At 38.0% G+C, this 288,358-nt stretch overlaps 9 protein-coding genes across 22 annotated transcripts in view; 6 read left to right on the forward strand and 3 right to left on the reverse strand.

The window, feature by feature from the left end:
* slc5a6a (solute carrier family 5 member 6a) overlaps positions 1 to 5,788 on the forward strand; it is a 13,375-nt gene extending 7,587 nt beyond the window's left edge. The window contains exons 5-16 of the mRNA XM_084433038.1: positions 102 to 169; positions 410 to 564; positions 779 to 919; positions 1,142 to 1,271; positions 1,876 to 1,964; positions 2,064 to 2,176; positions 2,343 to 2,410; positions 2,552 to 2,638; positions 3,078 to 3,241; positions 3,755 to 3,858; positions 4,540 to 4,661; positions 4,745 to 5,788. Coding sequence (XP_084289164.1) covers positions 102 to 169; positions 410 to 564; positions 779 to 919; positions 1,142 to 1,271; positions 1,876 to 1,964; positions 2,064 to 2,176; positions 2,343 to 2,410; positions 2,552 to 2,638; positions 3,078 to 3,241; positions 3,755 to 3,858; positions 4,540 to 4,661; positions 4,745 to 4,906 — 1,403 coding nt within the window. The 3' untranslated portion in view covers positions 4,907 to 5,788. The remainder of the gene's footprint in view (positions 1 to 101; positions 170 to 409; positions 565 to 778; positions 920 to 1,141; positions 1,272 to 1,875; positions 1,965 to 2,063; positions 2,177 to 2,342; positions 2,411 to 2,551; positions 2,639 to 3,077; positions 3,242 to 3,754; positions 3,859 to 4,539; positions 4,662 to 4,744) is intronic.
* A 5,326-nt stretch (positions 5,789 to 11,114) lies between these two features.
* Positions 11,115 to 16,732, reverse strand: ephx1 (epoxide hydrolase 1, microsomal (xenobiotic)). Its single transcript, XM_084433033.1, has 9 exons — positions 16,635 to 16,732; positions 15,528 to 15,721; positions 15,239 to 15,419; positions 14,820 to 15,038; positions 14,579 to 14,708; positions 14,052 to 14,266; positions 12,846 to 12,954; positions 12,630 to 12,752; positions 11,115 to 11,633 (listed from the first exon to the last, which is right to left on the reverse strand). The coding sequence occupies exons 2-9, from the start codon at positions 15,708 to 15,710 to the stop codon at positions 11,423 to 11,425; spliced, it is 1,371 nt and encodes a 456-aa protein (XP_084289159.1). The 5' UTR covers positions 15,711 to 15,721; positions 16,635 to 16,732; the 3' UTR covers positions 11,115 to 11,422.
* A 1,082-nt stretch (positions 16,733 to 17,814) lies between these two features.
* On the reverse strand, positions 17,815 to 18,961 carry srp9 (signal recognition particle 9). The gene is made up of 3 exons (XM_084432878.1): positions 18,762 to 18,961; positions 18,448 to 18,516; positions 17,815 to 18,361 (listed from the first exon to the last, which is right to left on the reverse strand). Exons 1-3 carry the CDS (start codon positions 18,831 to 18,833, stop codon positions 18,242 to 18,244), a joined length of 261 nt encoding a protein of 86 aa, XP_084289004.1. The 5' UTR covers positions 18,834 to 18,961; the 3' UTR covers positions 17,815 to 18,241.
* Positions 18,962 to 20,467: 1,506 nt separating this feature from the next.
* On the forward strand, positions 20,468 to 128,905 carry enah (ENAH actin regulator). Of its 12 annotated transcripts, none has more exons than XM_084433047.1 (15): positions 20,519 to 20,840; positions 64,830 to 64,995; positions 77,541 to 77,718; positions 96,349 to 96,421; positions 113,062 to 113,417; positions 116,963 to 117,694; positions 119,008 to 119,339; positions 119,584 to 119,723; positions 119,888 to 119,936; positions 120,079 to 120,130; positions 121,246 to 121,312; positions 121,801 to 121,860; positions 124,610 to 124,694; positions 125,381 to 125,438; positions 126,308 to 128,847. In XM_084433047.1, the coding sequence occupies exons 1-15, from the start codon at positions 20,836 to 20,838 to the stop codon at positions 126,343 to 126,345; spliced, it is 2,391 nt and encodes a 796-aa protein (XP_084289173.1). In that variant the 5' UTR covers positions 20,519 to 20,835; the 3' UTR covers positions 126,346 to 128,847. The 12 variants fall into 12 exon arrangements, with proteins under 12 accessions (XP_084289170.1, XP_084289168.1, XP_084289173.1 ...); XM_084433046.1 differs by lacking the exon at positions 20,519 to 20,840 and adding an exon at positions 42,344 to 42,475; XM_084433041.1 differs by lacking the exon at positions 20,519 to 20,840 and adding an exon at positions 50,824 to 51,001.
* A 544-nt stretch (positions 128,906 to 129,449) lies between these two features.
* Positions 129,450 to 141,724, forward strand: lbr (lamin B receptor). Of its 3 annotated transcripts, none has more exons than XM_084433332.1 (14): positions 129,450 to 129,473; positions 133,199 to 133,373; positions 133,704 to 133,895; positions 134,303 to 134,389; positions 136,451 to 136,631; positions 136,988 to 137,184; positions 138,305 to 138,359; positions 138,523 to 138,717; positions 139,011 to 139,114; positions 139,278 to 139,403; positions 139,497 to 139,665; positions 139,805 to 139,885; positions 139,974 to 140,096; positions 140,197 to 141,724. In XM_084433332.1, the coding sequence occupies exons 2-14, from the start codon at positions 133,209 to 133,211 to the stop codon at positions 140,355 to 140,357; spliced, it is 1,836 nt and encodes a 611-aa protein (XP_084289458.1). In that variant the 5' UTR covers positions 129,450 to 129,473; positions 133,199 to 133,208; the 3' UTR covers positions 140,358 to 141,724. The 3 variants fall into 3 exon arrangements, with proteins under 3 accessions (XP_084289458.1, XP_084289457.1, XP_084289459.1); XM_084433331.1 differs by lacking the exon at positions 129,450 to 129,473 and adding an exon at positions 130,375 to 130,528; XM_084433333.1 differs by lacking the exon at positions 129,450 to 129,473 and adding an exon at positions 130,375 to 130,528 and having other exon boundaries at positions 136,454 to 136,631.
* A 2,588-nt stretch (positions 141,725 to 144,312) lies between these two features.
* Positions 144,313 to 146,947, forward strand: LOC311305323 (uncharacterized protein). The gene is made up of 4 exons (XM_084432962.1): positions 144,313 to 144,433; positions 144,585 to 144,772; positions 145,228 to 145,926; positions 146,277 to 146,947. Exons 2-4 carry the CDS (start codon positions 144,589 to 144,591, stop codon positions 146,465 to 146,467), a joined length of 1,074 nt encoding a protein of 357 aa, XP_084289088.1. The 5' UTR covers positions 144,313 to 144,433; positions 144,585 to 144,588; the 3' UTR covers positions 146,468 to 146,947.
* A 45,734-nt stretch (positions 146,948 to 192,681) lies between these two features.
* On the reverse strand, positions 192,682 to 222,891 carry cnih3 (cornichon family AMPA receptor auxiliary protein 3). Its single transcript, XM_084432794.1, has 6 exons — positions 222,356 to 222,891; positions 214,996 to 215,064; positions 209,476 to 209,523; positions 197,554 to 197,666; positions 196,178 to 196,321; positions 192,682 to 193,532 (listed from the first exon to the last, which is right to left on the reverse strand). Exons 1-6 carry the CDS (start codon positions 222,431 to 222,433, stop codon positions 193,505 to 193,507), a joined length of 480 nt encoding a protein of 159 aa, XP_084288920.1. The 5' UTR covers positions 222,434 to 222,891; the 3' UTR covers positions 192,682 to 193,504.
* Positions 222,892 to 224,398: 1,507 nt separating this feature from the next.
* On the forward strand, positions 224,399 to 230,615 carry spats1 (spermatogenesis associated serine rich 1). Its single transcript, XM_084431712.1, has 6 exons — positions 224,399 to 224,575; positions 224,922 to 225,046; positions 227,248 to 227,415; positions 227,633 to 227,738; positions 228,787 to 228,849; positions 229,652 to 230,615. The coding sequence occupies exons 1-6, from the start codon at positions 224,457 to 224,459 to the stop codon at positions 229,788 to 229,790; spliced, it is 720 nt and encodes a 239-aa protein (XP_084287838.1). The 5' UTR covers positions 224,399 to 224,456; the 3' UTR covers positions 229,791 to 230,615.
* Positions 230,616 to 243,994: 13,379 nt separating this feature from the next.
* LOC311305609 (lethal(3)malignant brain tumor-like protein 2) lies at positions 243,995 to 257,581 on the forward strand. Its single transcript, XM_084433414.1, has 15 exons — positions 243,995 to 244,560; positions 251,264 to 251,378; positions 251,454 to 251,533; positions 253,280 to 253,385; positions 254,190 to 254,324; positions 254,405 to 254,493; positions 254,582 to 254,831; positions 255,546 to 255,622; positions 255,741 to 255,845; positions 255,934 to 256,078; positions 256,199 to 256,281; positions 256,389 to 256,623; positions 256,703 to 256,768; positions 256,944 to 257,129; positions 257,224 to 257,581. The coding sequence occupies exons 1-15, from the start codon at positions 244,153 to 244,155 to the stop codon at positions 257,334 to 257,336; spliced, it is 2,193 nt and encodes a 730-aa protein (XP_084289540.1). The 5' UTR covers positions 243,995 to 244,152; the 3' UTR covers positions 257,337 to 257,581.
* Positions 257,582 to 288,358: the final 30,777 nt, after the last annotated feature.

A 288,358-nucleotide genomic window follows, 5' to 3' on the forward strand; every position in this document is an offset into this window, starting at 1 on the left:
ATGCATTACTAGAAATGCATGTCGCTGTATATCAGATCTGTAGTTTATTTCAAGTTTTGTTTCTCTGGTAAATGTTTCTTTGAATTTGTTTGTGATCGCAGTAACAGGCTTTGACCTTTGGGGGGCAGTGCTAGCCATGGGATTGGTGAGCACGCTTTACACAGCATTGGTAAGTTGGAGAGGCAATTTATCAGAAGTGATAAACTTACCCATCACAGAAAACATTCTGCATTTTTACATTTAAAAAAAAAAGAATCAGTTAGTATGATTTATAAGATGGTTTCCTCTGGACTGGAGTAATGATGCTGGAAATTCAGCTTTGCCATCACAGGAATCATTTTTACATTTGAAAAACCTTTGAATGGTAGTCTACATTCGTAGTCACCTGTTCCTCTCTTCTCTGTGCCAGGGGGGTCTGAAAGCAGTGATCTGGACAGACGTGTTCCAGACAATCGTGATGTTTGCGGGGCAGCTGGCAGTGATCGTGGTGGGTACCCACCAGGCAGGTGGCATCGCCGAAGTATGGAGGAAAGCACAAAACGGCAGCCGGATCTCAGGCCTCGAGTGAGTGTTGCGATTTTATATCATTTTGTTTCAGATAGGAGTTGACTTGAAGGAACGGTTTACCCAAAAACTACAGTTTTGTCATTATTAACTCAGCCTCATGTCATTCATTTTTGGGTGAATTGTTCCTTTAAGGTTATCTAACAAACACTGATCCACATGCCAGAATTGCAATTGAATCCTACATTCATTGTTTTGTGGTCCCCTGTGGCAGCCTGAACCCTGACCCGTTAGAGAGGCACACGTTTTGGACTCTAGGAGTGGGGGGCGTTTTCCTCATGCTGGCCCTGTATGGAGTGAATCAGGCTCAGGTCCAGAGATACCTCAGCTCCCGCACAGAGAAAGAGGCCATCATGTAAGAAAACACCTCGCTCTGGTTAAGTCAATAGAACTTGAAACTGTAAACTTGTTTAATGTACCATTTGCACATTTGTTATATTAAATTACTGCAACAAAACTCTATGATTTCAGAGCACCACAGTGACATGCTTTGTTATTACGTGCATTTTGGTGGTTCATATTTGTTTTCATAAAGTGGCCAGTACATTTCTGAAGTTTGGGGTGTCTTGTTCTCCAGGTCCTGCTATGCAGTGTTTCCATGCCAACAGGTCGTGCTCACGTTGGGCTGTTTAATGGGTCTTGTTATGTACGCTCGATATGGGGAGGAGAGCCCCCTGGATAAGGGCTACGTCAAAACAAATGACCAGGTCTGAAAAAAGAGAGTGTTCTTAAGTGTTATAGCGTTTATCATTCTCTTGTGTCTGTGAGTTTATAATTTCCTGTTATTCAGCACACCATTTTTGAATTTGCACTACTGTACAAAAGTTTGGAGTCAGTATGATTTTAACTTTAAATTTTGTCTCTTATGCTCACCAAGGCTGCATTCATTTGATCAAAAATTATTTTAATGATTTATTGATTCATTATTACAATGATTGTTTTCTAGTTTAATATATTTTAAAACGCAATTTATTCCTGTGATGGCAAAGCTGAATCTTCGGCATCATTACTCCAGTCTTCAGTGTCATATGATCCTTCAGAAATCATTCTAATATGCTGATTTGGTGCATTAAAAATACATTTTTATACATATTTTTTTCAGGATTCTTTTTGAGTACAGCATTTAGTTTTTTGTAACATAATATAAATGTCTTTACTGTCACTTTTAATCAATTTAATGCGTCCTTGCTGAATAAAAGTATTAACTTCTTTCAAAAAAATCTACTGAGCTCAAACGTTTGAGTAGTAATGTATGTTAATTTGATCAATGGGATCATGAGAAAGTCACTCTCCACCTCTCTCTCTCTGTAGATGGTACTGTACTTCGTAATGGATGTGTTGAGAGATCTTCCTGGTTTACCAGGACTGTTTGTTGCCTGCCTGTTTAGTGGAGCTCTCAGGTATCAGAGTTTGTGATAACAAATCTTCTTACATAATTTTATTGTAATTTTCACATTTTTGTAATTTTCTTCTTTAAATGTGTTTGCTTTATCTTATAGCACAATCTCATCTGCTTTCAACTCTCTGGCAACAGTTACCATGGAGGACTTGATCAAACCACATGTCCCAGCCATGACGGAGGCTCGTGCCACCCTGATGTCGAAAATGTTGGGTAAGTGAATTTTCAGCTTTTTTTTTTTTTTTTTTGAGTGGTCCATCTCCTCCCCTTATGTTCCTGGTTATAGTACAGTGATATTAAACAAGATATTGTCCATACTAAATTGAAAGCCCATCCTGGGATCATGGGATTTATTTATTGTCATTATATTCCCCCACAGCGATTGGCTATGGGCTTGTGTGTCTAGCTATGGCGTACCTCGCATCCCTAATGGGCTCTGTGCTGCAGGTGAGGTCCATGATTATCATAACATGGATATAATACATAAAATACATTTGAGGTGTAATTTAATTAAATGTAATTATACAGTTAACAATCTTTCTGTCTATCTCTGTGTTTTTTCCCTTCTTTCCCTTCTAAATCCTTAAGGCGGCACTCAGTATATTTGGGATGGTGGGAGGACCTCTTCTTGGCCTTTTCTGTCTTGGGATGTTTTTTCCTTGGGCCAATTCCACTGTAAGTCAAAAAGCAAAGTATTCAAACAAACCACAAAGCTGTTCAAAAGTTTGGGGTCGGTAAGATTTTTTAAATGTTTTGAAAGAAGTTTCTTATACTCATCATGGCTGCATTTAGTTGATCAAAAATACAGCAAAACAGTAATATTGTGAAATAGTATTACAATTTAAAATAACTTTTTACTATAGTCATATATTTTAAAATAATTCATTCATGTGATGGCAATGCTGATGGCATTACTCCAGTCTTCAGTGTCACCTGATCTATCAGATATCATTTTACATGATGATTTGGTGTTCAAGAATCAAGAAACGCGTTTATTGACCCAAAACTGTTTTGTAAATATCTTTGTTTAATAACTAACTTGTCACTAATGCAGTGAAATTCAGTAGATGATTTGATGGTATGAGTTCATTTCATGGACTGAGTGTGTTTTCAGGGTGCTCTGGTTGGACTGGCATCAGGGCTGGTCATGGCTTTCTGGATCGGTATCGGCAGTTTTGTTTCACGTATGTCTCCACCTGGGATAAATGCCACCATCATGCCTGATGTAGGAAATATGACAACAGCTGTCATGACGACGCTCATCACAACTAAATCCAGGTGTGTATTTATAAGAAATGAATAGTGCTCAAGAATCCATTTACTGCTCTGAAACACTTGATTACTTTAGACCAATCAGAAACTGATTATTTTAGCTTCTGTGGCCAGTTGCATAAACTGGTCATACAGGTTATACATTTTTTTTTTTTCTGTAAGACTGGTCAAAAAGTTTTTTTGAAGTTGCATTAAAACATAGACTGGTCTATTTTGAGACTGAAAACTGGTGCGAGTGCGAGACAACCTGTCACTCACATGAGATCACAGCAATAGCAGACCACAATGATCCAACCATCCAGTCAATTCTTGATGGACAAAATCAAGTCCCTACATTTTTGAAAAGCTGTTTATACTTATACGTCACAGTAGGGAAGAAAAGACTATCAGAACTTCCGTTTCATGCTGACTTTATCATAATGGAATAGTGCAATATTACAATCCATAAAGCCTTTTAAAAAATGATAGCTATATTACAGCCTAAACCGGCCCATTTATTAGGTCTTTTTGTCTTTTCAGGCCCTCTGGAGTTCAGGCTCTGTACTCTTTATCATACATGTGGTACAGTGCTCATAATTCCACCACGGTTGTGGTGGTGGGACTACTGGTCAGCTTTCTCACAGGTAAAGTGTGTTTCTAAACACTTCAACTTAAAATTGTTACTCTTATATTATATAAATATTGGGTAGATACACTGGTAATTTGCTTTAGTATAGTTATATTTTAAAGCTAATAATTTATTTTTGGAAACACATTGTTTTAATAATATTTTAGTTTACTGTTTTTGCACATATAAATGACCACATAAAAATATATAGATGCCTTTATATTTCAGTAAAGGGGTCCATCACAACAGTATCATCAAATAAGGGGGTCCTTAGTGCAAAAAAGTTTGAAAACCCCTGGTCTACAATGACATTATTAGCAGTTGAATTTTGGTATTATTTATATAATGTTTTAGTATTTATAAAAATGTTGAATTTTTTGTTGAGTTTTATTTTAGTTTGAGTTTGAATAATTGTATGTGCTTTTTTCATTTTTATTAGGTTTTATATATTACATATATCTTTAATTTATTTTTGTTTCAGTTTTAAAGTAATTTTAGTATTTTAACTTTTTTTTTAGTTCATTAGCAAGGCAACATTTCTAAGGTTTTTTTGTTGTTGTTGAGTTTTTCATCTAATATTTATATTTTATTTCAGCTTTATTTCAGTTACTGAACACAATCTTTAATAGTTTAGTTTTAGTTTACAATAACAACATAAAATATATATGCTATTATATTGTGGTGTGTGTCCACTCAGGGCCATGGAAGGAGAAGGACTTAAACCCAGGTACTATTTACCCTGTGCTTGGCACTTTGCTGTTCTTTCTGCCCCAACGGTACAAGGAGAAACTCTGCTGTGTGACCCCACTGGAAGACAAGGTAACTCAATAGAATGCTCGGTTGACATCACTTACAAAATCCAGTTTCATTTACAACATTCCTACTTTCATTATGGGCTATAGCCCAAAGGTCTGGACCACCAGCCTTACCTGATGGCCCAGAAAAATAGCAACGGTGTTGCCTGCACTAATGATGAAGACAAGATCAGGGAAGAGGAGGGAGAACAGATAACCGCCCAGCCAACTTGTAACCTGGCCCATACGGTGCAGGAAACAGCCTTGTGAAATCTCCTACACTATGACAGACCTAAAGGACACTTAGTTTCCCACAGGCTCAAAGAGAAAAACATCTGTTTGAATGTCAACAGATGCCAGTGATGGAGGTGAGGGGTTGTCTTGTTTATATGTGATACTTTATGATGTCAGTGGTCTGTCATAAAAATCGTACTGTGTTTGAGATCCTGTTGAACAAATTGAGATGTGTTGAGCTGATGTGATCACCTAAATCTTTTAGTTTACAGGTCCTAAATTTAATCTTAAGATAACTTGCTTGAATAATGCTGGGTCGTGATATACGAGTCGCACACGCACAAATCAAAGAACCCATGCTGAACGGCGGGTTTAAGATGGATGGTTTATTACAAGAAAGACCACAGTTTGCACAAATCTTTAGTCGTTTAATGTCACTGCCATTCAAGTTTCGGGGTTTCTCTCTCCCAAAGATTTTGTTTCGTCCAAAGTTCACTACCATTAGCCTTTCCATTCTGTTTGCCTTTGAAAGCACTACAGATGAGTTCACTAAACCGAGTTAAGTTTACAGCAAATGAAGAATGGCTAGTATTGAAAAATGTAAATGTAGTGAACTTTCAGCGTGTCATCTGCAGTGAAGAAGTGCCATATTGTGATCGATCCAATGAATCTAATGCATGTTTAATCTGTAGTTACCTCATTGAAGCCCATTGTTTGTGACAAGTGCCTCCTCATATGAATGTATGATGTAGTTTTGTGACTGGATTGTTTCTTTAGTTTGTCGTTTCGCAGTCTAACCCAAATGGAGCATGGCCCTGACCCTGATAAGATGGTTTTTATGCATCTGGATGCCCCTCTATTGAATTTCCCATGATGCTTTGCATTGTGAGAGCCTGGCTAACTATACTTTAACATCTCAAAAAAAAAAAAAACAGTATGTTTGCCTAGATTGCATATTATTTTGGTGTAGATGATTATTTAGGAAACGTTCATGTTTAGAAATGTTCTTTAAAAGTTACAATAGCCTATTATTCACATATTTGATCATAGATTTAGTAGTAAAGATGCTTGTTATAGTATCAAGAGTACTATGAAGACTAACTGCATAGAATTGAAACCTCAGTGCTGGTTACTGACCATAATTATCAGTATTAGCATATTAAAGGCACACTATGCAAGAATTGTACCTTAATATAACAGGGGGGGGGGGGGGGGGGACGCCGCTGGAAAAACCAGCAATGCAAATCTCGCGAGAATCACGACTTGCTTTACGGCAACGACGTCACACACATCAACAACATATGAAGCACGAAGACACTTGCGCATTTCAGACTTCGATTATCATGAGAACAGTTGTCAATATCTCACATAATTATCAGGACATAAATAAGCCTAGAGGCTGTAAATAGTGTAAACGAGCACGATTTGCAAACTATTATGATAAATTGCAATAATCATGTCTAATGACATCATAATGGTCAATGTTATGAAATAATGCGACGTACATTTAACTTTATTGATGTCATCTGGCATTTTGTAATGTTTACATTACAATCAAAAAACACAAATGAAATTATACAGTAGGCCTAGACTAGAGGCTATTTACTTGTGATTTAGCTGCAATCATGTAAAAACGTTATAAGCCAGCAAACGCGTAGGCTACTTTATTGTTATAAAGTAGTCTAACACTTGACATAAACTTATTATTATCCTATTAACATCATCAGTAGTTCAGTAGACTATGCAGTATGCAGTAGCCTAATATTGTATGAAATCGTGAAACATTACATGGGGGTGGGTATTTACGACAGTGCAAGTATTCCACAGCGACTCTAGAGGTCGCTGTTTGACAAAAACACAATTTCTACATAGTTTGCCTTTAATTGATATGGTTGCACTTGGGTTCTTGTAATTCGATTCGTTTTTGATGTTATAGTGGCATTTTCTGTGCTTTGCTGTCTAATCCAAATTCAAACCTCAGTCTAAGCCATACCATTTGTAGTTGCTATAGGATTCCTAGGTCCTTGTATTGTGCCTATGACTGGAACGAGAACTTTCTCTGAACCTGTCACAATCTCACAAACACAGATATTCTATTATAGTCTATTATATATTCAGGTTATGTGCGCTCTGGGTCAACAGTTTGTGGAAGTTTTGCAGTTTTTGTGTTTGTTTGTTTATTGTGCTTGGTCTTGGTCTGGTGACAGTTTTACATTTGTCTTCAAAGAATCATCCTATGTAGACTCATGATCGTTTCATGGTGACTTTAGAGAAATTAATTTCTTTAGCAAACGTGCTTTTTCAGCATCCTGCTTATGAGCGCTGCATTTTTAAAATGGCATGCCATGCCATGATAAAATAAAATACAAAAAATTTTAAGGGTCTCGAGACCAGTGTTGGGGACATTTACATTTAAAAGTAATGCATCACAGTATTCCTAAAAAAGTAACTAATTGTGTTACTTTTTATTGAAAGTAACGCATCACGTTAGTTTGTGTTACTTTTTCTTACCTAGGCTGGGCTTGCTTGTTTGTTTTTAATAACAAAAAAAGTTATATTTTTGGCACATGTAAAGGCTCTATTTAGACAAAAAAATGAAAGAAATAAGACTCTATTACCCCTTTTCCACCAAGGCAGAGCTGGTGCTGGTTCGGAGCCAGAGCCTAGTTTCAAATCGGTTCTTTGTTTTTCCACCGCCAAAGCACCAGCTCCGAACCAGTAAAACTGGTTCTTAAGTAGCACCAAATCATTGCAGGGTCTAGAACGGAGCCAAGAAAGAACCGCTTGCGTCAGAGGCTGGGGGCGGGGTTACCGTGGCCAACAAGACTGAAGAGAAACTTGTGACCGCCATTTTTAAATAGCAGCTAGTCGAGCTAATAGCAGCTCGATTATAATATCCGTCTATGTAAGTTACGGCGAGCTGCACGAACGCGTTGGATTCGCCGTGTTTGGATGCCGATTTATTTTCGCAAACCCATGAGCATCCATAGTAACGCAACGTCTATTATTGTTGATGCCTTGTTCGAGATGCATCGGAGCAGCGTGGACCGATCAGAGATTCGGGAGTGTTTGGAGATCATACGACTCCTTGTGCTTTTTGATCGCTTTCGCAGTGCTTTGATTTCATGTGCTGATCGTTCTGCGAGAAGCCGATGCATCTCGAACAAGTCTGGTGTGTTTGTGTTTGGCGCTGCCGCACTAGCGTTGCTGGGCAACATGATACGTATGCAGTGACGTAAGATATAGCTCTGTTGTGGCTCTCTGGCCGGTGGAAACGCAAACGGGTTCTTAGTAAGCTCGTCAGTCGAACCAACTCCGAACTGGCAATAGCTCTAGCTCTGAACCAGCACCCGGTTCTTGTTGGTGGAAAAGGGGTATATGTATGTAAATTCACACCTGTACAGTAGAGGGCGCAGCTCAAACAAACATTTCAGCTGTGCTGCCATTCTGGAATGGAGGAGAAGAAAGTTCGGGACTCTTACTTAAACAATAAAAACTAAAAAGTTAAACACAAATGTGATGTTCATCTTAAGCCATTTTAGCTTATTAGTATGGTTGAATTAGATCATCAAAGGTCAGAAGCATAGACATTTGGTTATTAAAGTGAGATTAAATACATAAAGTATATTTGTAAATTTAACATATTTATTTATTGCAGGTTTGCAAAGTATTCTAGGTTTGCAATTCAGTTTTTATTAATTGAGGAATACTGAATCTGTTTTTGTGCAAGTGAGATGAGTAAATGCCTGCTCACATTTAGTCTAGAACTACAATAAGCATCATGTTAACACATAACGGCTCTGCACTTACTCCCGATTTCTCTCAACTTGGGGACAGACAGGAGAGCTGTCGTTCAGTAAATGGGAAAACAAAGTAATTTGCAAAAAAAAAAAGTAACTTAGATATTTTGTAAGTAATTTGTTATTTTACTCATTACTTGAAAAAGTAATCCAATTGCGTAACACGTTATTTTAGTGCATTACCCCAACACTGCTCGAGATCCTGCGTTCTTTCCATTTCGTAGCGCTGTGTCTCGGATGTCTCTTTTGCTGCACTGCTTCTTGTTCGTCCTGTATTCAGTTTGATTCTGTTACGATCCATCTTGCTGTGTTTTGAAAGTTACTTTATGTCAAGCCTTTTCTACATATTTCTCGATGAGCAACATATTTTTAGGACAGTATTTCAAGTTATACTATTATTAACTTTTTAAACACATCCTTACATTCCATTGCAATCCTTTGTTTTTGAATGCAAGTGCACACGTCCTGTGTGAATTAACGGCCCCGAGGGTTAGTTGAGTTATAATGACCACTCTACATTTCATAAGATCTTCACGCCTTTAGAAATATATTCACAGCAATGAATTACGACATACATTTTTTTTTTTAGCCTAGCCTAGTTTTCAAACTTCTGCTACGGAGCCGATGTGTGTTCAGTGTTCAGTCATTTTTGACACTATTTTTAATCCATCCAGTTCAAGCTTTTAGATTAATAATGACATTTATTTCAGGTATGGAAATATGAAATTCATTTGGGATTTAGAAACTTGAGCATTCCACTCACAAGGTCCGATAGAGATTATCCCTTTTATGTAAAATGTAAACATTGATTTCTCATGTTCTCCTATTATATTCATTGTGTAAAAGACATTGTTCTTAACATTACAAGTGTCGTAATGTAGTACGTGTAAGACTGGATCAATTGCCTGTTGAGTTGTCATCCGTCATACCTGAAATTACTTGAATTATGTGTGTAAAATGCTTTAAAACACCTGACCTTTTAAAAGTATAGAGCACTTGATTTTACAGACTGAATATTGCATCTAAATTGTTCCACTGATGATTTTTTTCTCTCTCCTAAGAGTGTCTTAATTCAGAATGCATTTCCCCTTTGAGCGAGGAAAGAAGGAATAAATCACCACAGACACACTTTAAATCTGCCTACAACAGGACTAATTGTTAAGGCATAGGCAGGGACTGAACTATTATAAGCTATGCTGTCCTACAATCTAAAACTGTGTAACCCTAAGAGAATCAACCTTGGGGGGCCTATGTGGAGAAAAAAACAAAACACTGAGCTGTCTACTGTGAGAATAGTTTTTTTATGACATTTTTAATAAACATTTTATATCAAAATAAATATTTAAATACGTAATATTTATGTTTGTATAAATATTATGAGAATATTTATTTTTATGGAAGTTTTCCTATTTTATTTTCCCAAATATGCATTCCAAAAAACCATAAGCAATGGAGTCTGACCAGCTTGATTGCTTTGGGCGTGCCTTCACTTAGTGTCTCTTGATTTGATTGGTCGTGAAAGTTCCCGCAGAGAACTTTCCTTTATGTGAAAAAGAGGCAGTTGCATTGGCCTGCAGAGCGTCTATAGCGATGATCATTTTATTTAAATAGATGAATGCAGAATAGAGGAACCGATAGCCACTCCTAGTGGGCATTACTTTGAACCATGAACACTCATTTTTTCCTCTTGATGAATTGTTTGTAATGAGAATGTGATATAAAATCCGTCTTGATAAAAATGTCTTCCTGACTGTCTTCTGTGATTTCTGTCATTGCCACATATCACTAGGAATCAGTAACTGTGCTTAAGAAGTACTTCAATAAAGGATAGGCTAAAGTAAAATATTTTCATACTGTTTCATAGAATTATATTGATCTTGTGGTCCCATTTAAAAACTGTTAAAGGGGTGGTACAATAACCTTTTCACAAGATGTAAAAAATAAGTATTTGATGTCCCCAGAGTGTGTATGTGAAGTTTTAGCTCAAAATACCCCACAGATATTTTTATATAGCATGTAAAAGTTGTCACTTTTTGAGGGTGAGCAAAAATGCACCGTTTTGTGTCTGTTCCTTTAAATGCAAATGAGCTGCTGCTCCCGGCACAGTTAGTTGATGAATTTATAGTAGTTATCTTTTAGTCATTGATTAGCATTTTCTGTCTTGATAATCTATAAATCGCATTCCCAGGGGCGGGTTTATGTACATTTTAGGGAGGAAGCTTGTGTAGTCCCTACCAGCCGTTTGTTTTAGTCCTTAAAAAGCTATTTCTTTAAAAGCAAATATCTCCCTTTGCTTTGAACTTTGAGCATTGTAACTTTGCAGATGTTGTTTATGCTCAAACAGCAACATTACACACTAACTAAAGTTAGAAAAGTGAAATCATATTCAACCACCCCTTTAAAACACCTTAGCATCTTCATAAATAATCAAATCAAAAGCAAGCTCCTGTCAATATATAATTATTTAATTACAATAAAACACCTCAGCATCTTCATAAATAATCACACTGAAATCAAAAGCAAGCTCCTGTCAATATATAATTATTTAATTACAATAAACCAAAGGCACATATTCCGTAGTATGTTACTAGCATTAAACAGCGCTATTACCTAAAAATAAATGTAATACATTTGTTCATAATAGTGCTGATTAGCAGATTGTTGTGGTCCAAGGGTTAGTCCCCAGCTATAAACAGCTGTCATCACTGTTTAGATGAGAGTCCCATGGATATGAATAAGATGACAGAATTACTCATTTCCTCTTTCTCTTCTCTACAATCTTGACAAAGTTCTGAACATCCTCTGCCAGTAACTGCGGCTCCTCCATAGCAGCAAAATGGCCCCCACGGGCCATGGCAGTGTAAGCCTTGAGCCTACGGTATTTCTGCGTCACCCACAATTTAGGGGAGTGCATCAACTCATTGGGGAAACAGGCCACAGCAGTTGGAACGTAAACTGGAAGTCTATTGGGTGAAAGAGAAGTAGCACATTAATGAAGTGATTATGCATTTTGCACTACCATTCAAAACTTTGGAGTCAGTAAGATTTATGTTTTATTTTTTTATAAATCAATTCAGCAAGGGGACAATACATTTATTTACTGAGTGACAGCAAAAAAGTATATTTCAAATAAATGGTGTTCTTTTGAAATTTCTATCCATCCAAAAATCCAGAAAAATAGTTCCATGATATCCAAAAAAAACATTAAACAGGTCAACTGTTTCAAACATTGATAATTAGAACAGTAAATCAGCATATTAGAATGATTTCTGAAGGATCATGTGACACTGAAGACTGGAGTAATGATGCTGAAAATTCAGCTTTGCCATCACAGGAATAAATGACTTTTTTTAAATATAGAAAAACAGGTATTTTAATTTGCAATAATAATTCACAATACTACTGTTTTTACTATATTTTTAATCAAATAAATGCAGCCTTGGTGAGCATAAGAAACTTTAAAAACATTAACTCTTAAAGTCGTCATGAAATTATGATAGTCTTATCATATTACTAGTCTTGTGGTGAACAATTAATCCGTGCAAGTTAATACACAGAAAAAAAATGGTTTGTCGTGGTAATCTTTAATCAAAATCTGAAAAGTTACTTCCGGTCTAGAATGGCGTTCCTTTTCTGATGACGTCAGTTTGACGGCTTGGGTTGAAAACGCTTAACCACTTCCCTCAAACCATTAGTCTGCTATGAGCAGAGATGGAGAGGAATGTAAAAAAGTAAAAGTAAAGTAAAACCCTGCCCTCTGTTCAATATTCCGTTTCACTTGGAAATACGTCACACAACACTGGAGAAAAGTCGTTTGCAATTTCCGGTTCACGGGGACTTTAACCAATCCCAGATGTTAGTGTACATATTTACATGTAGAGCAGTTCCTGTGTCTAATATCTCCAAATACTTTTGGGAACACTATATTGAATAAACAATTAAGCCTGTATTTCTCTTACTTTGCATGGGGCTGGTCTAAGCCTTTGCCAAAGTTCTCTTTGTAGAAGCGCATGGAGGATATAATGCACCTAGAGGTCCAGTAGATCATCACATTCGTCAGTAGATCATCAAGAGAAAACTTCCTGTTGGGGAATCAACAGATCATATAATTGAACACACCTTTCACTGACTTTTAATGAAACTAAACAAAAACAAAAAAAAAGATAAAGGACTACCTCTCCAGTCCACCATCCTCAAGTTTCTTAAATTCAGGATCAGTCCAGGTGGAAAATTTCTCCAAAATGTAGGCAGCCAAACCAACAGGAGAGTCATTCAATCCGCGGCCTGTGCAATACAGTCAAGTTCAAATCAAATTTCAAATTCTATGTTACATAAAACCAAATCTATAATCCAATGGACCAATGTCACAACAGATTCATATGTGGAGTCTGTAGAGTGCAACAGTGCCCGTCCCCTTTTTCAGTGGCACTGGTTCCGGTATTTTTTCCATTCATTTTTCCCATAGGGATTTTTTTTTTTAAGTCTTCATTAAAGGGATAGTTCACCTAAAAATGAAAATTCTGTCATCATTTACTCACCCTCAAGTTGTTCCAAACCTGTATGAGGTTCTTTGTTCTGCTGAACACAAAGGAAGATATTTGGAAGAATGTTTGTAATCAACAGATCTCGGTCCCCATTGACTTCCATAGTAGGAAAAAAATATACTCATTTCTTGTTCCAAATTACATCCAGATCTGTTTGGTTACAAACATTCTTCCAAATATCTTCCTTTGTGTTCAGCAGAACAAAGAAACTCATACAGGTTTGGAACAACTTGAGGGTGAGTAAACAATGATAGAATTTTCATTTTTGGGTGAACTATCCCTTTAAAGAGTTATAAGCCATGAACCAAACCTTTTTTTTTTTTAGAAAAGTACACAAAAAGACAAAGGTACATTAACAGCTTTAGTGAGAAAAAAGAAAAACTACAATCCCAAGAAGCATTGCGAACAGCATAATCGAATTAAAACGACAGAGCAATATGAAACTATTCATTTTCAAATGTAGATAATATATCAAAACTAGGGATGGGCATTTGGGCTCATAAAAATCGAATATTCAAATATGTGTTTATTTAAATTACATTTAACGAGAAAGATGTTATTTTTTATTAGTTTATTAGTATTTTTTCACCAGGAATTCCAATGTCAAACAATTATTTTAAAAATAACCTGAAATAATGTGGGCTGACGGCTTCATCAGAAGCACATGCCATGGATTAACAACCTCGTAACTCATAGTAGGTCTTTAAAGATTTATAAGTTATTGATCAATTTCACTATGGAGAAAATTAATGTTTTTACTTCCACAACCGGACTGTTGCGCTCTATTCAAAGATGCACATTTTTATCCATTTAATTCACTTTGAATATGTCTCTCACCTGCAGTGTCAGGTTTAGTGGATTGTATGTGCATGTATCCAGTCTCCTTCACGGCATTCACTACAAGCTTTTCCATACAAGGGAAAAGGCGTTTCACATCATGTTCAGTGAAGCCAAAGAGTTTGGGGAATCGTCGACCAAAAAGTAAAGACAACACCATGCGAAGGCCTGGTTTTGCAGGTGGAGCAAAGTTAACATGGAGGCCTTTCACAGCACTAAAAAGAAGGTGAACAACAAAAGTACTTATTGAAATCTTTTTATTTCTATACACGTTATCTTCCTTTAATATATCTGACTTAAATTTACTGCATTCTATCTGATGATTTCAATGAGATTAAATACTTTAATACAGTGTTTCTCAACCACTAGGGGGCCCCAACAAGTCTTAAAATCAATGTTGTTCTTTCAACATAATCTTAAATAAATGTTGATTTATCAGTTAAAATAGGAGGGCCTTTGAATATTGTTTTGGACAAAGTTGGGCCTTGAAGTAAAAAAAAGTTGAGAACCAATGCTTTTATACATACTTGGGCTCCAGCTGGGTCATATTAGTGGTAATAAGCCAACCCCAGTCTCCTCCCTGAACGTAGTACTGGTTAAAACCAAGACGCTTCATCAGTTTATTAAATATGTGCGCTGCACATACAGAGTCGAACCCTGTGCAAAACACATTATGATCATTAAAAATGGAATTGTATGGAAAACAGACCAATTTACATGTTTTTGAAACAATTAAATATCCGTTGGGTTGGGTTGTTTGCCATTTACCTTTCTTATGTGGGGCCTCTGAGAAACCATAACCAGGTATTGAGGGACAGATGACTTCGAAGGCTATGTCATCAGGGCTGGCTGGCTCCGTAAGCAGGGGGATGATCCCATAAAACTCATAGAAGGAGCCTGGCCATCCATGGACCATCATCAGAGGTACTGCACGGGTTCCCTCTGGCAGGTTCTTCGGTTTCACGTGAACATAGTGAATATCAATACCTTTTTTTTTTTTTTATAGAGGACAATATAACACAGAACAACAATGAAATTTGTTGTAGTGTACTATAATACATGCAAAATGTGTCTATCTGTGAAAAATAATAGGTCTACCCTGGATGATATTTACTGAATAAAAGTCTTTTTTTCAAGATGCAGAGATGTGTATTTCTTTCTATAGCAGTGTACTAGTTAAGACTCACCTTCGATTTTGGTTTTGAAATGAGGATATTTGTTCAGTTTATCCACTTGTTTGCTCCAACTAAAATCATTCCTCCAATAAGACACAACCTTATCAAGGTATTTGGAGTTGAAGCCATAGTTAAACTGACTATCTTCAAGAGAAGGAAAGGAGCGGGTCTGATCCAGCCTGCGGTGCAAATCCTAAGGAATATAAAGGAGCTTTTTCTAAAGACAAATCCAAAAAGTATATCTCCACTGAAATAATTATTCAAAATTGTATTCTGATGATGACATCAAGATTTAGGCTACCTCAATCTCTTCTGGAGTTGTCTCGACTTTAAACGGGCGGATACTATCGTCCTCAGGTCCTTGGGGACAAGCTCCCACACCCCACCACCCATCCTGAGCTTTCAGGACATTCTTTCTCTTCTTCAGGAATACCAGAGCAACCACTGCTCCGAGCACCAATGCCACTGCCAACTCTATGTACATGGTTTAAGGGCCTGGAATAAAGCAAATAATAGTTATCATCAACTAGATTTAACCTGACATGTCTTGCTCAAGGGTTAATTGATAGCTAGCTCATGGATCACCCCTTGCAGAATCTGAACTGCATTTACATTTATGCATTTGGCAGACACTTTTATCCAAAGCGACTTACATTGCATTTCAAGGTACACATTTACATTATTATCAGTTCTTGCTGATACTTGCGATCTTTACTAGCAATATTTCATTTCCCTAGGCAACATGATTTGAATGCATGCATGCAAGAAAATGGAGCAAAGGTTTATTGTTGCACAACATTCCCAGCACTGGGATTAGGGTAGACAAAGCTCGGTGGTAACAACATGTGGGTCACAATGCATGCATGACAAAGCTTTTCTCTGTCTAACTCCTAATGCACAGTAAATACCTTGTGAATAGCAATCTGTTGATTTGATCTGTGCTGTTCTAATTATGAATTATTCACAGAAATAACGTACGACACAACCTCACCTGACAAATTTTTTTTTTCTGCAGTTAAATGATATAAAAAAAATATCTGAATAATAATTTTTCTAATCTAACAGGCTAGATGAGTATAGTGGAATTATAGCAATAGACTAAGCTAAACTATTCTCAATCTTTATCTTGAAAGAAAATAAACGATGAGTCGCTGACAGAACCTGCAAAGAAGTTACTTGCAAATCCATTACCCTAAAAAGTTATTATTAAAAGCTGTATAACAATTAAGTTGTTGCATAATGAGTTTTATTTCATGAAAAGATATGTAAAAAATAGAACTGAGCTACATCAACATTAGGGATAGCAGCACACTAACAGTATGTTGTTGTAAATGAACAATAGATAAAGTAATAGGTAAAACATGCAAAAACGCCACGATTAATAACACCAGACATGATGCCCACTCACCTCAATGTAGCAAAGTTGCTGTGTGATCGTTTAGCACCAAGACGCAGTAACATAAGCCCAATGCACCATGGGAAATGAAGTCACAAAGGCGCTGTGCTCACTTCCTTTCACTTATGGAAAACACATGTCTGTTATTCTATTCTGTGAAATTTGTTTACGTCCTTCTTTCAAGATAATATAGGTGGTTTTATTTGAGTAAAGCTAACTGCACACCAAGCAAACGTTTTCACATTTAGAGATATTGTATTTTGATTGTAGTTATTATATGACCCTGTAATTAAGTTAGATAATGGTTTCAAGGCGTTCTCTTTTTAAAATCAAAACGTTAAAAAAAAAAATAATAATAATAAAAAAAAAAATTATAATAAAAAAAAATATATATATATATATATAATTTTTTTTTTTTACTGCCAAACATTTAACTTACGCAAATTATGATTGTTCGTAGAGCCCTTTTTTCAACGGCTTTTATAAATAACATGAGCCGTTTTCTTCAACGGCTTTGGTGTGTGGGAAAGACTAAAAACGTCACTGAAAAAAACAACTGACTGGACTGAAGCAATGCCCGCACAAGAGTCTGACAGGAAGACAAGCAAACCAGTGCTTGGGAAGGGTTGACGGGTTTTCTGAGGTAAAACACGTTTGTCTGACAACACATTATTTCAGAACCTCATGTACACAAATATATTAGTGTCACAATAATATTTTAGGTGAAGGTTACCTGTAGTGGCGGAACGACAACGCTGAAAATCTACGTTACCTGCTTAAGATGGCCTACTCAAATACTTTCTCCATTGTGGTACGGATTACGGAACACATACTAAAAGGTACATTCAGTGTGACGATATGTGCTAGTTTAGTACATTTATAACTGTGGTAGTACATCCTTAATTTTGTACATTTTAAACATGACAGGTAATACTTATTGGTCATCCTGTTAACAGGTAACTTTAAGCCAGATGTTGAGAACAGTAAATTGTATCCATCTACCAGCACTGAAGGTTAACATTTTTATTTATTTTTAATAGATTAAAATGATGTTACTGTGCACAAACGTTGGGTGTCAGCATATTATCAAGTATTGAAATAAATTAATAATTGCTTTTTAATTTAACCTTAATAATAGCATTGTTAAATGTTTGTAGACTGTAATGCTGTTAGAAAGTAAGAGTAAATGAAATAGGATGAAAAAAAAAAGAAATTTATTTAGGTTCAATGTACATCATGCATAGACATACAAACTAGATTACAATGAAATCCTAAGAAATTAAGAAGGTCTTGTTTCTAAATGTATTCCCTTGATGTTGGTGCAGTTAAAACCCACTTTTTCCAAACATTAAATAATAGGCAGACAAACTGAAACAACTGTATAACCAACGTTGTCCGACCTCCGGAATAAGAACACAAATATCAGCATCTTGTGTAGGATGTTTCCTCTTGTCTTGCTGCTTGCTCTCCAAACGAGCATAATCTTCAACATTCTCAGTATACAGTCAATAAACATCAACCAAACTTCATCTCCATCCTCCTGTAGATCCGTCTCTCTTCAATGTCAGTCAGATTGAGTCACAGACAACTGTCCAATCCCAACAGGTCCTTTGATTCATTCACTCCGTTTCCATGGATCCACTGTGGGTCTCTTTGGAGACCATTAATCTCATCAACTTCCCATGCAGTTTCTCGATCTTCTTTACATCTTGGGCCTGGTCAGTCTTGTACTGTAAACACTGAAGAAGAAACGTACAGTGAATCTAACATGATCTACATAGACCACAAACAAAACTCTTGCAAGGGCTAAAAACAACATACATACCACAGCATCATCTGTGACCTTCATACAGAGATTTCCATCACAGTGTCGATATTTCAGAACCACTCTGACCTGAATGAACAACATTAACAAGACAGTTACAGTGCATCAGTACATGTAAGGTTTGAATACTGCAATCTTTCTCTGGCTGACAGTTTCATTTTCAGGCATTCATATACACGATATTGTGTTTGTACTTACAGACAACAATTCGAATTCGCTCTACAATATATTTGACCAAATTTAAGTTTCTTTTTGACTGTAAAATATGTGCTTGAAGCCGGTAGCCTAAAAATAAAAGGTTGTTTATCAGTTACCTTCATCGGGTCCGTCAAATAAAGTTTTTCTGCAGCTCGCGCAAATTCTTCCCACGTCTGGTAATAAGGCATGATGTAGTAAACACTAAATACAGGGTATTTTGGTAAATACTTTAGAGGGGTAGCAACATACAGCTGTTAGAAGTAAAACCCAGGTGGCACAAAATATGGCCACTTTGAGTCGTAGAAAAACGCACTCTGATTGGTCGGCAGCTGAACTGGCCAATATAAAACGTGCACACTGACGAGTAATCGCTACGTATTGTACGTGGTCGGATTTGAGGATTGGGATTGGTTTATAGAAATGGAATGAGCGCTAGAAATGACGATTAGAATGAAAAGAAAGGCGGGGCTTAGTAGCCGTGTTGTCACGTGGTACCTGTGACATTTTAAACCACTAGTCAAGGCGGATCAATCATAATTGTGATGAAATCGCTAAATAGAATTTACATGGTTAAGTTAGGTAAGTTACATAGGCATAGTCATTGGAATAGCAAGTTTTAAACGATTAGCAGCTACACATTCTAGTTACAAATGCATTTAGTAAGACACAAAACGTCATGTGATTTGAAGCGGTTTAGAGGAGGATTCGGTATTTTGAGCCACCTTGCGCTTCCTACTGGTAAACAACCGTCTCATCGTATCCAAGACGAGGACTAACTAAATATTTCCCGTAAAGGGCCAGTGAACGACAGCTACACTGACGTGTGTTTAGTCAGAGGAATATAAAGAACTTATTTTGTGAATTCAGAATAATTAGGACATTTTCCCCAATCATCTCAATGGCAAAATGTGTCCCAATTTACCGAAATACATGAAATACAGTGTAATTTTTAAATCTCGAAAAGCAGTATATAAGCAAATTATAAATGTTTGTTAATGTTTTTGTGTGTGTGTTTTTGTTAAACTGCTTTGGAAAGACATGCATGTGTGACACGTAGAATGCATAACTTAAATACAGAATTAAACACTAAATATGGTCACTGAAAATATAAAGCAAAAAGCAATGGCATAATTGTGATAGAAAAAATACAGGGTTCCAGAGGCTCAAGCGCGAGAATGTTTTAGCATGTGATCCAAATTGTATAAGATTGCACCAGAAGATGGCAGTGTAGACCTTCTTTTTTTTAAAGCCTGGATATTTATCCCAAATGTTTCCCCTTTGGTTCTGCCTTCAGTCATAGTCCCTAGCCACATATACCCACATATTCATATAGTTCATTAGAGATGCATGAGTGACAGTGGTAGTTGATCTGGTAACTGAGATGTGGGGCCCAAGTCGCAAGGTTTGAACACTTGTGATGAACCATCAGATCCTTCACATCTGCCATCAAAGCAGGCACACCATTGGCTCTTTTTATGAACAGCTGACAGCACACAGATTATAGTCAGACGATGACATACACTTATCAATTGTAAAGCATCTTAATATGCTGAAGGCTTGAATGAATGTGATCAAATACACTATCAATTATAATCTTTAATTACGTGAGAGAAGTAAAAAAGAATATATATATATAGAGAGAGAGAGAGAGAGAGAGAGAGAGAGAGAGAGGAGCATAAATATTTATATTTATATATATATATATATATATATATATATATATATATATATATATATAGTTTTACCTTTATCTTAATATTTTACAAGTATTTTACATATCTGTCTGTCTAAATTATAAATGCCTGACAAACTATCAGATGGGGGCGTGACCTGTGCGTCCCTTGCGTAGTGACGTAGGCCAGTAAAGCTATGCGTCTGTGCTGTGGCTGTAGAAGGGGATCCCAGCGGCACGTTGCCGCTATTAGAAGATCAGGCGTTTGCAAGACCAAACAGAAAATTACATTCTCACTTAGATTTTTTTTGTGCTGCAGCATCCACATACAGCTGCAATGCGGTAGATCATGTAGATCTAGTTATTTTTTTTATTTACTTTCATTTTTATTTTTTACTTTTCGCGATACAAACTCTCTCTGGTCCTGCAGCGTTTCATTCATATCTTTTGTGATCAAGTGCGAACTTTGCAAACTCTCTGAAATTATATAACACCGAAAAAATAGCGCGGAAATCACCATGAGGTAAGTGAAATCTAGTTTAATCTCAACCCAAAGGCATTTATATATGCGCTGCTCTTCTTGTTTTGGGAAAAAAAATTATGCGTGGCTATTTGCGCACTGCCTATAAATAATTCATAAACAAACAGATGATCAAATAAATGCTGTTTATGATATAGATTGTCCTAGCATTTGTACTGCAATTAATTTTTAGTACTGTTAAAAGTAATCATTCAAATTATTACAGCTAAATTGATCAATTAGTAAAATCAATTTGAGCGCCCCTATAATTGCATAACGTTACTTGATATGGTGTGTGAGGAAAAGACGCACATATTTATAGGCCTATCTGCTTATGAAGTATCATGTCAATATGCAGTTGTTGCAATGCAGCATGGCACTGAACTTGAGAGATCTTGTTTGTTAAGGATGCATCATGTAAGCATAGTTGAGCTTATGTTACTACTTTGACACAAGAAAATGAACATAACAATGTTTCAACACATTGGCTTCATTTTAGAGGACGATGCCAATTATAATCAGTCATTTCCCTGCCTTTATTATTAGATTGAAATATTGCTAGTTTTTCTTTTTATGTATTGATATGTGTGTGTGTGTGTGTGTGTGTGTGTGTATATATATATATATATATATATATATATATATATATATATATATATATAATATATGTATATATGTATATGACACATACACACACACACACACACACACACACACACACACACACACACTAGTCATACACTGTTTGTCAATAACTGATTGACTAAGGATTGGATCTATTACATTACATTGTGATGTAGGCATGTTCCCAGTGTCTGGTGATCTGGTGAGAGCATGTGTTAAAATGTTCAAGCCTTGCTTTGATTATCAGAATAACTAAGTATTTCCTCCCACACTTCCACTGAAGACATATGAAGAAAGAGCCAGCTGTTGGCAGCCTTCAGCAGAAACAAGCTGCCCTTAAAGCAGAGTTTGGATGAGATGACATAACCTTCCCCTTAGGTTTAGATTAATCTCTTCTGTATTATTTGGTCTGTCTTCCCACGAACCGTGGTGTTGCATAGTAAAGCACCTCAGATGTACGTGGGTTGCCTCTTGTGTCAAAAACAGGATTGTCTCTCGCTCGGGAGTGATTGAGCTGAGGCAAATGCTCATGTTTGTTAGCCATAACAGGTGTGTTTTGTGTGATTTTAAGACCCAGACTGTTCCCTCTTACTCATCACGAGCATGTGTTGGGAAGTGTCAAGCTTTTAACTGTGTGACACGACCGTATGTTTATTATGTGTATGAGGAATTAACCTAATTGTATTAACAACCTTTTTGTGAATCAAATGTATTAATTTAGGACAAAAGTTTGGATACACTTGCATGCATTTGTTTCTCATGATCTTAAAAAGTGCCTGGACATGAATTAATATGAGTTAATATTTTAACTTGTGGAAAAAGTAGCTGTGAAGAATGAGTAGTGCCAACTTGTGACTGGTAGTGTATACTTTAGGTGAGTAACTAAATTGAATCAACCCCCTGAAAGGCTTGTTTCATGATTTCCAAAATTCCAGGAAGGCCAGGACAGTAACACTGCTGTCTGGTTCATAGAAAGTGTCTTTCAAGATAGAGATAGCCTATAACTGAATGGACTTGAATAAGTCATGTCATTTTTGTTTTTCATTAGTACAGGTTAACTGAACTCTTGAGCACTTTTGTGTCTTTTCAAGCAAATTCAGATCAGGCTGCTCTAATCTTTAGGCCTAATCAAGGCTTTCTGAGTTTTGTAGATAGAAAAGTGTCCATATGAATTCATAAGTATGCTCTCGCTTTATCTTTCTGCCATTAGAAAAGACAAATCCCCTCAGAATATTCATGCCTAATCAGAACAGAATAATAAGCGAGCGCAATTGTATTGAAGGGGCCATTTAAATTTTTACTTTTCTCCTTATGTAATTACTCTCTTTGGTAGAGATACTGTGTCTACCTAATCTGCCCAACCCCCCCCCCACCCCGCCTTCTCTCTCTATTACACCCTGTCACCTATTATATTTTCCATTTCACCTCTCGTTTAGATACAGAGCCCTCTGTGAAAGTTCTTTATCTTTGACGTCAGTGGCTCAGACTCATCCTGTTGCACTCCTCTCTTACCACCACATTGTTTCTAGAGGAATTTAGATAACGCAAAAGCAATCATGAATGCATTTAATCATTGTGGATTACCACTGATTCGTACTTTGTTTAAAGCAAGTTCATAACGTCATTTAATATCTGTGCTTTGAATGTACTAAAGCAGGTTCTGAATATGTTTGGTTGACATCATTTTGCTTTACTGCATGCTAGTAGGCTTTGTTTCGTTACATGCAGTGTTGCACTCTAAACTGCGTTATATATTTTTTCTGGCCTATGTTTCTGTAATATTACATAGGGTTTGAACTGTTGATGAATTCAGTTTTCTCTTTGATTATCACAAAATGGAACATAATCATGCATCAGTTTTTCATGGTTATTTAGGCTAGGTAACATGCTACAATAATGACACATTTGCAATATTAATAGATGATCGATGATACTATAATTTCCCCCTAACACTCATTGTTGATAGTCAGTGAGACACTGAAGCATGGCTTTTAGCTAGCAGTCACCTTGAAACTTAGGCTTGCTTTTTGGTAGGCATCGAATCGAATCAGATGGTGAAGGTCGGATCATTGTCTTAGCTTGACCGGTGTTTTAGAAACGAGGTTTTGGCTATAGCCTTGCTCCCTCTTCATCATCGATATCTCGTGCTATCAGACATAAAAATTAACTAGACAATATAAAGAAAACAAAAAGAGTTTAGAGTCTGTTAGCTCCAGATATGCATGTGATTGTGAAACCTAACAGTCTGTCATGGATTTGTAGGTCCCTTATGAACAAATCTCTCCATGTTTGACTGCATTTGAGTGGTCTTCACAAATCCTTTACCGTTGCTGCTCTTATAAATTCAGTCACTTTGGAGTTCATTTATTTTTGCTAGGGATGATGGTGATCACACCTGCCATCACGATGGCTCTCTGCATGTTGGATTTTCAGTGAACCGATTCAGTGTCAAGCAACAAGTTGAGTGATTCTGATTAACTCTTATGCCCAAGTCTTCTCCCAGATGCTTTATAGGCCAATAAGCCTTCCAGAGTGTTTAAAATAGGCTTTGTCATGAATAGTTTTGATAGGATCTTTAGATACACTACAGTTCCTGTTACATTTGCATAAGAACTTGTTTGTAGCACATCACCTTTTCCTCCTAAGGTCTGTTTTACAGTGAACATACAGTTGTTACATAGGTTAAGTGAAAATGATTTCTAGGTTACTAGTGCAGAATATTTGTTGAAATATTGCCAAACCCAATCCACCTTATTTTTCACATAAGTGTGGGTTGGCCAATTGTTGACTGAATGTGTCTGGCTTCCAGTTATTTTTAGCTGTTCAAAACAGCTTGTTATGCTCCTTGATATTGCAAACTGGATGGCTGAACTTAGCATTGGGCTTGACTTAGCTGCAGCCCATGGGCCCTGCCCAGTACGGGGCTGTTTATGTTCGTTTCATTTGTTCAGTTATATGCAAGTCAGAAATTGTTAGCCGCATTTCCACTGTCGGGCCATTGTGCGCCAGGGCAATAAACGGGCCAGCCGTGGCTAAAACCCTCCAACTGAGAACTTCGAGGCCATAATCAAACGCTGTAAACTGGTACCTAACATTATTTCACATAGTCTAGAAGTGCACATTAGCTGGGTTTTAGATTTGTGGTAAACTTTTACGATATTTTTTAAATGTCCATAAAAAACTATTGTGAAATGACTGCGTTTGTTATGCGACTAAAACATAATATTTTTCCTCTTGTGATAAGTCATTTAAAAAAATCATGGCAATGGATGTTATATGTTTAAGTTTATCGCAGCCACTGCACTAGCCATTATTTTTAATCAAATGACACGTAGGCGTGTTATCCAAACATTAATGGAAAGGAAAGCCCCTTATACTTGGGACCGGCACTAAGCACAAAGCATGGTAAAAATGAGCTCAGCACCGAAACGGAAACTCTTTTTGCACCTATATAGAGGCTTGCTTGGGTGAGCAGTGTGAACTCTCTAACCTATTAATATGGACACTAAAATAAATATGAGCTTCTTTTGCCTGTGGCATGTAACCAGCCTAAGTTCCTCTCAGCACCTGGCTGACTCTACAACATGTGGGTCTCTGAAGTGTTGAGAGGTAGCAGGAACTCTCTATCTGCCATATGGGTTTACTTGGGTTTCTTTATTTTCCTTATTTTGTTTCCTTTACCCATTCTATAGTGCTCACAGTAAGCACCTGTTCAGAGTCTTTGAAAGCGGCGACCATTGAGCTTTTTTGGGATTTTTCTTTTTTCATTGGAAAAATGCTTTTGTTTTTGCCCATAGCTTTTTGTTTAAAGTACCCTTGTGTTTGGCCATGAAACTTATGTTCTCTGTTGTTTATACCTTAAATGCCTTTTTCTCAATCAATGAATGTCATCAAGTGATTGAGTGATATTCTACCCTCATTAGTCAGTCCAAATATGCTTATTTATGGATCTGGGAAAGGCTGATAGTGATCCATCTTTGTACTAAATGGGACATCTTTCTGTCCTGAAGTGAATGCATTGTCTAGCTATTGCATGATTTCTTAATTTAAACAACTGCATATGCTATATCCCGTAATGAGGACTGGTCATGAATGTGACATTTTTGTTCCATGCACCCTTTTGCATTTTTTGGGAGGAACCTAATGTTATGAGTTAGCACTAGAAGAATTATATTTAAAGTCATTCTTTTTTTTTTTTTGCATTGCATTGCTTTAGTTTGATTCATTTCAATTGACGTCATAATTCCTACTTTGGAAAACCACTTATGGGAACTGTCACATGACCAGTGCTCATGTCTCAAGACTATGGGAATATGGGATTAGCTGGCAGTGATCTGTTTTTGAAGTGCTAAGTCTGTTGGATTGATTAACAAGAAAATTGCAGGAGAGTGCTGGGGAGGTGTTACCAGCTGGTTAGTTTTGCTTATTTGTGATCTTTCTCTCCAAACATAATGCAATATGCATTAAAGCCTTGGGGCTCATCTGTACTTCCTATGAAAGGAACAATGCTACAGTTTTCCACCTCTTGTTGGTTAAATTGCAATCAATCAGCAGCCATTAATCAACAGCTCTAGGTGGAAAAATTATGCTGGGCCTATTTAGCTTTTTGACTTCAGGCAATGAAATGATGCGTGAAAAATGGAGCTAAAAAAGCTACCCAACTCTAAATCATTAGCTGCTTTTCCACCGTTGGGCCAAACCGTTCTCGTTGCTTAAACATTACATTCCATGTCAAACCGGCCCAGCCGATACCGATATGGTTTCATTTTCCACTGTGGGGGTGATAACGGAGCTTTTTGGAATGCAAATGCATCAGTTTACAGACGATAGAAGATGTAAATGGTGACCGCGTTATGGAGGATAATCAGATATTTCTTTTAATTTAATTATTAATTTGTGTTTACGTCATTTAAATAGTGCGCTTAGCCAGCTAGAGAGAAACTGGTAGCCACTAGCCAGGCAACAGACAAGTGACCAATCCTTTTTGCCTTTTATTGGATAGGACAGCTAGACAGGAAGTGAGGTGAGAGAGAGAGGGGGGGACGGGATCGGGAAAGGTCTACGAGCCGGGACTCAAACTCGGGTCGCCCAAAGCACAACGGCGCTACATGTCGGCGCACTTGCCCACAAGGCTATCGGCACCGACAAGTGACCTATCCTTCGGTACCAAGTCGGTGCTGAAATTTAAATATTGTGACACTTTGAGCGCTGTTGAGTGGAATCGTAAACACCTCTGATTGGCCGTTGTGTTCACGTGCTCATCGGATATGTCTGTGATTGGCTACAAGGATCAATGCATGGGAGCGTTTGAGAGCACACGGAAGTGTTTGAAAGTGTTTTTAAAAATGGGATCAACAACAATCAACAATAATCCCCAATATCTGCATTCTGCTCAGAATCTCTGCTTCAAAATTAAGGCCTTTTCACTTCGAACAGATACAGCATCTGCATTAAAGATGAAATGTTTTGTGTATGTGTGTGTGGGTGCATTCGGTTTAGAAATCTGGCCAGCTTCCCTCATCTTGTTTTCAAGATGGCTTGCTACACAGCACAACAGCAAGCGACGGATTCGTTACTGTCGTCCAACAGCATCCTTTCTACCACCGTCCCTCTGTGAAGCTGTTTCTGTAGCTGGAACGACTGTTCAGCAGGCACTATCCCTTTAGGCTGCTGTCACTATGAAAGGACACTTTTTCGATGTGAAGTTTGGGTTTGTAAGAAGCTTAAGGGGCAGCGCGTGGTGCTTGCATTTCGCCTCTGCGGAGGAGGACACGGATAATTACTCTAATGTGTAGAGTGTTGAAACAGCTGTGAATGTTATCACAACACAGAATTCTGATGAGTTTGCACAGTTGTACAGCCATCTCAAAGACGACTTGGATAAGGACTTTTCTTTATCAGCAAATGCATTCCTTGCCATGGCAAGGTTTTCAAAATCCTTCAGTATAAAAATCAGCCGTTTTTAAAAGTACTTGATTCTGATTGGTCAATTGCGGCATTCAACAGTCAGATGTTTCCTAGTACTCCCTGTCATCCATGGCAATGGCGTATATCCGTCTGAGTGACTGAAACTGGCGCTACTTTCACATCTTGCATATGACACCACAACCCTCTATGCACATCTTAGCAATAGAAGCCATTGGCTTTTTAAATATCTGAACGTACACTTAACATCAGTCGAACAAACATTATATTATGGTAATCAAGCACTATTTAAATGATAGAACTTCAGTAATTAGAACTAAAACTTGGTATCCATGTCATGTATGAATGCATATTTGTCATTTTAACTGAACTTAGGACTGGTGGTTAAGATATTGTTGGTCATTCAGCATTTCAAAAAAAATAAAAAAAGATTATTAAATACTATATACAACGCAATAAGGATTGATGAGCTGCAGGGTTCATGAATATTAATCACGTTATCAGTGTTCAACAAATTTGCTGAAATCACAATGAGGACGATTATAGGTTAGCGCTAGCTAATGAGATTGCGGTTTGCACATTAGTTCCACCCACTGCCGGAGAATCTGGCATATCTTCTGCTTGTTCTTAAAAGCTGAATAATTCCAAGTGAACCGTTATTTGGACAGGAAAATACAACAAAGAATATAGTTTACATGTAGTGCGTCGATTCTGCGCGGTATACAAGACTCTCACTCTCTGTGTCGGTAGGAGAAACGCAACGCTCTCAGCAAAGCGATGGTGCTTCGTGCGCCTTCACACTAGAGTTTGTTACATCGAATACAAGTTCACTGCGCATCCATTGAGCTGATTTGAAATAGTACAGATCGCCTGATGGAGAGCAAAACTCAAGCGCTCAGCGAGTGAAAATTTATCAAACACACACTGGCGAGTAAAATCTAAGAATTTATTAGCCAATGGCTAATGATAGACATTATTTAGTCGCCCAGAGTGAAGATTTAGTAGCATATGCGAATGATTTGTAGAGGTTTGCACCACTCGTAAAAGAAAAAGAAAAAGAATATCCAACTGGTGCCATCTTTCATCTCAATTATTAGCTGTAGTAAAGATGACCTTAGAATGTAAAAATGTTGTTATCACACAATATCCAACTAGGATGCTTTGGTGGCATTGAATGAAATTAGAATTTGTTGATGCACTGATGCCTATTAAAAACAAAAGCAACTAAAACTGCACGATCGATAGAAGCTTTGAAGGTTGAGAGGCAATCGGTCCGCATTCCTTGTCGCCAGGCCCCCGATGCCCTACATAATATAGTGCCCTGCTATTGTGAATAAAACATCTCCCTTTTGTGAGTGCAACAATAGAGCTGGACCCTGAAACTGGATTGTTGGACACTGGCTGTAAAACCTTTTCCCGCTTTTGTGGCCGATTAACAAAACAGTCCCGACCATAGAGGAACCATCAAACTGAACTTCTGGATTCTAAAGGCTTTTAATCAAAAACGGCCTTGAAAGATCAAATCGCATTATTGGAGATTGAGATACTGTTATATCCCACTTTGGCACTTTGGCCTACTTGAACCATTATTTCTGTGATATTTTTCCCCTTTTTCTTTATGGTTAGTCGGCTCTACTTGCTTTCCCCCCCATACACTGTTTTCTTTCTCATATGTTTCATTAATGTGAGCTTGTCTTTTAAGTCTTTTTTTAATCTCTCTTTTTGCCCTTTTATCAAAATCGGATTGAATGTAAAGGATACATCTGCATTCCCTATTTAATATGCCACCGCTAAGAAGCTTCACGTGATCCTTCAGCCTGCATGCCATGCAGCAGCTCCGTGTCATCCCATGTGCTTCTGAAAGATCTGAGCACAGCCTAATCCAGCTGCACGATTGAACCCAGCAGCCCGTCTGCCTTCTGCCCACCTCAAGCTGTGCCATTCACAGCACACAAGCCAAGAGAACATCCCTGATAAAAAACACAACAAGAAAACAGCATCACGAATGACTTAATCAGACTCATAATGGCACTGCCTGCTTATGTACGCAAATAATTCAGAGTTGGATCTTCACAATGCCACAAGTTCACAAATACAACCAAGTCATTCTCATTTTAGAGAACTGACTAGTTGTTTGCTGTGACATTTTTGAAGTTGAAAAGTAACATCGAGTCACACAGTTAATGTGTTTTCTTCATGATTTCTCATGTCCACCCTTCGTCAGAAGCATAGTTTTCAGTTTTCTGAGATGGTTGATGTGCCATGAGATTGTGAGCTGTTTTTGTGAGAGAAATCATCTTTGGAACGACTATCTTTATTACAGGTGTGTCTCGTTGTGTATCATATATCTGTGAAATTGTTGAAGGTTGACTAGAGGATTTGACCTTTTAGGAGTTTACGGTGTGATATCTCTCTTTCCATGATATTTATCTTAGAAATTACTTGTTTTTGCTGTGCTCCAGCACTGTAATTTGAGATTGGCCATTTCAGCACTTTTCAGTCGAACGGGTTGATGATGCCTTTAATCATAGCTGTGCGTGTGTGTGTGCGTGCGTGTGTGTGTGTGTGTGTGAGAGAGAGAGAGAGAGAGAGAGAGATATATGTTGGTTCCAATGAAGCTGCCATCAGTTCAATGAATGCGTTTTGAACCATGACCTGCTTGTCAGCTCTGTTAAAATATCTAAACATCCTTAAAATGAGAAATTTATTTGAGTCTTGTTTGAGGATATGAATTGAATTATGTTTTTCTTGGTACTTAATTTCTTGTTTGAAGTATAAATATAGCAATGTAGTGGGGTAAACAACAAGAAAAGCAATTTGCTGGTTGTGTAATAAAAATGCTTAAGATATATTGTCTGATAAGTTTAGTTTTAACTTAGATTAGTTTTGCTTCAAGTAAATGTTTCTTATTTTATGGATTTATAACTGGAAAACAGGACAAAAAATTATAATTAAGTAAATTAACATTAAGATTTTTGAATGCATCCTGTCTACAGCAAAAAAAAGTTCTTCTACATTGGAAATGTGCCCTTGTTTACTAGTTTCATTTCTTTCCTCCCATCAGTCCTCTCTATTGTGCATGCTGGTTATCTTTTATAGCTACTTTTAGTACATCAGCTAAATGAGTATAGTTCTTGTGAATTTTCTAAGTTGCAACATGAATAGAACAACCATCAACTTTTGCTAGAGTATATTTAGTGTTGATCTTGTGGAGAATTTCAGACAATCATGATTTAATGCACTATTTAATGCTCTACATGAAAAAACACACATTGACCAGTGGGCAGAAACAAGCATATGTCAGCCCTGGGCTTAAAGACACTTATTACAACAGATGTTGTGACTGAGAAATGTAAGGCTTTTGTGTTGTAGCGTTTGTGTCTTTTCTGCACAGTATTCAGGGTAAAGAATACTTGACTGCTCTGCACCATGTTTTTTTCCCTGGCACATTCTCTTTGGGGTTCAATAAAACATCCATTCTTCCATCCATGCTGGGCTATTTGTATCTCTTCATGAGCACATTTCTTATTCAGAGTTTTGTGAAATCTTCACCATTTTCTAGCCCATTTTGCCCCTTTTGTCTGTAGTTTGGGATCTCTCAGGGTTTAGGCCTATGTACTGAACAGGTGGTCTTTATGTTGACCCATCTGTCCGAAAGAGAGAGGGCAGCTGTCCTGCAGACGTCGTTTTTATTACCCCTGAGTGTTTTCCTAGTCTGAGAGTTTTGTTACGTTACTGCTGGTACTGGGATTCCTGACCTCTTTCCTTATTATTGTTCCAGGGTTTGGGTGTGTTCCGAGGTTAGTGGGACATGCTCTGCACCTGTCTTATCTACTGAGAAAGTGGCATGTTCACGTAAACTCCACACCTTCAAGGTCCACTTCTTTCTCTTTGACCTTTCAGAGGAAGCCCAGTTTTACATGATGTTTCATAAATTAGATGAATCTTATGAAAACTGTCACGAAAGAAAAAAGGATTTTTTTTTTTTTTTGCCTAAATAATTTTTTCAAATGTTTCAAAAACAATGTCATTTAAGCACAATATAGCCACAATTTCCACTACCATAATACAATTTCATTTATTTTTTTACCCTCTGGAACAAAACAATTATTTAAAGACATGTAAAAAAATAGATTCTAAAAGATTGTTTACTACTATAAGCTACAATTGAGCATCAGGGCTGAATGTAAAAATGAGCACATGTAATTGTTTTTAGTTATTATTATAAAAAATGTTATACCCTGAATATGCTATCTCCTTAAATGTGTTACCAACACTGACATTAGGGATGCACAATATATCAGCCACCATATTCGGCCAATATTATTTTCAATGTTATCGTTGTCGGCCTGATAAGAAAATCTGTTCGATATATTAAAGCCGATAATGTATTATTTCCTTCAGCTGAGACACTTCAGATGTTCACTATGATGGTTTTGAATTGCTTGAAATATGTTTGAAATCTCTTCAAAAAAGGAAAATATAGTTAAGTGCAACATGTCTGTCATATAGGCTACACAAAGGTATAATGAGAACATCATTATAATTGTGTGATTGGGACATGATTAGACTTTTGTTTTTGTAATCAGGCTCTCAAAAATTATCTACAAATTTGGATTTAGATTTATCGGCCAATATATCGGTTATCGGCGTTCAAATATAAGTAATTATCGGTTATCAGTATCTGCCAAAATGTTCATATCAGTGCATCCCTAATTGACATACCAGCATTGAAGGTTTTAAAACAGCTGAACATACTTCGGTATTCAGTTGTCTTTTTTCTGCCTGTCCTTGTGTCAATCCCAAACACACTCGCACCAGTGGGAGAAACAGGTGAGCCTCAGTCAACATCAGACAACAGGGCCTTCCCTTTCATTAGGCCGTCAACAGCAGAATGTTCACACACCTGTCAGCCCTCCCAGAGAGGGTTAATGAAGACTAACAGGGTTTCATGGACAGATGCATAGAATCATCCAGACTATTTACCAGTACATGCTAGTTGTTTTTGTCAGGTGGCCAATATTCTGTCTTCACGATGCATTTTCTTGCACATGATCTGATTACCATTGGTTCAATTAAGATGGTCATTACATCTACCGTCCGTCACACATCTATATGTGTGCTGCTGATCCTCTGGGACAGTCTAGACTCTAGAGGACAGTGCAGTTTCCCTGCTCCTGCTGGCCAGTGGGAGCACATTAGGAATTTGGTGTAGTTTCATTGCGGCATCCAGTCTGACTGTGTTGTGCTGTCAGAATATTAACCAGCCCTCCCACTTCTCCTTCCCTTCTCTTCTTCACCCCCCCCGTCCTCCCACCGGCCATGTGCTGAAAGGGCCTCTGGAGTGTTTTCATGGCACGTGGCCAGCCCCGGAGTGAATGTGAAGAATTTCTCCTGTTCTTTCCCTTTTCTCATTTGATCAATGCTCTCTCCGCTGTCCGCGAGGGAATACGGTGCTCGGCGCAGAGCAAAGGAAGAGTGTTAGACCCAGCGCAACGCAGCTCGTAATTAATAGGAAGATATTATGATTTAAGAGGAATAAGACGTTGAAGGGGTTCCTCACGTGGTCTCGACACGTTCTGCTAATCACGAGCCGAGTATTAAAGCGTTTTTTTGCTCAAGAATGATTTCCCAATATGCTTTATTCTCAATGAAAAGGAGTTGCACAAATGTATGAATGGGCCTCCTGATCATTTTCAGTGTTTGAATTGTGAAATTTTATGACTAGAGGTAGCAAGTAGATTATTATTATTACTTATAAACAATCAAGGCCTGGTTTCCACACTTCTTTTCTAAATGAATAGTGATATAACTAATTTATTTGTTGGTCTATTGTTTGGTCCGGTAAATGAGTGCTTGCTATGGCATTGTAGTTAACATTTGTTGAGTCTGATGAATGGGTTTCTGTCTTGAAGGGGCCATATTTCTATTTCCAGCCACATGTAAGAATAAAACCCTTAAGAAGCGAGTGAGATGGTATAATTTTAAAATCAATTACACACTCCATAGGGTCTGAGAACAAATTGCAAATGTGAATATGTGTTCCACTGAGGATTTTTTCCTTTCAGATGGCTTGAAAATGCTCAGGCTGCAGTCTTGCTGAAAACCCCCGAAGCGGACTCTTTGGCTGACTTGAGAGTCTGGGCTGACTTTAAGAGCCGTGCAGCGCACAGCGTGATTAACTACAGCTTGCCCGTTAAAGCCATAGAGTTGTTGAATGACTGGATACATTACTTTTTTCTCTTTAAAACACCCTACAAAGAACACTTTATATAACGGCTAAACCTTGAAAGTGAAGGACTCTTCATAATGCTTTTTTATGAAGATCAAATTCCACATATTACTGAATATTCATCAAATAGAGGATGAATGGATCAGTTGCATCTTTAATGTAAATGACAAAGATAAGTCTTCATGCTGACCTTTTGTATTTTATATACTCTCATCGCTAGAGATGGATGATTGACGGTATAATGAACTTATAGCATTAAACCGAGGGAGGCAGTATGGTCTTGAGTGAATGCAGTTTGCAGTGGGTGTTAGCACATGGCCAGGCTGGGGTCACATGGCCGTGGCTGGCTTCTGCTTCGTAATTAAGGTCCTGCAGCCAGTTGGGATTTAATTAAGACAACTGCTGCCAGATCAGTTTGCATTATTGTCAAATGTGCCTTGGATCACACTCTATCTTGTCTTATATGATCTTTGGTGCACATGAGGGTATTTGTTCATCCTCTATTTGAGACACTTGAGTGTGCTCAGCATCCGTCAACTAGTTTTAAAGGGTCTATATTCTACACTTTAGAGCATTTTATTTTTCCAACTGAAATCACTTATAATATTTAAGGTTTCTTGCACCAGAGTTTAGTTTTACTAGAGTTTTTTTTTTTTGTAAGTTTATATTTTTTATTCAGCAAGGATGCACTAAATTGATAAAGTGTAACGATTAGGGCTGCACGATTAATCGCAAGTAACATGGAAATCGTGCTTAAACCGATTTGGATTATTGCTATTATGAAATCGCAAAGGCTGCGATTAATTTTTTTTTATTTTGTATTTTTTTTTATGCGCAGCTTGTCAGTGAAGCATGGCTCTGTGATCAGTAGTAAATGCTGGTCCATCTGAAATCACTGTGAGTTTGAGTTGCTTATAACTTTCATTTGAAAAAGCAACACGCATCAAACATTTATGAACCTCTTGTCCAACAAAAGACAACATTTAATAAATCAAAGCGTTTCAATCTTCTGTTTATTCAGCTACAGATAGTATGAAGCCCATAGGGATTTCCTTGAATGACGTGCGGGTCATATTTGGTGTGTCTGCGTGAGAGAGCGGTCTGGCGTTCAGATGAGCAGCATTTACTACTGATCAGCCATGCTGCACTGACAAGCTGCGCATAAAATAATCGCAGCCGTTGCCAAATCGTGTGCGGTTTAATTCCGATTAATCGTGCAGCCCTAGTAAAGATTTTACAATGTTATATGCTGTTCTTTTCAACTTTTTATTTATCATAGAATCCTGAAAAAATATATCACAGATACCACAAAAATATTGAGCATAACAACTGTTTTCAACATCAATAATAAGAATTGTAATAAAAATCAGCATATTAGAATGATTTCTGAAGGATCATATAATATTGATCCTGAGTTTTGCATTCTCAGGAATACATTTTTTAAATATTAAAATGGCTATTTTCATTTATATCATTTTTCACACTGTTACTGTTTTTACTGTATTTAAAAAACAAACAAATGTAGCTTTGAGTATAAGACTTTTTTTTTTTTCTTCAACTTAAATGGAAGTGTATGTATAAATGATCTCTGTTAGGATTGGCTAACCACAACAATCTGGCATGGTTCACATTGTCTTTCATCATTACTGAGTGAAGTTTACCTATCATGGAGGTTTTTCTTTTAAGTTTCTTTGTAGTTTTCTGCATGGTTGAAGTGTACTGTGTTGCTTTGGTGCTCAGTATCAGTTTGGTGCCCCCATGACTGATAAGCCTGAAGAAGTGGAAAGTATTTTTTTTGGTCCTCTTTGGAGTAGCCTCAGTTTACACTGATGAGCTCAACAATCCAGATCACTTAAAGTTCCAGCTTTGAGTGGAATGTGGAGACCCGCACGCATCCAGATCTCTGACTCCAGAGTTATTCTCTGAGTGAAAAATGGAGAGCAGGGAGGTTAAGGCAGCTTAAAGGGGATCATGACTCATCACTTGCTGATTGCCATGTTTGGTACCGGAGCGGCTCGCTCTCACCTCCATGTGGACTTGATTACCTCAGTGAAAGCGGGAGAGAAAGACTTGAACACATCTCTGGACTCGGAGGGGTATTAATGAAAACATTATTTCAGTTTGCTTCAGAGTTTATTTTTGGGGGAGATGACTGCTCTGCTTTTGTTTTTGTTGTAACTTGCACGTATATTTTATATTTAGTGATTATTATTATTATTATTGTTTTATAGACTTAGGGAATTTTTTTTTTAAGTTATGTTCTGGCTCATCATCAAAATTACACATCATGCCATCGGCTGCTTAGTCTCATTATATTGTTCATTTTATTTATTTACACAAGTCATTGTTTAAAATGATTTTGGAATAGATTGCCTGTTTCTCCTAAAAGCTTGAACCATCAGTTGATGTTTACTGGTTAGCGACCCACTCACGTAATAGTTAAAATAGTTAAAAATAATAGTGACGTTTTTCTGTGTCATATATGTGGTCTTTATGCTGGACGATGTGTTAAAGAAGGATAGATGATCATGACCTTGTAAATATAAGTGTGGATTCCTGTGTATCTTTTTATGTCAGATGTTTCCAACGAGGAAATGTAATTTTGGAGATTCTTTTTATGTTCAGTCCCAAATAATTGACTACCCACAATCAATGCAATGTATCAGTTTTGTAATCAAAAACAGTCAATATGCTAATGTGTACTTGGTCAATGAATATTGTGTCCTGAGTTAATTGGACAAGTATGTCCTCTAAGGCCAACCCAATATAGCAGGGCCGTCGCCAGAACATATACAGGGTGGGCCATTTATATGGATACACCGTAGTAACATGGGAATGGTTGGTGATATTAAAGTCCTGTTTGTGGCACTTTAGTATATGTGAGGGGGCAAACTCCTCAAGATGGGTGGTGACCATCACATACAGTATACTAATGTGCCACAAACAGGACTTCAATATCACCAACCATTCCCATGTTATTACGGTGTATCCATATAAATGGCCCACCCTGTAGAATCGTTTTCATAGGGGGGCAAACTTTATGATCTGAGAAATAGACCTTAAACCAATAACAACCTGTAATTATAATAACTGAAGACCAAGTTCTATATTAAAATAACGCCACAACTACCACAGGTAGTCCAGCCTACAACTACACCAAAACCCATTGGCATTATGCCTATACACTTCATAAACTTGATTCACAAAAGCTCTTCAATACCACCAATAACACAATAATAATAATAATAAAAAACAGTATACCAAATAGCAATACAAAAATACGTCTGGGGCATATTGAAGTGTACCAAAGACTTGTAGAAAGACTTGAAAGATGGTGGGTCTCCAAGTGATAGTCATTTATAAATATAATTGTTTCAAGTTCCAATTTTCTGCACATTGAATCTCTTATTTACATAATTGTTTGTTATAATGATAAGATTTGTGAGAGTGCAGAACTTAGAATCCACTCGCTGCTCAAAATGCTGGAGTTTTTGTTCAGTGCTAATTTATACACTTCTGATTGGCCATTGCGTTAAAAAATCAACTGATATGTTTGTGATTGGCTACATTGCTCAATGCTGCAAAAAAAAAAAACATGTTGAAAATCGTTTGCCTGATGTTTTGCCAATACCGGTATGCTATTATTACAGAGTTAACTGATCCTAGACCAGCAGCTATGGCCAGCTTTTCCCTCTAAAAGCAATCAGAAGCAGCAGTAGTTAGTGGTTTGAGTGGGAAAATTATATTCTAGTCTCAAGTCCGGGTGGTATTTGTAGTATTCATAGGCTCATAATGGCAGAACTTGACTCATTAATATAGAATTAAATTGATTCTTTGCCACAGGAACTTTCACAATTTTGAGTAATTGAGTTTTTTTTTTTTTTTTTACATAGTGTGAAGCTTTTGTTGCAGTAATGCCAATTTTACCATTGTTTTGTAATGAATAATGGTTTACATCCGCTAAGTGCAATTTTTTTTTACAAAAAATGACAAAATACATTTGTTTATACTGTATTTACTATACTATATTTTACTGAATACTCCAAAAATAGACAGTGCCACATTATGTAAATGAAGCAAATTTTTCTTGTTGCATTTCTAGCAAGAATAGATGTATACATACTGTTACTCTGATGTAAAATGACGTATATCATGATATGATTTTGTCATACCTCCTCCTACCCCTACCATCTATTATTGACCCAGCTGTTAGACCTCATCTTTGTCCATGACTTTTCTCTCCTCTGTCCGAAAATTTTCAACATGATATTAAAAGATTTAGGGATTATGGTCTCAGCATCACTGAAGCACTAGATCCAGCTTGTGCCTGTTGAAATCTGCTGGTAAGCCGAGTGACAGAGCACCGAGGGTGACCTGGGTTTTTTTAGTTGACCCAGTCAGGAGCCGAGGCTTTCACAGCCTAGACGAAATGAGTGTTTTTTTTCCCTGTGCTTTGTAAGGGTGTCCTCTTTGATCCAGATATTTTTGCTTGATTCCAACCTTGATTGCATTAGGTATCATGAACTAACTTTTTACAGCATATATTTATCTTGGTTCATTTCAAAATAACATCACCCTGTCACCCTAAAATGAAAATGATCACTTACCATCATATTGTTCCAAAACTAACTCCTTAATTCATGTTAGTTCATAATACATTAGCTTACATTAATTTATAAAACTTAAAATGTTAAGTATTCTGTTAAGTAGTATGTTAAGTAGTATTATGTATTGTATTATGTTATGTAACTGACGTTACCAAATTAAACCTCACTTGTAAAGCATTTCCAAAGAAGTTATTGGATTATCTACAATAGGCAAATAGCTCTGATGTAAGTTTGTGGACGTGGAGAATGTGCTTTATTTTCCTTTTGAATATTTAACTGATTCCATGTAACAGCAGCTCTCTGTGCTCCGATATAAAAAGGAAAGTGCAACTGAAAACAGTGTCTAGCGGCTACTTTGGTTGTATAGAGATCAGAATGCTGATGGCCAGAGGCTGATGTAGTATTTCCTGAGAAACTGGGTGTAGAGCTGTATAGTCAGCGCTTTGTCAACAACTAGACACAAGTTTGGCAGCTGCTACAAGAAGGCCACTGCCTGAAGTGTATGTTTCTGCTCAGCAGATCAAAATTACCCTCGATTTGTTTTCTGTCATACTGAATTGTTTATGTTCAGAAATAGTGATAGTTTTTTCAAAGCAGCGCCAGTAAAACCCAGTGTTGTCACCTGCGGTTGGTTGATTGTCACATTATTGTGGGCATTGGTTGCACTTTGTGAGACATTTTTGGCAACATTTCGTGATCTCAAAGACAAAACTGCATTTCACAGTGTGCTTTACCTTCACTTTGTTGTAGCAACACCCTGTCGCTAACAAACGCTCCTTGCCACAGATGTTTTTATTTGAGAATTCAGATCAAATCCATCCAGACTACATGCTTGAATTATTGTATTGCTCCTCAGTTCCTCAATAACAACATGCAGGCCCTCACTGCGGTTGCTGTATGGGATTCCACCCATTTACTTGCTATGTGAAACACCACAAAAACTCTCAACTGTTCCAAACCAGAGGTGGAGAAAATAATTTTGGCTGTCCTTCTGAATGTTGCGACCAAGTTCCAGATAGTCTGAGAACAGCAAAAGTTTTGTTCTCTTTTCTTTCCAATCCCCTCCAAGTCTATCGGTCCCATCTCTTCAGATGTACGGACGAGGCCAAGTCACCATAGAGACAAGTTCAACAAATGGCCTGGATTGAAAGGTTAGCTTGGAGAAAGATACAGGGTTGTCTGCATTTTAAGGGATCTATTTAATAGTGGCCCTCTGTTTGGATCCCAGCTCATTCAGATTTGCAGTTTGGTTTCAGTGGCCTGTGCGTTCTCTTTCGAGGATAGGATTTCACTGCAGAGCTCCTCACCATGGTAACTTTAGAAAAGCCTCCACGGATTGAAGGACTAACCCCTTGTCTGCCAGTTACATCACTACGACATGTACTGAAGTTGCTTGCTTGAGTGGAAATAGACCTTAAGGGTTGAGTTCAGAGTGTTTAGCCTCTTGTTCCTTGCCACTTGGAACATTTGAAAGCAGAAGTGAATACTGTGCGCTAAAGAACGCCGTTTAAATTCCAAATCAATTCCTGAATGTGAATTGCGATTAGCAAAATGCATAATTGCAATTTGAATGTATGTTTATGATGAATTACAAATAATTCATATTTTCATTAAAATCAATAATTCATACAATAAAAAAAAAAAAATGCTGGGTTGTTTCAACCGATGTTTGGGTCAAATATGGACAAACCCAACCATTGGTTTAAATTTTGAAACGGTTGAGTTTGTCCATATTTGCCCCAAACACGGATTGAAACAACCCAGTATTATTTTTGCGTGTGGGTAATTCATAATAATTCAAAATAATTGTCGAAATTTATAAAACTTAATTAACCAGAAAAGCGATTGAAAAGAGAAAAGAGTTGAATGTGGGCTTGACAAAGCTTGGTTTAAAAGATTTAAAACCTTTACATTTTGAAAGAAAGATGTAGGTGTATACACCATACACTCAGTGTAGCACCATATTTAATTTGTTACAGGAATGAAAACAAGGCTGTGAGGGATAGAAATACAGTGTTCAATGGATTGTACTGTTGTTTGACAACATACTTATTGTTCAGCTGATGAAACGTCTTTCCCAAAAAAACTTTCATTTGACAAAAAGTTATTATTGAAAATTGTGGGTGACTAACCTGGTTAAGGTCCTGTAAATTCCTTTTTCTGTCATTCCAGTTCAACTTCCTGTGAAGTGTGGACATTTCAATTCAGATTCCAAATAATATTTGAAAGGGAGCCAATTGACCGTTCGCAAAGACCCGCCTGCTTTAGTTGCTGTTGCTATGTCCGACAAGCCATGTCCACACCATGTTCTCACGCGGTGAAAAATACATCAATACTCTGACAACGCGCTGACAGACAGGACAGAGCAGGTTACTTTTGATATGAAACAAAGACTCAACTTTAAAATTTGGTAATAAAAAAATTATAAAAAAAATTAAACAATAAATACGTTTTGTGGCTCTTTAATGTGTCTGACAGATCGCTGTAGAGCCTCAGTAAAAGCTGCCCGTGAACCGATCATCTCTTCCTTCTAGTTAATTTATAGCATCAAATAAACATGAATGAACATCAGAAGTAATGTTGTTTCAACCGTGGAGAGACGTCAGCACCGTTTTTCAAATCCACCGACGTTAATAAATCTACTAACTCTCCTGACTGCTTTGTCGGACAAAAATGGCGGATTCGGTAGATGGCGGATTATCATTGGTCAGATCGCCTATCAATCAAACTCCCTGCGAAGGGTGAATTGTAAACATTGGGCAGGAGCATGTTGATGTGAAATATGAATCCTGAAAGTTACAGGGGTGTGATTCTTCCGGATAAATCCGGAAATCCGGCTTTTCCGACCTGAAAATTATGCTCTCGTAAATCATGCAAATCCGCTTCTTTTTTGGGGGGCGGGTCGAGCGTAAAGCACGGCACGGTTATATGACCGCTCACCGCTGTCAACGTTTTTTTGTGCCTCAGGCTCTGATTCATGTCTTCATGTCACTCCGCAAGTAGTCCATTCATTTGTTACGATGGAACTTCCTTCAAAGTAGAGCTCCACCAAAGAGCCTGCACTCGTTGCGGAAGGTTATCTAAAGTGTGCTAAGAATTTTGGACGTGCGGGGCGAACTATTTATTTTCTTAGCTGAAGCCGACAACGGGACAAAATAAATGTTAAGACTAAGAGAGACATAGTGGAGTTCCTATTTTCGTTTTGACAAGTATAATAAAGTCTTCCCCTTACATGACCTGGCAAGTGACATTATTCTAAAACGCATAAAACTCCCCCGACATGGTTAGAAAATACTGCCTCTAGAGCCATAGCAAGATCAGATTAGCCTACGGAAGCCCTGAACCGCAAAAAAAAAAAAAAAAAAAAAAAATTCTAGCTTTTCGAGATTAAAGCCGAAACATTTCGAGAATAAAGTCGAAAGTGTACGAAAATACAGTCTTCCGTAGAAGTTGCGTGTGTGCTTGCCGTTGTTTCACATTGCTGCACAGGCATTCATAACGGTGCGCGTCCACTGGCGCAGCTTGAGTGTTTCCAATTCCTTACGCGCGCATGCGTGTGTAAAGAAATGCGCTTGTTAAGTCGAACAGCCTCGGACATGGATCTACACAAAATAGCTTTTTACTTTTATCTGGGCTTTCAACAAAAGGAAATTCTACAGGTGTTGTGTCATGGTAGGAGCGCCGTATATTTTCCTGCTTTTTTGTGCTTTGCCAATCGCACCTATGAGTTGACCAAGACCTATTAAAGTTGAATTCATCGTAATGCTGCATTTATTTCAAAGCCTGTGGTTTGTAGCCCTCTTGTGAGCTTCATGGAAGCAGCTTTTTAACTACCAGTCATCATTCATGCTTGTTAGACTTCTATCATCCCATCTGGGTTTGATTTTAATGGACAGTAAATGAACTGTCACTGCTCCACTGCCCCAGTTGGGAAACGAATGAGAGACGTAGGGCGAAAGAGAAAAAAAAAAGTCAGTGAGCTCACGACACCCTTCAGTCAGCAGGTTTATTTTGGGGAGAGGGGACATTCTTGAGGGGACTGCCCAGCAGGACCAATTTAACCCTGAGGGAGGGGTCCTAACGGCAAAGCTTGTCCCGGCTTCGTCTCGGAGTCCCACAGACCCGTCAGGAGGCTGACAGCTTCGAGGACACCTCGGGCTCAGAGGAATCTGGAAACTTTAGAGAAGGACAGTAGTAAGCAGACTCCTTGCGGGTGGAGGATTGGAACACGCAGCGATGACACGTGACGTGTAAGTCTCCTAGAAAGTGGTCAGTTGAGGCCTGTAAGGTCCAGTGGACATGTAGAGGTTTTTTTGTAAATTAATTCTGGATATTTCTGTATTGTGAACATGTGGAAAAGTAATCGTACTTGATGCCTTTCCTGATAGCTAATCTTGGTGTTCTCTGGTGTCCGAGTAAAAATAGAGACTATAAAGTGTACCCTTTGGCTTTTGCTGATTAGGTTTTAACTTGAAGTGGATTGGATTATCATAACACAAAGTGAATATTAAACTCAACCACCTTATGTTAAATTTAGGATGAACGCAGTGACCAACCGAATTATTTTGAGCTTAGAGAAGGGCGTAAAGCACCAAAATAGAGAGCACTTATCAAAGTGACATGGTTAGAGCTTGTACAGTAAAGACAGTATAATACTTGATCAGTATATTTTTAACATTAATTAGATATCATAAATTAACTGAATTTAAGTTCATGTTAAGTAACAAATACTACTGAACCTGTTTTTAGCTTCTGAATTGCGTCATTTTTATGATGTTTGTTGTTGCATGTAAAGTATAAAGTGTAACTAATTATTTTTTTCCCTTAAGCAGTGATGCAGTTTTGATTTGAAATATTATTCATGTTTTGCCAAATGAAAGCCGTGTTGGTGTATCCAGGCATGTTCTATTTTTGTAGAAATGAATATAAACCTTTCTCACTAGATATTGTGAGTAATGTGTTAGTTCACAGGTATCATGAATCAATGGATTCTAATAGTCATTGTGGTTTGCTTTCTCCCCACACAGCCAGCTGGGTTTTGATGTTTTTGCTGAACTATACTCCTGTGTTAAACAATAAATTAGCAACTCACCAGCATGTGCATATATCTTTAGCAGATGGGGAATGCTGTGGCTTTTTTTTTTTTTTTTTCAGTTTCTATGTAAATGAGCTCAGCAGTGTAGTCAGGGACAGGTTTTATGTATACAGTACAAAACAGTTTATTCAGAATCACAATATTTTGTGATTTGTAGCTTTTTTTTTCTTGTCACTTTTGCCTTTTTATCACTAGGGGTACTAAGACACTATTTTCTGTAAAGCTGCTTTGAAGCAATGTTCATTGTGAAAAGCACTGTACAAATATACCTGTCTTGTTTCAATAAATTTGACAGTCACCTCTGTCAAAGTGGTTTCTGTAAGACAAGTCTCACAGGTCTGATATTTACAAGTGTTTACAATTCCCTTGATGGTTTCGTTTGGTGTGTTGTGTAGGTGCACCTGCAGAGTAAAAAAAAAAAAAAAAAAGATTTATGAGTATTTTTCCATCTGTTGTGTTAGTTAAAACTTGCATACTTTTTTGATGTTCTTCTTTTACCTACAGATGAGCACCATGTGTGTCGATTACTAAAATCTGTTAAAGTACTGACTTGTCATTTATTGATTTCTGAATTTGTAGTGGATTGTGCGTTGGATATATATATAAACACACACATGCATACACCTTTTCTTCATACTTCCTGTATTTGCAAGTGGATGGGAAATCCTGCAATTATTTTTTTAACATTTCTTTTATCTGTGTGTTTGAATGTTGACACAATGTGTGCTATTTCGGGAGATTCTTTCTTGGCTTTGTGATATTATATAATGGGATTCCGCTGCATTTTTTTTTTAATATATGCAAATGAGGGTCTAAATATAAAATCTGTTGGTTTATAATGCGCTCTGTCATGACGCAGCAGGCGTCTGGCATGTACAGTCATAATAGTTTGGTGAGCTGATTGCTAAATAAGTCACCTGGAATCGCCATATGTGTTTGTTTGGGATATTGACGCTTTGGGTCTTTGTGTCTGTGCTGCAGTAGATCATTAGCATTGCCTTGCTTGTCCTGCTTGGTCTAATCCAGTCTCTTTCTACCCCTCGGCATAGCTCTCAATTAACATCACAACACGTAACCTATCATTATTATTATCATAAGGTTGTAGATGTCATGAACCTTTACACAAGGTAAAACGTGTATTTGAGGCAGAACGGGTGAATATGTACAGTGCCGCATTACTTCCCTCCATTTGTTATTCTGAGGATGATGTGTGGTACTGATCTGGGGATTTTTCTGTCTGTCTGCTTCCGAGAGTGCAGAGAACACAAGAGCCCTGTGGCCTTCTGCTGTTCTTTTTGCACATTTGAAGGGCACAGTCATCTTTTTGAAGTGAAAGTTTAAATTATCAGTGGAATCTTATTCAGTCTTATTCAGAACCAGTTCTACTTTTTTTTTTTTTATTACAGAATGTGAGCAAAAATCGAAACCAGATTTGTTAATAACCTTAATAATTATCATCTTTAGTGAATTATGTGTTTACAAACCCAAAATAACAATAAATCAGTACCATATCTTGACTTTCTACCATGCTGGGGTATGTTTTCCAAAGCCATGGTCGCAAGTTCTGTTGTTACCAATAGAGTTCAATGGAACGTGTGACCATAGTTACATAGCGATGCTTTTGGGAAACGTAAACCAGGTCAGTAGTGACCTCTTAACCTTTTGTAAGGTTTTGCCTGTAAGTGTTGGTATAAAGAAACTCTGCTGTCAGCACTATTCAGAAGACTGTTTAGTCTAAGGGCGGATGAGTCGTATCCTCACCACTTCAGATGATTAATGGTCTTTTTACTGCTAGGGGTAATGCTGTTGTATTAAGTTCATTTGAAAATAAAGTTATAAATCAAGTCCAAAAAGTATCATGTAAAGCAATACAGTGATTCTTGATGGGTTTTAGTGCCATTTAATGCTTGGTGCCTATTGTAGCATTTAGTTTTTCTTGTGACATTGAGATGGTTTGAGTTTTGTTTGGGATCCTGCTTGGAGCCAGACACTAGCAGTCAGTCAGTCTGTCTGTCTGCTGTCACATGTATTAGAATATAGCAGCATGCTGGGAGGTTGTTGCTAGGGGCAAGATAGAGCGCTTGCATATGTAAAGGTAAAGTAATTCGCATGGTTTTGCATTTCAGCTTTGAGCGGCTCAAGATTTGGATCACAATTCGAGGTGTAAAAATAAATCGATTCATAACGCATCTGCTAAAAAATGAAATAAGATTTGATATTCAATTATAATTACTACATTAATACCCAAAGTATTTACATTAATTATCTTTATGATATTTTTTATTGTAAATTTTTACTCAGTCCAGATTTCCAATAAAAAAAAATGTATTGGCACAAAATTATGAATTTTACTAAAACTACTGATTTGGATCAAATCAAGTTGACCAAGTTTCAGATTTCATGGTGCATTTAGTAAGGGCTACACGATAGTCATCAAATCGTTCACTTAATAGGCCTGTAGGTGGCGTATGGACTTTATTTAACCAACTATGAGAGTTTCATCAAACGGAAAATCAATACAAAAACAAAGTGGCTCCTACTCTTAATTCCAACTTTCTATTGTAGAACAGATGTTGCATAAGTGCATTTACTTACCAACCATGATCGCAAACAATATGGTCGAGATTCATGTTTGGATTTATTACAGTTCACTCGCATATTAGCAGCAAATCGCAGATGCGGCCTCATGAAGGAACACAGACTGGCTGTATGACACTTTCATTTGAGCAGAATTTCACAATAGACATCAATAAATTTCAACATACTGTTTGACACTTTATATTCAACAATATTATGGATCTGACTGTAATGATGCTGTTGTATGAGAGCTGGACGATAACATCATTTTTTGCAGAACTGCTTTATAGATGAAATTAACTAGTTTAAGAAATGCTCTTTACAACAGAACTGAACACTGAACTAACCTCAGCAGGAAAATGATGCATTTCGGCAACTGTTCAGCTATCACTGTAAAGCTGCTTTGAAACAATCTATTTTGTATAAAATGCTATATAAATAAAGGTGACTTGACTTGACTTGTCAGATCATAAGTGCTTTTTTTGCAGCTCAGAGAGATCAGAGCGTGTGCGTATGGTTGCCTGGTTGGGGAAGATCAAGTAAAACACTGGACAGAAAACGTATCCTTTTAAGAGAAAAGCTCTGTTTGGAGGATTTATGCTCTTGACATCTGGCAACCCCAAGCAGGAAAGATGGAGGCTCGTTACCAATGCAAGATAATGGAAATGTCAAATGTTTTCAGGACAAATAACCACCGGGTTAAACCACAACGATTATTTGTAATTAATCGAGAGAAGCAGATCATTGTTATCAGGATTAAAATAGAATTAATCATGCAGCTCTAGAATCTAGTCATTTGTCAGAGCAAATATTTACCCCAAATCACAATATAGTAGGATCTAATTTATAGACATGACTGTGGGTTCTCATATTTTCAGATAAAAGGAACATAGCTTTTTTTCAATGGCCATATTTAGGTTAACCAATGCAGTTATATGATTAACCACTGTGACTTTCTATAGAGAACTGAAGACACTCATATAGTGACAAGTGACTTATATTCTTGTGGAACAGAAAGGGATCAAGCCCAGACTGGTTCTATGGTGGTGTTGTCAGCGCCTGCAGAGGCATAAAGCTCGAAACGGCGGTGCCAGGCCTCCCGTGGACATGTGGTTTATAAGCAGAGGTGTTGCATGCATCCTCCCATGCACCATGTGTTCCGCCGACGCCGGCTCAAGGTTTCACACTATCAGCCTGACCCGACTGCGCCGCCCACTCACGGGAACCTGGTGCTTCCAGGTGGCTCTCTCATCGCCTGACAAGACTGGGATGTTGCACGCCAACTACAGTCTACGTGAGATTCGAAAGGTCCACGTTTGCTGTTGAAGTGTTCGTAGCATATTAGCATACTGCTCTCAGGTCCAGAGTAGCTAATTGATTCCTGCGTTGTTACGCTGCTTTCAAAACGGGAGGGTCTGTGACTGTGCTTGACTTGCACATTTGCTTGAGTGCGATGACACTCAATGGTCTGAAAACAGTTGTGGCTTTTCCATTGATGAATTGCTTTTCCCTTTCCTGCTTTCAGCAAGTGTTAAATCCAACCCAACAATTTGTAAAATTTGCCAGCATGGAGCTCAGGCAGTATACTCCCAACTTTTTTTTATTCTAGCTAGACTGTGGCCACATACACACTGTAAAGTTTCAGGAGTAACAACTGCATTTAAATATGGCAGTGAATCCCCTAAATGAAAGCCGCGTCTGACAGCACTAAAATACTGAACTGAGCTCTCTTTCACGTCGTCTTCTGCTTGAACGGACAATTTCACACAAATTTATGTCAAAATGACCGACTTGGCGAGTATCCTAGTGAACATAGTCGTTTTTTTGTTAAGTGAACATAAACCGTCGAGAGATAAAACGCATGTGTACGGTATCAGTATATTGGATCCCCATGTTATACCTTAAAGTGACAGCAGCCTAATATTCCTGCTACTGTCTGTTTTTAATGTTAATCAAACAATAGACTCACTGCAAAAATATCACTTCACAGAATAACTTTAATAAGGATTCATCTGTATTTAATTTATACAGTGCAGACTATGCAGTGACATTTTTTTTTTACGTTTGATTACTTTATTCAATTTCTGTACATAATCTACCTAATATGTATCTAACTATTGCTAGATCTACCTGAAAAACCTGTTTCATTTGTATCTTTGTTCTATTGTGTTTATTTGTGCTCTTGCTTGTAGTTTGTTCTTATTTTATTAGACTGTTTACTTTAATAGTTTTTGAAATGTATATTTTATATTTAATATTACATTTATGTAGAAATTTTTTCATTTGCATTGTTCTTGCATTTCATGTAAAAAGTCTGGCGAGTAAGCTTCAGTGCATCCGTAGAGGGTTGTTCATAGAGCACTCTGTTGCAGTGTTGCCATGTCTACTAATTATAAGCATTTTGGCCTTGTTGTTTGGGTTTGGCTCATAAAGCAATCAAGTTATTAAAGTGGGCAGGTGCGGGTCACAATATTTTGGTCTTATTGACAATATAAAGCATTTAGATTTATTTTGGTTTTATTCTGGGCTTGTTTTTGATCACTGTTTATTTTTGCAAGATCTGGCAATCAAAGCTTGTACCTCTTTCCCTGTGATTTTTCTTGCAATCACTCTGTATACACATAGACATTTTGTAAATGCTGTTGACACTACCTGAATTTTAGTTAATTAGGTTGTAGAATGCAGTTGTCACTAATTACTGAACTGTGTGTGGACAAAACAGTATTACTAAAAGGTGAATTTAACAAACAAATGTTGTTATTATAATTAAATATTGCATTAGTGTTATATTAGCATATTGGCTGTGGTGTTGAAATAATGATGATGATAAAAATTATAATAAAATTCAATTATTAAATTATTATTATTATTACAGTATAATATTTGCTGTGGCAATTGGTTTGAAATTTCACTGGTTTTGACTATTAAAAGTTTGGTATCTTGACAGCCCTATTGAGAAGCTCCAAAGTCATATTGATTGCTCTTGCTGTCAACCCGTCCCTGTCAGTGATTGTTGATTTGGGTGGGTCCTTGACCGGTGCTGCCCTTGTCAGCGCCTGAGTGATTAATTGCCAAGTTTACAGACTGGACGCTCGGAGCGTGACCGTGCATTATGATCAGGCGTCTGCGCGCTGAACCCCACCCTCAAAAATGACAAGGCCCTTCTTTTGCACCTGACCTGTCACTCACACCCATCTGTTCCTGTGGAGACAAGCCAGACAATCGCAAACCACAGGATCTGTGCCATGCACCAAACCACATGATCCCAGAGTGCATCTGTCACATGTTTCCCTGTTTTACTGCTCGGAGATCATGCTTTCAAATACGTAAATAATTGAATTGATTTGGCTTTATTGCTCTATTCAGCTCGGTGGCACTGTTGTAAGTATCATGTTGAGCTTTTCCCATTTGAGAACGGTAGCGCACAGCAATTTTGTGTAGATTGATTGCTCATTTTTTGGCCTCCAGCAGTTGGAGCACAGCTGAATCCAGTGTGCTGGTCAAATCTGTTTTTGAAGGTTCAGTACCTTACAAAATGTTACATTTAAAGGGATTATATTATATTGTGCCACTGTAAATGTTTTAAACAATAGTGCATTTTTAGTATCAATGTATTGTCTTTCTCTACTGGGTGTCTAAGGGCCAGACTCTATGCAAGTATGTGAACACAGACATTACTATCTACACAAGCATTTTGTGTGTTGTTGCGTTACAAAGGGAATCAGATCAGGGTTGTTATATATTAGCATAAACCTTTTTCTTCGTTCAGTTTTTTTTTAAGGTGCACTACTGTAATGGCGGGATGTAGGATTGAACAATTAAATCTATTTATTAAAAATAAATCCACAATATCAATAATAAAAGTAGTATTTTTTATCTTTTGTCAAATCAACTTAGATAATGTGGTTCAGACAACATAATATTTTAAGTTTCTGTTGATTAAACCAATATCCTTCATTGTATTAACTAATTTTTTTTTATTTCAATGAACTCAACATTAAGGCAACCAGGTAACTAAGTTAAACCAACAATATTTTTTACAGACTACTACTAATAATAATGATATCTAATTTCATTAGACAGCATTTTTGATAATAAATTTGTATGAAATCATAAAACAGAATCGTGAAAAAATAAAATGCAAAACAAAGAATTTGGGGAAAAATAAAATGGATTTTATAGTGCCTTAAATTAAATTGCTTCGCCATCAGTGGTATGAATATTGTGATTTGAAATTTTTGTGATCATATCTTTGCCCATATCGCCCAGCCCTGGGCAGTTTTGAAGAGAATCTTTTATCAATTTTAAGTCAATATAGTTACTTACCTGAATACTAACACATCTGGTTTAATGACACCAACATCTACTGGCAACTCTAGCACCCCCTTGAGTACTGTGAGCAGGCCAACGTAAGCGCTAACATTTACGTATATGCTTAAACTATGTTTGTGACCTGAGAAGTCACTTAAGGCCAAAAATAAGAGTTTACTTCTTTTTGATGGCAAAGCTACCTCTCAATCATTAAATATTTAGGCTAGCGTTTTGCATATCATGCGTTTGAAATGATGTTTACCTCATTCTGCACAGATCACTGCATGCACATGCTGCTTCAAAACAAAGCTTAGCCAGTAAAGATAAATCACTATTGAAACCGAGCAGCACAGAATAAAGAGAGGAGGGTGGGGGGTAGGAAAGACCAGAGCGAGGGAGAGAGAAAGGGAGAGAGGCAGGGCGGGAAAAAGCCTGCTCAGTTGAGCAGTATTAACACAGCGTAGCAATTTCATCTTCCCAAACGTGATCTCCTTTAACAACTGTGAGCACTCAAATGCCTGTTGCCAGGTTACCGTCCAGCACTGTGAAAAGCGGGATTGTGTACGAGAGCAGCATGGAGAAGCGCTGCTGACTTGCGCCCATCTCTAAATAATGAATCACCGATGCATTCAGAATAGAGGGAACGCGATGAATAGGCGTGTGTGATCGGGATCGAATCCGCAGCGTCGGAGCCGGGGGAAGCCATGCAGCTCCAGCCTGCAGCACAATGCAAGGTGTCCGGCTTCATACTGAATGAAAGATGCGCCCAGTCTTCGAAAATGGAAGTCCATCGGTACGTACACACACAGGCTTCATGGGTTTGTTTTCCTTTGCAACTGTTGCATCCTTAATGTAGCTCAAAGACATTGTTGAAATGCATGTTTAGGTTCACGTCGGTTTACTTTCTACTTCAATATTGCTCTCTGGGATTATGGGTTTAATAAAGCAGTGCTCTATTGTAATTATGGAGGATGTGAGCTGCTTTAGGAAGTGTGGTGGAAAATGTTTTCAGTAAGATTACGGTTTCATTTGCTCTAATAGCTCCCTGTGGAATGGATGGGAGATGCACAAATTGGCCTATAAAACCAGTGGCAGGCTACCAACATTTGTGCACTGCAAATTCACTCATCAAACATTCATGGCTAGTTTATCCCATCGCGCAAATATGGCCCTGCAGACCAAATCAAAGTTCATTTTTTGTCCACATTTGGTCTCAACCAAGTTAAATTGTTTTCTCACTGCTAATAAGTGCTTAAAATTCTTTGAAGGAAAGGTGTTTCCCCATGTTGCCACAATGAATGGGGTGTTTTTATAAACCATGCTGCCATGACTAAGTATCACTTATGACGTTCTTAAGGGGAACCTCCATGCATGCAAAAGGTTTGGTGTGAGAAGTCGCTGTGCATTCTTTGTGAGTGAATGGGCAGCTCAGTGGAGGCAAAACAGGTCGCTGTCAGCACTCACCTGCTACTTAGTTTAAATTGCAGTTAAAAGTAAATTGCATTGGTTTGCACAGCATACACGGTAAACATTCTGGAGGTGAGGTGTTGGTGGTAGCTTTTTCTGGAATGAGAAGATTCTTTGAAATTCTTTGTTTTGCTGATGTTTATGTTTTGCAATACTGTGCTGAGGAAAACCAGTAGTGCTAGTCCCGTTTTATCATTCTTAAAGGGTTAGTTCACCCAAAAATGAAAATTCTGTCAGTAATTACTCACCCTCATGTTGTTCCAACCCCGTAAGACTTTCGTTCATCTTCGGAACACAAATTAAGATATTTTTGATGAAATCTGAGAGCTGGATCACTCCTCCTGCAGGCTTATGGACACCTTAACTTGCTGGCCCAGAAAATGTATTAAAGACATTGTTAATATAGTCCAAGTGACTCCAGTGGCTCAATCTGAAAGTTTATAAAGCGACGAGAATACTTTTTGTGCGCAAAAAAACCCCAAAATAACGACTTTATTCCACTATTCATTTCCTTCTCTCTGGACCTCGAGTTTTTTTTACGTAGTAGCGCGTCTGTGTTGCACGTCACCACGTATCACACATGACCAGAGTCGCCCAATAGTGAGCCTACGTGGTGACGTGCAACACAGACGCGCTACGCTTAAACACTAGTAAAAAGACTCGAGGTCCAGAGAGAAGGAAATGAAAAGTGGAATAAAGTCGTTATTTTTGTTTGTTTGTGCGCACAAAAAGTATTCTCGTCGCTTTATAAACTTAAGATTGAGCCACTGGAGTCACTTGGACTATATTAACAATGTCTTTAATACATTTTCTGGGCCAGCAAGTTAAGGTGTCCATAAGCCTGCAGGAGGAGTGATCCGGCTCTCAGATTTCATCAAAAATATCTTAATTTGTGTTCCGAAGATGAACGAAAGTCTTACGGGGTTGGAACAACATGAGGGTGAGTAATTACTGACAGAATTTTCATTTTTGGGTGAACTAACCCTTTAAGAATGTTTTTTGGGGGGGTGAACACTGTATTGCTTTGTAAACATATAATCCACTTTAAATGCAAAAAAACCAACAACATGTATTTATATATAGATTATATTTTTCACATATACTTGTATAAAATATTTTATACAAATATGACATGTTTATTTATATAAATGATGAATGCTAAATGTTTGTTTCGATTAACACCTTTGCTTTGGCAACACATTCAGTCCATTTTAAATTCCAACATACATATATATATATATATATATATATATATATATATATATATATATATATATATATATATATATATATATATATATATACACACACACACACATATTTCAGGTTTCAGTGATGCTGTCAAAGGTCACATTAATTGATGTCAGCTTGAGTTTCAGTTTTAATTGGAAAGCTATTGTAAAAGTTCCTCATGATTAAAAAGAGGGTAGTAGTATCTCTTAGACTTCATAATGGCATCCGTCTGGCTTTACTACACAACCACGAACCTCTTGAATTTCCTACATGTCAAACTGTGTGGATTATACTCAACACACTGCTTAGATAAAGATGACAGATGGCAGCTGTCAAAGAGAAAATGTATTTAGGATAGACGTATTTTGCTGATGTTTTTCAGTGACCAGTCAAACAAGGAAAAAAGAAAGAAAGGCATAAATTTGTGCTGCAATAGATATTGGCATGTTGTAAATTGGGTAGAACAGACATTCTCTGATGTGTTTTGGGCTCTAAAAAGTATTACAACCAGTTCACCAACACGTTCTCTGACTGAAAACATTCCAAACTCAAAGATTTTGTTCGACCTATGTTTAATTTTAGGAAAGTGCTTTGTGGTTTCCTCAATGTGTCTAAGAGGAAAATGTATCTCTAAATTGAAATTAGAGATTATCACTATATTCTTAAAACAAATGTACCATTTCATAAGATTTTTCTCACAGTCTTTATCTTTACATTAATGTTTAAAGTTAAATAAATATACAATATAAATATGATATACATGTTATGTTGTATATATTATATTATATTACCATTTCATTTTATTATTCTCAGAATCATTATCTTTATATTAATGTTTAAATTATACATTTAAATGTATAAATGTATTATATATCCATAACAAATATGATGTTTTTATTAATTTAATATATTATTTATTGTGTTGTTATAATTGTGTATAATATAAATAAAACATTACTATGATGTAGGTGTGGGCCGTATACCTGTAGACACGATTAAAGTTGCATTCCGTAACTTTTTTGGGGTTAAAAATGATCCAAATTAAATTTGAGCAAGTACAGAACCAGCCAGTGTTCAAAACTATCTGCTTGCCTTAGCGCGATTCAAAACGGTAAGCTTGTAATAGGCTAATGTTTTTAATTCCAGTGGTACTGGTGGATTTCCACGGGAAATTCGAGCATGTCTTTGTGTCATTACGTCACATCTGTACACATAAAGAAGGTGTCTCTGCTAGTAGGCTATACTGCATGTGAGGATGTTGGAGGTGGAGATTTATAGCCTTTTCTCACAGCACTTGATATAATTAAACTTATCAATTTGATGGTGGATCCAGAAAGGTCCAAACGACAATCACCAGTGACAACTGGAGATTCACCAGTTGTAAAAAGCAAAAGACTTCGTTCGGACTTTGGAGTGGCTACAGAAAAAAAGTATGCGAAAACAAGGGTAATATCGGAAGGGCATTAAATGTAGTCACACAATGCTGATGTTGTTAACATTCAGCGTCGTCAGCTCTGTCCGGAGGCTGCCTAAGCTCAGCGATTGAACCGTAAAGACAGTGACGATGATGTTGATTTTACCAAATCGATCTGAGTGCGAGTCGCAACCCGAACCTCCATCGCAAGGATGACTCTAGCAGGACGTTTCTCTGTGACGTGCTACCGAGTTTGAGGTACATTATGTGAACCAAAACGCATGGTGTAAACATGGCCTGAGGGCCGCACGCATAAAGCTTCTGCTCATACAGCATGTGAGTACTGAACTGAGTGTTTTTTGCCACATAATTGGGCTTGAACGGTACTTGAGTGTAAAAATGCCTGTCTTTGCAAGTATCCTTGTAAACACAGTCATTTACGTCTTAAGTGAACGTAAATGGTTGAGAAAGAAAAAGTGACAACTGCCTAATAAATCTGCCATCTGTATTACTGTTAATTAAACAATAACAGCGAGAAAATCTCTCATTGATCTTGACTGAATCACTTTTGTAACTTTAATTTACAAGGATAAATGTATATTTAAATTACACATTGACTAAGCAGTGTTTCTTATTAATTTTATTACTTTACACAATTTATGTAGTTTTTTTTTTTTTGTAGTGCTTGAAGTTTTTCAGATAGGTCGGTTTCATTTGTGTCTTTGTTCTATTGTAGTTTAGTATTGTTGTAGACTATTTACTTGTCTTTGTGAGTTTTGTATTTTATTTTTTACTAATCTTGAAATTGTTGATAAGAATTATACAATTTCAATAGTATACATTTTTTTGATAATATAAAATCCTTATTTAAAGCAAAATATATTTGTGATATACGTCGTTATCATGAAATAAAATTACTTAATGCAGATAATAACCACCCCAGACAAAAAGATGAAGTCTCAGTTGATTCACTTGAGTCAATGCTACATTTGTCTGTATGTTATAAATATTTGGCACATTTTTGTTTCTGATGTTTTTTTTTCTTTCAGATTTCATATAGCCCGTTTTGTGTTCGTACTCAAAAATCAGTCAATTAAAACTGTATTAGCAATCTGCTCGCATTGGTTTCTGTCCTTTTTAAGTGTGTTCTTGTCCCCTTGCCAGTGGCTTAAAAGCAGACTCCTCTCACAAATAGCTGCCCATGCAGAGAATGTCACCAGGGCTGTTTATACAGTGATGATGTCTCCCATTGTCCTGCAAAGCATGGCATGAATGAATCTGCACTGGCATCTACCGAAACGGGTGTTCTGCGTGACTCATGGTTTGTGAGTGGAGTGTATTTTTAAGCCAGTTTTTGCAGTTTCTGTGGAGGAGGTGAGGTGTTGGCAGCTCAGGGACTCTCCATCTCGCCTGTGGAAGGAAGCAGTCACTGTCATTAGCTGTAAAGGATCATAGTAAGGGTGAACAATGAACACCAGGCTGAGAGTATTAACGTTCATGTTTTTATATTTTCATGCAACTCAAGATAGACTCGGGGATAGACCAGTTTACTGTCTATTTAGCGCTGATCATTCACTCAAGGCTTGTGCTGTAGAGGAAAACAAAAGGCAAGTGAAAGAAGCCTGAATGGCTCTGTACCACCCCCCACCCCCCCATACAGATTTTTTTCACAGTATTATGTAGGAGCTACACATAAAACCCACCCACGTACACAGTGTTGCTAAGGTGATGGCTTTAATTCCTCATTCTATAAAAAGACCAAAAGAGCAAAAACAGCAATGAGGGATTGTGACTTATGAGGATGTCTCTCTCGACACTAGTGTGTGATCACCACGGAGTCTGAAATCTTTTGAATTGGAATGAAGATTGTCATGGATAGTATCCTCCTCAAAATGGAGGAAATTAAATGCACAGGAAAACAGATACAAGTGCTGAATTGGTTGACATGCTGCTTCATATAGTGAGTTCGACATCCTCCTCTTCCAAACGCCTCCTATACAGTCATACAGGAAGAGCAAAATTCAGATTTCCTTCACCTAGCCTGACTACTCCTCAAAAGCATTGGCTCATGCTTGTAATTATCTCTGATTGGTCAGATGGCCCAGTCTGTTGTGGTTGGTCGACCGCTTACGGCGCGTGTCCGAAATGCTCATTACCATATCTGAATTTCAGTTCCGGAAGCTTCCTAAATCCTCAGCGATTGTACACACTATAAAGACAGTAACAATGGCATTGATTTTACCATATCAGTTTGAGCATGATGAAAACATTTGAAGACATAATTATTCAACCTGAACCTGCATTAATTGACACACAATGTTGTTAATAGTGGGCCCACAGATGATTAGCAGAACTATTTCAGTAAGAGAGTAATAATGTGAGATGGGCGGTTAGCCGGAGAGTAGACCTGCACTGGGTGTACAAAATATAAAAAACAAAACTATGTATTTTGTTTAAACTAATATTTACATGAATAATTAATCGTACAGAGTAAGTTGGTCCAGATAAAGTGGGTACTGTCCATTCTTTAATGGATCGTTTGGCAAATCCCGCGTTGACCTCGCCAAGATTTAAGAAGCAGTCGTCAGTAAGACGTCGGGAACACGAAAAAAGCTTATACTGCATTTGTATCGCTGTGGTAATTTTAACCACTGACTCTTCACATCCTCACTCTTTGGAAGTGTATACAAAGAGGATTTGCTTTGACAGCGCAGAAAACAGCGTCTTCTCAACATGTACACAACACAAACCAGCTACAGTGTTTGAGGGCTGGCCAAAGTAGACGACGTTTGTGGGCAGCCAATGAAAACCATAGACTGGCATAATGCAAATTTGTTTGGTATGAATGTTATGTAAAAAAAAGACTGGAATTACTGATGACTAGTTTCAGAAGGTCAGAATCGATTCTTTCTTTTGGGAGACAATAACTTTATTTGTCGTGCACTTTGATCTTTAAAACTTTGCAGACCTTCTACATTCCCACACAGCTATATTACACACTGCATGAAAGGGAATATCTGAAAAAGCATAATAGGGGCACTTTAATCAATTGTTTCAAACCTGTATGTTATTTTTTTTCCATGGAACACAAAAGGAGAATTTTGAAGAATATTCATCGTTTTTCCATACCGTGCCTGTTCTTACTGGAGTGTCACTGAGGACTGCTGAAAATTCAGCTTTGCCAAATAACTTGTTTTTTTAATCGTTTTTTTTATCATGTAGTGTATGTTTTATATATTCTGTTATTTATATCTTATATATGTATGTATTTTAGTCATATCCTGTCGGGTTCATCATGATCCCCTTTTGCAGACGGTGATCAGGGTTTCAGTTATTTGTCACTGTATGCTGATCTCACCTTGTGGCTGTGAGACGGTATGAATCTCACAGTGGGAGTTGGAGCCTATTTCCATCTCCCTGCTACGCCTACACCATGCCGTGGACCCTCGAGCTCCCTGTGAGCAGTCAGCTCTCAGCCTGAGCCATCTCTGTTACAGGAGTATGGTTTAAAATAGCTCCTGTCTGCTCTTTCTCACGCACCTGTGGCTAGTTGAGTAGGTAAAACGCAGCACAAGTGTTATTTTAGGAGTCCATGGCCCTCTTAAGGATTTGTAGAATCGTTCAAATGAGATATTTAGCCCTTCATGTTGCCATTGATTATTTAGTCCATTTTGCTATTAAACTTGAAGTGTGTCATTTTTTGTTCTCAGTGTTAAAGTGTGTTCTCGTATACCAGCTTTAATATGCAGAGATAAGTAAGCACAAGTAAACTGTGTGGTGGTAATATCCTTGTCCTTGAACATGATTATATTGGCTCAACCAAAGGCATGAGTTTGGAGTGGGACTACATGTTTAACTGACCAATGCAGATGAGGTGATTTGTTCAGAAAACTTGTTGGAAAATAAGGCGGGGTATCTATACAGATTTCCAAAATTGATCAAATCTGACTCGCAAATTGATTTGAATTTCATTAAATTTCAGATTCCATTTTGGTTTATTTCAGTGTTTCAGATTGATTGATTGATTGATTGATTGATTGATTGATTGATTGATTGATTGATTGATTGATTGATTAATTCAAAACTGTAACTCATCTTTTTTAACTATCTGTTAAAAGAACCAGTTCATAGGAGTCAATTGTTTCTGGAATCAGACAGTACTGGGTATTCTGTCTCTTCAGTATCTCTTTTTTCATCAAAAAGAATCTGTTCATGAGTCATTTGTGAATCGAACTACTTGCCAAGGCCCAAAGAGTAGGGCTATACTATAGAAGGCCTTTAATGGGCTCCTTTTGTCACAGGGCCCGGGACGTTCCAGTTATCCCCCGAACCTGATGACGACCCAATGTTTCTCTTGCTTTTCCAGCCCTTACTCAGAATTACCACCTGTCATCCATGAAAATACCCTTCTCTCTCACTGAATTGACTCGCTGACCCAAATGTGTGTGCTCTATAATAACTTGGCAAATATGGCTTTCAAAGAAGGCTAAATTTGTATCCCTTCTTTGCTGGCTTTAGTTTCTCTTGCAACATTGTCTATGAAATTTTAGAGGGCACATTTCCTAGCCATTCATTCTTGAAGATTTACCGCATGATCTCTGTCGCTGTGTCCTTCAAGATATATATTCCTTCATTGTGTGAAACACGTTGTGGTTTTCTCTGTTGGTGTTGCATAAAGTTTGAGGAGTTGAGGAGCCATCACACAAGAACAGGGTTCTATTGTGATATTATGGTGGTAACCTTGACTGAGACTTTGTTTAACTGTTTGTCTGTATTTCATTCTTTCTTTTTTGATATTCTTTGTGAGAGAACTCAGCAATACCTCAGAAATCCCTTGGCCTCTGAGCAGGATTGCTCTGTAGATATCTGGACCTGAGGTCAGTGGTTCCACTTGACTTGTAAGGCGGTTTGAATCCCTGTGTTTGCTAGAGTCTCAGTGGATTTGTAATGTGGCTTAGAGATGGCAGCTTGTTGAGTTATAGTGTTAGACAATTTGAGCTGTGTAAACAAACTAAGTGTTAAAGTGTGAACATGTCTGAGTTGGCCTTCGTGACATGCATGATTCATATTAAACCTTCAGGGCTAGTTCATCATACATTGACACAGATATCAAGATCTATGTTTAATTCACATGTAGTGTTTTGCAACTTTTGAATTATATAGAACATTAATGCATGACTTGAAATTCCTAAATAGATGTTTTTATTTGATTTTACTTTTACATAAAAATAAAAGCAGTGACACTATAATTTCAACCAAACAGCCATTGTTGCCAGACAAATGTTTAATGTCATGTTTTATTTAATTAATACAACAAATATTATATTTTCTAGTCTTCAAACAACAGATTATATAAGATTTACCTAGATGAATTTTTACTAACACTTTTTTTTTCTTTACTTGTAAAGTTTTTTTATTGAGCATATTATTCAGTTTTCAATCAACAATATAAGAGAGGCTCAAGTATTTTTGTATAAGTGTACATATAAACCAAAACAAAACAAAAACAAACAGAGCGGAAGTAGAATACAATTTTGTAGCAAGAAGTAAAATAAGAGTTTATACAAATAAAATGAAAGAAAATAAGTGTTTATACAGACACTGATTGTAAGAAGTCTATGAAGGGTTGCCAAATATTATAAAAACCTGAGAGATTATCCTTCAGCAAATATCAATTTCTTCCAAATGTAAAGTATTGGACAGATCCCGAAGCCACATTTTGTCAGTGGGTATCGCTGGCCCTTTCCATGACATCAGAAGTAACTTTTTTGCAGTAATAAGAGAGTAGGAAATGAACCGCTGCTGGGCTGAAGTCAATTTTCTAAATAACTGTGATGTGCCAAGGATAATCAACAATGGTTCCGGTGACAATGTAGTCTTAAAAATTCTTGACAGTACATTGAATACATCAGACCAATAAGTGGCAACTTTAAGGCAAGAAAAAAAAAGCATGAAAAAGTGTTGCATTGAGGGACTGACATTTATCACAGCTTGATAAAGCGTTCGGGAAAATGCTGTGGATCTTAGTTTTGAAAAATTAATCCTATGTATAATTTTGAACTGTATAAGACAATGTCTCGTATTATTAGAGCAGGAGTGTATGTATTCCAGAGATTCTTCTCAGATGTCATCAGGAATATGGATAACTAACACTTTTTTAAATGCATAAAAATTGCTTCTGTAAACTTTCCTTAGTGATGATGACGCAAGCATATTGTTGAGTCAGAGCTGATTTATTGAATAAGGTTCGTAAAACTTGTCTGATGATATAACGGCTGAATAAAAAAGCACATTAAAATAAGGCTCGCAGAATCCGCATCCTTGTTTATAGGTTCAATGCCATTCTCACACATGCTGCAACAAGCATCCCTTTAACTTGTGTAGTTTATTTGTGAATGAGTGTGTTACACAGAAAGAGACAACGGAGCTGTCATTGAGGACGTTACTTTGAGCTGTGTAGAAGGTTGATGATTATTTCTCCTGATGTTGTGGGCGCTGGGTTGCATAATCAGATCTTGGTTTACCATGCTCTTCCCCAGAGCATTTTGCAGGCAGTGCTTGCTCTCGCGTCACTGCAGCCTCAGCACGAAGCCCTCTGATGTCGTATTTTTTAGCTGTTGAGACGTCAAGGCGATGAAGGAATGAAAATGTTTCCTGATTGCATTGCTGCAGTGCTTTTGGATGTTTTTTCTCGTTTTTTTTTTTATCAGAGGGTTTTTGATCACACTTTGTCATAGTGCTTGTTTGCAGCAAATTAAGTCCTTTAAGCTTTAAACAAACAGTTTTTCAGTTCATCTTTGATCCAAATGTCAAAAACACTTGACATGCAACAGAGATTCAGAGAATTTGCCAATTAACGTTAATATAATTATTAATATAATTACCATTGTTCACTTGAGCTTTGAAGAGAGACAAATAATATAAGGTTTTAATAATTTTTCAGCTTTATTTTATACTTGAAGCACTGCATACTAGTTTAGCTTATTTATATTAAACTGCTTTTTCATTTGCATCCAATTCCGGCACAGCGGAGCTTGTTATTTTGACAATTCCCTAAATGGCTTATTAATCTTATGATAGATGGAAAAAATGTGAGAATAGATTGCATAGCTGTCATTAATTTTGTCTGTGTGCTTTATTCCATCACGTTGTTTTCCTTTCATCACAGAACCCTGTGTGCTTGCCTCTGTCTGTCCTTGAGATGTATTTGCACCTCTGAAATGAGATCGAAGGGAAACATTATCTGTTTAAATGTTTTATTGCCAAATCAGAACAACTATATAAACATGAATGGTGGACTGACTGAAATCCACTGTTCTCCAGGCCTGCTGAAGTGTCAGATTGAATTTAGGCCCTGTTTACACCTGGTATTAAGATGCGTTTTGGTCGATAGGATCACAAGTAGATGAAGGAGACACACACGTTTACACCTGGTCTCATTTGTCCACTTTTAACCACTAATGTCCCGATTTCTTTGAGGGGAGGGTATATGGGCATGTAAATGTATGGACTTTTTCAGATCTTTCGATCTAATGGACGAAATAAGCTCGCGCAATTTACATATGACCATGACTGGAGAAAACAGAAAAACACAAGGAGAGCAGCAGCTTTCGGTTCTGCTTTGATGGCCACAAGACCACGCCGAAATTGGCGAGTTTGTGTTAGAAATCAGGAATGGTTGAGAGTACATTGTGCTTGGTACGTTTTTCGTCTTCAAACCAAACTTGGGTCTCCAGCCAAAGTTTAAATCCCATCAGGCTAGCGTGCTTCCCATAATGTTTATGCATGAAGTCAGTAGGCGGAGAGTAGGCGATCTTTTGTGGCTGTTCGACCACGTGAGCGTTTACACTACAAAAGCAATCCGGTCGAAAGCGTTTTCGACTACCTCTGGAAGTGGTCGAAAGTGGACAAGCTCAAAATGTTTTAGACCCTGTTTACACCTGTATTTAGCATCGTCCACTTGTGATCCAGTAGACCAAAACGCATCTTAATACCAGGTGTAAACAGGGCCTTATTTACAGTAGCAAGATGTGGGTGAAACGATCATTCCCAGGTATCATGAGATCAGCAAATTCCAGCAGTGTGGCCTGCTTCGTCCTTGTAGCTGTTGTCCTGACCCTCATACTGATGCTCTTAATTTTGAGGTCTATGATCTACAGATGAAGCTGGATGATCTGAGTGGAGTTCTGCTTATAACATATAAAATGTATAAATAATAAAAAATATAATATGGTTAAAAAATTGGTAATTTATCACAAATTGTCACAATGAAAAATGATCACAAAAGTGGCCCATACAGCACAAGCACTATATTCTAAGACTTAAAGGATAATTCCGGTATTTAACACTTTGAGTCTATTTTGTAGTTTGTTTTGGATGAACAAGAGTGGTGGACAAAGAAATTTTGACAATGGTTCCTGTCTCGACTTTTTGACTATTTTAGAATTGCCCATGATCGCTTTAGAATGGGAGTCTATGGCCATGCACAAACATGTCCTTAAAACAACCCTTAACGTTCATTTTCAAAACTGTTCAACTCACCGAGTGGTTAGTGGTGTTCGTTGTATGATTTCAATCCGTTTATTTTTCTATAGTGGAACTATTTTTTCAGATACCTCACAACTGCGTATAAACTTCCGCTCGATATTTGAGTCTGAAGCGTCTTTTCCGTTTCCGGTAGAGCAGTAATATCAACGAGCAATGAGTCCTCCAACAGAAATCAATGGGATTTTACAAAATGCCAAATAAAACACGACAGAAACTGTATTTCGCTACTCTACTTGTTTTGGTACATCAACGAACACCACTAACCACTCACTCGGTGAGTTGCACAGTTTTGAAAATGAACGTTAAGGGTTGTTTTAAGGACATGTTTGTGCATGGCCATAGACTCCCATTCTAAAGCGGTCATGGGCAATTCTAAAAGTCAAAAAGTCGAGACAGGAACCATTGTCAAAATTTCTTTGTCCACCACTCTTGTTCATCCAAAACAAACTACAAAATAGACTCAAAGTGTTAAATACTGGAATTATCCTTTAAACCAAAACCAAACATGTTTTATATGATCTCATATGAATATGAATATATGATTTATATGATAAAATAAAATATTAAATAAAATAAACTGGAATTTTGGGTTGAGTCATTCCTTTGTTTCTATGCAAAAACTGCTTGGGTTAATGATGCAGGATGTAAATGTTTTCCATTAGAATCGTAGGTTTTTGTTGAAAGAGTTTTCTTTTTTTTGTGTGTGTGTGTGTGTGTGTGTGTGTGTCATGGCTCCCTCCCATTGACCTGTTCTCCTGTAATAAGCATTTGTTCCCTGACTGTCTGCCATCAATTACACCGTAATATGACATAGAGCACCGCAGAGCCCGCTCGGCCCACTCCCGCATGCTTCTTCCTTAATTAAAGTGTAGGGATTGGTCTCAGAGGACAATCCTGTTAGATTAGCCCTTATCTACTAGGCGGATGATCCCGGGATCTCATCTCAGTCCCCAGAATGATTTCAGGGAAAAGCAAAACAAAAAAAAACTCAACGGTCTGTCGATGTATATTCTGGAGCGCTTTGTCATGAATATTTTACCAGATTAACTTGATTATGTTAGGCATCTGATCTTTCCATCTCCCCAGCAGTCCAAAGTCTTTTGTATGTGATTTTATGTGACATCAATGATTGTGAGGACTAAGGTTAGTGTAATCAAGTAGCATGGACATCAGGTTATTGTTGTTAGTTTTACACCGTGCTCTAACCAGGCTGACTAGAGCTACTTGGTGCAGAGAAACCAAGCAACCAAAAGAATGCAAGTGCTTAGGACATGAACACTTCCATAAAATCTAGCTTTCATTTCTCAAGGTCCGTTTTGCAACAAAGTGACAAAAAAAAAAAGATATATTAAGATGCCATTGTCAAGGTTTCTAGAGGATGTAAGCAACCAGAAGTATTTTTTTTCCAAGGTCAGAGCACTTTTTTTCTCTTGCTTTCTCACTCTCTCCTTTTGCCACCTGCATTAAAAGTGTTACTTCAATGTGATCACATGACAAGGGAAGGCTTTCAGTGGCTCTTTTGCTATTCTATTAACGCAGTGGGAGTTTGGAAGTCATTGTAAATAATTTAGTGTTATATGCAAGGTAGAGTTGCTCTATAGTGCAAAGTGAGCAGATAGACGGGGGAAATTGATTGGTTGACTGCTTAATGAAAGCGTGGCCTATAAAGGTGTACTGCACTTGAGTGCCAATGCAGGATCACATGACAGATGGTTACTTCACTGTGGTTCAAAGCTTTCTGTGATTGAAAGATCGTTTAACTACTGCAGTCTGCATAGATTTAAGGAATTATTAAATTCTAATGTCTTTTCATTGAATTTAATGCACTGGATCCCATATTTATTGCCACTTTAGATCAGAGGCAGTTCATTTGAGTGAATTTTAACCCTTGAAAAAAACATTGTGAATAGTTTTCCATCATCCAATCATGCATATGTCTCTTTTTTTTCTTCTTTTTCAGTGAGCAGAGTATCTGTCAGGCACGGGCTGCTGTCATGGTATATGACGACGCCAATAAGAAGTGGGTTCCGGCTGGTGGATCCACAGGCTTTAGTCGAGTCCACATCTATCACCACACTGGCAACAACGCCTTCAGAGTAGTGGGCCGTAAAATTCAGGACCACCAGGTAAGAGAAAGGGGAGCTGTGGTCTCCAATGAGTTGAAAATTATTAAATAGCATGATGGATTGACAAATAAATGCTCTTTTCACAGGTAGAGAGGTCAATATTTACCCTTAGTTTTATATAAATGTTATTTATTTATACTTTTATCTTTATTTATTTATTCATTCAGAAAAGCTATTTATTTATGTATTTATAAATATTTTATTTATTTTATTTATAAATATTGTATTAATTTATATTAATTATTTAATCATTTTGGTCAACATTTCAAACCATTTTTAGGCATTTATGATGCACTTGTGCTGCTTTTTTAATGTAGATATTTGCAATTTTAAAATATGGCTTAAAAAAAAAAAAAAGAAACCTAAAATTAATTGGGCTTATATTTTATAATATTTATTTATATTTTATAATTTTCTTAAAGTCCCCCTGTGGTGAAAATCAAGCTTTTAATGTTGTTTATATGTCTGTGTGGTGTTTTTAATATGCTTTCAGACAAACCATGTGCAAATTCATGTCAAATTCAAGTATTTTTCCCCTTAAAACTGCAGTGAACCCAAAACGTGTTTTGAAATCGCTGGTGTTTCTGACGTTGTAAACTACCTTGTAACCAAATCACGTCAGCATGTGATCCTCAACATGTGGATCTCTGAACTGGTGTGAGTGAGTGGAGGTGGAGCAAATTTGCACATTCATAGAACCGCGTATGTTAAATGAGGCAATGGTGTAGAGTTACAATCAAACTATTTTAAGGCATTAAGTTGTTTTTTGTTTTTTTCAAGGATTTTTTTTTATTTTAAATATCTCATTTTGGTGATCAAAGATGAGTTTTAAGGGATATAACTATTATCTATAGGGGGACTTTAACAATAAAGTAGGTATTGCTGCATTTTTATTGTGAATATTGTCACAGCTGAAGGGTGTTTTTTAGAATCTAGTCCGATATGAACGTTGTAAAGGCAATCCACATCCAGTGGGTTTAACTGAGAGTCGTCTGCTTGGCCTTGTTGTCTTCCCCTGCAGAGAGGGCTCTGGTTTCACTGCAGTGCTTTGATGACCCATGACACAGAACACGGGAGGTTTGAGTGGCTCACAGATCAGCACAGCGTGGTTTAAAGAGAATAACATCTCATGAGAAATGCTCCTGTTCTTGTTGTGATTACAAGAATGTTTTGCTTGGCTACATTGAAAAAAAAAAATGCTGTTCATTTTTCCTTTTAGTGATTCATTGTTGTATTTCAAGATAGTTCACACAAAGATCAAAATTCTGTCATCATTTACTCGCACTCAATATGTTCCAAACAAGTAAGAGTACGACTGTCTTTTTTTCTGTGAAACATAAAAGGAAGAAATGATAAATGATGAAGAATGTACTGGCTATTTTTTTTTTTTCTCATAAGATGAATAATGTCCAAAATGATCAAACAAGTGATCCAGATGTTTCATGCTCTATCTATATGAATCTTTCTGTTTTTACATGGCGCCATCTTCAACTTCAGAAGACTTGAAATATAGTGCACAAGTCATATGGACTACTTTTGTGGTGCTTTTCTTTTTCTTTTTTCCGTTGTTGTCATTTTGTAGTGTGACATCCAAGGTCACTTTCACTTTTAATCTACGTGAAGGAATGGCCAGTAAATTGTCCATTTCTCTTTTTGTGTTCCATGGAAGAAAGAAAGTCATGATGGAGAGTAAATTATATATATATATTTTTTTTATTACTATTCCTTTAAAGGTATAGCGGTGGATTTTCCCGAATTTTAGAAAAGAACCGCCCTCTCCACTTTTTGAAAAAATGCACATGCGCAACACTCTACCTGCTCCCGAGAGGGAACGCCTATTAAACGTGTGCACGAGAGAGCATGCACGAGCCTAGTTCTCCTAGTGCACGCTCTGTTTACAAGTTGCTGTTGGCATGGCTCATACAAGCCTACTTTCCTTTACCTGTCGAGTAGAAACTTCGCGACTGAGGCATCAGTGGGAAGCCCAACCTGTGCTTTTAGCGCACGCCAGCGTGTGAAATATTCTCCCAAAAACACTCTGGTCTTGTTTCTTTCTTCAGAGACATTTCTCTTCTTGTCATACAATTCATAGACACTTTTTCTCTTGCGACCCTCAGACATTTTGAAAAAACCCGGTGAGAACGGCGAACTTCAATGAATGGCTGAAACCGTAGCTCACCACACACATACACCCGAAAGTGCGCATGCGCAGAAAGCGAAAACTACCTAGGGACGAGCACGTACGACGGCCTTACGTAAACATATCACCAGAATGATTGACAACTAGGAGGACCAATAGTCTTGATGATCCACCCGGAAAAAGAAAATCCTCCGCAATACCTTTAAGAAAAAGGCTACATGCACTGAACAATACTTTTCTCCCATTCAAGATTTGGGAATGTTGTTTTACTCACACCGTGTCCTAACTACACGTGACGCGCGATAAAAGGTATATTTTCCATGTTAAAGGGGAACTTGGCAACTATTTCAACTTAATAAATCCGTTTAGAAATCATTTGGATGGTTAAATAACCTGTTCTGGTGAGAATGGTGACTTTGCCCGCACCCCCCAGTGGAGAACCAACCTTGCAACATGGGGACTAACGTCGGTAAGTTGGAAATAGGAAGTCTCGTGAGAAGCGAGAACGAGCGAAAAACACAAACTGCTTTACGGCAATTCAACATAAACACACACGCCATATGATACTGTGTGTGATGTATTACCCACCTCGGTAGACTTAGCTCCACACGATAAAGTTGGCCGGCTCCCATAATAACAAATGCACATGAGCAGCGGTAGAAAGGGGGATGAGTGCCGCAAGTGAGATATTTTTTTTTTTACTACAGTGTTGTGAAATATACGGCCCACAGCTGTAATGCGAGCTCGTTGAGAAAACACGCAACAACAAAAGGGAAAATCAGCGAGGAAATGGCTAGAGTTGCCATGTTCCCCTTTAATCAGAGTTTTTGTCCTAACCAGGGGGGCAATGTTTCATAAAAAACTGAAGCTTCCCTGGGCGCCGCCATTGATTAGCAGACCCCCACCTGCTGTTAGCATTCCATTGACTCCCATTCATTTTGGCGTCACTTTGACAGCGAATAACTTTACATTTTAGCCGTTTAAAGACTCCATTTGTCCATTATTTATTTCTAAAGAAACACGGAAATGTATAAAAGGCTCCATTACCTTGTATCTTACGTTATGGTCCCGTAGAAGCAGTTTTTGTAAAAATAGGCTAGCGATTGCGTCATAACCATGCGACTCTTTCGCACAGTAGAGAAATTACCGTATGGACAGGAGGAGAAGCTCGCGGGCAATCGGGGGGACGTGGAGGCAAAATGACAAAATAATTAATCAGAACACTTAGCAAAAGTTTCTCCTGCTCCTAGCTCATGGACACCTCCTACTCACACTCTCCGTCTCTGCAAGTTTCGGAAGGGAATGATTCAGATTTCTCTTGGTACAGCTACTAGAAGACAGACAGGTTGCTCACGTCACATCTGCGTCGTCAAGCTCAGTTTGAGTCTGCGCAGTACGGTCAGCCATCAGGAAGTGAGTGCTTCTAATTGACTTCACTTTTCTCCGTTGAATCCAATGGGGTCGCTGTGTCCATTTCTTTTACTGTCTATGGTCCTAACCAGCCGCGACGGCGACACGTGACGATTCTATTTTAGAAACTGTTTCTATTTTTCTGCGACGTCGCGGCTGGAACAACAAACACAAAGTGTGGCAATGATAATCTCAGGTACAGTTTATGTGCTTTATTTAATGTTAAAAGCATGTACTGTGACTTTGATATCACTTAGTGCTCCCAGCTTTGTAGCTGTAAAAGCAACAATGGACAATTCACCTAAGATCTTGAAATTAAACAAATGGAAACAAGAACGTTCAAACTGTGAACAAACAAGTGTATTCTTTGACGAAGATTGTTTTAGTAACTCAGTAGCCTATCTATTTTTAATAATGTTTAAATGGTGTAATATTTGTGAATTTGATTATGTAGCCTTCTTATCCATTTTCTTGGGAGTGCCGTCAAGATTACTCTCTGGTGCTGACTGTGCACTAGCCGCGAGACTCCGCCCACACGCTGTTCTGATTGGCTGTGGGATTTGATTGATTTTGATCTCGCAGTCACGTCGCGTCTAGTGTGGACAGACAAATTATTTGTCGCTGGAATCTTATCTCATCGCGTCTGGTTAGGACACGTTGTCAGAGTAACCTTGACCTTATCTATCGATTTGAATTGCAGAAAATGCCTCTTTTTTTTCTTTTTTCTAGCTATTAATTGATCAAGCACTCAATCTATTTCCTGACCTGAGACTGAATATTCAAAAGATGTATGGGTCAAACAGAAATGATGTTAAGAAAAAGGTTTCCAAAACATTAAACATCCCATTTATTTCTAAAGCATTAATAATACTGGATTAGTTATGCCCTGTAGCTACTGTATTAAATGGAAATGGTAGAAACATTCTTAACATTTCAGGATTTTTAGGTTCTGTACAAGAACCCTTTCTGTGGTTAGGAAGCCATTTGTCTCTGGGTTTAAGGTGGCATTTGCTGAGATTAACTAACCCTGGTCCCATTTGAATGTTATAACATGTCTTATATAAAACTGCCATGTTCGCATTCAGGAAACATGGTGTGGCAGTAAAAAATTCTGTTCTGAATGCTTCTAGCGTGAGGGCATATTACTGAAAAATGGCAGTGCCTTTTATTGGCGGTATTTAAAAGTTCATGACATTGCTAAAACATCTACACGCATGTGAGCGGTGTGTGCTGCTTTAGCAACCTTTTAACCTGTTATCATCTTTTTGTGTAATTTGTGAACTCCAGTATGTAGTGGGAGAGACTTCATTAACTGCCCCTTAACTTCTAAACACACAAACTGTTGGATGGTTGACCAAGGGACCTCCTTTTAATGTTGAATGTTGCTTGTAATGCATTTTTGTTGTAAAAACATAAAATGCAGCTGCATCATAATCAAGACACTACACTGTTTAAAATGATCCGAAACATGTAAAATGGGTTATTTAAAAATGGAAGCATCTGTTTAGCAACAGTTTTGTGCTTACATTGGAATATACATATAATACATTTCTTCAACATGTTTTTCCAATTGTTTTTATAAGCGCGCGAGCATGCCACAGATATTGTATTCATATATATATATATATTTTGTTATAGAAGTGATAGTCCTTTTTATTTTTCCCTGAGGTCCACTTATAATACATAAGTCAAGGTTTCATGCATCAAAAACCTCTTGCTACATGAACATTTTCCACCTACGTTCTGTCCTTTTAGAATGAAAAGGATTGGATTATTTCTTACTTTGTAATTATATTTTTTTTTACTTTTGACTAAACAACCTTTGCATTTGAAATGAGTGGCAATGCTTGCTTCTGTTTTGTAACTTTTATTATTCTTTCTTCTTTTTTTTAGGCCCAATATAGTTGCTGCTTTCCCATCCTTCAAAACAGCCCTTTTGTAAAGTCTGCATTATATATTACCTGACATCAAGGACGTATTTGTATGCTGTATCCTGATATAACCAAGTCCATTATATCCTTGTTAATAAACAGCCAATCAATTTCTCTGTGAAGGCTGTCTAAGATTTTATCTTTTAAATAGCATAAGTGTTCAGCTTTGTTGTCACTGTGTTGAACCATTTTTTTTAGTCAGAAGTGTGTCCAGCTCTTTTCTTTTTTTATCTATTAAGGACTGAATTCTGTTTCTAAGGCCTTCGTTTATTAATCGAAGAAAGGTAAAAGGTATATATTTTTTATTTTTCTACCCCACCAAATAAGTCTCTTAGGAAATACCTGTAATTCGTAGGTAAAAAGTAATTTGTAGGTTGATTCCCATTAAAAGTGTTTATCGTGTTTAACATTGCTATGTTTTAGCCACGGTTTTAGCATCCCAACCAGCTCTGCATAGCAACAATGGTCCAACCAATTATGTGAGTTTTAGGCGGAGCTATCTTTTTTTCAACCAATGGCTGATGGAGGGAGTGTTTTGAAAAACTTTTTGGTAACAGTTAATTGTTTTTTTTTGTTGTTGTTTGCACAGAAACTACACTTCACCTTTGTGTACTAAATTTAGAGTGTTTCATATCAAGTAATTCACTGCAGGCTATATGTGTGTATATATGTATATATATATATATATATATATATATATATATATATATATATATATATATATATATATATATACATATATACACACATACACATACACATACACTCACCTAAAGGATTATTAGGAACACCATACTAATACTGTGTTTGACCCCCTTTCGCCTTCAGAACTGCCTTAATTCTACGTGGCATTGATTCAACAAGGTGCTCAAAGCATTCTTTAGAAATGTTGGCCCATATTGATAGGATAGCATCTTGCAGTTGATGGAGATTTGTGGGATGCACATCCAGGGCACGAAGCTCCCGTTCCACCACATCCCAAAGATGCTCTATTGGGTTCAGATCTGGTGACTGTGGGGGCCATTTTAGTACAGTGAACTCATTGTCATGTTCAAGAAACCAATTTGAAATGATTCGAGCTTTGTGACATGGTGCATTATCCTGCTGGAAGTAGCCATCAGAGGATGGGTACATGGTGGTCATAAAGGGATGGAAAGACAATGCTCAGGTAGGCCGTGGCATTTAAACGATGCCCAATTGGCACTAAGGGGCCTAAAGTGTGCCAAGAAAACATCCCCCACACCATTACACCACCACCACCAGCTTGTACAGTGGTAACAAGGCATGATGGATCCATGTTCTCATTCTGTTTACGCCAAATTCTGACTCTACCATCTGAATGTCTCAACAGAAATCGAGACTCATCAGACCAGGCAACATTTTTCCAGTCTTCAACTGTCCAATTTTGGTGAGCTCGTGCAAATTGTAGCCTCTTTTTCCTATTTGTAGTGGAGATGAGTGGTACCCGGTGGGGTCTTCTGCTGTTGTAGCCCATCCGCCTCAAGGTTGTGCGTGTTGTGGCTTCACAAATGCTTTGCTGCATACCTCGGTTGTAACGAGTGGTTATTTCAGTCAAAGTTGCTCTTCTATCAGCTTGAATCAGTTGGCCCATTCTCCTCTGACCTCTAGCATCAACAAGGCATTTTCGCCCACAGGACTGCCGCATACTGGATGTTTTTCCCTTTTCACACCATTCTTTGTAAACCCTAGAAATGGTTGTGCGTCAAAATCCCAGTAACTGAGCAGATTGTGAAATACTCAGACCGGCCCGTCTGGCACCAACAACCATGCCACGCTCAATTGCTTAAATCACCTTTCTTTCCCATTCTGACATTCAGTTTGGAGTTCAGGAGATTGTCTTGACCAGGACCACACCCCTAAATGCATTGAAGCAACTGCCATGTGATTGGTTGATTAGATAATTGCATTAATGAGAAATTGAACAGGTGTTCCTAATAATCCTTTAGGTGAGTGTGTGTGTGTGTGTGTGTGTGTGTGTGTGTGTGTGTGTATATATATATATATATATGTATATGTATGTGTATATATGTGTATGTGTATTATTTATTTATTTTTAATTTTTTTCTGTTCTTTTCCTGTGAAGAAATTAACTGTTAAAAAAGCCTTTTTCTTTTCCATTGTTTGGATGAGGACACTTTTCTACACTTTAAGTGAAGTGCAAGGTAATGTGCACTTAAAGGTAACCTTTATTCAGCACTGACTGTGGTTGTTGCTTCCTGCTACACGAAAGGCAGAAATGCTGAGGGGGTGATGACACTGTACATGACTCATTGCTATTTTATGGTTATTCAGTGTTTCGTGGAAAGCCTATTTCTGCCTCTGAGAGTAGCTAGGCCTTTTTAGTCCTGGTTACTTTAATAATTCATGAACGGCACAATCATCACAGTGATATCTGAGGATGGAGTGTATCAGATTACTTCAGGAAACTTACTGACATTTGTTGATGAGCTGTTCATGGTGGTTTAATGACCGAAATGAGTAAAGCGTTGAAGTGCCACACACAAGGCAAATGTCAACACACATTTTACGTTTGACCTACCATAATAGCCTTGTCATCTATAAATAACTGACTAATGTCTTCAGATCTATACCTGCAAGTGTGCCAGTAACTAGTCATTTAGTAGACACTTCTTAGCACAGATTGAAGAACACTCCGTAGCAAGCTGAGCAGGGCTCATCAAAAATGAAAACAAAATGTATATTACCAGTGGTTAAAAAATTAAATCATATATATGCATGTGTGTGTGTGTGTATGTATATATGTGTGAATATTATATACAAATATATAATGTATTACATGCATTTACAAATTTAAAAATACACTGAACAAAATTATAAACGCAACACTTTTGTTTTTGCCTCCATTTTTCATGAGCTGAACTCAAAGATCTAAGACTTTTTCTATGTACACAAAATACCTATTTCTCTCAAATATTGTTTACAAATCTGTCTAAATCTGTATTATTGAGCACTTCTCCTTTGCCGAGAAAATCCATCCACCTCACAGGTGTGGCATATCAAGATGCTGATTAGATGTGCCTTTGGCTGGCCACAATAAAAGGCCACTCTAAAATGTGCAGTTTTATCACACAGCACAATGCCACAGATGTCTCAAGTTTTGAGGGAGTGTGCAATTGGCATGCTGAATTGGCATGCTAAATATTGTATTTTATTTATTTTTTTAGTTACATTGTATTTATTTTTATTACAATTAAGCACAGAAGTACAGGGCGTGTCACAAAAAACATTTCACTGCGCATCTTGTATGAGTATGTGACAAATAAAACCTTTGAACCCCCCCCCTTGAACCCTGACTGTAGGAATGTCCACCAGAGCTGTTGCCCGTGAATTGAATGTTCATTTCTCTACCATAAGCCGCCTCCAAAGGCGTTTCAGAGAATTTGACAGTACATCCAACCGGCCTCACAAACGCAGACCACGTGTAACCACACCAGCCCAGGACCTCCACATTCAGCATCTTCACCTCCAAGATCACCTGAGACCAGCCACCCGGACAGCTGCTGCAACAATCGGTTTGCATAACCAAAGAATTTCTGCACAAACTGTCAGAAACCGTCTCAGGGAAGTTTATCTGCATGCTCATCTGGGTCTCGACCTGACTGCAGTTCATCGTCGTAACTGACTTGAGTGGGCAAATAATCTGATTCGATGGCGTCTGGCACTTTGGAGAGTTGTTCTCTTCACGGATGAATCCCGGTTTTCACTGTACAGGGCAGATGGCAGACAGCGTGTATGGCGTCGTGTGGGTGAAACCGCTGATGTCAACGTTGTGGATCGAGTGGCCCATGGTGGCGGTGGGGTTATGGTATGGGCTGGTGTATGTTATGGACAACGAACACAGGTGCATTTTATTGATGGTATTTTGAATGCACAGAGATACCGTGACGAGATCCCATTGTTGTGCCATTCATCCACGATCATCAACTCATCATGCAGCATGATAATGCACGGCCCCATGTTGCAAGGATCTTTACACAATTCCTGGAAGCTGAAAACATCCCAGTTCTTGCATGGCCAGCATACTCACCGGACATGTCACCCATTGAGCATGTTTGGGATGCTCTGGATCGGCGTATACGTCAGCGTGTTCCAGGTCCTGCCAATATCCAGCAACTTCGCACAGCCATTGAAGAGGAGTGGACCAACATTCCACAGGCCACAATCAACAACCTGATCAATTCTATGCGAAGGGTCACACCAGATACTGACTGGTTTTTGGACCCCCCCAGACCCCCCAATGTTGCCAGCCTAAGGCACACCTGTGCAATAATGCTGTCTAATCAGCATCTTGATATGCCACACCTGTGAGGTGGATGGATTATCTCGGCAAAGGAGAAGTGCTCACTAACACAGATTTAGACAGATTTGTGAACAATCAGTTTTGTGTACATAGAAAAAGTCTTAGATCTTTGAGTTAAGCTCATGAAAAATGGGGGCAAAAACAAAAGTGTTTTGTTCAGTGTGTGTATATATAAAAAATATATATATTTACACCATTTCCCACATTAAATGCGGTTGTATACGTATCAGTGTCTTTAATGCACATTTTCACTTTGTATGATACTGTTTAGCAAGAAACGACTACCACTTAAAGATGTTTTGATGTTGAGCAAAAACAATGGAAACCTGTCCAAAAAACTTAGCTAAGTTGCATATATAGAACCATGGCCCAGTTTTTAATTCTTGTTGCTCAGTTTCATTAATGTGTTGAGAAAACTGAGAAGTTTTCTGCACTTGTCAGTTGTGACAGGATGGCTTACAGTTCACAGTTCCTTTTATAACGCTTGCTAATTAGTTGCACTTCTTATGATAATTACATTGATGTCAAAAGGATGAGAAATTGAAATGACTGGGAAAACAGCCAGTTACCACAGAAGCTTCGAGAAAGATTCACCCCGAGGAGGACATGCTTTTGGGAGAGTTTAAGAAGTCAGTCAAGTGTTTGATATTTAAAGGGGTCATAATGATGGTTCTAAAAAGGTTATTTTGAGTATTTGGTTAAATGCAATGTGTTTACGCGGTTTTAATTTAAAATTAATTATTTTACACATACTGTACATTATTGTTGCTCCTCTATGCCCCGCCTTTCTGAAACGTGTCGATTTTTACAAAGCTCATCGTTCTGAAATGTGCGGTGTGCTCTGATTGGCCAGCGATCCAGTGCATTGTGATTGGCCCAAAAACCTTAAGCGTGTGACGGAAATGTCACACCCCTTAACATATTTGGAACATCAGCTCCCAAAGCAATGATGACAGGTTATAATGTCAGTTCTACCTTATCAGTTCGAGCCTGAATCTGAATCGGAAAATGCAGATGACTAAGCTGATCAATTTGTCAGCGCGACTGGACCAGATCGTATCAGATAGGTAAGGTTATTTCATTGGGGACATAATTACTGATTATAATGATATAAACTGTCTTTTTATGCGTTGCGCTACGCTAATTTAATATGTAAATATAAAACTATGTCTGCATTTGTGATCGTAAAAACGACAAGCAAGCGCTACTCTAAACTGCACAAAACTTGCGTTTGAATAGTCAGTAGCAAATTCTTAAAATATGAGGTTGTGTCTGTGAGTCAGAAGCACCAGACTGTACTTGCAGTGTTGTATTGCCCACTTTTTAGAATCAGCCTTTGTGTACAGCCAGCCTTGTACTCTCACAGGTTCTGGAAACAGTCCTCTGAAAAATGCGCAGCACAGTCAAATATTTTGGTTGTACTGTTCTGGAACAGTGTTGTAAATAAAGCTTAAGCACTGTTTTCTAATTGTGTCCTCTTTTGGAAGGCCGAAGTAGTTTGGCTTTCATAACGAAAAACAGTGTGTCTCCACGACATAGCGGCGGCGGCAACAATAACACAGCGAGAATAAAAGTTACGCCTTCTTTCTTTGCATATACATTTGGGCGGTGTTCTGAAACTGCCCCCACACACTGACGTAGATTTGTGGGGGCATGTTTGAACGAAGCATTTTAGGAAGGCGTGGCTGAGGTTTGACACTTTGAGCTTTGTAACTCAGCAGATCTTATACTTGCACTAACAGCTACATAACACGCTAAAGACAAAGGAAAACAAGAAATCGCATCATATGACCCCTTTAAGTATCTCCCACCCATTTGCAGTTACCATATTTACCAATTAGTGTTAATGCTGTAAAACTTGTCTGGAGCCAAGCTGGCCTCAGCATCCTTTGTGAAACTTATAAAGAAATGCTTTTTCTTTTTTTGTTATCTACAAGAATAGAGGTGCTGCTTGCAGCAGTTTTTAAATCTCTAGTTCGTCCTTGTGAATCTTTTAGAGAATGAGTCTTGGTTGCTGAAGTGCAGTGTTATCTGTCATCTTTAAGTAATGCTGATGTTTCTGCTTTGTGGTGGTTTGAGAAGTTTTACTTGAAACTTTTGAAGCCTTGAGTTTTAGCGACTTGGATCTCGTGAGTAAAACGTGACTTTGCATATGTTTTTGCAAAACACGGAATATGTTGGCCATACTAAACATGAGTTTTATTTTCTCCAGTACAGATGATCATTTACTTATCCTCAAGGTTTAGTATGAATGTCTTTCTTTAGCTGAACACAGAAGATATGTTGAAGAATGTTAGTAACCAAACATTCGACGGTAGCCATTTATTTTTTCGATTTTTTTTTTTTTTTTTTCATACTTTGGAAGTCATTGGCTACCGTCAACTGTTTGGCTACCCATATTCTTAAAAAAATCTTCTTTTGTGTTCAGCAGATGAAAGAAATTCATACAGGTTTGGTCTGGGACAACTTGAGGGTGAGTAAATGACAGAATTTTCATTTTATGGGTGAAATATCCCTTTTTCTTTTTTTGTTGTTGTTGTTTTTTACCATGTTTAGTGCCATATTTTACCTGTGAAATTGTATAGCCTGCTCCCTTTCGGCTTATTAGCAGATATGTAATGCTTCACAGTCCTCTGAGCTTTTAAGTTAAGTTTTAAGTTACAAACAAATGGTATTCAAGCATTGATTTGAATTTATATATGCTGTTCTCTTCTGTCATCAGGTGGTAATAAACTGTGCCATTCCCAAGGGGCTGAAATACAACCAGGCCACGCAAACATTTCACCAGTGGCGAGATGCACGGCAGGTGTACGGCCTTAACTTTGGCAGCAAAGAAGATGCCAATGTATTTGCCAGTGCCATGATGCATGCCCTGGAGGTGCTGAACTCTCAGGATGCAGGTGAGAATGCTGTTTTCACACCAGCTTGCAAAGCTTAATGACGTGCGAATTGTGTGAGCTGGCTTCTGTGTTACACTTGCACATTGCACTATTACGCTGCATTCCAAAAGTGATACTCGGACACTTTGGAAAAATCATATAAAGAATAATCTTGGAACTACTATAAGCAATTCTGCAGAAGAATCATATGTTTAAAGTTCTAAATAAATATATAGTTCTGATTATTAGAAATAAAGCTTTAGTTATGACTCAACCAAAAGTTAAAATTAAGATAAATAAAAAATGGCTTTAATAAAAGTGCTACATTTCTTGAATCCATTAAAATGGCTAAACAAATATAGACTGATAAAAATAATTATGTGGTGAAGTAAATTACTACAGAAAAAAAACAAAAATGTAATTTCTACATGAAAAAGTTAGTTCAGGCAAGAATAAAAACAACAAAAGAAGTTCTAAATTTGTGCTCAATTCAAGCTTTTAGATATTAAAGTGTAGTGGTGCACGATATATCGGCCGCCGATCAGAAAGCATTTTGTATTATCCATCCGTGTTTTTAAAATTCGTTAAATGACGGACGTTTTACTGTTAACACAGCCCATATGTCGGATTCGTCTTATAGCCTACTTGTTATTATTTTTAGAATAAGTGATTCGTTATGCTATTATTGGACTCCTGTCTATTCATTGTCAACTGTTTTCTATAAATATGTTTGTATTGGCTAACATTTATTCAGCTGCGTGTCCTGTTTAAAATGTGCACTGTTCAAACGCAAAGACAGCACGTCACAAGAAGCCCTTTTCCCTGTGGTATTTTTTAGAATAATATTTGGATATTGGAATAATAAATGAAGTAGCCTATCTTAATTGTACACATGTTCCTGTTTTTTTTTGTTTTTTTTTACTGTTTTATAAGGGTTTCTTAATTTTAGACAAGTTGACCAGCACACATTATATGCAATGTGTGTATGTGTGACATATTTTGCACACAGGTAAAGGTGCCCAATATCAGTCATTTCTAAAGTAAAAAAAATGTGTTTTGGAAAATAGCTCTTTATTTGATAATCATTAAAATTTGTTTTCTATACAGAGATATCGACATCGGTAAATATCGGTATCGGCCATAACAGCAATATTAATATCGGTTATCGGTATCGGCCACAATTTTCACATCGGTGCATCCCTATTAAAGTGTAAATATCAATGATATAAAACTAAGTAAAACCTACTCAACTTTTCTAATACTGGTATTCCCATCATGCACTGGAGCATGAATAATTAATAAGGTTGATTTTTCACTGTTTTCCAGCTTTATTTACACCGTTTTATCATTGCTTTTGTTGTTAGGTTTGGTAGCTTGCCATTTTGTGACATCTGAATTCATTTTATGACACATTCATACTCAAACACGATCTATTGAATGTTACAGTCGTTGTGTATATTGTGTACCAAGTATTGAGGTCTCTGTGTTCGGATGCCATGTTACTTTCATTATGTAGATACAGTATGGAATCTATACAATTTCTATTGTATTATTTACTTATGTTTCTTAGTAAAGCATACACTTTAAAAGTGTGGTTTAATTTCAGTGATATAGTGTTTGAGTAAAGTTAAATTTGTTAAATTTACTTAGTTAAGTTGATATTACTTAATTATATTTATTTAATTTCACATATAGAATTAAGTAATATTTACTTAATTACTTCAATTAAATGTTAAGTGTCAGTCAAATGAATGTTAAGTTCAATAGTAAGTAGGTTTAACTTGATAATAACAGATAAGTTGTACAGAGCAGTAGCAGAAAAAATGTTTTAGTGCAAACTGTTATGAGGATTTTATCAAGTAAATCCTACAAGTAACATCCTTGACAGTAACATCAGCCCTTAATCCTGGTAAAATCACTCTAATGCACTGTAACGCATAAGATTGCTGATGCTGCAGATTACAAAATCTTCACTTTGTGTTTTTATTTTATGTCAGACACCAAATCTATCAAAAACAGTTTAATTAGTAAATGTTCTGTTACTGTTTTGTGTTTGGTGCTGGTGAGCCCTGCAGAATTTAATTTTGTTCTGGTCTGTGCCCAGTGAGTGAGGTCACATTTGGAGCCAGACTCAGCCTATTGTGCTCAATTAATTGTAATTTAGCAAACGGGGCCTGCTTACAGGGGGTTTTGTTTTGTATGCGTGTTTATGAGAGAGAGAGTGTCTGGGTTACCTCTGTTTGTGCTGATTGAGTTTAGGGGGAGGTGCCTCGGCTTGTGAATAACAGTCTGCTTGAAATCCATTCATCTGCAGTGGTTGCGTCTGCATGTGCTCACACACGTGTCGTTTTCTGCCCTTTTTCCTCTGCTGTCTGAGACCCTGGCCCGGTCACAGCAGTCGGTCATCCACATTCAAGGTTCTCAGCGTGGCAGGGCAGTTCATTGCTGAGGTTGTTTGCCTTTAGAAACAGATGATGCTTTGTTTTGTGGACTGGACTCTTCTTGTCTCTGAGAAATGGCTGATCAGTGAGTTCTTAACTGTTGCATATTGAGCTGCTCTCTGTTCTACAGTGAATCACAATAGTACGGTCATTCTGTTAACCCCATACTGTGTTTGAGGCAAGGATGCTTTTTAAAGGATTGTTTGTATTGATTTCAGAAAAAGTTGGATTTCATTATTGGAAAACAATGTTTCAGTGATGCATAGAACAAATATGAATGTCACAGTTTGATTTTTGACTTGTAGACATGCTTGTGACAGGAGGGTTAACTTAAAAAAAAAAAAAAACAGTTAGTTGCCAAGGCAACATTTCTCATTTTCTTTTACATTTTTCATGCATTTTTCATTTTTCAGATTTATTTCAGTTAACAATAACTATTTTTACTAGTTTAAGTTAACAATAACAACACTGGTTCTAAGCAGCGTTAGAGAGTTAAACTAACTATTTAGTTGCAATGCTACTAACTTATTTTCTCAGTAGCATGACAGTAGGTCACCTCTTTTCAAAATAATCTATCCTTTCCAGTAACAAACTTTTTTCCAATGAGTAGTGATGCACAGAAGCAAGACAATCAAATCTAATAAAATTAGAATGTCTCTCTTTCAAATAGTTAGCGGTCAATTCAGTGAGTCAATTCAGTGAGTCAATTCAGTGAGTCAATTCAGTGAGTCAATTTAGTGAGTCAATTCAGTGAGTCAATTTGTTCGGATAATGCATCCAGATGAACTAACCCTAGAAAATGATTCACTGATTCATTTGATCCACTCGGTTGTGTTCCTTATATTTGCTGAACAGCATTTCTTTCTTTTTTTGTAGGTAATGTAAATTTAGAGTTTGTCCATCCTCAAATTTTATCACCAGTATTTTTGCTTGTTTGTGTAAAAGTACCACTATCAGAATTTGCTTTATTTTCCATAGTTCTGTTATTTCTTTTTCTTTGTATCTGAGAAGGGAGAAAGGGAATTTTTGAGACCATATTAATTCAAGCAATGCAGAAACTGTGACTGTTGCCATTTTCCATGACCTTCAGTTCTTTCTCACTAATCTCGCTATGGAAAGTTATCTAGTCACTGCGCTTGGCTCCTGTTATCGCCACAGGAAGCTTCAGACTCTGTGGCCTTATTACTGTCTATTAATTACCTGAGCACGGCAGTTAATTATGCAGAGCGATGTTAATTATGCATACTTTGCTGATGTGCGGATATCCTAGCGGTCCAAATCCTCTGACTGTTGCGATCCAAAAAACAGTGAATTAACTATGTAAGTAAAATGCTGTTTACTGAGAAGTTTTCATTTGAATCAGACTTTTAGGCCCCACAGACCTGGAGAAATGTCTGCTCATCTCCTGCTGCCTTGGAGGGGGAGACAAGTCTTCAACATAGAAGTTTCGCCTTTGGGATTTTCGTTTCTCCCTCCTCTCATCTGCCTTGCAGCTTTCTTCTCACATCTGATCCCTCTCGTCCTCTCCTCCTTCGTTATCATCTACTTTCTCCCTTATTAGAAGATAGGTTTACATTTAGTTGTACTTCGTGCCAGTGTTCGGGACACTACTAGCTATTCATAATTTGAGGTAGTTCAACAAGCTGCACTTTTGAAAATTAATTAGTTACACTACAAGCTAATAACAGAACACAGCAGTTACCGGCACTATTTTTATTCCCTTATGTCCAAATCTGCAATTATTTGACCAAAGATGCAGTAAAGAACAGTAATATTGTGAAATAATATTACAATAAAAATCTTGTTCTATTTTAATATATTTTAAAATGTATTTTATTCCTGTGATGGCAAAGCTGAAATTTCATCAGCCATTACTATTATTATTATTATTATTATTATTATTATTATTATTATTATTATTATTATTATTATTAGCATTTTTTAAATGTTTTAGTAACATTTACAATGTTACAAAATATTTCTAAGATATTATACATTTAATGCATCCTTGCTGAATTAAAGTATAGGTAAAAAAAAAAAAAAAAAGCTGACCCCAAACTTTTGAGTAGTTGTGTGTCTGTCTGTCTGTGTGTGTGTGTGTGTGTGTGTGTGTGTGTAAATCCAAAATTTTTTAATAAAAACACAATAATTTATATTACTGATTTGCAATTTATAGTGCTGAACAGCAGCTTTTAACTAAATTTGCTCCCTAAAAATGTGTATTGGCAGCAAATGATTCTGTAAATAATTTTTGAGCCGTTTCACTTATGAATCGTTTTAATGAATGGTTCACTAAAATTGAATCCGATTTTTCCAATGTTACATAAAAATGAACAAGGGGTAATTATTGGACAACATGTTTTATTATTGACTATTTGGTTGGGTTAAAAGTGTGAAATGCAGTAAGAGACAAGATAAACAGTGATGCTGTGATTTTAGAAAAAGCAGCTTGTAACTGGAAAAGATGTACTGTTTTGAAAACCACTGAACTACTGTAATGCTACCTAACAAATGTAGTTACGTTAGTAGCATCGCTCCCTAGCACTGTTGTGTGCGCTGCACTATCTCTTGCCTGTAGGTACCTGGCATGGAGGCCGTATTTTTGGGGAGTGTGTTAAACTGCACTAACCAGCCAGCAGTAGGATCCCAAATGACTGAGCCAAAACAGAAAGGCGTAATTGGCTCCCCCTTTAATTCACTCCATTGTCAACATTAAGCTGTGTACAGCTGCGTTAGGGCTAAATGGCTGCGCTCAGTTCTGTTAGAGCCATCTAACTAACTGCAGTTTGTATCCAGGTCTCTAAGTGAACTTGTTTGCAGTATGTGTATTAGGTCTTTTACTGAAGCTCTGAATGAAGTTCAGTCAAGATGCAATTAACCTTTGGTGCATGTTTGAGTGCTTTGAGATTTGTAGACGTTTGTTTGGCAACACACTTTGTCAAATTACAGTATGCGTTTTTGAACTTGAAATCCTTCATGACGCTTTTTCACTCACATTTATTTACATACTTTGAATAAATCACCAGCCAAGTAATTTAGAAAATTAAGGCACTGGCAGGCAAAAAATCAAACAAAAAACAAACAATTGATTTGTTTTAAACAATTTAGCTCTTAGCTATTTGGTGTTATTTATTAACAAACTTGGCATACTCACACTGAAGAGAAAAAAAGAGACTCATACAATTACAATGCACCCCCTGTTGATCGCATAGGGTGTTGCAGTGTTACTAGGCAGACTTGTTAATAAATCATGTCAGCCGGTGTTTTCTAGGCATATTCATGACCTCAGGTGGGCTAATACTTGTCAAGTACCACATGCCACAGAATGTGATCCACTGTCTTTTACACTGTGTGGAATAACAATGTAGTCATCTCTTTTTTTAAGACTCTTAGTTGCTGTGTTTGTATTTTTGGAGCGTCACGTCAGGTAGTATGTTTACATGGCCTGATCGGAATGCTTGTGACCCGTTTGTGCCTTATTGTTGTGTGTCATCCCGTTGCATATGTTTAGGTACTGGGGATCCACTTTGAAGAAGTTTGTGTATATATTTTGTGTAGTTTTATGTGCAGCATGTCATCCGGACGTGTATATGCTGGTTGAGGGGTCCAGGAGAATCAAAAGCCCTTTTTTCCAAACCCCTAGAATGTGTCTGCTAATTTTAGTTGGGTGTAATGTGCAACACAGAGTCACATGCCTGGGTGATGTTACCCTGACACTGGAGCCATGGACTGTGTGAGATTTTGTGAGTTTTTATATAAATGCTGTTGCCAGCATGACTGAGGAGCTCTTGTAGGGCAGACAGCCATAGAGCTCTTGGCAACATGGACTATATATACATGCAGGCGTGATGGATGTGTTGATTGATGTATTGGTGAGGTAAATGTATGAACGTGTTTGTCATTTAGAAATCAACCTGTCCAAACCAGACAATCCGCCTGAGGAGTGTACATGAGAAATGTGACCTTTTATCTTTCCCACGGGTAAATTGAGTTTAATTATTGTAAACTTTACGCTTTCTTCACTATTGTTTTTTTGTTTATCTCCCACCTTGACATGACTGCTTGGAATTTGTGAACAAAGGAATGATTGCTTACTGGCGCAGACATGCAGGTGTTTGTGGTTTAGGACTCGGATGTGAAGTTTGTTGTATTGCTGACGGGCCGGCAGGAGTTGTGTAATTTAGTAGCTGTTGGTTAAGCTCCTCCAATACCCTGGCTTAGCTGAAGCAGTGTGATTTCTCACGCTGTGACATCTCAGTGAGGAATAAGACCTTGTCTTCTTTATCTATCACTTTGGCAATGTGGACTGTTATTGAACTTTTCATTCAAGATATTTTAATCGAGATGCTAAAATAAAACATTTCTGGCTGATACAATAAGGCGATAGTTATGTTCATCCTATGGCCGATAACCGTTAAATGACAAAAAAAAAAAAAAAATCTATGCAAAAATCGAATGGGATTGAAAAGACTATGCACAATATGAAATATTGACTGATACCAACCAATTAAAAAAAGAAAGTCTAATATCAGCCGATAACTAATGTGGTACCAATGTATTGTGCAATTCTTCATGAGTATTTTTTTGTCTCCTTTTTTCCCAGTAAAAAAAAAGTAAGTAAAAAGATTTTAAAACCAGATGAATGTGCCTAATGAGCAAGACTATGCAATATGTATAGTAAGTTAATAAGCATTTTGGCTGTGCAGATTCTTTAAGGGATAGTTTAATAAAAAATTAAAAACCCCAAAACCACTTTGACGCTTCAAAACGTTCATAGAGATTGTCAAACTAATCCATATATGAATTGAGCAGTTTAGTCAAAAATTTTGGAAGAGACTTAATCGCTTTATATGATGAACAGATTGAATTTAGGCTTTTATTCACATTAAACATTAATCAATTCACACATCAGTTGACGTGCGAGAACAAATGATGTTCATTCTCGTGTTATGCAGAACGTTTAAGCTTCCACAAGAACCTATGAGGTTCACTGTCGTGTTACGCAGCACGTTTGAGCTTCCACAAGAACCAATGAGGTTCATTGTCGTGTTACGCAGCACGTTTGAGCTTCCACAAGAACCAATGAGGTTCATTCTTGTGTTACGCAGCACGTTTGAGCTTCCACAAGAACCAATGATGTTCATTGTCGTGTTACGCAGCACGTTTGAGCTTCCACAAGAACAATGATGTTCATTCTCGTGTTACGCAGCACGTTTGAGCTTCCACAAGAACCAATGATGTTCATTCTCGTGTTACGCAGCACGTTTGAGCTTCCACAAGAACCAATGATGTTCATTGTCGTGTTACGCAGCACGTTTGAGCTTCCACAAGAACAATGATGTTCATTCTCGTGTTACGCAGCACGTTTGAGCTTCCACAAGAACCAATGATGTTCATTCTCGTGTTACGCAGCACGTTTGAGCTTCCACAAGAACCAATGAGGTTCATTGTCGTGTTACGCAGCACGTTTGAGCTTCCACAAGAACCAATGAGGTTCATTCTTGTTTTACGCAGCACGTTTGAGCTTCCACAAGAACCAATGATGTTCATTGTCGTGTTACGCAGCACGTTTGAGCTTCCACAAGAACAATGATGTTCATTCTCGTGTTACGCAGCACGTTTGAGCTTCCACAAGAACCAATGATGTTCATTCTCGTGTTACGCAGCACGTTTGAGCTTCCACAAGAACCAATGAGGTTCATTGTCGTGTTACGCAGCACGTTTGAGCTTCCACAAGAACCAATGATGTTCATTCGCGTGTTACGCAGCACGTTTGAGCTTCCACAAGAACCAATGAGGTTCATTCTTGTTTTACGCAGCACGTTTGAGCTTCCACAAGAACCAATGATGTTCATTGTCGTGTTACGCAGCACGTTTGAGCTTCCACAAGAACAATGATGTTCATTCTCGTGTTACGCAGCACGTTTGAGCTTCCACAAAAACCAATGATGTTCATTGTCGTGTTACGCAGCACGTTTGAGCTTCCACAAGAACCAATGATGTTCATTGTCGTGTTACGCAGCACGTTTGAGCTTCCACAAGAACCAATGATGTTCGTTCTCGTGTTACGCAGCACGTTTGAGCTTCCACAAGAACAATGATGTTCATTGTCGTGTTACGCAGCACGTTTGAGCTTCCACAAGAACCAATGATGTTCATTGTCGTGTTACGCAGCACGTTTGAGCTTCCACAAAAACCAATGATGTTCATTGTCGTGTTACGCAGCACGTTTGAGCTTCCACAAGAACCAATGATGTTCGTTCTCGTGTTACGCAGCACGTTTGAGCTTCCACAAGAACAATGATGTTCATTCTCGTGTTACGCAGCACGTTTGAGCTTCCACAAGAACCAATGATGTTCATTCTCGTGTTACGCAGCACGTTTAAGCTTCCACAAGAACCTATGAGGTTCACTGTCGTGTTACGCAGCACGTTTGAGCTTCCACAAGAACCAATGAGGTTCATTCTTGTGTTACGCAGCACGTTTGAGCTTCCACAAGAACCAATGATGTTCATTGTCGTGTTACGCAGCACGTTTGAGCTTCCACAAGAACAATGATGTTCATTCTCGTGTTACGCAGCACGTTTGAGCTTCCACAAGAACCAATGATGTTCATTCTCGTGTTACGCAGCACGTTTGAGCTTCCACAAGAACCAATGAGGTTCATTGTCGTGTTACGCAGCACGTTTGAGCTTCCACAAGAACCAATGATGTTCATTCTCGTGTTACGCAGCACGTTTGAGCTTCCACAAGAACCAATGAGGTTCATTGTCGTGTTACGCAGCACGTTTGAGCTTCCACAAGAACCAATGAGGTTCATTCTTGTTTTACGCAGCACGTTTGAGCTTCCACAAGAACCAATGATGTTCATTGTCGTGTTACGCAGCACGTTTGAGCTTCCACAAGAACCAATGATGTTCATTGTCGTGTTACGCAGCACGTTTGAGCTTCCACAAGAACAATGATGTTCATTCTCGTGTTACGCAGCACGTTTGAGCTTCCACAAGAACCAATGATGTTCATTCTCGTGTTACGCAGCACGTTTGAGCTTCCACAAGAACCAGTGAGGTTCATTGTCGTGTTACGCAGCACGTTTGAGCTTCCACAAGAACCAATGATGTTCATTCTCGTGTTACGCAGCACGTTTGAGCTTCCACAAGAACCAATGAGGTTCATTCTTGTTTTACGCAGCACGTTTGAGCTTCCACAAGAACCAATGAGGTTCATTCTTGTGTTACGCAGCACGTTTGAGTTTCCACAAGAACCAATGAGGTTCATTCTTGTGTTATGCAGCACGTTTGAGTTTCCACAAGAACAATGATGTTCATTGTCGTGTTACGCAGTACGTTTGAGCTTCCACAAGAACCAATGATGTTCATTCTTGTGTTACACAGCACGTTTGAGCTTCCACAAGAACCAGTGAGGTTCATTCTTGTTACCCAGCACGTTCGAGCTTCCACAAGAACCAATGAGGTTTATTCTTGTGTTACGCAGCACGTTTGAGCTTCAGCAAGAGGTTTGTTCTCGCGCGTCAGGCAGGTTCGGGTTGAGCCTCTGTTTATGTTCGCTGATCAATGTTTATATGTGAATAAATGCCTAAATTGAATCTGGTCATCATAAAACACGATTGTGTCTCTTCAGAAAATTTGGACTAAACCGCTTATTCAAGCAGTTTGGAATGATTTGAGGGTGAGTAATTGACAGAATTTTCATTTTTAGGTGAACTAACCCTTTAAGCCACAAGTTCCCTCCTATGTAGTTTTCAGAATAATGCACAGTGAGTGTTTTTTTTTTTTTTTTTTTTTTGTTTTTTTTTACCTTAAATGGGAAAAATCTGATCTTTATAAGTCCAGATGGCTCACGTGGCTCTTGTCCTGAACTTCATTTAATCACTTCTGAAATGGAAAGATTGAGGAAGGAAAATTCTGATAGGAAAACTAGAAGCACAAGGAAAATAACTTTGTATAGTCAGAAAAGTTGTTCTATTTCACAGAAACTGTGCCTGGTAACTGTTATAACTTATATACATGTGATCATGTATTTTCAAATGGAGCTCTAATTTTAGGTATCGGTCACTAGCTTCCATATATCATCCTGCCTAGACCAGTAGCTTAACCACAACATGTAAGAAGGTCATGAGTTAAGGTTTTGTGCCACCTTTCCATGTATAAATACTGTCCTATGATGACCTGTTGACAGTCGTCAAATATGTGGGATTGCATGAACTCATCCATGTCAGAACAAAGCAGGCTTTTCACCCCGTCCAGACGTAGACCCCCAGGAGCCTGCTGCGTTTGCGTCTCGAGGTCTAAATGAAGGTCGTCCTGTTTTCAGACTTCACAGTTTGGCAGGACAGGTGTTTATCTTTTGAGACCTGGTTCCTCTGTGGGGAAATAGCAGGACAGAACATTCCTGAGCCAAAAAGAGTTTGTTTTTCTGGCTGTGGAGCCTGAATATGGCTTAAAAGGGGTGGGGTGGACCCGTGTCTGGTATGTGTTTGTTTTCTGACTTGACACCACATGACCACCCAATTGCTCCAACAGCCAAGGTGGGAAAGATGACGTTGGCGGCCCAAACACTTTTTATCAATGAGATCATTCTCTTGCCCCAGACTCTTAATAGTCCTCGTTGCAGAAGGGTTTCCTCTAAATCTTTCTCAATAGCTGCAGAGCTCGTCTTGCCGCTTCTTAAGTTCTTCCAGGCTGCAGGTTAGCTTTGTTGCTTTGGAGCTATAGCTTCATTTCGAGTTCTGAGCTTATTTATATAGATTTATTCTTCGATTTTTCTTGTTGGAATCGGACTCAGGTAATACAACATTAGAGCTCAGTATCTCTACCACAACTCTCCCAGAGGGACTTGGTCTGGGTTCAGAGCGTCAGAGCAGAAAGGCAGGCCTGCAGGCACCTGTCCATCATGCCAGCCCCCAGAGTGTACCGCTTCCCGCAGAAGATCAGCCGCACTGAGATCATCTTGAGGAGTGAGTTTGCTGGGGAGGGAAGGGGCTTTAACTGTGAGAGACTTCCAGCAGGGGCAGTCAGGTACTTTGGTGTGGTACAACTCTTTTCCAGGACTACATTGTCACTTTTGGGTTCAGAGTCAGACAAACAGTAATGTGCATATGGTATGTAGTAAAATGTTTATGAATAAAGCTAAATATACCTTCTTTTTTTTTATATATATATTTTTTTTATATATATGAAGACACATTTAACCTTTTTAAAAATCTGATCTTTGTAAAGGTCTGGATCAGTAGTTGTTATGCTGATGCTTGCTTGTCAAAATCTGTCTTAGAAACAAGCATTATCTGTGTGAGCACCACAGCGTGTAATATGTTGTTTGTTTACCATAATTATGGTTTGACTGTTTGGCTTCATCAACACTTTAGCTACAAATTCTAACGGTGTAGTGCTTGATTTAAAGTGCACCGTTCGTAGACTCAACCAATTGCATGAGTTTGAGGGCAGGAATGATCAGTTTGTCTGACCAATGACATTTGGCAATCATTATTTTTTGCACTTCCGTTTATTGCCACTAGTGGCGCAGAATTACTTAACCTTTAACGGTGCATTCAAGTCATGTCGGAAATATCTTATTTATGAGTTGAACACATATAAATGACAACATTTTAATTATGAGTGGGGAAACTCATAAGCCCAGAGATTTTGAGTTGGGTGGCTAGGAACTATACTCTCATTCCTGCGTAATAATAAAGAAACTTTGCTGCCGTACCATGAGTGCAGCAGGCGTAGTGATATGACGCAGCGCCTGAAAACAGTCCCCAGCTCAGTAACTTCCAACGTGACCGGGACTAAGTTTGTCTAACCTATTAGACCTATTTTCAGGCGCTGCGTCATATCACTACGCCTGCTGCACTCATGGTACGGCAGCAAAGTTTCTTTATTATTACGCAGGAATGAGAGTATAGTTCCTAGCCATATCAGCCTAGAAAATCGCAACTTTACATTTTCCGTCGGTCTTAGTACAGGATGTAACTACAGAAGAGTCAAGTTTTAAATAGGAAAAATATCGAAACTCTTTGGTCATTTTTTTGAGAGAGATGCTAATGGTCTTGTCCGATTCAATGATCTATGCTAAGCAATGCTAAAAGTGGTACCGCCAGACCCGGAGATCGGCTGAATGGTTTCGAAAACGGTAAAACTCAACTGTTTAACTCTGGGGGAGTTGTAAAATGAGCCTATTTCCAAAAAAAGTGGAGTATCCCTTTAAGGTATGTTTATTGTGACAACTGATGGATTTCATCCAGTCAAACCACTTAACCTCTCCACACTTCTTTGCTGAGGTTAACAGCACAGCCATGCCAAGTTTATCACGGAAAACCATTAAATGTCTGAAACGGATTGTCCATAACGATCCAAGAGCTGTTCTGTTTTTCTCAGGGAAATGTGTGCTTGTTTCAGCTCTGTGTGCTGAGTCAGTCTTTTCACTGTTACCCGCAATTCTCACATCTTGCTTATCCTTGCTTATCTCCATTTGATTTGCCTTTCCAAGATAATAGCGTTTTCCGACGTCAATTAACTTTTTTTTTTGTCAGAAATGTAAATGACGTGTCTACACAATGTAACGAAGCTAGTTTGACGATAGCTGTTATCTCAGCAAAAGTTGCATTGTATGGACTGCGATTTAACAGGATGTCTTTGGATAAAAGTCTGTCTTGTTAGCTTACTTCAGAAGTACTAAATATAATTGTTTACACTCTGCACCTGTTCAGTGGTGGGTTTGTTCTTATTTCATTTGGACTACAAATGGCAGAACTGTTTCCAAGCAGAGTTTCTTTTATTGGGAAACATTGCATCAAAAAGCCTCCCAGTGGTTTTGCAGCCCATTCCTGCCACTGCATTCATTTACCCTCCCCAGAGCTGAAGTGGGATCAGGTGATGCTTTCTAGTATCTCTGGGGTAATGCAGAACACTGAAAACATCAACACCTTGTGCACAAAACAGCTGATCTAGGGCCAGTAGCATTACTAGTTAAAACAAAACACATAAAAACATAAACTCTTATTTTAGTTGTTTACTTTATTTTTATATTGGAGTCTAAATTCATATCTGTGTGGACATGATAGACTGTAAATATTTTGAGCAAGTTGTAATATGTAGAACCCAGTAACTTGTAGTATTTTGCTTTGTGTTTGGTTTTTGTTTGATTTTTACATTGATATGTACATTGATTGATTTTGCATGATAGAATGTGTTACTAGATGGACAAATATTTTAAGCAAGTTGTAGTAAGTAGAACCTGGTAACTACTACTACTATTTTTAGGTCCCATCCCCCATATCTTACCAGACTTGGAGCCCTGAGTAACGAGACTCACCAAAACCATGACACTATATTCGTTATATGTCTGCAAACACACAGATAGTCTTGTTTAACGTCTTGAGCTTTCTACCACTGATACCGAAACCTTGATTCTGTATGCGTTGACATATAACATTTCTTTTGACTCATGTAAATTGCTTTAATAACATCACATTTAACCGGTTCACTGACCTGCTCAATATACGATCAGAATCAGTTTAGAGCTAGAGGACTTATCGTTTGCTTCCTCGTCTTAAAATGATGCAGCCCTTGACTCTAATTTCCCATTTGCGGAACCACAACTGTGGAATTAATTGGAAGGCTTGTGCCCGTGTTGTGCGACTCATATGAGTGATAAAGGGATTTGTGTGTTGTATTTACAAGGTGACTGGGGCTGTGTGTCAGATGATGTTTGTTTTCCCCAAATGTTGCTGTAAAACATCGGAGGAGGAAAAAGTTGTCTTGTCTTTCAAGAACAGGTGGTGTATCAATCCTGGACTGATTGTCAAGCCTTTGGGCACAATTAATGGTGCTTGCTAAGGGAAATTTCCCAATTATTATTGCTCATAATTAGGGATTTGAACGATCACTTCATGTAAATTTGTTGCTTCACTGTTTCTTCCATGTAAATTAATTTTTGGCCAGACCAACCATGAGCGCGGTGGGACATTTGTCAATCAGCTGCTTTCTGTTACTTTGTCACACCTAGGGCGTTTATGGGTTAATGTGACTGTTTAATGTGGCTGTTTGAATGTTGAAGAGATCTTAAGAGTTCAGCCAAAAATGAATGCTCTGTCACGTTTACTTACCCTCATTTTGTTCCAAATCTGTATGACTTTATTTATTCTGTAGAACACAAAATATTTTTTTGGTCGATACAATGAAAGTCAATGGGGCCAGTGTTGTTTTGCATTTATTAATTTGTATTGTATGGACCAAAATAATCTTTAAAATATATGTTTTGTTCCACAGAAGAAAGTAACACAGGTTTTGAACGACACAATGACTAAACTATTCCTTTCGCTGTAAGCTGAGCTCTGCTGAAGTCATAGCCGAAATCGAAGCCTGATTTGGGGTTATAAAATAATAAATAGTGCAAAAAAAAAAAACTAAAATAAAATAAATAGTAGAAAATGAGATCCTATATATAATATTTATTGAGTCTAACTTCAAAAATTTGGGGTTATAAAATGATAAATAGTGCAAAAAAAATGAACTAAAATAAATTGTAGAAAATGAGATCCTATATATAATATATATTGAGTATTTGTCTAACACTGTCTAACAGCGACACCATCAAGTTTCAGAGGAAAGCAGTGTTTGTTTTTCCTCCCTTGAACTCATTGTGGTCCTAATGTGTGGTGTGAATTTTTACAGATGATCCAACTCTGTGAAATGAAAGCTGCCCAGTTGCTATTAGTTGTTGATGACATCATCCGATAACTTGATTTCATGCCCATTATTTGATCCTGTGGCTTTTAAGACAAGCTATCTCCCGGTCAGTGCTTAAAAAGACTTCCCGAGACCACCTTTGATCCATCGTGTGGGGAAAAAAAAATTCTTCACATTTTTCTGAAATGTTTATCTTAAATTGTGTTTTGTAGGTAGCTCACTATACTGTAGGTTTCAGAGGCAGAGTCTCAGTCCTTCTGTATCTGCGTCTCTTGCTGTCTCGAAAGGGTTAAGCCTACAAACACATTCATATTTTTCTCCACCCACCTGATCGTAATAGTTGTGATGTGATTGTAACATTGACCGCTTTACCCTTCGCCCATCCAGGCATGAATAATTGATCAGGTCCGGAAAGTGCAATAAGTGAACCACATCCTGCTCTGTGAACATTGTGGCAGAGCGTCTAACTGCCAGACTATTGGTCCGGTCTTATTTTACCACAGCAGTGTTTGCTTGGGAATAGCCAGAACAACATGCTGCTCTCTCTGAGATCTCATGAAGTCATTGATGGCAGTTTGGGAGCTGATGCGAACGGCTCTAGCGCACTTGTTACAAGTGCACCTAAAGACCAGGATGGACTTCTACAGTACATCTGCTGTCAGAAGAGGCTCGGTGGTTCCCTCCTCTCATGTAGGTGCTATTCAGACTCTTTAGCTTTATGCTGGTCCGTAAATGGTCCATTTAATAAGTAGAAACTTAAACGGAGCTAATGTTTGAGGATGATCTTTGGTTTCACTGTCTATTTTTTTTTTTTATACATTTTATTTAGAAATTTTGTTGTAAGCTAAATGGTGCAAAATGCAAATACACTGATGCAATTTAATTATGCATCCAATAATAATAAAACATTTTGTTGTTCTTTTTATAATTAATAACATTATAAAATGAAAAATAACATTATTATTACAAATTACATGCATTATGTAAAATTTTGGATTTTAATTGTATTATTTTATTTGTGCATGTTTGTAGAGTAGGAAGTACATTGGAGGTTATGCTATCAGTGTGTGATCTAGCAGTACATTACCAAACTGGCTTGAAGGAGGATCAGTTCATATTAAGACTGACACTGAGTGCTTTTGGACCGGAGCCAGCCTTTAAAGTGCTCAGATTGGCCCGGTTAAATGGGCCAAGTATGCTTGCTTTTGTGTCAGTGTTTCAAATGGCAGTCATTGCACTTAGAAATCCCCATAAAGTGGCCATGATAACCAATCAAGTTAATATTTGTACAATTTGACCTTAGTCTCTGGAGTGACTAAATCTGCTGACTCATTAGATTTCTTTTTGGCTTTGATAATTTGTGATTAGCTCAACACATTTTGATAGTAATGTTTGTTTCTGTTTCAAGGAAGGGAGAGAAATGGAGGGTGCTTGCTTATATAACAGGGCCTTTTCATACACATTAAGGCTGGCGTAGGTGTGTTTTATGTGTTAAAGACAAAGAACATTTGGGAACGGAATTTGTAGAGTGGGTTACACAAACATGGACAATCGGGAACGTTTGGCTTTCTTAAAGGGGTGCACAAAACTGTAATGTTAGATTAGATTTGACAGATGACTTGATTACTGCTTGGCTTGTCCAGATGGCTCAGCTCTAATGTCATGTTTTTTTATGGAGTCTTGTTCTGTAAGGAGAATTCTACATTCAGACTAGTTTAATCCAATTAACATGTTCTGCAAGCCAATTTTTTCTGGTTATGGTAAAGTTTAACTTAGTTACTCGATGTGCATTGCATGCCATGATCTGCTTTGCTCCAACTTTAATATTGATATTAAATATTTATCCCAAGACAGATGTTGTTTTATCTGTTATGTTTTATGTTAAGTGTTGTTTTGTTTTTGCTGTTTTATGTTTGTTTGTTTTTTTTGTTTTTTTATGTTATGTTTTGTAAATGTTGTGTTTTGGTTTAATGTTATGGTTTTATGTTATGTTTTTTTTTTATGTTTGAAGTTTTATGTTTTATATTTTGTTTTATTATTTTTTATATTTTATGTTTGTATGTTATGTTGAGTTTTTTTTTGTGTGTGTGTTTGTTAAATGTTATGTTTGATATTTTTGTGTTTTTTTTTTTTTTTGTGGTATAAGCCCTTTCAGATATTCCATGCAAAACGTGTAAAAACGAAACAAATTGTTAAGTGTTCTTCCTTTGTCGGACAGAAGGTTTCAATATGGACCAGACCTTTTGCTATGTAGTCAATAGTTTGACTTTGTGGCTATTTTAGACTACCTTCCCCCACTAAAATGATCAAACAAACACAGGTTAAACAGGTGAAAGGATAAAAAAGGTTTTGTTTTTGCAATGGCATGCTGTGAGAAGCAAATAAACAGGAAATGGTGGAGGGCATATGTAGTCTGGTAATGAGCAAAGAGAGCCTTTCCTCCAGACTCTATAAACAGACCTCTCTTACCTGCACAATGCTGTATTGATCGATCAGTCAGTCGTGTCACAGAAGAGACCTGTCCTGTGTTTGTGCTAAGCTTTCATTCCAACCCCTGCCTCCCTGCGCTCTCAAATCCAACCTGGCAAAAGTAACAGGGCCTCTTTACCCAAGATCAAGGCTTGGTTTTCCATCTGCATGATATATTCCCGGCATGCGCTCATCATTCAGTCTTTCTTTCTGGGGCTGCCACTGATAATACAGTTATACATGTTAATCAAATCACAAAATAAAACCATACATCCTCTGATGTAAAGTTGCTATTTTAATCGCTCATTAGCTTTGTCTGTAGCCTTTTCTGATTTTTACATTTTAGTTGGGTAAATGTATTTTTAAAAATGAGTTTTATTTTAGATTTTCTTGTAAGAAATATATAAATATAATTTTAACAATAATAATGATATTAAAATAATGATATTTTATTTATAATTAATTTTAATATTAAAATAAATAACATACTATAATAATATGTTAATATGATTGTTTTTCATTTTTATTTATTTTAAATGTACTTTTTATTGTTTGGTATGGTTTTACGGTTATGCATTTGCTTTTATTTCTAACAAAGTTGAAATCTTCAGACAAGGATGATATAGTGTTATATTTTGTTTAGTTAAAGTGACAAATATGTCACTTCAACTACATTTTTAGCATTTCGAATGCCCCCTTAAGTAATTAGTCCGGGCTCTGACTCTTGTTTTGGTGCTTAGCCATTTTTTAATGCACAGTGGCTTGAACTACTGCTGATGGTTCTTTTTACAGATAATCTTTTCCCCTTTCCCTGATATATAATGTCCTAATTAACTCTTGCTGTCCAACTTAGCAAGATCGATGCGCCAGCGCTCCATGTTACTCTCTCGCTCTAAAACCTGGTCTTCTGTTACTCTTTTGGGGCCTGTCCAGTGCACTTTACATTATTGATCAGATTTAAATGTCCTTAATGCTTTACCATAAGTTTTCAAAACTGATGCTTAATTCTGATTTTTCCTCTCTTTCCACAGGCCCCCAGTTGCCAAGACAGACCCCTCAGGTGCAGAATGGCCCTTCGCCAGAGGAGCTGGAGGTGCAGAGAAGGTAAATACCAATGTTAAAGACACTGACTGCAGTTAACAGTACAAATAGGTCTTGATGTGAAGAAGTCACCCAAAGGGTTCCATACAGCTTAAATCAATCAAAAAGCATGCAGATGAGATTCATACGAGTTTTGTTCATCATTTAAAGGTGTGATAAGGAAATTATATGTTTCAAGGGTCTTATTTGTTTTCCCAATACCGTAGTGTATTTGCCTAAATGTTTTTTCAAGGTGTGAAATTAGTTTTAGTGGGGAAAATGGATTAGTACATCTTAAAAGTCTTAAACACAAAACAACTTCCACCTTATGGGCGAACATGTGCACTCACCGAGTTGACATCTGCATGTGTGAATGTGAGAATATGAACCAGGTGAACCCTCACACTGCAGAATCAAACACAGATAGTGTTGCAATGTAATGTTAATGTCTGTTGGACTAAGTTCAGTTAAATCACCACTTTGAAGCTCTGAATTCGCTTTTTCATGAGCGTGTTTTTATCAAGAATTCTGTGGACTTCAAAGGCTGTTACTCACCCAGGTCTTGTTAATGAAAAGCTTTTCTGCAATGAGTTCCCAAAGGAAGCAGCAGTCAAGGTTGAGGCTGCTTGACTGGAATATACATGCTCAAAGCTCACAGACTCCTTGACAGATGTTTTTCTTTCTACTTTTTTCTTCAATAATACCATACTATTGATGAAACTTTTGCATCCTTATTAGATTTTATTGCAGTAAGGCTTAAAATTTTACCATATAGCACAAGAGGCTGTGCTATATGATGTGCAGTCATGTTAACTCTTTCCCTGACAGTGTTTTTGAAAAATGTTGCCAGCCACCGCCAGCATTTTTAATCATTTTCACAAAAGTTTCACGGCCCCTAGAATAATTTGTTGTATGAAAATTTGTATGACCTTCTGCTTTTAAACAACAAAAACAAGTTTTATTCTAGCTTCATGCATTCCTTTTTATCAACACTTGAATATGGGTAAGTTTCATAAAAAAAAACTAAGAAAAACACATTGTTGTCAAAGACTACATCCAGATCGGATTCAGAATGATGATCAAAACATAGATGGAGTAGATCGAACCCATCAACACCCCCCCAAAGCTTCACAATCCAATACCTCATCCTGTGTCAACTTTTCATTCAGTAACATTAGGCAGTTTTTATTTATATGCTGTTTAATATTGATGATCGCGTTATTTTACATATGCATCTGTTTACATGTGATATAGTTTATTTCTGCTTCTTTTTCGCCTGTGTTTTGATCAGGAGATTCAGTACTCTTTCAGAAGTTGCGTAATAGCGCCCCCCTACCGTATAACAGTGTAAACACGGAAAGCCGGAAATTTCCGTCAATGACTGGCAAGCGTTGTCTCATAAATGATGGAAATTTCTATCAATGGTGGGAAAGAGTTGAGTGCTGTTGTTAGACATGACATTTTATATCTATTATTATATAATGAAAAAGGGTCATAGGATTTAAGAGGGTAAGTAGCAGTCAGGCACTGCTAATTAAATGCCTTTGATTAACTGATCATCAGCAAGCGTGACCATCTCTATAAAAGCAGAAGTTTTGGCAGTTTGCTGTTCTAGAGCATTCAGGTGTGTAACACAATGCCAAGGAGGAAAGGCATCAGCAATAATCTTAGAGAAGCAATTGTTGCTGCCCCCAACCTGGGAAGTGTTATACGGCCATTTCCAAACAATTAAAGACCATCATTCTACAGTGAGGAAGATTATTCACAAGTGGAAAACATTTAAGACAGTTGCCAATCTTCCCAGGAGTGGACGTCCCAGCAAATTCATCCCAAGGTCAGACCATGCAGTGCTCAGAGAAATTGCAAAAAACCCAAGTACTAGACCTCATACTCTACAGGCCTCCATTTACATATGAAATGTTAAGTTTCTTGACAGTACAATTAGAAAAAGCATGGCATGTTTGGAAGGGTTGCCAAGAGAAAACTGCTTCTCTCTAAAAAGAACGTGGCAGCACGGCTTAGATTTACAAAGTTGCTTCTGAACAAAGCACAAGACTTCTGGATCAATGTCCTTTGGACAGACAAGACCAAAGTGGATATTTTTGGCCATGTTTAGCGGAAACCAAACACAGCATATCAGCACAAGCACCTCATACCAACTGTCAAGCACTGTGGTGAGGAGTGATGATTTGGGCTTGTTTTGTAGCCACAGGACCTGGGCACCTTGCAGTCATTGAGTCGACCATGATTTCCTCTGTATACCGAAGTATTCTAGAGTCAAATGTGAAGCCATCTGTCCGACAGCTAAAGCTTGGCCCGAAATTGGGTAATGCGACAGGACAATGATCCCAAGCACACCAGCAAATTTACAACAGAATGGCTGAAACAAAATCAAGATGTGTTGCCAGTCAAAGTCCCAGTCAATGTCCAGACCTCAACCAGACTGAAATTCTGTGGCGGGACCTTAAGAGAGCTGTGCATAAATAAATGACCACAAACCTCAAAGAAAGGAAGCAACGTTATAAAGAAGAGGCAAAAATTCCTCCAGAACGATGTGAGAGACTGATAAAGTCATACAGAAAATGATTACATCAAGTTATTGCTGTTAGAAGTGGCTCTACAAGCAGTCGAATCATTAGGTGTACTTTGTTTGTCACTCATGGCTTCTCCATTTTGGGTTTATTTCTGTTAAATAAATAATGACAAAGTGTATGTCGTGTTGTTGTTCATCTGATATTGTATTTACCTAATTTTAAGACCTGCTAACTACCAGATGATTGATGTATTTATGTATATATTTATATATTGAATATGTATATTTAATATATGTATGTATATTGTGTGTGTGTATATTTGTATATATACATTTTAGATGAACAACAACACCTGATATATTACACTGTGTCGTTATTTATTTAACAAAAGCCACAATGGAGAAGCCATGGATGACAAACTAAGTGCATTTAGTGTGTGATTTAATTTTTATTAATAATGTGTGCCTCCGTGGCTTTTGTGGGTGCGTTAGCAGAAAATTATTACAAAGGGGCAGAGAGATTATGAATGACTTAATGAAAGTTATTATCCTTTGCTTTGATGGAGAGTAGGGAAATATCTTCTATAGCTCTGTTACATGAGTGTTTCTCCATCAGTGATGTATCATTCCATGAGACGTACCCAGAGGAGTCTGAGGCGCTCTGTAGAATACTGAACATGATCTCAGTCTTTTGGTGGTGACTCAGCATTGGTCATGTCCTACTTCTTTGCTACAGAAGAGATGTCAAATTTTCACAGGCTTTATCTGCAGAGCCCCTGCAGCCTGTGAAAACATTAACTATTGGTGTATTCCCTGCGTGCTGTAAGCCAGGCGAGGACACCATTGGATACCGTTGTGCATCCTGCATAACAAACATTGTTTGGCTGCCTTTTTCACTCCAGACAAACATGTTCCACAGCATAGTGAAGAGCCTGAGGAATGTACATGGATTCAGTACACTGCACACACAATACTGATTTGTAATCATCTGTGTCAAGTGTTCACATGGCTGTGTTTTTGAGTTTATTAAAATAGTGTGGAACGGACAGTGCCTGCACTCTTGATGGATGCTGTGGAGTGTTTAATAGCTCTGGCCTTCCCTTCAAAACTATTGGCTATTTTTCAAAAAATAGTGTTCCGTGAAGTGATTTTTCTCTGTTTTGTATTCTAGTCAAAGTCTTTGCAAACTGTGTGAATCAACTTAGACCCCAGTTTAAGCATAAATATGCTTTCATGCTAGAGAAAGTGTTGGGTCAGATTAAAATAAGCTGGTAATATAGTGACTTGGAGTGCTAAAAAGCATGATGGAACCCATTGTTTAGCATTATTTGTATGTAATAATACATATTTGTTTATATAAGATTTATTCATATTTTGAATTGACTTTTTGTATTTTAGTAAAATTTTTGGTATTTCTTTATATATTTCTATTTAGCTTTAAAAAATATATATATTTCAGCATTTAAATTAATGATGATTTTAATAGGTTTAGTTTTAGTTAACAATAACAATACTGGATCCATCTCTTTGAAATTACCATTGTTCAAGGAATGCTAGTATAATACCATTTTTATTTATTCATACTTTTTATGCCACTTTTTTGGGTGAACAGAATTCACAGTTCAATTTTGATTCTCAACTCTCACTTTATTTCAGATTGATTTGGGTATATATTTCATTGTCTATTTGACTGACATATAAGAGAAATGGCATAAGTTCACTTCACATTTACAACAGCCACTAAGCTGACCAAAGTGCTTTACAGAACAACCAAAAAAATAATAAATGCACGCTCCCCTCTATGCTTGAGTCTAACGCGAGGGACTACCAGCAGAGCCTGGTCGTATGATCTTAGGCTTCTGTACGGAGTGTAAGGATGAACAAGTTCAGAGAGATTGGCAGGAGCTAGGTTATGTAGAGATTTAAAAGCAAAGAGTAGAATTTTAAAATCTATTCTCTGTCGAACCGGCAGCCAGTGTAGAGATTTGAGAATCGTAGAGATGTGGTCATATTTGCGACACTTATGTAGAAGTCTGGCCGCAGCATTTTGGACTAACTGAAGACGAGCAATTTGAGAACTTGATATACCGCAATATAAGGAATTGCAGTAATCTCGCCGAGATGTTATAAATGCATGAACAGCCATTTCCAGAGTTTTCGGAGTGAGAAAGCCTTTGATTTTAGACAGACGAAGTTGGTAGAAACTAGCCTGGGTGCCAGCCCGAACCCCGCCCACAACATTTTTTGGTCGGGAAGTTCGGTCTGGACTCGATCCGTTGAGGAGTAATTATGCCCGGCTCCCAAAAGGCCGGGCCAATCAAATTGCCAGGGCGGGCTTTAATCGATGATGGACAGATGATCTGCGGTTACGTAATCACCCACGTCACCAAAGAGCGCTTGATTTGAATTAGTTTACAACAAAGACGACTGCAGCTGGAGAATTGAGATTTCACGAGTTCACACTTACAAATAAGTCAGATGCGTATATGAGATTTCACGAGTTCACACAAATAAGTCAGATATGCGTATATGACGTGCTGTCCGAGGAGAGGGCTGTGGGCTCGGTAGCCATACTCCCCCCGTATTCCTGGTTGTGAGAGAACAAGACAAGAGTGAGGATTCGGGGTGGTGGAGGGATGCTGAAAAACTGTCAAGGAGTGTTATTGAAGTTGACAGAGTTGCTTCCTCATGCTGATATAGGGTAACGTTAGACATGGTATTGTTTGATGACAAGTTGATATTGGATTGATTATTTGTACGTGCTCCTCCCGAACTTTGTTTATGAAACATCATGTGTAGATTCCGCCATCGCGTCTGTTATAGAAGATATCCACAGCGCATTCATTTTAAAAGAGGAACAGAGAGCCGCGACATTTTGTTGGTTGAAAATATGAATGAAGAACATGCGTCATTTACTCCGTTGCTCTGATTGGTTGTAGGTCTATCCAATTGAGTGCAGAGTTTTTTTTTTTCCTGGTTCGGTTGAGACACGCCCCATAATCAAATCTCTATGGAGCAGTATCAGACTCACATTCTGCCTAGAATATGAGTATGACGAAGTCAGGCTAGGTAGAAACTGGAACTGATTACGGAATGTCAAATTTTAAAGGGCACCTATTATGCAAAATTCACTTTTACATGGTGTTTGAACATAAATGTGTGTTGGCAGTGTGTGTACACAACCACCCTATAATGCTAAAAATCCACCCAGTGCTTTTTTTTATAATCCCCATAAATCATAAGCACTCATAAGTCTCAGAACAAGCTGTTCTCAGATTCGGGGCAATGTGACGTCACTTTGCACAGGCCCCTCCCATGACTGTTGATTGGCACTGCAGTTTGAGCATAGACCCGCCCTGAGTGAGCTGGACACAGAGTCTGCCATCGTTTCGACGCTTGAGCAGCTGTAGACAAGAATGTCTCCTAAGCGATTGAGGTGTTTTGTTGTTGGATGTAAGAATGAACATAGCAGTCTTCATTTACTCTCGTTGTTACTCGAGGGTGGATCAGTACTGTTCGTGATCCAGCTTACAGTCTTCAGAGCGACAGGACTAACGTTACTGACCACGGCAGAAATGAAAGTGAGAGCGTGCTCTTTATGACAGCTCATCGAGTCATTTTACGGATATAAGGTTTACCAGTTTATTTAGCACCCACTGAAAAGGTGTTTATATTTGTTTACTGTTAGTTGTAACAAGTGTTTTGTGTACTTCGCTGTGTATGTTGATGATAATGAAAGGGATCGAGAGAGAGAGTTAATTGATAAGAATTTAATGCGCACTTCTTTTACTGTGTTTATTCAGCTCTTACAGTGATTCTCTGGAGTAAAACTAACGCTTCATCTTTTGTGTGATGTACAATAAACTTCACTGAACTCGTCAGTATATTTTGGTCATCATTCGGACGGGGTTTGCTACAGCAGGCTTGTATTAATAGTGGATAAAAGCAGATGACAAATAAGTTATAACCATAATTAAACTAAACTATACCTGTTCTATCTCCATACAGCATATATTCTCTGGCTCTGTGGGCATTATTGTCTGACTCCGGGTCGAAATGAACACCGCAACTGAGAGTTTCTGTTCTGATATTATCAGATGAGATTGTCCTGGCTCTGAGCGCGAGCTCGTGAGGCTCCGCCCCCTGGGCCGACAGCAGCAGTTCATTTGCATTTAAAGGGATACACACTAAAACAGCATGTTTTTCTGAGCTCCAAAAAATGACAATTTAAACATGCTGTAAAAAATTATCTGTTGCGTATTTTGAGCTAAAACTTCACATACATACTCTGGGGACATCAGAGACTTATTTTACATCTTGTGATAAGAGTCATAGTAGGTGCCCTTTAAAGGCTGGTCAGCAAGAACACCTAAGTTCCGCACTCCTGGGGATTTAAAAGCCGATAGACTCTCTAAATCAGGGCTTATTAGAGATGCGCGGATGGGCTATTATTTCATCCGCAACCGCATCACAAAACTCATCATCCGTCCGCCATCCATCCGCACCAACGTTTTTGACTAATTTTCAAAACCGCACCCGCCCGCCATCCGCTGACTGGTGTATACATATATTTTTCATTTGATTGGTTCAACCGCCCGCCCAAATTTATTTAAAATATTATTTTTCGTCACGTCATCCGCCCAATCCGCGGTTTATCCGCGGAGTCCGCGGCTGTGAGCGCCAACCGCGCATCTCTAGGGCTTATACACTGAGAATTTTCATTTGGGCTGAAAACAATGACCTCAGTCTTGTCTTCATTTAGAGAGAGGAAATTTTGGGCTAGCCATGCTTTAACCTCCTCTAAGCATAGCAGAAGGGAATTTATCGCTACAGGGTTCTTTCTCTTGATTGGAATATACATTTATTTTAAGTTTAATTTTGGGGTGAACTATCCCTTTTATATGAAGTTGAAACTATCATTCATATTTCTAACATATTTTGTTTGTCAGCCAGGTGTTGTAATGTACATATAGGGCCCTATCTTACACCCGGCGCAATGTAGCGCCAAGCGCGACGCAAGTGTTTTTTGCTAGTTTCAGTCCGACGCAGTTATCATTTTCATGTCCTGCGCCACGTTGTTTAAATAGCAAATGCATTTTGCGCCCATTTGTGCGCCCATGAAACGCTGGTCTGAAAACGAGGTGTGTTCTGGCGCATTGTTGGCGCGTTGCTATTTTGAGGCAACAGAATATGTTGCCAATATATGTTGGCAACAAACGCAATATTTTTTTTGTTATTTAATGAGCACGTTAGTAATGTGCGCCTATAGGCGGGTCCACAACGCGCGCACACTCTGCTTATTAAACACACAGGGACGCACAGCAGCACACAAACATGCCAAATATTTAAAATAAAAGGATTACAATGTAAAATTTTATTATTGTGTACATAAAGAAATGGTGAAATCCGGCTTGTCCCGTAGATGGTCTGCTTGCGCACTTTTACCTCGCGCACGAGCAGTTCCGTTTGCCCTCTGGAGACGCGTTTGGTCTTTCCACTATCAAATTCCGTCATGTAAATAGCGAATGTGCCATGGCGTGAGCGCAACTGGCATTTAAAGGGAATGGGAAATGAGACTCTGATTGGTTTAACGCACGTAAATCACAAAACACACCCATTACTCATTATGAGAATAGGGACAACCATTTTTTCCGTTGTTAAACTATCAAAAGTGGATTCGGACACGCCCTAAGTGAACTTGCGCCGTGCGCTTTAGACCATGCACTTAGATCGTTAAAATAGGGCCCATAGTGGAAATGCTCCATATAAGGATATTTTCCTCTGTCTGTGAAAGATCAGCCAGAAAGTGAAGGGCTCATATTCTCTGAAAGAATGTCTTTGAGTGCGTGTAATGGAGTTGGCCTGCTGCCGCCCACCCGGCCGGCCGTGGCGTGCCGGCCCATAGCCATATTTAGCTATTGCAGTCAATGGAACCGGGTGCATGCTTACTGTCTGATGTCATCTCATGATGCAAACCTGATACAATGCGGCTGAGAAGGAGAGCAGAAGAAAGGAATGAGAAGCAGGTTACTCACAGTCATTTATAAACAGCCGTCAGGGCATCTGCATACTGTCAGATAATGAATTAGTAGTGCTGTCAGACAGACCAGAGGACTCTGGTGGTGTGAATGAGATTTATCAAAAGGCTGCTTAGGTCACTATATTATAAGTGTCACATACTAGCATGTTATAGGAATTTTAGTTTTCTCTGAACGGTCACCTTGAAAAAGTCACCACTTCAGACCGCCTTTAAATGATGCATGAGTGTGAAGAAATTGTTGTTGCATAATATCCTAATACTCACTGTAACAAATATATTGACGCAATGACAGAAAAGTGCAGTTTGGAACTTAAAATAGAGGCTTAAAGAGGATTTGTCACTCAGTCTTCTGTGGTTTCACATCTGAATTCTCTTAGTATGAGTCAGTGTCAAGTGTCCATTTTTGTTTGTGCAAAAGAACCACTATGTTTGAGGCCTAGAATGTTTCTTCCTAGAGCAATTTTTTAGCTTCTATTTTTGTCTTTTAATTTTGCGGAGTGTTTTAGTACACACATGCTTTGAATTAGAGGCTTGAGCATTTTTGTAAACCTCACAATGAAATGATGACAAAAAAATTCTCGCACGACCTCAAAAATGGTGCATTTATACCCTTTTTGGTCGAAGTGCATGCCGTCCCTTGTACTTAAACACGCTGCTTTTGTGTCCCTTTCATGCTGGGAAAAATTTATATTTGGCGGTGTCTCTCGTCACCAGGACATACAGATTAGTTTCCAAGGGATTACATGTATAAAGATATTGTAGTTTTTAGCACATTTTTTTTCCTCCAAGCTGTTTTAACTCCATCTTCACTCCAGCAGGACCGCAGTGACATGTGGGTCTGCTCGTGTTCTGTGAGCCAAAAATATACTGTATTAGTATTTGATTAAAAAGACATGAAGTGGCATAATGGGAGGATAAAAATAGCCAGCAGGACGCTGATACAGGTTTGCTGCTCTGCCGGCTTTCAGCACATCTGTCAGGTGGAGACACAAAAGCCCCATTTTCCCAACCGTATCCCGCTAGCAGGGTGAGATTGGAGCCACCACCTCATTAACAGACTGATGGCATCATTTAAAGCTGATCGTCATAATCATCGCCACTTCTTCACACTTCAGCACAATAATGCTCCCAGATCGCTCGACAGCCACGTCCGGATGTCTGTCATCTCTTTATGAATGACCCTTCATCTACAGAAAGCCCTCATCCTGCTTTCTGAGCTCCTTCGGGATGTGCTGCACCGCCCTCTCTGCTCAAAGATGTTCTTCCTTCTGTATAGGGGAGAATCAGAGAGCCCAAATCTGTTGAAATTTTGGATGAAGCCTTGCAAAAGAGACCATATGGCTTAGCTTGGACACAGCCAATGTTAACCAAATTGCTGGGCCTTTCCAGGAGAGAGGGGAATTGTACTTGCCGAAAAGACTTCAGTATGGTGCTCATTCTGCTCACTTTCTCACAATGGTCTGTCATTGTTTAATCAATGTTGGCCTCTTTTCTACATTTAATTATTTTTTTTTTTTTAAATTGCAGTAATTTTCCCTGTCTTTTGGACTACTTTTGCATAATTTTCTTCTATGTCACCAATCTTCATACATGATTTTGGTGTTTTCAAGTTGGAAACGATATACATAACTCTTCACATTACATCTTTATGCGTTTTAATAGAGTTTTTTTTTTTTTTTTTACTTGTTTTAGTAAAATAGCTGAAAATCCTTGCTGGAAATCCAAGCTGCATTTCCTTAAAGCAATACTGCGTACGATAATAAAACTTGCTTTCATAGATTGTATATAACGGTATTTGAATAGAAGTGTATTTTTGTGTTACTACACTAACAGATTTTTTCACTTTATACTCAAAACAAGTTAAAAAATCTTCCAGTGCACAGTAAGACAAGATAAGTTTGTAGAAAAACAACAAAAAATGTTGTCATCATTTACCCTCAAATTGTTCCAAACCCGTATGAATTTCTTTCTTCTACTGAACACAAAAAAAGGTATTTTAAAGAATGTTGGTAACCTGACAGTTGATGGGCCCCATTGACTTCCATAGTATTTTTTATTTTATTTTTGCTATGGAAGTCAATGGCTACCGTCAACTGTTTGATTACCAACATTCTTTAAAATATCTTAATTTGTGTTCAACAGAAGAAAGAAATTCATACGGGTTTGGAACAATTTGAGGGTGAGTAAGTACTGACAAAAGATACATTTTCTGAAGATAATGAAGATAAATGTAAGGTTATCTTGTTTAAAAAATGTTAAAATATTTTTACTGGAAAATTAAACAAAAATGTGTAGTGTAATGCGATGACTTAATGAGCACCACTGTTATTATACTTTTATTACATGGCTTGGTTGAATTCTAATGTAGAATGCGGTCTGTTATTTCTTGATAACAGACCGCTGCGAAGTATAACACACAGTTGCCATGAAAAACAGAGCGTTGCTATGGACGCAGGATTCTAACCGTAGAGACAGAACGGACTATTTTCTTTAGCGGAAGCAATACCATCGTTTTTAAATCAATAAACTCCTTTTTAAATCAATATTTTGTGTCAAATTGATTTATTTGGTGGGTAGCCATGTAATAAGCGGGATAATGTAGAGCGAGGCGGCTGTTATAGCGAATACAACCCCGACAGGCTGATCGGGACCCCGACGTGAAGCAAAGCATTATTCCTTACATATACAGATATTTTTTTAATGAAAAAAAAAAAAATATCTGCATCTCCATCCAATGAAGTCATACTGCCTTTAGAATCTGTTGTAGTAAGTTGTTGGAAGACATTCTGAATCAGGCTGTGAGCCGCCTACACTCCCTTAGCTACTGTTTCCTTGGTAACTGATGTCAGGAACGGAGACGCCAATAAATGGATCTGCTGCATGTTTCCCATCTTTCAAGCTCTTATTCCATGCTCGAGAAGGGGGTGTTTGAGAGGGAAAAAGTAAGCAAATTTGACATTGCTTGTCGTGGTTCCAATATTCAAAATGCTCTAGACTGCAGTAAAATTACTCTAAACTTGTGCAGATTCCAAATTGCTATCGCTTTGGCCTGCTATTTAATAATTTTTATAGGAACTTTTTGACTTCTTGACTGGGCAGGTTTAACTTCTTGAAAGAATACTGAATGGCCCTTTGACAGATATGTCTGGTGGTCTGCTGCAAAACAGGAGAACAATCCCAGCCATGCTTCATTATGTCATTGCGGTGGAACAATAAAACATAGCCTACCTTTCAGTGCCTTTAAGATCCACCAGCTTTGTTGAAAGGGGTTATTATGTAAATGCATAGAAATGTTGAAGAACCAGGGTGCTGATTTTCTCTGACATGAGAGGTACATACATACAACGATCCATACAATTCATTTCAATTCACATACGAAAATGAGCTTCAACTCCTATTAACAAGGAAAACGCCTATTAAACATGAAGTTGAGGGGTTACTGAACCCCTCTCAACCCCATATTTTGGCCCCTTCCGGTCTCTCGCCTGAGAGCAGATCCCGCTTCTAATTTTAAGTGTTTGTGCTGCTCGTTATTTTCAGAATGTTGTGATCTCCTATGCCAGGGAATGCATATGTATCCAATGTGACTAGGCACAAATAAAGCACTCAACCGAAATGGTGCGAACAGGTTTGGGGTGTCGTTCCTATTTAAGAAACAAGGAGCGCACACATTTGATCCAATAAATCCTTTTTCCTGTATTGGTCAAGCGCCAGTTTGGTTTAAAGTGATGTTTGTTCTGGGTTTATTTTCAGCAGCTTCCGAAAACAAGAAGCCCTTGATATTATTATGACCCCTCCATCCGTGTAGGATCGCTGGGATTGCACAGCAGTTGCATCATGAACAGTTAACCTCACCTGACCCGTATATGTCATGAACCATCCTCGCTCTCATGTTTAAAATTAAATCTAGACCTTTAATATCACATGTCCATTTTACCTTATTTCTCTTAAGTGTTCGGTCAACGCTCCTCTCTATAGGGGGCTTGTTTTAATACCCTGTTCAAGGGGTGACTTATGGCTGGCTCCGCTATGGCTCCCGTGAACTTTTGCGGTAGTATATTACCACAGACATGAGCGAGGCTTCCTCTGCTCTTTAATTACATCTCTGAGAGCATGGCTCAGGCTCAGCAGGGATTTTGGGGGAAGTGGGACACGCTCTCAGCAATCCACCCCGCAACAGCCTTTCGTAATGTAGTGGCTCAGAATACATCCTCTGGGAACCCAGGTACAAGAACAACTCTGAAACAAGGCAACTAAATTAAGCAGATATAGAGAACTCGGGCAGTAGACTAAGCATATGGAAGCTCTTTTTGGAAACTCTTCATAGTAGACCTTGTGGATTCATGGTTAGCTCTTTATAGTTTTATTCCCCTCGACTCAACCCAACCGCACTTGTATCAGTTTCAGATGTTGAACAACTGACCCTTTGCTAAGCCCCGACCCTTGGTGCAGTTGTAAAATTTGCTCAAAGTGGTTAAAATTGACCTTACGACAGATAAATGACTGACATCCCAAAATAGCCAATCTGAGGGTATGTTTACACATTTACACGTTTTTTTGTGTACAGACGACTACATTGTCAAAACGATCCCTGTTCACATGGATCCGCGAAAATGATTTAAAACGCTGTATTATGCATTGTAGTTGGCGATGCCACTTTGTAAAGAATCACTATGAGCCTATAGACGGAACACGTAATACGCATGCGCATGACATCACCGTTTTCACAAATAAAATAAAAAAGTTTGTGTTTTCAGGCCTGCAAAACGCTGTTGTCGTTTAAATAAACGACCAAAACGCGTATCAAGTGTTCCGTTTTTAGTCTTGTAAATGGTGCCTAATCGTCGCACAGAGAAGCCTTGTTGCTATCTGCCATTTTGTTTGTCAAGCTATCATTTTGGCACATTTGTTTAACTATGGTAAAAAGTTGTTTTATGGCACATGGAATTTGAATATCCAGAGTGGCTAGTTAATTAAGTTTGGTTCGTTCCATTCCCGAAATCACCTGGTAATCTCAAAAAAATGCAAGTGTTGGACCAGACTTGTCTGTCTTTATGACATTGGCCTTTGTTCATTTTAAACTTCTGTGATTCCGCAATGTTCACTCCATTAAATAAAAAGACTGTTGAGGTTTGTGTGTTTGGGCAGTTATCATTATCACTAGTTCCAATTTAGAGTATCTGCCCTTTTAAAATTGGTGGGCATAGTTAAGTAACCACTGTCATAAGGTCTGTTGAATAGACATTGTCCTTACAGTTAAAATGAAGTGAAATATGGCAAAGCATATTTTCTCTTGCTGCTTTTACTTTAAAGATATTAAATTGTCCAATATTGCAATGAAAAACCATCAAGTCAAAATCGAGGCAAACGTTGATCAGTTAACTGAAGAGAAAAGCCTAATTTGAAAAAGATTTCAAGTGCTATAACATTAGTGCAAGTGAACAGAACTTCTGCCGTTTCAACATATTATGGTACTGTGAATTCTTTAGTTCTGAGATTTGAGGTTGGTTTCAGTGACAGGACTGATGATACAGAAGGAGTGACTATATCGTAGCAGGTGTGACCGTGCCAGTTGGAGCCTTAGGCGTAAACGTGCTCTTCTCAAGGGGTCTTTTAAACAATTGGGGTGTGGTTTTCCCCGTCTTATTCTCTTCTTTGGAAACTTGTGGAGGCATGATGTCGGTGCACCTGAGCTGATATTTGTCATGGCGATGACTGTCATACTGAGTGGAAGGTGTGCCTGGCAAGGTCCCAGGAAATGATATCATATACGCCCATTCATGCAAAAAGACATGTGGGAGATTAGTTGACAGATGGGTAGAACAGGATCACCTGTCTTAATGCAAACCCCAATGACAAGACTCGGATGTGTCTGATTATTTATCATCCGGTTTCCCATGACAGCTGAAATCTGGCGGAACATGTATTCAACGAGCACAAAAGGAGATCCTTAATGGTTCTATAATTTAAAGGAATAGATCACACAAAAATGACAAAAGGTTAATGTGGGTGTCTTAAAGGAATAGTTTCCATCTTAAAATGAAAAATGTCATTATTTACTAATGTTTCCTCAAGAAAAATAACATGGAATGCTTTCTCTTTTGCCATTAGAAAAGCCCCTATGCTGGACTGTTTTACTAGTCATTTAAATTACTTTAAGATTAAATCATTTTGATTAGGAAGTCTTTATATTTTGTACTATATTACCAACCTGATAAACCCTACATTACGGGAACAAAATGTCCCCACAAAAATGGCAATATCCAAAATCCTTGTCCTTGTGAGGGCATTTTTTGATCCCCACGAGGAAAATGGATTATAAATCATACTATTTATATGATGTTTTTTGAAAATGTCAAAATGCAGAATGTTTTCTGTGATGGGTAGGTTCAGTTTGTACAGTATAAAGATCATTGTCTATGGAAAGTCCCCATAAAACATGGAAACCAGGTCTGTGTGTGCGATTTGGCGTAATTTATTTTTGTCATTTATTTATTTTAGTGCTTCCAAATCAGTTAATCGCATCTATGATAAAAAAAAAAAAAAAAAAAAAAATGTTTACATGTGTGTATATATTATTATATTTATATAAATATTACATATGTGTGTGTGTGAAATTATTATAATTGTTATTATAGCAAATGGGTTTGGAACAACATGATTATGAGAAATGACAGAATTGTCCTTTTTTGGGGAATATTTTTTTTATATATGTGGAAATTGTGTACAAAAACCTGGATGATTATCCTTAAATGATGACTTGAAGTTAAACTTATAATACACCATGTCCTCTTTATGCTGTTTAGGCTCTTTGCTTTTGATTTGCTTTCATTCATGTTTCTCTTCAGTTTGTTCTGCCCCTCGTCTTCAAGTTAGGTCCATCTGTCCAGTTTCGGAGCCAGAGCTGCAAACAGCCTGTTTTTCTTCATTTACTGTGCCTGCTCTCCAAACTAAATGTATCTGGCTCTCTAATGTAATTACACACTGGAATTCTGTGCTGGATGCTGATTAAGCACAAGAGGAGTGACAAGCAAATCTTTCATAAACCCTTACTTAGCAGAACATCTGCAGGCGAGCTGGTCTGATGCTGAAGTTGGCACTTCTCGCACCTCTTGTGACCCATTTGAGCATGCTGCCATCTAGTGTATGATGTGATGTACTGCGATTTTAGTGATCAGCTGTCTCCTTATCTGGAAGAAAGCAAGTTCTTTGTATATATATTTTTTCTATAAAAGCCTATAAAAGTGTTTATTACTGAAAATGTCCAAAGGCCCTTTAAGGCCATCTTGTTTAACGGCCCCAAACAGCAGTTTTACAAATAAGCTATTGCTATACTCTGACTGAAATTCAGACCAGCCCAAAACTGTTTCTCAAGGTTACTTTTCAATTATCTATAGTACATCTCATCAGTCATCTATACAAATCTAACTGTGGCATTATTAATATTCTTTATTTAGATCAAAAATATATATAGCACAAAATATTTGTGGGCTTTTCCAGCTGCACTTGCATGTTTGTAATTTACATAAATTAGATTTATTTTATTTAATTTTTTATAATTATACACCACCATTTAAAAGTTTGGTGTCTGTAAGATTTGTAAATGTTTTTGAAAGATGTCTCTTATGATTCCCACGGCTGCATAAATAAAAAATGCAGTAAAAACAGTAAAAAAATTATTGTGCAAATACAATTTAAAAATGGGAAAACTTTTTTCCATTTTAATATATTGTAAAATGTAATTTATTTCTGTGACGGCAATGCTGAATTTTCAGCATCATTACTACAGTCTTGAGAAAAATGTATTATTATTATCAATGTTGAAAGAACCCCCCCCCCACACACACACACACTTTTTTGTCACTTTTGATCAATTTTCTATTTGTTTGTGCCCTTGCTGAATAAAAGTACATTTATTTTAAAAAACAATTCTTACTGACCCCTAACTTTTGAATGGTAGTGTATAGTACCAAACTACCTAAACCAAATCAGAATTTCCTTATGCAGTGTTGTGGCATGGTTAAAGATATAAAAAGTTGTTGGTTTACCGTGAACACTAACTCATTCCCTTCTGCTCTAATGTGTCCTCAGGCAGCTGCAGGACCTCCAGCGTCAGAAGGAGCAAGAGCGGGAACGACTGGAGCGAGAGCGGCTGGAGCGGGAAAGGCTGGAGCGAGAGATGCTGGATCGGGAGCGCGCCGAGAGGGAACGTCAGGAACGGGAGCGGCTGGAGAGGGAACGTGCTGAGCAGGAACGTCTGGACCGCCTGGAGCGTGAGCATCAAGAGCAGGAGCAGCTGGAGCGAGAACGCCAGGAACGGGAGCGCGCCGAGCGGGAGCTGATGGAGAGAGAGCGTGCGGAGAGAGAGAAGCAAGATAGGGAGCACCAAGAGCAGCTGGACAGAGAGCAGATGGACTGGGAGAGAGGGAGACGCATCTCCAACGCCGGTGAGCATATTTATCTTCATCGTCTTTTTATAGACAGGAGTGACTGATAAGATGTAGACAGGATAGGCTGAGGTCAAAATATGAATGAGGTTTTAACACAAACTAACAATATATGTGGCGTTTCTTCTGTTGCTGAGCATGCAAATGCCTGTGAAATGCTGCTAGTGTACATTCGAAATAATTCATTACCGTGCTGCATTTATTACGTTATTTAAAACTATTTTTAATGTTAATGTTATTCTATTGTTAACTATGTGTTCGAACTGGGGATGCACCGATACTACACTTCTGGCTGCTAATTGTTTTCATACTATGGCTGATAACCGAGAACAACATAATTAAATATCTGTACTTATTTGCCTAAAAATAACTCGCCACATCCGCATAAACTCAAATAGATGCGATTCTTGTCAATGTTAAATCAGTTATTTGATGTTTAAGTGAATGTAAGCAGTACCACAACAATATAATAAAAGGAATGAATAATAAATAAAATATGGAAATAAATATTTTATATTTTAATTTTAATTTGGAAAATATTAAATTGGAGATTGGTACATCTCTACTATAATGCATCTCGATGTTTCCTTTTGTTGTTCTTGCTGTAAAATATATTTTTAGTATGTGCTTGGCCTCTTGTTCGACGGGACACTACCTCCTTGCGTCTTATTATATCAATAGGCGATCTTCTCCTGACGTGTCCATCTGTCAGTATGTTGGAAGAATCCGAATCCACAGCTTGAAAGATGATGGAACTCACTAACTAACCACATTTCTCTCACACTCTCCTGTGTAAAGCTCACTAGGATTATGGGTAACCTGCCAGGGCTTGAGAATGGGTGGGTGTCGATTCAATACAAATGTTGTTGTAACCTGTTTTACTTTTGTCATTTGACATAGGTCTGATAGAAACAGGATATTCAGCAGAAAAAAAATTCGGACATGTTTTTTTCCATCTGTATTAGATTGGATCGTGAAAAGTGTGCGTTATATAACAGAATGTATTCAGACGGAATTCAAGCTTGCTAAAACATTGGCTTAATAGCTATTTGGCTGTTGGTTAACATTATCCAATAGCCTGTATAAATAAGGTTAGCAGAAAATGATTTTTTTGTTTTGCTTTTGCTTTTACAAAGTTTATTTTGCTTTAGATTAGAATAACATGCACCTCTGGATAGTTCACAATAAGACAAGGAACTTGCACTAAGAAAGATAATAAGGTAAATTTTGACTTACTGTTGGCTTTTAAATGGCCTGTTATAAAGTTGTGCATGTCAGTATTTGAGTTCATCATATTAGATGCAATTCTCAGAATCATGCGCCATCCAAAAATACACATGGGGGAGGGGATGTTTATTCCTCAGACACTGTATGAGTGGCCAGGCATCAGGCTTTGATAGGCATAATTGTCATTCAAGTGTTAAACATTTGAGCATGGTGCATGTGTGATATTTGCATCAGAAAATCTGTATTATATGCCACTGATGTTGTACTTTGGATATAGCAAGATAAAATATTCCACAGAAGGAATGCCAAAAGTACATCAGCACCAAGGCTTAAACCTTTTAAATACGGTATAGTTTCCTCAGGGATGTATTGAACCTAAATTACTACTAACTCAACTGGTTTTGTTACACATTAACATACGGAATTGACACTAAATTGAGTTCTCTGTCTGTTACGAAGTCTTTCTGTTGTATTTTTGGTGGATATCGTCTTGACTCTGTGACTTCTGCGTCATGTCTGGGAGAAGGATTATCAAATAAATACCCTGAGATTCTGGCGGATGGGTGCAACAAAATCTGTATCATTAGTCAAGGCACTAGTAGGGATAAGTGAAAACAGGTACTTCAATTTAATGGAAGGTGTAAATGGATAACAATAGCCAAAACTTTTTGCTAAAGGTTCACTTTTTCACTTCAGCGCATGATATGCAATAATTTGTAAATAAATACTCATTAGTATTAAAAACTGTGTATGTGAGTGAGGATCCCTAGTCACAAGTTGATTTAATAAAGTTGGATTAGTCCAAAGAGCACAGCCGATTGGTCTTGCCATGTGACCGCCTGTGCTTTAGGAGTGGAAGAATTTCATTAAGTCACTCTGGTGAACATACTGCATTACATCATGAGTCATGTGGTCTGCTTGTCAAAGCTAATAGTGTGGGAACCCAAAGGAGGCCAGTGAAATGGAAGAAAGTAAGGTACAAATAGGTTAAAAAAAGCTGCTTGTCATGGAAGCCAGCTTGAACAATGGGAAAGCGTTAATAACCTGAATGTAGGGCATGATAATTTGTGTTTGCCTGTGTGTTGACGTGTATTTTGAAGAGTGCTCAGGGGGCGTGGTGGGCTTCACGCAGCAGGAGGGCAGCTGTGTCTGCAGGCTGCTTATGAGAATCACTAGAGCAGAAAGATTTGGCCAACATATGGCAGGCAGTTACACTTACAGTGCACTCTCAATAAACCAAAACATGAATTTACTTGCATTTCCTATATAAACACCCATAAATATATGGCAAATTATAATTACTATAATTAATAATTAATGCTTTCATTCAGCAAGAATGCGTTCAATTGATCAAAAGTGACCGTAAAGACATTTACAATGTTACAAAACGTTTTTTTTTTTTTTTTTTCAAATAAAGGCTGATACTTTATATTAAATCACAGATTCCACAAAAATATGAAGCAGCACAACTGTTTGCAACACTGATAATAATCAGAAATGTTTCTTGAGCACCAAATCAGCATATTAGAATGATTTCTGAAGAATCATGAAAAAGTAATGATGTCAGAAATTCAGCTTTGATATCACAGGAATAAATTACATACAATATATATTAAAATAGAGAGTTATTTTAAATTGTAATATTATTCTGCAATATCACTGTTTTTACTGTATTTTTTATGAGCATTAAAAAAAACGTACTGACCCAAAGAATGTGAATACTTTTAGTGCATACGTTTGTGATTTTGTACACAGCTCCTGATTCACCAATAATGTTGTTTCAGTTAAAATTTTCAGTGGAGTATTGGGTTGAATTAGTTTGAACCTTTCAGATTTTAATGTGATATTAGACCGTATAAAGTTTTCATTAGCATAACTTCTATTCATTATCATTTTCTTGGCATGCAGAGAGTGCATGACTAGCCTTTAGCAGGCGTGTGATGATACCGAGACCCTAACCTCACGTACATCCAGGAGTTACAGTAACCCTTCGGTGCCGTCTCCTGAAAGTACTACATGCTAAACAGGATGTTTGTGTAACATTTTGCCCATGTGTTGGAGTTGATCTATCCTTTCCAGTTCATGATGTTTTCACAGCTAACCGATTGTACTAATTCTAGTGTGTTCCCTGTTCATAGACAGAAATAGGAACATATGATGGACTTGTAGGTCTCTGCTGGTTTTCTTGCTTCATTTGCCCCCTTTCTCTCTTCTGTCTCCTTCCCCCCTTTCTCTCTTTGTCTTGTGTTCTTTCCCTTTGCACGGTTGCTGCTACCTCCCTCCTGTCCTGTCCTGTCCTGTCCTCCGGTTGTGTGCAGCATTTGAAAGCACCCTCTACACTCCTCCACCTCCCGAATACAACAAGACCACCTCCTTACCAGTCTCTCCTTCCACACCCAGTTACCCTCCACCGACGCCATTGCCCTCCACAGCCACTCCTCCAACCCCGCCCCTGCGTCACTCTGCCTCCCGATTCGCCACATCGCTAGGCTCCGCCTTCCACCCGGTCCTGCCTCATTACGCCACTGTCCCTCGCAAACAACCTGCCCCGCCCACACCGCCGCCCCCTGCCCCAGCTCCTCCTCCTTTAGCTCCGGCCTCCAAATCTGTCATCTGGACGGCTAACAACTTCACTCCCTTACCGCCTTCTCCTCCGGTCATGATCAGCAGCCCCCCGGGCAAGGCAACGGGCCCTCGCCCAATGATCGCAATCCCAGCCCCCAGTCCGCTCTCCCAGAAACCCCCTTCGCCAATCTCGGCGCCCAACGGGCCGCCCACCTCGCTTCACTTCCACACCTCATCCCCCATCTCGGGTCAGCCATTCTCTTCACCCCCGACGCCACCCCCTCCACCGCCCCTGTACTCTCCCTCACCCACCTTGCCCATCGCTCCCCTTGTGTCTTGTCCCTCACCCCAGCCTGCTGTTCTCCCTTCTCCTTCCACAGCCTTCCCCGCCTCTGCTGAGCACTCTGTAAACTCTGGGTTGGGAGACTCCTGCTCCTCTGCTCCAGAGCCACCCACTCAGCCTGCTGACTTCCCCAGCCAGCCGGGTAAGGCCTCTTCTGTGTCGCTCAGCCTCCACTAACCCGCTAATTGGGGTTCGAGGAGGGGGCCTGCCATGTTGAGCTGGGTTGCTTTTGGCTGCAATTGGCTTCTATCGATTGCTTGTTGGCTCAATATGAAAGTCCTCAGGAAATGTTTTGCTGTTTTGTCTTGTCTGTTGGGTTGTACTGGTTCCTGTGATCATCGGTCTGATGAATGCTCGTTTGTGTGGCCTGTAATTGTGTGATATGGCATGGCATGAAAACACATCTCCACTCTCTCGTGAAACTTTGAATTGAGTCTCACGTATTGCAAAGCGGATGTCTTCGCTTTAGTTCTCATCCTTTTTTCTGGAGTTTATCACAACCATCTCATTCTGATTATTGGTTTATGGTGAAGAAGTTCTTGATGTTAGCATGTACAAGTGAGCTGTCAATGCACAGTAAGCTTTACATGATCTATAACTGGCCGCCCCACATCCTCTGGTTTATTATTCCCATTCACAAATTTGATTCATGAAACATCCTCATTTTAAAAAGCAATGAAATGAAATGAATCCTTTTTCGTCTTTGACTAGGTTTATGTTACAAACTGCATACAATAAGTGGAGATTTTCATATGAGGTCAGGTCATCAGCAATGAAAGAAATAAGATCAGCTCTTCCTCTGAATTATTCATAGAAGAGGTTTTAGACTTCACACTTCATATGCATGATGCAGCTTGACACTGAGCTAAATTCTACACACTAATATGATTAACTTGAGTGTGTTTGGCAGGCATGCATGTCACATAAACTTCAGCTGTTTAAACCCCAAAAAAGCCAAATGTGAAAAAATAGTCAGGCTGATACCTTCCTAAATTGTGAAGATTTTTACTCTTTATACATAGTGATGCAACATCAGCTTTAAGTTAGTATTTTTACAATTAAATCTCTGCATTTTGTTACATTTATGTACAGATTTGTTTCATATTCCCATAAATCATCACTTTCTTCCTTGTGTATGATGTTACAATGATCATCAGCTATGGACAATCATGTATTAGTGTCATCTGTCTGTGTTCACTATTATGAATGAGCTTTGGATGTGAATAATTATTATGATGTTATATTCTATTACATTATATTATTGTATTGTATTGTATTATATTATTGTGCTGACATCCATTTAGCTCATTCTGGATGTAATAATCTATTTCACAATGCAAAAAAAAAAAGTTAAAACAGTCCTAAATGTAGAACAAATCAAAGTTTAACTGATCAGTACAGGAAGTTACAAAGACGCATCCTAACTATTATGTTCTTTTTTATTTATCCCTACAGATTCAATACAGGGGATGCCAACTCCTCCACCCCCACCACCCCTCCCTCCCAGCTCCACTGTGACTCCCACCACTGCTGGACCTCCACCACCCCCTGGTCCCCCTCCTCCCCCACCACCTCTGCCCCCAACGCTTACCCCAACAGGGCCTCCCCCTCCCCCTGGGCCACCACCTCCACCCTCAGGTCAGGCTCCGCCACCAGCACCACCTCCACCCCCTGCCCCACCTTTGCCCTCGGGTCTGTTCACCCCCTCGCCCACCACAGATGAGAACAAGGGCCTCTCTGGGCTCGCAGCCGCCCTTGCTGGAGCCAAGCTAAAGAAAGTGCCAAGGGTAAGGAATTGAGGCCTGTAAAACTTTCATTTGCATTGAATTACACCTGAAATGTCTTAACACTGTGCCCTAAAGGCCCTGATATATACAAAATCCAAACGATCTTTGGCCTGATTTTGTTCGATATTACATCACACCAGCTTGTTTTTTGGTTTGCTTGAAATAAATTAAGGCCTTAAAACGAATGATATCTTCATCAGAAATGCTAAACATGTTCAATACCAAATCCTATATGTTTCTGTAGAGTGATGAGCCCCTGGCTCCAGCAGCAGGACCCGCAGTGAGTTCTGGTGGTGCCAAACCTGAGGCATCCCGTGGGAATGGTCTTTTACCTGGAGGAGGAGGTGGTCTAATGGAGGAGATGAGCGCCCTGCTGGCCAGGAGGTAAACTGCGTGCTTTATCTGTCTCTAATGCCAGAATGTTTTCAAACAATGATTAGTCTTGGAAATGACTAAATTCTTATTTTCTGAGACCAATTATCAGAAATGTTGTATCATAGCCAGAAATGAAATAAAATGTAAGAATATGTACCATTGATTTGATACAGGAGAAGAATTGCGGAGAAGGGATCATCACCAGAGCCTGAACAGAAAGCTGTGAGTTAATATAATGCCTCATTCAGCTGTATACAGTTTCTGGCCAAACCTGTACATATAGACTACTCTTAATTTTATTGATATGATCATACAATTTATGTGATGGATTTTAAATAATATATACTTTTTATTTCTCCATTAGGATGACATTGAGGCTACCATAACTCCAAAAGTGTCAGCCTGTAGCACACCAGGTAAGCAAGGGGAAAGCAATGATAAAAATAAATGATAAAACCAAATAATAATGCTATTTTAGTGCATAGTCATCTAACACTGGCTACTAATACTAATGCAACATTTGGCAGCTGTTCAGTCTATCTCATGTTAAAGGGATACTCCACTTTTTTCGGAAATATGCTCATTTTACATCTCCCCCAGAGTTAAACAGTTGAGTTTTACCGTTTTCGAATCCATTCAGCCGAACTCCGGGTCTGACGGTACCACTTTTAGCATAGCTTAGCACAGATCATTGATTCTGATGAGTCCAGTAGCATTTCTTTCAAAATGACCAAAGAGTTTCAATATTTTTCCTATTTAAAACTTGACTCTTCTGTAGTTAAACCGTGTACTAAGATCGACGGAAAATGAAAAGTTGCAATTTTCTAAGCCTATATGACTAGGAACTACTCTCATTCCGGCGTAATAATCAAGGAACTGTGCGGCTGTACCATGAGTGCAGCAGGCGTAATGATATGACGCAGCGCCTGAAAATAGGTCTAATAGGTTAGACAAACTTAGTCCCGGTCACGTTGGAAGAAGTTACCGAGCTGGGGACTATTTTCAGGCGCAGCGTCATATCATTACGCCTGCTGCACTCATGGTACAGCCACATAGTTCCTTGATTATTACGCTGGAATGAGAGTAGTTCCTAGCCATATAGGCTTAGAAAATCGCAACTTTTCATTTTCCGTCGATCTTAGTACACGGTTTAACTACAGAAGAGTCAAGTTTTAAATAGGAAAAATATTGAAACTCTTTGGTCATTTTGAAAGAAATGCTACTGGACTCATCAGAATCAATGATCTGTGCTAAGCTATGCTAAAAGTGGTACCGTCAGACCCGGAGTTCGGCTGAATGGATTCTAAAACGGTAAAACTCAACTGTTTAACTCTGGGGGAGTTGTAAAATGAGCTTATTTCCGAAAAAAGTGGAGTATCCCTTTAATAATTTAGCATATTGTTGAGCCTGTGCTGTTAATTTTTTTTTAACTGGGTCTTGAAGCAAAGCCATTGGAGAATCATGGCTATTTAAAAAAATATGAGAATATCAATATCATAAAATGTAACATTGCATTGCATTTCTTTTACAGATATGCCCAGAAAGCCTTGGGAGAGGACAAACACCATGAATGGTAGCAAATCACCAGTCATTGGAAGGTAATAATTTGCATGTTATACATCCACAAATTCATAGTGCCTTTTGAAGAAAAATGCCCAGCTTTTGGGATCTGACTCTTCGACAGGTCCCGCTTTCTTAAAGCTAAATTGAATTATCGTTGCTTCGACTGCTTTGCATCACGTGCTTGTGGCCGGAGGCCTCCTCACAATCGCATGTCAGAATGCAGGCAGTCGGGTCCCGTGCTTGACATCACTAAAGCACAGTGTTGTTGCTTCTCATCAGATCTGTGTGTACTAGAGCTGTTCAGCATTTTTTTTGAAAGATTCGCTTATTTTTTTTGCTTAGTATATACCATCCATTCAGGCATTTGCACATACAGTTATACAAATGATTGAAGCACCTTTCAGTAGGGTAACACTCCTTTCATCTAAATTAGACCTAGTGCTTTCAAAAGATTACTATGAAAATAAATAGTTCAGATCCACACTATTGACCTCTGACCTGGTTAGTCTCTTTACTCTCACAGACGGGACACACCATGGAGAAATCAGATGGGTACTGACAAGTACTATGATTCCTTAACCAGGTATAAGAGGCTAGTTTGAGAACTCTTTCTAGACTTTGTTTGCTGAGAGTGCTCTTTAAATAGGATGAGGGTTGCTGCAGTGATTGTCTTCAGTTATTATTTTTTTTACACACAAATATTTTGCTGTTGCCAACAATATAATTACCATGAATGTGTCCCTGCTGCTTTTATATACATATAATAATAAATTAATCTTGAATACCAAATAAGCACATTTCTGAAGGATCATGTGACACTGATGACTGGAGTAATGATGCTGAAAATTCTGCTTTGCCATCACAGGAATAAATTAAATTTTAAAATATACTAAACCAGAAAATGGTTATTTTATATTTTACAATAGTACAGTTTTTACTGTATTTTCATCAAATAAATGCGGCTTTGGTGAGCATAAGAGGCTTCTTTGAATGGAAACTTTTGAATGGTAGTGTATATAAATAATTTTCACAATATAAATGTTAAAATAGTTTATAATAATTTCACTTATGGGACAAGAGTGAAACAATAACATCTATATATAATGTAATGTAATGTAAAGGCCTAATAAAAATAAAGTTTCCAAGGCTATAATCTTCAAAAAAATCTGTTATTTGTAATAAAAATCACCCCCTGTTAAAATAAAGTGCACATAATTGTAAAAAATAACAAAGAGAAACACCTTTTCAAATGTTTCTTTTCATTGAGAAAGGGAAGAAAGCAATGAAGGATTAACCATAGTATCATTATTAGAGCGTCCTGATATATTGTGCAGTACTAGGTGTCGTCAAAGGTCATATCAGAAAGCTGGAGCATTTGTCCACTCTTGCCAATTTGTCCACCTGGTTCCAAAGATAACATGCTCCCTCCTCCCCCCACAAATGTGCATTTAATTTGGTTTATCCTTTCACATATAAAATGCAGAAAGCTTTTATACAAAGCCTTCAGGCTGTACACGCTTGTATCTCACACACAAGTTTTGCTTTCCGACTCTTAAGCTATGTCACAATGTTCTTATCCGCTTGACTTCTATTTCCTTTCTACACAAGGCAACCCACTGTTCAGCATTCATTTCTTTTCCGATGGGATAAATAAAGTGTCATTTCCCTCATTTCCATTGTTCTACCCTACGGTGATTATTGTGTTGGCAATAGTATTGTGTCTGATTCAGCTTCAGACAAGCATGAGAGTGATACGGCAGCTGCATTGTGTATTTTGAAGTGTGAATCCTGTCTCAAGCTTTTGGTTTGCTGTGCCATTTTTGTTGGGGTTGACTTTACCAATGTGTTAGTTTTGATGAATTTGCAGCTCCTCTCAAGGCTCATTTTCATGTCACCCAGTTATGCATATATATATATCTGGATGTGTGAATTTCCTTTTCAGTACAACAATTTCAAGTACCTGAAATCTGAAATATCCTGCATTTTCCTCACATATCTTGAATCATATCCCATGTTTATGCTGTGTTGATTCTTTGAATCACCAATTGTAATTGGTGCTGTAACAGTGTAGATTTACACAGCATCTGAAATGACTGTTAAAGGCCTCGTTTACACTGCAGGTCTTGATGCCCAATTCTGATTTGTTGCCTAAATCCGATTTTTTTTGACTGTCTGTTTACACGTTCTTTAAATTGTGACCCATATCCGATTCACATGTTTACACTTGCCATGGCTAGTAGCCTACTATCTGAAACATATCGCGCATGCTTAAAGGGTTAAATTCTCTTGCACAAATGGACGAACACAAAATATGTTTCATGCTCTGCGATATGCAAAGTTGCCAAACACCACTTTTGAATAAGAAACAATGTCTATAAAACTCGTTGTCCACGAATCACAAGCGTATCGGTGAGAACACTCGTTAAAACAACATACACACACCCGAACTTGACTGCACATCACATATTTGAGATTACTGATACTGCTTTCATTCGTAATGCAACGGACCGATATACGGCACATAAATTAAGGGCTGTTCACTGTTATACAATAAAGAGCCTGCACAGCGACAAGAAATAGAAATTAACACAAAAAAACTGTCTAGAGCCTTTACTTACACAACACTGACAGTGGAGTTGCGCTCAGGAGTAGAGCAGCTATGGACAATTTTCTTTTTCTTTTTTGAGCGGCTGCGGACAAATTCTTTCTATGCACACACAATATTAGGCTACATCACAATCTGCGCGCATGTTTTAAAAATATAATTGAACATGTAAATAGTCCTAGCACTTTTTAAATTTAAATAGCCCACTTACAAATAAATTATTAATTGCTTAAAATGAATAAATGTAAATGAACACAAATTTTCGTTAAATTTACAATCATGTGAAAACACTTCCCGTGCCCCTCTCCACATTCCTCTCCTACAATGACACAACGTTTCGTCGGGCCATCCGTCCCTTTGTAGATGTGCGTCGGGGTTTCTCTCGTCATTAAACCGCGGAGACGTTGCCTAATGCCTCAGAAAATCCGATCTGCCTGTTTACATGACAGTCGCATTGGCACATATCCGATTTATTTCCACATATGAATGAGGCCTGAAACCGATCTGGAAATATCCGAATGCATGCGTTTTTTTCCTGTTTACACTGTCATAGAACACATCCGATCTGTGTCACATGTGAGCAAAAAATCGGAATTGGGTCACATTTCACTGGCAGTGTAAACGGGGCCAAAGTGTGTCACTTAACTTCTGCCTTGCATCTTGACTGCACAGTGTCGACTTCTGTGACTAAAATAGCTTTGCTTCACACCATATCTTTTCTTCTTAGACCAAGGTCTACACCAACTCCTACCGGATCCATAAGTGCCAATGGGGTGCCAACAGAAGCTCTTGACTACGACAGATTGAAACAGGTACTTCTCAAAACCAATAAGTAACTAACTTGAACTGAAACTCATTTAACCTTTTAGCCCTTTGGGTTTGAAAGAGGGGCTGCTCACTTCCTCAATACGTTGGCAAAGTGTTACCAAAGCTAGTGGTACAATTTCTCATTACAGCACTTCCTAAAAAACTGAGGGAGAATTACTGGTTGAAAGTGCACGCTTCTGTGGGTGTGTACAATTATAGTCCTCCATACAAAGGCAATACTGTACCTCCCTTCTCTATGAATGAGCATGTTAGATATGAAAGGCATATGTAGGAATCTCACTTATCTGAGGACACAGTTACTCAAGTCGCTCAGCTCTGTCTGCCTCAACTTTTCCCCCGCCAAGTGCTCAGTGTGTTTTTGTTGTTGAAGAGTTACTAATAGTAGCTGCACTCATTGACTTGAGTGTTGATGTTATAGCATACACCTACTCATCTGGATCTCTTGTCATTTAATACTTTTATAGCTGCATTTGATAATAATAGCTTATATTAAGAACTCATTGCAAAGGGTCACGTCAGTATTTTTACTTGGCACAATGTCCTTATGGCATCTAATTTCTCTTGCATTCTAGTGTATATGTTCTAGTCTTGAACGCTAATTTACCAGTTTGATTTGTATATAACAAACAGTATTCTAATCCAATTCTTAATGTATTGATTTTCTTTTTAGGACATTCTAGAAGAGATGAGGAAGGAACTATCAAAGCTGAAAGAAGAACTTATTGATGGTAACATTTTATTGCATTGTATTGCCACAATATATGATGCACATTGAGCTTTTTAAAACTTTTAGAAATAAAATACTCGACACTCACACTGTCAAAAGTTTTAATTTGTTTCTCATGATCTTAAAACATTTTGATCTAAAGGCCTATGGCTAAATGCTTGATAATGTTGTTGTTAATGATGATGATGATAATAATAATAATAATAATGATAAAAAAAATTCCCTTATTTCCCTCAATTAAAAGTTAAAGGAAATCTAGCGGAAATTTAGGTAAACTGTGGCTAATTTATTTTAAATTAGTAATACTATTTTTTTTATTTTTTTAAATCAAAATGATTTGTTAATGTATTCATTTTTAAATGTATTATTCCTTTTTTTTATACAAATGTTTTTTTTTTAATTGGAAATAATAATCTGTAATCTAGGCTAATAATAATAAATAGTAATTTATTTGAGCATTTATTTTATATTTGTGAATGCATTTATATAAATGTATGTATATATGTGTGTGTATATATATATGTGTGTGTGTGTGTATATATATATATATATATATATATATATATATATATATATATATATATATATATATATGTATGTATATGTATATATATGCGTATGTGTGTATATGTATGTATATATATATATATATATATATATATCAATTAAGAGTTTCATATATTCCCATATTACCTTTTTGTGTTCTTTCATAGTTTTAGTGACATCACTATTGTTTTAGCATATTTTAAAAAGTAATAATGAGTGATTAGGTGTCTAAACTTTTGACTGTAAGATTTGTTGTTAAATGTAACTAATCTACAGATCTGGCCAGGACTGTGCCTAATTCTTTTGTCGTCTTTGTGTTTTCAGCAATCAGGGAGGAGTTGGGCAAGTCAAACTCTGCATAGGAGGATGAGATGCACCTGTATTTTTTTTAATCACAATCTGTCTCTTCAGAGGTCAGCTTCAGTTATCTCAAAAGCAATGAAAATGGAAAATTACAGTTTTAACCAGTGGTGATCACAATAACCATGTTAATTCGGTGGATCTGTCAAGTATGATGCCGGGAAAGACAAACTTTGAGCGTGGGGGGGCACAAGGAGGCGTATCAGCGAGAGGATAACCAGACGCCTCAAAGCGACGCCATACACCAAAAGCCCCATCTTGAGGGAAGTCAGGACACAGTCTTAAGGAAGTGACTGTCAGTATGCAATGGATGACTTTTACTGTGGAAAGAAAATGATGAAAATAGACAAACTATTACTGAATTACATAGTGTATTAACCATTGAAGAGTGAAATTGTAAATCAAGCAGATGACATTCATTCTACGGCACATTGTTTAGCAAAGGGCAGGCTTTGTTTATGACTTTAAAAGGTGGTAATGGTGGTGGTGAAGTAACGTTAACTCAGTTGGCTTTGTATAGAGCAAAACCTTGAATCTGGCCAACTAAACGAGTATGGTCTATTGCTGCAGGACTCTAAAGCTTGTCTTCCTACTATTTTAACCAGAATATGTACATTAAAATGATGACAAAATAAACATTATACCTGCAAGTCATTCAGTCAACCTGTTCTAATGTACGCCATGACCACATCAGGTAGCTTACTCGCGCTTTTGGTCGGTTTCCATTATTATTCAGACTTCTCTTTTCAAAAGTGAATGCTCAACAGGCTGTCTCTAATGAGCCACTGTTATCTGTATACCTTCTTCGTCTTGTGTGTTCGCTAAGTGTTCGGGAAGATCACGAAGGACAATGCCTTTCTACTGTACATCATTGTAGCTCTCTACCAAAATCCTCTCAGCCAATCGAAGTTAAGGTTGACGTCAACGTCAGCTCAGACCGTATCTGTAGATAGTGCTAACCAGAAATACTATGAACTTTTTATTCACCGTAGGCTCTTTTCGTATTTCTTTCGATTTCAGTGCATGTCTTCTTATGAACGGTAAGGGAAAAATGGTTGCCACGAAAAATAATTTTGTTTTCAGTTCATAAGCAATAAGTGTAGCATTGTTACGCATTTTTTCTTTTTGTTTTTGATCGATCGATCATCCACTCTGCCCTCAAACTGTGTATGAATGTTCTCCATACGCATTCTCAAAAGTGCAGTTCACAACAGACACCTCTTTATAGCCATAATAAATTTGCAGGGGTATGACATTTTACTCATTTTCCTTTGGATGCAAGTATGTGGAAGATCATGTATGGCAAATTATTCATTTTGCATGGAGTATTAACCAACTAAACAAGTCTGGAGTGTCTAATGAGGGCCAAGCAGCACATCACAGCTTTTTAAATGGGACTTTTTTTTTCTTTTTTTATCCAATCATTTATTGTTTTACCTCTCTGCACACCGGAAGGCACTTGGCTGTTTTTCAGAGGGGCTTTATCTTCCAACACACTTTTGTTAGGGAACTTTTATTGGGAAATGTGCTTTTTAAGACCGAAATCTTTGTACAAACATGAAGTGTGATTATAGGCTGTGCAAATTTTGAGGAGAATAACGGAGAACATTTTTGACGTTCTCTCAGATCAGATTTTTCCTCAGTTATCCATTTCCCCCATGCTATGCTCACTTGTCAATCAATTCGTAGTTTTTTTTTTTTTACTTGCGTAGTTCAATACCATCACTCGAAAATAATCTCTCAAGGAATAAGAACGTTTGTATAGAGTGTTTACAGCATTGATTGCACTTTAAAAACCCGTAGAAGTTCAAATGATTCTATTGCTGACAAGACTGCAAGATCGGCAGTATCACCAAAGCTAAACGGTTATCTCTAGAACGTCACAATCTCCAGATCCCTTTGTTTTGACGACAAATAACTATTGTTGATCGGTCTTTAGATTAAGCAAAATGTTTTGATCAGGGTTGATTCATTCCTGGATAAACCTGTTTGTGATCTTCATGGTTTGTGCCTTGTTCGGAAATTGCATTTGATATGTCAAAAATGTAAAAGCGTATATATAGAGAGTATTAATTTAGGGCCTGCCATAACTTTATTCATTTGTTTTGCATTTTGCTTCAGTGAGTTACAAAGGACACTTACGATCTTTGTTTAAAATCAAACATGCATTCACGTTCTTTTCTCTGTGTCATTTTTTTCTGTTGCATTACAGTGTGGATTGTGTTATGGTTAACACCGTGTATGCTGGTGGGATCTGAGAAGTGATCTTTGTCGTGGTGGAAATCAGTTGAACAATATTAGGAAAACATTGATGGTGTTGTCAGCACACTGAGATTCTGATGAGCAGACTGCTGGGCAGATTCAACTGAATGTCCTTGTAATGCAATTTTCAGTTTCTTTTTTTTTATCGTTCATGTTGTACCATACTGTTTTCATGTTAATTAGAAGTTTCTTACATGCTAACATTGTTTTGTTTGAGCAAATTAAATAAAAATTGCAATACATTGCTGTTTGCATTTATTTATGAATTAAAAAGCAGAAATGGATTACATGACAAATCACAATTTTACTTCACTGTATTTTCCTTTCAAAGCAGCACACACATCCTGAATGGATTAAATTGCATTCAGGTTATTAATTTCAACTCAAATCTTATCTTAGTAAGATTCGAAAGCCTATTTGACTTTCTTACTCATTTGCACCTTGCTTTAACATGACATTGCTTTAACATGACATAACTTCAACTTTCACACCTCATCGAAAGCAAATGCTGCTTTTCTGTTTGCTGCTGCACTGTTCCGTTGTGGCAAACAGGAAGAAGGCAGGACTGAAATAAAACTGCAACTAAAGAAGAGTCCCACGAATAGTTATAGAACACCATACTCCTCTTAAACACAGCTACAGTGCAATCTTACTGGGCCAGAAAGCAGCTACTAGCAGTTCAAGGACCAATATGCACAAATTGAGACAGCTCCAGGATTGAGCATGTAAAGGCAATGCTACGGTTCACCTGAAGTCATATGTAGCAGAGTAACTTTGCAAAAACGGAAACAGAGTGAGACTATCTGCTGTGCACCTACTCTTCAGCATAGCCTAAGAAAAGCTGGTTTGTGATGAACACATTTGATTGGTCAGTAAGTCAGCAAACTGAATTAAGCAGTTTATTGTAAAAAAAGAAAAGAAAAAGATATTGGAATCATATTATATGTAGTCATTATAGAACTTACATTCAATATAAGATTTCTATTACTCATAACAACCTAATTTAATAATGTAATATATCTGTACAAATGTAAATTATATCACAGAAATCTATTTTAAACTTCACAATGTTAGTTGCCCTACAAAGTTCACATGATTAAAAATTGTAGGCTGAAAGCTCAGTGGGCCTATATATTACTTTAAAATGTAATCGTCTGTTGTTTTCACTCTAAACTTTATAGTTATCTTATTCGGTGTTGTTTTCTAAGGTAGGCTACCACATTTACCATTGACAAGATACAAGTAGCTTAATATAACATAACGACAAAACAAGGTTCTGTGTTTTAATATAGAAATACCTTTCAATCAACATGATAAATCAGAAGTGGGCGCTTAAAAGCATTTATGAACAGTATCAATCTGAAAATAAAATTAAAACCAGAAAACTTCCAACAGATTCTAAGACGTATCGTTTTAGTTGTATTTCAAAAGCATTACTGCTTTACATCATTACTGAAAAATCAACTATATTAACGTCAATTCCAGTTTAATAAACATTAAATTAATGAAGTATATTTATTTAACATTTACAAGAAACTTTTCGCGGTAGAAGCACAACCTATGACGTCGGCTGTCCTGTCTGCTCTCATATCTCACTGATCAACTGTCTCGCAAGAAGACCATAGACAGTGAAGACAGGTCTCCATTTTGTAAAACCCAAATCCTTTCGAACTCAAATGCCTCGTCTCCAATCAACGCTCACGCAAACCTCTCCGCCGTCCAATCAGAAAATTCAGAAATTTAAAAACAGGACATGACAGCCAATCACAGAGCTTCCCGCCCTCAAGGACGCTGGTAGGTTGAGCGGTCACGGAGGGAGGAACGTATTCAAAGCGGGTGCCAGTTTTTAAAACAATATTCTTTATTTTATGAAGTACCGTGGAGAAGCTTTAGTTATTAATAGGAGATTAAGATCGATTGCAGGTAAGAAATCTTAATGAATTCACTTTGCATGTTTAATGTTTTTGTCTGGAAATGTCTTTATTGTGACTGCGTAGTTAACGGTAACGTTACAGAACTTGATCAGCGCTCGGTCCGCCCGCAACTCTTGCTTTATGAAGTAAACATAATATATTGCTTTTAACAGTCACTGCTTTTTTCATATAATGTACCGAACACGTATACTCATTATTTATGTGAATAAAGCTGTTTACCATTGTTTTGGTGTTGGATCAGAATGATAACTCGATTTCCAGCCGGCTCGTTACACAGGAAACTTGGGCACGGCGCGCATTTATTGTCGTCCACACAACTCGTATGTTTTATCTCCACAATTAAATTCTGCATTCGTTTTTAATATCTGTTTAAGTTAATGTCTTACTTCATATTGGACCTTTCGGTTTCATTATTTTGTATACAAAACTGCAAGTCAGTCATTCCACTCTTTTGCGCAAAATAACCACTTTTAATGGTCGTTTGACTGTGGTTTGGCATTAAATATGTGTTAAATACACCACTAGCTCATTATAACAGTTGGGTTCTGTACTCGTTGTTTATTAATACTGATTTACTGTTGCTGTGTTATGAGCCTCTCGCATGCGGACTGACAATGGTTTGAATACATGACGTTTTCCCTCCATTCCTGTCATTCTTTTTGCTGTGTTAAAGGAACAGCACGTGAATGCTCTGTGTGCCTCCGTATCACATGAAAAACACAAAGCATAAACACAATAATACTTTATTTTAAAGACTTTTTTGTATTTGGCTAAATATGTCAGGATGTGTGTTCGGTCCGCCAAAGCTAAGGAATTTCGTTGGTCTGTAAATGTGCAATTAAAATTTCACAAATGTGGTCAGTGTCTGGCATACTGTTGCCTTAAACAAGTCAGATTGTCTGTAGTAAGTTTTAATTTGAATAGCCGCTGGCAGTGATAGTAAAGCGCGCGTGTCGTCTTGTGCCATTACATTTGCATAACAAAAGGCAACAGTCCCCGCCCACTCACATTAACATAGTTTAAATCTTTTGCTCTGTAGTTTCACTTCAACTCTGGAAGCACATGGGATTTCTGCAGTGCTGGACTTCAACTCTGTTGGGTGTGTGTCAGTGTGTTTTGGTTCAAGAATGTCTGGAATGTGTTCATGGGATTAGATGGTTTAGGATAGATGGCTTATGTTTTTATGGGCTGTACTTTTCATGTGGTTTCAATAAGAATTTTTGGGTGTTTCCTATAACGGAGTGTGCCTTGACTCTGCTAAATAGCCTATGCTTCTATATGTGTGAGTGGAATTTTTACTTGCACATGTTTTGTGCATGTTGTCATGTTGCTTAAGTGCTAAAATCATTAATGTGTTGGTGGTAAGGAAACTGCCTCCTCATGTTATGGTGGTGTTTGGTCGTTACAACAAAATTTCTTTTCAAGGATTTCTAAACATCTATTTTTTTTAAATCAGCACCAAGCGTTACTGTCTTTCAGTGGTGAAGTGATCGTTTTTTAAATTGTTTAAATATATGACAATAATAAAGCATAATCGTTAGACTGCAACAATGAAAAAAATCTGCATTATGAATACATTATTATTATTTTGGGATTTATTATATGTTAATATATTATTTATGCAAAGTGTATTGCAGTAAAATAGTTGCAAACTTGTTTCTTTTTTAAAATCTTGTTTTGGGGTTTTTAAGCTTGAAAGACCCACCAAATGGGGCAAATTATCTGTTGATCCAAAATTACAGAACTGGTTGAGTAGAAAAGTGTGAATATGTATAAACAATACTATTACTAGTAATTACTATTGGTCTTTCTTTATTGATTGTTTTTGTCTGTGGCTGGATAGTAAAAGTAATCTCTTTGGTTAGCTTGTTACTGAGTGATAGTAGAATCCCTCTCATAAAGGCCATTGAGAGCTCAACAATAGTGCGGGTGCAGAGAGTACAGTGTGGAAGTGTAATTCAGACCCATCAGCACTTCTGAGATGGCAGCTGACATCACCGCTTCATTGTCATCAGGCCATGTGCAGCTACTCTGGTGTTTCCCTCATTGGTTTGGTTTATTTTCATGTCTGAAATATTCACACAGAATCTTTAGGTCTAGAAAGAATTTAGTTTGTTTGGAAGGACACATGCTCATGTGCCTTATGTTTTTTAAAGGTGATGTGTGCTTTTTCCAATGTAAATCCCAGCTTAATATTCAGGAACAACTGTAAGTAAGCTATTCATGGGTAAAATTTCCCCCCAAAACACACTGTGGCACTTTGATTACATCAAGTCTTTGTTTTAGCATCTGAAGTTCCTACCATGTGGGGTTTTTTTTGGTTTTGTTTGTCTGTTCAGTGAAAGACTTTGTCTTGTAAGACATGTCTGAGTGCTTAAACCGGTTGAAAAATCAGTTTGGTGATGCTATTGGCACAGAAGTTACACACTGACTTCATCCTTAAGGGCTGCACTGCTGCATAATACTATCATTAAGTCAGTGTTGAAGCATTTAGTTTCTAGTATGTAATTTACAGACTGTTATGTTGTTTAGTAGTTCGTTAAACCGAAAAGGCCATAAGAATGCACAATGTCATCATACTAATCCGATTCCCGTGGGAAAAAAACATGGGGAATTGGTTGGGATGCAGACCTTTTATCTTGTGCTAATTGTTTTGTAGGTAAACGAGAATGCCGGCTACAAGGTTTCAAAATGGAGATACTGTAATGGGCCGCTGGCCTGGCAGTAACCTTTATTATGAGGTCAAGGTACTGAGTTACGACAGCAAGACTCGGCTCTACACCGTCATCTACAAAGATGGTACTGAGCTGGAGCTGAAGGAATCTGACATCACGGTATGAAACCTCTCTCTGACATGTTCTCCAGCATGATTTGAGAATGATTCAAATGGCTTCTTGTGTTTTACAATTAGAGCCAAAACATATGACCATCTGTACAAATGAGTTCACTTGATCAAAGACACATTTTCTAATGTGATTACTGTAGTGACCTAGAAAGTGAGCAGAATGTTTCTTAATGTAATAATATTTCTTCAAAGGTTTCAAAATTCCTAAAACTTTATTAATTTCTAGGTTCTAATCCATGCCTCTGAAAATAGTAGTTAAATAGAGATTTAACTGAACTTAACTTGCAGTGTCTTGTGGATATTGTTTTCTTTATTGCAGAGCATGGCCATATTTAAGCAGGGTGCTACACGCTCTCGGTCCAGATCCCGCTCCCGCTCACCGGGCCGCCCACGTCGTAGTCGCTCCCGTTCTCCTGCTAGGACGTCCCGTCGATCTTCCTCTCGCACCACAGATGTGCAAGTGCGCAGGGAAAAACTCAAAGAAGTGCTGGAGGTCCGACTCACACCCGTGGTAAGGACACTCATTTGTTAGGACAGAACAAACACGTGCTCGCTTTATTTCGGACTTTCTTTCTCTTTGCATGATCTGTCTAACCCAGGATGTTCAGATTCACACACACTCTAGCCTATAGTCTCTTTTTCAAAGAAGTCTCTTATTCTCACCAGGATGCATTTATTTAAGAAATACTGTAAAAACAGTAAAATTGTGAAATATTACTGCAATTTAAAATATTTTTTTGTTCTATTTTAATGTATTTTAAAATCTGTTTTATTCATGTGATGGCATTTTTGTGTTGATTTTAAGTATAGGAGTTTAATCTAATTCAGAGCCATTAACCCAATCCTTTTAATGCTGTTATCTTATTTGTCTTTCATCATGGGTTCACCTCACGTGTGCTTGACTGTCATCTGTCTCAGCCGATGAAACACGAGAACAATAGCAACAGCAAACATGAGAAGAAAGAAGAAAATAATACAGATAATACAGCTTCCACAATCACTGAGGTATGGGGTCTATATGTTAGAAACTGGTCTAGTGAAGGTTGGAATGTCATGATGCATGCATGTTGTGCCTCTCATGTGTGACAGGAGCCCATTTAGTTGTCCACACAAAGCTAAAGCTGACTGCGGTTTCTGTTTAATCATACCCTCACGTTTTTCAGCATGTTTCTCCTCATGGGACAATTGAATGGGCTTTACAAAGCATGACCCGACTGCTTTACCTTTACAGTTGTGCGGTCACAAAATAGTAACATTTCTTGACTTAGACTGACAGTGAGATCGATTGCCACTGAAACATTGAGTCAAAGTATGACACACATATTTTTATTTTATTGACACTAGAGTTTCTCAAATTGGGAAGCAGTGGTTTTAAGGGGGCTGTAACACATGAACACTACAGTTCAAAAGTTTGGGGTTAGTAAAATGTTTTTGAAAGAAGTCTTTTGTGTTTACCAGGGCTGCAGTTATTTATTGTTGCAATTTTGACTGTTTTAAAGGTGTCCTATTATGCCCTTTTACAAAGTCTTGATTTTGTTTTTGTTTTTGGGGTGTACTAGAATATGTTTTCATGCTTGATTGTTAAAAAAAACGCATTATTTTTCACATATTTTACATTATTACTGCTCCTCTCTTCCCAGTCTGTCCCGTTTTCGATGAAGCCCCTTCCGAAATACAAAATGTGCTGTGGTTGGTTAGCTTAACCCAGGTTGTTGTGATTGGCAGCGCTTTAAGCACGTGTTCGGGAAATGTCCGCCCCTCCATAACTGCGTTTTTCTCTAGTGTAAATATAAAGGATGGCGGCAATTTCAAAACACTAACAAGAGGACAGTGCAGAACAGATTGCAAGCATGGATTTCACAGGATGTTTCAAACTGGTATGTTTTACTTATACATTATAGATACGATGTTATCCCCATTTAATCATGATATATGTCGGAAAACTGGTTATACAAACAGTAATCGATCACAAAACATGGTTAATTTTCCTAAGGGGCAGAGAACAGCCTTACAAAAGCTATCCACTATCAACACTAATGTTGGCTAACAGGCGAGTGTAGCAACAACATACAACTTATCATTAGAACTGTTAATAGAAAATGCAACTACAAATAATAAGACATACTTACAAGTTGTGATCTATTAACAACAGATTGTCCCGAAACTGCTCTATTTCAGGAGAAGCTTATGTGCGTAAGCCTGCATCTTGGTTCTGGAAGCTTTTCTCTATAAAATGTGCTGTGCGCAGATTAACATCGGGATTATAATGTTCAAAATATAAAATACATTTTAACCACTCTAAGTTCATCAGCCTTTAGGAAGGTCAAACAAATGAGTTGCGGAAAAAACAGTGTCTCTTTGATATAGCAGCAGCTCATCCAGGCCTCGTCCGCTTTTTTGCTTATTCCATGGGTGTGGATTATTTAAATGAGGAACATTATGACTTCTTAAAGCCTGGAAAAATCGTGTTGTAGTCCAAACAAGCCTTTCGTTGTAGTTCTTGAAAAGTAGATTTTGTTAAATAAAATATCTCCCTTTGGAGTGGACTTCGAGCTTTGTAACCTTGCAGGTCTTTTTATTCTCGAAAAGGAACATTACACACTAACTAAAGTTGAAAAAGTGAAAAAGCATAATAGGACCCCTTTAATATATTTCAAAATGCCATTTATTCCTGTGATGCAAAGCTGAATTTTCAGCATCCATTTCTCCAGTCTTCAGTGTTACATGATCCTTCAGAAATCATTCTAGTATTATTATTATCATTCGTATTATTATCAATGTTGAAAACAGTTGTGTTGTTTGCTTAATATTTTGTATCATAAATGTCTTTACTGTCACTTTTGGCCATGCATCAAATACAAATAAAAGTATTCATTTCTTTTACCAACCCCAAACTTTTGAACAGCCGTGTGTTTCTGTTTTTATGGGTGTGATTTTTTTATTTTATTTTATTTTTTATTATTATTGGTTTGTATTCTTTTGTGTTCAGTAAATAAAGTGTTCACATTTAGTATGCTGTCTTCACATTTAGTATGCTGTCTTGTCTTGACTCATTGTAATGTTCAGCAGAAGACAGAGACTGAATCAGAGAACCAGGCAGGTGGACGCTACAATCTACGGCGCAGGAAGGACCAGGGCGATGACAAGGCAGTAGAGATGGAGAAAAAGGAAGAGACAGAGGCATTATCGCAAACTAAAACACCTGCTGCCATCAAGACAACTGATCTGGAGTTTGGTGGAAGAGTTGGTGAGTCTTGTCAGTGATTTAATGTACTTTTCTACTGTGTAGAATAGATATTCGCAGCACACATCTTTGGGGCAAAATGTTTACCAGAGCATTTTAAAATGGCTTTTACCAATTTTTATCAACATCTATCTAGTATTGTGTCATGAAACTAAATGACTAGCATAAGTACAAATAAAAAAATAATAAAGTGTAGAATATGGCCTTTTTTAATGCAAACGTTAAGTCTACAGTAAAGCAAACAGAATTTCTTGTCTGAAATTCTCTGATTATTTTTGTGCATTTCCCACTATTTTCTGGCATATTTAAATTAAATCATTGGTTAAGATTATAATAAAGGAGCCCCTTTCCTCTTTCAGGTGTGTTCTTCCTGATGTTTCTGTTGCCTGTGGCTGTGTTGGCGCTGCTCATTCTCGGTGGGCAGAAGGATGCCAGTCTCCAGAGCTTTCCTCTTGAGCTTCCTACCCTTCAGTCTCTCTGGGACTGTCAGGTCTTTGGCATCGTCCTGCTCTGGCTTCTCTTCCAGGCCTTCCTTTCCCTGCTCCCTGTCGGAAAGGTACGGTCCCCAATCACATGACTCCCCGTGACCCGGGTTTAGGCACATGACCACATAACTCTGTGGCTCTTGTTTCTGCTTTGCCTGTTAGCTGCAGTGAAGCAGGCTAGATTAGATTAATCACTAGAGGTGGCATGCTGATAGAGAGCCTCTCTGGAAAACATCTGGTTTCGTTTCCAGCAGCTTAAGGGTAATTATGATAGGATCGAAAAATTGCAGTGCTTTTCCCTGAGTTTGAGGTTAAACAGATTATTTCAAGATGATTCTGGGTTTTTATGAAACAAAAAAAACTCGCAATTCTGACTTTTGTAATTGCGATTTATAAAGTATAATTCTGGGGGGAAAATACTTTTTTCTCAGAATTGCGAGTTTATATCTCACAATTGCGACTTTACATCACACAATTATGAGAAAAAGTCAGAATTTCGTGATATCGATATAGTCGCAATTGTGAAGAAAAAAAAGTCTATAGAGAGTGCGGGTTTATATTTTGCACTTCTGACTTTATAACACGCAGTTGCGACTATATCACACAATTCTGGCTTTTTTCTTGCAATTGCAAGTTCATATCAGAATTGCGAGATTTAAACTTGCAATTACCTTTATAAAACAGCTCTTTGTCAGATTTGTTTGTTCAATTTTGATTGTGTCCCTGATTGTGTAATCAGGCTTTCAAAAAAAAAAAAAAAAAAATTGGATTTAGATTTATCGGCCATCATATCGGTTAGCGGCTTTCAAATAAAGAATTATCAGTATCGGCCAAATTTTTCATATATGTGCATCCCTAACTACATGGTTATGCAATATATAAAACATTTGGGGATTACTGTAATATAAAATTACTCATATCATGATTTGAGTCATTATGATTGAAATATTAGGAAAATCCTTTGTATGATGCAGAATGCTAAGATTAATATGATAAGCTTGTTTTTATCAAACATGACAGCACTATATCAATGTTATTTTAGTATTATTTATATACTATTATAATGTTTATTACAATTTTGAATTAGTTTTTATAGTTATATTTTCAGTTTTGTGCATGTGCTTTTGTCATTTTTAATGACTAAATGACTACATTTCTATTTAGCTTAAATTTATTTTTATTTTTTTACAGCTCGTTGAAGGAATGCCTCTCAAGAATGGGAAAACCTTGAAATATAGGATTAATGGTCAGTCTTCAATGTTGATACATTTTAATGTTAATGAAATTGAGTTTTTGTTTTGAAATTGATTGAAAAACCTTAAAATGAAGCTTATTTCAGTTTTAAAAGCTTCACTACTCTATATTTGTGAGCGAGCTGTTTGACGATCTCAGCTTCTGTTCTCCGTCAGGTTTCTATGCACTCCTCCTCACGGCTGTGGCAGTAGGTGTTGCCGTGTACCAGGAGGTGGATCTCAGCTACATCCATGCTCACTTCCTGCAGTTCTGCACTTCGGCCCTGCTCATCGCCACTCTTCTCAGCGTCTATCTGTTCGTCCGCTCCCGCTGGGCGTCTGAGGACGAGCTCGCTCCTGGAGGGAACTCTGGTAAGACGAATAGTGTGAGATCAAGCTGCGTTGACTGAGTATTTTCACTTCTATGGCTTTTAAAGTTTCTCATACCCATTTTCAGGTTTAAATTATCATCCAGACAGAGTTGACATGTATTTCCTGTTACTTTCCTCAGTGCTAGTTCAAATAGACCAGTCATAGTTGTTTATGATTAAGCCTTCTAATAAAATCATTTTATAGAGATTGCAAGGAAGGATTTATATGTACCTGACATTTATATATCAGATACAGTTAATAGATTTAAAAGATTATTCTTTTTATTCCTCTAGGCTACATCATTTATGATTTCTTCATGGGCAGAGAGTTAAATCCCCGCATCAAAAACTTCGATATCAAGTTCTTCTGTGAAATGCGCCCAGGCCTGATGGGTTGGGTGAGTATTGTCATTGTTTTTTGCTCCTTCTTGTGGTCAAAATTTTGCAATTTGCCAGATGAAATCAGTAACACTCAGATTTCTTGTGATTCCTTAACTTTTCTTCCTTATTAAAGTGTACTTTTTTAACCAGTTAAAGAATAATTCTTGCTTGTTTCCACAGGTATTGATTAACTTTGCGATGTTGCTCACTGAAATGAAGCTCCAGAATCTCGATAATCCCTCTCCAGCGATGCTCCTGGTCAACATCTTCCAGCTCCTGTGGGTTGTTGATGGTTTTTGGCATGAGGTACAACAAGGGTTTTCCAAAACAAACATAATTATTTCTTAATGCATTGTGGAAACCATGAACTGATTCGAATTAAATCACTCTGTGTTTCAGGAGAAACTTCTGACCATGATGGATATAGTCTACGATGGTTTCGGATTTATGTTGACGTTTGGAGATCTGGCTTTTGTTCCCTTTACATTCACCTGTCAAGCGTATTATCTAGTCAGCCATCCCAATGAACTCCCTGTATTCTGGATTGTTACCCTCGTCACTATGAATGGTCAGTTTCTGACACATTTTCCCACTATTTTTTCTTTAGCTACACCATAAAGTACATTTAGATGCTAATTCAGCCAATAAGAACAGGATATTGATATGTTCAGACTTTAAACTTGAGTTTTTTTTAACTTCTCCATCAGGAGTTGGATACTACATTTTCCGGAAAGCCAACTCTCAGAAGTTTGCCTTCAGGAAAAACCCTTCTGACCCGGCAGTGTCTCGTAAGTGTTTTAAAATGGATAAAACTAAAGAATAAACATAATTGTTAAGACTGTTTGGTCTAAAATAGTTTTATCTTTATCTTATCAGACCTGAAAACTATTCCTACTGCAACTGGAAAGAGTCTTATTGTGTCTGGTCTCTGGGGGTTCGTCCGTCATCCTAATTACCTGGGTGATATCATCATGGGTTTGGCATGGTCTCTACCATGTGGTAAGTATTCGGATTCCGTTCGCCTTTCTGATGAAATTAAGCTTTCTTATCAGTCTGTTTTGACTCAATTCCACCATTTTATCCCTGACTTTTCCTTTAGGATTCAACCATTTGATCCCGTACTTTTACCTGATCTACTTGATCGCTCTGCTGGTGCACCGTAATGCACGGGACGAGCGTCAGTGCAGGAAAAAGTACGGCTCTGCGTGGGAAGAGTACTGCAAAGCTGTCCCGTACCGCATTTTCCCTGGGATATACTGAGAACTCAATCTGTTATGGACACTCGGGGCAAATGAAATGTCTCAGGATGACATTGAACATCAGACTGGGAATGAGTTGTTAGCAGCTTGCTGTCTTTTTTAAATATTTGACTTTTTTCGCAATTGAGCACCAAATTTTCTGCCTTGTCACAAAATGTTTACGGATTGTGGACCCTGCTTCAGTTTTCAGAGCTTGATGTCTTAAAAATGTATATTGTTGTACAGATGTGCTTTTTTTTTTTTCTTGTTTTGCATAATCCGTAACTTGCCATCTCATCTTATGTACACATATACACAGTCAAAGTATCTGCTTGGCTATTTACCGTTGACCTTTTGTAATGACAATTTGTGTAATGCTTTTGTATATTGTGTAAGATGGGATATTCTTTTTAATATGTATAGTAAGAAAAGGTGTAATGTTCTTTCTCAGGACCAGCAATTTGTGAAGAAGAAGAAAAACAACAAAACTATATTTTCTTAATTTCTGTATATATTTAATACAAACATTTAGTTAGGGTTTGCATTTTAGGCATTATGCACTATGCTAAAAGACTTTCTTTTATCCAAAGTTCACAAAATTTGGCTTTGCTACCTCAGATTTTTCTGTAAACATTTGCTTTTTTTTTTTTTTTTTTTTTCAGGCACTATGTGAAGTGTCCCAGTATCTTTTTCAAATTCTTAATTGTGTGCTGTGAACAAAAACTTTGAGCTTTGAACTTCAATCTTGTACAAGGTAGCGTAACTTCTTTACATTTTTATTAAGGTTTTAATTTAAAATGACAATGCTCAACTGTGAATGTGTTATGTAAGGCTTTTCTTAACTTATTACTTTTGCATATGTTTTATGCAAGTATATCACTTGTGGGCATATTTGTCCTAATGAGAGTTTTAAGTGTTTATAACTAAGATGAGCTGTTACTTAATCGCAGTGAAAAGAAGCATTGTACAATGTTATTTATCTGGTTAAATTTTAGAATGTTCAATTTTGTTAAATTTTGTTTATCTGACCAGCAATTTCTGTAAAAAATGCCATTTTTAATACCCATTATTAATTAAACCACTCTAGACAAACAGACTGCCATGTCTTACTGCAAAATGATATGCACAGATGACAGAATTATTTTTATTCATTTTTTCTTACAGGTTAGTAGATGTTTTGTAGATATTTCAAGTTGCATTTGACTGTTGAGTCTGATTTGTTTCCTACTGTAGTTGTTAGTCTGTCTTTTACCATCCTCTTTTTATTCCACTTTTTTCCTGTCAACTCCACTCTCTCTGGTCAAATGACTTGTAACTGATAAATGTGTTATCAAAAGAAATGTATCTTGTTGTCACAAAATATATTAAATGTTCTATTTCTTTTCCATATTTTTAGACTATTTGTAAATTTCATATAGCCTATAGTGTAATTTTAAGTATTTTTCTGAGAAGTACACAAAAATTAGAATGAAAGTATAGCCTACTTTCTCATTTATAAAATAGCACACTTGTATAAACTTTGGGGAATTCCCACAAACTACCCACTTACAGCGTTATAATCTTGAGATCCAACAAAAATGTTTTAGTAAGGTAATATAAAAAAGACAAAAATATTGCTTTAAATGTTTCATTGACCTTGTAATTTTTTTTCACATTTGGTGGCCTTCTAAATTAATTGACTTGGTGAGCTATACCAATGAGGATAACAAAAACTTGAGTGTGAGATTTACTGATAAAGAGTGAATTGCAGAATTACACTTAAAACGTAAGTATTGGGTTTCAGCTTACTCAAATATCTAATGACACATATACAATTATTATATATTTTTTAAAGCAGTTCAAGTATTTACTTATATCCAACCAAGTTGCAATTATATATAGCTTATACTCTTTATTTATACAGAAATGGACCATGGAGAACCTTAGACAATTTGTGAACCCTGTTTTGTTTTCAGATAGTTTAATATAACTTTCAGAAAAGTCCAGTACAAACGTTATTGCCACTCACCCACCACAGTTGCTAGGCAACAAGAACAGTCCTCCGTAGGCTATAGGCCATCCCATTTAACAAAGCTCTGTCTGACCTTCACGGCCTTCGAAGGGTGTAGCCTCGGAAGTCCTGCACACTTTCTTTCTGTTTCGTCCTCGCGCTCTCAAGTGACCACCAAGACTGCAATTGTGGGTATTGGCACAAGCCCTAAGACTCATCAGTGATATTCTTATGCATTAGCTACAGTCTAGCACTAGATGTCAGCAATGTGATGTACAATTGATGTAAGGTTTGCTCTGTGATGGGTCAGCTGGCATAAGAATGTTTATTTTAGGCTCCTGGGGTGAAGGATCTAGTGTCAGAGTATCACTTCCCTCATCAAGGGAAATGACAAAGTGACTGATGCATGAAACCATTTCATTCCTTGGCCAATGCGCAACAAATGAAGTACCCATGAACGTGCACATTAGAAAGCTAATTGGTTTTAGTGTCATGCTAAATTGTGCTTTATTACAGGCAACATCTGTTAGCCTGGATCTGTGTGAAGCGCTTCTCACTTTCAAATTAGACAATTTCCTGTGAGTTTGGCAAATTCGAACGCATGATTTTTGTGACTTTATAAACAATTATTTGATCAAAGTCAAATATTCCTTCTATCATGTGAAATCCGATCTGTGACCGTTCAAAAATGTACTCAACTGTGTTTCATAGTGTTATTCCAAGCTGAGTACATGAAGTCGCCAGGGACTGATATAAAAGGATACCCATTGTTTCCTCTCATTCAGAGAAAGATGGGCATTTTTAAGAGTCTGGGCGTTGGGGGTGGACATAAATCTGAGAACGTACATGACCTCTAGTAAAATGTGGTTTTGTCTTCAGCCAGAGTTCTTGTCTGCAGCCTGCCGCGGTTGATTGACTCCATTTGCAATTTATTACAGCACTGGAAATTACAGGAATTTGTCCAGTCTTGGTACTATTTGGCATGAGTGCGGAGCTGTAGTGCGTTGAAAAATCTATTTGAGATGCAGTTTTATTTTGCAACAATACATCCATCTGATTGGGGGTGGGAAGGGATTCACTGATGTTGAAAGAAGCATGCGTGAATGTCTTTTTCACAGTAAAAGCGAGCATGAAATGCACTTTGGTTTTTCTAGCTGTTTGTGTTGTGTTGTTTTATTTGTTTACTTGATACAGAAATGAATAATTGTTAAAGAACAGATGCAGCATTAACACATTCCTATTAATCAGAATCACGCAAGCGTTTTCTTTTATCAGCTCTGACTGCTCCTCTTTTTGGGTGGCTAGAGGTGGTGCGTCGGTTTTTCTCAGCTTGGTGCTGGAGAAAATTCTAATTATGCTGCTCCAGATGGCTTGCATATTCGGTTGCTGTTGGCGGGCCTTGAAAGAGCTTTCGTCTTTATCGCGCAATAAAATCATCTCGGTGAGCAGACACGTCAAACTTAAAGACACAGCTATAATAACATCTCTGGAGGTTTGTGCGTTTCCTGCGGCCAGCCAGCCCTCCTCTTTCAAAGCGTTGGGGCCATGAAAACGAGAGTGACACTGATGATGCTCGCGAGAAACTGAGAAACTGTGACTCGTTCTTACTGTTAATCCTGGCGGACAATGCCAAGAAAAGCCCAAGGGGAAAGCTGTATAAGGTCCTTGTCCTTATCAGCTCAGCAGGCTCTCTGAGGGCTGAGTGATTGTGCCGCCCGAACCGATCACTTGTGCTCATCGACCTGCCCTATTATCATGTGTGCTCACTGATATAACAGTGACATCAATCTGCCGTGAACCAGACCGTACCTGTGCCAAGTTAAACAATCAAAGCCATGCATAAGGTGCCCTGTGAATTCACACACCTACGCAAAAACGCATGCCCGCAGATCTTTCTCTAGGGACGCAGGAGTTCATTTGGCAGGGAAACCTGTCATGATCTGTGCATGTAATTTTTCTCACCAACGTGCTGTGCTGGGAGTTTTACAGAGCTCACACTTTGCTGGAGGGGCAAACATTTCGGCTCATTTCAGACTTCATCCGAGCTCAGACCGGCTACTAGCTTTGCGCATAAAAGCAGCGTTGGATTTAGACGTCCATTAAGCAAGGTAAGTCTGCATTAGTAATTTGCATCTAACACAAACAGTATGTCCGGCAATGTGTGGGGTTCTCTTCGCAGTAATACCCCTAATGCTCTTTTCAGCAGGATTATATTGTCCCTCGTGACATAATTAAATCACTGGCTCTGCGTGTTTTCAGGGATATGAAGCTGGTTGCAGGGTTAGCCGTGCTATGGCTGTGGGTTGCAGAGGCCGTGGAAAACTGCCCCAGTGATTGTAAATGCAGCCAGAAATCCAGTACGGAAAAGACTGAAGTCAACTGTCAAAAGAGGGGACTTCAGAGCATCCCACCCAAACTCCCTCTGGACTCATGGATCCTAAAAATGGGTGAGCAGGAACGTTCTCAGTAATAGTGCATGGATCTCCATGTAACCTTAAAGTTTTGGGATCAGTATGTTTTAAAAACAAAATGTAATTAATACTTTGCCTTAAATTCTGGTCCCTAGATACAGCACAGGTTTCTTATTCAAAATATATGTAATATTCTTTGCAGAATCATGGGTAATGTAGTTTTTCACCAGGAACAGGTTAAACATGCTGAAATAATGCAGGCTGATTGCTTCAACAAAAGCATACCATCATTTTACAACCTTGCTGTTCAGTTTTTAATGGTCAGTTATTGTTAAAAATCGATTCCCCTTTGGAGAAAATGATTGGGAATTTTACTTCCGGGACCTGACTGTTGCACTCAAGTTCTTAACCCTATGAACATAGTGATTTTTGCTTCAGCACCGCCAATTAAACCCTCCTCTTTTGCTTCCTTTTGTTTATTTATTTTCAAGGTGAAAATTTTCTGCAGGACCTCCCAGAAAACATCCTGAACTCCGTCCCAAAAATCGAGAGCGTAAACTTGGAGCGAAACTCAATCAAATCAATACACCCTCAAGCATTTGCTGGTGCCCAGCGATTGATGCTTTTGAATCTGCAAGGAAACCGAATGTCTAAACTTCCAGTGAAGGGCTTCAAAGACCTCCTAAACCTACGCTTTCTCATGCTGGGCCAGAATCAGATAGCTAGCCTGAAACCTAACATGTTCATTGGCATGAGGAACCTCTCAGAGCTGGACCTGCCCCTGAACGCCCTCACTGCCCTCCCTCCAAATGCATTCAAGCCTCTGATTGCCCTCAAAGTTCTGGACCTTGCCTTGAACCGCATCCAGAGGATCTCGCCCAAAGCCTTTGTTGGACTTGAAGAGCTGCTTTTTCTCAACTTGGACAACAACAAGCTGACGAATATTCAAGCTGGGACCTTTGGGCCCCTGATTGGTCTTGAGATGCTGGTACTGGACAACAATTTGCTCTCCACACTTAACACATCCACATTAGAAGGTCTTTCCAACCTGCAGGAGCTGTATATCAGAAAGAATGAAATTGAGAGCCTGCCAGCTGACGTATTCCGCCACACACCTAAACTTACTCATGTGGGCTTAAGTGGGAATCGACTTCATGCCATTGATGGCAACATGCTAGCCAACATGCAAGGTAAGAATTAGGAATCGACTAGTTGGTGGGTTGCCTGACCAGCTGACTATCAGTTCTAAGGGAATACTATATTATTAGGCTGGTTTCAGATTACCCGACACTTGTTTCAACACAAAGCTTGTTTCTTAGGGGGTGTTGCCATAAGACATGCTTCTGCGTTTATCTAGATGGAGCACAATGTAATAGAACAGAATATAGGTGTCTCAAGATGATTTTTACAGTCAACATAATCGCTAATAGAAAAAAAGAAATGTAACATGGTATGATGACTCAAAAAATTCTAAAAACATTTACTTTTTTATTCTTATCTGTTAAGTGTAACACGTTATTCAAATCTCTGATTGATTCAGGGTTGAAGGAGGTGTATCTGCACGATAACCCATGGAAATGTGACTGCAGTATCAACTCGCTGGTACATTACGTAGCCCAGACAAGGGCTAATCATTCGCCTCTGCAAAGACTTCGGTGCATTAGCCCAGAAGAGTTTCGTGATAGACCCATTCACCAGCTGAAAGCTGAGGAACTTCCCTGCAGGGCCTAGAAAATCCTCACGTCTGATATCATATCACGTGCGACCTCCAAAAGTTGGAAGCGCGGCATAATAACAGCGTGATATTTTCTGTAATTGAATAGTGATGCTTCACATAACTCCAACAACAATGACTTTGACAGGTTAATGATAGTGCTGCTGTTCTGCAGATAATCGTGACTTTCACCCACACCAGACCACCTGGAGAGGCTCTCAGAAGTACATCCTACAAAACGAAAGGAAGAACTGTGCATTTGGTATTCCCAATACAGAAGAAATGTCAATTTTTTGTAATATAATAATAATATATTTTCACTTTCAACTTAACATTACAAATGAGTCTCTTAAATGTATTATTTATCCTTCAGCATCAACATAGAAGATGCTCTCAAAATATATAATGTTAGTAGGTGAGTATAACTGCTGTATTTTTTATTTAATGTCATTAAACCCATGTTTACAATTAGTTATCTATATGATGTATACACAATAAACACATCTTGAATCTGCAAATGCACATGTGCAAATTATTTTTTTTTGTTAGAAGCAGTGAAGCTTAAAGGAAATAAATAGAGGTTAGAAAATCCCCTCTTGCTCAGAGACCGACTGCAAACTTCCACCACCACCTGAGACTGAATTCCTCATCGGATTGTTACAGCTGAATAAGCTTCCTTTGAAATCATCATGCTGTCTCTAAATTCCACCCAGGGCGCTGAAGCTGCAGTCCCACATTTCAGATGCTGGGAAGGTGTTACAAAGCAAGCTGCTTTAAAACTTCTGCTTCAGTTTACTGATATTAAATCGAACTGGTGGAACAGCATCTCTAAAATGTAAAAATAAAATAAAAAACATTAAATATTAAATCGGATTATTGGACATTACAGGAGATTAGACACACATTTAAACACACAAACACACACACAAACATATATATATAAATAATATAATATACACATACACAAGCTACAGTGTTTTTGTTGTATATTTTGATGACTGATATGTCCTAAAATACTACAAAAACACTTAAGCATGCAATGTTTTCACACTCTGATGACTGTATATCTACTGTCTACCTTTCAAAAAAAAAAAAAATTACTGGTGCATTATGCTTTTGTGCATAAGAAGATACTCCTTTAACACCTAATTTCCCCCAGCGTTGCCATGGTAACCGTTGCTTATAGTAGGGCGCTCCTGCGGATGCTTTACCCCTCACTGCATCTCCTCCTCAACCAGCTGTTACAGACTCGGAGTCCTCTAACCAGCTCGCTTTCACTAGTAGATTTACAATGACAAATTGGCATGATTCTGGCATCAAATAAACAGCTTTACAGCGGCTTTCATTAATCACAGCTTGAGAAAACCCACTTTTTCACTGAATACATCTACATTAGCGGGAATGCCACTGAGATGGAGATAAACTGTGCTTACTGTTGCGGTGTAGAGTATTGTAGTAGTGATGTCATTGGTAAATTTACTTCACATTTAGGCCATATTTGACTGAGATTACACAATCGATTCAATAGTGATATAACCATCCTTATTAATCACATAGCATGGATGTTACGTCCTTTTTTAACCCCTAAAAGACCCATTTAACCCATTCTTCCATTATTTTAGGACTGTATGACCTAGCTTAATATGCAACCTAACATTTCATTCGCTCAAAACACGGGTCTGTTCAAGCTTTACTAAACCCTGATGAATGTTCTTTGGTGTTTAACCTTTTTAATATTTGAATATGATTAAGAAACTAATTTGAGCCCTTAATTAGAAGCATGCTATTTTAAAGGTACAGCCTTTTAAGAATGAAACGCTACACTTGCTTGCTGCTTTTTCGAAATAAATTTAGACGAAAATGCCCAGGAGGTTGCCAAAATGATCTGTAATCTTGAGGCTTATTTTCGAAGTGAAACATATCCCCACAGCATGATGCTGCTATCACCATGTTTCACCGTAGGTACGGTATTAGGCCAGGTGTTGAGCCATTTTAGTCACAGTGCTTGGCATTCAGGCTGAAGAGTTTAACGTTTATTTCATCAGACCAGGGGATATTTTTCTTTAACTGCTGTTTGCCAGACTTTTCTTTTTAACTTAAGACTGATTTCCATCTAACAGTGTAACATAATGACTTAATGATTAATGAAACCATATGCAGAGATGGTTTTTCCCATTCCAGTAGGTCCGGCAGGAGCTCTAGTAGCCTGTGTAGAGTGTCTAATTGAGTTGCAGGTCACCTTGTCTACGTCTACAGCCACTGGAAAGGTGCAGTATTGTCTTATTTTGTCACTTCCAAAATTATTTCATTTTCTTTCCATCTGTGTTTCATCAATGGTAGAAATTTGTATTTAAATTGAATTGACATAGAAAAGTGCATTTCAAAAATCTAGAAATATATATCTTCTTCCAGACAAAAACAGAGCAGCTAAAGTAAAGAAGTGTCAGCATTTTCACTCTTTTCATTGTCCAGTTGTGAAATTTGTACTAGTAGACATCAACATGTACATTATTTCTAATCAAGTATGGAAGGAATTTTGTTAAATGTTGTTTTACCTTGATTGTTCGATCTTTTAAAGGGATATTTCATCCAAAAATTCCCAAAACATCCTTTCTTTCTATAAGACGATATTTGGAGAAATGAAGCTAGCGCAAGTTCTGCCAGGAAGACTCAATCGTTCGCGTCATTAATTACCTCCTCATCTATCCAATCATATCATTTACTGTAGCTTAAAAGGGCAGTGCTTACACATGTCTGAGTTCGCAGATGCTGTCACTCCAGTACCTCCATCCTCCCCGCCTCCACCAAGATGGGATCTTTCCTCCAACTCCTCTACTCAACCAAGCTGGGTCCTCCCTCTATCAACCTCAACACCATCAGTCAGGCTATCCCTTCTATCCTGAAGACTTCAGATGTCTTTTCCTCCATCCACCCCACCACCACCAGATGGCCCCTTTCCTTACTCCGCCGGGGGGTGAGCGGCGCCCCCGCCTTCGTCTTCAGGCGGGACTCGCAGATTCAGTACCCTCTGAATGCGAGTTACGAACGGGGCCTACGCCAAAGAACCTGATTGCTTGCTGAGCTCCTAAATAAATGTTATTGTTACAGTATTAATTCTCCCGAGTCTTTCTGGTAGAAATGTTTTTTTTTCTTCTTCTTCTTTGGAATTCATTGGGCACCAAAACTGGTTATCAACATTCCATGTTCCATAGAAGAAAGTAAGTCATAGATGTTTGGAATGAAACAAGGGTGAGTAAATGATGACAGTTTTCTTTTTTGGGTGAACTATCCCTTTAAGACACAGTTTAGTATCTAATGAATCACTAATCAAATAAGATACTGTTAATGATAAAGCATAGTGTTTGTGTGAATAGGACTCCCAAAAGTCAAGTTTTTTTACTATAAAGTTTAAAATAAGCTCTTGGGAAACATCTCTGTCTTCGTCGTGAACACTGATCCTGGAGGGGAAAAAAACATTAAGGGATGTTTTGTAGGTGCAGAGAAGTCTTTCATGGTTGGTGATGATTACAGCACAGTAAAATTCAACAGCAGCATAGCTCTGGATTCACTGTTTGCAGAAAAAGATACTAATGATGTGCCTTGTGTAAAAAAAAAAACTCCCACTGACTGGTGGCAACAAAGAAACCACATTAAAGGAAGGGGGCTTACATTGTCTCGCAGCTCTTATATGCAGGTTGTGTATAGAACAGAGTATATCATTTTTTGGTTGTTTGCATGCAGTATTGTAAGTTGCTCTGTAGCTTTAAATGAGAAGGGAGTAAGTTTAAATGTGAACTTTAAGCATTTTCACCCAGTGGAATAAATTGCTCAAAAACAGTTAATATTTTACTGAAATCAATACGTTTCACAGTAATGTCTCTTTAAATGAATGTGGTGCTGCTCATGTTGTCACACAGACAAATGTTTCCAAATATTGCTCCGTTGACATTCTGACGGCTGACTTCTCTCTTTGAAGGAGCAGTTCAGGGTTAAGCGTGACTATATTCAATGGAGGCACTTGACTTGCATCATGAGTCATTGACTTAAGCCTTACACTGCAGTTACGTAAAATACTGGCTCACTAACAGGCCCTGACGGCTTTAGCAGAACTTCAGCTGAGATTTTCTTATCTGTTCTCAACTTCGTAGCTTGGCAAATGTTACATGATAGAGGTGTTATGTTAATTTTATCCCAAGTCTTGCTGAAACTGGAAACTGGTTGTCGGGTGGTCTGAACATTTCTTTGGCTCTTGGTTTAGCCTGAATTAGTATTAGATTGACTGGCTGTCCAAAAAACTCTGTGTACCAAAATGACTTTAGATTATATGTTCATTAATATGTTGCTTATTGGTCTTTGTATAGTTAGTTAAAGGGACATTTCAGGCAAAAATTAAAATATCATAATTTACTCACAGTATTGTGATGTTTCTTTTTTTCCCCCAAGATAATGAAAGTGATTGAGGACAGGGATTGTCAAGCTCCAAAATGACAAAAGCAGCATAAAAGAAAGCGTTCATGAGAGAAGCAATGTCCAATTTGTTATATATTAGTTGATCCAGTTAAAAAAAAACATTCTAAACAATTCGTTCATGAATCGGTCTGATCCTGTTCTCAAGTTATGTAGATAAAATACTTATGTAATACTTTGACGATGATTTTGCAACTGTTTTGAAGCTCCTCAAATTATCATAGAAATGAGAACAGGTTGTCCCTTTGCAAAATTAAAAATGTTTGGTTAGACTTGATCCATTGGCCTCGAATATGAAATAGTTGATTCAGAACTCAAATACAAACTATAAAACAGATTAACAATAGTTAAATGAGTCTTCGGTGTTTTTCTTTGTGCTTAATAAATGAGGATGGATTTATTCTATCAGAGAAGTCTTAACAATAGAGAAATTACCAAAGATTATCGTGTTTCTTGGAGACGCAACATTAACACATAATGAATTTCAGATGCTCTGTTTGGACTGTCTGTGTTAAAGGAGAACTCCGGTCAATTTGAACATTGAGCTCATTTTTTTGTACATTTGGAGTACTGTCAGTACAGAGAACAACGACAAAAATCGGTGTTGCCTACACCGTGTTATCCTCGTTTTAAAATTTGCACCCTGTTGACTTCAATGTGAAGTCGATTGTCGAGTTCACGCGCGTGATCATAGGTACTAAACCTATGCGCGTGAACTCGACAATCGATTACTGTGGACTTCGACCGAAAACAGGATGTAAATACAGGTATGTGCGCTGGCTGAATAAACATCATTTTTTATATATTTCTTTCACATCTACTGCAGTCAGATTCACCCGCGTTCACTCCGAAGGAATCACTCACATGACCTGTGCACTTGTAATGACACATCAAGGATGTTAAGAGGCTAAAAGCAGGTTTAAAACTTGCCCCATTGAAGTCAAAAGGGTGCAAATTTTAAAACGAGGATAACACGGTGTAGGCAACACCGATTGTTGTCGTTGTTCTCTGTACTGACAGCACTCCAAATGTACAAAAAAATGAGCTCAATGTTAAAATTGACCGGAGTTCTCCTTTAAGTGGATGTGTATTTGGATGTAGTAGCAAACACAGTACAGATTGTTGCACGTATCTATAGCACGAATTTTATTTCTCGTGCCATTTATACGCCAAAAATAGTTTTTGCATGCAAATGATACGCACTGTAAACCCCTTGGGTAGGATTAGGGGTGTGCAGTGCGTGCGTATTACACGCCATAAAGTGCGTATCATATGCACGCAAAAACTGCGTATCACATGCACGCAAAAACTATTTTTGCCGTATAAATGATACGAGAAATATAATTCGTGCTAGATACGCATTATCATGAGATCGTGTTGAATAATCTTTCACCATCAATAGTCTTTTTTATCTAATTAAAAGTTTTGGTCTAAATATTAGTATTCACACAGTGGTGGTAACTGTTGATAGCTGTTCTCTGCTCAGGTTAGTCTTGTTAGTTAACTATGACAGTGAATGTCTATTCTCATGTTGGCCATATAGTCTGAATTGTGTCTTCCCCGCTCAGTTGAGACCCATCTGGGCTTCTCTGAAGAGTCTTCCTGCTGTTTCATGCGACTGCCTGTGCTAGGGCCTTATTATCCACGTTAGGAAGGAGCATGTCTTCTGTCCTTACCAATACCACATTAGTCATGAATATCATCAATAAGAGCTAGAAGAGTTCTGATCATTCTGTTTACAGCCAGACTAACTGCCCTGCAAAAATAACTCCTTAAATCAGTGTTTTCCAGTAAACACATTATTTACAATAATAAATGTACTTACTTCACACGAAAAGTTGCATAAAAGAGTTGCATCATAATAATTAATATTTAATATTTATATTATTTTTTACTTCATATTTTTTTTACTTAATTGCTTAAGCCTCACGAAATGTTGTTTGATTTACATTTGTCAATGGGGTAAAAAAATATTCTCTGGAAACGAATCATATCTTATGCATTTTCACTTCTCAACCAAATGTATTTTGTTATAAGGATGTTTAGATTTTTTTTATTATAATTAAGACAAAAAATACTGATAAAAAATTACTTGTTGTATGGTGCTGTATGCATTTATACAGAAAGCAGTCTTCTGTTCTATAAAAACTGGAGTGAATATATCTGGTAGAACAGACGTATGGTTGCACATGTTGCGCTGCTGTTACATGCGAGGTGGCAGGTGTGTTTACATCTCAAGCGTAAGAAGATTTGTGTGCACCCCTTTGCTCCACTCTTCAAAACTCTTTCCCTTCACAGGTGCTGTCAGGGCTGTCAGTCACAGCCAATGAAAGCGTGCACATAAACAAAAATTTAATTTCACACAGGGCCATAAACTGATTGGAAAATGTCTCCTTATATTAATTGTTATCCTGTCTTTCCTCCATCTACCTTCAGCTCTTCTCAGTCTCTCTCCCTCGGGCTGTGGCAGCTGAGGGTGGGGGTTCGGGGGATGCAGGTTTAAAAATGCTATTTTCGAATTGTATATGAGGATTACAGAGACCCATTCTGAAACACTGTCCATAGACTGAGGCAACATCAATAAACCCCATAGGGCACGTGAGCCAAAGTCTCCTTGAACATATACACAGATTTAAACTGTGTGACAGCATGAAGGTGCATTTTACAAACGGCTAATTAGGTCTGTGGTTTGTATGATTATATCTATATTACCTTTCAGATTAAGATGTGTTAGTAATGCAAAAGAACAGTCAGTAATAATACTTTAGGCCTATATATATTTCAATCATGACAACTCTCTCTCTCTGAATAGTTATTGAATATGGCAATGTTAATGTATTTGTCTTGGCGGACTAGATCTGCTACGCTGCTGCTGTTGATTATTGCGGCTGCTTCAGAGCAATAGTAGACTTGCTACTGCTAATAGATACGCAGACACGCTGCTGTGAGCAAGATATGCTACTGCTGTACACATAGATGCATATAAATCCCCTTGCAGATCTAGGCAGGTGGAGGGTTTCAGAGGAACTCTGATAATGCGCTGCAGGACTAGCTTACAGCAAACAATGAATCAGACTATATAAATGTTGAGAAAGCAATCTCATTGGCTGCAGGATCAGTAGAGGCCAATCAGCTTGTGCTATAGGGTAATGATGCGATTGCTTGCAGATTGCATGTAAAGGATCCATCAGCCTGCAACGTCTAAAGTTTCATATAAATATTAGTACTAATGTAGAGGGTCATACAAAGGCAAAACACTAAGGCTGTAACAATATATTGTGTCAGAATATACAAAAACAAATGTATCATTGATAGTGACAATAGTTATAGTGTATAGTTATTGTGTATAATTCAACCAAATTTAAAGCTTATTTAAAGCAATTTATTTAGCATCAGATATGGTAATTGCGCATCAAATATGGTAAATGCAGAAGGAATCGTGATATGAGTGTATTGTACACATCTACAAAACACCATCAGGATATTACACATGACGCTAAAATAATACAATAAACATTTACTAAATAACAAAAATTGTAACACAAAACACCCTAATGTTGCCGACATTACTGATAATGAAAATACACAAGAAACAAATTTTTTTATTACATGTAAATAAAATTAATTACATGTGTCACACAGGGAATTCTGGGAAAGCCATCATACTGTTTTTGTGCCATAAATGATATGGTTAAAGTTTTTACTTCAAAAACCATAAATTAATGCAATAAGCCTCATGAAGCCGTGGTTTATAGTGAATTTAGAACAGCTAAGGGACGTTGTTAGGCATGACGCATATTTTAGTCCGTTAAAATATTTATTTAAGAATTTCGAATGAGGCTCAACCAATCAGGATAAAGGACCAGAACTACCCGTTTCATAACTGACATTTTATCATATATAAATGTACATATAATTTGTGTACCTTATTTATGTTGTATCTTTTCTTTCTTTTTCTTGCTGTTGGTTGGATTTGACAAATATGATTTTGGTGAGAAAGTTGCTGACTATAACATACCACTATAGTTCCTGTACTAGTTTGTGCAAACTGTTTCTTCCCCGGTGACACTTGTCAGCATAATTTATGACAGCTGAGCTTGGTTATTCTGCTGCAATGGACGCTTTGGGATTTACACTCTCTCCAGCATAATGCCATTAATTGAGGTATCCTGGTTGTTTCAACAAAATATTCTCTTGTACTTTCTCATCCTCTGGCATTACAACATTATGTTCAATAGCAATTAATATTGACTATTATAACTATTTAGATTTAACATAATGTACTTGATGACAATTATGCACTAAAATGAACTATTTTAGGAGCAAATTTGATCTGGAATGTTGCAAACATCTTTTTTATTACACTATTTTATTACAGGCCTGCAGTCAAACAATATTCAGTAAAACAGCATTGCTTGCGTGATATTGCTTACACATTTCAACTTGAGTTGAAGCTCAGTGCGACTCTGAAAGAATGACTGAGAATCTGATTTGCACATTTTCACAGTGTCAGAAGGACCTTTCAAATTCTCACTTACACTGCCTCCTGCCGCGTGTCCAGATTGTAGGCTTCAGATTTTATTTACAAGGAAATGCAGGCTCAAGTCCCCTAGGTATGTCAGGTAGACTGAATTGTGTGCACAACTGATTGAACTGGCAGTCTTTATCAAAAACAGACCCTCCCTGTGAGAGAAAAACCCTGTATAACTGCAGGTCACAGTCCCATATTGTTTTCCAGAGGCGGCGTACAGGAACTTAGTGGAAGTGTTCTGGTGTTGTTGGAGCATTAATAATGTGCCTTCCTGTAGCTCAAACAGAGGAGCATTGGCGCTTGTAATGCCAAGGTCATGGGTTCGATTCCCAGGGAAGCAAGAACTGACAAGAATGTAAATGTGTACCTTGAAATGCAATGTAAATCGCTTTGGATAAAATGCAAATGCAAAATTTGCCAAATGTAATAAGTCACAGTGGATTGCATCAGAGGCAGAGTCTGTAATCCTTGACCAGCATGGGCACATATCATTACTATCCAACTGGGTCACAGAGCCTCATTCTCACCAAGTGCACCAAAGCCTAAATAACCCTTCAACACCTCTTTTCTTACTCACCCTCTCCACCAGAGTTCAGTCCCAGTAAATTCCCTCATCATTCTAGTGCTGAATTAGTGCGATAGCTGCTTGTATCTTCTGAGACTGCTCCTCTGTAAGATAAATGATATGAATCATAAAAGGGGGCGTGCATTATTCCGATTCACGGGAGTTCATAGTATGCTCTGACAAGAGGCAGAGAGCGTATTGTAGGTTGTAATAAAATTTAGATGTAATTTTTTATGACAGCTCCCCTCATTACGGGGTAATGGTGCACTTTCCCAAATGTACCGATCTCAACTACAGTAGTTAGCCAGGCAAAGGCAGTGGAGTGCTTATACAGAGTCACATTATTAAAAAACACTTCTCGGTATCTGAGTTGTAGAACATCAGCAATGAATATTAATGACTGTTGTTGTCTCTCTATATGCCATGGCTGATTTATCTTGATTACAGTATAGATAAAGATGGACTATGAACGGAAATAAGTCATTTGATACATTTATTATATTATAAAATTATAATCTATTATTAGATTCTATGATTTAATATTTTTTATTTTGTAATTTAAAAAACAATATAATATCTCTGATTACTATTAGGACTGAAATACTATTTAGAAGTTTTAAAGCAATCAGAATGTCAAAATCCAACTGATGTCTGATTTAAATGAACTTTAAGTTCCCCCAAATCATTTACATTTTCCTTAAATTCCCTCAGCAGGATGAACTAACTTGACTTCTATTTTAATTATTATAATAACTTAGCCAATTATGCAATATGCAGATAGGAGCAAAAAAACAGACTTAGACCCTTTGACCTCACATACACAAAACTAATAATGTGAGTTATAATGTAATGAATGCCACCTACCTTTGTATGTTTGGCTGGAATGAAAAGTAATCTCAGAAGTTCAAGTAAACCTTACACATTCGGAAAAGTATATTGAAGTAACCAGTATTGAACTGTAGATCATTGTTGCATGTGCAAGTTCAGTACAAATCACCAGTTAGCTTCGCACATCTCGCACTCTACGGATCATCTGAGAAAGGTCATCAACTCTTTGAAGTGGATCTGTGTAAAAATCCCAGTGGTTATCCTGTGGTTATCAGACTGCTTAAATGTACCGCTACAGTCTAGGAAGAGCTTAATTACGTTGGTTAATTAGCTACCTATTATCATAACTCACTGGAAGCTAATTAGTGAGGAGGTAAAGTCACATTGGGGCCATACTGGTGATAGCTAAAAACTGTGTGCAGTATCCTAATTCCATCGTGAGGTCCTTTTGACAGAATCTGTTGTATAAAGATTGGATCTGTTAAATGGCCTGGCTCATGCACAGAAATGCTTCCTGGAGGGAAAATTCTTTTATCTTCAAAATGCAGGACATTGAAGGGATTATCTCCCTAAACTCATTCTGTCAGTTGTTTTGCTCTCCTGTAAGAACATCCTCATTGTTGGATTCTCACTGAGAACATAATGCTCTTTAAAGGTGAAGTATGTCATTTCTGCATCTCTGTAGTGACACTTTCAAATTGCACAAAATACTTTTTCAGGTTTCCCCGTATACGTTACTTAGAAAAAAAAGTCAAGTGACAATTGATATTTTCAGCTAAATGTCTCATTGTCCCTCCAAATTTGATATATATTAAGAAAAATGACATCAAGTATGTACATCAATGCTGTATGATTAAGAATTATTCATTTTATTTATTCTTCGTTGCATGACTAATGTTGTTGCGTTGTCTGTGGCTGTCGATACGACATCACTTCTATGAGTCATGGATCGATGTGAATTACCCAGAACATTCATCATGTGCTGTTTTTAGTCATGTGTGATGCACTATAAGCACGAGAGAGCTTTGAGTTTTCATGCTCCCACAGATACAGTTTATACACATGAGACTTAACATGAACTCTTGCCATCCTATCCACTGCAAGTTCTTGTTAATTTATCCATAAACAATTTGAATATCAAACCTTTAAAAACACGTCAGATGAAAAATGTCTTATTGATACAGTTTGCGAGAAGACTATCAAAATAAAATGAATGGATTGTGAAATAAGAAATATGACTGAAAAAGATAGCACTTCATTTGTTTTGCATATTGTTTTAGGGTAGTGACAGCATCATGTGACTTTTTAAAACAGGACCTGCTCTGGTATCATATGACCAGTAGGAACAACAGCACCAACCTGTGAGCGTCACTCTGTACAACAAACAGTTCTAACAGTGGTTTTCAACGTTAGTTTTAAACACCTAGCTCAAAACCTTTAAACATTTTTTAATATCATAGTTTTAGAAATATGTATGTTTAGTTTGATTTATTTTTTTAAAAATATGTTTTCCTGTTTTATGAAATATTTAAAAAAATCTTTTTTTATCCCTGGGCGATAGACAATTCGGGACGTCGGGATTAGACGTCACAGTTATGTCATTTGCAGTTGCGTGCACATTGGTAGCAGAAAAAACAAGTAACAAGTGGAGGAAAACTGACAAAATCCACCAAAAAAGAGAAAAAATTCTGATTCTGAATGCCAAAAAAAAAAGATATTCATATCTTCTTTTTTATAGAATACTGTTGTTGAAAACGCTCTTTGAAACTAAATGCAGACGGGTTGCAAGCCATTACTGACTGGACTGATGAAACCTGCTATACTATTATTAAAGCATGAATATGATGTAAACAATACATCTACATAATATGTAGCCTAGTTAATAGAGGACATCATTTATTAGCCCTACAGTTACAGCATGAAATACAGTAGGCCTAATATTTAAACTTAACATCTTACATAAGTAACATTTAAACCTAATATAACATCTTTATCTTAAAATTCTGACTTTTTTCTCGCAATTGGGAGTTTATATCTCCCAATTCAGATTTAATAACTCATAATTGCAAGTTTATATCACAAGCCTGAGGGAAAAATTCAGAATTGTGGGATGTAACTGTTATTTTCTGCCACCAGGTAGGCTCTACAAAACACGTCATCGCTGTTTGCAAACACCCAATGATCAGTAGTTTTTCGTAGTAAAAAAAAAAAAGTGAACTGAAATAAAATACTACATTTATTTAATTAAAAAAGCTTATAACCAGGGAAACATTGCTCTTTAATGTAGTTTAACTTGATGTATTAAAATAACTAAGACTGAAATAAAAACAAAATGACTAAGACTGTAACTAAATAGTATCATGAGAAGCTTTTACTGGAGTAGAAAGTGTGACACTTAGTCCCAGTCTCCCCCTACAAGTTAGGGGGATAACAACTGAATGTGCTGCAAAACATGTAGGCCCAACTCTTAAAAATAAAGACACACTGTACATTTTTTCTGACCTAGTTTAATCCTCGAACAATCTTTCTGTTTCAAAGCATTACATCATCCTTTCAATTAATACTTGCTTTTTCAAGTTTTTGAAACGCTTCAGAGCGCGCTATTGAGGAAACAGGTGGAGTTTCAGCCATTACAGAGCATAATAAAGCATATGGACACCCCCTGCAGACCTTTTCCAAGCTGGGTATTCACTTCTAAAAGAACTATGGGATAAAACAGCTCTTTGCTCCGCCAGGAACAACAATTACACGGATACAGCCTAGTTTCTATTTCTGATTTTATAGCTGTTGTTAGAAAAAAAGAACGAAACGCTAAATTTTATACAATGTGACGGAGTTGGTTGAAGACCTCTGCCTCATATATTAGACATCATTTAACCCTCTTGTGGTGTTCTGTCATTTTTTACTTCATCTGAACGGTTTGCAACTTTGTAAAGGTTTTGTGAACACGAAAACAATTAATGGACATGATTCGAAAAGGTTGAATGGTCTTGAAAGAAATAGTCACACTTGTATTCCTCATGGTCAAAAATAACTGTATTGGAAATAAACTGGAAATGAATGTAATAGTGGAAATGTTTAGTACTGCGCCCAAACATAATCTTCCTGAAAGCTCATTTTTTGAGATATCAACCTCAAATTTAGAACACAACTTGTTTAGATTTATGGCTTTGATTTTCCTCACAGTTTTAGAGTAAAACGTTTCGGAAAATATATATTTTATATAAAAATTGAAAATAGTAATTTTATGCAATTTTTCATAACAGCTTCTATTATGTAAATACTAGTATAAATATTACTTTTTCACATCAGCAATAATCTCCCACATGTCTTCTTTAAAAAGAGTCCAAACATAAGTCTGTGCTCCAAAGCATTCAAGATTCATTTTCAGGTCTATATGCTCAAAAAGTGGTTAACAGATAATAAATGGATTATAACTACTGCATAAATATAATTTAGTGCCATAAAATCCCCTATAAATACAAAATATTAAATAAAACACATTACTGAACTAAAATATAATTCATTAATTCATTAATTGTGTGAGTATAGGAGACCATAAGTCTGAGTGGACATCCATGACATGCGGAGTCCCTCAAGGCTCAATTCTTGCGCCACTCCTGTTCAACCTGTATATGCTCCCAATGAGCCAAATAATGAGAAAGAACCAAATTGCTTACCACAGCTATGCAGACGACACACAGCTCTACTTAGCCCTATCGCCTAACGATTATAGCCCCATTGACTCCCTGTGCCAATGCATTGACGAAGTCAACAGTTGGATGTGTCAAAACTTTCTTCAGTTAAACAAAGACAAAACTGAAGTCATTGCGTTTGGAAACAAAGATGAAGTTCTCAAGGTGAACGCATACCTTCACTCCAGGGGTCAAACAACTAAACATCAAGTCAGGAATCTTGGTGTGACACTAGAGTCAGACCTTAGTTTCAGTAGTCATGTCAAAGCAATAACTAAATCAGCATACTATCATCTGAAAAATATTGCAAGAATTAGATGCTTTGTTTCCAGACAAGACTTAGAGAAACTTGTGCATGCTTTCATCACCAGCAGGGTGGATTATTGTAATGGACTCCTCACTGGCCTTCCCAAAAAGACCATAAGACAGTTGCAGCTCACACAGAACGCTGCCGCCAGGATTCTGAGCAGAACCAGAAAATATGAACATATCACACCAGTCCTCAGGTCTTTACACTGGCTCCCAGTTAAATTTAGGATTGATTTTAAAGTATTATTACTGGTATATAAATCATTCAATGGCCTAGGACCTCAATATATTGCAGATATGCTCACTGAATATAAACCCAACAGATCACTCAGATCATTAGGATCATATCAGCTAGAAATACCAAGGGTTCACTCTAAGCATGGTGAGTCCGCTTTTAGCTATTATGCCAGCCGCAGCTGGAACCAGCTTCCAGAGGAGATCAGACGTGCTCCTACAGTAGTCACATTCAAATCCAGACTCAAAACACATCTGTTTAACTATGCATTTACTGAATGAGCACTGTGCCAATGTTCGTCCGACTGTTTGTACTGTATTTTATTTTTTATTTTTCTAAACTGTTTTAATTATTCTTATTTCTTTTTATTATTTCTTCTATGTAAAGCACTTTGAATTGCCATTGTGTATGAAATGTGCTATATAAATAAACTTGCCTTGCCTTGCCTTATATATCATTTTTGATTGCCACTCGAGGAGCACCAGAGGGTTAAATATACCTTTTGAATGCTGGCCATGCAAAGGACAAGGGTTTTTACTCACTCGTATAAAACTGGAGCAAAGATCATTGCCTTGTTTATTAACCTTAGCTGTCACGATCGCAGATACTGTCCTGCTGTTGACCATAAGTCAGTCCTGCCTTCAAGACATGCACCAGAACAGAGCCCCAAGTCTAATCTAACACCCAATGATGCTTGACAGAGAGCACATACTGAACAGCAGCTGCAACAAAACATAACCTCATGTTGCTTCTGTCAGATTGATACATTTTGACTGAGAGATTTGAAAGTGTAAAATAATGAATAAAGTTAAAACTGCTATTTGCATAACGTGAATGCATTTGTGCATGTGCGTTAATTCAATTCCCTTTTGTTTAACAGTTCACGAGTTTGGGGTGGCATGCAGGGGCTGTTTTATATGTCGTTACAGTCGACCCAATATTTGTGCAAGATTTATTCAAACTACATCCGAGTTTTCAAGAGCAAACGATTTAATGCAATGAATAGCTTTTAAAGCAATATATAGGGAGTCTTAATGCTTTGTGACTCCATTAAAAGCTGATTAGCAGCACCGAAATGATGCCCGCAGCATATGTTTGTCCTTTATCCTCAAACAAGCGCCACACTGCTCCTATTCCACATGTAGTTAGTCAGTCTACTAATGTGCTGTTGCTCCACAATGATATGGAGCGTCACAGGGGGAGATAATGACAGTCTGCTCCTGCTCTCCATTACCACTGCTCCGCCTCTGGGGACTCGTGGAGGAAATTGTATGCAGAGTGGCTTGCCGTCTGACTTTAAAGCTGGCGTACCCGGCCTTCTGCCACTCTCAATCCCACGGATAATGACATGATGGCTGTGATCAAACTTTTCATTTAGCTGGAATCTCTTTCAGAACTTTTCAAAGAGTCTGTGTAGTTGACTGGGAAGAAGTCAAGTGTTGTGAGTGTTGTGAAGTGCATTGTGAAGTACTGTGGAGGACTGTTAGCGTAACCATATAAGGCAGAGTGGTTTTAGATATGTTTTTTTTTCTAGTCACATACCGTTCAAAAGTCTCTTATGTTTATTACCAAGGCTGCATAAAAAAAAAAAAAAGAAATACAGAAAATTCAGTATATTTTAAAATGTATTCCTGTCATGGCAAAGCAGAATTTTCAGCATCATTACTCCAGTCTTCAGTGTCACATGATCCTTCAGAAATCATTCTAATATGCTGATTTGGTGATCAAGGAACATTTCTTATTATCAATGTTGAAAATATTTGTGCAGTTTAGTATTTAAGTGGAAACCGTGATTCTTTGATAAAACGAAAGTTCAAAAGAACAGCATTAATTTGAAATAGAAGTATTTTGTAACATAAATGACTTTACTGTCACTTTTGAATAATTTAGTGCATTTTTGCTGAATTAAAGTATTAATTTCTTTCTATATAATCTCAAATCTGATCTTATTGCATGTGTAAATGAAGCCTAGCGCAAGTTCTGCCAGGAAGACTCAATCGTTCACGTCATGTATTACCTTCTCATCTATCCAATCATATCCTAATAGCCAGTATAAAAGGGTGGTACTTACACATGTCTGAGTTCGCAGATGCTGTTGCTTTAACCACCTCCATCCTCCCCATCCACCACCAAGACGGGACTTTTCCTTCATCTCCCTAACATTTCTATGCTGGGTCCTCCCCTCCATCCTCCCCATCACCTCCAGACAGGCTCTCCCCTCTACCCTGAAGACGCCAGGATGTCCTCTCCTCCTTCCACCCCACCACCACCAGATGGCCCCCTTCCTAACTTCGCAGGGGGTGAGCTGCGCCCCTGCCTTCGTCTTCAGGCAGGATATGCAGATTCCGTACCCTCGGAATGCGAGTTACGGACGGGGCCTACGCCAAAGAATTTGATTGTTTGCTGAGCTCTTAAATAAATCTTCATTGTCACAGTATTAATTCTCCCGAGTCTTTCTGGTAGAACTGGTTTTACTTGACCCGTTCCGGATGGATTCGAACTGCGGTGTCCGGCACGGGAGGCGGGCGCTCTAACAAGGAGTCTAAAGACCACAGCTCCTCGAGATCAGGGGAGTGAGGTTTACACACACAGCTCTTTCGCCCCCCTAAACCTCACTCCCATCCGGGTCGCGGCACCAAATGTAACCTATTCAACCTGCTCTGAATGGGATTCAAACCATGGTTTTGGGCGCGAGAGGTGGGCGTTCTAACAAGGAGGCTAAAGACCGCAGACTCTAGCATCAGTTGCTTGAGTGCCTCTTGAGATCAGGGGAGTGAGGTTTACCTGCACTGCTCTTACTAGCCTACGACAGTTACAGTGAAATTATGGATCAGACAAATTTCAGTGACAAACAGGTGTTTAGGAAATTACTGTGGTGATGTTTGTTGAAGTGTTTTGAAAGAAAAACTTTACAAATAACTTGCAATTTTTTGTTTTAACCACAGATGGCGTTAGAGAGGCCAATTTAATAATAGTATGTGAAATGTATTTTATATGTATGTATGCTTTAATGTGTGACTAATTTTGCCCACAGCTCCTTGCATTTTTTCCTTAAAAAAAAAAAAGTTGTGGCACTGAATGCAAGGGGTCATCTCAGCATCTCAAAAAACACTTTATTTATACCCTAGAAGTTCAGTAGGCGTTTTCCTAACCGGATGGACAGTAAGTAGAAATGGAATCGCATAAGTCATTGTCCAATGTTATCCTCCTTTCCCATGAGATCCCTATTAAACAACAGCAAACCTCCTACACAATCAATGTGAATGTGACTGAAGAGAAAGCTCACTTAAACATTGCCAGTGATCAATGTGACCTGAGAACAGAGGCATGAATCAATAGACGATGGTTTCTGATCCATCAGAGAAACAGTTGGAGTCATTCCACCCTCTTCCCATGCCCATCAATTGTAAATGTGATCAGGTTGATTCTGAAAACAGGCTTTTGCTTTGGGCCAAATTACTGTAGTGATCTAGCTGGACTATTATATCTGCCACTGTACAGGAATCACTCAACAAATCTAAATCATGGCAAATTAATTTAAACAATACAATGGTAGCTTTTTAATATATATATATATATATATATATAATTAATTATTTAATAATGATAATAATTAATACTAATTATTATCAGCAACAACAATAATATTAATATATATATATATTTTAATTACTTTTTTCTTTTTGAAGTAATAATAATAATACAAATCGAAATGCCATAAGCTTTTTAGCCTCGTCTCAGGGTATGTTGGTTGTCTTTTTATTTAGATAAATTAGATGTAAGTAGCTTATCCTCAAATACCATGATTATAGTTGTATTTCTTCAAATAGATGTTCCTCAAAGTCTGGCTTCATGCACCTATACATGCACTCTGGGTTATTTGAATGCACTGTTATCTGCCCTGGGAGAACATTGGCTTTCTGCTTCACTAGGCCCGGTCATTACAGCAAAAATATATCCCTCGGATCGAATACACTTGACTGCTCACATCAAATTGTATCCCTTTGTCCAAACACATAAGCGCATAACATACCCTCAGAACATATTTACTGGCCCGTCCCTCTCAATCAGCAAACACTGCAATGTCACTGCATTTGTCTTATTTAAAGTCAGTCTGGAAATTGGGGCAGGCTCTGAAGGGTATAGGGTAGGGGGAATGGTATAAACATCAAACAATGCATATGATCCCCAAAAATCAAACACTTTACACTTAGAATTGGATGTCAGATGGATGCGTCATGCTTGAGGGAAAACTATTTGCAAATCCCTTACTGACGGGCAGTGTATGCAAGTATTGGGATTCAAGACATAGATGATAAACAAAGGAAGAGAAGAAAATAATAATTTCCGCGTACCAGTGAAAATTGCCTAAAGCGCAGCACTAAGTATAATTAATGTGTGGAAATAATATAAGCTCATGTTATTAATAACAAAATTGGATTAGAGATTGCTCATTCAAGTCCTGCAACAAGAAGGCCATCTATTTATACTGTTCTCTCAATAAGCTGGCTTTAGATCTGCGGCAAAACCTACACACAGGCATATTGCATATTGTTCAAGAGAATCCACTGCAATAGAATAGCAAACAAGCCCTGTTCCATTGAAAACCAAGTGAAACAGCATAGTGTAGAGTTACATTTCACATTTTTGTGAAAAAGGCACATATTGGTATCCTCTCTTAAAGTGAGCATTTTGGCCCGTCCCACCTCAGAGATCTTGACCTTATTGACTGTATCCAATAATCATATAATAATGTCAAGGTATGAAAATAACTATAGAGCTAAAGGGCCTATCATACACCCGGCGCAATGCAGCATCAAGCGCGACAAAAGTGTTTTTTGCTAGTTTCAGCCTGACGCAGTTATCATTTTCACATCCTGCGCCATGTTGTTTAAATAGCAAATGCATTTGAGCCCATTTGTGCGCCCATGGGCATGCTGGTCTGAAAACGAGGTGGGTTCAGGCGCATTGTTGGCGCGTTGCTATTTTGAGGCAACTGAAATACCAACTGAAACAATTTTTTACATTTTTTTATTTAAAGAGCGCATTTTTAAACTGTATTTGGTAGTAAATAAATAAATAAAGTGGAGCAGTTTGCACTACACTAAACATGCAAATATTAACATGTAATATATACACTCACCTAAAGGATTATTAGGAACACCTTTTCAATTTCTCTTTAATGCAATTATCTAATCAACCAATCACATGGCAGTTGCTTCAATGCATTTAGGGGTGTGGTCCTGGTCAAGACAATCTCCTGATCTCCAAACTGAATATCAGAATGGGAAAGAAAGGTGATTTAAGCAATTTTGAGCGTGGCATGGTTGTTGGTGCCAGACGGGCCGATCTGAGTATTTCACAATCTGCTCAGTTACTGGGATTTTCACGCACAACCATTTCTAGGGTTTACAAAGAATGGTGTGAAAAGGGAAAAACATCCAGTATGCGGCAGTCCTGTGGGCGAAAATGCCTTGTTGATGCTAGAGGTCAGAGGAGATTGGGCCGACTGATTCAAGCTGATAGAAGAGCAACTTTGACTGAAATAACCACTCGTTACAACCGAGGTATGCAGCAAAGCATTTGTGAAGCCACAACACGCACAACCTTGAGGCGGATGGGCTACAACAGCAGAAGACCCCACTGGGTACCACTCATCTCCACTACAAATAGGAAAAAGAGGCTACAATTTGCACGAGCTCACCAAAATTGGACAGTTGAAGACTGGAAAAATGTTGCCTGGTCTGATGAGTCTCGATTTCTGTTGAGACATTCAGATGGTAGAATCAGAATTTGGCGTAAACAGAATGAGAGCATGGATCCATCATGCCTTGTTACCACTGTGCAGGCTGGTGGTGGTGGTGTAATGGTGTGGGGGATGTTTTCTTGGCACACTTTAGGCCCCTTAGTGCCAATTGGGCATCGTTTAAATGTCACAGCCTACCTGAGCATTGTTTCTGACCATGTCCATCCCTTTATGACCACCATGTACCCATCCTCTGATACTTCCAGCAGGATACTGCACCATGTCACAAAGCTCGAATCATTTCAAATTGGTTTCTTGAACATGACAATGAGTTCACTGTACTAAAATGGCCCCCACAGTCACCAGATCTCAACCCAATAGAGCATCTTTGGGATGTGGTGGAACGGGAGCTTCGTGCCCTGGATGTGCATCCCACAAATCTCCATCAACTGCAAGATGCTATCCGATCAATATGGGCCAACATTTCTAAAGAATGTTTTCAGCACCTTGTTGAATCAATGCCACGTAGAATTAAGGCAGTTCTGAAGGCGAAAGGGGGTCAAACACAGTATTAGTATGGTGTTCCTAATAATCCTGTAGGTGAGTGTATATATATATATATATAATTATTTTTATTGAGAGAAGCATCTTGATAATGTTCTACTGTAATGAATAATGATAGAATAAAGTAGGATTTTATTTGTTGTGTCTAGGAGCAGCAGATGTGAGGAGCGCTCAGATTGATCTTCATGCACAGCCTGAGGTGATCAGTGTGAGACTGCAGATGCCACATCCAGCACTAATTAAAATGGTTAGTTGCTGAAAGCATCTGGAGCACTGTGTGTGAGGAGTCAGTATATGAATATTGCTTTCTCATTGTCACTTATATTTTTGGTGTTTATCCAAGACATTAGTGAACAACATGTTCCTAGCACAGAGCTGTTCTAAAAGGTAGGCTATAGCAAGTTACAATAATTATGCTGCCTCAAAGTAAGCATTACATATACTTCATGGAGAAAGCAATCGCAGAATGCATTGTGACAAGCTTTGTAAAAAAAGAAAAAAGAAAAACGGTACTGCTGTTAGCTTAACAACGTGCTAAATTTAAGCTCTACTGAAATAAATTGTGAGTTGAGTCTCTTGTTTAGAGACATTTTTATATAGCAGAGTCTAGGTTTTGTAACAAAGCTTTTTCTTTTGCTTTCTTTCACAGTTATGTTTCACAGTATTGAATAAATAATGTGCAAACAAAAAATAGTACATGTTGCACTCTTGAAATGAGGCCCAGAGAGTCAGCTCATTATGATTTTATTTCTTAACTTGCATAGAGAGAATGATCACATTAAAAAGCTGAAGGACTGATGATAACCTAACAAGGGCTCAAGGCCTACCCATCACAGAAAACTCACCAATTGCAAATAGCAAACTGTTTTTAAGTCATCCTAAAAAACTGCCTTTAAGGGATTCTTATACTTTAGCTTGATTGGCTGAGGATGCTTCAACTAAAGCCTAGTGTATGATGAATAATCCAATATTGCCAAATAAATAAAAAAAGGTCATTTCTTGCTTTGCCAAAGTCATTATGCTACTGAAAACAATTCTGAATATACAGCATTGTTTGAAGACAAGATTAATTTCAGATCCTCAGTAATCTAATTCTCACCCTGACCAGAGGATTGTGTCAGTTGGCGGACGCATTAATTCTTTCCCAAGGCAATATTAGACTCTGGCCCATTAGACATGCAGATCAAAATGCATCAACAGCATATTATTTATACAGTAAAGTGATTTTTTCTGTGCCTCAGACATACAGTATGTTGTCCATGGACCTTTCAGAGTGCCTGCATTAATCAACATGTCGTGTTGGTAGCTGTTGCCCTATTCCCTGGCGAGTACATTAATATTTAGAAGCAGCCTGGGTTAAGGCTTTAAGGCAGTAATAAGGTCATTTCCCTGGCATGATACTACCCCCTTGTGTGTATGTGTGTGTGTGTGTTTATCTGGTAATGAGGTTGACTGCTGTCTCATGGTGTGCAAGTTTTTAAAAGCCATATATACATTCCAGGGATTCACAAAGTATCTTCGTATACTGTTCAACAGAATGAGTGCTTTTCGTTTGGCGGTGGGAACAGCGCAGTAGGGGACCATCATTAGTATATCTGAAGAGCGTGTTTGGATATAATGGCTGATGCTCAGCTAGGTGCTTAGATGAAATGGAGGGAAAATTATTAGATATTGAATTTAAAAGGCAGATTAATTGGTGTTTGGTTAAAACTAAGTGTGAAATCAATGAGTTTTCCAAGATGCCAGCCTCTGGTTGTAAAAACCATTTTTATATGTATTAACTCAATATTACGTTTTTAAACAATGGTAACTTTTAATTGCCGTGTTAGCTAATGCCTTCATCTTGTTGTATTGTGTTAGTTTAGCAAAATCATCTGCTGAAGTCTATTGCAGATATAGATATTCATTCATGCGTATAACGGTTGCAGATGCACATATTGAACTTGCTCTCGAATGTTTGGGTTTTGATAGTTCCAGTATGGCGGATGGTTTACAGCGGCCCACAGAAACAGCCACTAATGAGGCATCTATGTATATATAACTATGGTTTATACCACCAACAGTAAGTACAGTTAATCACAATAATAATATAAGCAATCAGCCTACTAGGGAAAACAAGTACAGTGACCTTCAGTACAAAATCAATCATTGTTTTTAATATAAATGTTTTGACCAACTTCTTTATTAAAAAAAAATTACTTGCTGTAATTGGTGTTGTTATAATGGTTTACAAATTTCCATTAAATCCTACTTGAGGTTCTAGTAATTGCATGGTTTACTGTGCTGTATGTCATTAATCAGCAGAGGACTTTGTGTCCTGTGGTTGTGATGGGAAGTGACATGTCACGTCCCTTGGATCAATCCCATGGATCAATACCATCACTACGGAGATAAAGATCTCAATTTCACCGGCTGCAAATGGCAAATTAAGAGAGGCAATTTGACGCCTCCCACTGTGCCTTAGCATTCCTGAATCCCCCTCTGGAATACTGAAAAACTGCCATTGTAACACACATTGTCGTTAGAAATGCCCCACTCTGCGCGCCGCAATTTGAGCTGTGTTTCAGTTTGGGTCTTAATCGAGTCATTAACAGACTGCTGCATGGCAGAGTCATTTATTAAAAGCATTTCAAAGGAGTTGTTTTTTTCCCTTTTGGAAAGCTGAAAAATTGTGGGACACAAAAGGTAGTTGAAGGGCTGACTTGCAGAGAAGTCGTTTCTAAAGAAACTCCCCCACATGATCCTGCACACTTTCAAGCTTTTGAAGCTGGCTGACATCACTGGTGCACATACTTGAATTATTCAGCCTTTGTGACTTCATTTCTTTAAAAGATGTTTTATTTACAAAGTTCGGGAGAAACACGTTCAAATGATCTATCCAATCAGCACGAGAGGAGGAATATATATATATATATATACACACATAAATGACTCACCCTTACGAAAAATAAGTTTATTCAAATGTGCATTTAAATGTGCAACTAAAAATAAGAAAATATACATTCAGTCTACTTTTTATGTATTCTCAGAAATATACTTAAAATGGCTCTTAAGGATACTGATGAAAAGTCTAAATATATTTTATAACACTTTTTACTCGTGTTTGTAGTTCTGAACTGAATCCTCCTCCAAAGTGCAATGGACTTACAATGTGCACGTGCCCGTTAAGTCCATGAGACCGTAGTGTGTCCCATTTGTCATTTTAGGATTCAGAAGGGTGCTCAAGAGTGCCCCCTTTGCGGTTGATATGCACCCTTGATGCGCACTTTTGCCGAGCCTGTACTGAAGCGAGCTCCGCAGCAGACTTCTTCTTGACAGTTAAAGCGACCTTATATCATGAAAGTGCGGACTCTGATTAGGGTGCCATTTGGGACAGGGCCATTGTGTGCTACGGATCCACACTTCCAAAATCTACCGGAAATAGTAGACCATCCGTGGACATTTGACATACTCTTTTCAACATACTATGCTTTGGGACACACTTATTCTAATCTCTCATAATAGGATGGATAGTATGGACATTGGGACGCAGGGATAGAACATTGCATACGCAAATGTAAAATAACGCTATCATCAAACATTAAACAGCATATAAGTTCAAAACTGCCAAACGTTACCGAATGACGACCCAGGAAGGATTAACGACTGTGAAGCTTTGAGGGTGTTGATGGACTTAATCTACTCCATCTATGTTTTGATCATCATTTTGAATCCGATCCAGACGCACACAAAAGTGTGATTTTCTCATTTTTTTTTGTTTAAAATGTTGCGCTTTTATAAAATGTTGCTTTTTTATGAAACTTACCCACATTCAAATGTTGATAAAAGGATGCATGAAGCTAGAATAAAATGTTTTCAAAATGGAAAGAGCACTAAGCTATTACTAAATTATAGTTTACTGAGAGTATTCTTCAAAGTGTACTTTCATAAACGAAAAAAATTGCTATCTGGATACCTATAAGTTCACTTGTAGTATAGTTCCAGTACAAATGAAAATCTTAGTTTCAAACTAGTTGTGCACTCAACGTTTACTACTGTTAACTTGAAAAATGGTATGAAGTACATATTTACTATATAAATGCCTCATTCATTCATTCATTCATTTTGTTTGCACTTTATTTTACAGTACGTGTACTTGCATGTACTGAGTAATATAAGGTGTCAATTACAGGGGTTATGGTTAGGTTTAGTTGTAGGTTCAGGGTTAGTACCTAGTTATTACCCAGTTATTGTAATTATTGTAATAAGTACATAGTATGCACATGGGGAACAGGACTGTAAAATAAAGTGCTACCCTTATTTTTTGTAAGGGCACCTATGTTCCTCGAAAGTTTTCTGCATCCCTTCACCACCCGATTCTAGACCCCTCAGACAGCATGCCAAATACACACTCTTTTACTCCATCTGATTATTTGTAAGTGTGAACTCGTGAATCACTCCCTTGCACGTATTGACAACTTGACAACAAACCAAAAAATCTATCAGAAAGTATCTGTTTCTTTGCTTCGGATTCCACTTTGAGCATTGTAAGCAGGAAACATTTGAAATGAATCAAACGGACCCGCTAAAGCAAACAGCGAGCTTTGACTGTGTGGGGGAGAGGAAGGTGCAAGGACAAAAGCTTGCAACAATGGAGCTGCAGTATTGATCCAGGCCATTCTTTTGAATGTCTTTGAGTCATTGTATCAGCTTGTTTATGAGAAGGGGATGTGTTTGTTTGTTTGTCAGAGAGACAACCGAGGTGGCAGGTGCGTGAGAGGGCAGACATTTCATTAAAAAGCACTGTTCTTTTGAATTCATCAAATAATCCTGTGATGCAATACAGTAGTTGAGGACTTTTTTTGGAGGAGATTGTTGGAGGACCGACCAAAAAAAAAAAAAGAAGTAATTACGACAATTCTTGTTTTTATGGAACATTGCTGTATTTATTTAGCCTGGCAAGCCAGACCTACATCAAGATGTTAGGTCTGGAAACTCACCATAGACACGCTCAATCCGAGGGGCGGGATAAACGGCTGTCTTTCAAATTCCCTCTGCACGCAATAGGACAGCGCTTCAACCAACCAGAGCGTTTTCCCAACAGCGGAGCTAACGTTAGATGATAGATTCAACTTTTGCCATATCTGACAGGCAAAAAAAAGCATTTCTGAACAAACGTGTCGTAAATACTTCACCTTTGGCTTATAGTCAGAAGTTACGCTGTTTGCGTAGATCACGGAGCACGCAGTGACAACCGCGCCCACTACGGTCACATATTATGACGGTCACAGAATCTGGTGTAACACCGGCAAAACTACGAACACATCTTCCTTTTTAAAGAATGACTTAAGTGCCGTTCTTTGCTCTTTTCTCAAAGAAAAACTTAACTCCAAGTCCTCCAGAGTCGCGGCCAAAGCCGATTCGAAAGACTGTTCGCCAGCAGCCATTCTTTGTTTTCAAGCCAGGTAACCGTCACATCTCTGTCGTCATTATGTTAAGCCCGCCCCGCCTACTCTATACGCGTTGTGATTGGCCTGACCCAATTTGGGGTTTTGCAGCTAGAAGGTCTATTGAGAGTGTCTAGACCCACCTGGCTGCAAAATACATTTTGCTGCCGCTAGGGTGCGTCTAGATTTCTAGGCTAGTATTTATTATAAATATGTTATGATATATGTTGCGATAGGGAAGAAAAGACTTATGTTTCATGCTGACTTTAACAACATTCACTGAAAAAAATGATTTATTGACTTAGTTGAATTTACTAAAAAAAATTATGTTAAGTGGTTCCACATAATTCATTTTAGCTACATTTAAACAAATGCATTACGTTGAACTAAGTTCAACTTGATGCATTTGTTTAAATGCAGCTAAAATCGATTGCGTGGAACCACTTACGATAAAAACATTTAGAAAATTCAATGAATTTACTGAAATCATTGAATTTACTAAAAAAAATTATCGTAAGTGGTTCCACGCAATTGATTTTAGCTACATTTAAACAAATGCATTAAGCTGAACTTAGTTCAACGTAATACATTTGTTTAAATGTAGCTAAAATCAATTATGTGGATCCAATTAACATAATTTCTTTTAGTAAATTCAACTAGTCAATGAATCATTTTTTTCAGTGTTGATAGTAATGAGAAATCCTTATTGACCAGCAAATTAGCATGTTAGAATGATTTCTGAAGGATCAAGTGACACTGAAGATTGGAGAAATGATGCTAAAAATTCAGCTTTGCAATCACATGAATACATTTTTTTTAATATATATTGTTTTAAATTGTAATAATATTTCACAGTGGTTTGTGTTTTTGACAGCAAAATGCAATGCCCTTTTCAGTGCATAATAGTGACAAACAGTACAATTATTTTGTCTTTTCAGATGAGTCATTCTCCATCTGTCAATGAAACGGCACCTGTCACAGAAATGTCAAGACACTTTAAGGTCATGAAGGCGACACTACATTCTTCTGTCAATAAAGTTTTCTATCATGTACTTGTCTAATTAAAGAGCACCCCTTCTCATATCTCAATATGGCTTAGATATTATTTAGCTAAATTGCAATGGTGCCAATAACACACATCAATGAGAAAAAAGGAAGCAACTTTTTTCCCACCAAAAACTGGCTTTTCAAGCCTGCCAGAAACTCACATTCTCACACCCTCGCTTTTTTGTCCCTCAGTGTTTCTAAATTAATCTCTCCGCATTTCACTAATCCGGTGCCACCAAATGTATTCTGCATCACTCAAGACATTCATTCGACCTCAATGAAAGCTAAGATCCCCCCTCTGAAAACTGCATTTCCAACAAACCAATTGATGAATAATGAGTGAATATGCAAATGTGTTGGTCTGTCGTTACTTTTAATCCAGTAAGAGAGGCAGAATCTAGTCGGTGACTCATCATCATTATCTACACAAACATGTTCTCAACATCATCTGTATGAAAAATGAGTCCTCAGAAATGAAGGATAGATAAGGAATCCTTACTTTATGGATTGAAGTATGAAGGCAAAAACTGAGAGCAGGATTAATGTAAATTATAGACGGCCAAGAAAAGGTTCATTAATAACTTAACAAATCAGTTCATTTTCATAATAAGCTGCGCAGAGCTGTTCAGTTTGAAGTCCTTAACACGTGGAAAAGTAGGAGTTTTAGGTTTTTTTAGGAGATAAATATTTTTTGTGCTTAACAAGAAACTTTCACTTTCAGTGATTATCATAAAATACAGGATGATACAAGAAATGCTGAGCATACTGCAAAGTGTGTTGTGAAAACGCTAGAGAGAAAGAAAGCACCCAAGATGATGGTTTGGACCAGGGGAATTAAAATCCCTCGCTTATCGCTGCTTTGAAGGCTGGGTTGTTTGTTCAAGCTCAGATGAGTTTTCTGTGCTGGGTTATGGTGTGGACATGGGGGTGAACTGCAGATCCCTGTAGTCACTAACATGCTTACAGCTATTTCAGGAAATCAGGCTGTCTGCGCAGTCAATTTGTTATTAGATTTGTTTATGAGTACAACATCCCTGAATCTGTGTGGTTATGAGGGCCGAGGTCTAACTCAAGAGCATCTCACATAAGAGGCATTTTCTCTGAGGAGGCAGTGCTTCCTCAATAAAACTTGGATGAGAAAATAATTGACAGTACAAAAGCATACTGTAACAAAACAAATATGAAATTTGAGTTTAAGTAGCAGTGTCTCTTTTGCCTCCCTTGAGCTCATTGTGTTCCTATTGTTTTTGAAGCAATGTAAATGTCTAAAATGCATTCAACTTGATTATATTTTGATGTTACGTCATGTTATTAAATAGTGTATAAATATAAACATACAAAAATATTATAGTATTTGTCACGTGGATTTATAGGACCGACCAAAATGTATATGTTCTATTCCTCTGCAGAATATTTTTCCAAGGAGTCAGTGCGTTAAAGTGTCGGCTAAGCGCAGAGGTAAATGTTCTTGAATATTAAATAGGTGCAAGGAGAGAAGGGCATGGAGAGTTTGAATGTGCATCAGTGCATGAGGAGGTGACGTTTGCTTGCCAGCGCCTTGTCTGTTCCCCTCTGCTGGCTAGTCTTCAGCCCTTAGTTCTGGGCAAGCTGACAGAGATTTATTTGGACTCAGGGATGCCAGTTTTTGGGCCAGGATACCACCTCATATGAATATTAAAAACTAGAGAAATACCCACTGCCACATTCCCAGTGAGGTCCAAAAGACTACTAGTGAAAATGCTTTTATTTTCTATTACTTTGTCTTGCTATGGCTATTTTCTTGCATTTCTTAAATACTCTCAGTTAAGTATTATTTTCACACGTTTTTGATTGGAAATTGGAAAATTTCCAAAACTAAATTTTTAAGATTTATATGAATAATATAAAATTCTTTATATTATGTTTTATTTTTATTTTTTATTCTGTCTACAATATACAAGTAGAATAATAAGAAATAGAAAAAAGAAGGTTATCGAATATATAAAGATTTGGGTAGATAAGATGGTAAGCAAACAGTCATTTCTCATATTCAACAAGTTGGATGCAGGAGAAATGGGCAGGAATAAAGATCTGAGAGACTTTGACAAGGACAAAATTGTTCTGGCAAGGCGACTGGGTCAGAGTATCTCTGAAACGGTAAGGCTTGTGGGTTGCTCCTGGTCAGCAGTGGTGAGAATTTACCAACAGTGGCCTGAGGAGGGACAAACCACAAACCGGTGACAGGGTGCTGGGCACCCAAGGCTCATCGATGCAGAAGGGCAGTGAAGGCTATCCCGTCTGGTCTGAGCCAACAGAAGGGCTGTTGCACAAGTCACACAAAATTCTGTCCTGTCCACCGTCGAGAGCAACTACAATGGGCACGCAAGCGTTAGAACTGGAACTTGGCAGAGTGGAAGAAGGTCGCCTGGTCCGATGAGATAAGATTTACTTTTACATCACGTGGACGGCCGTGTATGTGTGCGCCATTTACTTGGGGAAGTGATGGCAGCAGGATGCACTGTGGGACAATGACAAGCCAGTGGAGGGAGTGTGATGCTCTGGGAAATGTTCTGTTGGGAAACCCTGGGTCTGCCCATTCTTCTGAGTTTAAATTTGACCTACCTAAACATTGTTGCAGACCAGGTACACCCCTTAAAGGTGCTGTAGGACATCTGGGAAAATGCTAACTTTAGCCTGATAGCAGTTAAAGCGTACGTCCTACCCTCCCTGCAAATCGCCGTCCAAAGCCACGCATCTTGAAAGCATGAACGCGCATAGCCCAGAAGACCAGAGACAACCAGTGGCGTGGCGTGGGGAAAATTTCTGAGGAAGCCAATTAAGACACAACCTCTAAGCTGTGTGTTTTAAGGGGTGGGGGCAGAAAATCATACGTTACCATTTATATGTTGCTATTTGGATGAACTATTAGAGCGCCCAGCATCATCTTACCGGGACTTACGCTTGTTACAATCCAACACTTTGAGCACGTAGATACCTAAAATATGTTGCGCATACAGCTCAACTAACGCGATTGTTATAAAGGTGTTTGAACAACAAAACACATCCTCTTGCACATATTTGACAATCGGAATATCAGATATATCCTGCTATAGCTAATAAATTTGTGAAATTTTGAATAAAAAAAGGAAATAAAAGCTGATCATTCAGCGCTATTGTGCCTGCGGTGTGACAAGCAATGAAAGACGCGTCTCCATGGGAACCATAAAGTGATACTACGATCAATAACGGTCGCCTTGAAAAACTTACGTGTGAAAAGGTTGTTTGTAAGGCTTACATTTAAATGTGTCTTTGTTTTGTTTTGAGTGTATGGTCAATAAATAAAGGAATTAAAAAGATGGGCACAAAACCACAAATCTTCCGCTATTTCATTCATTCATTCATTGACGATGATAACGTGATGTGATTGGCCTGATGCCAACAAGTTCATGGCTTCCCTTGACACTGTCCTGACCAATCACAGGGGAGCAGTGTCATGACAATAGCGTCACCTGATTGGTTAATCATTCTTTTTTTTTTCTATCAAGGGATGCCAACTCAGCCTGGCCTCCTCACAGACACAGGGTGCAGTACCATGTTTTCAACGCTAATTCACCATGTCACTTTGATAGGGGCGCTGTTTTACACATCATAAAACACTCAATAATGAATGAAGAGAGACGATGAGGAGATGACAGAAGGATTACGTAAACTGTGAAAACAAAAGTGTTTATTAAATGACGATTATATTCTGAAAAAGTGAGGAAGCCTGGCTTCCCTTGGCCTCCGCAAGAAAACGCCACTGGAGACAACATTACTGCAATACATCATGTCATTCACCGGTGAGAAAACTTTACAGTACATTGAGTAAGAGTACTACAATACTAAACGTAAACAAATTCTTAAAAACAGAATTAGATGCAGCAAGTTTTCGGTTTGTTTAGCTTGCAAAACTTGTCAGTGTTTTTGCATGACTGGGTTTCCACAATGAGAGTCTGCTAGGCTCCGATGAAGATATATAGATCGTAGATCTTTTGCCAGTGCCACTTGTTGTCGGTTCAGAAGGAAAGTTAGGTTGTTGCTGCTTGCCTGCCATTCTCGATCTGTCTGCACAGCGTACGTGAACTCGCTGATGACTTATTTCTGGGTGAACAGCCTGCGCAGTGGTATGCAAACACACGTTGACTGACGGGGAACAAACATTTTATGGTCCTACGCCTTCCACAGGCGACATATATTTATAAAAATACATTTAGACTGCTTAACAGAGTGATTGCTATCAGGATATGAGGAGACTTTCAACCAGCATTATAAAAAATGTTTCTGCAGAGAATCACTGCACCTTTAATGACAATGGTGCTGCCCGGTGGAAGTGACCTCTTTCAGCAGGATAATGCACCCTGCCACACTGCATACATTGTTCAGGAATAGTTTGAGGAATATGATGAAGAGTTTAAGAAGTTGCCTGGCCTCCAAATTCCCCAGATCTCAATCCAATTGAGAATCTGTGAGATATGCTGTGCAAGTTTGATTCTTGGCGGCTCCACCTCGCAACCTGCAGGACTTGAATGATCTGCTGCTAACATCTTGGAACCAGTTACCACAGGACAACTTCAGGGGTCTTGTAGAGTCCATGTCTTGGTGGGTCGGTGCTGTTTTGGCAGCACACATAGGACCAACAGCATATTGGGCAGGTGGTCATAATGCTTTGGATCATCGGTGTATACTTTATGGTGTATACGTCAGTAATTAAGTACAAATGATCCCTAATTTAATAACAAATGATCATTGCGACGGAAGCGAATCAATCAAAACTAACTTTAGCTGGAAAATAACTTTATTAAAGAACCGCTATAAAGCCAAAACAATCTCTCTTACCTTAAATTATACGTGTATCTCTGTAAAGCTGCTTTGAAACAATCTACATTGTTAAAAGCGCTATATAAATGAAGATGACTTGACTATAGATCAGGGGTGCAAAACTGAGCTCCTGAAAGGCCACAGCTTTGCAAAGTTTAGCTCCAACCTTGCTCCAACAAATATAACTATGGTTTTGCACCCCGGATATAGATCAATAAGATTTTCCAAGAGTCTGCATTTATTTGATCAAAATACATATATATTGTGAAATATTATTTCAATTAAAAATAACAATTTTCTATTTTTATATATATTTAATTGATTTACTCTTATGATGGCAAAGACACATTTTTCAAACTCTTCAGTGTCACATGATCCTTCAGAAATCCTTCTAATATTCTGATTTGTTGCTCAAGCAACATTTTTTTTATTATCAATGCTGAAAACAGTTGTGCAGCTTAATATTTTTGAAGAAACTGTGATACATTTGATGAATAGAAAGTATATATTTAAAATAGAAATATTTTGTATATTCTATTCTGGGCCATATTTTGCTTTCACATGCTTGTTTATAGCATGACAGAAGGCACAAAAATCTTTTATAATCCATGCACAGGTGTGAGCGGCAGCATTCCAATAGTATGGCAGCCAAGAGATCAGACTGGCAGATTCAGTGAAGGGCACAACCAAAACAGCACACACACGTCTTATGCCGTCCTTTAGTGAAAATTTAATCCATCAGAACAAAGCTGTTACAGTAAATTCAATACACATCTCCAGTTCAGCATGAATTAAAGGAAGCATGCTGTTTCCTACAGTAAAGGACATCGGTACAGTCTGCGTAAGTGGTTTCCTCTCCATCGCCCTCCCACATGCTGTGCAGGTATGAGCGATATGACCGAGGCAGTCAAAGGACGAGGCTGAAGGTCAAGACAGAGTAAAGAGACAGCACAAATTGACCGTAATTAACAGACTCATGGAGACTCAGGCATTAGCGTAGTCCTCCACCAGATTCACTGAGGCATATCCACTCACAAGCCAGAGCCAAGAGCCCAAGATTAATGCAAACAGCCACTCTCGTTATAGGGGAGCACGTCTGTTAACGCTGCTAATTGTTATTAATAGCTGAGAAAGCTGAGGAATGTGTTGAGATTGAAATCGAAGGCCTCACGAGAACATTTTATCATTTTACTTCTCATGCCAGATTCATTTTTTCCGTGAACCTCTCGTTTATCAGGACACACATGTCATTAGAAGGTCAGGACACACATGTCATTAGAAGGTCCAGACGGAATCTGTGGGGTGTTTTCTTTTCAGAGCTGGTTTTGGTGAAAAATTCTGTGGAATTCTATGGAATACATTTAAACAATCTCGTAAATGGAGCAGAGAGTACTAGAAATCACCAAAATCTGTGGAGCTGCATGTGGGCTGTTGCTATAAAAGTAATAGTATCATATACCTTACTCACAGGCTTATTTCTGTGGATATTATTATGTTTTTATGACTGAATCTAGGTTCTCTGACCTGTCTGCTATTATAATATGCACATCCTCATTATTTAAAAATCCTTAGTTTTTTGCTTTCGGACAATGAATCACCTCATGAACTCACATGCATTTAATAAATTCAGATGACTGACTCTTTCTCAACCCACTGGAATTACCCATGACTGGATCAACCTCACTCACCCTTGAATAATTGATATTGTATATCATGTAGTAAATCAGAGCCAAAACTGTCTACAAACAATGAATATAATTTTACTGCGATAAATGAGATATATACATACATTTATATATATATATATATATATATATATATATATATATATATATATATATTGCATATTGATAAGTGTATATCTTTACCAAACTATTGTTACGTCCCATGACGTAGTATTTACTGTGTATGTTGTTCTGGTGATGTTTTCTCCCCTCCTTCCGTGTTTTTCTCTCTCTCTCTCTCTCTCTCTCTCTCTCTCTCTCTCTCTCTCTCTCTCTCTCTCTCTCTCTCTCCCATGCAGTACTCCAAACCATCAGCAGCTGATGTTAATTAGCAGGAGCTTGGCAGTGTGTATAAAACAGCAAAGAAACCGGGTTCAGGAGGAGTCCCTTTTCGGCTATCCCAGACGTTGTTCTTGTTGAATATTCACAAGAAATATTTGTGAATTCTATTGTCTGAGTGTTGTCTGAGTATAATGACAATTTAAACTATGTGAGTTTAAACCGTGTAGGGAGTTGGGCGCCAATTTGTTTGGAGTATCCACTCCTTAAAGGAACACTCCACCGTTTTTTGAAATAGGGCTTATTCATATTCTTTCATACATTTAGATAGGTGGGTAAATGCATTTTTGTCTCAGTGCATGCATTGTCTTAGTTTGACAGGGTCGGCGCTACCTTAGCTTAGCACAATGAATGGAATCCTTTGTTGCCAGCTAGCATGTCCTGAGTAAAAGTAATAAAAAAAAAAATTTTAAACCCACGTAATTACTTCTTGTGGCCTGCGTTTTCACAACGAGTACAAATAGCGATGCAGATTAACACTAGGTGATTTCTTAGGCAGATATTGACTTGGGACTATATTATGGGGAAGCACAGGCGAAGCACGGCTACTTAGGCAAAGCACTGCTACTTGGGCGCAGAGATATCACGCAACACATGACATCCCACGACTTCTGTCAACATACCGGTGTGCAACGAGTCAAAACACAGAAGAACAACGCGTGACCTGCACCGAGTGTCTTCGCTTTTGGATTGGTTTTTTTTTTTGAGAAGTTACAGCTACAGTTACAGGCAAACATGGTAATTATCTGCGTAGCAAAAGGTTGTGAGAACAAGTTCCCGCTCGAAGTGAAGCCGTGGTCTGGGCCAGGGTGCCCTCTCGGCTTTATAGCCCCCAGGAGTGGGTTTTGGTGGAGCCCTACCCGGATGGCCCCAAGGTGGAAGTTGCTCGGGGGCTGGCGTCCGCAAGGAGAGGCCGAGTCTCAGTTAGAGTCCGAAACACAAATTCTTTCCCGATCCATCTATACCGCCACCAACGCCTGGCCCGAGTTACCTCGGTGAAGCCCCATCAAATTCGAGAACAGGGAGAAGTGGAATTCTATCGAGTAAGTCCAACAGTGGTAGAGGTGGCCCTGGCACAAACGGGTCGACACGTGGAAGAGGTTGGAGGAAGACTGCCGACACACCTGGAAGGAGAGTCGTTACGCGGAGAGGGATTGAAAGAGGACCAAGTCCAACAACTCCAATGTTTCTTGACAAAGTGGCAACATTTGTTCTCTACCCACGACGAGGACTATGGCCGTACGGATGCAGTTAAGCACCAGATCCCGACCGGAGAGGCCACACCCAGCAGGGAGCGTTATCGACCCGTGCCTCCGACCCTGTATTCAGAGGTTCGCACCCTCCTGAGGGGGATGTTGGATAAGGGAATTATCCGGGAGAGCAGCAGTCCTTGGGCCGCGCCGATAGTACTGGTACGGAAGAAAAATGGTTCTTGGAGGTTCTGTGTGGACTACCGGCGGCTCAACCAGGTGACCAAAAGGGATGCTTTCCCATTGCCCCGAGTAGAGGATTCTCTCACCAGCCTTACCCAAGCAGCTTGGTATTCGACACTCGATCTGGCCAGCGGATACTGGCAAGTCCAGGTGGATGAGCGGGACAGGGAGAAGACTGCGTTCACTACCCCCTTTGGGTTATATGAGTGGGACCGGATGCCCTTTGGCCTCTGCAACGCCCCAGCCACCTTCCAACGGCTCATGCAGCGTTGCCTGGGCGGCCAACTAATGGAAACCACGCTTGTCTACCTCGACGACGTGATCGTCTATTCTCCGGATTTCGGGTCCCATCTCCAACACCTGGAACAGGTCTTTCTCTCCCTGGAGAGGTATGGGCTGAAACTCCAGCCGGGGAAATGTCAGCTTTTCCGAAAGGAGGTAAAATTCTTGGGCCACATTGTGAGTGCTGGAGGGATTTCTGTCGATCCGGAGAAGGTGGCGGCTGTGCAGGGGTGGGCCACCCCTAAGACGGTACGGCAGGTTAGATCCTTCCTGGGCTTCGTCGGATATTATAGGCGGTTCATTAAAGACTTCTCCAGAATCGCCAAGCCGATCAACCAGCTGCTGGGAGGTACGGGACGAGTTCGGGGTCGAGGGTCGCCGTCGATCCAGTGGGATCCGGCGTGTGAGGAGGCCTTTCAGAGGCTCAAACAGGAGTTATTACAGGCCCCGATTTTGGCTTATGCCGACTTCACACAACCTTTCATTCTGTACACAGATGCCAGTAACCTGGGGTTAGGAGCTGTTCTGGCTCAGAAGCAACAAGGAAAGGAGAGGGTAATCGCTTATGCGAGCCGAAGCCTGCACCCCACCGAGAGAAACGACGCCAATTACAGTTCCTTTAAACTCGAGCTGCTGGCAATGAAGTGGGCGGTGAGTGAAAAATTTAAAGATTACCTGTGGGGAGCCAGGGTGCAAGTGGTTACGGACAATAATCCGCTCGTACATCTGCAGACCGCCAAGCTGGGGGCGGTAGAACAGAGATGGGTGGCACAACTGGCGAACTTCGATTACCAGCTCCAGTACCGGCCAGGGAGGGAACACACCAACGCCGATGTCCTATCTAGGCTGCCAGAGGAAGGATCCTCGGGCCCGGTATTGGCTCAGGAAGCAGGACATGACGAAGGACTAATGGTGGGGATTGTGGAGGCACCCGGCCAGCCCTTGGAAGAACCCCCGGGTAGTTGGGGATGGGACCCGCAGCGCTGGAGGGTATGGCAGGGCGAGGACGAGGATCTGCCGGTGGTCCGGACTTGGCTGAGGCGGAAGGCATGGCCCGACGGTGCGGAATGCCGAGCTCAGACCCGGACAGTGCGAGGACTGTTGGGCCAGAGAGAGAGACTCTACTTGAAGGAAGGGGTGATCTGCAGGGCCCTTCAAGATCCCAAGAGGGGTGACAGGGTCTGTCAGGTGGTGGTCCCAGAGGGCCGCTGGCCAGCGTTGTTGGAAGCCTATCACACCAGGATGGGGCATCAAGGGCAAGAGAGGACGACAGCCTTATTACGGCGACACTTCTATTGGCCCGGAATGGAGGGCACAACGAGGGCCTATCTACAGAAGTGCCCACGCTGTATATTGTTTAAGACCAAGAAAGAGGTACGGGCTCCCCTGGTTCCAATTCAGGCCAAGGCACCCTTGCACATTGTCGCTATGGATTATCTGACCCTGGGTCGGCCGGTGGACCGGATCCAGTATATCCTTGTGGTGACGGACCTGTTCACGAAGTACGCTTGGGCCGTTCCGACCCTAGATCAGACCGCCATTACCACCGCCAACGCCCTGTGGAAGTACGTGATCCAGCCGTTCGGGTGTCCCGAAGTACTCCATTCTGATCAGGGGCCTAACTTTGAGTCCAGGGTGATACACGAGCTGTGCCAGCTGTATGGAGGGAAGAAGACCCATACGACCCCTTATCACCCCCAAGGGAACGGGGGGTGTGAGAGGTTTAATCAGACGCTACTGAGCCTGCTGGGGACCCTGGAGGAGGACCAACAGGGCCATTGGGCCGACAGACTTCCGGCATTAGTTCAGGCATACAACAATAGCGTACACAGTACTACGGGCTACGCCCCAACTTACCTGATGTTTGGAAGGCATGTGAGGCTTCCAACTGATTTGCTCTTGGGGACCATGGCGGCGGAAGAAGGGAGCAGTCTGACCGATTGGGTGACCAGGCACCACCAGCGCCTTCAGTCGGCTTATGAGCAGGTCTCGGATCAGATCAATCGGGCTGCAGCGAAGAACAAAAGGCTATACGACCGGACGGCTCGGGAAGCACCGCTACTACCAGGGGAGAGAGTATTGGTAAGGGACAACCGTCGCCAGGGGAAGGGCAAATTAAGCGACCGGTGGGAGTCACAGCCCTATGTAGTCCAGCGGCAACCACACCCAGACCAGCCGGTTTATGCCATCCGTCCCGAAGGGAGAGCCGGTCCAGAGCGGGTGTTGCATCGCAACCTGATTCGCCCCTGTCCGAACTATCCGACTCCTGCTGCCGAAAAGCCCCCCGGTGAAACAGCATGGATGCCCCAGTTGGTAGGATGGGCGGTGGTCCCGAGGGGACTAGGCATAGAGCCACGGCCCGAAGAGCCTATTTCTCCACCCAGGCGGCCCCAGCGGGAGAACCGAGGTCGGCCCCCAGCTAGATATGGAGAATGGGTGTCTGGCTCCCGTTCTCGGGACTAGAACGGTTTGGCGGGGGAGTATGTCACGGAGTGACAAATGAGGGCGGAACTAAAGTTCGCCGCAATTGCCCTGCCAACCGGGATGAGGAAATTGACACCAGGTGTGAGCAATTAATTTGGAGCCATGACAAAGCCATGTGGGCATTGAGAAGGATATAAAAAGCCAGTGAAGAGAGACTGTGGGGTGGTTCTCTCCCGTGAGAAGTCGTTCTATTTGAGTGTTGCAGAGAGGAATTGCGGGGTGCAAAGGGAAGTGCTGCTGGAGGGGACTTGAGGAGTGTGGAAGAGTTGTGAAAACACACCGTTTGCCTGGAAGGGAGAGAGATAAGTAATCGACCATCGTATCTCGTACCTGCATGTTTCAACACTGAATTTGAGGTGGATTGGAGTGCTTTGATTGTGCTACCTAAACGTCACTGAGTGAATTATACTGATTCATGTTCGATCTCTTGCCCTCTTCCCCCGTGTTGGAACGGTGATGTGAATCCGTCTATGTCTGTGGAGGAAAACCCTGAAACATCTTTTTCCCAACATTGGAGCTCGTTGCTTGTGGCACGGAGACCCCTGGGTGAGTGCTGGCCTTATCTGCACTTGTTGAAGTGGATTGCAGTGCTTAAATTGACGTTTCCCCCCTCACGTTGCATGTTTGGAGTGAAATTGCCGTGTGTGTGTGGAAGATTTATTTTCTCTTGCCGTGCGCTCCCCACGTGCCATGCTGGTCTACTGTCAGTAATTGGAGCTTAATAATTCGATCGGTCCCATCTGTTGAGGACTAGAAGGAATAGCATCTGTGAGTCAAACTAACCTCTCTGTTTTGAAGTAGTGATTCTGACTGTCTTAGAAGAAGCTCTGTCCAGCCTGTTGACTTAAGTTCGCTACTTGCCTGTCAACCCACCTGTATGGTGAGAAGGTTTGCCCCCCTTGCAACACACGTGAGACTGCACACTCTATCTGCAATCGTGATTTTGTCTGTCTTAGCAGGAGCTCCGCTCAGCCTGTTGACTTTGAGTCTGCTGCAGCCCTAAGCCCACCTGTACGGTGTGAAGTTATCTGTCCCCTGCAACACACGTGAGAACTGTATACTGCTGTTGAAGTTGATTCTGTTTGTCCTAGAGAAGTTCACCTCAGCCTGCGACTTGAGTCTGCTACAACCCCAAGTCCATCTGCATGGTGTGAAGTTATCTGTCCCCTGCAACACACGTGAGAACTGTATACTGCTGTTGAAGTTGATTCTGTCTGTCCTAGAGAAGTTCACCTCCGCCTGCGACTTGAGTCTGCTACAACCCCAAGTCCATTCTGCATGGTGTGAAGTCATCTGTCCCCTGCAACACACGTGAGAATTGTATACCGCTGTTGAAGTTGATTCTGTCTGTTCTAGAGAAGCTCCACTCAGCCTGCGACTTGAATCTGCTATAGCCCCCGGTCCATCTACATGGTGTGAAGTTATCTGTCCCCTGCAACACACGTAAGAACTGTATACTGTGGTGAAGTTGATTTTGTCTGTCTTAGAGCAGCCCTGCTCAGCTGCGACTTTGAGTCTGTTACAATCCCAAGTCCATCTGCATGGTGCGAAGTTAGCGGTCCCCCGCAACACACGTGAGAGTGGTATATTGCTGTTGAAGTTGATTCTGTCTGTCCAGGAGAAGCTCCGCTCGGCCTGCACTTTGAGTCTGCTATAGCCCCCGGCCCATCTGCATGGTGTGGAGCCACCTGTCCCCGGCAACACACGTGAGGCCTATATACTGCTGTTGAAGCTGACTCTGTCTGTTCTAACTGTCTGCCCTAGAGAAGCTCCGTTCAGCCTGTTGACTCGAGTCTGCTGTAGCCCTAGAGTTCCAACTGTCTACTCACCTGTGGAAACTCACCTGTCTGTCGTCGGTCCCTGTGAACCCTGCATCAGTGTGGGAAGAGGAACAGCCCGACCGTCTACTCACCTGTGGAAACTCACCTGTCTGTCGTCGGTCCCTGTGAACCCTGCATCAGTGTGGGAAGAGGAACAGCCCGACCGTCTACTCACCTGTGGAAACTCACCTGTCTGTCGTCGGTCCCTGTGAACCCTGCATCAGTGTGGGAAGAGGAACAGCCCGACCGTCTGCTCACCTGTGGAAACTCACCTGTCTGTCGTAGGTCCCTGCGGACCCCGCATCAGTGCGGGAAGAGGAACAGCCCGACCGTCTACTCACCTGTGGAAACTCACCTGTCTGTCGTCGGTCCCTGTGAACCCTGCATCAGTGTGGGAAGAGGAACAGCCCGACCGTCTGCTCACCTGTGGAAACTCACCTGTCTGTCGTAGGTCCCTGCGGACCCCGCATCAGTGCGGGAAGAGGAACAGCCCCGACCGCATACACACCCGTGGAAATCCATCGATCCATCTCAGGCCATTGCGAACCTTGTATCGGCGTGGGAGTGGGCCCCGGAGACTGCTGCATTGCCTCGATTCCGGGGGAGAAGAGGAAAGGAAGATTTTAGCTTAGGTTATTCAAATTACTTTTAACTTTAATAAAAAGAACTGTGATTCCCTTGAATTCTGTTTCCGTCTCGTCTCTGACACGCTCCTCAGGGTGGTCCTGGTTCAGGGGTGGGCGCAGTCCGGCTTGGCCCATCCCGACCTGTGACACAAGCAAAGGACATACACGAATGTAATGTTTCACAGAATTCCATCGAATGTGGAACTGAGAAATAAATGGCTAGCTGCTCTGGAGATCTGTACTTCAACGCTTCTCTACAAAATCAAACAGTATCGTGTTTGCGAAGAGCATTTTGCACCGGAGGACTAAGTTACTTTGAAAAAATGGAATATGGGCCCAGAAAGACGGTACTACGTCTGAAACATACGGCTGTCCCATCCCATCTATTTTCAAAGCGCAGGCAGAACAAAGTGCACATGTAAGTTGTCTTTTATTACTCTTCCTTATGTTAATCTGTGTCTTTATTCGGTTATAAGATAGATGCTGAGAAGCTGCTGTATATAGACTACGGTTCAAATAACGTTTGCCTCCTCTAGTATAACCTCATGTTGAATTCAACCTGTTTAGCATGAACAACCAAACTAAAATAAAAATCGCTGTTATCGTTACCTGTAAAATGAAATGACTGAGGGCTAAGTTAGCTATATTTCTCTCACCGAGTTAGCCTGGTTCTTTTGACTCAAGAGTTTTAGTATAACTACTAGAGAGGAGAAGGCTACAAGCAGTTTACTATACATGTGTCATGTTTAAAATAATCACTTACTCTGTGGACAGCTGTCCATTTGGTCTATTCGTCGTGGGGCGTTTTTTCCAGTTCACTTTATCACACCGGAAAAAAAAATCGAGTAGGCCTACTGCCGGATGAATCAACGCCGTGAAATCCGCGGTAGCTGTGACACAACTGCGGGCACGCTCATCTTGATCTGACACGTTGAGCCTGGTTATCGATGGCAGAAACTTGTCCCACTCGCCACAGCACAGACACTCTTTTTCAGTCGGCATATTCCCCCACATTCACACCACCAGTTCGTGTTGGTTCTCATCCTCACGTCCTCGGGCTGTTGAGCGATCGCAACCTCCTCCTGTCGTTCTATTTCCACTCATTTTCTGTAAACTCTTGTATATAGGTATGGTTCTGGCTCACACAAAATCAGCCATGTTCATCGCCATTCATGTACTGTTGGGAAAATAGCCAGGCAGCTACTATTCACACCGGTATGTTGACGGAAGTCGTGGGATTTCATGTGTTGCGTGATATCTCTGCGCCCAAGTAGCAGTGCTTCGCCTAAGTAGCCGTGCTTCGCCTGTGCTTCCCCATAATATAGTCCCAAGTCAATATCTGCCTAAGAAATCACCTAGTGTTAATCTGCATCGCTATTTGTACTCGTTGTGAATACGCAGGCCACAAGAAGTAATTACGTGGGTTTAAAAAATTGTTTTTTATCACTTTTACTCAGGACATGCTAGCTGGCAACAAAGGATTCCATTCATTGTGCTAAGCTAAGCTAGCGCCGACCCTGTCAAACTAAAACAATGCATGCACTGAGACAAAAATGCATTTACCCACCTATCTAAATGTATGAAAGAATGTGAATAAGCCTTATTTCAAAAAATGGTGGAGTGTTCCTTTAACTTTTCTCCTGTTTATTTTTGGTTAGTCAGGGAAAAAGGTAAGATAATTGTCTTTAATTTTTTCTTTTTGTTTAGGGAATTTAACTTTGTTTAAACTTTAGTAAGCCCCTGTTTTGTTTGTTATTTTGGCCTGGCCCTCTCCTGATGATTTGGTTTCTACTCTAATTTGTTTTCCTATCTGATCTTTAGTTGTCTTATAACTATATTGGTTAAACCTTTATAATTGTTACGTTCCCACTTTAGTTCTACAGTCTAGGGGATTTAAAGAAAGATGTAACAATAATAAAGAAAATAACTATTTAAGTAAACTCTTTCAGCTTCCTTTTTGTGACCAGGTGTGAATTAAAGGGTGTTGTGTAAACCTTTTTGACATAATGTGAAAGACAGTTAGTGCTGGGATAGAAGAAAAGGAGACTTCTCACGTTTATTTCTTTATTTCTCTATTATTGTTACGTCTTTCTTTAAATCCCCTAGACTGTAGAACTAAAGTGGGAACGTAACACTATCTAGCCAAAGGACATTTACACAAAGGGCAGATTGTTTGTCAGAGAGAGTTGTTTAGGTTCTGTCAGATTTTCAGATATAAAGAAGGAAGTTCGATTGTATTGTGCCAAATGGGTTAGATTGTAGAGACCTAAGGTTTGGCATATTTTTTTTTTTTAGCTGATGGGAGGAAATAAATGTTCTGTGCAAACAATAGAGAGGCCAACACTGCGCTTTCTGCCTGATGGTGTTGTTATCGCCTTTCTACATCCCCACTGGTGTGTTTTGAAATGGATTTTAGGTTCAGACATTAGAGAGCTGGGGAATCATTGTAGAGGACAACATCCTCTGATGTCTGCTCAGAACTCTCAGCATCATTTTTTTAGTTTACCCAGTGGACCAATTTATGCATCATATACAGGCATCGGTGTTGTTATCTAACTAAAAAGGATCAGAGTTTGCTCTCTTTTGCAAGGATCAGCTTTTATTTTCTTGCCGCTCATCTGCCTTTAAGAACTCCAAGCTATGATTCACAGACGGCCTTATAAGGTTTAGGAGTAGAAGTTGTAGGTTTTTGACAGTCAGCACTGTTAGTTGATATGACAAGATAGCCAATAATAAGGCAATGCTATGGAATACATTTAAACAATCTCGTAAATGGAGCAGAGAGTACTAGAAATCACCAAAATCTGTGGAGCTGCATGTGGGCTGTTGCTATAAAAGTAATAGTATCATATACATTACTCACAGGCTTATTTCTGTGGACATTATTATTTGTTTTTATGACTGAATAGGTTCTCTGACCTGTCTGCTATTATAATATGCACATCCTCATTAGTTACATTTACATTTATTCATTTAGCTGACGCTTTTATCCAAAGCGACTTACAATTGCTATATATGTCAGAGGTCGCACGCCTCTGGAGCAACTAGGGGTTAAGTGTCTTGCTCAGGGACACATTGGTGTCTCACAGTGGATTCGAACCCGGGTCTCTCACACCAAAGGCATGTGTCTTATCCATTGCGCCACACCACCCCACAAGTTAAAAGTCCTTAGTTTTTTGCTTTCGGTCAATGAATCACCTCATGCACTCACACGCATTTAATAAATTCAGATGGCTGACTCTTTCTTTCCACTGGAATCACCCATGACTGGAGAAAAATATATAGTTGGTCCTATCTTAGAATAGAAAAACAAAAAAGCTTGCTTGCTGAAGCTAAGGTGCCACAAAGAAATGTAGCTTGGAAAGATTATAAAAAAACTGAATTATGAAGGTTTACAGATGTTATTAATTGCTTTTGTTATCTAGAACAATAGATAATAAGATTTATTGGATCCTTTTTTTTTTGTGTGTGGCTTTTTAAGGATTATTTGGTACCTAAGAGGATGTATTAATAAGTCAAGAACAAAATCTTTGTGAACAGCTGCCAAATAAAAAAAAAACTTCTTCTCTTGGGTAACTATTAAATTGAATGATCTGTTGCCAGAACACTGGCTAGATGTGCCAGCAGTCGCAGACTGTACAAAGTTTTGAAAAATGCGAACATAAGCCAGACTACACAGAAATGTGTGCGTTTGTTTGTGCGGCCAGGAAGAAAGGTGAAAAAGCCATCCAATCCTAGAAAGACAAGGCAAGTAAAATCCATGCTCAGCTGGCCTCATGGGTAATCCGTGCTGACAGGTTGGGCATCTAAGAAACCCGGCAAGCTGACAGGTTGCCCATCCAGCACTGTGTGGGGGACAACCACTTGTCAAAGCACATAATGTGCAAAGCTCTTCGCTTGAGGGCAAGGATATTTTCTGAGAGTTAAACACATGGAACTCTTAAGAGCAAAGATAAGGTGTTATTTAATGAGAATGATTATTATTTATCGACCCTAAAATACTCTTTTATTGTAGTTTATTGAGTTATGCATCTCAGATTTTCATGTCCCATGAGTCCCTTTGAGGCCACAGCCAAAATTCATCACTTATCTTGTGCCACAGCATACTAACCAGGGTCAGATATGGGTGTCGAAATGGTGGCAGAAAGCTCTGCGAGTGCCAGGACCTGCAGACATCTGATGACGTTCATTTCACGGCTATAAGTGGCAAAGTGTTAGATCGTTGGCAAATGGAGCTGCATCCTTTACAAACTGTAATTACGGAGCATGTGGCAGTGATTTGGACGGATAGCAGGTGGAGCAGGAGGACAGCCTGTCACCGATCTGTCAGCCAGTCACTGCCACACAGGGCTTGGCGCCAGAAAACACATATAATAGTCGACCCATGAGCGGGAGGCAACGTTCCCTGAAGAGAAGACATCTGAGAGATGAGGGCACGCGTCAGTCTGAGGTGGATGTTTTTCAGGGTCACTCCAGGGTGAGGATTCCAATGCTTTGTGGGTAATTGAGTGAAATAACCACATATGGAACATGAACCGCATGACTTGATGAAATTAATACTATTGTGGAGTGAAAAAAACAATGCCTCTTAGTGGTATTAAGTGTTGCATGCATGCATAAGAAAGGACCTATAACAGTTTTAAAATAGTCTGTTTTATTTCATATACAAATTTCTTAAATGATATTTGGATGGGTGAACACGTCCACAGTAAGGATATAGAAAATGTTTGGTCATCATATGTGTAACTACATAAGGCATACAAAAGCAGGCTACATGACAGCAGCAGAGTATAGTTCTGCTAGGGACCGGTATTATTATCCCCTACATAGCAATGAAAATGATGTAGTATCTCTACTGCTATTTTCAGTACTCTGTATTAAATATGGTGCTCAACCAAAGCATCAAGTAGTCTTGAGGGGTTTATGCTCATATGCATCATGTGGTTACTCCGGACAGTTAGCCTGACTGATCCAACAACATTGTCAGTTTAAAATTTGTAGAATCTATAGAAAGAAGAAGTCAGAAACACTAATGACTCTAAAGAAAGAATAGATAGATGGATAGATGGATAGATAGATAGATAGATAGATAGATAGATAGATAGATAGATAGATAGATAGATAGATAGATAGATAGATAGAAATTTAGAGGATAGACAGACAGACAGACAGACAGACAGACAGACAGATAGATAGATAGATAGATAGATAGATAGATAGATAGATAGATAGATAGATAGATAGATAGATACAAAATGAGACAGTGAAATTTGTAGATCAGGAGCTGTGGTTTTAATTTCTTCCCTAGAATGAAAATCTATGATAGTTTGATACACTGTAATATATTGGAAGACTTGTACTGGGTATATAAATATGACTTGTTTTTCCACCACAACCAATAACTGTATCTATTGTGCAAACTCATAACATCTTTGTGCAAAATTGTGGAAAAGTGGCTTTTGTTATCTATAATAAAGCCTCTATATTAGCATTTTGTAAATATAAAGTCCAAAAACATCTCAACCAACTGACACCAGCACGTAAAAGCATTACACAAAGTTCTCTATGTACACGAGTAATGCAACAGATACATATTTCATATTAAAAACGCTTATGTTAGGAGTGCACAAATACACATAAAATATATCACAAAAGCTTCTCACACATGGAATCAAACTCAGTGGCCTAGTGTGTGACTGGTAAAAATGAAACATTCGCGGATCAAGTTAGCCATCGTTTCCTTTCATTTGTTTGAATCCGACATTAATTTTAAGCTACATATAGTGAGTGTAAAGGTTGGCAGGTTTTGCTTCTCAAAGTGGTAAAGGACATGTTGTGCTATGCCTGAGACAATCTTTGCAAACGTTACTGTGAGCTTGTGAAAAGCGCGTCACACCAGGTCCATGAGACATCTTGGGCGTTAAGTCAGATCTGTAAACAACACAGGGTTCTTCTGATGGGGTCAAGTCTTCTCTGTAGGTTCAGACACCGCAGTGTGTTGAACTTGTGTCTAGCGGTCTAGCTCTTCTTTCATTCAAATGTAGTTTAGAGCTTTCTGAAAACTGGATTTGACTTGACTTCAGTGTTGAGAACTCTGTTATGAGGTCACCAAGGAGTATACCATACTGGAAGACAAAACAAAAAGGCATTACTGACAGGGTAGAATTTGATAAAACAGATTAGACTTTCTAATCTAATACTGTAGACAGATAGATAGACAGATAGATTAACTCCATTCCAAACATCACTTCCAGCTTCCATCCTATATATTTGCTGAGAAACTGGGACTTCTCCCTTTATGCACACTACTTTTCGATTCTGTGAAATGAGTTTGTGCCCATGGGTTCTATCATTCTGTCAGGGAACGGCTTTAATTAGTTCATTTCTTCCTTGCTAACAACAAACACAAAAACACAATTTGTCCCCAAATTATCCAGCTGAAACCGCAGCATTCATCCTCAGCTAGTGGAAATATAAAGCGAGAGGCTTCAAAGCAGTTGACGCTATGAAAAATGACAGCTTCACCAGCTTGAGGATCACTCCGGGCAGGTCATGATATGGATTGTATTTATTTAGAATGCACTGCCATATGTTGATGTATGTTGAATTTCTGTGCTGACTTCACACTAGGGGCCATTGATGTCATGCCAGAATGCTGTCCACAGGCATTAATACATAATAAGGGGTTGCCCTGATAAAAACTGCATAAGCAGTTCTTGGCTCGCTATGTCTTATTATCTTCAATGTGTGGGGGTGGGAAAAGTATGGCATGGGTTCCTTTTTTATTCCTAATCTTTTTTCTTTTTTTTAAGGAAAGTGGATATATTTATGCCCTTTGAAATTATATCACTGCTGCTTATGCAGAATATGTTTAACCTAATCAGAAAAAGTTTTTTTGAAGGTTGAGTGTCATGATTATATTCAGTGCACACAGCTCAAGGCTGGTCTCAAACATAAAGATGTTTTAAATGGAGAGCTGCTGTATTATTAAAGACTGTGTCTTATTTACGTCCTGAGAACATCTTTTTAGTGTTGGTGTTGAAAGTGGAAGATCAATGAAAAATGTATTTCAGCTATGAGCAGATATGATCCTGATGGAGCCTGAGGCGAACAATGTTCCTCATGCCTTTGCAATCTTTGTGGAGCTTTAACATATGAGAACTGGTGTGACGTTTGCCCAAATCTCTCTCTTTCACTTCTATCAAAGTGGAACGCTCCTTTCTTGAGTCATTAGGTTTGAATGGCGTTTAGAAAAAAAATACTATTGTAATTGGTTGGGTGATGGCCTGGTGCGCTGATAATGGATTTGCAATTGATTTGTATGATTGATTCGTAAGAGGGAGCACAACATTGCGAATATTACGAAGGATTAGAGTACAAATTATGTTTGAAGTTCAAGCCACAGGGGTTAAACTAGGCAGGGCAGACAAATAGTTCAAGTTCAAGTTCAAGTTCACCTTATTCATATAGCACATTTACAACAGCCACTAGGCTGACCAAAGTGTTTTACAGAACAACCAGATAAATAATAAGAAAATAATACCTGCATAACAACACATAAAACACAAATAAAAGCAGCCTTAAAACCGCAGTAGCGAAACAGTCTCAGACTCAAATATAAAATAATAAAACAGAAGTGGCAAAGCAGTATCAGACTCAAATATAGAAGGGAAAGACAGGAGTAGCAAAACAGTATCAGACTGTATTCATCAAATCAGACATTATATAAGAATTTATAAGATTAGTTTTTTTTTTCTATTAAGTCGATTGTTCCAAGTTAAGATCAGGTTAAGCATAATGTTGATTACCACAGAAATAATTAAAACTAGTCCACATTAAAGTAAAAAATGTGATGCTCATATTTTCAAGCACTATAAAATTCTTCCGTAAAAACCTGTGTATAATTTGAGAGTAACATTGTGTAAATCATCATTTTGGAGAGACTAATGTTCTAGACAGATAAACCTTTAGTTATATTTGCCACCAAGATAATTTCTGTTTACAGACAAAGTTGGTAAGTGATTCTATCACATTAGTGTCACGCTAACACATATATTATTTAAGTATTGTGGTTATACTATACTTGTGGCTAAAACATTGTGTGTTTTGACATTTATTGTCAGCCCCATTTTACTTCCATTCCTTCCAACTTCCAAGAATCAGAAATTATGCAACAAATGCTGTTGATTTAGTTTAACTTGTGCTGAACATTGGGTTACACTTTATTTTAACAGCATGTACTTACTACAGGGTTAGGATTTGGAAAGGGGTTTGGTTTAGGGTTAGTTGGATGTAATTATGCAAAATGTATTGTTGCTACTACAGTAAGTGCATGTAACATTATGTAACAAGGACACTGTAAAATAAAGACATTCCTAGAATTTCAATTCTAGAAGCAAATAGCGTTAGATAATGCAGAATGTGGCTGATACACAACAACTGCCTTTGATCTGACAAAAGGTTATAAGGCCTGTTCACCCGAAGGGTGAATCTTTATAGAATATGTGCGTTTTTATGTGTATTTTTAACATTTAATGTAACGTGATATAGTCTGGATGAAAAAAGAATCAGGAATTCTACCCAAAGGCATGTTGCTGGCATCCTTGTCAGTTCAAATGCTTGTATGTGTAATCTCTGCTATGCTATAGGCTTGAGATAGCTTATACTATAGCAATTGCACACAATAAAAGCAAATTTAGCTGTAAAAGATGTTGCACAGAATTAGCAGACAATAAAGTTTGGTTGAGATAACTTCTGGATATCTACTCACCAATAGAGATAGTAGAAGAACGAGAGGACGAAGAAGGACATCTTGCACCAGGCTTCTTTTTGGCAGAACTTGAGCGTGTCTCCATTCATGACAGACGCTGGATCGTAGAGAAGCTCCTTAGTGTCTGTGGGGCTGTGGAAGTACCTGCCGAAAATGGGAAAAAACACAAGGCGGGTAGTGCGTCTTGAAACATTATGTGCACCTTTGTTTTGTTTTTCGGTTTTTATTTATTATTTATTTTTCATCAAATGCAAAGTTTGGCTTGTCTAAACCTCTTAATTCTATGTATTTCTGTCAATCTAGGCAGTTCTTGGAGATGGATGACTTAAATATAGTCTTTAAATGTAAGACGAGGAAAACCGACTCCCCTGGTGTAATAATTCTATTAGGAAAATCAAAAACAAGGAGTGGAGGCTTTAAGTGCATTAGGAAGAAAGACGTGGAAGAATTGGAGCAAAACGAAGGGAAGAAGAGACTGACAGTGCACTGGAAAGCAGCATAATTGGATCTGTGAAAAAGGTAGATTGATTTTATTGAAAATTATTGATAGTGAACTCAACCAGCTAATCAAATGTAACTTCATAACAATAATCAAAATTCACCATTACTATTGTACTGACTAAGTTTGATGTTTCACCATTCATCATTCTGTAAAATAATAATAATAAAAAAAACCAATGATTTCTCATATTCTGAGAACGGTGGCAGTAATTGACAACAGCTCTGAACATTCAGTAACAAACCCTGAAGAAAGAGATTTTAGAGCTCCAAAGAGACTGAAACTCATTTTATCCAAGTTATGAATTCCTCAGTTGTTTCACTGTGTGATGAAACATTCAGTCTGCTATTATTCATCCAAAAACTGAAAAAACGAATGCGCAGTGACAAGATTAGGAACACACTGAACATTTAGTGGCAAGGAGCTTTAATGTAGGATAATTAAGTATGGAATTGATCTGAAATATGGATAATTCCAATACTGATGCTGTATCTAGAGGATCAATCCTCACATAAAAATATAGTTTTTTTTTTTTTTTTACATAATAATGATTTAGCATGAAAATTCTTAGTAGTCTTAGAATTCTTAGAAAAGTCTTAGGATAAGAACCCCTCCATATGTAGCTCATCACTCATTCAGGCATATAGAGCTGTTACTAATGGCTTTTTAATTTTAAATGTCTATAATTAGCATTTTTATACTTAAATATTCACAAAAAATACATTTAATAGAGGTATATTAATATCAGAAGTATTGCTGTCTCAGGGACAGGTGGGATTTCTCAGGACACCTATTTCAGTGATATCGGACAGGTAGCAGGCCCATAATAGTCCTCATAGGTTGTTTAAGCGGAGTAAAGGCTGGTTCAGTTGCTCACCTCCATGTGTTGTAGAAGAGCAGAGGGATATTCAGGCCTACGGTAAGCCACTCCTGAGCACACAGGAACATGATACAGAAGAGTCCATGGATAGAGTACTCTGGAAGCACCAACTAGAGAGAACACAGATAAGTAACTCAGTTCTTTTCTTGGGTAAAACAGGGTGGAAGACCTGCTCTGATTTAGGTCTGATTCATGCAGGTAGACCTGGATTTGAAGTCTTTGATGAATTCTTAATGGAAATGTTCACCCAAAAATGAAAAATCTGTCATTATACACTCACCCTCATGTCATTAAAAACTATATTACTTTTTTTTTAAAGAGTGACTAGGATATTAGGCCATGATTAAATGATGACAAAACTGTAATTTTTGATGAAATATCCCTTTAAGAAAGGAAATGACTGTTTTTTATTCACATACTGTTGCTCTGAAGAGATTGCAGAGATCAGTGAAAAATTGGATTTCTCTTATATAAGAAAAAGGGATACAATTGTGGAAATTCTAAGGCAGAGTACTTGATGAAATCAATACAAATCTAAGGTGATCACTGGAGTTAACATTGTCAGTTTGAGGACATGGTTTCTAGGTTATGCTAATTCACCTTCAACTGAGGAAGAACAGGACAATTTTTGGCGACACTGCTGTGCCAGTTTGCTGTAAATGGACAAGAAAGGGGACTCTTAGGGCACTCTTCAGGTTGCTACCAAGCATAATACCCGAACTACTTCAGCTGTGTTGCCCACTCACAGTGGGATTTCCATATATATATTAGGACTATATATAGGACTTAAGGCTTAAAGGACCATTAACAGTTTATACCTGACATAGACTGAGGGCTGGCTTCAGTGAATCATTTATCACTTGAGACACAACATCCTAAGGCACAAACCTTTCCTTTTAGAGTCCACAGCAGGCTAAAGAAAATTAGGTTCAGGCCAACATTTATGTAAGAGGGCTCATTAAAGTTTGACCTGTCCCAGCTATTTAACCTTATTGGCGCAAAAAAGCCCAAAATATTCCATCATTAAAATACCCTGGATATAAAAAGAAGAGGATAAATGCTTTAGAGAAAATGTCTTGTCCTGTGTAATTCCCTTCTGCATGCCACATTCTCATCTTCACAACAAGAGAAATATTAAAGTCGTCACCTTTATTTATATAGCTCTTTATACAAAACCGATCGTTTTAAAGCAGCTTTAGGGATAAACAGGAAAATAATGATTCAGTGATGCAAACAGAATTCAATTATTCTGAAAAGCAGATCTAAAAAGACAATAATAAACAGTCATTATTCATTTGGTAAATCTGTTCAGTGTTGATTCCGTTAAACTTCCGTTTAACTGTGTAAAGGTAATAAATTCTGGAATGTTCAATTCATCTATAAAGCAGCTCTGGAGAAAACAGTCATGCCATTATCCAGGTCAGTGTAGTTCTCATCCAATAATGTTAGTGCAGTCCGATCAATAATATTGCTGAATATTAAGTGTCCCCAACTAAGTAAGCCAAAAGGTGACAATGGCAAGGAACCCAAACTCCATCAGGTGACAGAAATGAAAAAAAAAAAAAAAAAACTTGGGAGAAGCCAGGCTCAGATGGGGGGGGCCAGTTCTCTGGCCAGATGAATGAACATGGTGTGGTTTAATTCCAGGCTGCATCACAAGTCAGATTGTGGACTGATATTATTCAGAATATTTCATCCAGTTCCTTCTACTTGAAGATCGGGATATATATGTCAGCATTTGGTGGGAGGGGAGCTGAAGCTGACCATAGGGTCCGTGCAGAAGACTTGTCCTCATGTCTTCGCTGAAGGCCATTAAACAAAGACTTCAACATATTTTGCATAAATTCAAGTTATTATTCAAACCGTTCCCTTAGTATATCTCTTCACTTCAAGCTGAGGCTCATGGATAATTTCTTATCTGGATTTTAGCTGAATTGTGAACTGCCGTTGGCAAAGCAAAGTTTCTATTCTAAAACTTCACTCTCCTCACTAGAATAAATGATCTTCCTGCCATCGCTCCACATGGGAGACTCAGGAGAGTTTGATGTTAGGACACTGCTACATTAATGCAGTACTCTAATCAGTATTCCAATTAGTCTAATTAGTTTCAATCTTAAACAAAAATTTACACTCAAATTATTTATAATCAACATTCTCTCACCTTGTCTTGGGTTTATTGTGTTTCCACTGAGCTTGTTGCAATGCATTTTGGGACTGCATTCTGCATGAGTTATATTTGTGAAGTTGCCTTCCAATTTGGCTTTACCTATCTTATAAAGCAGCATACGTAAGTTGCTTACCTTTTGAAACAGCTTTTTTGCGCCAATGATGCCTTAAAATTACAGACTTAGAAATTCTGGATAATCAAGTAAATATGGACTGGCAGCTGGCCCAGGAAGTGCCCATCTGGAAGATCAGTCTTAATCTGTTAGACTTCAGGGCTTCTGAACATCTGACTAACTGTAGGCACAATATTTTGTCCTTCATTTCAGTGGCACACATAAACAACAACAAATATTTGCAATTTTGGAGTGATTTTATCATTATGTGTGATATTTATGTGACATTAACTAGCAGGCCAGCTGTGACACTAAATAATAGCATGTCTTAAATAAAACTGTAGAAATAAAGCCATATTCTGCCATCAATTGTAATTCAAAGTAAAGAGAAATTCTTGTTTAAAGGTGCAGTGTGTAATATTGACAGCTAGTGGTTGAAATGGGTACTGCAGGCCAAATTCAAACTATTGGAGAGAGATTCCCGCACCCTCCTCCACGGGTTCGACGCTCACGCGGTTTGCCAGATTGAGGACACGCAAAAGGAACAAGCGTAATTGACAATGGAAGTTGACGCACGTTTTACACTGTAAGTTGATGAGTTGATTTATCCGCATTTATTATATCTCTGGACATACTGTACTAATGGGTGCTAAGGCTTTTTAGGTCGGGTAGAATCTGCAATCTCTGACCCAGTTCTTTTGCTTGCATTCATGGCTGCAATATGCTGTATTTTCCACCAACTGGCAACCTGGGGTGTAGCTGTGTGCATGCGGGATCACACAGACCAAAACAAAAACACACTTTCCGACATGGAACGCACATTTCAAAGTAGAATAACTGGCTGCAGCGTTGTTTTTCAGAGAAACAAGGATGTGAACAGCATGTTTTCAAAATATCAGCAAACATATTATGGTATTTTTATACTTTTGTACAGTCAACAACAAAAAAACCTACAGCACCCTTTACAGGATTTTCTGTTAAGATAATTTGGTAACATTTTACAATAAGGTCTCATTTGATAACATTAGTAAAAGCTTTCACTATCTTACACAAAAATAAAGTACATAATACCTTTTGGGGTACAATGGCTTGTCACTGGGGCTGTACCCTCAAGGGTACAATATTGTACCTTAACCTTTAAAAGAAACGGTACATATATGTACCTTTTAATGCTTTTTGACCCTCAAAAAGGTACATATATGTACCTTGAGGTCCAATAATAAGCCCTATGGGGTACATTAGTGTAGACTGTACCTTGGGGGACAGAAATGGACTCCTACTGTACCCCTATTTCTGACAGTATTAGTGAGCAATATACTTTTTACAAACTTTATGAATCTTTGTTAATGTTAGTTCATATTTTTTTTATTTTTTTTTTTATGTTAACAATTAACTAATGTTAACAATTAACTTTTGATTTTTAAAAATATGTATTTGTTAATGTTGGAATTAACATTAACTAAGATTAATAAACACTGTAGAAGTATTGTCCAGTCTTAATTAATGTTAGCCTATGTAGTTTACAAATGTTAACAAATGAAACCTTATTGTAAATTGTTAACAATAATTTAAATAAACTTTCTCATATCTCAGATATTATGGTTTTTATGGGTTTAAAATCTCTTTTTTTTTTTTTTTTGGGCTGTATATCAGCATTTTCCTGGATTTTGCTGACTCTGTACACTTGAAGCCTCTCATGCACATATTTAACCATTCAGAAGGAGCTAGTTTCTCCACCATTGCTATACCTATGTTAATTATGAGGACCACTCAGACCGAAGTCCAGAAGCTTTGAGTGCTTTAAGTATAACTTTTAAACTTGCCTTCCCATGGGAATCACAAGAGCCTCTTCAGAATCATGTCACCTAATGAGAGGTCTACTTTGGCGGAGAGCTTTGTACTGTGGAGTGTCCTTCACATTCTCGCTTCCTCACTCACTCTCTAACCCTCTGTTCCCACCATTAGTGCAAAAGGGAGCAGACACCAAACCCGTAGATATCTCTTTAATGAGGCAGTGTGTCTTGACAATATATATATTAAGAATGGATATAAAAAAGAAATGGGCAAGAGCCACTGATACCATTAGAGGACTGACCACAAGAATAAAGAGAATAGTTCTACATACAGTACTTGTAACCATAAATAAATTCATGTTCAGGAACCATTCCCTTTCACATTCACTTATTACAATGACAAATCTGACTGTGCCCTCAGATTAGCAACAGCATAATGTTCTCGGCCTTAGTAGATCAGAATAGCCGCTATAGTCTCCAATTACTGTCTTGCTCTTTCAGCAGCAGCCAATAATTAACTGCAGCATAGAATTATACATATTTTCTCTTTAAAGAACATCTATCCCCATGAGACAGGATAGCATATGAACTGGCTCTCCATTAAACTATTTGGACTGTGATTATCACCATTTTGAATATTGGGTTATGGCACAGATACACTCTTCCAGGCTAAAAAAAAAAAAAAAAAAATGCATATTCAAAATAAAGCAGGGTCAAAACCAGAAAGATTACCAGCAAAAACTCTGTCATATCTGATGCACTAAGAGAGATGATATTTATTTCTTTATTATGTATAGGCTTTTGTAAAGCAGTTGCAACACAATAAAAATATATATTTTTACACTGAATTTCTACAACCCTGCAATATCCTTCTGTCAGAATAAAACAATACATAATAATATAAATCAATTGAATAATAAATAATAAACTGAATAGTAATGAATGTGAAAGAGAAAGGTTACTGAACATAACGTTAACCAAAAGTTAATATTAATAATATGTTAAATTATCAAATAATACAATATGCTGTATTATAAAAATCTGTAAAACTTTATGCTGTGTTTCTATACCCCTGCAATACAATTTCAGTACACAGAAACATATAATAATATGAATTTATTGAATAATCAATTATAAACTTGAATGGCAAAATATTCAGTGCAGGCAGAAACAAAATATTTCTAAACACTTAAAAAAAGTCTTAAAAAACGATAATAAACATGCAAATGTAAGTCAACCTTGGGTAAGAGACAGTGACGTCAAGCTGGAAGGAATACACTGATTGAAAGCTATAGTGGAACACTGATTTTTAGCGGCAGAGTAATTATACCACCAGCAGCAGCAGCAGAAGAACAGCCACACCTCTGATAAGAGCACATTGTCTCAGAGCCTGATGACAGGCTAATAGGCCCCTGCTGCCCCCTACACATCCAAGTTTCAGACCTAACAAGATGCATACAGAGACAAGATACTGTATGATTACCAGCCAGATGTTGCTATTTTTAAAAGCCACAAAGGAGAATGCTCTTTTCCCCAGCAGCGTGGGGCCAGCTACAAGAGGCTTGATAACAAAGGCTTATTTTTAACTGTGTTTTTCTTTCTGAAAAGAATTTAGCATATACATCACAAGCTGATACATTTTTTTTTATCAAGCTGGTTTTCATTTTTCAATGCACACGACTGATCTAGGCGGCTCAAGCAAATTCATTCACAGGCTACGCCTCGGCAGCAGTAGTTTAGTCTCGGCACTAAACTGTCTGATGAGGGCTGGGCTGCTTTTGGCTTGGTAAGAGACTGAGAGCAGTGCAAGAAAGCCCCCTCCTCGTTCTCTGCCCAGAGCCTTTTGAAGGCAAATGGAGCTTTTCCTCCAGGCAGAGGCAGTATTTCTTACTGCGCCCCCAAGTATATCCGTGTAGGGTGTGAAAAAGAAAAATCACATTCCCTGCTCTAATGAGATAAGGATTGCTTGGAAAAGTCGTAAGAGGGAGAGACTGAAGTATGTGTGAGGCAAAACACAGCAGTCTACAAATCTGAGATGAGGTTTTCTGACTTATGCTTGAAAAAGTGCATCTGAATCTGGCCTGAAAATGTTGTCACCATAATAGATAAGTGATACCAAATAGTACTGAAGATGATGCCATTGTACTGAAGCTATAGCAAATTATTAAAATAACATATGGAAATGTTTTACTTTGTATTAAGCTGACGTCTGTTTTTCTGCCAACTATTGTATATAAAGATGTATAAATCTAAAAAGAAACATTTTCAAATAATCACTATAACACTTTCATAATCACAGAGAATTGGGTAGATCGGGGTAAGCTGTGCCAGTATGTCCTCTATAGTACATTAAAAAAAAATTTGTCCAACCAATGTTCAGGCAACCTATTTGAGGTGGCAAAACCTTCAAGCATTGTCAAGTTATGTTTACCACAGACCTTAACCCCATAGCAAAATCTCGAGGGAACCAGTGGCGAATTAGTCTTCCAGACTTTGATGTCATCCCTGCACCTCTCTATTGCAAGGGTCTAAATGCGGTCCTCTGAGAAGATCCAACATAACAGATCTCAGAACCTGGGTTCAAAAGAGTCTTATTAAATGTTTTATGCTCTGTCATATCTCGAATTATGTGTATCCCTGTGTATCGGAAACATCATTAGGGTACTAGTTTCCAAAGAGAAAGGGGCTGCTGCATATCATACAGGTCTTTTATGAATGATCCTCTGCCTTTCAGCTCTACCATTGTCATTTCCATTTATCGAAAATTCTGTGCAAATGCCTTTGGTGATGAATGCAAGTGTGAAGTGGAGTGATGAGAGGACAGAAACGTTTGTACTGCAACATCAAAAAGTAGCTTCTCGTTTGAAGAACAAACACACAGTGTTGGCAACCATAGGGGATTTACGCTGCACTCCCCCAGTGGACGGCTCTGATTGGCTGCTGCAATATTGACCTTGACCTTCAGAGTTAAAGGGAAAAGCTTAGCTTAAGAGAAAGACAGGGTCAAAACAATGATGGTAAACCACAGGGACAGAACTTGTCAGTAAAATGAAACAATTATAGGTTCTGAATTGTGTTGTACTGAAAACAGTTTTATAGAACATTAAACTATGTGCAGTTATCTTATTGATTCTTTGACAGACATGAAATTAAAAACTTTTCAACCATTTATTATTCAAACGGGTGCAAAATGATATACTTGTGTTAAAGATTGTTTAACATTTTCTAGAAAACACCACTTTATTCTATGATGAATGGTGAAAATACAATTTACAATTTATTCACAGCCATATATTATTTTCCTGGCAGAAATACAAGGTAGATTTTTTTATGAAACAATTTCACTTCACTAAAATGCAACCTAATTCATATACACTATACCGTTAAATATTTAGTCAAATAGTTAGTCAGGTAGATTTTATTATTATTATTTGAAAGAAATTAATATTTTTATTTAGCAAGGACACATTAATTAATCAAAAGTTATAGTAAAGGCATTTATAATGTTACAAAATATTTCCATTTCAAATAAATGCCGTTCTTAAGTGTTCTAGGCTATTCATCAAAGAATTGTGAAAAAAGTACCCCGGTTTCCACAAGAATAATAAGCAACACAATTATTTTCAATATTGATAATAATAAGAAATGTTTCTTGAGCACCAAATCAGCATGTTATGCCAAGTTCACATTTTCACTTGCCGACAGGTTTTGGGAGATCGCCGACAAATGACGAAATCAAATCGGTGCTCGTTCATGCGAGTGACAATCACACAGTGTGAATTATCAAAGACGCGATCTGAGACAATCGCTGACGAGTCGCCGACGCCCGTGAATGTGTTCTGACTGAAAACTACATCGGCGATGACCTACAGCCAATGAGAGAGCAAGATACTGGGCAGCGGGATGTTCGGGGAGGAGTTATAGACCAGAATATCAGAATTTGAATAGATATATTTACAAATATATAAAACAGAAACAAAGCACAAACATTTGCTTGACCAGCAGCAACAGCAGTACATTGCAAAATTATTTATATACCAGGGATGGAAATTAGCACCCGCCACCAGCCAAATGCGGGTGATTTTGTGTTGTGGCGGGTAAACTCGCTTCACCTACCGGCCACCGTGGCGGGTAAATAAAAATATACTGTTTCACACAGACGGCGGACACTTTTAGAGGACATACTGTAAGTGTACGCTGAAATAAAGTCTTTCACCTCAGAAAAACTGACTTTCTTGTCCTGTCACGTCAGCCGTTATCCTGTTCTCATAGCGAACACTCTTCAATTGCACGCGCATGCGGCGGCGCGCGCTGTGTATCGCCTCACTGTATATAAAGTGCAAAATAAACTACGAGCATACAACGCCGTTACGTTGTAAATTACACAAAATAAAAGTAATGCAGGGATGATTTTCATTCTATTCATCAGGAGTAGTTAATGGTTCATTAACAGTTATTGTTAATATTGTGTATTCACCATGGTAACTGTCGTTTCCATATTAACCCCAAAATGCCACTTTATTTTTCTTTGTGTTATTTTTTATATTTTTAAATGACTCATAGCATAGGCCTAATGTTTATTTATTAGTACTAGTCATATTCTTACAATTTATGTTAAGTAAAGGGGGACAGTACTTGTGTGTGTGGAAATAGCTGGTTTCAATAAAACTACTTGTGACATGTCATATTTGGCTTTGATTTTGACTGAACATTTGCTCTCACTTTGCGGAAAAAATATCGTGATATATATCGTATATCGATATTCAGCCTAAATAATCGGGATATGACTTTTGGTCCATATCGCCCATCCCTAGTTTCATTGTTGGGACTAAAAACCTAAAACTGGAAGCCATAAAAGACCACGAATCATTCAAATGCCACATCCAGGTAAAAAAGAGAAATATATATAAGAGAGAAAGAGAAAATGTCAATATTTCATTGAGACTTGAGATTAAATAAACTGCTTAAGTATTGTAGATCTTGTAGTATTAATTTTCACATGAAGTTACACATTGTCAGTTAAAAACAAGAAAGTGGCTGGTAAAAACATTGAGTGGCTGGTAGATTTTGAAATCCACCAGCCACAGTGGCCGGTGGACAAAAAAGTTAATTTCCATCCCTGTTATATACCCCCAACTCTCTTTGCAGAACACACAATCCTTGCTCCCTTGCTTTTCATAACAATTTCAGTCTCACGTGAGAACTTGCGTTATTTTCTTATCACTTCCCGCATGTGTTTGGTTGTGAAACGTAGTTTGCGGAGCAGACAGAAGTTGTCGGCGAAGTCATGCAGTGTGAAACCTCCTGTCGCCGATCCATCGTGCAGTGTGAACACAGCAGCAACTGAATGTTACCCCAGATAGTCACACAGTGTGAAAAGAACAGTGACCCGACTACTTAGAAAATCGTGCAGTGTGAACTCGGCATTAGAATGATTTCTGAAGGATCACTGAAGACTTCTGAAAGTTCAGCTTTGCAATCACAGGAATAAATTACATTTTAAAATATATTTAAAAAAGTTATTTTAAATTCACAATATTCCACAATATTTTAAATTACATAAATACAGCGTTGGTAAGCAGAAGAGACTTCTTTCAAAAGCAAACAAACAAGCAAATACACTCTACTGTATATGTATAAATTACTGGTGCCCGGTATCTGTATTATGGATCCTGAAAGGACGTGTTAGCAGTTGTCTAAAAATATGCTGGCACTTTGCAAAGAAGCTCTGTGTGACTCAGCAGGTCATTCAAACAAACCATCATTCCTTTCTTGTTTTTCCAGACATTTCATGCTCTGTGTGTTTTGGTGAATACACACAAAATGACACAGATGTCAAAGATTGACATTTACACCGGCCTAACAAAAATGAGAAAACATGCATGTTTGTTTGCCGGCTGTGAAAAATACTCTGCGCCTTTAGTGGGGGGAAAATAAACGATCTAATGCTACCATTTGTCACCCTAGCACCGAATACCTGTGAGCATAACTGAATGTCTCATTCTGAAAAGATGCACAATACACAGATGCACTCGGCAATAAAACTGTCACACTAGCAAAAACTTTGCTAGGTGTATGTTTATTCTCTTATTTGCTGAGTAAAGAGATCCGCAACTGTTAGGACTACCAGTTCAGAATAAAAATGAACTTTTGTTTATTTACTGTCTGGCTTGATTCCCACAAATTATCATTGTGCTCATGTCAGTCAAAGCAAAGACTGTGGCCCATCAGGGTGTGATAAGAGCCTTAAGCTAAGTGTTTACAACCAAGATAATTAATAATGATAATAAATGACAAACCACATGCCTCATGTGCATGAAGACCCGAACCGAGAGACAAAGAGGGAAGGGAAAAAAGAAGCAAGAGCAATAACAGCATAGATGTCACCTTTCCAAAGCTTTAAAACCTAACAATGGCTTTTAAACATGGCTTGTTAAATCACAGTTTAGAGCTGTAAACCATTTTTTAAATGGTGTGTCTGTAAAATTGCAGACAATTCAGCTCAAGCACATGTGAAGCCCTTGTGGACACTGTGTTTTTCACAAGTGTTTTTGTCAGGCTGTGTTTTCTTTTACATTTCCAGTCAGGTGAAACCGAGTGACAGCAGAAACCTTTTCAGCTAGGTGCACATGCACACGGGCGAGCCTCATTCCACGAGACATGAGACTCATGAAGGCGGCTGGAAGGCGTTCTGCTGATGTTGGCACAATATATATATATATATGGAACATAACTCGTTCTGGCCCCCTGTAACAGTGCTTTCAAATGTTCAAACACCCACAATGCCTTCAGTTTCACACTAAAAGGGTTTGGGAAACACTTTATAATACCTAAATAATACTGATTATTAAGAAGTCATCATTGGTACAACTGAGATGTGTCAAAATGCTTCTATTTTGCAGTTTTAACAAGCTTAAATAAATAAACTCCTAATAATAAACTCAAATGACATTTTCAGTATAATGTTAACCAAAACGTTCAAGCTGATTATGATTATGATGCTCTCCAAAATGAATTAAGAATGATCCAAAGAGCATCTTGTGAACAAAAGCAAGAACATCAGACCACATGTTAATGAGGTTACATGATTATTGACCTCGAAATTTCAAGATATTTCTTCTTCATTTTAGAAGGATGTTTTTTGTTGTTGTTGTTATGATTAAAAAAAGATTCTAAAACTTTACAGGATAAAATTCTGAAATACAGATTGTCACTATTGTCTCAGACTTTTGGACCCCACTGTATAATATAATATAATATAATATAATATAATATAATATAATATAATATAATATAATATAATATAATATAATATAATATAATATAATATAATATAATATATTTATATAATATAATATAATATAATATAATATTTTAATGAAAGGTATTATAAAGTGTTGCCAAATTAAGTCTTAGGGGCGATTCATAGAATAAGTTTTTCCATTCCACTGTGCTACTTTTCCATTATTTTTCAATGTAAACGCGTGGTAGACGGACGTCTTTAACCGTTGCGCTGGAGTCTTTTACAGCACCTACCGCATGACAAGCCATTCTAAACATGCGGCACAAGAAGACCTTGCGCTTTTATTCATTCTACTGGCCTGTGTCTCGTGTTTTTAACAGCAAAAATACATTCTGTGTGAGCCCTTAGAATCCATAGAAAGTGCCATCAATAAAATCGGACCCCATTCATCACAGACTCCAGGACAAATTCTTTTTGGATCTAAGTAAGCGTAAAATGCAGTACATGTCACCTCGAATGCAAAAGTGGTCAATCAATATGGGTTTTCCAATGACTGATTCTTAAACTTTTAAATTCCCCACAGATAAAGACAAACCTTACATACCTTTCGCAGCAGGCAGCAGATCCTCTCAATATTCCGCAGCCTTTCACGCTGTTAAAAGAAATAAAGATCTGTTAAATCTCCTATAACACCTAAAACGCCAGTCTCAAGGACAAAACTTATGAAGGCCACATCCTTCATTTGATAAAAAGTTGATGTGAAGCATCAAAAAAGCAGGTGTAGGGTGGATTTTTAGATTTTAACTTGACTTATAGTGTATATGCATTCATACGTGTTTGTGTCACAGTGGTTGGTTTTGACATGCCACTGCTGCCTAAGGCTCTTGTTTTCTGTAGCTCCTGGCCAGTGTTCCCTAGCAGAATCATAGAGCACTATACACTGGCAAGGACATCAAGGGACTTTCATTTAGAAAAACAACAGCCAAGAGGTGGAAAAAACAGCAGGGAGATTTTTGAATGGCATGTGAAAGTGGCATATGGTGATTCCATCCAAACATGTACGTTTTGGGGGTCGGGAAAAGTGGCAATGCTCTCAAGGGAGAATGTTTCAAAATCTATTTTTATACACACACTCCCAGACATAGTATAGTCAGTGCTTTATCATTTAATCACATGTGTGCAATGGATTAAATCTAATTCAACAGAGATTTGAATGCATGGTCTGCTGATTCAAATAGCGTTTCCTTTTTTTTTGCACCAACTTTCTCTGCATTTTTTTTTTCTCTTATATGCACTATGGAATAATGTTTCATATTTGAGGCACAAAAAGAAGCAGAACTCAATGGGAGCCAAGTGTGGATGTAAGTTTGGCACAAATAAATCTTACATGAGTGACACAGAAGAAAAATGGCTGCACTGCTTAAAAGTGCACTATTCTCATGCCCTTTGGCAAGAAGTGCAAAGATGTTGTTTTCTGCAGTAATGAAGACTAAACATACATATTTTATTGCCATTTTTTTTACATTTCAACTTAACTTCATTCAACACAATGCATTATTTATACTACTAGCCTGCACTTGTAAATAATGTACTGTTATTCACTAATACACAGAGCCACCCATAGTGACCACTACAACACTCCTTCTCAGCAAGAATGGCCTTGTTAGTCACTTTAGTCACACATACAAACCAAAAATGATGCTATATTCCTTTTTTTTTTTTTTTATGTACAAATAATTTGCAGACATGAACCTGTTTTTCTTGAGAGGCAGCAATAGAAGTCCTGTCTCACTTGGTGCCCTATGCAAGATAACCTATGCCCTATTTTGTTTTTATTGCTTAATTGCTAATTTATTATAAGACATGTCCAGGCTCAAATAATATGTAATATAATATATCGAAGTAAAAAAGTTTGTTTGTTTAACTATATTAATCTGTATTATAATATATTATAATATAATAATACATAAAAAAAATATATATATATGCAGCTATTTTCCCAAAGTTTCTTCAGTGCATTTTCAACAGTTTTTTCTAAGGCTTTTGATTGGCAACCCCCCACTGTCTTGTTTCAGTACACAGCTGTGTTTCAGAGATTAAACCAAACATCCTTGAAAGTTAGACAGAACTCTGACTATTTTTGGGCTGCACCTCATTTTAGTTCATCCAAAATTTGCTTAAGACTTGTTTTCACACCATTCCACCTCTCAACAACAGCATGCAAATATATTCCACTGGCAGCCATAGCGACTGGAGATAACTGGAGCCATATCAGCACTTTTAATTAGCAGGCAATTAGACTCAGCTCCCTTTGAAATATTCGTCAGCACAAATTCTGCTTGACAAGTGCTTGCATACAGTGTAAACAATATATTAAATACAGGACAGAGAGTCAATACAGCAGCAAGATCATAATGTTCTTGAGCCATAGAATCTGCAACATTCGGTAATCCTTGACGGAGATGCAAATGCAAACACAGCAGAACTGAGTCTGAATCTCTGAAGTGCAAATAATATTCAGCATACCGATAACAATGGCATAGAAAAGAGCATGAGCAGATGTGATCAAAAGCTGAGCCTCTGAACAATCTCAAACTATTTTGGTCACTTTAGCTTTGCATTCCCTCATACCTAAAATCATGAACAAAACATGGAAAAATATACATAAATATATCTTTTTTACTAAAATATTAGATTAGATTAGATTAGATTCAACTTTATTGTCATTACACAAGTACAGGTACAAGGCAACGAAATGCAGTTTAGGTCTAACCAGAAGTGCAATAGCAGCAAGTGCAGGATATACAGTGGTTCCATAAGTGCAGAACATGGATATGTACTGAATAAATATAGAGTTGAATACTATTATAAACAAAAATTTACAGATAGATTGTCCTATGAATATAATATACAGATAACTATTACTGTGAACAGAGTTTACAGCTAGATATGTACTGAATATAATAATATACAGATGGCTATTACTATAAACAGAATGTTTACAGATAGATATGTACTGAATATAATATACAGATGGCTGTTACTATAAACAGAATTTTACAGATAGATATGTACTATGAATATATATACAGATGGCTGTTACTATAAACAGAATGTGAGCATAATATACAGATGGCTATTACTATAAACAGAATTTAACAAATAGATATATGTATAAGTTAGGCTAATGAGCAGTATAACAATGGATTTAAAGTAGTGCAAATAAAGTTTGGACAGAAGCTATCCGAGTGAAAGTGCAGTGGAAAGTAATTGCATATTACAGTTAAGGTACGATATTGCAATGTATATATAAACAGTCGGTACTGTAAATAAACAGTCGGCAGTGCAAATATGTGCAAAAAAAATATGACCTAGACCTCCTTAAATAGGGGTTTTTGCTAACCACAATCCAAAATTGTCAATTGTTTTATATAAATAAAATATGGCTTGTCTAATGTAAAATATGGGCCCTGAAACAAACCCCGTTATCGAGAAATGTTTTTTGAGCTTCCGACCTAAGCAAAAATATAAGAGCTATGCTATGTTTGTGAAGCACCCCTCATTTCTCTCTCTCTCTCTCTCCTCTTCAGTGTAATGTTTCAATGCCAGAGTAAAATGGTCAGACTTGCTGCTCAGCTCATGCAGCTAATTGAGTGGTAGAGTAACAGATGATATTTGACCCCAAAGGGACCATCCGTATCCAATTCAAAGTGGGCCCTGAGGAGGGTTGTGTGACCTCTACTAAGGCGACCGTGGTAGGTAATACTGTTACCATAAACTCTGAATTAGACAGTTAGCTAATGTTTTAGCAATGCTCCTGTAGCTCAACTGGTAAAGCTTAGCGCAGTCAAAGTTATGGGTTTGATTCACAAGGATCACATACTGGGAAAAATGTATGAAATAAAAATGAAAAATTAAAAGCTTGAGCACATCAGGCAGCACAGCAAATACAAATTCTGTCTAATGAGCACATAATGTTAACATGAAAGATGCCTCGTTTCAACACATAAAGAAAACTCATCAAGGATTATTAGTGCATCTTATAAATGAATAGCATCAGAAGTGTTTAATTGCTGGAGAATTACGTCTGGAATGCCTTCATAAAATTAGCCGGGCAGTCAAGGACAGTTAAATGTGACGGTTCTGCTAGCTCACGCTCTTTGATTTATCAGAGACATTAAAGTTTAAAAACTTTTAAACCTCACTAAATTATGTTTGTTTTATGCTTCAAAAATTGCCAAATGGGGTAAGAAAAATACATATAATTCAAGATGTATTCCGTCTTATGCTAATATCCATAGCAGTTTTGATTCACAAGTAAATGTATCTAGTTTCAGATATTATTTACTGGAAAACAAGACAAAAGTACTAGGGTTGTGATTCGACTAAACAAAAAGGGATTACAGTTTTCTGTGATTAATGAATTAATCTCAGTTGCATCCAACATTAAAATCTGTAATGATAATTGCACATTGAATCCGCAAATGTAAGTAAAATCAACAAAAAGAAACGAAAATGTAAGTCAAGTCACCTTTATAACACTGTCAAATTATCTTCACATTAATAATTAGGAAAATAATGTTTTAAAATTCATTGGTTATAGAACTAACTTAATTTCAGGCATAAAGCAGCTCCGCAGAAGAGAAGTGTGATTATTCAACTCAGTTTAGTCCAATGCTCTTCAATAACGGTCAAAGCTGTAAAGTTAATCAATTATGTCCAATTCAGCTATATAAGCAGCTCTACAGAAGACAATAGTGTAATTATTCAGCTTAAGTCAGTTCAATGTTAATTCAAATTCAGTTAAAAAACAGTGTCAATGTTGTAAAGTTAGTGTCATTATCCAGCTCAATCCAGTTCAAATTTTGTTCTTACAGTACCGGTGCAGTTAAATCGATTATATTACTGAATATTAATTCAATATCGATACCAATACCAGTAGTGATATCAATACTGCTATTAACTGTTTTTTTATTTATTTTTCAATTTCTGAGGATAAAATGGAGAAATAAATATTTATAGCCATTCAAGCACGGCTGATATAGGGTAAATGCGTACCATCCTTTTTCAACACAAATAGCATTTAACACTAGCCACAGGAAATTGGGGAGAAAAAACATTAGCGTAGCCTCAAAATAAATATGCTCTATTAATTGCATGAATTAATTCTCAGACTTAAAAAATACTGATTAAGAAAGATTTTTCTGCACATTAATGGCAGGTGTAAAAGGAGCCTGAGAGACTGAAAAGAGACTGCAGCACTACTGTGTAGACTAGAGTCATAAGGGGAGCTCCAATGAGAATCACAGGATGAAGTCCTGACTTCCTCCCAGCTGAAGACTGACAGAAGCCACCAATTAGCCAGGCAGGGTGTGAGATTGACTTGACTGGGTGGTGAGATCAGCTAGGAGGCCATCAATCTTTTGGCACCCCCCACCTTCCGGATCCTCCATAGTTCCCTCCAGTCTGACAGAGGGGTGGGTGACATATAGAGCGTGTATCTCTTACTTTGACACTTTGTTGGGAAGACAGCAATAAATTACGACAACAGAAGTTTTGAGCGGAACAGATACGTGACTCAGATACTTTGTCTACACATCACGGTGCCCTATTCTGAATGAGACTTTCTGACTCAAAGTCCAAAAATATCTGCATTCGCCTCCGCCATTGCCTCTTGATTTGTTTTCTGTCACAACATAGCCTGGCGAGTTATGAAGTGCACACATGTAAATTATTCTGCAATGCTGGCATCTAGCATAACAATGTTGTTCTAAACTTTTGGATAACAGTTGGTGTAACAAAAAGCTGGAAAAGTTGCCTCATTTTGAATTAATTAGCGAGATAAAAGCTGCCAGGGCCTCCAGCAGAGGAAAGACAACACATAGACAGCTGCTCTATGGATTATTCATGCATTGCTGCGGATGACAGGAAATGTTTCCGAGTTTGGGGTAGGCAACACACCTGGTGCCTGCAAAAGATCAGAGAGCTTGCTAAAATATATTCCCACCATAAACAAATAAACACACACACACGCACGCACACGCACACACACACATTCATGTCCGTGGAAGTGCAGGAAAGGGCAATGAATCAAATGATCAAGTCTATTATTTGCATGACTTACCGCGTGAAGTGGATTTCCCTGATCGATCGGCACCTTGAAGTCTGCCTGAAGCTCATCAAAGGCTGTTATCTGAAAACCCAAAGAAAAAAAGAAACACGATCATTATCATTAGGCTAGACGCATGGATTTGCAGCGTTTGCGCGATCTTCAAGGATACAAGCTCTTTTGTTCAGATGCATCCTCCGTTATTTCAGCATCTCATTGTTATAAAGTAAGCTGGGTGATACAACTAAAATATATTGTGTATTAATTATAATATATATATATAAATATTGACAAAATATATGAGCCATAAAATATCATTTAAAATGCTAAAATAATGTTCATGATCTTTCTTGAATCTTGAGTTCAGCGAAATCTTGAATATATCATGAATATCCATTACATCATAGAGGTGGAAGTGCTTGATGTCTCAAAAATGTTTACAGATTGCCAATACATATAAAATTATCCCCTTTAGTTAATGCAAGAGCAAAAAGGGTCTTGTAGTGCCTCATGGCTATAGCACATGCACAAGGCAAGAGAAGCCTAAATTAAAGTTAGATCAAATTAGACAAGCTTATTTCCCCTGTTACAGACCAAACTGCCCTCCCTTCCCACACTGCCTCTCTCATAGTATACCAAAAGCTCTCTCAGTTCTGTAGGCGACATGAGCAGTAAAAGGGGTTGATTTTGACTGCTTTTCTGCTTGGCTGTCAGATAAGCATTAGTTATCTGAGTTATCATGAGTTAATTGCTACATAACTAGAAAAAAATGCATTAAATGCACGGTTTTAAATCTGGCCATCCTTTAATAATCACATTAAGATTTGCACCACGAAAGGGGGGATCATTGAACCATAGAAACAACACAAGTGATGTATAAATAACGGAACACTTCTCTTAATGTTGATGAAGCATAAAAAACGTAAGAATAAGGCCCGGGTTTAAACCTGACAGCAAGTTAATTTTAATCATAGTTGTAAGAAATTCAAAATGTCCCTGCATAAGTTACATGTCTTCTACTGTGTGAGCAAGATGCATTCACAAAGCAATATTACTAAAAAAGACAACCAACAAAAAATGTAACATGTGCATAATGTATCCATGTGGAAACATTGCTGTTTTGTTCCATATGTGGCATCAGTATACCCATTTGGGGATTACATTACTGAAAAGAGCTAAGCTGACTGCAGAACTGTACTGTATATAAACACACTTATGTGACAGAATGTTAATTTTTGCTCAGTGACCTGCTTCAGTGCAGATTTTTAAAATAATTAGAAATGATTTCCTCATAAACACTCTCATATTTATCCATGATTATAACACATTGTGCTGCGGTCAGTAAAATGGAATCAGGCTGTGAGAAATTATAGATTGTTGCTGGATTGCCTGCTGTACTCTCTACAAATGTTATCATGCTTGACCTCATCCATCACCTCATTCTCTAACACTGACCCGATACCTATTATTTCCAGAATTGTGTTAGTATTAACTTTACAAATCCTCTTAGTGGTATTACTCAAGGTTTGGGGTTAGAGACCTTCCGTTATACTAAGCTACAGTAAATGACCGAAACCAACATAGGCTCATTGGAAACGTGCCTCATATATTTTTTGCAAAACTCCAAAAACGTACCTATGTATAAAATTCACTGCAAATTCCAGCTAAAATTAGTGGCAATAAAACACCAAAAACTTTCATTCCTTTTCACACAAATTATGATTACAGGGGCAGATCATCTATTAATAAACCCTTATTTTTGCGTGGTTCCTTGTACAACACAATGTTATAACCTCAAAACACTTTTACCATAGTGCATCTTTTACCACAGATTTGTAAACGAATACTATTTGATGTTTGTATCACATAACCAGCTCCATATCTACCAAATTTGCTTGGTAGCTTCCCTGTTACAGCATTCAGGTACAAGCGATTCATACCATGAATCACAAGTCACAGTAAAAGAGCTCAAAGACTTGTAGAAGCAAGCTAAAATTGCATGGTTGCTTCAGAAAATGCGTTTTTATCTTACTTTTACTTTTGTTAACATTAGGACATTAGAACATTAGGGTGCAGTTCACCTTGTAGCATAATAAAGGTGTCCTTCGATGTTGAACAAGAGCTTGTCGTAGTAGTTTGCAGGATTACTCCATTAAACTTGCCACAATTAGGACGACCACTATACATCTCAATAATACATTCAACCCTTCACAGATGAACGCACCACTGCACTCACAGATAATCTGTTAAATACTGTTCTAAACTGTGCATCTTTGGCAGGCGTTTTGTGGGCACTAATGTGTTGGTTTCCACTGGCTGTGAAAGTGTACTCGAAACATCTGCTGAGGGAGCTTTTGACTCTCTGAGTTAGTTAAGCTAATGTGGGGATCATTTCCCCTCAGATGTAAAATAACACACAAGGGGAAATATGCAGATTAGGATTCCCTTTAGACGGTTAAACAGGATTTCTTTGAAAAGGACAACAGACAGATTTTGCTGTGCTCCTAATCTTAGTTAAGATTACGAAAGATAGACTTAGCTGCGTTTGAAAAAAAAAGAAGCATTTATTAGGCAATTCTGATTGGTGACATTTTCAAAATGAAATGTGCAGTGAGTGGTGCTAAAAAGAGTGTTTAGTTTCACTAGAAAAATAGACAGGGATGGGCAATGTCGGTCCTGGAGAGTTTAGCTCCAATCAAACATATCTGAACTAACTAATCAATAGCCCCTTTCACACATTCAGGGCCCTATTTTAAAGATCTGAAACGCAAGTGTCAAAGCGCAAAGCGCAAGTAACTTTGTGGGCGGGTCTTGGCGCTGTTGCTATTTTCCCGGCGGGATAAATGACTCTTGCGCCAGGCGCAAATCTAAAATGGGTTGGTCTGAAGTAGCTTCATTATTCATAGGTGTGGTTTGGGCGTAACGTAAAAAAAAAAAACAATCAGAGCGACATCTCACATTCCCTTTAAGAGCAGGCGCGCTTGTTCTAAAGCGGATTCCTATTATAACGGCGGATTTGCCAGGCACGCGCCAGGAGCGGTTCACAGCCAAGGAGAGCAACGCTCTCGTCAGGGACGTTGGGGATGGAGAAACCCACCCAAATTAACTTCGGTTAAAAAGGCGTATGATAATTTGGGTAAATGTGTAAGCTAGATGTATGCTTTTATAATAAATTGTCTATCTATCTATCTATCTATCTATCTATCTATCTATCTATCTATCTATCTATCTATCTATCTATCTATCTATCTATCTATCTATCTATCTATCGTAATAATGTATGATTTGCAAAAATGAAAACTGCTGCTTCTGTGTAGATGAGAGAATCAAAGTGTATGCGCGTTGTGCACACGCTACATTGATTATGGCCAAGCATGCGCCCTTAAAATAGCATCTGAATAACATGCGCAACGCGCCACTGACTTTAAACAATTTTTTCCTGGTTAGTGGCGCAATTGTTTTCTAAACCTGCAAAATAGCATGAAGGAACGTTTGCGCCGGAACACGCCTCCTTTTTTGCGCTGAACCGCCCAGGGAGCGCAAGTTCATTCCCTAGTTTAGCGACGTGCTTCTGTAGAGGGAAAAGCGCGCTTTGCGCGGGTGCAAAATAGGAATGATACATGCGTCGGTGAACAAAGTCAATTGCGCTGGGTGCAAGATAGGGCCCTCAGTCTTTACTGGTAAATTAACGGTAAATTACCGGTAAATGATCATGTGTGAACAGGACCTTTTCAAAAATACCGGTAGGCCTATATCAGTTCTGGCAATTTACCAGTAAGGGAAGTAACATTAACATTACCAGTAAATTACTGGTATGATGCGCTGTGTAAGTGCAGAATGAAGATTATCGGCATAAGCACGTACGAGCCAGAACACGCTCAAGTAAGAAGTTTTCTTTGAACCAGCTTTTTCAACTTGTCGCACTCGAGACCCAGCCTTCTTTTCCATTCATCAGCATTGCAGCTCAGTTGGATAACTACTATTATGCGCATATTTTTTAAGAGCAAAATCATGTTCTGTTTGATCATCCCTTATGCCTGTTAATCAAAAGTAAAAAAGTGTTGTCAAATTGAACAGACAGTGAAACTAAAACGTTCTCCTCAGGCGGGCGAATAAAGACAACGGCGCGGCGTTTAAAAATCATTTCCTATGACTGACTTCACAGAATTTACTGGTATTTTGGTGCTTATGTGTGAATAGTCTCTACCGGTAAAAAGCCAGAACGCCGTTGCTTATGTGAACAGCATATTTGTGTATTTACCGGTAAAGTAATTCTGATAATTTTACAGTAATTTACCGGGATTGCTGTGTGAAAGAGGCTAATGTATTCAGGATTACTAAGGCTACAGGCAGGTGAGGTTTTTTGTCAGGGTTGGAGCTAAACACTACAGGACAGCGGCAATCCAGAACTGATGTTGCACATCCATCCCTGAATTCTTTTTGGATCTTTTAACCACACACCTTGGCTGAATACGAAATCACCCCCTATACCCTCAAATAGGGCATTATTTGAGGGGACAGTCATCTGTAGTGCTGTCCATACCATAGTGGACATTATCGAGTGCACTCATTCTATCCCACATTGCACCGCAATAATGAGTGTACAGCCTATGTTTCATTCACTCCTTCAAGTGAACTGTATTAGTGGACTAACATACACTGTAAAAAATTTGCTGTAGTTGTGCAGCTGTTTGCCAGTAACTTACTGTAGATTTAAATTTATGTTATTTATTGGCAACAGTTTGTTCAAAGTTAAATGAACATTAAACATTAACAAGTCTTTGTCTTTACAGAATATAACTATAAAATAACAATCTAATGCAAAGCATTCTGGGAACCAGAAATCTTCATCAACCTTTTTCTGTTTTTTTTCCTTCAGATTTTGGTTCCCAGAATGCTTTGCATGAGGCTGTTATTTTAGTTTTATTCTGTAAAGATAAAGACTTGTTAATGTTTAATGTTCGTTTAATTTTGAACAAATTGTTGCCAGTAAATAACATCAATTTAAATCTACAGTAAGTTACTGGCAAGTAGCTGCCAGTAATACTGTAATTTCTACAGATTTTTCTTACAGTGTAGGGAATATAATTGAGGCAGGGTTTAGAGGGTGATTTCAGATTCAGCCCTTCTTTCTCTTGTCAGACAACCTGAAGTCACCAAACGCAAAAACATAAAACGCAGAAAGCATTTTCTGATTGGATATAGTTTCTCTAATAGCTAGGTTGGTCCCATTAACCCCTGCTTTTAACTACACCATTTTGGGGACAGAGAGCCTCTCCTTTGATGGCCATACAAAAGTAACCATGTACACACTACTGTTCAAAAGTTTGGGGACGTTCAAAAGTTTTGAAGAGACATTTCTTATGGTCACCAAGGCTGCATTCATTTGAATAAAAATACAGTAAAAACAGTATTGTGAATATGATTACAATTTAAAATAACTTTTTTTTCTGTTTTAATATATTTTTTTGTTTAATATTTTAAATAATTCCTGTGGTGGCAAAGCAATTTTTTTTAGCAGTCATTAATCCAGTCTTCAGTGTCACATGATCATTCAGAAATCATTATATTATGCTGATTTGGTGGACATAAGAAACATTTCTTGTTATCAATATTGCTGCCTAATATTTTTGTGGGAAACATGATTCCCTTTTTAAAATCCTTTGATTAATAGAAAGTTCAAAAGAACAGTATTTATTTGAAATAGAAATGTATTGAAACATTATAATGAAATGAAATGAAATTTACATTTATTTGTATAGCACTTTTCACAATACACATCGTTTCAAAGCAGCTTTACAGAAAATGCATGACATAAATGTCTTTAATGTCACAATGTATTGATGCATTAATTTCTTAAAAAAAATTTTTTTACTGACCTAAAACTTTTGAACAATAGGGCAATCTAATAAAATAAAACTTTTTGCAAGCAATAAATAAATCACAAATAATAGTAGATGTATTGCCAGTGCCTTTGTAGAGGGCTCTTAAAAGCGTGAAATGTACTTTCATAGGCTATTGTGCCTGTCTGCTGCTTTTCACACTACAGCTCAAGATAGTCTCTTGGGATTGTGTGTGTGTTTGTGTGGTTCCATCAGCCATTAACAATTGATAAATGTATGTATAAATAAGAATGTATGTGTATTATTTAAAAAAACATCACTTACAACACCTTCAGGATGTTCATGTTCATGGGTCCAGTTGCAACAAACCCCTTAAAATAGAAAACCATTAGGTGTGATAATGTTTTCTAAACTTATTGTGTTTGCTGCAACTAGTCATAATGTCTTAATGTCCAGGAAGTCAACAACCATGACTTTATGATAACAGGTTATTTTTAAACCAGGAGCTGCTCTCTTTGATGTCTGAGTGACATCCTCCATTCCAACATGGTTTAAAAGAATATGCATATATTCAGTGCATTCAACACAAAAACTGCATCAAAACAAACTGTCCACTATGTTGAACACCAACAATGATAACCTAACATTTGCAGATGTGAAAGGGGATCGACGTGTCAGGATTTTCCCATTGTGAGCTGATCGAATTAAGTCTATTAAAGATTCAAAAGCTGAAACCGCTGAGGACGGCATTCCTGCCTTCCTCATGCAATAACTGACAAATAAAAGGAACTTCTTTTAGAAAACATGAAGGACACTTTTAGGAATATTGGAAATAGATTGAGTTTAATGATGTCTGACTAAAAGGTCTGGGTCAAATGTGATGTGCTCATAATTACCCCTTATTTAACCCACGGGGCTTTAATGTCTGTTGCTATGCAAAAGCAAGCCTAGGGCAAACGACTGTGCTGACCCAAATCTAGAGCAGTCTTGCGGTGCTGTGAATGTGAGCGAGTGCTTTGATGCAGTTTTCCTCAAGAAAAAAAAAAAAAAGTGTTACACCTTGCATAAAGTGCACAGACATAAAGGACAGTGCAACATCAAAACAGGTCAGGCACAAACTGCTGGCTTGAACAGTTGAACTAAGGGGGTTTAAGACAGGTATGCAGCTCCTGAAATGTAATCTGTACGGATAAAAAGGATCTGAAACAACCCACAAAAGTGCTTTGGTCATTGGAGCGGTGGGAATACCCACGAAAGGTGTGCAAAAGACTTCCCTGACACAAGCTGCAGCCACCAAGCCAGGATGTGCGCCAATGTAGTCACCCAAGTCTGAAATTCACAATCAATGTACACCCAAATGATCACTTAGTTTGGTGATGTAAGACATGTCGGAGACATTCATAATGCCAAGGATGCTTTGATCAGGTGATGGACAGTTTTGTCTGATGCATCAGCAACCCCTGCTCTAACACATGCATGCCATCCTGCAGCAATATATTTTCACAAAGCACGTCAAAGATGCAAACACTTACATGCCAGATCGCGAAGAAGATGAGAGAAGCACAGAGGACAAGAGAAAGCATATAGCAAAAGGCAGCGAAAGTGAACATAATTGAGAGGAAACTGGAAGGAAAATCTCCAGGAGAGAAGACGGTGCTCAGCGCCAAACTGGACTGAATGAATGGAAGCAGTTACGGGGCACGCGAGAGGAAGAGCATCATGTTCTTCATCAAAATATTTGCAACAATGTGTTGCAAACCTCGGCTACAGTTCACTGCGCTCGCTTTGCCATATTCACGAATGAATAATACTATTAATAACAAAAAGTCCAGTGGTGCGTCGATATTGCGCGAGTTGCAGCGGTGTAGCGAAGTCCCTGCGAGATCAAGGCATTTGTGGAAGGTTAAGCAAATTGTACATTAATATTTTCCCATATGGTGTCGTCGGCAGTGATAGTCCATTAAAGATGGAGATTTTGTGCGGTGAGGACTTGGGAAATGCAGAAATTTGAGTTAATGCACTGACACACGGTCCTGGCGATCAGTTCACCTTCCTAAACTGAAGGCGCAAGAATATGCTGGCTAACAGGTGGATTTAAAGAGCTCTCTCCCTCTCTCTCTCTCTCTCTCTCTCTCTCTCATAATCATACACTGGGTCAAAAGCATGTCCCACGTTACTTGCCTTTAAACAGCCACATTTACACTTTGAAATTAATTAGATTAAATTAAATACAATGTAGCCTCCCATTACATTCCATCACAATTATGGCATTATAATCACTACGCCTAAAACCAGCTGTCACGCCATAACTCATGTCTATATAGTGTATATTTTAAATAATCACAAAGTTATGTCCTGACAGAAGGAAGAGGTTCCTTTTTAAAATATTCCTCTTTAATAAGGTTTTTCTGCTATAAATAACACCGTCAGATATTTATAAAACGAGTTAATATCAAAGTCAGTCCACATCCTGACAGTCCATTTTAAATATTTCAACGTCATTGAGTTTAAAAAACACCACTCGCTTAGGATAATTATATTCTATACATAAACTTTCCCCACCGATTTGCCTGTTTTGTTCCATAACCCTACTCAAGAATCAGTGCATAGGGCCTACTAAAGTGACTCATCAGTCATTTTCATCAGTAGGCTAGCCTAGTCTACTTCCTTAAAAAACTAATAGGCCTATATTATACATGTAGAATTTTTTTTAAGTATGATTTTTTGTTTCTATTTTAGCAGAGGATTTAACATGCTTTATATTGTAGGCTATTTAGTAGCCTAACTACCACAAGTAAAATATAAATTATTTTCTTGCGCCATCTTGCGTTTCGACACGATAAAGTCAGAAAAATTCTATTTCTGACTTTAAATTTTGTGATGTAACAAAACAAATCGATCGAAAGAATTACCATATTAATAAATAATATATATCAGTAAGTAAGTGAATAACTGAACAGATAAATACACGATCTATTTACAGTGCATATTGTATACAAACCCGGTAAACTGGTATTGGCAGTTTTGTTTATGTTCTCCGGGCAACGGATTATTTCAGTTGTTTAATCTACAGCCTTCAATCCTCGATACAAAGATCCTCACTCCATATAAACGGAACATTTGCATAATGGACAGGAGGTAAGGTATCCAGAAGAAATATATAATAGGCTATTGGTCAATTTATTTAGCTTACTACAAAATATTTATAGGCTATTTGTCGTTTTGAGGCTATTTAACGTATTTTTAAAATGATCTCTCATTGCAACATTTTGCTCACAATAACAGGAAGTAACGCTTAACTTAATTGAACTATTTTCCTCATTAAAAAGTCGTACCCCTCAAGAAGATGTAGGCTACAGATTAAGACTCCATATCCAGTCTTAGCTGATTTACAAGGAGCAGGTCTCCATGGTGGCAGACATGTTAAAATCACATGACTCTGAGCAATATGATTTAGGCCTATGTAAATTTGTGTAAATAATTAATTAGGCTGCTGTAACTGGCACAATTTCTGAAAATGTAGTGTATTTTTAAATAAACACTTTTTAATTACAACACAAACATAAGTTCAAAAAGTACTGCATAACAGGTAATTCCCTTTGTGATTTTGTTTCTCTTGTCACTTCCAGTGAAATGTCACAGTCATACACTGATATGAAGAAACACACCAACGTCGGTGACTCATTCTGGAGTTTTGGAAAAGAGCAGGACTTCAAGCCTCACATAAGACACATTGAGCCTGTTCTTACTGAGTATTTCATACATCAATTTCTTTCCCATAAAGTATTAAAGTGTATGTTACTAGCTGAAGTTACTTGTGAATGACACCTTTTTCGGTTTTCCCCTTAGTAGCTATTTAAAGCAGTGGATGCAAAGTGTCAATGTTTTATTGTTTAATCTGAATTGTAAATTGAACTGAATTTTTGACTGGGACACACGAGAGTCTCTTGCTTACAGCTAATTGGGATACACTTGTGATCTGCCTTTGGCTATTGTCAGTATTTCAAATGTTCAAGTCAAACAGAATGTCTATATGTATCCTATTCATATGCTTAGGTGTTTTTCTTCTACACTACATTAATGTGCCAATGGTTTTAGATGTGATCTTGACTGGAAATCCCATTTGCGCTGGATACCTGAACCTCGATACAGTGATGCCCCATTTCCACACATCAAAGATATAAAGTTTCCAGATGAAAGGAAACTGATGAGATCCTTTCCACGTGAGTTAGGCTTTAATCAGCAGAAATCTGTTCAAGTTAAAGGAACACTCCACCATTTTTTTAAATAAGGCTTATTCACATTCTTTCATACATTTAGATAGGTGGGTAAATGCATTTTTGTCTCAGTGCATGCATTGTTTTAGTTTGACAGGGTCGGCGCTAGCTTAGCTTAGCACAATGAATGGAATCCTTTGTTGCCAGCTAGCATGTCCTGAGTAAAAGTGATACATTTTTTTTTTAAAAACCCACGTAATTACTTCTTGTGGCCTGCGTATTCACAACGAGTACAAATAGTGATGCAGATTAACACTAGGTGATTTCTTAGGCAGATATTGACTTGGGACTATATTATGGGGAAGCACAGGCGAAGCACGGCTACTTAGGCGAAGCACTGCTACTTGGGCGCAGAGATATCACGCAACACATGAAATCCCACGACTTCCGTCAACATACCGGTGTGAATAGTAGCTGCCTGGCTATTTTCCCAACAGTACATGAATGGCGATGAACATGGCTGATTTTGTGTGAGCCAGAACCATACCTATATACAAGAGTTTACAGAAAATGAGTGGAAATAGAACGACAGGAGGAGGTTGCGATCGCTCAACAGCCCGAGGACGTGAGGATGAGAACCAACACGAACTGGTGGTGTGAATGTGGGGGAATATGCCGACTGAAAAAGAGTGTCTGTGCTGTGGCGAGTGGGACAAGTTTCTGCCATCGATAACCAGGCTCAACGTGTCAGATCAAGATGAGCGTGCCCGCAGTTGTGTCACAGCTACCGCGGATTTCACGGCGTTGATTCATCCGGCAGTACTCGATTTTTTTTTCCGGTGTGATAAAGTGAACTGGAAAAAACGCCCCACGCCGAATAGACCAAATGGACAGCTGTCCACAGAGTAAGTGATTATTTTAAACATGACACATGTATAGTAAACTGCTTGTAGCCTTCTCCTCTCTAGTAGTTATACTAAAACTCTTGAGTCAAAAGAACCAGGCTAACTCGGTGAGAGAAATATAGCTAACTTAGCCCTCAGTCATTTCATTTTACAGGTAACGATAACAGCGATTTTTATTTTAGTTTGGTTGTTCATGCTAAACAGGTTGAATTCAACATGAGGTTATACTAGAGGAGGCAAACGTTATTTGAACCGTAGTCTATATACAGCAGCTTCTCAGCATCTATCTTATAACCGAATAAAGACACAGATTAACATAAGGAAGAGTAATAAAAGACAACTTACATGTGCACTTTGTTCTGCCTGTGCTTTGAAAATAGATGGGATGGGACAGCCGTATGTTTCAGACGTAGTACCGTCTTTCTGGGCCCATATTCCATTTTTTCAAAGTAACTTAGTCCTCCGGTGCAAAATGCTCTTCGCAAACACGATACTGTTTGATTTTGTAGAGAGGCGTTGAAGTACAGATCTCCAGAGCAGCTAGCCATTTATTTCTCAGTTCCACATTCGATGGAATTCTGTGAAACATTACATTCGTGTATGTCCTTTGCTTGTTCTCACAACCTTTTGCTACGCAGATAATTACCATGTTTGCCTGTAACTGTAGCTGTAACTTCTCAAAAAAAAACAATCCAAAAGCGAAGACACTCGGTGCAGGTCACGCGTGTTGTTCTTCTGTGTTTTGACTCGTTGCACACCGGTATGTTGACAGAAGTCGTGGGATGTCATGTGTTGCGTGATATCTCTGCGCCCAAGTAGCAGTGCTTTGCCTAAGTAGCCGTGCTTCACCTGTGCTTCCCCATAATAAAGTCCCAAGTCAATATCTGCCTAAGAAATCACCTAGTGTTAATCTGCATCGCTATTTGTACTCGTTGTGAAAACGCAGGCCACAAGAAGTAATTACGTGGGTTTAAAAAATTTTTTTTTATTACTTTTACTCAGGACATGCTAGCTGGCAACAAAGGATTCCATTCATTGTGCTAAGCTAAGCTAGCGTCGACCCTGTCAAACTAAGACAATGCATGCACTGAGACAAAAATGCATTTACCCACCTATCTAAATGTATGAAAGAATATGAATAAGCCCTATTTCAAAAAACGGTGGAGTGTTCCTTTAAGAAAAGGATCTCAAGTGGTGGCAGTTTTACATGGAAACTTTCCTATGTTTTCATTACACTTTTACTTCTTCCTTTGGAAATTTGTTGTTAGATTATCTTATTTATCGGCATGATCATCTATTTAGAGGCTAATATGATGTCAGAGTCCGAGTGGAGCTTTTATCCAAACTTTGGACAGCCCAAGACCTATCACACTGGAAAGAGATGTTATATGGATGGCATCAATCATACAAGAAGCATGAGATGCATTTCAGAAAATTCCCTGGAATCATCCATAGGGAGGAAAAAGCATGGTAAGAGCAACATTATCAATGCTAATAATGTTACTCACTGCTGCTGTTCCCAACCATTTATACAGAGAAATTGTATTTAGTAATATGTACATCTGTGCACCCCATGTTGATTTAGATCTTGGGTCATTTGTATTTATTTTTCTAATATACATAGTTTGAAACATTTGTAGCCTGAGAGACATTCAGAACTTTAATAATCCATCTCTTTTTTTTACAGACAAATGCAGCATCTACCCATTAACAAAGGTCAGGCCATTTCTAGTTCCTGAGTACAGCCCTGACTTTCACAAATATGAATCAACACTACACAGGACCACTTTTGGGTAAGGACCAACATGCTTACTGTAGATGCAGAAAGATAGACCAAGTGATTTGTGAAAAAATAGTGAAAAAATAGACCAAGTGATTTGTCACTTTCAAATCCAGACTCAAAACACATCTGTTTAGCTATGCATTTACTGAATGAGCACTGTGCCACTGTTCGTCCGACGGTTTGTACTATACTGTATTTTACTTTTCTAAACTGTTTTAATTATTCTTATTTCTTTTTATTATTTTAATTTCTTCTATGTAAAGCACTTTGAATTGCCATTGTGTATGAAATGTGCTGTATAAATCAACTTGCCTTGCCTTGCCTTGCCTTGCAAAAAGATGAGACGGTTGCCATGTCTTCATGCAAATGAATGAACATTAAACAATTTCCACCTCCTGGGAAGGGATGTATCAACATCTCAAAGTTCCACACAAAACTGAACAGACACACACCCTTCAATTTGGACTCTCACTTGTGCACATATACCATACAGCACACTATAGGGCAATTAGAACATACCCAAAGACAAGGGCTGCTTCCCTATAGTAGGCAAAAAACAGTATGTGACAAAATAAGTGTGTCTGAATTCACAGTACTCATAAAAGAGTAGTCAAAAAGTACCCGGATGACCTACTACTTCCAGCAGGATTGTAAAGTGTGCATACGATGGACACTTTATATGCCATGAGGCCACTGGAGAGGATTTATGAATGGCAGTGAATGTCATATGATAATGACAACATGGCGAAGATAGTACATCTGGATTACATTCATAATACACACATTCATATAGAACATACTTTTTTAGAAGTCGTTAAGTAATTACTTATTCAAAATAAGTACCCACTTAAGAGAGTATGCGATTTCGGACATAGCCAAGGGCTATAAATATACAAGGACCTAATGATTTAACAAGAATAATTAACAAGAAACATCTGGAAGACAAGAGCAAAGGGACAAAACTTCAAAGTAAGAGCATAGGCATAGATCATAACCTCATAAAAAGGGAAACACCAGTTAAATGAGTGAATATCTTACATGTTTATTCATATCTCCAGGTCTGGGTCTTTTGCCACATATAAATCATTTTTTCACCTAAAGCCCCCACCAAAAGACATCAGGTAGGTAAAACAAATCCTCTTATTTATTTTGTCACTAATATAGAAAAGCTGCTAAATAATTGTATTTTTTATACGAAAAATTTAATATGTCTAATAAAATAATGCACAATACAATTTTAATGGCTGAATTTCTTGAAGGGTTAGTTCACCCAAATATGAAAATTCTATAATCAATTCACCCTCATGTCATTCTAAACCCGTAAGATTTCGTTCATCTTTGGAACACAAAACTAAAAGCTTTTTTATGAAATCTTTCTGTCCCTCCATTGACAGCTATGCAACTACTGTGACGCTTCAAAAAGTTCATAAAGAGATCTTAAAACAAATCCATATGAATTATTATATTAAATTATGAGCAGAATGAATTTAGGCTTTTATTCATCATCAGTGAACATAAACAATAACAAACTTCATTGGTTCTTATGGAAGCTTAAACGTGCTGTGTAACATGAGAATGAACCTCATTGGTTCTCGCACGTCAAGCAAACATGCTTGAGCTTCCATTTACCACAACTGATGTGTGAGCTGATGAATATTTATGTGAATAAAAGCATGAATTCAATCTGTTCATCATATAAAGCTATTATAAATTTGGACTAAACCGCTCAATTCAAATGGCTTAGTTATACGATCTCTTTATGAACTTTTTGAAGTGTCAGTGGTAGTTGCGTAACTGTCTGTGGAGGGACAGAAAGCTCTCAGATTTCATAAAAAAATCTTAATTTGTGTTCAAAAGTTAAATGAAGACAGAATGTACATTTTGGGGTGAACTAACCCTTTAAGATGCTGTATATATTTACAGTCCACCGAATGCAGAGAAACATAAAAGTCGTCTGCGAGAGGAGGACATTCTTGAAGTCCAGAGTTTGAGCAGTTGGAGGCCGGCACCAGACATCTACGACAGGACAGTTTGGCAGGACACCTCATTTGGAAGGTGTTGAAATCATGCTTATATTTTTAGAACAAATAAAATGCATTTTCTTTCCTTTAACACCACCTCATGGCTTTCCATTGAGACATGGATTAGCACCAGCTTCACATTGGAAAGGACTAAAGCATTATTTGCCTTATTAGTCTATTATTAAACAGATTTTCCTTAATTCCCTGACAAATGAATAAAGATCTTGGCCCAGAATTTAATCACAGGATAAAATAGGGAGCACTAGTTGTGTTGGCAAGTAGTTTGTAAATAAAAGATGAACAGAATGTCTTTCACTTTGTAGTTTTAGGAGAATCAGAATTGAGTATATGTATCTTTCATAATCAGAATGATATTATAAGCAAACATTTTATTGCAGTCCATTTTTTGCACTGAACCATATTTTACAGTGGTTGTATTTTCTTTTGTAATAATGTTTTTATCTGTATAGGGTAGTGTTTGTTATTCATAAGATCCACGAGCTTATCAACACTGCACAGCCTGTATGTTGTCATTGTTGTGCAGCAATACTGTCTCTGACCTCACACAGCACATTTTGATCATATATTTATTATCCTTGACTTGCATCACAGTTATGCAGTAGAGATAGATGATATTATTTCAGTCTGAAAATGATATAAAATTTCCATAAAATCTACCCAGAGGGTAATACCAGCCCACAGTGTCATTCCATATTTATATAGACCACAGATTTTTGGCCATTATAGAAGTTGTTTAGTTATTTAGCTCTCAAATCAATGTGTTAGAAACCTTTTAGTGCATGCCAATTTTTTTGTTTTGTTGCATTTTCCTATTATCATTAAGGACAATAAAAGTGATGAATGAGAGAGTGAGACCGGTTGAATAGTGTGTGTCCATTTACTACAGCTGTGTGCAGATCCCTCTTTGGGGGTCTGGGACCACCTGGAGCAATTTGCCATCCTGGAATGTTACCTTATCTGTTATCTGAAGTTTTTTGGTTTTTTTTTAAGCGACGAGAGGCATTCAATGGTGACGTTAATTTGCAGTTTGCTTAATTGCACCAATACATGTCTTTTATATATTCCTCTTTTATGCATCTTTAAAGACTAATTTAGAGATTCCCTGATTGGCTGTGGTTATTGAAATTAGGTGGTTTCTGTTCCAAACAACAGGGATAGAGCTCATTTTTTCGTTGGACCATGCATTGCAGGGCCCCAGAGCATATTGATTTACCCATGAATTGTGTGTCCATTTACTACAGCCATGAGCACATCCCTCTTTGGGGGTCTGGGACCACCTGGAGCAATCTGGCATCCTGAACCTTGCACAACACTTTACAGGTATTACCTTATCTGGTACAAACAGGCCTCGCTGTTTTCTAGAGCACTTGCCTGCGAGACATTTCAGACCTGCTGCGTCACTCTAGGGAGAATTAATGTAAGGACCTTTTGTTTGTCGGGTGTTTCTGTCTTCTCAAGAGAAAAGTATTATGTTGAGTCCAAGTGCACAGACGGAGGTCTAATAGATCCACTCTGAGTAGTTGTTTGAAATTTTCTGTGGCATTTCTAGTGTTTGTGGTAGACACTAGAAACATGCAGTAACACATTGTGGAATTTGGCACATACTCCACTCTATATTGACAGGAAACATAGACATATTGCTCGATCCAACTGTCTGGTGATGGGGACACAAAAGCACAGAAGTATGATCTGCAGTTTTAACAAAAGCCCTTGAGATGTCAAAAGTGTTTTGTGCTTTTTAGCAGACTCGCAAGGACATTGTTCATTTACATACTAGCGAAACTGTAACTATACAAAGCTGTCCTTTGACTTGACTCATTCCATCCGAATCATTAAATCAGTGCAACTGGATCAGCTGAATTTAAAGGAATAATTCAAAGTGATTTGTGAACTGAATTGTTCATTGAAAAGAATCAGTTTAAAATAATGATTAATTCATAAAAAGTAAACGTTTTCCAAAATGATTTTTTTTCATTTACACACATTTATTCACCAGACAAAGCATATGAAAACTAGGGTCCTAGTTTGTTCCCGTATTCACATCCCAGTCACCAGAGGGCGCAGTTTCTGAGTTCTAGAGTTCTATTTCCAGGACTAAGAAAGTGGAAAACGGTTCTGTTAAGGTTAATACATACAGCAGCTAATGTGGATTATGAGATTGTGGTGTCTGTTTAGTTTTGTTGTGTAACAGAAAATGTGTATCCCAGAAAGAAGGTCACTGTGTGCTTTGTTTGTTCAGAGAAATCACAACTGAATATGACCCTCACAGAACTTATTTTTGAGCATGATCAGATGTCCTTTCTGGTAATCCAATTTAGCATGCAAGAACATGAACAAGCCAATGTCTTGTGTGACACAATCCCAGAACACAGAGGTTATAAGCAACAAGTCAATTTGTAGGCCATTTTAAGCCATTTGAAGTCAATAGCATGTTCATTTCTCCAGTCAGATATTTGTTAGCGTTTTGTCTCTTTAAAAAAAAAAAAGGTTTGAGTAGGGTAAATCAAGAATGCCATTGGTGAAGCTCATTACACTCATCTTTTGCTCATTCATGTTCAAAATGACATTTTGATATTATGTGAAGAAATGCTTTTGTTTTTTTTCTGACATGTTAGAGCCTCCTGACATTTCAAGAATGACTTTCCTAGTAACACTTTTAACATTGTGACAATCTTTAAAGCCGGTGACAAGCTCCCTTGAGAATTTATAAGCTCCACAGATCACCTTTGAGCGCAGTTATGTCAAAAGGGGAAGACGAATCCCTGGCACAAAAGTGCACAGAGCGCAGCAGAGATCTTGCATCACTAGCATACCAATGTTGACGTCTTCTTTTGGAATAAATGCATTCAGAATAAGAAGTGAGCAATTAAATGTATCTTTAGCCGAAGATTCTTTTTTTTTTTTAAAGCGATGAGAGTCATTCAATGGCAACGTTAACTTGCATTTGCAGTAATTGCCACCAATACATTTATATATCATCTTTTTATGCATCTTTAAAGACTAATTTAGAGATTTTCTGATTGGCTGATTATTGAAATGAGGTGATTTCTGTTCCAAACCACAGGCATAGAGTTCACTTTTTCTTTGAACCGTCGCAGGGCCCCAGAGCACATTGATTTACCCATGATCGCTCATTGATCCTTGGCCATCAGAGAAACTCCCCGACACAGCACTCTGTAAGGATTTGTTTCTGACAGTGGTACTGCTGTACACTGACAGTATTAAGTAGAGTGCCTACTGATTAACTACCAGCGCTGTCTAAACAATGCTACTATACTGATAGGCTTTCTGGTTAAATGAGTGCAAGGAAAAACAATGCTAAAGGAGGATGACGGTAGTCTGCTGTGCTCATAAAATATTAATGAAAGCTTTCACAAATTTGAAATCTAATTAAGTTAGGAATTTGTCATTTGCAGGGGTCACAAACTTAATTTATGCACAGTGAGGTCAGTGCAAACTTGAATGGATTTTACTCACTGTTCAGGCATTTTTAAACAGACTACAAAGGAAAATGTCAACCTGACAGCTGTTGTTATTTTCTTATAGTTGTATATTGAGTTGATCAATGGAGATTGGTTCATTTTTATGAGATCACAGTGAAAGCTGTCCTTAATGAAGCAACCACTAGATGACACTGTTCATTTTCTGTTTGCATTTGAGTCTCAGAATATTATCTCACTGGCAAAATGAAATTTTATGAATGCGGGATACAGTGCAAAATCATTGTCTTAATCAGCCTTTTTTTCTGTATTTGTTATTTTCCACTAAAAATATTGAAAATCACTTTAATTTTAAAATCAGTTTATTTATTTTTTCTCTATGATTGGAACATATTGTTTTATGTATGCTGCTTTAATGGTTTTATGCATTTTTGATTTGTTGCATTAAAGTAAAACCCTATGGGCCCTAAAGAATAAAGCATTAGGCAGCCACTACTTGATTTTTATTTTGATAATGAGCTCAAATAAATAAATAAAATTAAATTCGTAAGGAATATTTCCCCCAAAAAGCTTCTTTCATCATTTACTTTCCTTCACATTGTTCTAAACCCTTTTAACTTTCTTTCTTGTGGAGGTTAACTTGCAGATTGTCTGAGCTGCTCTACAATAAAAGTGAATAGTGACCACATCTGTTCCTGTTCCCCATTCATAGTATGATCACAAAGCACTTTGGACATTCGGCTAAACATACTTTTGTGTTCCACGTAAGCCACCTATATAAGAAGAGGCCTTTCAGAAGATCACAATCTTTATTCCAATTTCTTTAAGTGGGTGTTTAATTTAAATGCGTCACAGCCGCATTCAAACCCCGCTGGAGCTGCCCATGTGTCTGGGCACTGCTCTAATTTGTCCATCGCATGAGCCAATCTGTGTAGGACACTGTCTGCTGGATCAGCACTTTATCTTCAGCCCACAATGCTCGCAGAGCTCATTCCTCCTATCCTCCTATGCTCCCTTGTTCGTGTCTTTTGTTAGTTTGCCCCGTTTCCCCCTGCATTCACTCATGGCCTGTGCTGTTTAATTTACCTTTAGTGGTTACTAGTGAAGTCAGGAGTCAGCCTTTTGAATACAGCTGCTCTAGACTATTTATAGTGTCCTTATGCAGGCTGCAAGTTCATCTTGATGGAAATGCACTGATAATCAATACTATACAGAAGCTGTATGCTGTGTGCAGTAATTGCTTGAGAAGCAGGAAGCTGGTTTGAGTTTTTTTGGTGAGCAGAGCAGATCACAATCGGACTGGACTTGGCCACAATAAAATTCGCTAAAGGTGCATTGTGATAATGTTTGGATCACTGAAAACATATTTGGAGGTGGTCTGGTAATTCCGACCACATTTAATGAAGGTTAAAGGGTTAGTTCAGCCAAAAAAAGAAATTTCTGTCATTATATACTCACCCTCATGTCGTTCCAAACCCGTAAGACCTTCGTTCCTCTTCGGAACACAAGTAAAGATCTATTTGATGAAATCTGAGAGCTTTCTGTCCCTCCATAGACTGCAAGGTCATTGCAACCTTTCAAGGCCCAGAAAGGAATTAAAGACATCGTTAAAATAGTCCATGTGACTATAGTGGTTCAACCTTAATTTTATGAAGCGACTAAAATACTTTAGTCGCTTCATAAATATGCAATTATTTATCAAATTATTGCATTGTATTATTTCACTTGGAATCTTGTTTCTGCTTTTTTCTTCTTTTTTTCTCACACAAAAAAACATTTGAATTTTTTTAAACTTTTCTTTACCCTTTCGTCTAATACCCATTGAAGTCAACATGAAATTTCATCTATTTTCTAAATGCATGTTATGGATTATATTGCAAACAAAGTTTTATAGTGAATACTGTATATCTTAAAATATTTTTATTTTTTCAAAATGTACCTCATAATCTTTAATTAAAATATCATAACTCGATATTCTGGAGAAACAATGGACTGACGTATGCCTGACTTATACAGACATTTAGTAGATATGGAAGAAAGATCTGTTGCTACTTCTGTTTTATCATGATTTCAACATCCTTTATTGAGAAGTTTGTTTAAAAATAAAGCAAATGCAAGAAATTTAAAAAAGCATTTTGAATTATATTCTGAGTTTGGTAAATTATGGAAATATTTTAGCTAAGTCAACCTCTTACGTAATATGTAAGTGCTTTTTGCATGGGTAAGTGGAATAATAAAATGCAGCAGAGCATATTTGGCAGATGGTTTTATTCCAAAGCTTTTACATTGCATTCAAGGTGTATTGCATTTGAGTGCATAAAGAACAAACACAGATTGCATGACATGATTGCATGATGTTTATAAAATGAACGTTTACAAATCAAATATTAGGTGCATGTGTAACCTCCCTCATTTTGTCACTGCTCCTCCAGTGTTATGGGTGATAATGAGCGCAGTGTGAGTGTGGGTGTAACAAGATTCAACTTCTCTCCGGGCCTCCGTCAAGCTATTAGCACATTTTGAATCACCAACCTCGAGAGCCACACTGTCGTCAGCGTATACAGTGACTGGTTGCATCAGGCCGTTCCTGCTTCCACCCTCATCTTTTACTCACCGCACTTCCAGAACTCCCTGAAGGCGTCACATTAACTGTGTCCATAAGCCCAACTGGATGTGTGAGGACATGGAAGAGGTACCCACCCATGTCTGGGCTAGCGGAGAGGAGGCCTAATGAAAATGCCCCGAGGACCTACTTTCCTTCCCAAACATCAGTTATCTCTTCTAGGCTGTGAAAGCCATTTCTGAAGCACTTTTAAATGTAATACTCTATACTTTAAAGGAACACTCAAATTTTTTGGAAATAGGCTTATTTTCCAACTCCCCTAGAGTTAAACAGTTGAGTTGTACCGTTTTTGAATCCATTCAGCCGATCTCCGGGTCTGGCGGTAGCACTTTTAGCATAGCTTAGTATAGATCATTGAATCTGATTAGACCGTTAGCATTTCTCTAAAAAAAATGACCAAAGAGTCTCGATATTTTTCTTATTTAAAACTTTACTCTTCTGTAGTTACATTGTGTACTAAGACCGACGGAAAATGAAAAGTTAAGATTTTTCCTGCGTAATAATCAAGGAACTTTGCTGCTGTACCATGGGTGCAGCAGGCGCAATGATATTATGCAATGATATTACTGTCCACCAGAGGTGATTTACTTGAGCACTGTACTTAAGTACACTTTTTGAATATCTGTACTTTACTTGAGTATTATTTTTTCTGGAAACTTTTTACTTTAACTTCACTACATTTGAAAGACAAATATTGTACTTTTTACTCCACTACATTTCTGTCAAAGTCCTTGAGTAGAAAGTAGTAACATCGTCGTCAGATTGATGTCAACATCCGACATCGGACAGACGTTGCATTTTGGTTGGAAACTACTGAAGTTGGTTTCTGACATCAACCCGATTTTCATTTTCACCCACAATTCAACGTCTGTCCAACGTTGGAAATTAACATCAATCTGACTTGGATTCTGACATCAACCTGATTTTCATTTTCAACGTTGGGTTTGGTCTTCTAAATGCGAATTTTGTCTTTGTTTTGGAGCACACTATCTCATAGGATAGGATAAACTTTATTTGTCCCCGAAGGGAAATTTATCTTGGGCAAAGTGCTACAGTATTACTCTGACCATACAATAACAACTAAGCGAACAACACAGTTAAAATATAAAAAAAAACATACATTAAAACACAACAGTGTATAAACATAAAATACAAGATATGTACAGTGCTAATGTGCTATAGGTGCGTTGTTCTTGGTCAAATTCAGCAGTTTTATCGAGGCAGGAACAAATGAAAGCTTCAGTCTAGACTTATAGATAACAGTGAGGCTAACATATCTATCTATAAATTACAGAAACGTCTGTCTGTCATTCGCATATCTCTCGAACCGTTAGTCCGATGGATTGCAAACTTGACAGGTGTCTCGCTACGGGCACGAGTAAGTGCAGTGCCAAGTTTGACGTTGTTTGGATTAGAAATGCAAAATATAGCGTTAAATATATCTGTAAAAGAAGCACTTAGAAGGTTGTGGTTTAAAAATAAACATTCTGTCCGCTACACTGTTTACTTCTGAATATTATAGTTTATTCACGCCCATCATTTGTAGTAACCTATTCACAAACTGTTTGCTCAAGCGTAGCATTTTTTCGGAGTTCACTGTGTAGCCTGCTCCCTGAATCGTCGCGCTTATTCATTTGTGGATGTTAACTGAATCTGTAAGTCACCTATGCTGTTTACTTCAGTATATTATATCTATATATAAATTACGGGAACGTCTTTCTGTCTGTGTGTGTGTGTGTGTGTTATTTGCATATCTCTCGAACCGTTAGTCTGATGGATTTCAAACTTGACAGGTTTTTGCACGGGCACTTTGCACTGCTCCCTGAATCAACGCGCTTATTCATTTGTGGATGTTAACTGAATCTATAAGTCAGCTATGCTGTTTACTTCTGAATATTATATTTCATTCTGGTGCGCTTAACGTTATCACTACTGTGTAATAGTAGCCTATGCTATTCACCAACTAAACATAATCCTATTCAATGCGTTCACAGTCTCTTTCACGGGCATCATTTGTAGTAACCTATTCACAAACTGTTTGCTCAAGCATAGCGTTTTCTCAGAGTTGACTGTGTGCTTTCTACCATGCACAAATAAAAATGTCACTGAACTTTTGCTGTGTAATTGTAACAATGAGCACTCAAACACACCAAACCAACAATTACTAAAACACACACAAAAACTGATTTTGCAATAGTTCATTCTAAAAGCCTAAAAACTTTAAATAGGGCAATATTTGAGGGAACAGCCATTTGGGTGTCCAAAACTATTGTGGACGTTATTGAGTGCACTTATTCAATCTCCTATTCAATCCCACAACTGGAACTGTGTTCTAGAAATAAATTTGATATTAATATGGGTAGGTAGGCAGGCATAGATTCAGAGGCATAAGGTACTGTAAGTATTATATAGAACAATGCAACAATAACAAAACAATGCATTGACATTTACTTTTTACTTTTGAAACTTAAGTAGGCTACTTTTATAAACGAGTACTTTTACTTATGTAAAAATTCGTCTTTAAAACTTTCACTTGTAATGGAGTAATATTTGACCAGTAGTATACTTTCACTCAAGTAAGGAAGTTGTGTACTTTAACCCAACTCTGGTTGCCACCTGTCATAAAACACAAGCATATGTGATACACAGCCAGCGAGCTGTTACTGTCACGTAAAACATGTAGTCGGATATGGCAGACGAGAAACTATGCACCCCAAGAAAGTTAGAGCGCCAGTGTGGAAGTTTTTTTAGTTCCGTGAAAATTACTCGTTTACTCTTTCCCTGCCATTGATGGGTTAACTTGTCATTTATAAGATAATGCAGAACGGTAGGGGGCGTGCCGATCGGTTTCTCATTGGTCGCGAAAGCTGCCTGTTCTGCATAAAGGCGAGCCATACTATTGGCCTACAGATTAAAAGGAAGCAATAAATCCAACATAATCCTATAAAATCAAATCCTTGGGTGCTTCTCAATATCCCTCCTCGTCTCCTCGCTCCTCCGTCCTCCATCCTATGACCCGGAAGCCGATCGAGCTCAGCCATCTTGAAGGACATCTCAATTCTCTAATTGCACCGCGAGGAGTTGAGGATCGAGGAGTGAGGAGGCTTCCTGAGGAGTCATGAGCGAGGATACACAGGTGTATCCTTTGCGGAAGAGCTTTATTGACTAATCGTGACGCACGTATTTAAATTCTCCTCCCCCTTCACATCGGTCACAATAATTTTAATTTATACTTTACCTTTGCAGGTTAAATAAACCACACATCTCACATATTTCAACAGGGTATCTTTATTATTATTTATTATGAATTTCTTAAATAACCAAACTAATACAACATAAGGGCAGATCCTTTGAGCGCAGAGCTGATGACGCTATGAAGTGACGCTCGAGTGATTATTGTATTCCAAAGTATAAAAAAGCTTTCATTCGATTCCTCCGTCCTCATTTTCTTTCCTTGCGTCCTTCCCTCGCATCCTACAGGGAGTGGAGCTGAGACGCGAGGAAAGGAAACGAGGATGCACAAATAAGAATTGAGAAGCACCCCTTGACTTGACTGACTTAAATCGAAAGTACCTTGGTGCGGATTACTGACGTCATCACCGCAAATTAGGGGCTAAATCCGAAATCGCCCCCTAAACCCTCATTCATTATTCCCTACGTTAGTCCAGTGAATGAAAATAAGTGCGCGAATTCGGTCAGCCGTAGAGCGTTCTATCGGCTGTAGCCTACACTCGTTATTGCGGTGCAATGTGGGATTGTCACGGGAACACACAGAGAAACAGATGGATCCAAATGTAGCATATTTATTGCCAGGGCAATCCAACTCGTAGTCATCCATGCAAGGGTCAAAATCCATTTTAGCAGTCCAATAAACAAATAAAAAAGAAACAAAACAAGAACAGGCGAGGAAACAGACTTCAGAAGTGTAAGTGACATTTAAATGACTCCGTGACAAGGACTAAAACAGACAGGGTATTTATACACAGACACTAACAATGTGATAGGGAACAGCTGAGTGCGATCACGAGTGATGAGAACAGACAAAGGATTATGGGAAATGCAGTTCCAGAGTGAATGGTGATAGTATGGGAAAGAGACCTCTAGTGGACACCCGGGGAAACACAAACCAGACACTGTGACATAACCCCCCCTCTACGGAGCGGCTACCAGACGCTCCATGACCCACAAAAAACAACTAACACAAGAGTCCAGGAGGGAGGTGGAACGGTGGAGGATCAGGGGGAGGGATGGGGGCCCAGGTCCATGGAAGGGAACGGAAACGGGGTGACGGTTTAGCCGGTGGCCAGGGTGAAGCAGATAGTCCATCGGGTGGCCAGGGCGATGCAGACGACCCATCGGGTGGCCAGGGCGATGCAGACGACCCATCGGGCGGCCAGGGCGGAGCAGATAGTCCATCGGGCGGCCAGGGCGAATACGACCCTTCAGGCGGCCAGGGCGGAGCAGACAGTCCATCTGCCGGCCAGGGCGGAGACGACCCCTCGGCCGGCCACGGAACAGGGACAGACACCGGCTCAGGAACAGGGACAGACACCGGCTCAGCGGCGGCCATCTTGTCAGGAGACACAGGCTCGGCGGCGGCCATCTTATCTGGAAATACCGGCTCGGCGGTGGCCATTTTGTCCGGAGAAACAGGCTCGGCGGCGGCCATCTTGTCAGGAGACACTGGATCGGCAGACATGACCGGAACGGTCTCTGGATCGGCAGATGGGACCTGAACGGTCTGAACAGTCTCTGGATCGGCAGACGGGACCTGAGCGGTCTCTGGATCGGCAGACGGGACCTGAGCGGTCTCTGGATCGGCAGACGGGACCTGAGCGGTCTCTGGATCGGCAGACGGGACCTGAGCGGTCTCTGGATCGGCAGACGGGACCTGAGCGGTCTCTGGATCGGCAGACCTGCTGTGTCTCCTCCAAGCATGCAGTACTGCTACTGCAAAAGAGGAAGACAGCCCTCTTTGCCGTGGCAGGACTGATGGTGGGTAGCTCAGGGACGATCTCTGGGATGACAGCAGGCTGCATGGGGACAACCTCCGGGACGACAGCGGGCTGCACGGGGACAACCTCCGGGACGACAGCGGGCTGCACGAAGACGACCTCCGGGACGACAGCAGGCTGCACGAGGACAACCTCCGGTACCACAGTGGCCTGCACGGGGACGACCTCCGGTACCACAGAGGCTTGCATGGGGACGACCTCCGGGACAACAGCGGGCTGCACGGGGACAACCTCCGGTACCACAGCGGCCTGCACGGGGACAACCTCCGGGACGACCGCGGGCTGCACGGGGACGATTTCCGGTACGTTAGGGAGACGGGAAGTCTTCCTCCTCCCCCGCCGTTTCTTATGGCGAGGTGCAGGCTCCGGGCTGGACAGAACCAGCGGCGAAGGGAGCTCTGGGCTGAGCATCACCGGCCCATGGTCGAAGAAAGACCGAAGTGGAGAGTGGGTCCGGGGCTCACCTCTAGCACCTCCTCCCCTACGGCCTCCACGAGTCCCCGAAAATCTGGCCAGACCGGTTCCCCTAAAATACTCTCTGTCATCGATGGAAGGGTGTTTAGGGGATTTGAGCGCCATGGCCTCCTCAGTCTGGCGGGCCCATGAAGCAAAGCCCTGCAAAATGTTCATGCTACTGGATCCATTTGTTGACGGAGTCATTCTGTCACAGGTACACACAGAGAAACAGGTGGATCCAAATGTAGCATATTTATTGCCAGGGCAATCCAACTCGTAGTCATCCATGCAAGGGTAAAAATCCATTTTAGCAGTCCAATAAACAAATAAACAAATAAACAAGAAACAAAACAAGAACAGGTGAGGAAACAGACTTCAGAAGTGTAAGTGACATTTAAACAATGACTCCATGACAAGGACTAAAACAGACAGGGTATTTATACACAGACACTAACAATGTGATAGGGAACAGCTGAGTGCGATCACGAGTGATGAGAACAGACAAAGGATTATGGGAAATGCAGTTCCAGAGTGAATGGTGATAGTATGGGAAAGAGACCTCTAGTGGACACCCGGGGAAACACAAACCAGACACTGTGACAGGGATAGAATGAGTGCACTCAATAACATCCACCATGGTTTTGGACACTACTACAAATGGCTGTGCCTTCAAATAATGCCCTATTTGAGTGTATAGGGGGCGATTTTGGATTCAGCCTAGGTCTTATAGTTGATCAATCATCAAAATAAATGATCAAAAACAAATTACAATAATGATTTACATTTTTTTGAACCTTCCCTAAAAGTGTATGCAAAAAAAAAACAAAAAAAAAAAACACAGTAACACTTAACAATAAGGTTTCATTAGTTAACATGAACTAATAATGAACTGTAGCATACTTCGACAGCATTTATTAATCTTTGTTAGCGTGAATTTATATGTATATACTATAGACAAATATATATAGTTGATAAAACACTCACCACAGAACTATACATTTTTAAAATTAGATGAGTAAGACCTGTTAAGTAAATTTCTGTTAAGTGACATTAACCAATTTAGCAAACACACACAGCACAGCTTTATCCACTAAAACAATTATTCAGTTTTCAATTTCAGTTGTCAATTCAATTTCAGTTGTCAAGGGTTTATATAGTGCTGGTCAGAATTATTTTCCCCCTTAAGTATGGTACAAGTTGGTACACTTTCCATGTCAGGTGGTACAACTACAGTAAAAAAACAAAACAAAACAAAAAACATTTGAAACAAGAGTCAAAAAAATAATTTAAACACTTTGAAATGTTAACAACTGAAACTTATTTTAATACATTGTTCATGACTCAAAAATATGCATTAAATCAGTTTTGAAATGATTTTTTTAAAAACACCTTTTTTTGAAGCATTATTTGTCAATTACTTATTTATGTATATATAGAATTTTGTGCAACAGATTTATAAATGTCTAATAAACTGCATGTCAAGCATTTGTATGTCCTTTCCTCTATGTTGTTCTTGTAGTGTCCACTATGGTTTGCAGTGCTACATGAGGATGATCCAGTCGCTCAGAGAAAGCAGTATGAATGTATATAGTTAAGTTTACCCACTGACAGAGATGAGGAAATAAGCTCAAGTCAGCAGCAGCAATCTAAATAGACCTAAAGATTTTATGTTATAATCATACTTAGGTGTATCTGCATTTTTTTTCACAAAGACCAACACTGGGAAGTTTAATGTTTATTAAATAGTTATAAAAAAAAAAAAAAAAGGAGCAAGGAAAGGCTTGCAAAATCCAAGGAGCTGAGACTGAAGGGGAGTGTACAGCATCAGTGCAGGGAGTCTTCAGGATCCACTGAATCCTCTTTGTGCTTCTTGTGTTGAAAGTTTTTAGAGAGAATTTTTTTTTATATTATAGTAATATATAATACAGTTATAATACAGGTTTGGTATTTAGTATAATTCCCCATTTAGCCTGGTATGATATGTATATATATATATATATATTTTTTAAATGGCTTGCTGCTTTTAAGCATTGTTTTGTTTGGTTTTTTTAACTCACTTATCTCACTCACCCTCTCCCATCAATCCAAAAATCAGCTGAGCTGAAACATAATATAGACAGGTAGCTAATAGTCACAGAATCACAATGGCAAACAAAAAAAAAAAAAAACCTCCACCTCCACTGGTTTAGCTTACTCAAATATGCATTCTAAAATAAAGATTTTTTAAAAAATTTTCGTTATTGCACATTTACTAAGCCTTAGGAATGAAAAACAAATATTCTCATTTTACCACTTCTATCACACGCCCTGCATGAATAGAACGGGTTTTTTTACAATTATTAGGCTGTTCGTGGTTTGTTATGTGTGACTAAATTTATCCAATAGCTATAACCTATCTTAGTCTAATCTAATCTATTTGATAACATCCCATAAAACTACTAATTTAGAGAGCAATAATCAACTCGCATGCTTTAATACACAATTTAATTAGACTCAGATGTACTGATAATATACAATCTTATTCTTTTGAAAAAGTATACTAAAATAGTTGCTGTAAAAAAAAACGTCCCATTGGAGTGAATGGAGTTGTCGCGGCTCTCTCTCTCTCTCTCTCTCTCTCTGTACACGGCTCTGGTCTAAACCGGAAATTGCGTAAATGTATGGTTACCGCTGATTGGTCAACAGTTACCAGGAGGAAACTCCTTTCACCAATGAGAAAAAAATGTTCGGCACGCGTCATTTTAGATCACGAGAGGGAGTCGTTTGCTCAATGCAAACAGAGTAGGTTTGTATTAAGTTGGAGCGGTCGTGATTCAGTAGTTATTGTATATTTTAATTTATCATAGCCATGGTAAATTATTGTGTTTGTGGAGGTTGCACAAACTCCAGCCTGACAGGACATCGAGTCCACAAGTTTCCTAGTAACAAGAAAAAGAACGGCGCCATCTTCCGTGCCTGGGTGCGTTTTGTGCAGGTGAAGAGACGGGATTTCACTTCTGCATCTGCTTCGAAAAACGCGGTAGTGTGTAGAGTTCACTTTAGACCGGATGATTATGATCCCAGCGATATGATGGAGTACAACATGGGATGCCGAAGCAAGAACCAAGTGAGACTCCGAGCTGGAGCGGTTCCTTCGGTGCACTCAGCGCCTTCTTCATCGGCTCCGTCGCCAGCGTGTGGTTCAGCCGCCGGCGGGAGGCATGATGGTCACGGATCCGTCAGAGATGCACTTCGACGAAAACGTGAACTGTGCACCGTAAGTACCTTTTTTTTTTTTTTTTTTTTGTTGTTGTTACATTTGCTAACTACAAAATCTCTACGAGAGGAAACCCCAGAACCTCAACAGTCTGCATCTAGTGAGTATCTGATACTTCTTTGTTTCGTTTGTACTCTTTGAAAAAGCCTGAAGCTGGGAGACATGAATACAGGTCAGAAGTTTGGAATAATTAAAATTTTCACCAAGGCTGAATTTATTTGAATATATTATTACAATGTTAAATAACAGTTTTATATTTTAATAGAATTTGAAATGGACACTACTGGGCAAACATTTTAACCAAAAAAAAAAAAAAAAATCACTGGTCAGGATATTAGCAAGAATTGCACAAAAACTGTAGATGAAGTCATTTAGTATGGGATAGCTACGGTGGCCGAGAGAGCTTAATGCGCTGCAAATGAAGAAAACGCATGCAAATAGAAAAACACCCGCAAATTAAGAAAACATCTTCCTCAGTTTCACAACACATGTGTGCTCCAAATACTCACAACACAACCAAATATAGAAACGCGCTGCAAAAGGTCACAACGCAACCAAATACAGAAACGCTTTTCCAGGGGACCCCAGTGACGAACCCAGCTGGGACGTGCTTATTCCTCGTGAGCATCCCTATGCCCTACTCCCTTCGAAGGGCAGACGGCAGAGCCCTTGAAGTGGGGACTTTGGAGTGAGCAGAGTTGTATACGAAGTTGTATGTTATAAACATGTAGCCTAATCTCTATATTTTTTGGAAATAATAATAATATATAGTAGACAGGGGTGCAACTACCCAGTGTCAGAAGGGTATGATTTTTTTTTTTTTTTTTTTTTGACCAATGCATTACAACGGCACTAACCCACTAACCCAATTAAGCAAAACAAAACAAAACGATTGGGCCGCCGATGTATGAGTTTTATGGGCCGTTAAGACAAAGACAAAAAAAAAATAGCCTATTAGATGTATCGGCCCAAAAAGCACGTCGGCCCACCGGGAATCTCCTACATGCGTGGACGTCACACTTTAAATCCTACCTGTTGCCTTTGACCATCCACTTATTTAGCTGCTGGCGAATCAATTGACATGCCATCTCCTTTTCCCTCTTTCTTTTTCTATTTTTAATCTCGACAGCTTTTTTGCTTTATCCATCTTTTTCGACTCGTATCTGCTCGCTCAGCGCTCACCATAGATATATACACTAGATGTCGCCTGGGCTACGGCAGTTCATTGGAATGAATGCGTCTATAGAGCTGGTAAGTCCCGCCCTTTCCGCTAACCCCAATGGACCTCTAGGTTGAAAAATCGTCAATGCAAGTGAATGTGAGAAAATATTTTTTTTCTGGTCCCGTTTGAATTTTGCCATGAATGTGAACATATGTTGTCTGTGAATTTTTAATATAATTTTTCGTGTGAAGAATGCTACAATTTAGCGGGTAGAAGTTTGATACGGTTAGACTTTGTGTGAGAGCACTTTGTGGACTACAACTCTTCGCTGCTTTCGATTACATCAGACGGGAATCTGAAGAAAGAACAGCCCATTTGGTTTGAATGGTGACATTTGGGTACAAAACACACAGGCATCTCGATCTGTCTCCATAGATTATCGCAGCATTAGCACTGTGATTTGACAACTGGAGGGAAAATGTGTTATGGGGTGACGTCACATAGGCGACATGTAGTCTTTCTCGTTATGTCTTTTCCACAACTGCTAGCCAAAGAATCATACAATATACTGTCAAACTCGTAACATGAAAAATTATATAAAAAATTCAGACAACATGTGTTCACATTCATGGCACAATTCAAACGGGACCAGAAAATAATTATTTTCTCACATTCACTTGCATTGACGATTTTTCAACCTAGAGGTCCACTTGGGGTTTTACGGATGGGCGGGACTTACCAGCTCTATAGAGCCGCCATCTTGGAACAGGGGTGCCCCTCCTCTTAATGCATCAGCGTCAATGTAGGCAAAGGTCTAACGGAAATAAAATCACCATAAATCGTCATGAACGCGATTTTCTAGTTTTTATGGTTCGTTCCAACGGTCAGACATGTATTTATCATTGAGTCCAGAGGAAATTTAAGGTTTTTATATAAAGATAATTACTTATTTTTCAAAATATAATGCATTTGCTAGTAGGCCTAAGTTTATTAGTCACATTCTTCCACTTGAGTAAACTTAGAATAAACTATCACTATATTATATATATATATATATATATGTGTGTGTGTATGTAAATATAAATAAATAAATGAGCAAAACTTGGCCACTAAATATTTAATATTCAATTATTTTAATGATCACAATTAAAGTTTTAATTTTATTAAATTGAACAAGCGCAACATTCAGCATTCAATCAAATATTCTAAAATATGTTTTATTAATAATAATGTTATCTCGTTATTTTGACATATGCGTGCAACAAGCAAGAAGTGCATTTGTAAATCCGGTGACGCGTGCATTGATTTTTATTAATAAACTTCTGACAGTGTCGACTCGGCTGCAGAGATGAAGTTGACGATCGCCATCTCCGTAGTAAACGGGCCTATAGAGAGAAATGCACATAATGGATTACGTAATCAGAGAGTAGCCTTTTTCTTTCGTTTTGAATTATTTCGTTTAAAGACTATTCAAGCTTTGTGTATTTGATGTATTTCTCATGTCTGTGAGGCACACACTGAGTTTCGTTAAGTTGGGATGAGATGCGCTCCAGTTAACGTGCAATGTAAGTGACCGCGCGGGCGCCTCCATGATTATATTAACAGGCAGTTTGTTGATGAATAAAATTGATTAAAATTAAGATACAATTTATACAAAACGAAATTCACTTTAAAGAAAGGCTTTAAACAGTTGACATTTTCACAAATTCCAGTGTCCTTCCACACCTCCATCCCCAGTTTGCAAGGAAGAAACAAGCCCTTGAGCCCACTGTATCCGTGTGAAAAACTCACACATACATAAGATTTGTGGAATTCTATGTATAGTAATCATGGATGTACTGTTTGAAGATTCACAGGGAGAGGACAAGCGTACTATTAGGACTGCACTTACAGGTTACAAGCGTCACACTGTTTTTTTTTCCATTAAAAGGTTTGAGTACAATCGGTAAAAAATCTAAAGTTAGGAACAACACAGCCAAAAGTTGGGTATTGAGGATCAACTATTGTACATTTTAAACACAAGGGTTATTTCAAATAATATCTAAAGAGTACAGCACATTCACAGTTCATTTTCTGTGCGAGAATCACAGTTCATTTTCTTCTTCCAAGCAGTTAAATGTACACTTAACTTATAAAAAAACAACTTGACTACTACCATCCACAGAGTAAATGTAATCCCATGCTGTCTGGTTTAGATTTCGTTCGTGAACATCCATACGCAGCACAAAAGTCCGGCATCATCCATGAATTCGAAGTACAGGCGGAGATAGCAGCGTTACCTAGCTACTTCCTATGACAAGACCCCTGTTCAAAGATATCGGCGGTTTTGACGCATGTTTAGAACCCCAAGGCGACATCTAGTGTATATATCTATGAGCGCTCACGGCGCCCCCGCCTGCTCGTGATATTATGCTCGCGATACTCTCTCTATGTCAAAATTTTATGATGGAATCTTATGAATATCCTACTCTAGTCTGTTAGTCATCTAAAAAGTTATATAACATTGAGGAAATGCAGAAATTATTTAGAAACGCACAACAGCAGCTACGTATAGTTTTTTTCTTTTTTTTCTTTACCATCGCTTTGGTGTCCCCTTGGTGCTGCGCCCCTATGCGCTGCATATAGCGCATACCCACTTTTTGCGCCACTGATAGTAGACTTTGAGCTGTAAGCACGTCTCAGCCGGGTTCGTCACTTATTGGGGTCTCCTGGAAATATTTCCGTTGTGGTCTGTGCTATTTGCAGCGCGTTTCTTTATTTAGATGTGTTGTGAAATTTTGCAGCACGTTTCTGTATTTGGTTGTGTTGAGTATTTGGAGCATGTGTGTTTTGAAACTGATGATGTTTTCTTAATTTGCGGATGTTTTTCCTATTTGCATGCGTTTTCTTCAGTTGCAGCGCATTGAGCTCTCTCGGCCATCGTAGATAGCCTTAACCTTTTGTTTTCTTTTCATGTTTAAACTGTGTGAAAACAAAACAGGGTTCACAAACTAAGTATTTTCACCATGCTCTATTTTTGTATATAATAAGGTGTATAAACTATAAATCGCATCTTAGTAAGATATGTCAACATTTGAACTGCTTTAAAGTTTTTATTTTATTTTTACATTTGTATTATTACATATTTGAGTAAGTGTAAACCCATTATTTATGTTTAAAAGTGTAATTTGGCAATTTCTTTCTCCAAAAAAAAAATCCTGTCATCACTGGCTCGCAATGAATTCTGGGGTAGGCAAGGCTGTGAATTATCCATCTGTTGTATCCTTAATTTCACGGGAAACGGATGCATTTGGAGGACATATTTGAAGAAGCCTTCGAATTGGGACAGCTTTGCGCAGTGGTGACGCAATCGACCTTCTAAGGATGCAGCTTCTGAATTGGGACACAGCACAAGTCATTCCACTCAATTGAGGGTATGCGTGTGACGTCACTGTCAGCTGGAGTGAGTGTGGTCACACCCACTGAGTGGCAAAACTTAAACCCCTCCATCGAGTTCGGTAATCAACTCTCAGGTCTGTTACCAAGCAACCTATGACGCACAAACAGCTGCTATGTGAAGTAAAATGGAAAAACTCTAGAGATTAAAATGATGAAACAAAATAAGTGGTTGTAACGAAGGTATGTTGTGGGAAGGTGGCGGGAACCGGAAAACATTTAGCAACTTTAATAATCACAAAATAAAAAAGAGAAAATGAAAGTAAAGGCGGCAGCCCCTCACAGCCGACTGCCGCACACACATAAACTAAACAAAACATAAAATAACATTACTTAAATAGTCAAGGCCTGGTCCTCTCGTCGCTCCTCCTTTTATGCTTCCGAATCTCCTCCGTGAGATACCACCGGCCTCACGCTGTTCTCTCACGGCCCTCGGCCTGCTTGCAGAAAAGGCAAAGCCCAATCCTTTTGTTTCAAAGGAGTCTGTAATTATTTGTCAGTTTTGTCATCAGAGTGCAGCACATCATTTGGGTGTTCACAAAGTCTTTCCACCATCAAACATGGCTGTTCTTTATCTTGAATTATTAATAAATGTGACTCCATTCTCAGACAGAGCTATTATGAGATTTATTTTTATTGTTTGCTTTCAAATACTTTTGAAGATAGGACACCATTGAGGTTAAGACCGTTTTTAGGATTTTTTTTTTGTGAAGTTAAGATGTTTCTGTAATACCCTTTTCCTATCCATAGTTTAGATAAGATTATGCACTTAGGAAATGTCATTCTGTAACAGCTTTTGCCCTAAATTAGGTCCTAACTGAAATTGCCATGGTTACCAAACAGAGAAGATATGATTCTAAAGTTAGGATCGTAGAAAGTACTCCTAAGCATTAAATTACTTTTCACAGTGAAGCAGCTCACCAGTACCAGCAGCTAAAAAGACTTCCCACATCATGGCACATCTTCCTCCATGTGTCACTGTGGTAGAGATGCATTCATTATTGTATTTCTCACCAGATCTTCAAAGACGCCGCTCTGGTGCATTACCATGCAACTCTTCATTGTGATTCATTACCTCACACAATTTTGCTGAACCACTCTTCTTTGCTGAGTCAAACTTCCCATATTCTGCCAAAAACTTAATTCTGTCTTTTGATGTTTTTCTGAGTCAGCAATGGCCAATTAAGGATACTTTGAAACCATAAGATCCCACCCTCCCTTCAGAGTGTCTCCAAAGCCACGGCTTCTTCAAAACAAAAGCATCACGAGAGATTTCACTTTAAAAAGAAGATTACCCCATGATTTACTCACCCTCAAGCCATCCTAGTAGTGTATATGACTTTCTTCTTTTAGACAAATACAATCGGAGTTATATTAATAAACACTCGGATGTTTCCGAGCTTTATAATGGCAGTGAATTGCAAACATCAGTTTGAAGCTCAAAACAGTGCATCCGTCCATCATAAACAGACGCCACACGGCTCCGGGGTGTTAATAAAGGCCTTCTGAAGCAAAGCGATGAGTTTGTGTAAGAAAAATATTAATATTTGAAACTTTATAAAGTAAAGTAACTAGCATCCGGCCAAACGAATATACGGATTCGACTTAAGTCTAAAGCACAACTTATGACGTCGGATATATATATATATATCTTTTAACACATTGTTTTGATTAATGAATAAATAACAGGAAGAGACATTTATGATTGACAATCAGAATGATGGAGAGAACAAATATTTGATGGAGCAGATCACAATCAGCAGAATTCCAGTGATGGTGTAAATAATCCTGCGACACTTTCTTATCGGGCAGATAATGATGGAATAGGTGATTCAGGAACCCTTATCTTAATGAACTAACACAAGTACATGGAAAAGTATATGTAAACCCCACACAATTTCATGGTAATGTCTGGAACCAGTGGCACTACACACACCTTCTTCTCCAGGTCCAAGCGCTTATGCAGTGTGTCCTGCTCATGTTCATACTCCTCCAACTCCAAAATATCCTCTATTCTTGCACGGCTCCAATTGGGATTTTCTGGCTTAGAATTATATACATATTTATTCAAACAGTAATTTTATTTTTGTGTGTCTTTGTATTTAGGGAAGGCCACCCATAAGGAAATCATCAGACAAACTGTCTCTAAAATCACAGACTGAGGCTCCACAGTCAAAGGCCAATGAGCAGCATCAGGAGAGCAGAGCATTTGGACAAGATGGTAAGAAAAGACAGTGAGCTTTACAATTGTAATTTGGGCTGTTTTAAATTTTAAATGGCTCTGTCTTCTTCAAAGCTACTTTGGCTGGATTTGACTGGGGTAGTTACCTTGAGAAAAGTGGCTTCCTCGCTGCCCCTGTATCCTGCTTCAGACACGTGAGTGATTTCTATCCACCAAGTTCTTGTTGAAATGTACCTGTAAAATAAATGTGGTGGATGTAATAACATATTACATGATGTGTAAATTAGGCTTGGGCGGTATTCGAATTTTGATACCGTCAAACCTCCTCAACCTACCGTCAAAAATATCTGTGTGCGTGCAACAAGCAAGAAATGCCTTTGTAATCCGGTGACGCGTGTCCATTGATTTTTATTAATAAAACTTTTCTGCAAAGATGGAAGTTGACGATCGCCATCTCTGTAGTGAACGCGCCTATAGAGAGAAATGCTCATCATTACACAATCAGAGAGTGGCCTTTTTCTTTTCGTTTTGAATTGTTTCGTTTAAAGAAATTGACGATCGCCATCTCTGTAGTGAACGCTATAGAGAGAAATGCACACCATTGATTAATCAGACTATATTTCTTTTCGTTTTGAATTGTTTCGTTTAATGAAATTGACGATCGCCATCTCTGTAGTGAACGCTATAGAGAGAAATGCACACCGTTGATTAATCAGACTATATTTCTTTTCGTTTTGAATTGTTTCGTTTAAAGAAATTGACGATCGCCATCTCTGTAGTGAACGCTATAGAGAGAAATGCACACCATTGATTAATCAGACTATATTTCTTTTCGTTTTGAATTGTTTCGTTTAATGAAATTGACGATCGCCATCTCTGTAGTGAACGCTATAGAGAGAAATGCACACCGTTGATTAATCAGACTATATTTCTTTTCGTTTTGAATTGTTTCGTTTAAAGAAATTGACGATCGCCATCTCTGTAGTGAACGCTATAGAGAGAAATGCACACCGTTGATTAATCAGACTATATTTCTTCTCGTTTTGAATGGTTTTGTTTAATGAAATTGATGATCGCATCTCCGTATGAACGCGCCTAGAGAGAAATGCATATCATGGATTACTTAGCCTAATCAGTGAGTAGCCTATTTCTTTCGTTTTTAATTGTTTCGTTTAAAGAAATTTCAAGCTTTATTTATATATATTTGTCATGTCTGTGAGACATAGCCTACACTGAGTTTCGGTTAATTTATGAGATTTCAATGCAAGTGACCGCGGCATGCCAGCGCCCGTCATGTCATGATTATATTAAATCCAGGCAATTGGTTGATGAAAATTTTATTAAAATTTAGATACAATTTACACAAAACGAAATTCGTTTTAAAGAGGCCTTTTACAAAACGAAATTTATTGAAGTGGTCAAATCGTCTGACTCCCGATGCATCCCATCTTATTTGTGCTGTTCACTTTTCATAATCAACAAAGATGGAAAAAATAACATTATAATATTTTAACAAATACGAAACTTAATGTGCTTATTTAATGAACTCGAGAACAAAATGCATCCTGGCAGCAGTGAGTGGGGGTTGTTTCGGAGATGCGACATTAGGTTAGAGGTGTTTACATCTCTCGCGGTCACCTTTTTATTGCACAATTTACAAATTGCCTCGTCAGTATTTACCACCTCTCCCTTCTCATTCGGTTGGAACCAGAAATATTGCCAAACTGCAACCACACATAAGCATTTTTTAGGCAATAAATAAATTATATATATTATAGGCTATATAAGTGCCGGTAATGACGGTATTGAAACTGATACCGGTGCTATTTTAAGATCCCGCGGTATCTGATATTACCGTAATACCGCCCAACCCTAGTGTAAATTTCCTTCACATTATTTTTGCTATTGCATTATAATGGTCATTAATGCCCATTTCACAGGCGCCACTCTGTGCTCAATGGGACGACATCCATGTGGGGTTAAAAGTGGAGGTTTTGAACACCCATACAGCCTTGTACTGGATCGCCACTGTTGTACAGCTGACAGGTATATAAACTCTTGTTTCCTCCGCCACTGCTGAATACTAAAGCAAATAAATATTATATTTTATTATTTCTATCAAACTATTAATATATTATTTTTTAAATTACACTACCGTTCAAAAGTTTGGGGTTGATAAGACTTTTGAAAGAAGTCTCTTATGCTCAATTTGAAGATCAGGATAAATTGTACTTATTTTGTCTTCTGGGAAACATGCAAGTATCTTCTGTTGCCTCTGTAGCTTCTAAAAGGCTGTGCTAAATGAAGAAAAAAAGAAAAAGAAAATCTTCATCCTGTTCAAAAGTTGTCACCCCCAGCTCTTATTGCATCATGTTTCCTTCTCGAGCATCTGTGAATTTTTTTACCTTTTGTAAATAGTTGCGGATGAGTCCCTCAAGTTGTTCTCGGTGTGAAAAGATGAATATTATATTTATACTATATATATTTAAGTTTTGTGTTTGCAGTCTGAATAGAATGTAATGAGTTAAATAGACTGGTTAACCACTAATAAATATACAAAAACAATAAAGAAACGATATTCATTAAACAATACAATACTCTTTCTAATTAAAAACAAAAAATATAGTGTACTGTGATTCATAAACGGATGCCTCTGGACAGGTGGCAGAGGAAACTTATGTTTTTGGAAGTTATTGGTAAAGTTAAAGTTACACATTTACAGAGTAGTTTGGAATTTCATAAATGTTATTTTAATAAAACATTCATTTTGATTATGGACACTAATAGGATGTTGAGTGATAAATTGATTCAGTCTTTGTCATATTGTGTTATGTGATGTGTTTCTCTCAGGCTATAAAGCTCTTCTGCGCCATGAAGGTTTTGAGGATGATGACAGCCGTGACCTGTGGTGTAACTTAGGCACAGCTGATGTTCATCCTATAGGCTGGTGTGCACTGAATAACAAGCTCCTGGTCCTTCCTCAAGGTGAATGTTTACACTAAGTCATTAGGTTTAAATGCCATAAAAATGCTAAATCTTGACCAAATTTTTTTTTTGTCCTACAGAGTTTCACCAGCATATTAAAGACTGGAAATCCTACCTGATGGAGAGACTAGTTGGAGCACACACACTTCCTGTTGACTTTCATGTCAAGGTAAAGGCAATGGAAAATTAGTAATCCATTGACGCCATCTGATTTTCTTTAACTGTCTTCCTCTCTTTCCCGTCTGTATGTGTTTCAGATGGCAGACAGTTTGAGGTGTCCATTCAGGCAGGGGTTTCGTGTGGAGGTGGTCGATCGGTCGCAAGTGAGCCGTATCCGTTTGGCAGTGGTGGATTCTGTCATAGGAGGGCGACTCAGACTGCTGTATGAGGATGGGGGACTGGGACCCTTGGGCGAGGTGCTCTCAGATTTCTGGTGTCACATGCAGAGTCCTCTAGTACACCCTGTTGGCTGGTCTGAAAGAGTGGGGCACTCAATCAAAGAAACAGGTGAGAAGAAACTGGCATCTATAGATTGAGTCAAGCCTAGAAACCCACAGATTGACAAAATGTCAGTACAAACACGAAGAGTCTAAAAACCTTTACATGAGATGAAAAATACAGAGCTTCGCACAGGATGTGGGAAGGGGAAAAACGAGATACTGTGGCCATGGATTTGTTCCATTTGTGTTTGTAATTCAATTTGTGGATGCTGAGGGGAGGATGGAAGGAAGTTTATGGAAGTACATATGTAAGTAATGGTTATCTTGTATATTTGTTTAAAAAAGATATGGTTAAAAAAAAAAGAATAGGCTATGTTCCCATAATGATTATATTTTCCCCTTGTTTTAGTTAAATGGTTGTCAGTCGTGGGAACGATTAAACTAAAATTATTTGAATAAAAAACTATTTAATAAAGAAGTGGCCACAAATTATTCAATCCTGGGATCAAATTATTGATTTGTGGTCACAATATTTTTTCTTCCATATGTTTCGGTTGGGGCTCCATTTAAAAAAAAAAATATATATATATTATTTTTGTATGGAGGCCCAAAAAAGAAAAAATGTGGAACAAAACTAAACAACTGTGTAAGATAAAATAGCAATTAAGAGGGATAAAATAGCAATTAAGAGGAATAAAATAGCTTTTGTTTTTTCCATATTCTTCACTCTGCCTTTGAAAAGGCATAGGTTATGATGTCTTGCATGATTTTTCTGACACAGATAAAAATGTCAACATGGTTAGCCATCCAGCGTTTCATAAAGTCCTTCAAAACAGTGTGCCAGATCAGTTTAAGAAGGTTAGTGCATACACCATTTTATATATATATATATAATTATTATTTTTTTTTTTTAAATGTTAGTTTAAAAATCTTATGTCATGATCCAGTATGTATAATTATTGCTGTATGCATACAGTTGAGGACCGTTTACATGGGAAATACGTTTTTTGAGGAAGGCATGAAACTTGAAGCAGTTGATCCTCTGAACCTTGGGAACATCTGTGTTGCATCAGTCCGTAAGGTATGATACAGCTTTATGACTTTAAATGAATATTGAACATTACCTTGTCGAAAGTAATTGCACTGATCTGGCGTATCTTATCGCTCAGGTGTTGCTGGATGGATACATCATGGTAGGCATTGAAGGTGTCGAGAACGACGGTTCTGACTGGTTTTGCTACCATGCCAGCTCACATGCCATTTTACCTGTTGGATATTGCGAGAGCAACGACATATCTCTTACTCTACCTCCTGGTAATGTGCTCAACTGGTTATTCCAGTGGTCTTTTTAAAACAAAAATCAATATTGAAGCTAAAGAGCCTTTATTTGCAATTTCATACAGTGTTTGTTGATATTGTCTCCTTTCTCATCAGGTTATGATCATGCCACTTTCACATGGACAAAATATTTAAAAGAAACAGGAACTCTAGCTGCTCCACGAAGACTTTTCAACACGGTAATCCTTTTATTTTGATAATTGAGCCACATGCAATGTGTTTCTGCATTGGTGGGTTTAATGTGTTTTAAGCTGGTCTTGTGCTCCCTTCCTTATGTCTTTCCCAGGATGATGTAGGCCACGGCTTTACCCCAGGTATGAAGCTAGAGGCAGTGGACCTCATGGAGCCCCGGCTGGTGTGTGTGGCCACTGTTAGGCGCTGCGTAGGCCGGCTTCTCCTTGTCCACTTTGATGGCTGGGGGCCTGAGTTTGATCAGTGGGTAGACTGTCAGTCTCCTGAAATTTATCCTGTGGGCTGGTGTGAAATCACTGGCTACCAGCTGCAGCCACCTATCGGACCAGGTAGATTATTGTAATTTTAACAATATTCATATACAGTATGCACTCCAAAATTTCATGTTATATTGTGCTCTTTGTGTAGAACCACCTCAGGGTCAGGAACGCTCGAACACAAGCAAAAAGGCAAAACCTTTTATGGGGAAAAGGAGTATGTTTTATTTCAATTTATTCTTAGTTTCTTCTTTAAAGAATAAATATAACATTTTGAATGATTAACAATTAAAGCACATGATGGTTACTTTCATTAAATTCCCCTTGAATAGATGTGATTTTTGTTATTATCTTTCCTTCATTCTCTTACTATTCTGTATTTATTACTGTAGGACGAAGATTTGTAAAGAAAAACACAAGTAAATGCACATCTAAAACCCAGCCCACTCAGCATAATGAGAATCCAGAGACGAATCAACCACAAGTGGCACCAAACGTCACAAATCAAAAACAAGAGGCAGGCAAATCCTCCATCACAGCCCCCATCTTACAAATAAAGGCTGAACCTGAGGACGAAAGTATGTAGCATTTATTTCAAATATAAAATGTTTTTATTTTTTAAATGTAGTTCTTACATGGCTTCCCTGTCTCTCTCTAACACAATTATTGCAGTAAAAGTGAAGGTGGAGGAAATGGAAACCCCCATAATATCCAGTGTACAAAGCAAAGAATGCGCCAACCCAGTGGCCTTAACAATCTTCAAACAGGAAAACGTCTCTGTTTAGCCCACCACTTGTAGTTCTCAGTGATAACTACTTAATTTTTTTATTAAATAACTGGTTGTTATTTAATTAACCAAACTGTTAGTGTAAAACAACAGGTATAGTTGAGAGATGTTATTTTTATACAGATCACATTTTTTGCAATCTTGTATTAAAGTGACAAGTTATGTTAAGGCATTTTCTGACTTTTAATACATTTTTCATTGCATAATATGTAATTTTAATTGCTTCTATATCTACTCATTAATGTCCTTGCACACTGAGTCCGAAATTCTCGTCCGTAGTTTTCGCACGTTCAAAAATAAATACAACCTCACGTTGTGTCAATCACGTTTACAAACCGTCCCAGAAACTTTCGTCCATCATAAAAAAAATCAAATCTGGTTTGATTTTCTGCGTTTTTCGCATCTGTAGAAAGCATTTTGATAGGTGTTATGACAATTCCGAACCGACGAATACGTAAAAACACATACGAAAATTTCGGACTCAGTGTGCAAGGACCTTTAGCTTTTAAAGATGCATCATAAATGTTGAAAACAGAACATTTATAACACACACGGTTGAGACTTTTTATTTATTATTTTTGTTAATTTTTAAGGGTTTTAAAAGTTCTAATCGAAAGCAACACTGACACTGTTTGTTCATGTTTTATAAAGCTTGCTTTAAATCATTATATTATGTACCATGGTATATAAATTAACATGACGTGACTGGGGTGCCGAATTGCATAACTTATGCAAATGTCCACATAGCTACAATCAGATGCTTTCTTAACTGCTGGTTTCTCACCACTTTTATTTTGTGTGTTTTTGAGAGAAAAGTTTGAATCATGTCACATGATCCTACAAAATTCATTCTAATATGCTGATTTGGTAAGAAACATTTATCAAAGTTGAAAACAGTTGTGCTGCTTTAATATTCTTGTGGAAAAATTTTTTTGTGTGAAGATATGCATACAATATGCGTGTTACCATGATTTTAGTGTGGAAAAAAGATCATTCACTATGTAAAGTTACAGAGTTGCAGAGTGTGACACACATTCCTCCCATAACATCATTAAAACTTTGTGAACGTGCAACCCTCGTGACTCGTGCCCACCACCGTGTCACCGGTTTGTGGTTTGTCCCTCCTCAGGCCACTGTTGGTAAATTCTCACCACTGCTGACCAGGAGCAACCCACAAGCCATACCATTTCAGAGATACTCTGACCCAGTCGCCTTGCCATTACAATTTTGTCCTTTTCAAAGTCTCTTAGATCATTATTCCTGCCCATTTCTCCTGTATCCAACCCGTTGAATATGAGAAATGACTGTTTGCTTACCATCTAATCTATCCAAATCTTAAAGGTGCTCTAAGCGATGTCACACGTTTTTTTAGGCCAAAATGTTTTTTTGTCACATACAGCAAACATCTCCTCATCCGCTAGCTGCCTGTCCCCTGAACACACTGTAAAAAACCGCGGTCTCTGTAGACAGCCCAGGCTCCACAAACGGCAAGAAAAACAAACTGGCCCAGCCTTGACCACGAAACATAACAAACAGTGTTCCAGCCAATAACTGACAAGAATGATTTGGGGTTGGGGGTTAGTGCGCGTGCACATGAAGGGGGGTGTGGGGAGTGGAGGAGAGAGAGGCATGAAGAGGGAAGTTAGCTAGAGGAGAGATGTCCTAGACAACGACTAACGTTAAAATTGTATATTCTTGAGAATTTTGATACGACCAAAGAGACGGCGCTAGCCTCCGTTTTGTTTGACAATACTTTGAACGTCAACAAGAAGTGACGTTACCCAACATCGCTTAGAGCACCTTTAATGTGACCTTGTTAGGGGATGATCAACAATACACTTCACCTGTGACTAGTCATAATGTTTTTGCTCATCAGTGTGCATAAATATATATAGATTGTTCTATAGTGTTTTTATGTTCATTCTATTTACTACAAAGTTTTTTTACATCAGTAGTTGTCAAAGATTGTTCTTTTAAAAGTATATTTTCAAAGAGAATTGCATTTGAGGTTCGACTGTAGTTTACATGAATAGTCCTTGTTTCGCCAAAAAAGCAACCGCCAGCAAAGAAGCAGAAAATAACAAGCTCTCTTTTGTAGTCAAGACTGTGCTTTCATTATTCAAATCCTCCTCATCTTCCAGCTCCAAAAAGAGACACTTGGTACACGGCTCTTGGAAAACAATGAGCAGAATGTCAAGATGGGCTTCTTCTATCTCTAGTTACTTGCATTGTTCTAGCCAGTTCACTTGTCTCCCCTTCACCTCATTATTGGACAGCAGCACCCTCAGGTTAGGTGTCTTAATCAAAACACTCCACTAATGCAATGAAATCGAGGATAATCTAAAAATGCCTATTTTCTACCCAGGTATAAAGAACAGCCTGTGGACGTGTGACGGCAGTGATAAAAGCAAATGAGAAAATCAAGAGAAAGGCAGTGGGCGCCTGTCTTTGGGTCCAGCTTCCATTGCCCTACTCTGTTTTTGTTTTGTAAATGCAGTTTCACTGCAAATGGCCCCTTGCAGGAAAAATGCCATATTTATCATAATCGCGCAAGTTCATGGAGATGGAAAAAGTGAATTACAGAGCCTCCGCCTTGAAGTGGGGTCTCCTCGCTTATTGGCTTGTGCACCTGCTCTCCTCTGTTAATGGCTTTTGAGAGAAGATGCACAGTGGGCTTTCTGTTTTGAATGATGTGGCCTATCGTAGATCCGTGGACAGGCACAAATGTTAAAGTAAGCAGTAGATGGGGTAACGTATCCGCCATTGTGGTTAAACAATAGATATTGGATTAGGATCCAGCTTTTCTGACTACTGTTACATTAGGTGAATAATAAATCCTTGTTCTTATATTATTCGTATTTCAGCATTCCATTATCCCAGGGATTTTATATTCCATGATTGTTTAGTTGTCTTTTGTCCTCTCACACTGTCAGGACGCCATGATAAATGGTTGTAGGTAGGAATTAAGTGGGAAAGATGGAGGAATCTGTTCTCATTTCCACCGTTGAGTTGCTAATCCCCAGCTGACATGCTCTGTGGACGTCTGCTCCGCAACGATTTTTCCTCAGAGTGTCAGAAATCCTATTTCACACACTCTTACAATACTTCATTATGTATGACATGCCTGAGAGATAAAAATGGACAGCGTGCAGCCATTCAGGCATCCTGTCTCTTTTGTAAAGCATTGCTGAGTAAAAACTGAAGAAATTGCCAATATTGTTGAAAATATAACTAAAGGTGGGATGGATATTCGCTTTATAGATTCAAAACTCATATTAGGCCACCTCGTGAAGAACAAATGTGATTTATTAGAACTGAAAAGATGGTCTTAGTAACATAAAGAGGTGAAAAGGAACATCTTACTTTTAGTGGTTTGGCAAACGCAATGAAAAGTTGCCTGTTTTTCTTTAACCTCACTCGCGGTTTCTCAGCAGCAAATGTTAATTTAGTTTTGATGAAACAGAGCTGCAGGGTATTCCAGTCTGACTCATCATTGCTGTTCTGGTAAATAAGGACATCCACAGAGGAAATCAACACTTTCTGGATTCTCTTTGATCTATTTCAGTGCTGGGGCAAGTGTGGGAGTGTGTATGTCTGCTAGAAAGCTGCAATCACACCGCTGTCATTGTGTTTACTGATAAACATTCACTTAATAATCCAGTTACATTCTCTAAATTGATACTCTCTAGATCTGATTTCAGATTTTTATTATAGAGACTGCTTTATTGCGGAAAACTGTGCTGGACAGCTAGAGCCATAGCTCCTCACCAGCTGAGTCCTTAAAGGGATAGTTCACTCAAAAACTAAAATTCTGTCATTTACTCACCCTCAAGTTGTTCCAAACCTGTATGAATTTCCTTCTGCTGAACTCAAAAGAAGATATTTTGAAGAATATGGTTAACCAAACAGTTGACCCCATTGTCTTCCATGGTATGAATTAAAATAAATAAATACAATGTAAGTCAATGGGGCCCATCGACTGTTTGGTTTCCGGCATTCTTCACTGATCATTTTCCAAGTGCTCAGATCTTAGTGAAAAACCCACTGTTTAAGCAATTGTACTGTAAAATCATGTTAACCGCCATGGACCGTTTGAGTGTTTTCAAACAGCGATGATGTGTTTGTGTGCGGAGCCTACCTGGTGGCAGAAAATGACAGTTCAGCATAGCAGCCTATGGAAGCAACACATTCTTTTTCGAGTTTGTATCTCACAATCCTGCGAAGAAAAAGTCATATTCTCCATTTTTCCTCAGAATTGTGAGTTTATATCCCACAATTCTGAGATTTGTGATATAAACTGGCAATTGTGAGAAAGTCAGAACTGTGAGGTAAAGTTATAGATAAAATTTAAACCTATGTAAAATGTTATAGTTGCAAATGTTATTTAATTCTGTAAGCTAATACATTATGCCCCATGAACTGCATATGTAGACCTATTGTTTACATCATATTCATGCTTTAATAGTAGGGTAATCATTGCATTCCACCAGACCAATCTGTTTGTTTAATGGCTTGCAACCAGACACGCCAAACTCTTCAAACGCTTTAAACTCCTAGCCAGTAGGTGGCGGATGTGTGAAGTGTTGGTTGGCGCACAGGAGAGCAATGGTTTGCGGGTTATGCACAACATATTTCCATATTCTTTAAAACAGGTCTCAACGCTTACGGTTCAGGTCTTTTGTGTGCTACGTTAAATATGGAGCGGTTTACTCGAGATGCCTTCAAAGGAGTGAGCAAAACCAATGTCCAGCGCATAATGCAGATTGACATAAAAGTAAAAAAAATAAAATCAGATATTTGTTAACAAATATGTATTCATTACTTCAATGAGCTCATTGTTTCTACCTTAAATTAATACATTATTGGCTAACTGTGTGATTGTGGTATATGTACATTTCTGAAATGCATAACTTGGACAGTCACCTCTGATAACGTCACTCTAAATTGTAACGTAGACATGCATTTTCGGTAAAGCTGCTTTTCACAATATGTATGGTGAAAAGCGCTATACAAATACATGTGAATTGAGTTAAAATCAAATAAAACAGCAACAATAGACAGAGCTGTTAACATTCATACTGCTGTTAACTGATCGAAAAGATCGAAAAGCATGGAGCATGATGATCCATAAAGTGACCGAAAGTCGACTTCAACTGAGCGTTTCAATCACATATATGTACATATGCATCATTAGTGGCTGTTTCAATGGGCCGCTATACATAAGCTGATCTATATGGAACAGTGTGCTGACATTTCTGGAGTGGTCGAATCTACGTATACATATAGGTTTTCATGCCATTAGTTGAGCCAGAAGTTGACCATGCACTCAAATAAACAAATCAATATTTTAAAAGCGCCACAGTGATAACACTCATCTGGAAGTCAAACTACAAATGGCGTTCTTGTAATTGTCTCTGCACATTAAACTTGGATAGGAGAAATCGAGCTATAAGTGAAGCATTTTGAGTTTAAATTTGTCATCAGAGCTGCTGCAGAGGGACCTGGTTTGTCATTGCCATGTATAGTAGCTGTATAAACACCAACAGCCAGCCAATTGCTGCACTCACTGATAATTTAAGCTGATCTGTCTAATATGCATGTTGCCGTGCACTTTCACACCCATGTCCACCTGGATGGTTAAGGAGCAGCTCAGGCCTTCTCTGATACGTTTATTTACCATTATACTCATGCTGGCACAACCATCTGTCGGCTAATGCTGCAACATGGAGCTGTAGTTTGAGTTGCTCTTTGGAATATTAAAAGCCTTTACAATCCCTCTGAGTAATGACTGTCATCATCATTGGCTTTAGGAATTTATTTAGGTAATGAAAAAAATCAAGCCACTATATATCATTCAGTGGAAAGAGGTAATCTTACTTATAGATTGTTTGTTAGATTTGGGGGTGTGGGGGTGGGGGTTATGTATCAGTATTTTGAGGCAATTTCTTTTGTCTGAAAAGATGATGTTAAAAAAGAAAGAAAACAATTCACCTTTATTATTTTGTCGGCCAAGACTTTAGTCTTGACAGTTCACATTTCAGAAGATGTAAATATGACTTGTAAGGGCAATTTAAAAATCCAGCCATTGAAATGGAATTTTAAATAGTCTTTGGAACATGTTCCAATACAGTATGCAACATTTTGTAAGTGTATGGACTGCAAATTTGTTTTGATCTTATACTGTAAACATTCAATGCTGGATTTTTATTAATTTTCTACTCCTTTGTCTGTTTTAACAAATTAGAGTCAAATTAAGTTGACTTTGTTCATAATGCATATTTTTTCAGTGCACTTCGTGACAAAAGATATCCTTGTCACAGCTTGCTTTGTGTATCTACATATCTTCCATACATCTACAAATCACAAAATAAATGACTTGGCCACTAATATTTCCTGTTAATTGCGATTCATATTTAAAAGTGCACCTGCAGTGTAGTGCGCTGTAATTTCTGAAGGCATCCTTTATGAATAATGCAAAACAGTTTTTCCCCCTCCCTGTGCAATTTATGGTGTATTTGCATAGTCCCTAAAGACTCCAGCAAGATCTCTCACGAAGATGCTGTGCCACAGCTAATACATTTCTTAATAGCCACAAGTATGTCAGACTGACAGTTTTATCTATAGATTTATATTAGAAAGCTACAGTCACTCGTGGGCTCATTTTGTGGATTACACCAGATAACAAAACAGAAACCAGGGTGCTGTGCTGAAGCTTAGGTGTTTGTGGATTGATTTGACAGGCTTCTAAGGTTCTGTCCTGCCCCTCTTTCCTCCTGCATTGCTTTATGTACATAATCAATTATTTAGCATGCAGTTGCGCTACCTCACGCTATGCTGAATTGAGGGCTTCCTCCTGGAAAAGCTGCAGCGCTGTCATTCATAAAGAAAAACTATAAGCACATTTAATGCTGTGGACTTTTAGAAAACACACTTTCCACATGCTCACAGCACAATTTGTACACTAGCAATGGTTGTTAACATTTCTCAAATATTCCTTTGTCTTGCTAGGGCTTATAGTATAGCTAGCATTTTCTGTATCTTACTCTGTTGTATTAAATGCACTGTTGCCAAGGCCAATCCTAACATTGTCTGGGAAGCAGACACACTCTGTCAGTTCAAATCTAGACTAAAAACACATATCTTTTATAAACTTCTATAATTCAACGTTAGGCTGCATAGATTAGGTCAGCCGGAACCGGGAACACTCCCCATAAATCCTGATGTACTCGTTACATCATAAGAAGAATGGCATCTACGCTAATATTAGTCTCTCTGTTTATCCCGAGGTTTACCGTAGTCTGCCGGATCCAGGCCGTATCCAGATCTGATGAAAGACCTGCGCCTGGACACGACGACAACGCAGTCCTGAAGTGTCAACTAGTCTCTCCTCTGTGAAGGCCCCTTCTCCTTACCTTTACCTCTGTACAGATAAAATGTTGTCAAAATAGTTCCGGTTCACATGGCTACTCGGAAGCGATAAATAATTCTGCGAATGAGCGGGCCGGAGCACGTAAAGGGTTTTCTGTTAGAACGGTTTCGTGTAAGCGGCTCCAGTGGCGTCATGCCCATTCAAAGTGAGGGGGCACGTGCCCCCTCAGATTTTTCCTCCCTGATAATTTTTTTGTCACAACTTTATTCCTATTATGCTCCATAATATACCAGAGCCTATAACGACTCAAACGTATTCTTCTGGATGTGTAATAAATCGGTCAGCATCAGCCCGCCCCTTTTTCCTAATATGGTCTGTCTGGGTATCAAATCTAGAGCGCTATGCGCGTAGCGCTCTAGAATCTTTGCTGTATATGTTCAAGCAACTCACTCGTCTCGCACGTTGAGCTGGCAATGTTTTACAGATGGTCTTGAAGTGGTAAGTGGGCAAAGCAACAAATCGGCATTAAATTAGTTATCGGATGATATTAAATATAATATAGTATATATATATATATATATATCCTCAGATAGAGGAGGGTTGCTGCTAGCTCCGTTAAGGTATTTCTGTCCCTCCCAAACTGCATTGAAATGGTATGTTTAGCAGCCAGAATTTAAAAAATTTCCTCCTAACATGATCCATATCACCCGCCAGAAAACAATTGCAACGTCTCAGATTGTGCCCCCCCGGAATTTTGGCTTGCATGACGCCCCTGAGCGGCTCGTAAGTTAATAACTAATGATCTTGGCAACGGAAGTGAATCGACCAAAACTAACTTTAGCTAGACAATAACTTTATTCTAGAGCTGCCTTAAAGCCAATACAATCTCTGTTACTTTAATTTCCTATTATCACTGTAAAGCTGCTTTGAAACAGTCCATATTGTTAAAAGCTATAAATGAAGGTGACTTGACTTGACTTGACACCTTATAGCCTGCGTGAACGCAGGACAATTCAGTTGAGATTTAAAAAGCAGTCATTGGAGTTGTGATCGAGACTACAACTGACTGTGATTTACGAGCAGGCAAAATAGAAAAACATCCAGCTTATAAAGCCTGTGGCTGAATGGAGCAATATTTCAATATTTAATAGTGGCCTGTCTCAGTCCCTTACTGCTTCATGCATGCATCTGTCTCTCTCCTTGTGTTTGGAGTCACAGTTTTGATTCATAATCTGAGCACGAATGAAAGCAATATTACACTTGATTTCCTTGATTTCCATTAAATATGCAGCACTTTATTTTCCTGCCAGTAGAAAATAATGCAGGAAGTGCTATTTGATATTTTAATTGAAAGCAGTGACTTTAAATCATTTGAGATGAGTTTGTCATTTATGATTCGGACCAGCATTTTACGTATTAAATGAAATTTTGAATGTGATGCTTTGCGCTGTTTGAAATCTATTTGTTAATCTACTGTAATGGGACTTGTGTTCTTTAATGTATAGCACAAAACACACTTCATGTTGTAGCCAATTAACTAAACTAAATTAGCTCAGGGAATTGTTTTCTCTGAACCATTTGAGTTCTCTCAATAATGGGTATTCTATTTTATTAAATGCACAATACTCAACTAGGGCTTTTCCCAGCGACCTGGGATTCCACCGATGGGCATTCCCTGCTCTCAGTAACGCTGATGAGCGTCAGTTGTAGAGCTTTTATCTGTCATTTCGTCAGCTGAAAGCCTTTAAAAAATACATGACCCAGGAGTCTGGCTTCAGCCAGGTCAGCAAATCCAGCTACATGCTTAGAGGGGTCTTCTCTCACACACTTGTACATACTAACCAAAGTGCTGTCAGAAACAATATGGTACAACGGGGCTAAAGGCACACCCTAAGAAAAATGTGCTTTTCATATACTTTTATGTATACTTTCATTTAATTGAATTTTTGTTCAATAAATACACTGTCATTAAAATATGTTAATTTTAAAAATACAGAAAAAGTATTACATATAAAGTAAAGATTTTGAAAAGCATTGAATGAGACCCACAATAATTTAATATAGTTTTAAGTAGTAACAATGAATATTATATTATATTTTATTATATAATATGATTAATATCATATATTTTTAAAATGTGATGGTTTCATTATAATGGTGATTATATAAGGTGGACACCCAACCATTTGAATCTAATATGTCATGTCAAACATAAAAGTCAGCCAGATCTTTATTATCGTGTTAATTATTCTTACTTTAGCCCCAAAAGCAGGGGCACCTTTTACCTCATACCATACTTTTACATATCTTCACGTGCATCATCAAAAACGGTTGTTAAGAAAAGTGCGGAGCTGAATTTTGTGCCATCTAGTGGTTTAACCCTCTGGGGTCTAAGGTGTTTTTGGGGTCCTTGAGATGTTCTGACATGCCCTGACATTTGTGCTTTTTTCAGTTGCTTATAAACATATTAATGGCAAAGGTGTAATTACACTCTATTTAGCACAAACATGGCTACCATAATATGTGAGCAACATGTATGTACATGTTTGTATTTTTGAGAGAATAATGTTTATGCATGGTTATTGAAAAAACAAAAAATGAAAGTTTCTGAAATAAGGCCACAAAACACATACTAAATATGTGTCCATAAGACTTCTGAATAATGCATTTTGTCGCCTAGAGTTTTTTCTTCAAAATGATGTGAAAATCATCCTGCCTAATCAATCACATAAAACAATACATTGATTTAAATTTTGTAAGACACTTTTTGTTTGGAAAGGCAATATGCGAAGGGGCGTCAACGAACCATCATGAATATTGAGTGGTTCACACCTGAGGAGACAATGCCCCCACATAATGGGGCTGCATACATAATGAGCCTTTCATTCAGGTGTGTCACTGAGCCACAAGAAAGAATGCAAGGACAATATATATATATATAGTTGTTGTTTTTTTCACAAATTGTGCTTGCAAATTGTATAATATCCAAGGTAAACATTTCTAGTAATTGTGCAGTTAATTGTTCTCATACTGTATTTTCAGAAAGTTTTGGAATATATTCTCTACCCAAATGTGTCACTAATAAAACACAATAAAAATTATTTAAAGAGAAGGCTTATATTGACCTTTTAAGATTTTGTTTACATCTATCTTTGTATATATATATATATTTTGCTATTTTATTAAAAAGGTTATACAATTACAACAAAAAGTAAAATAACAATATTTCCAGTGTAATCTTTCTTTGTAAAAACTAAAGTATACATTTATCATACATATTTCAAAGTTAAGGATTCATTAGTCTGAATATAGCCTACATTGGAACAAACACTATAATAACATCTTAGTTGATTACTTTATTTTTGACAAAACATACTATATATATATTTAACATATGAGCAGAAATTGGCAACATTATAAGCTTATTTGATGTGGCAGTATTTTACAGTAAAATCTTTATAATCTATCCGATTTTTGTAGTCGATTTTTACTCATCTCAGTATAGCAATAGAGTTTGGTAAAAGCTGTTCATTCATTCACACACAGAAACGCGATTCATATTTAAACAGTCTTTTTGCATACAGACACTATTGCGATTAGAAAAAAGCAAATATTGAACTGACCTATTCCTCAGCTGGATCCGTTGCTCCTCGAAATGAAACTTCCAGCACTTCTGAGGTAAATTTTCCAGGATTATTATTAAGATAGTATTATTCCTCACAGCGTCGTAAAGTACATGACTCTGAATACTCGCTGTGTGTGTTATCCAGCTGATGTGGGCGTTTCACAGGTTTGCATGGATGCCTCAGATCATTTGCATTTGTACAGCGCGCGCTCTCCGTGGGTGGAGTCACATTAAAACATAATGAGCTGAGATGAAAACGGCTGACATCTCTCTCTTTTCATACATATTACATAAACTGAGAATATTTGTTTTTTATAAAAATTACTTCATTTTAAAGAAGAGAATTCAAGCTTCATGCCTGTGCGTCTGTATGTCTGTTTGACTGAGTATTCGCTGAGTTACGGTTCATTTCCGGACGCGTTTCAGAATTGACTTCACTGACAGAGAGAAGGCAGAACTCGCATCATGTTTATTTTTATTTATTTGGCGAAAAGCACAACAGTTTGTTTTTATTGTGAGTATACACACACAAAAAAAAACACTTAACAGGATTGATTGATGTATAACACAAGTATGTAAGATCAAAATCAACAGAGTATTTTGAGTCTCTTTTGCACTGATAAGGAAAAAAGCGAGCAGATCACGCCGGCGTGATTGCCGACCTCAGGGGGTTAAAGGTTTCAAGTCAAATGCGCCTTTTACCCTGGTGCACCTTTAGCCCTTTTATACCCTTTGATTATACTATATATCGTCACTGTCGTGCGGAAACCTCATTTTAAATTTATATATATGCTCAATCACTTGCATGTGTCATTGTATTATTGTATTAAAACATTTTACCAAAATCAAGCTCCAATAGAGTTACGAGGTTTTTGACTGTCCAATTTCGGACTTAGGCCTCGTGTTTTTTACATCATTAGAATGGCCGCAACTGAGGTATATGAGGTATATTTAAAAATATGGTTTATCTCGTTAATACCTTTGAAGACTTTAAAGACTTTTCACCCCACTGTATGTGAAATTATTAGAATTATTAGAAGCGGTAATTTTACCACAGTAAGGAAAGGCAAGGCAAGTTTATTTTGCACATTTCATACACTATGGCAATTCAAAGTGCTTTACAGAAAGGAATTAAAATAATCACAAAATAAAAGCAAGGAAAATGAATTAAAAGAGTAAAAAGATGATACATAGATAAACTTCTGTATCACAATTTAATTCGAAATAACGAACCTTAATGTGTTAAGTTATATGAGACTAAAGATCCATTTCTCTGAAATATGAAGCACCAGCATCATTTGATGTTGACCTTGATGCACAGCTGTCACTGCAGACACTGCCAGACCTGTGCTCCAGGCATCTGTCACACTCTGTTGCTGTATGGATGACACAAGTGAAAGATTGTTTTCTATTCATTTAATCTTAGCCTAGGGGCAACGTTCTAGAAGGTTGATCCCCACTAGAATTTAAGAGATCCGTCGTGAGAAAATGTATTTTGTATCCCTCAAAAATATTACTCAGTTTTATATGTACTATATATATATATATATATATAGTTTTGACATAGTTGTCAACAGTTTCTAAATATTTCACAGATGTTTTTCTTTTTTTGGAAGCATCGAGGTGAGGATTAATATCTACAAATCTATGAACTAATTTGAAACATATTTATTTGGATTTTAAATAATGTGTATTGATATACACATAGAAGAGTATATGTATTAGGTACAGCTTATTCCTATTTTTTTAGGCATGGTTTAGTATGAATAGCAGTATATTTGTCATTCTTGTATGCTAAACATTTAGATTTGCTGTGTTTGTAGATTTCTTTTCTTTTCTTTTTTTGTATTTTATCTTATTTAATGGGTTTGTGTGTGCGTGTTTCTGCTGCTCTAATAAAATATTTTTTCAGGGATTAAAAAAGTAGTATCGTATCATATATTTGCACTTTGTTTTAGCAATACGATGATGCAATTAATCATGAGAAGGAACAGGTAACTGGGCAAAAAAATAGACAAATGAAATTGGTTTCATAGATATAATTTGAAACCGGATAAAATTAGTAAAAAAATGGTTATAATACTGATGTACAGTCAATATTAATTCTCATTTTTTGATTTTCTGAGTTTACATGAACTGAATTAGGAGCAGATAATTTTGCACATATATGTGTGTATAGATTTTTCATTTGTGTGAGATAAGTTTTTTCAGCACATTCTTTCATGCATTCGTTGAGGACAAAAAATCATTAAAATGGTTGTGACATGTTACAATAATGTCAAATAATCATCCTTTGCCTTGACTGTCAGGTTGTCTATATTTTTAATACCTCAATAAATCTCCTAATTCTTGAGATGAGATAAAAGATTTACACAAAGACATTCAAATTATGAAGCTGAGACGTTAAATAAACCGTGGATATTGCTTCATTTATAATAGTGCTCCCAGTGAAAATAATCTAGTCCAATTTATTTGATATTGTTGGGAAAATATGGTGATGTTTTAAAAAGGTTTTGTGTGTCAGAGTGTTTCCTTATGGTTTCCTTATAGTGGTGTGATTATGCATTCCGACAACGTCTGAACTTGACTTCATGCTGCTTCACGATGTTTTTCCATTATCTCAACCACCTCTCTAAAAGCTCTCACTATACAAAGGGAGCTTGTATTGATGTTGTGGTTTGATAAATTGCTCGGCAGGAACTTTTGATTCTATTGTAGCGTAAAGGAGAGAACACGAGTTCCACTGTTACACAAAAAGAAAAACTGAGGTGAAAAAACGTTCCTAGGGGGCCCTGGCATTTGCTTTAGAACACTTGCTTTGAAACTTGATTTTTGGATATATATTATTCTTCTGTAGTACAGCATCTTACACAATGGTACCCCCTGGCAGTCCACAGAGTCAATTCAGGGCATTTCTGGGGGTGTAGAATTGAATTGCAAAGGAAGATATAATGCCTAACGTCGGATTAAATGCTTGACGGATTGTTTTTTTCTATATGCAACTGTAGTCTTAGTTGTTTTCCACACAGTTCTTCACCAGCACTCAAAAATGCATGTATATGCACACACTTGTATGTCACACAATGTCCTATTTATTAGTAGTAAAATTTTGACATAAAATGCAATTACTAAAGAAGTGAAAAAAAACCCTAGACAGGGTCGGACAGTGGCCTACCCAATATGGGCAAACAATGGAATTTATCTACTTGGACAGTTATTCAACACTAATGGTCTTCGTACATTTCAAGATTTGAAGGAAAGCTATAATTTACCTGGATTTTCTTTTTTTTTTTATATTTGCAGCTTCGTTCTGCCCTAAAGGCATATGGAGTCCCATGGGAATCTAAACTTCCAAAACATGATTTTACAAATCAACTGTACAACGTAAACACTAAGGGAATTGTATCCACAATGTATTCTCAAATAATGCAAAGTTTTTATAAACTAATTACAATTCAAACAACTTGGCAAAATGATTATAGTTTCATTTCCCCTACAATAGCTTGGAAAACTATTTGGAATAATATTAACCAAGCATCAAAAAATCCTAATCATCGATCCATTCACTTAAGATTTGAACTTATTTAACGCCCCGAATCAGACATTTGATTAAGTTAGAGTCATCTCCGCTCTGTCAACTGTGTTCACAGGGCAGTATAGGTACTTTTCTTCACATGTTTTGGGAATGCTCTGAAGTACAGTCCTTTTGGTTACAAGTTACTAAATCTTTATCTGAAATTTGATAAATGTAGAATTGTGTTAGTTCTGTTTGTATTGTTTGTGTATGTATGTGTGTGGGCGGGTGTGTGTGTGTTTACATAGTTTTTGGGTTGAGCGAGTGAGGGAATGAGGGGGTGTATAATGTATTTTTTGTACATGTATATGCCCTGTTTATTCTATTTTTTGTTTGTTAGTATGAAACTGAATAAAAAAATTAATTGTTCACAAAAAAAACAAAAAAACAGAGTATAGTACTTTTGTATTATTATTTTTTATTGTTTTTTGTGAAACCTTTACTAACATTGTTTAACAGAGAAAAGGAATGATGTGTGTGTGTGTGTGTGTACTTGATTAAATTAATGTGGTTGCAATTATTATTATTATTATAAACTTTGTTGTCTGGAACTATCTGTAAGTTTCTTCTCTTAGGTCTGCTACAAATACTTTGGCATTATGAGCTGAGACTTATGAAATATGAGCACATTGGTAAGGCCTCATGGGGGGACAGATTAATATGAACGCTTTAATGACCTCTGCATTGAAAGGAGCACAGGTAGTGCCTCTATACCATGTAATGGGAAATGATAAGCCAATGAAGGACCATTCCACTCTGAATAAGTCAGCCATCCTCCATTGGCTCCATCATTCTTGTTGTCTAAAGGATGAATCTACTGTTTATAGACTCACATCAGGGTGAAAAGGGGGAAAAAAAGTATTAAATACTAGAAAAATAGTAGGTAGTATTCATTTATATGTTGCTAAAAATTCTGATTGTCTGAACTGAGGATTCTTAACACATAGTGAAATGTTGTTACATAATTAATTAATTAATTTGATTATTTATTTAGTTTTTATTTTTAGTAAATGCTTTTGGTTTAAAGCAATGGTTCACCCAAAAATGAAAATTCTGTCATTATTTACTCATCCACACACACATCTACAAAAAATTTGAATGTTTTCCTTATCAGTTTGAAATGACTTGAGGGTGAATAAATAATGGAATTTACAGAATTTTCATTATTGGGTGAATGATTCCATTTAAATACAGCTGTTATTTTAATAAGTTATATGCACACATAGTTTGATTTGTACAGAATAATCAATGTGTATCCTTTTGTAATGTATTGGATTGCCTAATCTCCCTTCAATTTTGCACAGGCTGATGTGAAAATTGCACTTCTACTGTATTTCACAGAGAAGTGAAAGTGTGATTCAACGAGATAGTGGAGGACAAATGATCTTGCTATTCATAATAAAACTCCCAAATGAGTACAGGTAGACTACCTCAATCTGCTCAAGTAGTTGTAAGATAGATGACAAGAAATGGCAGAATGAATCCAGTATCGACTGATTCAAAGAACATAATCTATCTTCTGTTAAGTTTAGAACAAAAATAGGTCAGGTTAGGGCACAACCTGTCACATTTTTAAAGTTGCAGAAAATGGCAGTCACTATTTTCTTACAAGCTTGATTCATTGAGTAATTTGATATGGAATGTGTGTGTGGGTGTTATGTTTGATTAGCAATTACAATTAAGAAATTATAACTACAATTCTCATGGTCCTATCTAGTTGTATAAATTATATTAATCTTAAAAAGAATCGCTACATAAAAAAAAAAAAAAAAAGCTACATCCATCCGAAATGAATCGTTACGTTTATTCAAATCGCTACATTTCCTAAAAAGAATCACTACTTTTTCAAAAAAGAATCACTAAATTTTTCAAAAAGAATCACTACACTGAAAAAAATTCTTTTTAATACTAAATTTTATGGTAAGTGGTTGCACACAATTGATTTTAGCTACGTTTAAACAAATACATTAAGTTGAACTAAAATTGATTGTTCAACTTAATGCATTTGTTTAAATGTAGCTAAAATCAATTGTGTGCAACCACTTACCATAAAAATGTTTATTAAATTCAACGAATAATTTTTTCAGTGTACTTTTCTCAAAATTGAATCGCTACTTAAAAAAAAAAGAATCACTACTTTTTTTTTTAAATCGCTACTTTAAAAAAAGCTACTTTTCGTAAAATGAATCGCTACTTTTTCAAAAGGAATCGCTACTTTTCGTAAAACGATTCACTACTTTAAAAAAAAAAGAATCGCTACTTTCTTAAAAAGAATCGCTACTTTTTTCAAAAAGAATCCCTACATTTTTCAAAAAGAATTGCAACTTTTCTTAAAAAGAATCGCTGATTTTTCTAAAAAGAATCGCTACATTTTTCAAAAAGAACTGCTACTTTTCTTAAAAAGAATTGCTACTTTTCCAAAAAGAATCGCTACTTTTCCAAAAAGAATCGCTACTAGAATCACTACATTTTCAAAATTTCTCACATTTTCTCAAAATTGAATCGCTACTTTAAAAAAAAGAATCACTACTTTTTCATAAAGAATCGCTACTTTTCATCAAAAGAATCACTACATTTTTCAAAAAGAATCACTACTTTTCTTAAAAGAATTGCTACTTTCCTCAAAAAGAATCGCTACTTTTTCTAAAAAGAATTGCTACTTTCTTAAAAAGAATGGCTACTTATAAAGAATCACTACTTTTCTTAAAAAGAATAGCAACTTTTCCCAAAAAGAATCGCTACTTTTTCTAAAAAGAATTGCTACTTTTCTCAAAAAGATTCACTACTTTTTTTTAAAAAATCGCTACTTTTTCTAAAAAGAATCACTACTTTTCTTAAAAAGAATCGCTACTTTTTCAAAAAGAATCTTGCTTCTCCTTGGTCACAACAAGTTTCAGTCCTTTCAATAGTCTTCTCTACTGACTGACCCACTCATAAAGGCAGTCTTTGCCAACATCTAACGGCGAAATAATGTAACTTCTGTTGCTGTTCACGGTCAGGGACTATTGTTTCCAGCAGAAGGAAGGCTTTTAGTGATTTTACTTCATGAAAGTTGCATTGATACATATTTTTTGCCTTTAATATTTTTTCGTTTTATAAAAGCAACAAGGTACTCAAGGCTAGTGCTGTATCGTGAATAAGAAATCCCTTCAGAATGTTTTAGAATAGATTGTGCCTCTTGTTTTACAAAATTAACTTATAAAAAGGATTTTAAAAACGTTTTTGACTCACCTAGCGTAAAAGTAAAACTGGGAATTCTTGCAAAGGTTTTTCATGGCCAAGTGCATTTCAAATGTTTATGGTCTGTTATTATTGTCTCTACTGCATGGTTTATTATTTAGAATGTTTTAGGATATATTTTGCCTCTTGTTTTACAAAATGAACTTTAAAAATTATTTAAAATATGTTTGCGACTCATCTAGCGTCACCTTTACATTGACATTTGGTTACTGCTTGTTTTAACTGCACCAGTGGTGATGTATAGTTTGGTGGCACTTGGGTAATTAAGACACAGCTGAATTAGTCGTGCTCCATTTCCACATAAACATCTTAACTGAACACATTTAGTTTAAATGAGCTGCCGTCAAATGTGTGAGTTACAAAAATGGGGCTTGGCCACATTTTCCCCATAATGCCTCACTCATGGGAGCAACACTTGTGAAGCAACATACATGTGCTTATCTGGCAGTTCCCAAGCTGATGACTCTGGTATAGAATAGCTTCCCTTTTGCTGATGGAACAAACTGGATTAGTTCTGCCGCAGCCTCAAGACTTTCCTCTCTGTAATATCTCCTCCAACACATGGCTTTCCTTCTAGAGGGAGACGACATCTGAATAGTTTACATAATGTGTTTTATAGTCAGAGCCAATGGATGTGTGCATCTGTAAATGGCTGCTAAGTGCTCAAGCAACCATCCTGTTTGAATTCACCTTGCGAAATAGATTCATATTTGTTCCTGAGATGAAGTGCATGCAGCAGGAGGTATTAGATGCGTTATTTCTTGCATACACTAATTTCCTGATTTACAGGATGATAGGGAGCGTAATGTGTGCAGGGATGATGGCCTGTTTATGTTGCCATGCGTGCAATAATGCAAGACTGAATTGTCTCATAAAAGCATGTGACTCTTCAGTTGATTTATACCTTCCCTTTAGAGAGAATGCCATCAATACAATTAGGCCTGGTTTCATTAAGACGTGCTTTGCATTTCCATGCACAATTATAAATTGCTAATAGTAAAAAATGCATGATTAACTATTCATTGATTTTTGTGGTAATGCATATAAAGCTAATTTTTTATTCATAGTGAATAAACGAGACTCACTGTACTTACCATGCATGCACTTTTATTGTACACATAAATTTAATAGCAGCGCAATGTACTGCATTTTAATTGCATACACTTTCCCTGTTGTTTCACTGCTGCTCCTGGCCTGTTATAACACTGTTTTCCATAGTGCAACAATAATTTGAAAACAACAATAACCCAGCGCAACCAAAGAGCCATTCTCCTATGTCATCTATGAGTTTAATGAAATATTATTAGCAGTGCTTTCAAAGAGAGATCTGTCCAAACCTAACAAAATGGACACTCTGCTCCATGACCATTAATGAATGTAATCCTGGTGAGATATAGCTCATAAAATTGATCACTTACACTTTAAAACCATGGCAAATGGTAATGCCATGGTAAATCTGAATGCCATTGTGGCCATATGAAATCTGATATGTAATGCATATACAGTTATTCTCAATGCAATATATTCCTAGTTGTGTGTTATAATAATATAATATAATATAACATAATATTATATAATATAATGGCACTATTAATTTCATATAATATGAGCAATATCACAAAAACTGTTATTCCCTGTGAGTATACAGCCGAATTACAGTTGGGCTGGTACTGGGAATACAGTTTTATACAGTATTTCAATAAACAAGAAATGACTATATTAATATTGTGTAACTTACATTTTAGACAATATAACCAGCAGTAATTTTTTTTTCTGGTTTTGAGCCATCAATGTAAATAACTCCAAAAAGTACAGCAAAGGCACACTTGAAAGAACAGTGTTTATGTTTAACAAATCGACTTATTTATCAAGATGTCAGTTGTTTTGTTTCTGAATGAATCAGTGTTTTTGAGTGAATCAGTTGAATGAATGATTAATTCAGTTGATTATAAAGTCACTCGTCGCCACTAACTGGTGTCATGTCTAAAAGGCTAATATGTAATATAGAAAAATAATATAATAGCACAGGCTACATAGGCCATAGAACATCACCAAAGTATTTGAGGTAATAAAAATGAATGATGCAGTTATTTTTTCTACTATTAAAAATATGTGAAATCCAATGGCAAAAAAGCAGAATATATCAGTTTTCAGCATCTGTGCCCATGACATTCAGATAAATTATCTTAATTAATGTACTGGTGAAAATGTCTGTGACACAGAACTGCTGGCAGCCTCAAGGTACATTATCTGTGTTTTTCTCTTTTGAAAAAGTACAATGATAATTTTTCTGATCCCTATGAGTGAACTGAATTCAGTGTGATATAACAAAATGTCTGGTGGTTACACAATGCAGAAGTTGTTTTGAATAGTCTGCAAAAGAAATACAGCTTGTTCTGTTCAATAGGAAACTATACAAAACCTGTAATTGTAGACTGTAATTGTCAAAGCACCAATGCATAAATCAGCCCTGAAATAAAGCAACTGATGGGACAGTTCTGCGCTAGTGTTATGTCTTAATTTGAGACCAAAAAGTGGGTCATCATGTATTATTGATGCACTCAGGAGAGCTGCGATTTCAAGAGCTGTTGATTTGAGGCCACTTCTCCACAAAAACTAAAAAAACAAAAACATTTTAATAATTTAGCTGTTTTATCTGATTTGAAGACAGGATTTTTCTCTGAGCAACATCAAAGATTTAGAGCTGGGAGCTTAGAAAGAATGCCAAATGAGCAGATTTCGAATGAAAAAGGTTTGAGTCATACATTGCACTGTTCTCCAGATAGTCCATGACGTAAGAGTGCCATCACCAGCTCTGAGCTCAGTTTTTTTTTTTTTTTTTCTTATCTCATACTTTCTGGCCATGCTTTGAATGGTCTGATATATCTCAGATCCTTCGGAAACCCATTGAAAAGAGAATGGCAAACACAGCTGTCTGATACTTATGTTTGCAGGGGATTTTTCACACAGACATACAGTACATACAGTAATGGGCTGAAGAAACTGTGCTTTTAGAATAATCCTGCTGCCAAAACAAATCTGAATGTTTTATCCAGGTGTAGTCTCCCCTGCGGTGGCCAGTTAAGTGCAACAGATATACTATACTGGATACACAAATAAAATACAGATATGCTTGTGCACCATTCAGAATAGAATAGAAAATGCCTTCTAAATTCAGTTCTGAACTGAATAATTTGAATTTAATTTGTATTGTGGTATAGCAAACAGGATGTATGATTACAATTTGTGTATAGATAGATGGATGGATGGACAGACAGATAGATAGATAGAGAGTGTGTAGGCATTGGGGTATTAGAGCAAGCAAACATAGCAATAGATAGTGTGTAGGCCAGTAAATTATTCAATAAAGTGTGTGTGTGTGTGTGTGTGTGTGTGTGTGTGTGTGTGTGTGTGTGTGTGTGTGTGTGTGTGTGTACTATACAATTTACCATTTCACCATTTTATGATCATAGATTCTCATTATGTTACATACTCTTTTACTTAACCAATTAGGCATACTTTATTGTCCGACTCTCCATTTTACCTTTTTACAAGCTAAGAAATTGCACATTTTAATCAGCCAATAAAAAGAGAAATACTTGACATATGGATAACAATGTTGGATGCTATCTAATTTTGTCCTTGACTTAGCAGCTCTGCAAGACTGCGAAGATACATTAACATATTCCTCACTTTAATGAGAAAACGACAGATGGCGGCCCATCATTGTGCTACTCAACACTTTCACTAGGACTTTGCAGTGGAGGCGTATTATTTGGAACAGAGGAAAAACCCTCTGTTTAAGAATAGTTCACATTTAGTGTGCATCATCAGTACGGTTTGTGTTTCCTGAGTGTGTGTGGTTGTTGCTTCCCCAGCCAGACAAATGTGTTCAATATTTAGCACATTGGTCACTGTCACAAAGCTTGCCTGCCATTATAACTCTTCACGGCGCACGGGAATGGCTTTTCCCTTCATGTGCTTTCTCTTCCGGAGAAGGAAACTTCTTTGAAATGTATATATTGGTATAGCATTCGGATACAAAATAGCAATTGAAATTTTACACCTGCATTTCTGTTTTTCTTTTGTTCTAAAACTCTTACACCATGACATTAATAGTAAAGTTACAGGGATTAGTGTATTAGAGCAAGCAAACATATCAATATGATACCTCTAAGAAAGCCAATCACACAGGCTAAAAACACAGGATAACTCTTTGTTATTCACTTAAGCCCAGAAAAATATCTGAAGTACTGTATGACTCTGTGTTGTCAGATGTCTAAATCCATTTCTTCCCAGCTCTTTTTTCCAGTGGAACTGTACAAACACTTCATTTGCATTTACAGGATGCTGGAGAACAGATCAAATATGCATGTTGCTGCATAGAATACAGGCTTCTCTATACGTCTGATCACAGTTATTTGCATACAGTGCAGTTATTCTTGTATACAGCGGTGCCGTGCACTTATTTTTTTGAGGCAGCAGTAATCTTGGCTTACATGGTGCCTTATGTGAGATGAGACCTTTTTAACCACTAAGCAGTTTTATATATCTAAGATGGTATCACTTGTTGGTTAACATAAAAGTGGACCCTGTTAGTTGTTTCATACACCAAACAAACTTGAACTTGATAGCCATCACTCATAATGCATTTTCTTTTTGATAGAGCGAATATAAATAAGGGAAACACAATATATCAGTTCCATATCAGTTTTACTGATATTATTGATTTATCCTTTTTATTATTAATTATGTTTGTTTGTTTTTGTTTGTTTGTTTATTGGTTGACACACACAAACACACACACACACACGTACGTTAGATAGCGCATGCTCATTTCCATACATTTTTACATTTACATTTACAGTAGATGAACACCGTTAAACAATCTTTAGTAGATCTCAACTATTGTTATTTTAGTATTATTTATTATGGTATTAATTAATATTTTAAATATTATATATTCTTAGTTTAGTTTAGCTTTTAGTAATTTTGTTATGTGCTTTTGTAATTTTATTTTTTAAATTAGTTTATGTATTTTTATTTTAGGTTTAGTAATTTTAAATTTAAATGTATTTTTATATTTTATTTCAGTTAGTTGCCAAGACAACATCTCTAATTTCTAAGTTTTTTAAAGGGATACTCCACTTTTTTCGGAATATGCTCATTTTACAACTCCCCCAGAGTTAAACAGTTGAGTTTTACCGTTTTAGAATCCATTCAGCCGAACTCCGGGTCTGACGGTACCACTTTTAGCATAGCTTAGCATAGATCATTGATTCAGACGAGTCCAGTAGCATTTCTTTCAAAATGACCAAAGAGTTTCAATATTTTTCCTATTTAAAACTTGACTCTTCTGTAGTTAAACCGTGTACTAAGATCGACGGAAAATGAAAAGTTGCGATTTTCTAAGCCTATATGGCTAGGAACTATACTCTCATTCCTGCATAATAATCAAGGAACTGTGCGGCCGTACCATGGGTGCAGCAGGCGTAGTGATATGACGCAGCGCCTGAAAATAGGTCTAATAGGTTAGACAAACTTAGTCCCGGTCACGTTGGAAGAAGTTACCGAGCTGGGGACTATTTTTAGGCGCTGCGTCATATCACTACGCCTGCTGCACCCATGTTACGGCCGCACAGTTCCTTGATTATTACGCCGGAATGAGAGTAGTTCCTAGCCATATAGGCTTAGAAAATCGCAACTTTTCATTTTCCGTCGATCTTAGTACACGGTTTAACTACAGAAGAGTCAAGTTTTAAATAGGAAAAATATTGAAACTCTTTGGTCATTTTGAAAGAAATGCTACTGGACTCATCAGAATCAATGATCTATGCTAAGCTATGCTAAAAGTGGTACCGTCAGACCCGGAGTTCGGCTGAATGGATTCTAAAACGGTAAAACTCATCTGTTTAACTCTGGGGGAGTTGTAAAATGAGCATATTTCCGAAAAAAGTGGAGTATCCCTTTAAGTTGAAGTTTTTATCTAATATTTTATATCTAATTTTATCTAATATTTAAAATCATTCTTATATTTCAACTTTATTTAAATTAAATAAAACTATTTTTAGTAGTTTAAGTCAACAATTTCAACACTGATCTCAACATGAAATTATGTACTTTCAATTAACATTATTTTTTATTTTCATTTATTTTTTATTTTATTTTAGTAAGGACTTTTATTTAATATCAGCTATTTATTGTTATCTACCATAATATCTTTCATTTTTATTTTTACTTTGTTAAAATTTTTGTATTTGTGCATCCTCTTTGTAAATGGATGATTTTTCTTACATTTTTTTTTAGAAGTCATAATCAAAATCCATTTGTCTCAAAAATCTGATATTCACTTTTCATTTCAGGCATTATATAAACAGCAATGCAGCATACAAATTGGTCTGGAATAGCTGATTTCCTCTAGTAGTGCCAATCAAACTCTAAACATCCAGCATATTGTCTCTTACGGCAATGGACTGCTAATGTATTCACAGCGAGACAAGTGATGAATGGTACGATAAACAGAAATCTTTCTTTGACCATGAATGCTTTCAAAAGAATAAACCTCTGCAACTTGACATCTCATACTCGGTCAGGGCTAATCAAAACAAGACATGTTTTGTGTCTTTCAATGAAGAAAATAAGTCATGAAGCATTTTCACAGAAACAGAAGATTGTAAATGGGAAATGTTGACTTACAAAATCCATTAGAGTAGTTTACATTCAGTGTGCTTTGTCATTACTTAAAATGACTATTTCTTGACCTAAATATTTATCTTATGAAACAATTTCAGCACTCGTTTGCACATGACATTTAATGTGTTGCAGCATAGTCATGAGGTCACAATCATTAGATGAATAAAGCATAGAATAAATGCCACAGCACCACAGCAAAATAGAAAATTTCCCAGCCGTCAGTATCATGCAGAAGAAGAACGCTTTGATTTGATGACTTTTCAAAGTAGTATTGATTTGCTGCAGCAAGATCTTGCTTGGCTGATAGTTTTTTTTTTTTTTTTATCCAAAAGATCTTCAGAGGATAAAGAGCTTAAACTTTACTGAGAAAACCGATGAGAAAAACTAATTTCGCCTTGAATGGTAACAGAAAAGGCTGTCGGTCATTAAAACTCCATTAAAGCTCGCTTTGCAAATGGTAACTTTGCTTCACCAAAGGACTTTAGACTGACTGTGCAGATTTAAGGACAACAGTGAGAGCCAGAAAAGCTTAGCTAATGAGACGCCAGAGCTGCGAAGAAGAACCCAAGGTGAGCTGGGAATGCCCATGTATCATAACTGACCCCATCTAGTACTCATTCACAAGCCATCAATTCACAGTAAAACTAAATTGCTGCACTTCATAGTTCAATGGAGTGAATCAACCCTTTGTCAGAGAAAACCTCATGTGGCTTCGGTTGTAATGTCGACCGTCCTTTTCACACACACACGGGCGCACACATGCTGACACACCCAACCCACATACCATCAGTCACACACACTGCCGTATCAAAGAGACGTGCTGATCCCAAGTCAGTTGATCAATCAGCCCCATCTGGGATGGCGTGAAGCACTCTGCCTGTCAGGATGGCTGACTGTAAAAACAGGGCTGCGAAAAGAGGAGAAAAAGGGGCCGTTTGATGGACAGAAGCCGTAATTGAGCGCATTCTTCTTCTGAACGCGGGCTGGCTTAAAGGGTTAGTTCACCCAAAAATGAAAATTATGTCATTAATGACTCACCCTCATGTCGTTCCAAGCCCGTAAGACCTCCGTTCATCTTCGGAACACAGTTTAAGATATTTCAGATTTAGTCCGAGAGCTTTCTGTCCCTCCATTGAAAATGTATGTACGGTATACTGTCCATGTCCAGAAAAGGTAATACAGACATCATCAAAGTATTCCAAGTGACTACAGTGGCTCAATCTTAAGTTTATAAAGCGACGAGAATACTTTTTGTGTGCAAAAAACAACAAAAATAACGACTTTATTCCACTATTAATTTCCTTCTCTCTGGGCCTCGAGTTAGTTCACGTAGTATAACTGCGTAGCGCTTCTGGGTTGTACGTCACACGCATCACACACATGACCAGCGTCGGCCAATAGCGAGCCTACGTGTGACGTACAACACAGATGCGCTGCGCAGTTATACTACGTGAAAAGACTCGAGGCTCAGAGAGAAGGAAATGAATAGTGGAATAAAGTCATTATTTTTGTTGTTTTTTGCGCACAAAAAGTATTCTCGTCGCTTTATAAACTTAAGATTGAGCCACTGTAGTCACTTGGACTACTTTGATGATGTCTGTATTACCTTTTCTGGACATGGACAGTATACCGTACATACATTTTCAATGGAGGGACAGAAAGCTCTCGGACTAAATCTAAAATATCTTAAACTGTGTTCCGAAGATGAACGGAGGTCTTACGGGCTTGGAACGACATGAGGGTGAGTCATTAATGACATCATTTTCATTTTTGGGTGAACTAACCCTTTAAGGGGAAACTAGTGAGGCTGGTTCACAGTGTCTACACTGTTCAATAATATAACTTAACTCAGCCAATACCCATGAGATTACCTCAGGTGATCAAAAACACTCTGGGTATATGGGTTTCTATAGTGAATAAGTGTTATTTTAGTATTTTTTACTAGTACACTTTAAGAAATGTCCATAAAAATAGGGCCCAATGTACTATGATATTAAAGGTGCTCTAAGTGATGTTGGGTGACGTCACTTCTTGTTGACGTTTAAAGTATTGTCAAACAAAACGGAGGCTAGCTAGACCCTCCCTCCTCCTCATCCGCGCACTAAACCCCCAAACCACACCCCAAATTTTTCTTGTCGGTTATTGGCTGGAACAGTTTGTTATCTTTCGTGGTGCGGGTGAGCCCAGTTTGTTTTTGTTGCCGTTTGTGGACCCTGGGCTGTCTACAGAGACCGCGTGTTTTTACAGTGTGTTCAGGGGACAGGCAGCTTGCGGATGGTGAGGAGATGTTTGCTGTATGTGACAAAAAACTGTTTTGGCCTAAAAACGCGTGACGTCACTTAGAGCACCTTTAAGGATGTTTCTGTTGATTTTCAGAGTTCTACTTGTATTTTGAATTGTGCATTGCATATGTTTAAAGGTAAAAGGATTTGTCTGTAAACTTAACGGCTAATGCCCTGGCAGAAAATGTACCTTTTTCATTTACCCAAGGATTTTTTAGGAACTAGATTTTCTTACAGTTTCTGTTTGGGGTCCGTGAGTCTCCCCAGGCATCTACTGGATTCACTCCCTTTCAGTTACTGTTCGGGCAGCAACCATGAGGGCTGCTAGATGTAGCCAAAGAAGCCAGGGAGGGACAACTTCTGCTGCATTTTGGAAATCTGCCCAGTCCTGGATCATTTTTTACTATGAAAGACGTGAAAAATATATATTTGAAACATAAATACTTTATGCAGGTCTTTTTTTCACTTTTGCCTTATGTGAATTTTTATCCTCGGTTTTCTATCTTATTGACTTTTTTGACCCATGAAAAACGTGTGCATGATTACAATACACAATACATGAACTTCCTTTCATGCGTTACCATTTTCATTTCTACCTAAAGTACAGTATATTTCCTCTTAATGACTTTCCAGGAAGCCTGGGGTCAGGTTTAGTTCTTTAAAGATACAGTGTGGGCTCCATTACGAGCTTATGTTTCGAAGTTACTGAGCTGAGGCAAAGGTAGGAAACAGACGGACACACTCACATGGAAAATTGAAAGTCCCTGGTGAAAATATTCTTGTTCCACATATTGGGTAAAATACATATCCCTATCATCACTCCTCATTTGCACACATCCTCCACTGGAGTATTTTTAGAACTTCACAGTCTATGAACGCAGACGATTGTACCAGTTGACAGTTCCATTTTTGGCAATGCTTTTTTATGTATTTATAGTTGATATTCAGATGAATTTCTCTCAGGGCATGTTGTCACAAAGGTCAACGTGTGTTCATTGAACTGTATCTTTTTATTCCTGGGCAATAACACTGAAAATGTCAAATAGCTTTTTTCGTAGGCAAGACTTCAAGGTTTGTGTCTTCATAGAAATAGACTTTTGGAAAGAAATCTACACAAAGAAACAGTCACTGGAATAAAAAGAATCCCTGGTAACTATTTATTGAAATGTAATTTGCACACACAACAACCATCCAAGGACCATAATGAATTTTCTTATATTTTAAGGATGTTTTTAAATCAAATGTATGATTTTTTTTTAAATATGTTTCAAAATTAAGTCCTTTTGTAAATATTGCACAGCAGTCAATGATCATAATGTAAAATGGCACATGATTTGGATGTCCATCAAGACTCTTGCTTTCCACAAGGTTGAAGGTTATTGTCATGGAAAGGCAGGCAGATTTTTAAAAAAAGCCCTCACTTGACAAGTGTGAAAAATCTAACTGCATTTTGATATACTCTACAGGGAGCTACGAGGAGCATGCCCCAGATCACACTGAAAGGTCATTTTCATCTCTAAAATAGAGCTGACACATTCTATCATTGATAAGGGAGTTATTTCAGCTCTTAGCAGCAATCCTCCTTTTCATAGTATTGATTTAGCTACTAACATGCAACAAGGTCAGCGGTATTGGCCTTTAAATCTGATTGGCTGATTTTATTGCCCCCTTTCTTTGCCAGAAATGTGCTCCAAACACTGTAGGTGATGTTAATGAATTCTGTCACATTACGGCACTGCTCAGAGAAGCAGCCACGGAACGTTTAGTCATATTCTTAATTAAGTGGAATTTTATACAGCTAGCATAAAGCATTTATAGAGTTTTCATAAATGATAAATGGCAGCTGCATAAAGAAAGTGCTTGACGTAGAAAACCTGTGCTGTCATGTATGTAAAGCTGTTTTGGTTTCTGAGCTTAGTAGTGCAGAAGTTCTTGAGTGAAATTTTCTTGTGATGTAGGCTAGTCTGAGCAATAACCCTGACCTAGAAAAAGGGATGCTTCTCACTGTGGATGGCATATTTTCATAAATCAGTCAGTAGAGTTTGCAGTTTCTGAGGTAAGATGCACTGTAACCAAAGGTAGAGGGAAAAAAAATATTTTTCGGTTGCACTTGCCCTTGGCAATGCAATTAGCCAGTAGCTTCATAGACTTCCCTGCAATGGGTAATTTCAGTTACAGCTTTCATGCTGCTAAAATGCTAATGATCTTACTGCTGTGTAGCATAAATTTTTCGCATAACAGTTAAAATAACTTAATATACTCCATTTTTGGCCATACAGATAAGATATCATCTTTTAAAACTGTAAAAGGTCTACCTTTATTCAGGTACAGTACACTCACAATAGGCTAATGACAAAACGTTTTCTGTCGTCTGTCTCCGGGAACTGCGCGTCACAAAAATGAACCAAAACTAGGCCACTTGCCTCAGCTCAGTCATGATAAGAAATATGTCGAAAGCTTTAAATGTGAATAAATATTATCTGATCATGTAGGCTAATCCATATGAAAACAACGAGAGGCACAGAGGATCTACTCAAACATGTGTATGAGCGCTTCCCTATGAGGAAAGGACAAGAGTGAAAATCTCGCTCTAATTACATGTAGCTAAATCGCCATGAATTAAAATATAAAATAGATCAAATAATTTCTTTGTCAAAATGTTGCGATATTGTTTAATTGAAGTTCATAATTATAATATAAATGGTATTTAGTTTAACAGAAGCACAAAATACCCACGGTCGTTCGAGATTTAGGCCTATTTGGAAAAAAAAAGGATCCAAAAAAATCTGTGGAATTTAATACTGCGTCGAACATTTTGTACATGATGACAAATGAACAGGAGTTTGTTTGTATTTCGGTTTACTTGGAAAAAGCTGGCCTAAGCCGAAGTAGTGTTTTAATTCTTCAATCATTAAAATAATGAAATATTGAGTTGATAAACTTTTATGATAGAAATATTACTAATTGATTTAATTCCTTCATTATCAACACTTTAATAATGCTAATGTCTAGAATAGCAATTTAAGTCTGAATTGCGACTTCTCTTTGTCTCAGACTCTCCTCTCAGAGAGCCTATGGGGGGTTTGGAGGGGCAGTTCAGTGGCTTTATCGTGGGGGTGCAGTGCACGTAAAGTGTTAATCGCTTCTCTCTACCCTGAAACATTTAATATCGACAGAGACCCGGTGCGCGCAGTGAGGGAGACAAACTAAACTTGCTAAAAAGAGATCCAGCGCATCCTCGAGAGAGAGAGAAGAGAGAGAGAGAGAGAGAGAGAGAGAGAGAGAGAGAGAGAGAGAGAGAGAGGCAAAGAAAACACCTGTTCTTAATTATGTTGCTTTGTACTATTTTCATTTTGTACTGATTTAATTGTACACAGCAAAGCTGAAATTTCTTTGGCAATACAAATTTAGAATGTCGGAAGAATAAGATTCTATACTATTTCTCATTTTCCTCGCAAAGGGAAAAAACACTTGATCCAACCCTGTTTTAAATAAATAAACAACCTGTCCCGACTCTTTTTTTAAACCTTGAAATGTATGATGGGGTTATAATTTCATTGGTTTTTATATTGAAATCAATACTATTTAGTTTAGTCTATTCTTTTCTGTATTCAAGCAAACATGTTAAGAGTCTTTTCCTGAGTTGTTTAATGTAGGCCTATGGATCTGTTTTGAAAATTTTCTTTCGTATCACTGTCAGTCATCTCAATTTCGTGAATGATTCAGAAAACAATAATTTAGCAGATTAAAGACGAGCTTCATCATCTTCAGGCCATTGTGATTTTCTGGTGCGATCGCTGTCGGCCAACATCGGTTAACAGCATGTAGGCTACAATGTTATCGTCTAAACGCCTGTTAATCAAAAATGACAGACAATGAATGCACATTTCTAAAGTTATTAAACTAGAGACAAAATCATGGAAACTGTTTATAGAGATGAGTTTCGAACTCGGAACGCTTGAAGCCCTGCGAGGCACATGTTGTAGGGTTGACCTTATTGATGTAACATTTTTCTATTACAATGTTTTATGTTGAAATGTTTTCATTATTTATATATAAAAAAAAAATGCTAACCATAACAACTTACTGTAAGCCTATTTAATTCTTAAAATAATAAAGAATGCTAAAACACAACTGCTACCGACTAACATCGGTTAGCAAGTCCTGACAATGTTTAAATTAAACAATAATTTTGTTTAATTTATTTCACTGTTGTTTCAGTTAATAAATCTATTAA

The sequence above is a fragment of the Rutilus rutilus genome (assembly GCF_951802725.1).
Source record: "Rutilus rutilus genome assembly, chromosome: 15".
NCBI classification, from domain to species: Eukaryota; Metazoa; Chordata; class Actinopteri; order Cypriniformes; family Leuciscidae; genus Rutilus; species Rutilus rutilus.

Bases quoted from the DNA above. Each gene is read 5' to 3' on its own strand.
- srp9 (XM_084432878.1), bottom strand. From the start codon at position 18,833: ATGCCTTATTACCAGACGTGGGAAGAATTTGCGCGAGCTGCAGAAAAA. The intron at 18,517-18,761 runs GTAACTGATAAA...TTGTTCATTCAG, and splicing joins ATTTGACGGACCCGATGAAG to GTCAGAGTGGTTCTGAAATA. The intron at 18,362-18,447 runs GTATGTATGTTG...TTTCTTCTTCAG, and splicing joins AGGTCACAGATGATGCTGTG to TGTTTACAGTACAAGACTGA.
- LOC311305323 (XM_084432962.1), top strand. From the start codon at position 144,589: ATGAAGCTGGTTGCAGGGTTAGCCGTGCTATGGCTGTGGGTTGCAGAG. The intron at 144,773-145,227 runs GTGAGCAGGAAC...TTTATTTTCAAG, and splicing joins CTCATGGATCCTAAAAATGG to GTGAAAATTTTCTGCAGGAC. The intron at 145,927-146,276 runs GTAAGAATTAGG...TGATTGATTCAG, and splicing joins CATGCTAGCCAACATGCAAG to GGTTGAAGGAGGTGTATCTG.
- spats1 (XM_084431712.1), top strand. From the start codon at position 224,457: ATGTCACAGTCATACACTGATATGAAGAAACACACCAACGTCGGTGAC. The intron at 227,416-227,632 runs GTAAGAGCAACA...TTTTTTTTACAG, and splicing joins CATAGGGAGGAAAAAGCATG to ACAAATGCAGCATCTACCCA. The intron at 228,850-229,651 runs GTAGGTAAAACA...ATATATTTACAG, and splicing joins CCCCCACCAAAAGACATCAG to TCCACCGAATGCAGAGAAAC.
- LOC311305609 (XM_084433414.1), top strand. From the start codon at position 244,153: ATGGTAAATTATTGTGTTTGTGGAGGTTGCACAAACTCCAGCCTGACA. The intron at 255,846-255,933 runs GTATGATACAGC...CTTATCGCTCAG, and splicing joins GTGTTGCATCAGTCCGTAAG to GTGTTGCTGGATGGATACAT. The intron at 257,130-257,223 runs GTATGTAGCATT...CAATTATTGCAG, and splicing joins GGCTGAACCTGAGGACGAAA to TAAAAGTGAAGGTGGAGGAA.
- cnih3 (XM_084432794.1), bottom strand. From the start codon at position 222,433: ATGTTCACTTTCGCTGCCTTTTGCTATATGCTTTCTCTTGTCCTCTGT. The intron at 196,322-197,553 runs GTGAGCAACTGA...CATTTTCGGCAG, and splicing joins CTCTTCTACAACACATGGAG to GTACTTCCACAGCCCCACAG. The intron at 193,533-196,177 runs GTGAGTAGATAT...TTTGTCTTCCAG, and splicing joins TTCTTCTACTATCTCTATTG to TATGGTATACTCCTTGGTGA.
- lbr (XM_084433332.1), top strand. From the start codon at position 133,209: ATGCCGGCTACAAGGTTTCAAAATGGAGATACTGTAATGGGCCGCTGG. The intron at 133,896-134,302 runs GTAAGGACACTC...CATCTGTCTCAG, and splicing joins AGGTCCGACTCACACCCGTG to CCGATGAAACACGAGAACAA. The intron at 139,886-139,973 runs GTAAGTGTTTTA...TTATCTTATCAG, and splicing joins TTCTGACCCGGCAGTGTCTC to ACCTGAAAACTATTCCTACT.
- ephx1 (XM_084433033.1), bottom strand. From the start codon at position 15,710: ATGTACATAGAGTTGGCAGTGGCATTGGTGCTCGGAGCAGTGGTTGCT. The intron at 12,753-12,845 runs GTAGTCCTTTAT...ATTCCCCAACAG, and splicing joins GAGGATGGTGGACTGGAGAG to GAAGTTTTCTCTTGATGATC. The intron at 11,634-12,629 runs GTAAGAGAAATA...TTCACCCAATAG, and splicing joins TTAGACCAGCCCCATGCAAA to ACTTCCAGTTTACGTTCCAA.
- enah (XM_084433041.1), top strand. From the start codon at position 50,913: ATGCAGCTCCAGCCTGCAGCACAATGCAAGGTGTCCGGCTTCATACTG. The intron at 51,002-64,829 runs GTACGTACACAC...CTTCTTTTTCAG, and splicing joins TCGAAAATGGAAGTCCATCG to TGAGCAGAGTATCTGTCAGG. The intron at 121,313-121,800 runs GTAATAATTTGC...TTACTCTCACAG, and splicing joins AAATCACCAGTCATTGGAAG to ACGGGACACACCATGGAGAA.